General features: G+C 34.4%; 2 protein-coding genes across 3 annotated transcripts; both read left to right on the forward strand.

Annotated features, from left to right (window-relative positions):
• The first annotated feature begins 27,219 nt into the window (after positions 1-27,219).
• On the forward strand, positions 27,220-242,933 carry LOC105219837 (acetylcholine receptor subunit alpha-like 1). The gene is made up of 9 exons (XM_054231505.1): positions 27,220-28,219; positions 169,844-170,053; positions 184,443-184,487; positions 199,846-199,955; positions 221,182-221,362; positions 233,035-233,495; positions 233,583-233,797; positions 238,637-238,905; positions 242,720-242,933. Exons 2-9 carry the CDS (start codon positions 169,862-169,864, stop codon positions 242,924-242,926), a joined length of 1,680 nt encoding a protein of 559 aa, XP_054087480.1. The 5' UTR covers positions 27,220-28,219; positions 169,844-169,861; the 3' UTR covers positions 242,927-242,933.
• Positions 222,072-225,104, forward strand: LOC128922068 (zinc finger protein 862-like). 2 transcript variants are annotated; one of them, XM_054231511.1, is made up of 3 exons: positions 222,072-222,507; positions 222,568-222,672; positions 222,732-225,104. In XM_054231511.1, the coding sequence occupies exons 1-3, from the start codon at positions 222,407-222,409 to the stop codon at positions 224,587-224,589; spliced, it is 2,064 nt and encodes a 687-aa protein (XP_054087486.1). In that variant the 5' UTR covers positions 222,072-222,406; the 3' UTR covers positions 224,590-225,104. The 2 variants fall into 2 exon arrangements, with proteins under 2 accessions (XP_054087486.1, XP_054087492.1); XM_054231517.1 differs by having other exon boundaries at positions 222,568-223,253.
• Positions 242,934-246,177: the final 3,244 nt, after the last annotated feature.

A 246,177-nucleotide genomic window follows, 5' to 3' on the forward strand; every position in this document is an offset into this window, starting at 1 on the left:
TCTAAGCCTCATTTCGTGAGTCTTTGCAAGTTTGGTTATTTCGTTTACAACTGAATTCACACCAAGATCAAGCTCACGCTTTTTTTCTTGACATGCTCTTTCCAGCGAAGCTTAGCATATAGGGTGATTGCTAGGTACTTAGCATTATTGTGATGTGGTATAGGAGTAATATTTATATAAATGGGATGATATGATGCTTTTTAAAGTAAAATCTATGTGCATTGATTTGGAATCGTTCAATAATGCGCCACGTGGAAGCCCATTTAGTAATTGCATTGACTGCTGTTTGCACTTGAAGGTAGATACTGATTAACTCTCCTGCTGCTAACAGGGCTGTGTCATCGGCAAATGTCGCAGTCACATAACTTGAGTCAGTGGGGATATCACATGTAAAAAGCAAGTAAAGCATTGGCCCCAACACTCTTCCCTGGGGAACACCCGCTTCTATCGGTTGCAAATTTGAGTATGCATCCTCTTGTTTTATGCGAAAGTATCTATCTCTTAGATAGGGAACAATTATTTTTTTTCGTCACAGAAGGCCACCGAACAAACGTTCTTTTTATCCATAGCATTTTCAACGAAATTAACGATTTGGTGCACCTGGTCAATTGTTGAATGGTGATCACGAAAGCCGAACTGATGTACTCGTATAAGGTGTTTTCGATCTATTATTGATTTGAGCGTCTTTATGAGAACATTCTCGAAGACCAGAATTTAGAAAATTGTCTTCTTAGTTCGAAATTTAATGGCATCTATTATCTGAAAAGAATTATCGGTTGAAATTCGCACCCTTTTTTACGGAAGAGACGGCCTTAATGTGAGCTAACTCGTCGTCATGGCTATATTATTTAGATAATGACGCTACAAAAATTAATCTAACAAACTTAAATCTCATAACCCAGTTGGTTTTACCTACCTTTTATAAATAATGGAAGCAATGTTTTGAAATCAAAATGTGGAAATGCCAGGCAATGTACATGTGACTAGCAGACCGCTCCGGCTTCGCACGAAAATTATATTTTATTTGCAATGAGCTAAAACTTGATTACCACCTCTAGTCTTTGGGGTCCGTTGTGTTTCTCTCTGATTATGAAAGCGTTGGGAACGCTCAGAGTTCGACGCCCTAGTGCGAGCTTGTACATTTCTAATATTTTGTTCTTCAAGCCGCTGCACCCGGTCCGTACTCGACTCTCGGTGCATATTTGGAAGGTTTTGAAATTTTGTTCAGCAAGCAGCTGCGAGCGCTCGTTACTCGACTCTCTGGCACGCGATTGCGATGAGAAGAGAATGACTTGCAGGACAATTTTCAGTTTCAGATTAAGGTTCTACATCACGGAGCCTTTTTGATACCCTCACCTGGGAACTATTTCCAGAAAGTTATTAGTAAATTTAATTGAGCGTTTAGTCGTGGATATAGTGTACCTTGGTGGTGAGTCAAATCGGTTCAGGAATTACCTCAGTCCTCGTATACCATATATAATGATTTTCGATATTCTAGTAGGTCAAATGATATGTTATCTTAATAAAAATATAGCAATAAATTGCGAGAGTATAAAATGTTCGGTTGCACCCGAACTTAGCATTTCCTTACTTGTTATCACTGATTTTTATTGAGAGCAGCCAAGTTTCAGCTAGTACTATCAATGAAATCATCCTTAAATAAAATAGAAATAATCTAAACTGATATGTTGTTATCACTTTTAGCGCACAAATTAAGCTAACATTAAACATTACGGAGACCTTGAACCTCACAGCAGATATGTGTGTATATATGAGAGTGTACAGGTGTTTTATATATTTGGCGATTCGATACCATTGCATATTCAAAAAATGTATGTGTTTGTGTGTGCGTTTGCTGTAATTCACAAACGTAACGAATTAAAATGCAATACTTGCCTACTTTTGGGCTTAAATTAAACATACGTTCATACAGACATGCACATCTTATGAGCAGGATTTTACAAAAAATATGCAGACACCAAATGTGTGTGCGTTTGTGTGTGTCGAAATGCGCATGGATATTTTAAAATCGCATTCTCTTGCGTCTCATTGAAATTAATTGTAAATATTTGCAAGCAACGGTTACGGAGCAAAGGAGCAAAGCGAAACCGAGCATGCCAGTAGAGAGAATGCGAAAGAGAAGTAAGAGTAAAGGTGTGAAACTGGCATGCGAGAAATCCAAAGTCAAAATTGACACTTGAGCATGTGTTGACACTCTGACTCGAATATGCATGAAACGTAAACGCACACACACACCCACAAACAAGCACGCATGCATGTAACGTTTGCCATGACTTAAACAATACAACAAATAATATCTGACCCACGAATTTTTCGTGCGAAAGTGTACGCACACACACACATAGCAAAAATTTATATATATGTATATGTGTGTCTGTTGTTCATGTTTTAGACGTTGTAGTGTATGGCATGCAAAGTCCCAACTGTGAGTTGCATGCAAAATAATGAAATGCATGAGAGCAGCTTGACACCTTGTGGTTAGTTTTTGCGGTTGTACGCAAGTAATTTTTAGTACCAGCTATTGCATAGACACTCATACATGTGTAAATACATGTTGTTTGGTGCATACGTATGAGGTCACTCTAGAAAAATATCTGACTTTGCCTCAACAGAATTGCTTTTGGAGTGTGTCTACCTAATGGCTGGCTGAAAAATCACTTTGGAAACACTTTAATATATATATGTCTATGTATACTTGTGTATGTATGTGTGTATATATGCTTATCGCATCGTTCTAACTGTTTGTCCAACTTGCCCACAATATAAATAAACTTTTACCTGCGAGCACTCTAAAATTGTGTGAATGTGTATACATTTGTATAAGTGTACCTTTGGTTATGACTCTTACTCTCCCATACATACTTACTTATATCGTCAGCAAGCTGGCATGCAAGCTTGAGGGTAAGCGCCTGAAAGCAGACTATACTCGCATTGGCTTGTATAAGTAGCAGTTGCTGTTGTTTTTCGTGTCGCTGTAGCTGTTGTTGTTGTTGTTGTTGTTGTTTTCCTCACTTCTTTTTACACCCTCTGCCACAGGCACCTGCCCTCGCTGCTCATGCACTAGTTGAACTAGTTGAGTGTAAATTAGTTACGCGCGCAGCAAAACACACTCACCTTTATTTATATGTAGATATGTATATGTATATATATATGTAAAGCATCACCGTTTCACACTACAAAGCGCTTTTGAGCTATACAACATATACTTACGCACACATCCATATATATATAATACTCTGTATGTGAGCTGGTGTGTGCGAAGTGCACCGCTTTCATTAGTCGCTGTTGGGCATGCGCTCGAGTAGAATTTGTGAGTCGTTAACGTCCTGCAAATGCCACTCGAAAGAACTAAAAAAAACTCAATGTTAAAATCCCTTAATTACATGGCGGCTAATGTGGATTTCAGCAGCCAGCCACGAGGCGGTCGGTCGGTCGGTCGTTGTGTAAATTACTCGTGTGCACACTCGACTAGTTACAAACGTCAGTCGTTGCGACTATTTTTGTTCTTTTTTTGAAGAATGCATACGTCGACATCGTCACACTTTCAGGGCCAACGTGGAGCTGGCGTTGGCTTTGGCTTATCCACTACTTTTTACCGCTGCTGGCAGGCAGTAAGTACTTTTCTGCTTTACCTCATTCTCGCCTTGTGGTATAATTTGGTTCACTGCTTGCACTGAAAGATTCATTCTCACAATCGCATATCCTTGACTTCAGTTGCCTTTTACAGCATAAATTTACACTTACACTCTTCATGTTGGCTGTCAACTCAGCGCGTCCGTACGTATGTGTATGTAGGTGTTCACACTCACTCATATTTGCTTTGTTGTTGTTGTAAATTTCTGGTAATTAAACACAATTGTTCAAAATTTCCTGCTAAATAATTTCTTTTTACACTAGAGTAAATTTGTGCTTGTAAGTGTTTGCGTGGGTTTGTGTGTGCATGATGTTTAGCGCTGTTTTCGAAGAAGTTCATGTTATATATGCAACATGCTCACCTCCGAGTATTTCATGTTTCTCCGTATTAGTACAGATTTCTTGGTAAGGAATACCATGCTGCTCATTATAACTACTTGATACTCATTTGCAGCCATATTCTGTAGTATACATTCAGGCGTATTCATCAGAATATGTGTTATAACGAATTCGAAGAATTTGCCACCTGGAGTGAACTCTTGAGTTTAAGTTACTTCTGCAAAACGTATGTATTCGACATAATGAAGAGGCCTTCTGGAGGAGTGCATTTCGTATACAATGCGAAAGGATTATACGTTTATAAGGAATTTAGGCACTAATTAGCTAAGTTTGTTGCACCGTGCATGCGCTAAATTGAGTAAAAGTTGAGATATGTTGGTGGTACTTGGTACACATGGCACTCTCTTGGTAGAAACGACTACAAATTAAGCTATGAAGGTACAGAGAATACAACAGAATAATAGTTCTGTGCAGTAAGTACGGGAAGGTTTTTTGGGAAAGTGCGCGTGGTTAGGTTGCGTCGGCCACCTTCTGGCGGAAAACCATATCTCAGGAACTACTCCACTAATTTCAACAAAATTTAAAGCCACGGTGCATATGGATTTTTTTTTACCGAAAATATGGGTAAATCTCTTAGATATTTTATAGAAATTCGAAGAAAATATGTTTCTTCTAATAATGTGTTCTTCTCTATGCTAAAATTAGGTAAAATCGGGTCATAACTTTCCCGAGCTCCCACATAATAAATATTAGATAAATATATACATCCTATTCTTCTTCTTGACTGGCGTAGACACCGCTTACGCGGTTATAGCCGAGTCCAAAACAGCGCGCCACGTATCCCTCCTTCTGGCAGGAGAGGACTTTCCTTTTCAATTGACTACTCAGTCCATAGTAGCACCTGTTGGCAAGAGTGATTCTGCCTTGGATTTCCAGGCTGACATTGTTATTGCTCTTAATGCTGGTTCCCAGGTAGACAAAATTATCTACAACTTCAAAGTTATGACTGTCAAATAATCCATCGGCCCCCGCCGCCATATAGTTCTTCAAGCGGGTAATTGCTATTCGAATTTCTTCACGGTCGGGCAATGGAACATCTGCTTCATCGCCGTCGATTGGGGAATCGGGTTCGCCATCTCCTGGTGTTGTACTTTCACTGTCATTCAGCAGGCAGGAGATGTGTTCCCTCTACAAACTCAGTATACTCTGGTCATCAATAACTAGATCACCTCTGGGGGTCCTACAGGTCCGGTATACCGTATATCGTATATATCGGTTAATATGTGAATAACTTAGTAACATTAAGTGAACGTATAGTCTTGGATATAATGTAGCTTGGTGGTGACAATTTCTGAAATGGGTACAGAAGTTACCTCAGCCCTCATATATAATTTATAATTATTTTCTTTATTTTAGTGGATGTATGTTATCTTAATAAAATTTAATCAATAAATTGTGAGGGTATAAAGATTCTGGGTGAGATCTATCTATATTTTGTGGAGTTCATTTTGTAATTTTGTAAAGTAGTGGAATATCTCGTGTTAAAGAAACTGTATGCTTTTAAAGCATTTACTCATAAGCGTTCCCGCCTCCCATTATGTTTGTTGAGAGCTAACACATATTTGCAAATTAAATTGTCATTAAAGGCTAGTTAGGCTTTGAATAAATCAAAATAACTCAATATTTTACTGATAAAAATGACAAACTCAAGTCGTTTCTCTCAGTATTTCTAATCGGGGTCATTTATTTCCTCTTTCTGATTGTAATAGCACAACAAACAATTAGCAACGCCGAAGTCTAGTTTTAACCTTCCTGAATCCCTTATATTTTAGATAGAGGTCAGATATTTATTAGCTTTTGTTGTAAAGAAAGCTCTACTTATAGACATACATTATTTTATGAAAAATCTAAAAAATAATGCTTCTAATTTGCTTTTGTGAAAATACCTGCATACTAGCATATGTTGCCACAGCTACTTGATTTCATTAAAAAAATTGTAGACCTCGATTAAAATGGTGGTTGATTCCATGCATATTCGTGCTTCAACATTATGGGGGTTGCTTGTGGTAGCCCCCGGCTACATAGAGGCTTTCGCATGTTTTTATTTAGATACCGTTGCACAGTGGTTGCGCCCATAGGACAAAATTCAAAAAATTCATAACAACAAAAATTTCCGAAAAGTTAACAAATCGTCTCTAAAATGTCCAAGCTTCTTCATGGCAAACCGGTTTTTACTGCATATCTAACGGGACATTCTAAAAATAGAATGCAAAGCGTGATCAACTGTTCAATTTTGTAGCGAAACTGCGCTAAGTTAGCTTTTCGTGAAAACAAAATTGAATTTCAAAGTGGTCAAACGTTTGATAGAGAGGTCCGATTTTGATTATTTAAAAAGAATTTTATTGTTGCAGGTATTTACTTTAATAAATTCATCTTGTGAAAATTAATTTTATTGATTTATTATTTGTTGTGTATTTTTGATTGATTATACTTTTTTTGTGTATTTTTTTAACGTAATATTCATGTTTAAATAGACATTTAGTTATGTTACCCCATGATCCCCCCTTTATGAATGTTATCAGTGTATTTGTCAATGTTCTAAGGTAATACAAGTGTAATGTGTAGCTGCCGATATTTGCCCATATGTTTATATTCGTGAATAAACTTAAGCTGTCGTCTTACTGTTGCTCAAATTTGGTTTGGTAGAACAAAGCATTAAAAACAAAGGCTACGCAGTAGAGATGAGAAAACTTAACATTTGTATTGGTTACATTTACAAAAAAATTATTGCTTATTGGACTAAATACAATCGTTGTAAGGTTTCAATTGTTTAGTGGTTCCACCGTAGGCCAAATATCAAAAAATCCATCTCTCGATTTTTTGACAAAATGTAAACCGATGGCCTCTATATTGTCCAAACTTCTTATTTTCAAACTGGTTTAAACGCATGAACAACTGTATTTTTTAAAGCACATCAGACATTTTTTTTAAATTCGCAGCAACAACGCACTTCAAATTGTTCTGGTAATTATTCAGGTTAACGAATCAAGATTATTTTTAATGGCTTTTCAAGCTAAAGGTATTTATTTTAACTTGTGAAATTAATTAAGACTAACGTGATTTTTATTTTTTGTGAAATTAGTCTGCGTCTTCAATGTCTTCAATGTGTACATAAAGTTTTAGTTGTGTTCCCCCGCGATCCCCCGTTATATTTATTTTACATTGTCTTTACCAAAGTCTTAAGGTAATAAAAGTGTTAAAGTTAGGTGCGGAAATTTGCAGATGTAGAAGTAATCGTCAAAATAATAATGGCCTTTGAATTAACTATTTTTAAGTTCAAACTTATTATAATTGGACTAAAAAAGATTGGAAAGAAGGATAAACCATCTTTATTTCAATCTATGTACGGTTTACTAGAGGATGCATTATAAGTTTTTGTTCTAATTATAATGGCTGTTGAAAATGAACTGTATTAAATTGGTTGATAATTTGCTTTTTTCCTACATTACTTTTTTATATGATATGTGGGGGTTGGATGGGGGAAACTATAACGACAAATCATGTTCAGCTTGTTTATCGCTTTCTTAAATGTTTTTACAAAGCCTTACTGAAAGTTTTGACGCTCCGACCATGACCATGAGAAGTATTTTTGCACATGATTGCCATATAATGGCAATTACAGTTCTATGGGAGCTATAGGACCTAGTAGTCCGATGGGGCCAATTTTTTACTATATATTTAAAATAATTTTCTAGATTTTTGGTGAAAATTTCAAAGCGATATCTCAACGGCAAGTATTTATGACCGCACCTTCATACAAGCCCAACCACTGTGCGTTGTTTAGTTCTCTCCGCATGTTTTCTTGTAAGATACATAAGAGGCTCTCTATAATCGAGATATTGTTGTTATTGTTGTTGCTACTTGTTGTTACATTGTTTTCGGCTTGCTACTGTCATTCAAATTTCATTAGCAATGTTAATATGTTTTCGTTTCAGCCTCCATGCCTCTCCCACCACGGCCAATGCATGATATGATGTACAAAAACATTTACATATGTATGTTGTTGTAAATCGTACATCTTACTTCTGAGAAACTCGTTTAATATTTTTGTTTTACCACACTGCAGTTCTTTCCATGCAAGATTTTCAAGTTTTGTGCTGTGTAAGAGTCCATTCACTTCATTCTTCATCAAATATTCAGCGATTGTACTCAACAGCTTTCAATGCCTTTAAAAGAAAGCTCACATATTGCAAGAATTCTAAGAATGTTTTTTGAGTTTGTATGTCTATGAAGCTTATCGTATTGTCTGCACAGTATACACGCTTTATATTGGCATATTTTTGTGAAGACAGCACAGAACACACCAGACATCACACCAGTAATATTGATGCCTGATTTTGCGCATTGCGGTTACATTCTTGGCTGTTAGAAAAAAATTCGACAGCTGTTTTTGGTAATTTTTTACGTGCGTTGCTTATGAATAATTTATCAGGAATATTAAAAGTTACATGCATACATTAAGGCGTATTAAAATTATATTTTGGTTTCATATTGTAGCAAAACAAAACGAAAAAGAATTTTTCACTTCAAAATAACACTACTTAACAAAAATACGTGACTGCAAGGTGTCCAAAATATGTTTACTGCTCATTTTGAAAAACAAAAAAAATATAGAATTAAAAGGTATGCAGTATTCTCTGTAACTTATAGTAAAAAATTTTAATATAAGTAATAATGTACAAAAAAATTATGTAAGTAAATAAAGGGAGTCTTCGTTACAATAGGTATGCAATTAGCCAAGCGGCAAGGACAATAGTGAGAATAAATAATTAATAATTCAAAAAAATTTTAATTCTAAAGGTAATAAATATGAGTAATTGATTATATCACAAGTGCCTCAAATTAGTAATCAAATGAATTATTATAATTAAGTAGGTAACTTTGTACTGCAAATAAGTAGTTAAATAGGCTATAATATTATATTTCTAATAATATCTTAAGTAATTACATAAATATTTTCAGAAAATTCTTAAGTAAGTAATTATATATTTAGTGCAGTAATTAAGCTAGAAGGTAAGTAAGTAATTAAGTACTATTTAATATTAAAATATTTACCTTATTACTTGTCCTACTAAATAGTTAGTTCGTTAAATATTTATTTATCAATTAATTTGAATTTTCTTGACTCAATTACCTAATTATTTTTCGAGTTATTTAAATTAATTAATTTTATAATTTTTTACTTACTGGTAAATTTATATATATATATATATATATATAATTCTTCACTTGCTGCCTATTGACTCAAGCAAATGGATTTCCGAAATCCACTAGAATTAAATCTACATACAACCCTCAATATTATCTTCCCCGCTAGAGAGAGGTGGGACAAAAGCGAGGTTGATAAGGAAAAAGAAATAAGCATATACATATACCTACGGATCTAAATTAGATAAACGAGTTGGAGGTGGTGTTTTTCGGAAAACTTAGATACCAGAATCGCCTTCCGACTACCAGATCACTGCAGCGTCTTTCAGGCAGAGATTATTGCAATAAAACAAAGCCTGTTCGTGTTGGCAAAGAGGGTGCTTACGACGAGAAATATTTATATTTTTACAGACAGCCAGGCGGCTTTAAAATCACTTAAGACCCTAAGGATTTCCTCTAAGATACTTAAAGAATATCATGAGCTATTAATGGAACTAACTTTTTACTACATGATAAACTTGCAATGGGTTCCTGGTCACAGTGTTATTCCGGGTTACTGTGAAGCAGATGAACTAGCCAGATTGGGCACAACTTGACAATTGGATCCCAGTAAAGGGGATATATGCATGCCACTGGCCACTTGTAGACACTTAATCGATAAGCAGCTCATAGACTGGGCCGAATCCCGGTGGAAAGAATCTGTGACTTGCTCAACTAGCAGGAGAACGTGGCCTGATTGGAATAAAGGCCGTAAGTGCCGGCTCCTGCAATTTAAAAGGAAGTACAATAGAACTCTAGTTGGAGTGTTAACTGGTCATTGTCTGATAGGAAGACATTCCGACAGACTGGGGTTACCAAACAATGACTACTGTGGAAGGTACCAAGAAATAGAAGAAGAGACTGTGGTACATCTTCTATGTGAATGCAAAGCATTGTACAGGAAAATAATCAACAATCGGACACGGTTTTCTCGACGATATCTCGGAGGTTGCGAACATCAAACTGGTTGAGTTGCCCAACTTCATAAAAGCCACAGAGTGGTTCAAAGAGAACATTCTAGCGTAAGTGGATTTTAGTCCCGGTGGATTCACAATGGGCTTTCTAAAGGCCTACTTTACCTACATACATACCTAAGTATATATATAAAGTAATTATGTACTCGATTACTGAAGTAGGTAATTTTGCAGTAAGTAAATAAACAACAAATTAATTAATTAGACTAAGACCGCTTTGCAAACTTCATAATTATACTCTCGCAACAAAGTTGTTAGAGAGTATTATAGTTTTGTTCACATAACGGTTGTTTGTAACACCCAAAACTATACGAGTTAGATATAGGGTTATATATACCAAAGTGATCAGGGTGAAGAGTAAAGTTCAAATGCGGATGTCTGTCTGTCCGTCCGTCCGTCTGAGAGAAAATTGGGATATCTTAATGAAACTTGGAACACGTATTCCTTGACACCATAAGAAGGTTAAGTTCGAATGGGCGGAATCGGACCACTGTCACGCCCACAAAATGGCGAAAACCGAAAACACATAAAGTGCCATAACTAAGCCATAAATAAAGCTATGGAAATAAAATTTGGTATGAAGGATCGCACTAGGAAGGGGCATATTTGGATATAATTTTTTTGGGGAGGTGGGCGTGGCCCCGCCTCAAATTGGTTCTCGCAAACCAATAAAGCTATATAAACCAAACGTTCTGCAGTCGTTTCTTTTAGCCATTTCTTAATACAATCCAAAAATGGAAGAAATCGGATAATAACCACGCCCACCTCCCATACAAAGGTTAGGTTGAAAATTACTAAAAGTGGGTTAAATTTCACATAACAAATGGCAGATGGAAGCTGCACTCAGATTTTTTTACAAAATGGAAAATGGGCGTGGCGTCGCCCACTTATGGGTCAAAAACCATGTCTGAGGAACTACTCGACCGATTTCAATGAAACTTGGTTTGTAATAGTTTCCTTACATCCCAATGATATGTTGTGAAAATAGGCCAAATCGCTTCACAACCACGCTTACTTCCTATATACCAGAACTTTGAAGACGATCTGAATCGTTTACTTTACAATTTATAAAGTAAGCACTAGTGAAGATATCGGTGCAGAACTTTACCCAAATACTATGTTTATAGTGTGGCAACCCCATTCTAAAAATCGCCGAAATCGGACCATAGGTTTTTAAGGCCCCATATATCGAACACGAGGACCTCGGTGCTTCTAACCTAATATTATGGTTTCCAACTTTCAATGGACTTTATACAATATATTTGACGAATATGTGGGTCAAATTGTGTACTATATAATATAAATAAAGTTAAATAAATAAATTGCAAGAGTATAAAATGTTCGGTTACACCCGAACTTAGCCCTTCCTTACTTGTTTTTTCTACCTTTGCTACAGGCACGTCTCATAAATAATTTCATCATATATCACACAGTATTCGATATGCTAGTATAACTAATGTATCTAATAAGTAGCAAATGTGCATTTGAAATTATAGTATTTATTATTGCAACTATAAAAGCGTTTTCGAAATATTAAATATATCTTCGAAAAAATGTAATTCGATTCAGTCGTTCCACAGACGTCATTCGAAGTAAACAAGATGTTTGCTCAGCAGCTGTTTCATAAAATTTTAATACTCATTGATTTGTTTTTCTCTGTAAATCAACTAGGAAATGACGAATTTGCTGTGGTGTACAAAGATTTATTCGAATTTTAATAAATGTTTACAAATTATTCTCTCTATTCTATTTTATTTTTGTGTGCAAAGATGTGCTTTATATTGCTGTTTGGAAAGTTAGTTAGCCATATCAGGACACACACGTTTAAATAAATCGTGTATACAAAGATGCCTCAATATTAGTGTAACATTAAGTTTCTTTACGTGCCTTAAGAGTGTCTTGAGTTTTTGATTAGATATGATCTACTAATAGAACTTTACCTTTCGCTTGCTGCCAAATCAAGCAAAATTTAACTTGTCATTCAGTAGCTATTACGATGAACCCAAGTGTCTGCATGACGAGCGCGCCACATCACATGTAGCAGCGCTTGAGCGGCGGCTAACCCATGACGGTTTTCATTGCTTACAATGCAATATCCTGCAATACAAATTCATTTCCGCACCTCTTCCAGGTGGAGATATCACTTTCGATAGAGCTGGATCTAGCAATCCATAGCACGACCGAAAGCCAGCTCGTTGGTGATTTCCTTTCGGCTGTGAAATGCAGTTGCATTGACTTCGCTTAAATGAGCGTATCCTGCTCCGCAGCTTCCAACATCCGGTCTGCTTTCCTTCCGTCGTCGCCGAACTCGTCGCTCCAATTCAGTGTGCAGTGGTACTACTACGAATGTACGAATATGTATTATGGAGTGACTTTTATATACATGAGCTGCTTTATATATTTGCGTTATATATATATATAGACTTGTATATATGTAAATATGTATATACATATTTTTTCTTATATGAAAAAGTACTACTTTTAGATGTCTGCTGCAATCACTTGCATTCGTCTTCGATTCATCCATTTGCTTTTTATTTTTATGTATGTATATATTATATGTATGTAGGCATGTGTATCTATTTCTGCTGGCAATCGCACTTATTTCGCTTGCAGCATATTCGTGCGATACACGAACACGAAATGTCATTGACAGACGTTGCCAGTTGCCGTTACTTGTCGTTTGCTGAATGCTGTCTGCTGCCTGCTTTTTTGCCTTCGTATACGCTTTGGTCATTATGCTCAGCTTCTTTAGAATTTTTTATTACACATTTCGATGCAGACATCAGGCGCCAGAAATGTTTCACGATTTTTTTTACTTTTTTGCTGCTCCTTCAAATGGCAAAATTCGCGACAGTCGCGCTGCACGAAAAAGGATACATGCAAAGTTGGTGCGCCAACAGCCGCAGCTGATGGAGACCGCATGGATTTGGCTACAAAATGCTGCTGTTTTAAAGATTCTACCTCTATGTAAATATAAATATATAAATGTGTATGTATTCGTGTGTGTCCGCCATTACAGTTGCCGTAATGATTGTTGTAGTTGTTGTTTAATGCCGTTTCTACAACTAATGCAATGCAATAATGTTGGCAATACTGTAATGGTAATATTGTTGTTGCAGCATTCATTCTTGGCTATCGTTGCCTTGCTACACTTGCCTCGACTTGTCTAGGAATTTTGTTGCTTGAATGTGTGTGTGTGTGTCCGTTGACTTCGGTGTGCTTTTAGGCGCCCAAGCGCTACTGCCACTATCGAATCCTCTTATAAGCAGGGAATGGTACTGCTTATGATTATTTGTATATGTGTGTGTGCTTGTGTATTGCTCATCTGCTTGCCTTTGACTGCCCTCAGTGAAAAACGAACGGCCATATAATTATGTATGCGCATATATTTACTCGATTGGCACAACTTGCATTTCAATTTATTGCGAGTGGATTTTATTTATAATTAATGTGCTTAATTGGTGGTGACATTAATTTTTATTTGCTTTTCGGTATAAGTAAGTAGTAGAGATTGTTGAGCTTTGCATGCATGATATGTATAAATAGGAGATTTTATTATGGTTATTTTTTCCGAATATTCGGAGAACGAATTGTAAAATATATACTACGAAATTTTCGTTTCTTTTTTAAAAGATAATACTTTATTCCTCTAGACCAATGTTGCCGCCTTCAAAATATTCCCCATTCGATATTATAAACTTATTCCATCACGTTTTCTAATCGGCGAAATACTTCTTAAACTTGATTTTTCGGATAGCCTTTCAATCTTTCAGCGATTTCATGTATGCTTGTAAAACGACGGTGCTTTACGGTTCGCTTTATTTATGAGAATAGGAAAAGATTACACGGAGTCGTGTCTGCCGAATATTGTAGTTGGGACATCGTTATTGTGTTGTTTTGGCCAAGAATTCATGAACAAGCAACAAAGCTTTTAGCAAAGGAAAATTGCCAAGCTCATAAAAACAGTTCTAACCTTAACGGGTGCTACAGACAAAGTAAACAATGAATATAGAATACTTAAATTATTACAATTCCCGTAATTTTTTGAACACTCCTCGTAAATACTATATATGATATATAATATTAGGTTGGCAAATATCTCCCTTTCGCTTTTATGTTTTATAAAAAGTGTTACAGTGGTCGGATTTAGTTCAAATATGCGCCGTTTCGTTCGATAATCTGTTTCCATCTACACGGCAACTTCAGAGTACCCCCTCGTAGAAGCCCCCCTCCTTATTTGCGAAGAACTCGGACAGCCAGTTTTCACAAGCCTCTTTTGAGTTCAACTTTATACCACCAAGGGCGTTCGCCAAGGACAAGAACTGGTGGCAATCACTTGGCGCTATGTCCGGGCTATATGGTGGATGCGATAAAACCTCCCATCCAAGCTCCCGTAGCTTCTGACGAGTCATCTAAGTGTGTGGTCTGGCGTTGTCCTGGTGGAACATTACAACCTTCTTGTTGGCCAATTATGGACGCTTCTGGTCAATTGCCTGCTTCAAGCGGTACATTTGTTCACAGTAGATGGTAGATTTAACCGTCTTACCACATGGGAGCAGCTCATAGTGCCCGGCTGGGCCACTGTTTGGAACATTTCATCGGCCTTCGATCATGACTGTTTTCGCTTGATATTTTCGTATGTGATCAATTTTTGTCGCCAGTCACCATCCGCTTCAAAAATGGGTCGAGTTCGTTCCGTTTCAGCAGCATATTGCAGGCGTTGATTCGGTCCAGAAGGTTTTTTTGCGTCAAATCATGTGGCACTCAAATATCAAGCTTTTTTGTGTATCCAGCCTTCTTCGGATGGTTTATAATGGTCTGGTGACTAACTCCCATCTCCTGGGCGATGTTATGAGATACCACATGCCGGTCTAACTCGATGTTTTCCATGATCGGGATTCGTCACAGGTCTTAAAGATGTATAGTATCGTCAGATATGAACTCTGTAGCGTTTTATACATAGCCGCGAAATTCAAAAGATTAAATTACGAAAGACTCGACGCAACTGTCTATCAAATAATTTTCATTTTATTAACAAAAATTTGCATTTGGATAAGAAAAAATGCTAATAATTACTACCGAGCTGGTATAAACTAACTAACCGAACTGGTATAAGTAGGCATATGCAGGAAAATCTTACTTGAACAGTTTTGAGCGATGTTCTTTGTGATACCAATAAACTTCAAATGGATCAAAAAGACCCTTATGATTCGGCAAACTATCCCCATTCTTCTATTCTTCCATTCTTCTAAACTTGGAATCTATTACAAACTCCTTGAGCCGATGAAGTGCTTAGATGATTCCAACTTGCCTTCCTCAATACAGCTTTGGCAACTTGCATCTGCAAGGATCCCCAGGATCTCAACGGAATCGTGCCTATTGGGCAATATTAATAATACTTATTATTCCCTTAATTTTTTATATGTTTTATAGCAAACCTATAGTCGGTTATACTCTCTCATAAACGGATATAAAGGCAAATTGAAATAAAGCCTTATTCAGAAACGCTTTCATTAGATTTGTTGCTGTTGTCTTACATTTTTAAGCTTTTTTGGGGATATTCTGTAATAGTTTATTAATTCCTGAAATAGTCAGAAAATATTTATTACAAGTTTGCTCATTAAAATCGAGAGATGAGATATTTCGTAATATTCGAAGAATCAAAATAAGAAACTTATAACAAAATTTCGCAATGTAAAACGGTACTATATATATTCGTATACGTCCAGTAAATGGAAATTCATTATTTTTCCAATAAATACCTGTAATTATCTATAACACGCGTGGTATAACCAAACCTATATCGTGTAAGGGAGATAAGATTTCGTGAAAAATAACCTTCTCAAACAATCTTCAAGAAGACTTTAGTTTTGGGCAATAACAGAGGAGATGTGTTCCATAAGGACAATGCCACATCGATAGTGATTCGGCAGAAGCTTTGCATCGACTATACGGTTCAAATTACTACCTGGGCCTGTCTATGGGTTATAATTTTACTGATCATAAATTGCGCTCAAGAGAAAATCGGCTGTCACAATAGGGTTAAGGATTTTAATGAAAGTGACATTATGTACTTAATATATATGTAATGGAAAAGTAATGGATTTATTTTTACTTGGTGACTGACTAGATCCAGATATAATAGGATCTGAAACATATGAATGACCAAAGCTAGAGATTAAAAGGGAGTGTTCTTGCAGATTACAAAAAAAACTTTAGAATTGTGCTCAAGAATGACAACTGTTAAACCTTTAATTTGTAAATTATGTATAAAAGTCCTACTGGGTACTTGTAGAGTGTAATTTAATTATGTGTACAAATAATTATATATATTAATCATTATTTCATATTAACCGTTTAAAGTACTAATGAACTTTTTTTGTAACTTTTCTAATGTCTCCACTAATAAATAGTTACGTAAATATTTTTTAGTATTCGTCATGCTAGTTAACTAATTTTAGCATAAAGTCTCAAATTATACCAATTATTATGGCAGCAAAATATAAAAGAGATTGCAAAATATATTATAATTTTAGTTCATTTCTATTCGGTACAGTCGATATACAGTCGTTGTTCGAAGTAAAGAAGATGTTTTCTCAAAACTGGCTTACTAAAATTTACGTTCTCGTTCTGTTGTTTTTATTAGCAGATCAATTGAGATACCAAAAATATAAGAAAAGCTACAGAGATTTAAACAAATAGGATGAGGTTTCAATAAATATTTACAAATTATTTTCTCAATTGTTTTATTTTCTAGTGGAAAGGAGTGCCTTATATTGCTGTTTTTGTCATTTATGGGTATTCTAAAGGATTCGTTGCTTAAATATGGAACTAGCAAAAGAACTATGAATCTCTTCATAGCTGAAAAAGTAATTATTGGTCAGTTTTGAAAAAAATATACCTCAGAAAGTTATTAAAAAATGTCAAAGGGAGAATAATCGCGTTTGCAATCTTAAATCAAATTAACTGGTACCTCATCATTAAATCTTGTTACACTAAAAGTCTAAACGCGATATTTATGTTATCTGCTGAATGCTTTATTGTTACTGACCACATTGCCACGTTATATTCTCATAATACGAATCAGTGCAGTGAACATTTTTCTTAATTTACTCGCCACCATTTGCCATACGCCAGCTGTCATTTGTTCGCATGTCAAGTTGGAACGCACACACACACATATATTGACTGAAGCCGAGATATACGAATGAGTAAATATTCAGCTTACTGTGTAGATCATAATGCATTGTACTAAATGTGGTTAGATGCCTATACGAGTACATATGTATATGAGTGTTTGTGTGTTTATGTATGAGTCTCCAATTCCGAATGTGTGCCGTTATTCGAAAAGAAAAATTTCTGCTGATTCTCGGTGGAAATTTGTGTTGTGTTTATAGTCATTATGGCTATTGTGGTTACATCTTCTATCATTGTTATTGTGCGCATTGTTGTTGTTGGGGAATTTTTCATTTTGTCGACTTACTTATTTTTTATTTATCACTTGCGTTGTGTGTAAATGTTGTTGATTTATTTTTTGGCATTGTATGCTGTTTTTATTGTTGTTATTGTAAATATTTTTGTTATTGTTTGTTGGTGCAGGCGAAATTTCTGCTGTTGTTATTTTTTTTACTGTCGGAATTGTTGTTGTTGTTGTTTTTATATTTCTGATTGTTGTTGTATTTAACATTATTTGTTGTTGTTGCTTATGTCGCTTCTATCTGCAATGATTTTCTTTACCTTTCACCGTGCGAGTATGACAAACTGCTTATTATTGTTGCCGTTGTTGTGTCACGTTTTTTTGTTGCTTTCGCTGTTTTTTGTTCGTATATTATTTTTATTTAGTCCATTGTTTCGTTGCCCATTTCTACAGCATGGCGCCGACTGACAGCGCATACACAACAAAAACAATAACTACAACAAGTAGCGCAACGTTTTGCTGCAATCGCGCCTTCGTCCAACTGTTGGTCGTGTCCAACAAACACACACGTATGCATGTGCTTGTGGCCTGTAAAGTTAGAAAAAGTCTCGCGGGTTGCCCGATGGTGCTGGTATACTTTTGTCGCTACGTCTATTTGCTGTCTAACTGTCTTTTGTGCTTCTACATATGTTTAGAGACCCCAGCCTACATCCAGCACTCTACCGCTTGTTTCCTTGTGCAGCAGCTTTAGCTAGCAACAGCCTGCTCGGCTGTCAACTAAGTGTGTCGTCGGTCGGTCGTTTGCTTGTTTGTTGTTGCTGTCGCATTATTTCGTGCTTGGGTCCTGGTCATGCTTCATCATTTGTTCGTTGACAAAACGTCGTTGACTTATTCGCCGGTTCGTCCTCTTCATGTCGTTGCTTCGTTGCTTTTGTGTGCCTTATGGCCGTATGTCGCATGTGTGTGTGTATGTGAGTCCATGCGCCAGTTTATTTGGTCTCTTTCTCTCACGCGAATGTATCTGCACGTGTGTGTGTGTGTCGCTAAGTTCGTAAAAATCTTTTGTTCAAATTTATTTTATTTTTTTATGTTTTTTAATAATGACGTGTTCCCATTTGATGATGTTTTTTTTTCATTTCGCTTTGCTTTTTATATGCTTTTCTCTTTTATTTTATATTTTTTCGCAATATTAAAATGTTGTAAGTGTGTTTGCCTCTACATATACTCATGTGTTTGTTATTTTATGCGCTTAAAAGTAGAGTAACATAAAATTGCAGTAAATCAAACCAACTAGGACGTACTAGTCTGTTTATAGCTCTGCTACGCTATATTTTTTTAAATTTAAATGAATGCGTTTTCTTTATTTTTCGGGATGTTGGGTGTATGGTGGGTATTTCATATACTTGAGACCGGGTAGTTACTCAATCAATATAAGCAAATATAAAAGTATGGTCGACCTTTGAATTGTGTTTCATCTTGGTTTATGATTTAGAAGGACAGAAGAAGAAGCAGGATAGACTTTAGACTTTACATATCCACACAGAAAAAGTCCAACATTGTGACATCACACGATCTTGATGGTCTATCGGCCGGCCCAAAACGTGAAATTATCTGCTCACCGAAGTGTTTTCTCAGTAAATACTTACATTGATTAATACGATGTGTAGAAAGTGTCGCCGTCTTGTTGAAACAAATGTCGCCGAAATAACGAGTTTAAATTTCAGGTATGAAATTGTGGGTTATAATGGCGCGATAACAGCCCGAGCTGAGAACGGCGCCGAATCGGCTCTCCACGGTCTTCATGTACACTCTCAGCTACGGCTGCTATATTTTCTTCCCTAAGTGATGGATGTGAGTCGTCTATTGGGTCGAATATTATACAATAATGGATGCTGGGTCTCAAGACGGAACCATATGTTGAGCGAAGCGCGTGAAACACATTCTTTACAGAGATAGAGATATTAAAAAATTGTAAGCTAAAAAAGCTTTGGCAAATTAAAACACGAAGACTAACCGATCAGTTCTTATATTATTAGTCCAAAGTCTCCGAAGGGCTGATGGAACCTTATGAGAAACTATCTCTCCACAAATAAAACTTTCATACCTAAAATACATATATATTCATAGATCAAGTGAAGCCTGTTGATGGACCGACAGCTATTGTTCATATAATATATTGAGTTATTCTCTTGTAACATATCCAATTACAGTTAAAGTTACTTATATTGAAAAATACTAGACCAAAAGAAATATTTTACTACCTTCGGCGATACATTTTAATTTATTTTGAGGTAGGAAATTAATTCAATTCAGGCGTTAAGCTTAGCATTACAACTGTCATAATTCAGGTTAGAATTGTTTTTTGCTAAAATAATGTGAGTATTTGAAAAACTTGAAAATCTCGCTTTTTATTGAATATCTTTAGGACAAGTTAATGATATTAAATTAAAGATATATGATTTTAAATATATTACAAACTATGTATATTATAATTTACTATAATTTTTAATAAACAAACATGAACGTTTTGGTTAAATTTTTTTTTATATTTCTGAATCATTTAACGCTTAAAAACTTAAAACATTTTGCTGTTAATAATATGTCAATTGTCATAAAGCAGTGACTTCAACCTACAAAATGATACCACACCACACAAACAGAGAAAACTTACAAAAATGGTAAAATACTTCTATCAGATTTCATTTAAGCAGGGTAGAATCATGAGCATGTAGAATGATATAATTATTTGCAGAACATAGTATAATGTATAATCACCACTGCATTAAAAGCCGAATGGCACGTATCTGCTGCTTGTTACAGTCGATTCATTTTCAATATCCTTTCGCAAATAGTTTTTAATTGCATTTTTTGCCTATCTATTTACTATAGTCCACCACATATACCATCTACATATATACAGTATATAACAGATCGTATAAATTTTCCAAAGATGCATTTAAATTTCAATGGATGAAAAACCTACGCTCTTTATGAAGGCAAAAAGTTGAAACTAAAACCGAAAATGAAATAAAAGCACTGGCAGGTCGCTCAACTGCGCCATTTACACTTGAATTGTCAGGCTTCGGAAAAAATCACAGCGAAATCCTGGCAAAAAGCGGCCAAACACAAGTAAAGTGCAGTGAAAATTTGCTAACCAAAAAAAAAACGAAGTGAAGAACGGAATACAGCACAGTGAGCGTGTAAATAAAACGAATTTGGGTGAACTATGTGCGCTTGTGAGCAATGCACGAGTACATGGCAAGTATTTTGGCAAAGTACCAAATGGGTGTGGCGCGCCTATATGTAGGCAATAATAAAGTGTGTTTGAGAAAGTGTGTGTGTGCAGCGCCATGGCGTTAAGAGATAGCGCGCATGTGTGCAGAGTTTAACTTGAATTGACTGGAACCTGGGGATATGAGCGCCACTGCAACGCCAGAGTGTTAAGTTTTGGTAGTTTGAACTTGTTTCAGCCACCTTTTTTAGTTTCATACTATTACTATTTTTTGCGTTTTCGTGTAATTTATATTTGAAAACGTAGTTGCAAAGAAAGTTTCTGGAGTTAGGATTATTCGCTTTAATTTTTAGTTTAGTTGTAGTATAGTTATAAAGTGGGGCGTTCATTATTTTGAGCAATTAAATGTGGACTACTCCGAGATTCCGCTGATCTTTTTTTTAAGTTTAGTTTTATGTGGAGTTTTGTAACATTATTTATTTTAATAAAAAACAGGAAAAGACGACGATGAGCTAACTAATCCGACCGAACTTCATCTTTCCTATATTATATTTCTTTGAAGAGATAATGTTGCCCATGTTTCAAGCCCATTTGGCATCCTAAAAGATGACTACTAGTCAGGGAATACGTGACGACACTCTATTTGGTATAGAGTTAGGACCATAACTGAGCTATGTGTGACCTGAAGGCATACCAGACTAAACTAACCTATAAACCCATCTATAATCATACAAAATACTCGATTTTATTTGATTCAAATCGCTTTCCTTTATAAAAGAATATTTAGACTTTTTTGTGGACAAGAATTTTGCTGCTTTATTTAAGAAATTTCATCATTCGTGCTTTGTTCTTGGCAGAATTACCAATTAACTTCCCGAACTCGACCGGAATGTCGTGTAGTAGAAACTACATTTTTTGGGTGTTATGGTTGAGTCAGCCAAAGGACTGACTCGCTTTGAGTCATCCAAAGGACTGACTCGCTTTGAGTCGTTTGTTTAGCATTTCAAATTGCAATATCTTATCGGTGGTGTTAACTTCTTCGTCTTCTTGACTGGCGTAGACACCGCTTACGCGGTTATAGCCGAGTCCAAAACAGCGCGCCACGTATCCCTCCTTCTGGCAGTTTGGCGCCAATTGGCTATACCAAGCGAAGCCAGGTCCCTCTCCACCTGGTCCCTCCATCGGAGTGGAGGTCTCCCTCTTCCTCGGCTTCCACCAGCGGGTACCGCATCGAATACTTTCAGAGCTGGAGCACTTTCATCCATTCGAACAACATGACCTAGCCAGCGTAGCCGCTGTTTTTTTATTCGCTGGACTATGTCTATGTCGTCGAATAACACATACAGCTCATCGTTCCATCGTCTGCGGTATTCGCCGTTGCCAATGTTTAAGGGACCATATATGACTGTCAACAGTGACGTGGGAGCCAAGACGCGAATGCGCTGCCTGTTTGTTTGACGACAGGAGATATTTCGTCTTGTTCTCGTTCACCACCAGACTCATACGCTTCGCTTCCTTATCCAGTCTGGAAAAAGCAGAACTAACGGCGCGGGTGTTGTTTCCAATGATATCGATATCATCGGCGTACGCCAGTAGCTGTACACTCTTATAGAAGATTGTACCTTCTCTATTTAGCTCTGCAGCTCGTATTATTTTCTCCAGCATCAGGTTAAAGAAATCACACGAGAGTGAGTCACCTTGTCTGAAACCTCGTCTGGTATCGAACGGCTCGGAGAGGTCCTTCCCGATCCTGACGGAGCTTTTGTTGTTGCTCAACGTCAGCTTACACAGCCGTATTAGTTTTGTAGGGATACCAAATTCAGACATCGCGGCATAAAGGCAGCTCCTTTTCGTGCTGTCGAAAGAAGTTTTAAAGTCGACAAAGAGATGGTGTGTGTCGATCCTCTTTTCAAGGGTCTTCTCCAAAATTTGGCGCATGGTGAATATCTGGTCTGTTGTTGATTTTCCAGGTCTAAAGCCACACTGATAAGGTCCTATCAGTTTGTTGACGGTTGGCTTTAGTCTTTCACACAATACGCTCGACAGAACCTTATACGCGATGTTGCGGAGGCTTATCCCACGGTAATTGGCGCAAATTGTGGGGTCTCCCTTTTTGTGTATTAGGCATATTCTGCAAAGAAGCTGATGCATGCACTTTATCAGCTCTTCGCCGCCGTATTTGAAAAGCTCGGCCGGTAATCCATCGGCCCCCGCCGCCTTATTGTTCTTCAAGCGGGTAATTGCTATTCGCATTTCTTCACAGTCGGGCAATGGAACATCTGCTCCATCGTCGTCGATTGGGGAATCGGGTTCGCCATCACCTGGTGTTGTACTTTCACTGTCATTCAGCAGGCTGGAGAAGTGTTCCCTCCACAAACTCAGTATACTCTGGTCATCAATAACTAGATCACCTCTGGGGGTCCTACAGGAGTGTGCTCCGGTCTTGAAACCTTCAGTTAGTCGCCGGATCTTTTCGTAAAATTTTCGAGCATTACCCCTGTCGGCCAGCTTGTCAAGCTCTTCATACTCACGCATTTCGGCCTCTTTCTTTTTTTGTCTGCAAATGCGTCTCGCTTCCCTCTTCAGCTCTCGGTATCTTTCCCATCCCGCTCGTGTTGAGGTCGATCGCAACATTGCGAGGTAGGCAGTCTGTTTTCTCTCCACTGCGAGACGACAATCCTCATCATACCAGCTGTTTTTTTGACTTTTTCGAAAACCAATGGTTTCGGTTGCAGCTGTACGTAAGGAGTTTGATATGCCGTCCCACAGCTCCCTTATACCGAGTTGCTGATGAGTGCTCTCATAGAGCAGGAGTGCAAGTCGAGTAGAAAATCGTTCGCCTGTCGGTTGTAATTGCAGCTTCTCGATGTCGAACCTTCCTTGTGTTTGTTGACGTGTGCGGGTGCGTATCTTAGCTGCTACAAGATAGTGGTCCGAGTCGATGTTGGGACCACGGTCTCTCATCCGAGGCTGTTTTTTTTTTCTTTTCATTGGGGGGTGTTTTTATGTGGTGGGTTCCAAACCCTACGCACAACCGCATAAGCGGGTTTCGCCTTCTCACTTTAGCTCACGGATGTCTGTTGGCTACCCAGAGGATACTTGGTCTAAGACCGGAAGTCGTGAGCTGCTTGAGCCACATGTAAAAGAATCGTTCCTGGCCACTCCCAAGTGAATAACATTCAGAAACTTTCCTCACTTACGTGAACTTCTACATATGACTCCATAACTTGTAATTTTTCATTTAAAGCCCACAATACATGTATTTCATCAAATTAATTACTTTAAATCACTCTAAAATAAATGGAGTATGTTTCAGGGAGTGGTTTGGAAATGCTTTTAATAAAATTAATACATTTCAAGCTTTAAAATAATAAAAAATATAAATATTTTCAACTTCTTTTCACCATTTACAGTTCGTGAGCGTAGTACATATAGTATATATATCGTTGCTATATATACTTATTTACTAATATACTATATAAACATTAACGGTTGTTGTGTCTACAAAATTTCAACTGCGCAGAGAAAAATAGTATATAAACACGCTGTAATTTTTATATTAATAAAATGTGTTTTTTGTTGAATACTTTTACGAGCAAGCGCACATACTTATATGCATATGAAAAATATACGAATTGGCTCACTCGCAGGCTTTAGGTTAGATCTATGGAGTGGTTTTAATGCATTTTTACCATTTTTTGTTTGTTTCGCCGCGTGTTTCCCCATCCTGTTTGGTTTTTTGATAAGCCCGATATAAAGACCGCAGTGCCCGCTGGCAGGCTATGAAAGAAAATTTTTGGCAATTTTTCAAAATAGCAACGCAGAAAAACAAAATGCGCGAGCGAGCAAAACACAAAAAAGAAATATATGTGGTTTTGTATGTAGATAAGCTTCTACATAAAACATATAAATAAAAACTGCCCAATTTGTGGGAAAGCGAAAAATGATATTGGAGAGAAAGAGATATAGAAAAGAAACAAGCTTATATCACATATGTATATATTTTAGTCGTATTAGTAAAGAAAAAATCGAAATAAAGCCACACGATTCCAAGCATATTTTTTGGCGCTCGGCGTATATTGTTGGGTCGTTGTCTACTTTTTGGCGCGCGCGCCCCGAAAATCATAGATAAACATTAATTTAATTTCGCGCTGGACCTATTTGTGTATATCTTTTTGTACATATTTTATTACATAACATAGGTACTATTAAAGAAAAAAGTCACACTTAGACATAATCACATAATTACAAAAATATTCCTGCCTTTAGGTTGAGATCAACTAAATTTGGTCACTGACAAAATTGTTTATCCTCTGCCACATTTATGCATGCCGAAACCCAACTTGATTTATGAATAAAAAATTAAAATATTGAAGAATACTTTTGTGTGCTGCTAATAACGTCGAGAGCACTTGCCTACTTTTAAGCGCTGTCAATATTTCAAAGTACTAATTACACTTTCGCATTTTACTTATAAACATTTTCGCATATTTTTCATTACAGATGATGCAAAACAATAACAACAAAGCATAGTAGTAAAAGCAACAAAGCAACACCACACAGCGCACTCTAAAGCTACTCATCGGTTGTGGCCCATAAACAGCCGAAAATTGCGGTAATAACACTCAGCGTAATTAAAAAAACCAACTAAAGTCGTTATTAAGCTCGAAGCAGAGAATCACAGAGGCAGAGAGAGAGATTGAAAAAGAGGTAGGTCAGAGAGCGAGCGTGTGACGGGTGAAGCACACAGGCGATAGAGCTTAAATTACATGCTGAAATAGCGCTAACAAACAACCGAAGGCACTAGCTTTGTTGCTGTGGCAGACCTTTAGGCGCGGCGTATGAAAGGGAGAGAGAGTAAAATGTAAGCTATTTACAGCAAATGGACACAGAAAACGAGCACAGATAAACACGTTAATTGCGAATTGAAAACATTCTTAAGAAAACAAAACAAAAAAGAAAATAACAAATCATAAAAAATTGTTTTCAACATTTTTCCGTTCAACAACATACTCAGCTCAAAGGAAGTTGTTGCTATGGTGTTTGTGTAGAAAAACAAGCTGTGCTTCAAGTGTTGCTCCGCTAATGTCAAGCGCATTTAGTGCTCCGTGCTCCAGGCCTATGATAGGGATACAAGCCCTTGTTGTTGTTGTGTCGAATACCACAAACGTTGGTAGTTAGCAAGCGAAGAGCCTAAAAGTAGGCAATACAAAGGAGCAATTAAGCGAAATAAGCAACTAATCAAAGTGGAAGCCTAAGGAAGAAAGGCAAATAAAGCAGGGATTTCAGAGAGAAGTAAAGGGATTGTCATTAGTGGTTGCCGTTGTTAAAAAATAACGGTAATAGCAGCGTTTGAACAAAAATATATAGAAAAAATAAGAAGCGTATTAAAACGTGAAAACCCGTAAAAATTCATAATAAAAAGCAATCTACTAAAATTGCCATAATAAGTGTAACGAAAATAATTATCACAAGAAAAGAATTTAAATTACAACAACAAAAAATCAATACTAGTTGTGTCCAACATAGCTTCATTTGTGCGCCACAGGATAGACTGCAGAGGCAATGACGTCGTAGCCGGCACTAGTGACGACGAGTTCATTGCACCGGCAGACCGAAATGGAACGAGAAATTGCAAAATAAATAGAAGATAAACAACAAGAACAACAATAAAATAATGACTGTATTGTACGGCTGTCAGTTGGCATTGTGTGGTTCATCTGTCTCTCGTATGTAAACGAACACAACAACAAAACTAATAAGACAACAATAAAATATGACAGTGTGGTGCAACAAATGAGAACAAAAACATCTACAAAAATTCATGCAAAAATAATAATTAATAATTTCAACACATAACTAATGGAATTCTTAAAATTGTTTCTAAGCACATTTTCTAGTTGACAAACTCAAGAAATATTTAATAGTTGTAAATTTTGTTTAACAAATCGGTGAAAAGCGCCAAAAAGTGCACAGCATAATTACATAAGCGCACCACGTTCATAGATGTAAACGAAACGTAAAAAAAGAAGCATACATTTCGGCGCATTAGCTAAACGTCGTAGTGCATCGTTTTTCAATGTGCGTTTGACTAAAACAAAACTAATTTGATGTTAAAAAAATAAAAAAATAATTTAAAATATTAAAATTTAATATTAAACAAAATAAAATAAATTTGCGAAGAAATCAAAATAAAAATCACACTGAACGTATTTAAAATTACACTCACTAAAAAGAGACAAATAGTTCCAAAACAACAAAAAAAAATATTAAAAAGTAAATTTCTCGATTGCATTTAAAACCACTACTACTACAAGTACACATAGTACAACAATAAACCGTTGAACATTCGCTGGAAAAATTGTTCTCAAAAGATGTGCGCCTAAAAATCGACTACGCAGCACGCCACGCAACAAACGAACACATCTAACAAACCAAACGCTGCCATTCAAGATTAACGCAACACTGCAACGTCAACGCAACGGTGGAGGAGGAGGAGGCGGGCATGTATTAGCTACCGCCCACACCACCACCACGACACCGGCGGCAACAACACTATTACTGCAAGCAACAACAACAACAACAGTAGCAGCAGCCGCTACTATTGCGTCAAGTACAGCTGACAGACCAATAACAACAGCAGACACATGTGTTGTAAAACAACAAGAACAACAACAACAACAAATACAAACACAACAACAGCAGCAATATCACACACAACGCCATTTAGCGTTATTGGTGCGCAGTAGCAGCAGATTTGCTGCTGCCGCTGCCACAGTCGCCGCCGCCATTTTTGCTGCTGCCAGCGTAGCGTGCGCTGGCATTTTGGCGGGCGCCACAACCACACCCACCCCCGCCAACGCCGCTGCCGCCACAGCCGCTTCATCATCCTCAACGGCGGCCAATTCGTCCTCATCACATGACAACAGTACAAATGATCATAGCGTCGGTGTGAGTGCGCCAACTGCGGCCAAGACAATCAGTCGCAGCAGCAGCAACAACAGCGGCGGCGTCGTCGTCGTCGTAAACGCAATTCCTCAGCAATCGCAACAGAGTTTAGTTGCTGCTGAATTCTATACAATACAGCGGACAGGCATATCGGCGTCATGTGACAAGCATAACGGTAATCGAACTCGTTGTAGAAAAAAGTATCGTGTACGCGATCGCGGTCGTGTTCGTTGGCGTTCGGCATATGCGAGTAGTGTTAGTGACAGTGTGAGTGCGCGTGTTAATGAGTTGTGCATCGAAGGTGACAACGACGTGAACGACGTTGAGCGGCGATCAAAGCGTTACGAGCGCAAAATTGGCACAAGGCTGCGATTTGTAGGCGATGCAACGTTTTGCGGAAGAAGTGTGAGTATATTGAAATTTATTGATTAAAGAAAAAGCTGTAAGGAAAATTGAAAATTTCCAAGGATTTTTAATTGTTTCTTTTAATTACAGAATTAGCTGAATTATAGTTTAGAAATCTAATTGATAGTTGTACGAGTATTAGTTTCACTATACATCAAATTCAGAGCGTTCTTAAAAAAATCGCGCAAAAAGAATACCAGTTTGGCCCTTTTATATTCTCCGTTATACATATCTTCAGTAAAGTATACCATTTAAAACTATCTATTTTCCATTTTTAACAAGTGTTATATAGTGTATAGTGTTAGAATAAAATATAATATTAAATAGAGGCATGCACTGCGACCTGTGGTCTATTGTGCCCTCTCCTAGTCTACAACGACTCCATTAGTCCCAACACCCTGATAAATTCCAGGATGATGTTGGGGTGGTGTCCGGAACATTTTCCGGATAGTATGGGGACCCACTGTAGTCGTTTATTTGCACATCACACCGGTTTATAGCTTTATAGCATAAACTTCTGCCTGGAATATGCTTGGTAAAGCACCCATTGGTACAGAAAGTTTAATACATGGGCCTGCTATGCCCTCAGACGTTTTAGACCCGTCAGTGTACCAGTGCAGCGAGCAGCTTTTGAGTAAAGTCTCGAATGTTCGGCTGGAGGAAGCCTCTCGCCGCCGATCTCCATCATATTAAAAAATACCTTGTTATCTAACCTTAAAATAAAAGATTAAGTAAGAAGGAAAATAAAGAATATTATATTGAACAAAATATTATTATTGTTTTCTGCAAATATTTCAGATTTTTTTTAAGTATTAATCACTTGGCTTTAAAGCCGGCATACATATATCTCTGCAAATGGCATGGTAACATATATTTATATATTCCTGGAAGAATACAGCTAATTGATTTAGGCACTTGTGCATTATTCTGCGCATCTCATAGAACTACATATTTTTGTTAGTATGCATTTGAAGCCGTGAGCACCTTTTCACATAAACAATAATAGACAGTTGTACTTATGTACATATACGCGCTTTGTGTACATACCTTTTGGTTTACTCGATAGTTCATTACAGTTATAGTTGTAGCTTATGTCCACATATAAAAGGTTGAGGTTTAGTGAACTTTGCACATTTGAGATTTCCAACAATGAACTTACTCAGGTTGGAAATGAACAGTTGCCAGCCAAACAATACATGCGAATGCACGCTATATAAGTACATATATGAGTATGCAGCATTTAATTGTGGATATTTGAACTTATAAGTAGAGGTTATACGTCTGTCTGTGTGCATGTGTACATACGCTATTATGGTCTATTGTCATTCAATGGATACTTCCGGCTGCAGTCAAAAGTGAATGCGCTCGAATACACACATACACCCAAACTTAAAAACGCACAAAAACAATAATAATGCCATTAAGTAAAAGCAATAACAAAAAACGTGTATTCTAACGGGACTTTAAAAGCCATGCAAGCTACATGAGTAAATCTTTTATTGAAAGCTATAAATATATGTACGTAAATAATATAGTTCAAAATATTAATGCGCTGCAATCAAAATGGAGATAACCGCTAAGTAACTGTAAAAATGACATATAACAATAAATACGATATAATATTTTCATTTCTTTAGGAAATTAGTTATCTAAGAAGAATCAAAAAGCTTTCATCGATTCAATAAAAGCTCTTATTCTTCGGTTAAACATTAATTGTTTGAAATAAAATTTACGATATTCAATAAAACTGTTTATTCTTTTTTAAATATAAAATGTCTAAAGCTAAGAAAAAAGCTCTGCACAATTCAGTGAAAGCTCTATCTTTTTTTATGAATTGTCTGAAGTTATTCAAGAAATCTGTACCCGATTTAATGGAAGCTCTTACTTCCTTCCAATACGAACCTGTTATTGAATAAAAATTATTTACGGTATTCAATGTAAGCTCTTATTTTGCTTTGGAGTTGAAAGTATCTAAAGCTAATCAAAAAAGCTGTGCAAAACTAGGTAAAAGCTCTCATACTGCTTTTGAATATATAATGTGTAAAAACTAAGATTCATTGAAAGTTCTTATTCTTCCATTAAAAACTTATTATCTGATGTTAATCAAGAAAGCTGTACGCAATATAGTGAAACTCTTGTGATTACTTTAAACACGAAATTAAGCAGAAAATTTCTAAGATATTTCATGAAATATTTTATAATCCGTTTAAATACTAAATACCTAAAGCCTAAATAAAAAAGCTGTACAACATAGGGTGAAAGCTCTTATTTAAAAGTGCTCGATTGATTAGGTAGATTCCTAAATATGCGCTTAAACAATTGTACTAATATACAGAGGTAGTCAAAATTATTTACACATCGTACGTTTTTTTACAAGTTTCACATAAAACGCTTTCGCTTGTTGCTGTTTTTGCCGCATGGTAACAAAATGCTATGTTGTTGTAAACCTTGATCTATTCCTGAGAGAATGAAGTCAGTTTGGCACGAATAGCTAGAAATATGGCGGAGATATAAGCAAATGAACTACAGACTCGCAGTAGTCAAAATTATTTACACACAACTTGAACTCGATTATTCTGTTTTTATTTAATGATAACTTTAAAATTTTAATGTTCAGTATAAGTTCCTATTCTAAGGCGATAAATTCATACTTGGTTACATTACCATTGGCATCAATAACAGCCTGCTTTATGGTCCGAATTGATTCAACACAATTGTGCGCTAAGTTAACTGTTAAGTTAGACCAAATGTCGGTAATTTCGCCGTTTTCGGTTATTACATCAATTGTCCTCTGATATTTAACTAAAGACCAAACATTTTGACAAAAGTTTTGGTCAGGGCTGTGCGGAGGTCAACTTGATTTGCTTCATTTAAAACTTTTGTAGGTAAAGATCCTTTATGAAATGGAGCATTCTGTTGTAAAATGTAGTCAATAGTTGGAAAAGGCCGACGGACCACTACAATGGCATGTTCATGTGCATTCTGATATATCCGGATGATTTAGGGTCCCTAAATTAGTACCAAATCTCCAGAACTTAAGTAAGGAAAATTTCCCCAAGAAATCACAACTATCACTATTTTTAAATGTCCTTAACAGTGTAACATCATTGACTGTTCATGCATATGCTGATTCGATGCTGCTGCAATATTAACAGGACTAATTTTGGGATTTTGTATCATCAAATTCTTTAAATTTTAAGTAACTCCGAAGTCGAAACCTGAGTCTTAAACTTAGTAACAATTACTACTTCGGCTTAAACCAATTCCAAGGATAAAGGCTACATCGCCGTGGGTAAATACTTTTGACTACTGCGAGTCTTCAGTTCATTTGCTTATTTCTCCGCCATATTTCTAGCAATTCTAGCCAAACTGACTTCATTCTCTCGGGAATAGATCAAAGTTTATAACAACATAGCGTTTTGTTACTCTGCGACAACAACAACAAGCGAATACTTTATGCGTGAAACTTGTAAAAAAACGTCCGATGTGTAAATAATTTTGACTACCTCTGTATAGTACGTCTTATATACAGGGTGTGCCTTCTCCTACGTCGATCTGTAAACTTTAAATAACTGAAAACTACGATCGACTTTTATATTCGAAATAGTTGTTTGTTTTTCTTAATTGGACTCGTTATGAATTATAAATGCTCGTTTTGAATACAATTTCAATTAAATTGTAAAATTGGCTGTCTATTGCTTTGGGGATTTTATATATATATACAAATATATGTTTGTCTTTAGCGTGTTAATGGACCGAGGATTGGTGGCAGACACTGTCCTCCTCCAAGAACCTCACAAAAATGAGTCAGGGAACGTCATACTAGAGGTCTAGGTGGTTTGTAAATATAAAATATGGTTCAATGATTATTCTGTCGCAAGCTTAGTCCCAAAGATTTATTTATTGGTCACACTGTATATTTTTATGTATCTGGAATAGATCTTCTTTTCACCATATGACACTTTTTGCTACGTGACACTGCCAAAGACTGTAAAATGGACCAAACCATTTTTAATATAGTGAGTTGAGGTTCAATCTATTTTCTATCCTGCTCAATCAACTAGTAAATCTCAAAATTATTATTTTAATTTCATAACGATACAAAACTTGACATACCCAGTATGAAGTCTCTTTGTATGTATACAAATTTATTCACAGCATTGAGCATACCGTATTTCATTAAGTACATATTTGCACAGTAAACAAAATACTCATAACAGTTTCTAAGTATTGCTTGTGTATGCCACAATTACAATTACAAATAATGCCATGAGTGGCAGGGTGTAGACGAAGATGTGAGTCCACCTACATAATATGCGATATGTTACTAAGGAATACTATGTTACGGCATGTAAGTTGTGCGTAAGGAAAGCAAAATTATATATATATTTATATTTATATTCATATTGCTCAGTGTAAGTGTGTGTGTGTGTAACACAATATTTTTTCTTGCTATTCCCTTTCTACATTATTATTCTGCCACCATTTCCGTTGTGGTATTTGATTTCTATGATTTTGTTTACTTTACTATACATTACAGTATATACATATGTATATGAACATATTATACATACATACATGTATTGCGTCTTGTTTATGTGTTAGTGTGTGTATATATAAGTATGCACGTGTCCATATTAGCTTTGCTCACCCACTTGGCGCTCTAAATGGCTTTATGGCTGTTGAAGTTGGTCGGTTGGCGACTTTTACAATTACAACAACAACAAAGAAGAAACAAATACAATAAATACATATGTTGTCTTGACTAGCACTATTTGCATCGTTAGCGTTCTGCTTAATGCGTGTACGCTTTTGCGGGTTATTTGCTTTAGAGATTTGCAGCTTCTTTGCTATCCCTTTCTCAAAGCTTTATTTCTTTTTATCGAATTTAAGTAATTTCTTTTTTCACTTTATCCTCTACGAATATTTATATGCTGGCAACTTCAACAACCAGCCAGACTGGAGACTTGATTGTTTTGTAAACTCAAACTGTCGCTCCGCCCACGCTCCACTTATCCTCTACCGCTTAACTCCTTTGCCTGCTCTCACCTATCACATTTTATTTATTTGCCATTTGCTCTATTTTTGGAGACAATTTACTACATTTCCATGTTAGTTGCTTTTGTTGTTTAGCGATTATTTGTAATTTGTGTGCGTTTTGATAAGGAAGTGGCTTGTCAGTCTCATATTATTTATACCTTTTTATAGGGATAAAGTCTTCTTCGTGAGCATAAATTCTTCTTAAATATGAAGCGAGTGCTTTCGGTAGCAAAGTCTTTTAAAGTTTAGATTATTAGTTACATTTCTTTAATTCTTGGGTTGTTTGACTTTAAACTAGAGATCTATATAATCGGAACGTAAATGTTTGCCACATTTATTGTAAAAGGATCCTTTGTGCAACTTTCATCGCAAACTTAAGGTTTGCAACAAGTTTTATAGCAAATATTTTAATTAATAGAGTTGTCACATGTTTATAATGAATACTTGTTTGTAAATTGTTTAGCTTGAATACAAAAATAGAGTTGCCACATGGATATATTATACAGTCTGCAATGAGCGTCTTTTAACTTTGACGTTGCCAACCAGTTAAAAAAAATTATATAAAAAATATTTTATTTAGAAATTTCTTCCAAACACTTCATCAATCAATAATAATTTTTATTGAGAAATCCTTTTTTGCCCTTTACACTGCCGTATACTGGATAAACGATCAGCTATTATACATTTTGGTTTTTGCTTTTCATAAGAAGCAGGAAAGTTTCATCAGCTGATTGCTATTTCATTATTTACTAGCAGACAGCTCCGGCTTCGCATGGGTTTAAACAAACATTTCAAAAGTTATACGTTTTCACACACTCTCCCATACACATGTATATACTTTACTGTTTCTTGCCAGAGTTCATTAGAAAAAAGGAAAATGAGGAAAATTCGAACATGAAATTATATTTTATTTGTAATGTGCTAAAACTTGATTACGACCTCTAGTCTTTGGTGTCCTTTGTCTTTCTCTCTGATTGTGAAGGCGTTGGGAACACTCAGAGTTCGACTATTTCGAGTTTGTATATTTCTAATATTTTGCTGGTGGAAGCCCAGAAAGAGGGAGACCTCCACTCCAATGGAAGGACCAGGTGGAGAGGGACCTGGCTTCGCTTGGTATATCCAATTGGCGCCAAACTGCCAAAAGGGGAGATGCGTGGCGCGCTGTTGAGGACTCGGCTATAACCGCGTAAGCGGTGTCTACGCCAGTCAAGAAGAAGAAGATGTTACTCAGGGTGAATGTAGCTTTCCAATGGTGAAACAATTTTTTAAATCGGCACAGAAGTTTTTGAGTTTATGCTTTACAATCATACATACAAATATTTCCTCTTTATAATAGTAGTATAGATTTCAAGTAGCGACATTTACCGTCAAGTAGTATTAATGCTGTTTTATAAGAAAATACTGCCAATCACAGACTAAGAAATTTAAAATTAATGTAGATTTTTATTTTGTATGGTAAATCGATCTTAATCAGCGTTTTAATCGAGCAGTTAATTAATTTAATTGATTAGCTCAAAAAGCTATAAAACAAGAATAGATCTGAAATCGATGTAATAGTAAAATAATTCATATTTACAATTGTAGTCCTTTTTAGGTTTGGTAAGAAAGCCTCTTTAAAGGTCAAGTTTTGAAGCATTGAGAAACGTTTGTAAAATTAACAGTATCAACAATCAAAATATGTGTTCTGTATTTACGACGACCATAATGAGCTATGGTAATGAATCTCGCTCTTAGTAGAACTAGAATCATATGACAAAGGTGTTCGATATTAAAACGAAGAACTAAACCAAATACTAATGAAATTGTAGAAATGTTCGGTATATACGACGACCATAATGAGCTATGGTCCTAAATCTGACATGTAAGCTTTGTAAACGTAGGACTATAAACTTCATATGGTATTTTTACAATAAATGAATGTAGTTCATTTTGAGATGTATACTAATTGCTCGAGAATTATTTTCAGAACTATCTCAATCAAATATATGAAATTTTCCACAGTTACTGCAAGTGTCGCCATCTGTTTGAACAACTGGTATAACGTGTTCGATTCGCTACTCTGTAAGGCTTGTCGAACTTAAGTTCTCAGAAATTTCTTATAGGGTACTCACCCTATATTCTGGTTGGTTTCTAGCTGTATCTGATTTATATATATTTATATGAGTACATAGCAATAGATAAAATTATTCCTGAAATAACAACTTCTTACGCTTTGATGTTTTGAAGAGCGGAATTTTTGGCGAAGGTTGCGTAAATTGTGTGTTTCCTTTTTTGATATTTCAAATAATTCCATAGTAATTCAGTAAAGTATATAGGCATAAGTATAAATGTTAAGTTATATAATGTAAATGTACATGTGTATATATGAGAGATATATTAAAATATTATATTTCCATTGAAATATCGAACAAGCTGACGGAAATGTAACAAGCTGTGGAAGTGTATAAACCGCGTTAAATGTAAGCAAAAAATAGTATAAATTTCTAAAATATTTTGTACAAATTCGAGTTGAGTGTTATTGGCGGTGCACTCCAATGTTAGCGAAGCACTAAATGCCCTTAAATGTTGTTGTATGCGCGTTTGAATGTATGAGTGAATATCAAAGCACGTAAACAAAAATATTCGCAACAGAAAACACTCAATACAGACCTGTGAACTCACAAATGTTTGCTAAAACACTTTCACTTTATATAAGCGAATTTGTATGTGTGTATGTATTCAACAGTGGTTGTAGTGCAATTTACGCAACGCTGAAGCAGTAAAAATAAAACTTGCCCCACCAAATATTGTAAAAACAAAATATTTTTACGATAATTTTGGTTCGTGCTACAAAATGGATCTACGCCGAAATAAAGTTGAATGCCGTCATTAAGTTCGCATATATATTTATATATCTATACCAAAAATGTATATAATATTTTGAGCTAAGTCTGGGTTCAAAGCGACAGCAGCGCAGGAATTTATCGAAAAAAACAACAACAAAATAATAATAATTTTGTAAGTTGTTGCAAGGCATTCCTTGTCATGTGATGTTGTTTGCTATGCTGAGCTGTGCAAGTTTTTATATTTTTTTTAGGTTTCCACAATTCTTCTCCACATTGACCATTTGCTTTACTCAAATGGCACTTTTTATGTTATTAAGAACATCGAAAAGCTGCAAAATATTACAAACATATTGCGGCAAATATCCGTGTTTGCTGCTTGTAGCACAACTAAGTTGCGTTAATATGTATGTACATATATATTTTTATGTTTTTACAATTTGTGCTGCTAGATTTTAACGCTCGCTCGTCTGAGTAGGCACAAATTTTTGCTGATTGCGCACGAATGCGTGGATAATAACCGACAGCGGTAGGGAGGGAGAGCAGCACATAAGGAAGCTTTGTATTTATGAAAACACTGTAAGCTTGTTTGTATTTGCGACATTGACTTGGAAGAAATCATAAAATTTTACAACTGAGATTTTCTTTAACTCTGGAAATCATAAAAAAGTTTAATAACTATTGAAACAATAAAAAATGGATGCTTTTCAAATTCCGTACTTCTTTCTTGTGTTTTTTTTTTGTATGTACTTTGTTATTTAACTCGCTTTAATTCGATTTAATTTTGTAATGATGATTGAAATTAGTTTGAGTTAACTTTTTTATTTGAAATAATTATTTTTTTAAGGAGAAATTTATCGCTAATACAAGAGCGACCAATATTTATTTTGTAGTATAAGTGAGTCTTCAAATTGATCCTGACTTTATTAAAACAGAACGTTGCTATAAGTAAATTTTGATTGATCCATCATAAGTTCCAGAATGCTATTATGTCCCTCAGCAATGTTTTTCACATAGTTCAGTTGAATAATATTGAACTATATTTATATTGGCTCCGAATCACCATGAGGATTATTATATTACCTTGTGGACGTTGACACTAATTTTAAAGAATTTATTAATAAAAGTAATATATTGGAAAATAATAAAATATATTAAAAAATCTTAGGCTAACACTCTTTCTTTTCTTCAAACTTAAATACTTTCAGGAATACTCTCATATTTTATTGCTACATCAATGTTTCAGTAGCTGAATTCCATTCCAAATAAACTGAACTCAAAACCCGGATTGATATGATGTTCATTTTTAAGTTTAACTCAATTAACTCAATTTTGAATTCCATCTGATTCCTTCACTTTATAGTATATACATTAGGAAATGAAGATACCGGAATAAAACTTTACACAAATACTGTATTTGAGCTGTGACATTACTAGTGGACAAATTGTCGAGATCGGACTATAACTTTTCAAGGCTCCGGATATCGAATATGAAGAACTCTGTGCCTAAGGGTAATTTTTCACCGAAAATATCGTTAAGTCTCTCAGATATCTTAATGTAATTCAGAAATTCCAAAATTTATTCAAATCGCGTAATAACTTCCTCTAGCTTCCATATACCTAATTATAGGGTTTTCAAAAATGCGTATATATGTTAATGTGTGAGATATCTTGGAAAAATGAAATGAACGTAGAGTCTTGGATATTCAGGAATTACCTCAACCCTCATATACTATATATGATGATTTTCATTAGTTTATCGTACTTTATGCATTCTTTATGCTCAAATGCTTATATATAAATACAATCAGGCTGGTGATGTTTACGATATTATGTTTTAAAATTTCATTGTCTTTCAGACCTTTAAATTTAACGATTCCATAACGGTCTTTTCACATTTTTAAATATTGAATTTGAATGAAAGTTCTGTCTTTGGGTTTCTTCGAGTTATAGTAAGATTTAATTAGTGATTGTTTCTTATTAGTATATCAGCGGCCTTATGCTAAAAGAGCTATGAGTTTCACATTGAGTTGATTAGTTAAATAGCTAACGCGAAAGACTTAAGAACAGACATATGAAAAACAGATGGATAGCAGCCTAGAATGTATTTTAATTGTTTAAGGCGAAGTATTTCAATAGCCATGGTCGGGATCCTAACAGAAATGTTCTCAATAAATATCGGAAGAAATTCGTGACACATTTTACTAGTTAAGTTTTCATGATATAATTTAGAAATAGCGAAATTCCTTATGCTCACTCTTCTAGTTGCCCGCCAGTGCTCTCAAAATAAAGCTAAGATTTGGGTTCTTGACACGAGGCTGTATAACCCAGTAATGAAGTGAAGTGTTATAATAACTCAATACAGCCACTAGTTGGGGCTTTCCCAAAAGCATATTTAGTGAAACGGTATACGAAAATTATTTAATTTGTTTTTTATTCAGAGTCCTAAAGTGGTTGAAGCAACATGGGGGATATATTTAAAAATATTTTATAATTGTCACTTTAGAAGTATAAAAATGAGCGCAATATATACTATATTTAAAATGAAAAATGCATTTTCCTTAATTGAACAAAATTTTGTTGAACTTCTTCTACTTCTTTTTGTTTTAATTTAGTCATGTTCTTATATACATACATATCTATATGACTGGAAGTGCTGAACAAAATTCTTTATTCTTTCCATCATCATGTCATCCAAATAATCCGAAGGCTTGATAAATAAACATTAAACCACTCGAGCTTTCGTCTCACATAACGCTTAACTGAACTAACTATGGAAGAAACCTATGAAACAAAGAACAATGTATTTTTATACATACATACTTATCTATACATAAAGATATATTTATATTCTGAGATATATAAAGAGAAAGGAAAATAAAAAAATTGTGAAAAATGAAGCTTTCAGCAGATTTCGACAAATTGCAGTAAAATTGACTAATGAAACGAAGTAGAGGCAGCCGAAAATAGTAGAAGAAGTGCAAAAAAACCATCTAACTAGAGAACGCAAGACAGTAAGTCCAAACTGAAACCGATTTGCCAATGCGAGATGTCAGCGTAAAATAACTGCCATTTTTGTGCTTAACACAAGTAAGCAGCCGCTAGTGGCAGCCCATCTAAGCGTGGGTGTGTGTTGGTGTTTGTCTGCGCGAGTATCGAGTAAACGCGCATAAGCGAAGGCGTGTATCCTTTAAAATGCTCAAATATCAACTAAACGACAGCGACTTAGTGCAGCAACCCGAAAGACACTCGACACTTTGACACTTGGCGATGGGGGTTACTTAATTTGGTGGCGAAGCTGCTGTGGCCTCTGATGCTGCAGGCGGCAGTGTTTTTCGGCATTGGCGCTTAAGTATTTGTGTACACAGACAGCGCACTGTCGGGTAACAGGATACGCAAGCTGACAGTGATGACGACAGGCGAGTCAAGCGAAATCAAGCAAGAGAGCAGCAGCAAGTGGAGGAGTGGGCGGGGTTGGCGCAAAGCCTTTTGATTGAAGTAGCAAATAATTTCGATGAAAATCGAAAATATTTTCCAGAAGCGATTTAACAGCTAAACACAAGGTTCATACTTTACTATTTATATATATGAAAATGTCTAATAAAATGTAGGCATGCTTGGAGTGTTTGTGTGTGTATGTATGCTCCTGTCGTCGAAGTTGATGTTCAGTTTATGCTTAAAGTGGGGAGACATGCAGATAAGTGCTGCTTGTGCTTCAAACTGGCATCGAATATGCCAAGTTTGATTTGAACGCACACCACTACACACACACACAACACACCCACTTGAATTTCTTATAAAGCAAAGTAAATACAATCGCATAAGCCGATCAGCACACACACACGCACAAATTTGTGACAACAACTATTGAAGGCGTCGAGTAAACGAATGAGTAAAAATTAGAAAGCACAAAATGTTACTCATACGCAGGGTACACCCATGATAAACATATTCATGTTGCTATAAATGTATCTCTGCCTGTACTGATAAGCGAAATTTTTTTAAACGCACTTCAAATCAGCGCACACACGCATTATCGCCTTACGCTTAGCCCCACACGTCAACACTGTCAGCCGGTAGCCGGAAATGAAAGCCATGCGAGCGAAAAAGGCTGTGTGTATATTATCTGTGGACTTCGACGTAGAAGCAGAAAAGTGTTGACTTTGTGCTTACACGCTGCCATTATTTTTGACTTTCTTTCCGAAATTTCCATTTGTTTGCATTATTCGCTTCATCCTCGCTCTGTTGCTTTATACTCGCACACTTGATGCTTATCAGACGTTCGTCAGTTGGATACTTCCGCTATATTGACAAACCCACAAGTGGGTTAGGCAGTTAACAGTATATAATTTCACACATATACGCACATACATATGTGGCACTGTGACAGTGAGCAGGGCAACGTAGGTATAATATATGAAGCACAGAAGATTTTTTACACACGCGCTTACTGCTGCTATCATATAACCTCGTGTGTGCTGTAGAGTTCAAAGTTTGCCTCCGTATCCATATTTGTTGTTAATTTATGTACGGCTATGTTTGCTTTGATTGACATTTGTTAGATATATAATTTATTGGTTTTTCGATACTATTAAGCGTTGTTGTAGTTGTTTGTGTATATACATTGTAATAAAATAGTGGTTTCCTTCGAATTAAATTTCAATTTGTTTTAGTGGCTTAGTAATCGCTAATATGTTGTAAACTTGGATTTTTGTAGTACGATTTGTAAGACAATATTGGTAAACTGAGTGTTTTGTTTTTGTAAATTTTATATTAGCAAATTTTTTACTGTTTAGTAATTAATTTCTGCTGTTTTATAGCCCTGAACGGTTAAGTTCGACGATATTTTTGTATCTTCTCTTATTTCGAACTACACGTTTACTTCACATTTCATTATATGATACTTCTAGCAAGAAACCAGTTCCAGATCATAGATCATTCAAATTAACGTATGCTTCAAATCTCTTACTGTTACAGAGGTTGACTTCAGAGATGATAAATACTTGAAAAAATATGATCTGATTTGTTACGTGTGCAGAACAATGTTTCATACATCTTATCTATGGTTTCTAAAATCTTTTATGAACTTTTCATACTCAACGTAGAAGACGTATATTAAGGAAAATATGTGAATACTTTGCGGAATCAGCTGCGATCTCATAGAAGTATATTGCGTATGCTGGTGGCACGTTAGGATTCCGTGTTGCTTTAAGACGTAGTATAGCCTATTTTCATTAAATATATTGAAGTATAGATAAAAAGTGAACAATAACAATTTTTTATCATCTCACAAATAATCTCTGGAATCCTTTTGTAATTTGATTTTGGATAATCACTTGCAAGTTATCAACACTTTTATGGGGACTCTTACCTTATGAAACTGGAAAAAATTGGTGAATTTGTCGACCTATTAAATAAATCTTCCTTTGATAAATGCATATGTACACATGCTACCAGCAAACCAACCTTGAATTATTATATAGAAGCCGGTGATATTTGAATTTAAAATTTCGAATGATTTGTTCAAGGATGAGCACAATAAGAAAATAATTATTCCATATTAAATATATATATTTCTTAAAATAAAAATATTTTAATGAAAGAGGCAAAATACCATTCCACAAATGTGAGAAAAAGTTTTCAACCCATAAAACAGCCTATCCAAGTAACTACGTAACTGAGACTGCCTACCATTATTGAGTTTGTGGGTGTGTTCGTGCTGTATATTTGCTCAAGTATGAGTTACTTTGATATAATTTCTGATTTTTTTCTCCTCTCGCTCACATATACTTTGTGAATTCCATTTAAAATGCTTCACTATTGTTTAATGTAGCAAAGGGTAATGTACGCGAATAATAACGGACTGATAGCGCGCACACGCACTCTTACTCATTACACACACATATATATGTACATTGAAATGAACTCAAAGCGACAGCGGGAAGCTGCTACATACTTACTCTGATATACGGCATGCGGAGCCCATTATATTTAGGGCTTTGTGCAACTAAATTACATTTCCACTGTTCACGCGACTGTTGCAGTTTCGAGTGTCGTTAATGGCATACAGAAATATATATGAGTGTGTGTATACACTCATACTTACTTACTTAGAAAACATATACTCGCGCTTTAATACATCCACAGAAATGCACTGTTGTGTATCGGTTGGCAAAGACGACTGGCTTTTATGTACTTTATGTTACTTTATTCGTAATTACAGTTAGCTGGATGAAGGCATAATAGAATTTTAATTAATTCTCAACAAAAGTCAAATAAGAAGGGAACTTAGCTACGAGGTTATTTGTTTGGTTTGCAGTAATTTTGATTTATCATATGAAATACGAAATTTAATTCCAAATACAATAAGTGTTAATCGTTTAAGTATTAACTTGTGAGTTCTGCAAACTTTCTGATAGCAGAAGTAAAGAAAACACAAGAGCAGAAAGAAACAATAAGAGTAAAGTTAAAATACCAAGAAAATTGTATGAATCCAATTAATATACTATACATACAATTGTGGAGAGCTTTAAGAAGTTAAAACGACAATTTGTTAAGAAAAAAATTAATAAAAAATAATTTAAAAATTTCAAATCAAAAATATATACGGGGAGTCACTAAACCTTTCATATATTTTTGAACAGAGTTGCCGCCTACCAGAAAATCTTTGATCCACAATTTTATAAAACAGATACAAGAGGTCATATAGTTAAATATATGTGCATACAGCATATATAAAATTATGAATTTATGAATTTAATAAATTTAATGAATTTAATGAATTTATGAATTGGTGAATTTGATGAATTTATGAATTTATGAATTTATGAATTTATGAATTTATGAATTTATGAATTTATGAATTTATGAATTTATGAATTTATGAATTTATGAATTTATGAATTTATGAATTTAATGAATTTAATGAATTTATGAATTGGTGAATTTGATGAATTTATGAATTGGTGAATTTGATGAATTTATGAATTGGTGAATTAATGAATTTATGAATTTATGAATTTATGAATTTATGAATTTATGAATTTATGAATTTATGAATTTATGAATTTATGAATTTATGAATTTATGAATTTATGAATTTATGAATTTATGAATTTATGAATTTATGAATTTATGAATTTATGAATTTATGAATTTATGAATTTATGAATTTAATGAATTTAATGAATTTATGAATTGGTGAATTTGATGAATTTATGAATTGGTGAATTTGATGAATTTATGAATTGGTGAATTAATGAATTTATGAATTTATGAATTTATGAATTTATGAATTTATGAATTTATGAATTTATGAATTTATGAATTTATGAATTTATGAATTTATGAATTTATGAATTTATGAATTTATGAATTTATGAATTTATGAATTTATGAATTTATGAATTTATGAATTTATGAATTTATGAATTTATGAATTTATGAATTTAATGAATTTAATGAATTTATGAATTGGTGAATTTGATGAATTTATGAATTGGTGAATTTGATGAATTTATGAATTGGTGAATTAATGAATTTATGAATTTATGAATTTATGAATTTATGAATTTATGAATTTATGAATTTATGAATTTATGAATTTATGAATTTATGAATTTATGAATTTATGAATTTATGAATTTATGAATTTATGAATTTATGAATTTATGAATTTATGAATTTATGAATTTATGAATTTATGAATTTATGAATTTATGAATTTAATGAATTTAATGAATTTATGAATTGGTGAATTTGATGAATTTATGAATTGGTGAATTTGATGAATTTATGAATTGGTGAATTAATGAATTTATGAATTTATGAATTTATGAATTTATGAATTTATGAATTTATGAATTTATGAATTTATGAATTTATGAATTTATGAATTTATGAATTTAATGAATTTAATGAATTTATGAATTGGTGAATTTGATGAATTTATGAATTGGTGAATTTGATGAATTTATGAATTGGTGAATTAATGAATTTATGAATTTATGAATTTATGAATTTATGAATTTATGAATTTAATAAATTTAATGAATTTATGAATTGGTGAATTTGATGAATTTATGAATTTATGAATTTATGAATTTATGAATTTATGAATTTATGAATTTATGAATTTATGAATTTATGAATTTATGAATTTATGAATTTATGAATTTAATGAATTTAATGAATTTATGAATTGGTGAATTTGATGAATTTATGAATTGGTGAATTTGATGAATTTATGAATTGGTGAATTAATGAATTTATGAATTTATGAATTTATGAATTTATGAATTTATGAATTTATGAATTTATGAATTTATGAATTTATGAATTTATGAATTTATGAATTTATGAATTTATGAATTTATGAATTTATGAATTTATGAATTTATGAATTTATGAATTTATGAATTTATGAATTTATGAATTTATGAATTTAATGAATTTAATGAATTTATGAATTGGTGAATTTGATGAATTTATGAATTGGTGAATTTGATGAATTTATGAATTGGTGAATTAATGAATTTATGAATTTATGAATTTATGAATTTATGAATTTATGAATTTATGAATTTATGAATTTATGAATTTATGAATTTATGAATTTATGAATTTATGAATTTATGAATTTATGAATTTAATGAATTTAATGAATTTAATGAATTTATGAATTTACGGACTTGTTAAATTAAGAAGTTTAGAATATCAGAAAATTCAATGATTTCAATTAGTTTATGAAAGATAGTTTATTGATTTTTAGAATCACATTATTCTGTAAAAATAAATATTTAATTTTATTATACTTTTGGTAATACGCATCCATTGTATTTGCAATAGCTGGATTTCCAAAATAAAAATTAAATATAAATTCAATAGGCGAACGGGATATCATACACTTGTTTGGATACGAACGACACAGTAGAGAAATGGTCGCCATTGTGCCATTGTATTTGCATTTGAATGGTTTTTCCTTGATTCGAATTCGATTTGTATTCAAATGGAAAGTGTGCATGCGTGTAAATGTTCATGTATGAGGGAGTACGAATCTTAGCTTATTTACATATGTGAGCTATATCTGTTGATGTGAGCGAAATCTCAAGTCTCTAGCCTGTTATAATTTTTTGCGGTTTGTATGTGTGTGGATAAACGAGTATTGTGCTCGCAGGAGAGGCATATTTTTAAACCACACATGCCATTCTAAGCGACACCATCTTTTGTGATGGCTTTCATGACTGTTTGTGGCGTGATAATTTCCGTTATCAATTACAACAACAAAAACTGTCATTGTGACAAGAATGTGGCATTGTCAAAATGGCAAGTCACATATGAGGCAATATAATTTTGTTGGCTTAGACACGCTTGAGTATAGAAATGTCTGCTTTGAGCTGCAGCATGTGCTCTGAGGCACAGTTGGGCCATTAAGGATATTCGGTTTAGTATCTATGCCAGCAGAATGCTTAGTGATTTCATTTTTCAAATTAGGTGCAGTCAACATTTTTAGGAAGTCACATTGCAGTTTTTAGATTTTTTTTACTCTCAGCTATATATGCATTTGTTAATTTAATTGTGTGCTCCTCTAGGATGCTGTTACTGAAAGCTAAGTGCTTTTGCTAAACGTGTCTATCTTGCTATTTCATGGATCTAGCGAAATTTTAGTAATTGGAATTTTAATCAAAATTGAATGTACCTTCATGTCGTACTTGCATGAGCATTTTGACGCATTTTGGCCATTCAAATTTCATACCATCTGTATTGTCGAAATTAAAGTGCGTAATAAAAGCGAAGATACACAAAAGTAGGCAAAACATATTAATCTATACACATATATTAGATATTCCAATTTTATGAGAGAGACAATAATATTATTTGAAGTAACCAAAAATTTCAATCTTTAACAATTTGTAAACTTTTTTTTTCTCAGAACATTTCACTCAAATTAATTTTTTAAATATCATTAATTTTTTTGCCGATTTCTTAACTACTTATCTAGCTTTTTCGAATCTCCTTTTTTCTAAAATTACTTACTTTGCAATTAATTTCTTTGTTTCTCGCAAAATTATCTCTTTGAAGATTTATAGAAATTAAACTAGGCAAAAAAATTATTTAATAAAAAAAAACTAAAATTTTTAATACTTCTCATCTTTTTAGCCTACAACACGTCATTTGACATCAATTCCAAGATACTATTTAAATATACTACATATTTTTAAAAACATGACCGGCTGTCACATGTCCCTTTTCTCCAAATCAATTTTTTTTAAAGCTTTATTCTTTTTTTATCGCTAATTGTTTGAAATATAGTTTTTAGTCGGCGCATTCGCGTCTTGGCTCCCACGTCACTGTTGACAGTCATAACTTCGAGGTCGTAGATAATTTCGTATACCTGGGAACCAGCATCAACAACACGAACAATGTCAGCCTCGAAATCCAGCGCAGAATAACTCTTGCCTACAGGTGCTACTTTGGACTTAGTAGGCAATTGAACAGTAAAGTCCTCTCTCGGCGAACCAAAATCAAGCTCTACAAGTCGCTTATCATTCCCGTCCTGCTTTATGGTGCAGAAGCCTGGACGATGTCAACATTAGATGAGACGACACTAGGAGTTTTCGAGAGGAAAATTTTGCGCAAGATTTATGGTCCTCAGAACATTGGCAACGGCGAATACCGCAGATGATGGAACGATGAGCTGTACGAGTTATACGACGACATTGACATAGTTCGGCGAATAAAAAGACAGCGGCTACGCTGGCTAGGTCATGTTGTCCGAATGGACGAAAACACTCCAGCCCTGAAAGTGTTCGATGCAGTACCCGCCGGAGGAAGCCGAGGAAGGGGAAGGCCTCCACTCCGTTGGAAGGACCAGGTGGAGAGCGACCTGGTTACACTTGGGATCTCCAACTGGCGCCGAACTGCGAAGGAGAGAGAGAGGTGGCGCACTATCGTCAATTCGGCTATAACCGGCTAAACGGTTGCAACGCCAATCACATACACAATTGTTTGAAATATAGTTACAAAAAAATATATCTATAAAAATTTGTATGTAAATGAAACTTATATTGCTTATAAATTTTTATATTTTTGTTAGCTTACAACACGTCTTTTAAAGATAACTTTCGAACACCGTTTAAATTTTCCACTCCTTTTCAAAAGTATGTCCAGCTGCCGAATGTCCTTTTTCTCAAAACTAATTTGCTTTGAAAATTTTAGCTGTTTGCCACCTGAGCGCACTTCTGCTATTTATTTACATAGTGTTGCCGATATATTGCTGTACACATGCGCAGCTCACTTGATGCCAAAAACTGTGCATAATCACTGTTACTATGAAAAACATTTATTTAAATTCTCCCAGCAACTGCGCAACCAACGAAATGGTATTTTATCTGCCTCGCTTGTTGCATGCCATGATACGCTTGGACAAATCGGACGTGCTGGCAACACCAGTGCGTTGGAAAATAATTAAAATTGCCTTCAGCTAAAAGCTCATCGCTTCAAAATTGCACTCGCTAGTTGTTTTTTCTGTTTTTGTGGTATGCAGAAGTTTCGATGGCTATCACCAAAACCGAACGTTGTTCGTGGTGTTTTCTGTAGTTTCTGCAATTAAGTGGCAAAGTGTGGCTCTAATTGTTGATGTATGTGTGTGTATGTGTGCGCGTGTTTCAAATGTTGTTTTTGCTGTTTTTGGCTGACTTGCTTGATTCGTAGTTGCTGTCGTTGGCTGTTATGTCTGCTTCCGTACACCCACAACCATTTTACCAAACACACGCATTCACACAAGCGTTAGTGTACACTACTCACGCTTCAGCGCAACGGCAAATGAGAAAAGTTTATGCGCGCTCCTTTGGTTTGGCTTGGGTTTTGCCTTTGGTTTGGGTGTTGCTCTAATTTCAAAGTTATTGGCTCATTGCAGTTGATGGCTGCCGAACGCGTTGCTTGACTGGCGTACCGACACACCCGCACACATAAATGTTGAAATTTGTGTGTTAAAAAAATAAAGTAGTATTCAAAATGAAGAAAATCGAAAATAACTGGCGTACATACGCTGACTCATGTACAGAGCGGCATGCATATAAAGGTTCGGTGCACAGTGGTGCATTCTCAAAATGTATAAATTGATAAAAATTTAAAGATGTTGCTGCGTAGCTTTAAGTTTTCATATAGCAGCTTTATGAGTGTAAATTTACAAGAAATATAAATTTGTCATTAATTATGATTTTTAAGATATCTAATAAATAAAGATAACCTCAAAAGTATATTATAAATGGTAAAAAATACTATTTTTTTTAATAATTTGACAAGGCAAAGCTTTTATAAGCAAACTCTTGAAAAAGACCTGTATCGGCATGATGTGAAATGCATAACTTCAAACTAAAGTTGAATATAAACTAAAGTTGAATAAAACCTAAACTCACCTTTTTGAAAACACCGATAAATCAAATAAATAAAATATTATTAATAATTTCTAACAAAATCAGTTTCTGACCATCTAGAATATATGTAAATAGAATATAAAAAAAAATTTAACAAAGAAATTAAAAAAAAAATTTATCTGAAGAAAATTCCACTGTGCGTCACAGTGACGCCGCCGTCAACATCGTAGACGTCCAACAAACCGGAAGTGTGTATTGGAAAATGTGTGTGGTTTTTCTGCGTACAAACATTGTTTCCACATTCTTGCCGATTTTTTTTTTACGAAAATCATTACACTGGTGCTTTTTTCTCCACGCAAGGCGTCGCCAAAAAACACTCGCAACATTGGCCGTAGTCGCGTCTGCAGTTTATGACTGTATATTATTATTATTTTGCGCTGTTTTATGTGTTTATTGCGCCTCATGCGCGAAAGTCCATGCGCATTTGCATGACACACAGCGACATCGCACTTTTCGCGCACACTGTGGACGCATAGAGGAATTCGGTACGCAACGCAGCTGAACGATGAAACAAGAAAAAAAAAAACGACTGAAGTTGGTCGGAAGTTTCGGTCGCACAAAAATAGTCGCCCTCAATTTCATTTTGAGTGGGTAGTTGGGAAAACTGCGAAGCTCTGTGCTGAATTAAATTTAAAGTTTCCTTCTATTTCACTTAATGCTTTTGGAAATACAAAGTTTCACACTCACACACACCCACATACATACAGAGTAATTTTTAAGTGAATTACTGCGCGCAGATTTTATGGCCACTTACTTGTTGTTTTTGTTGCTGTTGGTGGGGGGTTAAATTTTAATAAATTTGCGCTGTCGATAAGTTTATTTTGAAGCACGATTTGTATGGTAAATTGCATAAGTTCGGAGAAAAACGTTAATGAAAGTCCGTAATGGAAGTAATAATCGCTTTTACTCGTATTTGAGTCGAGTGGTTACTTGAAGTAGTTCAGCTTGAAGTAGCCACACGTGCAGTTAATAGTTAAAATGGCGCTCATTCCAAAAGGAACTGTAATCCTTTGAAGCCATAAATATATATTTTTTTAGGGAATTTTTATACTGTTTTCATTTTGGATTTTATACAGTTTTTTGAGGACTCTAGTCTTACAATATAATTTAGTTATGGGGATTCCTCGAAATAAATGAGATAGAACGTGATTACCAAATACAATATGTGGCACCTTTGATATGCTCTCTTGAATGACTGCTGAACTCAGAGAGCTTTTTTCGTATTCTGAGATGACCTTGAACTCGAGAAGAAACTGAAGATGAGATCAACCGACGCAGACGGTTCCAAAAAGGTTGGTTATGTAGTTTCGAAAGAACTGTTATATAATTTGGGTTAAGTTCCAGAAACCGAAAGAGCTCGCGAAGCAAGATGATATCCATAAATATACAATCAAAGAATTTGGTTATTTAGAGAACTTGACGTGAAAAAGGACCTACCATATGGCATCTGTTGCCGGAATTATGTTCACGTAGTAAAAAAGGAAACATTCTTAAGCTTTCTACGTGGTTACTCAACTTGAATATTCTAAAATACTCAAGATACAGGCTCTCAGAGAGTCAAAACACGAATCCAGTGACGGATACTTTTTAGTATGTGATCTTAATTTCAGCAGAGAACGTGTCGTCCGCATCAGGATCAATAAACCATTCTAGTCAGTGAAGCCGTTTAAGACAGCTGGCTTTCTGGGCTTGATAAAACATAGATCACCCATTAAAATAAACCTTGGGGGCATGAATCTTCATCTAAGAGAGGCAAAATGGGAGTAAGTGGGGAATAATACTTTATATGGATAAGTGTCGTATTGACGCGAAAGAGACACAAATACCGACAAGCATTGTTTAATTTCGATCTAAACCAATACACAGTAGGCTATCTGAGTTCTAAGAACTATACTCATCTCAACTTAACCACTTCATAAACTCAAACATACAGCAACACTAAATAAATCCTTTCACTAGAATTACACTAGTTAAAGTATAAGCCTTTCACGAAGTATACAATTTAAAAAGCTTTCAAATCACTGCAAAATCCTGCAGAAATAATAAAAAACTTATTTTAAATGCAAAGCCAACACCCAGCTCTCATTACGAATTCATAAAACCTCAGCCTTTTGCAATTCAATATGGCGACAGAGTAGCTACTGAATGCGCTGTATGCATTGTATGCGACACTGTCCTTGTATGTGTAGGTGTAGCATGTCGTTAAATCAAATGCTAAAAAAATGTCCAAACGAAGCGTAAAATATAGTCGACTAACAAAGCAATGCGAAACGGTGAGGTGAAATATGAAAGCCGGAAGGCAGTGAAATTTTTCGGCATTTGCAAAAACTCAGACACAGGTAAACGCCTTCGAGCAGTCAAATCTGGCGTGAACGCAAGAACAACAACACAACAAGCGCGCTTTTATATGCAATTTGCCAAACGAAGCAAATCAAACTAAACGAACACACCAACTAACGAGCAACTATTTACTGCGCAGACCCTGCAGCAGTCAGGGGATGTGGCTGCGATTGAGAATTTGAGTATTTGGAATATTTTTTTGTAACTCTAATACGTAAGCGATTGCAATTTTTCGAAACGAAACTAATCTATCTCTGCGAACATATTGTTTTATTTTGTTCCTATACTATTAATTTTTTATTTGAAATCGATCGATTAGTTAGTCTTTAAATTTCAAGTTTTTGTTATACTCTCGCAACAAAAGTTCCTAATAGAGTTTATAGTTTTGTTCACATAACGGATGTCTGTCCGTCCGTCCGTTTGTCCGTCCGTCTGTGCAAGCGAAAACTTGAGTAAAAATGGAGATATCTTGACGAAACTTGATACAAATATTTCTTGGGACCGTGAGAGGGTTGCTTTTCGAAGGCGAAATCGGTGCACTGCCACGCCCACAAAATGGCGAAAACCGAAAACACTTAACGTGTCATAACAAAGCTATAAATAAAGTTATAAAATTCAAAGGATCGCACTAGGATGGGACATATTTGGATGTGATTTTTTTTTGGGAAGGGGGCGGGGCCACGCCCTCAAATAGGTTTTTGAATGTATCTCGCAAACCAATAAAGCTATATAAACAAAATTCTCTACAGTCGTTTCCCTTACGTAGCCCATCATACACCATGAAAATAGTGGAAATCGGATAATAACCACGCCCACCACAAAGGTTATGTTGAAAAGTCAGAAACCCTAAATTTTGCAGAAGAAATGGCAGACGGAAGCTGTACTCAGATTTACAAAATGGAAAATGGCGTCGCCCACTTATGAGTCAAAAACCAAACCTCAGGAACTGCTTGACCGATTTCAATAAAATTCGGTATATATCAGTTTCTTGATGACAACTGTGAATGTGGAAAATATATATATAACGAACCAATGAAGATAGCGTAACAAAACTTTTTTCAACTACTGTATGTGATTTTTTTTTGTTGCCCGGATATCAAACATGAAGAACTCAGTGCCTAAGGGTAATTTTTCACCGAAAATATAGGTAATTCTCTAAATAAATTGCGAGAGTATAAAATGTTCGGTTGCACCCGAACTTAGCCTTTCCTTACTTGTTTATTTTAATTGTGTTATAAAAATATTTTTCTTCTATTTATACAAGTGATGTCAAGACAAGAGCTCTGCGCTTCTCAGCTACAGGCAAACATTAAAGATATCTTCAAATACCTTCCAGTGTATTTCCGAAAAGCTTGATATGAAATTCTCTGGTAAAACCTCTTCTTAAGTCAAATGCTGAGTAGCAACTACTGTTGGAATAAATAATAACGCTTTCATTATGAAGTTCCGCGCTCGGAACTAACTAAGTGATGGTTACACCTCAACTCGTTAATATCTGACTTTTTACTCTGACTCACGTGCACAATGTACTTATATTATCCATAGACATCTCTTGTTCTCTGCTGGCACTTAAAGTCGTGACATTAATGTATACAACCTTTTTTTTATTTTCTGTTCCACAACTTTTGTCTGGAAACTACGTGTTTGCCTCTTGAGGGAATTTTTGTGGCGTCACTGTCATTGCAACGCCAGCAATGCATCACCATCCAACAATTGAGTGCAACTATTTTTTTTTTTGTTAAATGACCAATTTCGCCTTTGTATTTTTTGCGATCTTTCTCCAACTGCTTACTTTTCATTGCTCCCTGCTGCTTGTGCTCTCTCCCATCCGCTAGTGTCGTACACCTTTTCATCGGTGACTGCAGCGTATTATCACTGGCGAAGTAGCGCGACTGCATGCCGCAGGTGAATGTGCGAAAAAAAGAGAATAATAATAAACTTGCGAAAAAAGTACGTGAGAAATGAGCACAAAAATTCACAAGGAAATATGCAAATTGGAAGTGGTTCAAGCTGCCAGCAGAAATGAAGAAATGGACAGTGGAAACCAGTGTTGTATTATTTTCTTTCTTTTTTTTATGAAAACATCTGCAACGCTGGTTGCCAACTCTGCAAACGGATTTTAAATAGAGGGGGAAAATGCATTCTTCTATCTTATATGAATGTGAGAATTATGTCAAGCAGTGGGCGGTAAGGGTGAGGGCTGGTGAGCTGTTGATTGAATATTTTAATTTCGGGTTTTATTATTTATGAATATGGCTGGGCATATACTAATGACACGTGAAGGTATTGGAATTTTATATGAGGTGGTCGATGTGGTTGTCGACGGCTAATAGTATAACACAGGTGAGAATTACAAATGGCAGAATGTAATCACATATGAATTTAATACTTTTGTGATAAAGGTTAAGGAAGCATTCTGGGAGACCTAACTTTGTGAAGAAATTGTATTCCATTTAGCGTTCGAATAGTGCGGGTTCAAGCCTTTCTCGCCCTGCATGCCTCACCTATACATACAATATTTTCGAAACTGTTATTCGTTAATATATTTCCTAATTTATACCGTATTTATTTTACGGTATCTTCAGCTCAAAAGTAAAATTGGTATACATAATTTGACTTCTGCGGTACCATACTTTTTTCAAAATCAATTTTAAGAACTACAGCCAATGCATCATTGAAAGCAAAGAAATGGAGAATCCAGATCTTCAAATTACAAAATATTTAATGTATTTTTCATCTCTTCCATCGATTGCGAAGAGTTTAAATAGGAGCAAGTTTAGAATGAAGGCCTAAATTAAATTCCTTTCTAATACAGTAGCTATGCCAATGTATTTGCGCTTTGGCGACCTTGTTCATATTGATAGTAATATTAGTTTTCGATAGATTTGTAAATAATATTCTCAGACAATTCTGAAAATAGTACTGTCTCTGTAAACCAACGTAGAATCTTTTTATGAATGTAGAAGAATATATGTATGAATGAACGAATTATTGGATTATGGAGTAAAGTTATTCTTCGTTCTATTTATATTGTAAAAGGTAGTGTCATGATAATGTGCCTTTAAAGACCTCCAGTCGGAAGATATATGTTGCGAAAAGTTGATATTTTGACTTTGTTTATTAGATACGGCAATAGAGGAATGGTCGATAGTCTCATTCAATGCCAAGATTAAAAACAGTTGGTGGTATATACCACTTAAAAAGTAGAAGAAAAACTTGAATAATTAGCTTGCGCTTTACAAGAGAACTCAGTAAATAGAGAAGTAAAAAAGAAGAAGAAATTATTAAAGGAAGTACTTGCTTTGATTGTGTGCAATTATATATTTAAGTAACTATAACAATATCTGCATACTCAATCATCATACTAAATATCACTTATTTTATAGACAAATAAATTTGGCTTTAATTTAAAAATCATGTCACAAATTGGCCATGAATTGCATCCAAATGAACGTATTGTTAGCACAATTATTTTCAAATGAATAAATAAAGCGAGGTAGAGAATAAATCAAGGCAAGCGAAATTGAATTTGCTAGTAATGCTATTTATTCGATTAGCTGCAGCAAATTCGAGACACAAATAATAAATATTTGTGTATGTTTGTAGCGACGTATGCAAAGTCACTAATCAACCAATACAGACGGCACATAAATTTATATATTTTTCATATCATTTTCATTTTTCTTTTTCTCTTCTTTTAGATTTTTTTTTTTTGATAGCTCAAAGAGCAAACGACTGAAAATTTGCCAAATAAATATGGCGTGTAATTTGCTTCCTTCACCTTCGAATTATTTAATATTTACACACATACATACACATAAACCAAACTACCGTTGTTGACAGTAACTGTAGTCTACGGCATTGCGCAATCAATTGCAAATTTGCCGCACATCCTATTGAATGGACTGTGGCATACAGTTAGCCAGGCGTCGAGAAAGGGTTCAATTGAAAGGAGCACATGAAAATTATCAAAATCAATTTTTGTTGTAATTTTTCATTGACTTTCAATATTTCAATGCTCCGACAGTTGTTAACACTTTCTAGATAAATTCAGCGCCGTCTGTTTCTTGAGAAGCAAGCATTTATATTATTTGTAGGGCTAAGAGTGTGTGGGTGTGTGCACTTCTTATATATTTAGTATGCCTGAATTATGTTTCACTTTTATCCAGCGACAGACCAATTTGACGCGACTAAATTGATTTTCATCCCTCTTTTCATTTTGTGTTTTTTGTTGTCTACATCGTACTCGTGTCGCTTGTGTCAGCAACATTTCTTCTTGAACGGTTCTTGTCAAATAACGGCAAAAGTTATGGTCTGTAAGATATTTGCTGCTGTAAATAAATAATAGCTATTGTTTATTGTCTCATGCTACTAAGCGTGCACAATTTCTCTTTTCTTCTCTTAACATCTGTAGAAGACGTCTACTAAAACGTATTATTACATTATGAGAGGAGCATGATGAGTAATCTTGTTTGGACACGAAAGAGAAGAAATTTAATATAATGTTGTTAATATGTAGGATTTTAAATATTTGTAATAAATCAGTTTCAATATATTAGACTTTAGATATAAACTGTCTGTGGTATATTATATCGTCTCTGAACTATATATCCGGGACTAATAAAGTCTCCAGATCAGATCGGATATAAATTTATATGACAGGACCATTTTCGACTAATATTTTTTGGAATACTTGAAAAGGTCTTTATGAATCCTCGTATATGACCAATTCGATATCACTTCTTTCGAGGGATTCGCAAGTTGTATTTTTACCTTAAGATATAAAGTGTAGTAATGGCAACATTTTAGTCTCTCTAGATAATACTCGTATATATTATTATTGAAATATACAATTAAGTGAAATTTAGTCTTTTGAAACCTCTATTGATTTCGTTTATCCTGTTATGTTACCAACCTTATAGTTTCATTATGCTGTTATGTTCGGTAGTTCACCAAAATCAAAAGACTCGCTGGATGTTTCATATCGAGGATCGTTAAATCAAAGTTTGCCTTCGTAAAGTTCAAAAGCTTCAAAATCTCAAATATGTTCTAATGAATCTTCTATTAAATTTGAGAATCTAGTTAGTTAAAAATCTCGTATAATTTATTATCATTCTGGCTTGATTGCTGAAGAGCTCAAAATAGTTTAAGAAAATTGCCTAAAATTGATTCAAAAGCTTTTAAAGCTTGGAAGATGCGGTTTGGAGTTTGCAGATTATTTATTTTTTATTACCTTTTAGTAAGAAAACAAAGTTTAAAAGACACATGTAACATACAATTAATTTGCTAATTATTGAGCTGACGTCAGCCGCCAGCTAAGAGTACATCTCACGGTTAAGTCTGATTAGGACCGACAAACTGCGTATTTGTGTACAACAAAGCAGAGAGATTAAAATAAATGAATTACAACAAATTGGTGAATGTAATTTTAATAAAACACACAGAGTAGAACAACATTCTATTGCTTACATAAGTTTGCAATAACAAAAGGTATATGCAACCATTATCCGATTTAGATAGTAGACGATGATGGATGGTAGATGGTTTTGGTCATTTGACTTAAGGTAAACACGAGCGCCTTTGGCAGATTCCTTGTGTGCATTTGGTAAATTCCATTCCAAACTAAATTCCTTTGCTACATATGTATATTATGTTATGCAATCTAGCAGAATGTACGAGGCCACCAAAAGGAATGTTTAGGTTTTTGTGGTTTTTAATGAAACGAATCGTTATTGGGTAGGTCACATACGCACGAAGTGTGGGGGTGTGTTGTTCAGTGGTTCGTATGTGACTTACTACTTTCCATTTCTCATGCAGTGAGTACGTGTGCAACATTATAATACCGTGGGGATATGCTTTGTGAGAAACAGTGCATAAATATGTACAAGCACGTAGTCAAGTTCAAATGAGAGGAGGCGGAGTACAGTGCCACATATTATGTATAACATATATGCAATATAAATGGAAATTATTATCACATAAACATATATATATAAATTTAGTAAACTCTTATGGGTAGATAATCTGCAGAGAAATGAGAACTAAACCAACATGTATGTAGTTCAGTAGAAATGTGATTAAATTATTTTGTGAGAGATGATAGCAGCAAAAAGTATGCATAACCTTTAAATAAGGATATCTTTAAAAATGTAAAGATTTGGAGCAGTTAATTTTTATTATCATTAGATATAGCAATTTATAAGGAAATTACAAAGGAGTGTGTATTTTTTTAATTCTTAAGGAGCAGACGCAAAAATTTATAAGCTTCATGATATATTCTAGGTTAGGATTACGGAGAAAATCTATCATGGAAATTTGCTACGTTGTCTATCTTTAACCCTTAAGTTTAAAGTTTTATAATGGTTGTAATTGACTATTGTCTATGTCATAGAATCTTATACCATTCTAAACCCTGCTAACGGTCATATATGTATGTTATTACATACATCCAATGAACATTGGGATTTAATATTCGCATATTATTAGTCAGATAAGACTGGATATGCTGGAAAAAGTGGTGCGTCAGAGTTCCGTAACACTAAATGCCATAAAAATACAAAATAATAAATCTAAATATTATTATTAAAAATATCAACAATAATAATAAATATCACGAAATACCCTTTATTTATATATGATATAATGAAAATTGCTGATATTTTTTAAGTTAGTCAAAAAGCTATAATACGTAGCTTTTGGAAAAGTGCGAAAAAAATTAATTTTTTTGTAGAGTATTTTCAACAAATTTAAGTTCGTTGTCTCTTTATTTACATATACTTATATATGAGTATATGCCATGCCACACACATCCGCAAGCACCTTAATTACAACGCACTAGATATAAGTATAAATAAACTTTCACTAAAAGCCCAAATACATGTAGTTTCCAGTAACCTTACATATACATACGTACAATTAAGATGTATTAGCTATATATGTATGTATTTACTTTCGTACTACTTTAATTCCTCATATGCATACGCTTAAGTGTGTAAGCCGGCTGTCGACTTAGTCATACACAGTCACACGCATACACATGCATGTATGCGTGTGTATTTACATTTACCTTATACGAAACTAAATTGCCAAAGTGCTTAAGTCTTATTTGACGCATCTTACACACTTCAACACCCCGCACATGCCTTTTTTCGCAACTTTCAACGCTAACACTGCTCGCACTAGCAACAACCTTACTGGTTACCTGAACATGTGTGCCCGCCTCATGACACTTGCACTGGAAATTATCATCAATTTTAAGCCTCCTAGGATATTTAGGATTAAATAGCTTAGTGTGAAACATAGAAAAGGTGAATAAAAGTGAAGATAACGGAAACGTGAAAGTTTTCCAACATCCGATGCTTTGCATTAACGGTAAAACTTTACTTATTGCCTATTTTTCGGTAGAGTACCACGTACAAACTCTCTGTTTCACATACGAGTACACTCACGCACTCATTGATGAAGCTTTTAAATACTTAAGTACATAAGCAGTAGAAAGTTGATGGAATTACATATTTGTTTTACTTAAATATCAATAGAGTGAAATTTAGGAGTAGTTTTAGTTTAGTTTCGGGGGGTGGCTATAGATTTAGGTGCTCTAATGCTTCTGGGGCTTTTTTCCTTAATTGGTAGTTGTAGTTTCGCTAAGAATTATGTAATGTGCAAATTTTTAAAGCTCATCTAAGAAAAGGTCTTTTTTGATAATTCTCAAATCAAACAAATCGGTCGGATCCCACGATCAATACGGTTATCTAAGAGTAATGTATATTTACAGAGAGAGGGAGAGAGATGACAACTTTATCATAAAGTCCATCAATCGTTCAAAGCCAACTTGGAACCTTTATATCCCGTTTTTGTTGGATATAAACAATACCTCCATAAGAACCAGACCAATTTGTAAAAAACACCCTATTCAAAATAGCCTTCAAAATACAAGCTTCTTCAACTAGCTCCTACTGCTTCTACGCCTATCTCTCATTTCTCTTATTATACTTTTAGTTGACTTCGTTTTAATATTTTAGCTCCTGACCCTTTCACATCGCTCGCTACGTTCGCTCGTTCACTGAGCACTTTGCATGCGCTGAATTGTAAGCAGTTTGCGTTTATTTACATTTTTTCGGTTTTAACCTAAATTTTCGTTCTACTTCTTGCGGGCTTCCTGCCCATAGTTATATATACATTTTTGCTCCAAATTTAAAAGCAAACTTTATTTTATACACAATCCGTGTTTATTTAACTTGTGGTCATAGTCAATTACAGGTACTAAATAAATAATACAATAAAAAGCCATAACAAAGGATGGAGGTAGTCAGAAGGACTCGCAAAGTTTTTTAATTGCACGAAGTACTTGACCAATTAATGTACCAACTTTTGTTGGGAGTATAATGAAATGGCAAAAGCAACGGAAAGCATAGATTTTTTTGCACACAATTTTGAATAAGTGATTAATGGTTGGAGTGAGTGAATTGCAGTTCAACTAAATTATATGGAGAGTTTCAAAAAATGTGATGAAGGACGTAACCTTGCCATTGGCTAATTCTTGCGAGAAGTAGTTGAGTAAGTGAGAGTAGCACAATTACCCACATATAAGTACTACCGCTTACTCTTATTGAAATCATAAGGAGAATTTCTGTTTGACTTTAACAGACTATTTCTGTTTTCCCTTTTCTGCTGGAAATCTTCTTATCTCTTTCAACTTCGCTCAAAAGTGTGATTAACTCAGTTCTTTAATCCCTTCCTTTATCTTGGCTCCTACGTCACTGTTGACAGTCATAACTTCGAGGTCGTAGATAATTTCGTATACCTGGGAAGCAGCATCAACAACACGAATAATGTCAGCCTCGAAATCCAGCGCATAATCACTCTTGCCAACAGGTGCTACTTTGGACTGAGTCGGCAATTGAACAGTAAAGTCCTATCTCGACGAACCAAAATCAAACTCTACAAGTCGCTTATCCCGTCCTGCTTTATGGTGCAGAAGCTTGGACGATGTCATCATCTGATGAGACGACACTAGGAGTTTTCGAGAGGAAAATTTTGCGCAAGATTCATGGTCAGAACATTGGCAACGGCGAATACCGCAGACGCTGAGAGCAGTACGAGTTATACGACGACATTGACATAGTTCAGCGAATAAAAAGACAGCGGCTACGCTGGTCATGTTGTCCGAATGGGCGAAAACACTCCAGCCCTGAAAGTGTTCGATGCAGTACCCGCCGCACAGTGGGGCCAATGGAGATCATTTCTCGGATTAATTAAAAAAAAAATATATGAAGATCCTTCAAAACTAAGTATACTTGCTTAAAGTACACAAAATTCTACATCAGTAAACAAAAAAATAAATGTCAAATACGTAATAGTGCTTACGTAGTGAAGCTACAAACTTGACACAAAATCTATTTTTTTGTTTTTTAAAGCCGCAGATCTTTTGTACGTAAATTGTGTTTTTGTAAAGTAATTCTAAAAATTTGTAAAACTTAACCATGGAACCATCAAACTCAGGTAATAATTGAACTAGTTTGCTAAATTGTGTGTAAAGTTATAATTGCAAAAGTATGTTTTTTTGAGATTATATATATGGAGTCCAAAAAAAAATTAATTTTCTTAGTTTAAGTAGACAAAAAGTTGGTAGTTCAATTGAGTTCAGATAAGATTTAAACACCATTGGAAAGCCTGAACAATTAAATGTTATTTTAGAGAAATTTAGGTTGCGCATCAGTGCGCCTCAGAAAATATCCTCGCATTTGTAATAATATTCCGTATGCAATTTATAAATTAAATTTGCTTCTGGACTGTAGCTTGTGCGCCTAACGGTTTTGTTGTTGTTTTTGTTGTTACATTTACTGTTGTTGTTTATATTGTTGGAGTTTCGTTGCTTTTGTTGTTGTTATTTTATATTTTTATTTTTTGTTTTGTTTTAATATACCATATTTTAAGAGTCATGTGATTAAATTTTGCAGGAACATGCTCAAACGTCGTTTTTTTTACTCGCCTCAGCTTGTACAATATTTTCAATTGTGTCAGCTGTAGGACAATGGATGATAAAATCATGCATTTAAAAGAAGAGCTAAAAAAACGTACTGGTTATTCTGAAGACAACTCTCAAGTTTTCAATTAACGAATAAAAAAATTTGTATTTGAGTTTAAGAAAAAATGGAATAAGGCCCATAGAAGGGAAGATAGATTTCTATCTGATATTAATAAGAATTGGCTACAATCGTCAATTGGGTTTCCACTAGGTCAAGCATGTAAAAGAGGTCGAAAAGAAATTTCATTTAGTGACTCTAGTGATTCGTCTAAATTAAAAAAAAACTAAATTTTTAAGAGATACCACAGAGTTACCAGTTTTACTTCATGCAGCAGAAACTAAATTAAGAACAACCGGCTCCGTAGAAAAATCAAAAGCGATACGTAGTATCGTACATTTTTCACCATCAACAGCCAAAAGGTTTAACGAAAGTTTAAAGAAACCTGTAGTCAGTACAAAAATGTCTAATCTTAAAGCTCTAGCTGTCTTCGTAGAAGCTAAGCTATCTCGCTACCAATACAATGTAGTTAGACAATCTGCTCCAGATAAGTTTCCGTCATAAAACGAGAAAAAAAGTGCTATCCAGAATATCGGTGCATTACAATAAGCGAAACTTCCGCTGAAGTAAGTTTACAAGCACTATTAAACCACACAGCAGAACGATTAATACAAATTCATGAAAACCGTATTGACTCGTTAATTAACCAAAAACTCCAACTATCGGGAATTCCATTCAAGAAAGTGCAGCCGCGAAAAGTCTAATCAAGATATTCTCAATTCTTTTTTTTTAACCTCAGATCCAATAATTTCAAGCATGCGAAGATTGCCAAAAAAGAACTTTCAAAATTTACCAGAATGATGATGATGATAATGATGATGATGATGATGACGTCGACGATGACGATGATGATGTTAGTGAAGGTGACAATTATTACAATGAGAGTTTAGATACAGATGACATCGATATTAAATAAGAACTTTTTGGAATTGCTTCAATTCTATAGTAATATATAGTAAACCATTATTTTAATATTACAGCTGCATCCAAATCTTCTTAAAAACTATTTGTTGTGACTAACTGGATTTGAATAAAATATAAAATAATCAAAAATTATAAAAATAAAGCTCCAGTTAATTAATCCGAGAAATGATCTCCATTGGCCCCACTGTGCGCCGGAGGAAGCCGAGGTAGGGGAAGGCCTCCACTCCGTGGGAGGGACCAGGTGGAGAGCGACCTGGTTACACTTGGGATCTCCAACTGGCGCCGAACTGCGAAGGAGAGAGAGAAGTGGCGCACTATTCTCGATTCGGCTATATCCGGCTAAACGGTTGCAACGCGAATCATATACATACTTTCCCTAGCTGCCATATATGTAGCTAATATTAGGATTCTCACACATACGGCGGATATTATACCATATATTTCGATTAATACGTGAGATTAGAAAATTAACTGATCGTATAATCTTAGGAAATACCCATGCGCTCATATCTATATCTATATATCTTAATATATAAAAATCACGTGTCACGTTGTTTGTTTTCGATGGACTCCTAAACTACTGAACCGATTTTAATGAAATTTTTAACACTGTGTGCAGTTTGGTCCAACTTGAAAGATAGGATAGTTTATAACTCTCCTTATAGTCGCATTATTTATTTATTGCAAATTATTTGTTTATTATTAGCAAAGAGCTATCCACCAGTTGATAGCGCTAAGTGCGCTATGTTACAGTAGATGGCGCTACATTTCTTTCTAAATTTTCATGGATTTAGGCTGTCATAACAAAAGCTGCCACTTGCTAAAAACATTAAATGAAAATGCGTTGTTTGAAGTTTATATTATTTGTGGTAAAGTTATACGAATCTATGACTTCCAATATTCTAAATTTAAGAAAAAATCACATACAATCCGTGAAATAAATAAAGTTATGTACATATGTATGGTCAGACAAATAAGCAATGCTGCCACTCTTTTCCAGGAAATCTTCCTCGAATTTGGGAGATTTCAGAGAAATTTAGGAAATCGCAGAGTTGATTTCTGCATGTATTTCCTAAATGCAAAAAAAAATTCATTTATTTGCATTTAGGTATAGAATTTTGTATGGCTAATGCCCGGTTTCACAGTCCATACTTAAGTTGTGCCTAAATAAAATCTTAGCTAAGTATTGTTGCAAACTGAGTAGTCGTTTGCGTTTCACAGTCAATGCTTAATTTCTATAAAATTTTATTATGATATATGGCAACGTTATGGGCAACATATGTTTTACAAATGTCATTCATAAAAATATGTTTGAAATATTTAAATTATAACAGACAATACATAAATTTGCGAGGAAAATTATATCAAAAATTGATGAAAACAACAAAAGAACCCCAAATTTCATCACTAGCGAGTCGGAGCACTTATGGGAACTGAAGGAAAAGTATAAGCTGTTATTGTTAGCGTGTTGGAGAGCCATCTTCTTTATTTGTTTACACGCTACACAACAAAACAAAGAACGAACTTCACCAAAAATATTTATATTGATCAGAGACGTTATTCCCTGAATATATTATCATTCCATACAAATAAATGGCCTTGAACAGAGTTCAAAAAGCGTTTTAACTATTTCAAATAAAAATTGGGCGGGGCGAAGTTCGCCGGGTCAGCTAGTATGTATATAAAAATTTCATGTCACGTTATTTGTCCGGGATTGACCACTAACCGACTGATCAGATTTTAATGAAATTTCGCACACGTCTACATATTGGTCCAATCTAAAAGATAGGATAGTTTATATTCAAATTTCAGTAGCAATAGTCAAGCGTACAATTGGTCAAGCGAAAATTTGATCTGGATGTCCTAATATAACTTCACACTCTTCACCCCTGGCACTATGAGAATTAGTATTATAGATGATCAAGATCGGATTACTGCAACGACTAAAAAATGGAGTTAACCCTATCATGCCGGAATTAAAATGGGCGGAATTTACATTTTTTTAGGACAGATATATATTAGTCTTAACTCAAATATGAAGTGATAAAAATTTCAAAGTTCTATGTATCCTGGTTCATTAGTTACAGGATGTTGCTTAAATGCACAAATTAAATTATTATAAATAAACTAAACACTTCTTTTATAAAATGTTTTTTTAAATAACTCTCTTATATTTACTTATTTATATAGTTCAGTTTGTTCCACTCTGCGGAGAACGCCTACTGAATGAATACGTGCACAGCTCATAACAAAAAATGTAACTGGAAGCTAGCATAACACATAAGTGTACATAATTGAAAAAAACCGCTGGTCAAAAAAATTTAAATACCGAGAATTAGAAAATAATAAAAATAGGGATGTATCAACGTTTCAAATTAAGCTATAAAATATGGAATACTTGATCACGGTACAGAAGGGCATCTGTGGTTAAATTGGCGAGGTCACAGCCCAAAAAAGATTTTTACAATGGACAAAGTTGACTACACCTTCCAATATAACATAACTCTTATTTCTGACAAGGTCAATGTAGATATCAGAATAAAACGTGGCAAAATATTTGCAACGATAAGCTTTTCGAAGTAGGAGGTGGGAGGGTTTTCTTCTACCTGGTAATTTCCGACAATCTTTTCCTAAAATATGTTTGATAATGATTATATTTTCAAATAGTTAGTGACTGCCTAAATAATTTCATTTTATCAATCAGTTAACTAGAATATAATTTAACGTATACCTTACCCAGAGCAATGCGTGGCCCGGTCACTAGTACCATATATAATACATAACCATTTTCAATATCCTAGTGGACGTTATGCAAATAACATATGGGCCAAATGGTGTATTGTCTTAATAAACTAAAAATAAATAAATTTCTATAGTATAAAAAGTTTGGTTAGAACCGAACTGGACCATTCCTTACTTGTTTTAAAATAATCAAAATTTCAAATTTTTTGTCACGGCTTATTAAAGTGCAATTTTAATGAAAGTTTAATTTATGAAGTATGAAAATTTAATATTTGATATTACTTGAATAATAAAATGCGCATAAATAAAATGCCTATCAATATTAAATAAGTTTTAGTAATGGATTGACTATGAATGTATGTTATCTTATTAAAACATATTTGTATACTTATGTGAGCTTACTTTAATATTTAATATATTTATTATAAGCACTTTATATGTTTTTTAGCCTTGAAATTATATTAAATATTTTTAGTGTACTTAATAAATAGCTATTTTATATCACGATTATTTTTTTGTATACTGTATTTTGTGAATTTTTATGAAATTTATTTCGATTAACTTTTCTTCATAATTATATTGAAACCATTTCTAAAACCATTTATCGGATTTTACAAATACATATAAAAATATATTTTCACAATTAAACGAGAATTCGCTGCATTTCACCATTAACCACTGCATATTTACGCCTAAGTGCGATTACACGTAAATACTCGTACATGAACTTTTTCATTATATTGCTTTCGTGTTGACCATCGCAAAGTATGTGTCATATGTGAGTAAGTATGTACTAAAATTGCCTCTTTTATTATCTAAAGAACATTAGTGGAGGTACTTGCGCACATACTTACCCCTTATAAAGTTAATTCTTAATGAGAAGAAAGTGGTGATAATGTCCGGTGACATCTTGGTATGCTGACTATTTACAACGAACAAGGAGGACTTTCTGCGCATCATTCGTTTGTGCAAGGTTTTTCAAGTTAGAGTTGGAGTTATACTCGGAGGTTTATCAGCCAGTTAGTGGAAAACGAGTATTTACAAGAATATGTGTTCTGGTGACCGTAGAACGTTGTAATAATTATAATGTTGGCTTTAGTTCTCTCCGAACCGCTATTCTGACGTCAAGGAGTATAGCATTCAATATTAGTAATCAGTGTTTTCTGTTGATCGGTTTTCACTTCTCGCATGCCGCAATTTTCGTTGTAGCCTGTTTTTGAAGGCATCTGGTCGACGGAATTCTGTTTTCTTCTTCGTAGTTCGTTAAAAACTTTTGTACTCCCGGAGAAAGAAAGAACGGACGAAGTTTGGGTTGTGCGGCAGCACTCTAACCATCGTACTGCTGTATGGATATTTCTCCAAATCCGCTTCTTCTTAGGTCCATAAATTACGTCAATCTCATTATATTCCAAATATACCGACGACTTGTTAGTAAAGGAGTACTGTTGTGTTTCTAGTCTTTATATTCTGGGGCAATTGAAACTCATAACAGTGTAATAAAGACTTTGTAGGAAAAATATTCGAAATGGAATATAATTCGGTGAACTTTAAAGTTTTTAGCCAAAGTTTATATTTGCTCGGTAATATAACCGTAGCAACTTTTGTTGCTGTAAAGCAAAAGCACGTACCCATCTGCTAACATTTGGTGTCAACGACTATTCGTACGGCACATAGAAAAGCGTAGCAATAAAAATAAGAAATGGCTCTCTCTCTCTGCTGCGGCTGAAATAAAAACGCTATAATGTCAGCGAAAAAATTGTAATTTATGTATACGAGTAAGTGCACAAAGCGATTACAGCGCCCAACTTAAACACACATTCCCACACCTATTTATTTATACTCGTATATGTATATATGTACATGTGTGACTATATTATATAGGGTGTATTTGGGAGTCGTCAGCAACCACACATACAAAAACAAAATATTAAAAGCATTTATTTGTAAGGCAGCCTTTGATACTGTATTTGTTTTGTGTCGATTTTTTTTTTTGTTTTTGTACTCAGTCAAATCTGATTTTTTGCCACTGTGGCATGTTAAATTATAGCTATGTACATATGTATGTACCTAAGCGAGAGTAATGCCTTAAATGACTGCTTACCAGAAATTCCGTCTGTGTGCGCACACACCTACGGATGAATGCTTGAATATGTATTAGTCCTTACATTACTTTGTGCTTGTATACATATGTTGCCTTCAGTGATTTCTTGTGTATGTATATAAATATGAGTATAGATAGGTATGAGATTGCTTACTTGTGTGCGTTTGTGTTTTGTCTGCTTGTGTAAGCATTCATCAAATAGCTGACGCCACTGTATACCCTCAGTAAACCACATATGTGTCCGTACAAATAGCACTTGAAAGGTACGAGAACGGTCTGATAAGTACTTAGGGTAGAGAAAAAAATTTAAATTTGGAAAAAAACTGTTTTTAAACCGACTGAAGAATACGTTTTCTAAACGTCTGCAAAGTTGGTCTTTGTGGAGGCTATTATCACATTAATCGCCTCAAATGTGAGTGTGTGTTTTTTATGTTTGGAAACAAAAAGAAGTCGCACTAGGTTCATTATGGAGAAGACTGCAAATGGTGCAACAGTTTGTAGTCAAAGTCTAACAAATTGCCCAAAAAGATTGCGGAGATCTGAATTATCGCTGGAGAAAAGTCACCTTATACCGCATCCAAGCGCTCTTTGATTTCACTGCGCGTTTTCATTTCCAAAAACATCCACTATGAAGCCATTTTTACCGCCTGCTAGTGCTGGTTGCGTCTTTGTTCGGTGAAGTTAATTAATTATCGGAATGCTCTCGCATTTTGTTTCATTTATTCACTGCAAACAGCATTACAGTTTGAGAATTAGTGAGTAATAATTAGAAGAGATTTGCAATTGCAACTATTTATATGAACTAATTATTTAGTTTAGTTAGTGCACAGAAGCGATAAATTCGAAAGAGTTCGAGCATTACATAACCATACGAGCAAATTGGTTGTTAAGATCTATCGAACATATATATCTGCTCGTAGGAATTCCATTTAAAGAAATTCCTCTGGATTATCAAAATTTTTACAACCATAAATGGCAAACCAAGGAACAAATATATGTATGTATGTGATTGGCGTTGCAACCGTTTAGCCGGTTATAGCCGAATCGACGATAGTGCGCCACCTCTCTCTCTCCTTCGCAGTTCGGCGCCAGTTGGAGATCCCAAGTGTAACCAGGTCGCTCTCCACCTGGTCCCTCCAACGGAGTGGAGGCCTTCCCCTTCCTCGGCTTCCTCCGGCGGGTACTGCATCGAACACTTTCAGGGCTGGAGTGTTTTCGTCCATTCGGACAACATGACCTAGCCAGCGTAGCCGCTGTCTTTTTATTCGCTGAACTATGTCAATGTCGTCGTATAACTCGTACAGCTCATCGTTCCATCGTCTGCGGTATTCGCCGTTGCCAATGTTCTGAGGACCATAAATCTTACGCAAAATTTTCCTCTCGAAAACTCCTAGTGTCGTCTCATCTGATGTTGACATCGTCTAAGCTTCTGCACCGTAAAGCAAGACGGGAATGATAAGCGACTTGTAGAGCTTGATTTTGGTTCGTCGAGAGAGGACTTTACTGTTCAATTGCCTACTCAGTCCAAAGTAGCACCTGTTGGCAAGAGTTATTCTGCGCTGGATTTCGAGGCTGACATTGTTCGTGTTGTTGATGCTGGTTCCCAGGTATACGAAATTATCTACGACCTCGAAGTTATGACTGTCAACAGTGACGTGGGAGCCAAGACGCGAATGCGCCGACTGTTTGTTTGATGACAGGAGATATTTCGTCTTGTCCTCATTCACCTCCAGACCCATTCGCTTCGCCTCCTTATCCATGCGGGAAAAAGCAGAACAAACGGCGCGGTTGTTGCTTCCGATGATATCAATATCATCGGCGTACGCCAGGAGCTGTACACTCTTGTAGAAGATTGTACCTTCTCGGTTTAGCTCTGCAGCTCTTATAATTTTTTCCAGCATCAGGTTAAAGAAGTCGCACGATAGTGAGTCACCTTGTCTGAAACCTCGTTTGGTATCGAACGGCTCGGAGAGGTCCTTCCCAATCATGACGGAGCTTTTGGTGTTGCTCAACGTCAATTTACACAGCCGTATTAGTTTTGCGGGGATACCAAATTCAGACATCGCGGCGTAAAGGTAGCTCCTTTTCGTGCTGTCGAAAGCATCTTTAAAATCGACAAAAAGGTGGTGTGCGTCGATCCTCTTTTCACGGGTCTTCTCCAAAATTTGGCGCATGGTGAATATCTGGTCAGTTGCCGATTTTCCAGGTCTAAAGCCACACTGATAAGGTCCAATCAGTTTGTTGACGGTGGGCTTTAGTCTTTCACACAGTACGCTCGATAGAACCTGGTATGCGATATTTAGGAGGCTGATCCCACGGTAATTGGCGCAGATTGTGGGATCTCCCTTTTTATGGATTGGGCAGAGCACACTGAGATTCCAATCGTCAGGCATGCTTTCTTCCGACCATATTCTGCAAAGAAGCTGATGCATGCACCTTATCAGTTCTTCGCCGCCGTATTTGAATAGTTCTGCCGGTAATCTATCGGCCCCCGCTGCTTTGTTGTTCTTCAAGCGGGTAATTGCTATTCGAATTTCTTCATGGTCGGGTAATGGAACATCTGTTCCATCGTCATCGATTGGGGGATCGGGTTCGCCATTTCCTGGTGTTGTACTCTCACTGCCATTCAGCAGGTCGGAGAAGTGTTCCCTCCATAATCCCAGTATGCCCTGGACATTGGTTACCAGATTACCACCTTGGTCTCTACATGAGGATGCTCCGGTCTTGAAACCTTTGTTAAGTCGCTTCATTTTTTCATAAAATTTTTGAGCATCCCCTCTGTCTGCCAGCTTCTCAAGCTCTTCGTACTCACGCATTTCGGCCTCTTTCTGTTTTTGTCTGCAGATGCGTCTCGCTTCCCTCTTCAGCTCTCGGTATCTATCCAATCCCGCACGTGTTGTGGTCGTTTGCAACGTTGCGAGGTAGGCAGTCTGTTTTCTCTCCGCTGCGAGACGGCACTCCTCATCGTACCAGCTTGTTTTTTGTCGTTGCCGATAACCAATTGTTTCGGCTGCAGCGGTACTCAGTGAGTTTGAGATGCCGTTTAACAGTTCCCTTATACCGAGATGCTGATGAGTGCTCTCAGAGAGCAGGGGTGCAAGTCGAGTAGAGTATTTCGTGGCTGTCTGTTGCGATTGCAGCTTTTCGACGTCGAACCTTCCTGTGTTTGTTGACGGGCATTCTTTGCTGCACAGAGGCGGGTGCGTATCTTCGCTGCGACCAGATAATGGTCCGAGTCTATATTTGGTCCTCGGAGCGTACGCACGTCTAAAACACAGGAGACATGTCTTCCGTCTACCACAACGTGATCGATTTGGTTCCGCGTGTTTCGATCAGGAGACAGCCAAGTAGCTTGATGTATTTTCTTATGCTGGAATCTGGTACTACAGACGACCATATTTCGGGCCCCAGCGAAGTCGATCAGCCTCAGACTGTTTGGCGATGTTTCGTCATGGAGGCTGAATTTTCCGACTGTTGTGCCAAAGACACCTTCTTTTCCCACCCTGGCGTTAAAATCGCCAAGCACGACTTTTACATCGTGGCGGGGGCAGCGCTCATAGGTGCGTTCTAGGCGCTCATAGAAAGCATCTTTGGTCACATCGTCCTTCTCTTCCGTTGGGGCGTGGGCGCAAATGAGCGATATGTTGAAGAACCTCGCTTTGATGCGGATTGTGGCAAGACGTTCATCCACCGGGGTGAATGCCAGGACTCTGCGACGGAGTCTCTCTCCCACCACAAATCCAACACCAAATTTGCGCTCCTTTATATGGCCGTTGTAGTAGATGTCACAAGGACCCACCTTCTTCCGTCCTTGTCCCGTCCATCGCACTTCTTGGATGGCGGTGATGTCAGCCTTGAGTCGTATGAGGACATCAACCAGCTGGGCAGAGGCACCTTCCCAATTAAGGGTCCGGACATTCCAGGTGCATGCCCTTATATCATTATCCTTAAAACGTTTGCAGGGGTCGTCATCAAAAGGGGGGTGTCTCATCCGAGGCTTTCGTAGATTTTTCATATGCAACTCCGAAAGAAATGTATTTTAAAACTGCGTAGCTTAATCTCTGTTATAGTAGTATTTAATTAAAAAACGTTTAAACCGATGGCAACCCTTTTTAATATCTTGAATTGAATACCCATATTATACTAATTTAGTTATTGAATTATTATAAATATATAATATAACATTGATCCAAAATTGCAAAAATGGTAACCCTATCGAAATTGTTTCAATATTAAGCTTTTAAAATTTATATACGATCGTATTTTATAGTGTTTCTGTATCTAATATGGTAGCAACATTTTTCCATTTTGGTTTTGAGTTTTACGTTTTTTACACCGAAAAATTTGGAAACAATTATATAAATCGAGATTGGCCTTTATTAGTGTGCTGATCTGCTTACTGCATTCTAGTTGGTCAACCATTTGATTTTGAATAAAATTTATGACCCAAACTTTTTGCTGATATCAGTTTTCTACATACATATGTATGCATAATATACAATATTTTAATATTCGCTATTGCTTTTAAAGTTGCTATTTGCTACGTTTGCAGTTTGTTTTATGAAATATATCAACAATAAATATTTCATTTTATATCATTGCGGCAAGATCACACTTTTGTATGCAACACATGCTGTTAGGCAAATCGCTACTGATTGGTCTAGCATACATTATATTTAAACCAGCAACAACAACGTTTAACTCTGCACTGCTTGTGAAAAATAATAAAACATATTAGAGTACTATACTTTAAATAAATAACGAAATAAAAAGGTTTAAATATTTTACTCAGTTTAAATATCAACTCGCTTCAAAAATACTAAAAAATAACAAACAATATTTAATATTTTAATAACTAAATTCCATTTTTAGTGGTATTTATTATTATTTATATTTACGAGCTGTTTTATTTCATAAGAAGATAGTGAAAAAGGCAACCATGCTTGTTCAGGTCTTAAATTAAGAAAATTTGTTCTGGAATCAAGACCTATTATTCTTGTACATATTTTATAAAAATTTTATTTTTATTTTCTTTAAAAATAATTATATTTAGCCTAATTTAATTATAAAAAAATTAACCCAACCTAACGTATTTTAATTTAATTAGATTTAGTTAAATTAATTAAGTTTACTTTGTTTTAACCGAACTTAATTTAAAGGAGATTAATTAAATTATTTATTTTTATTTTTTTATTTTTTTTTTTATTTTACTAAACGGCAAAGTAACATAACTGAACTACATTTAAATAAAGTTCTTTCAATTAAATTTAACTCAACTTAATTTAATTTAAACTAACATTATTTACCTTGACTTATCGTATAATAATTTTATCAATATTTATTTTATTTTATTTAGTTTAATTTTATTTATTTAATTTATTTTATTTTATTTAGTTTAATTGCCTTAACTTATAGCGTTTTTAGACAGCCAAATTAATTGATCAATTAAATTTTTTATTGAGAAACCCTTTTTTGCCTTTTATACTGCTGGTGACACATACATTTTTGTTTTTGCTTTTCATAAGAAGTTGGTAAGTTTCATCAGCTGATTAATATTTTTCAGCAGCGACATCTATCGTAGACTTTTTTATCATAAATTTAAACCAATCGCAGACAAAGAACGTATTTGATTTTCATGTCGATTAAAATTCAATTAAAAACAAGTAAAAACTTCGCCCTTCCAAGTTCAGGTGTAACTGAACATTTTATACTCTCGAAATTTATTTATTAACTTTATTTATATTATATAATACATAATTTGACCCACATAATCGTCATATATATTGTATAAAGTCCATTGAAAGTTGGAAACCATAATATTAGGTTAGAAGCACCGAGGACCTTAAAAAGCTATGGTCCGATTTCGGCGATTTTTAAAATGGGGCTACAACACTATTAACATAGTATTTGTGCAAAGTTCTGCATCGATATCTGCACTAGTACTTACTTTATATATTGTAAAGTAAACGATTCAGATCGTCTTCAAAGTTCTTGTATATAGGAAGTAGGCGTGGTTGTGAAGCGATTTGGCCTATTTTCACAACATATCATTGGGATGCAAGGAAACTATTACAAACCAAGTTTCATTGGAATCGGTCGAGTAGTTCCTGAGATATGGTTTTTGACCCATAAGTGGGCGACGCCACGCCCATTTTCCATTTTGTAAAAAAATCTGAGTGCAGCTTCCATCTGTCAATTCTTATGTGAAATTTAGTGTTTCTGACGTTTTTCATTATTGAGTTAACCCACTTTTAGTAATTTTCAACCTAATTTTTGTGTGGGAGGTGGGCGTGGTTATGATCCGATTTCTTTCAAATTTGGACTGTATTAAGAAGTGGCTACAAAAAACGATTACAGAAAGTTTGGTTTATATAGCTCTATTGGTTTGCGAGATATGTACAAAAAACTTAGTAGGGGGCGGGGCCACGCCCACTTCCCCAAAAAAATTACATCCAAATATGCCCCTTCATAGTACGATCCTTCATACCAAATTTTATTTCTATAGCTCTATTTATGGCACTTTATGTGTTTTCGGTTTTCGCTATTTTGTGGGCGTGGCAGTGGTCCGATTTTGCTCATTTTCGAAAGCAACCTTCCTATGGTGCCATGAAATAAGTGTGCCAAGTTTCATCAAGATATCTTAAATTTTACTCAAGTTACAGACGGACGGACGGACGGACAGACATTCGGATTTGAACTCCACTCTTCACCCTGATCACTTTGGTATATATAACCCTATATCTAACTCGTTTAGTATTGGGTGTTACAAACAACCGTTATGTGAACAAAACTATAATACTCTCTTTAGCAACATTTGTTGCGAGAGTATAATAAATGTAAATTTTATTTTGTATGGTAAATCGCTCTTAATAAGCGTTTTAATTGAGCAGAGGCCGGTTAATTGATCAATTAGCTCAATTATATGCAATAGGTGCTAGTTGGGTAGTTAGTAGCCTCAGCATATCTTGTTCTTCAGTTGTTGTTCTTCAAAAGAATTTCCCAAATATTATATTTCATTTTATCTCGTATATCTGACAGTCGTATGCGAGTACGCACCACAACAACTACACTTTTGCTTACGAAAAATATTCGAAAAAGAAACAAAATAAAACAAATTTTATCTGCATAGTTTGGGCTGTTGACCGCTGGTTTCTGCTGTGTATGTGAGAGTGTGTACAACAAACTTTTGCAACTTTTATATTCATTTAACTTTTTACTTTATTTTTTTACATTTCACTCCAGCTGTCCCTTTTATATCTCATTTGCTTTTAGCGCTGTGTTTTTGCTAGCCATTTCCGCTGATTGAAACGTGTAATATTTATGTGTGTTCGTCCATTGGTTTCATCGGTTACATTGGCCATTCGTTTTCATTTATTTATGTTGATTTCATTTTGGCAAACAAAGCAAAACGTGACACAAATGGTGATGAGTGATTTTGATTAAATGCGCTGCTGTGTTGTCACACACACACACACACTCACATATGAATTTCACTGATTTTCCATAAACTCTACACTCCTCTCATTTACTATTTGCGCGTATCTGTTACATGCGAAAGATTGTTTTGCAATGTCCACTGGCGATTTGGTTTGTTCATGCTTTTGTATGTTGTAAGTTGCGAAGATTTATCGACTAGTTTTTCTGCAGCCACATACCGTTGTTAGTGCTCTGCGTTTTCTACTTTTATGCCATTATTTGTTTTTCCTCTGCTCTCCGCGCTTTTCCCCTCCCTCTCTCTCTATCTCTCCCTATCTCTCCCTGTTGTATTCCACGTGTTCATTGGCATCGCACTTTCGTCTGCTGTTTGCATAGTTTTAGGCGTTGTAACCTTTAGCATACACGTGTCCATGCTACAACACAAATTCGAACACAAATCGTAAGCCTTTATTTGCTGGTCATGTTTTCGGTTTTCAATGAGCGAGTACATGTTTGTTGAAAAAATCGCCTGTTTTTGCCATTGCCATTTAGGCGTGTATTTTATAAGAATACTGAGTTCTGGTAAACGCTTCAGGCGTTCATTAAAGTAATTTTTGGAGTCAGACGGTTAACTGATGTTGTTATTAGGTAAGGATAATGAAATGCTAATATTGCAGAATGGTAAAAAAAACTTTATTTTCTTTACAATTGCACTCACTTCTCAATTAATCTAGGATGAGATGGATTTTCTTCGGATCAGCTTCAAAAGATCAACCGTATGAAAATAATTTCATTTTGGCTCATTTTGTTAAGTTAACTTTTTTTTTTAAGATGGACCAAAATTTGTCAAATCAATCTTCCACATTAATGAACCAGGAGCCCATATCTTCATATTTCATTCGTTTCAAATTGAAAAAAAAAAAATGTAAGTATAACTAAACAAGTAAGGAAGGGCTAAGTTCGGGTGTAACCGAACATTTTATACTCTCGCAATTTATTTATTTAACTTTATTAATATTAATTATATAATACACAATTTGACACACATATTCGTCATATATATTGCATAAAGTCCATTGAAAGTTGGAAACCATAATATTAGGTTAGAAGCTCCGAGGTCCTCATATTCGATATATGGGGCCTTGACAACCTATGGTCCGCTCTCGGCGATTTTTAGAATGAGGCTGCCACACTATAAACATAGTATTTGTGCAAAGTTCTGCACCGATATCTTCACTAGTGCTTACTGTATATATTCTAAAGTAAACGATTCAGATCGTCTTCAAAGTTTTGGTATATAGGAAGTAGGCGAGGTTGTGAAGCGATTTCACAACATATCATTGGGATGTAAGGAAACTATTACAAACCAAGTTTCATTGAAATCGGTCGAGTAGTTCCTGAGATATGGTTTTTGACCCATAAGTAGGCGATGCCACGCCCATCTTCCATTTTGTAAAAGAATCTGAGTGCAGCTTCCATCTGCCATTTCTTATGTGAAATTTAGTGTTTCTGACGTATTTCCTTAGTGAGTTAACCCACTTTTAGTAGTTTTCAACATAACCTTTGTATGGGAGGTGGGCGTGGTTACAATCCGATTTCCTCCATTTTTGGACTGTATAAGGTAGTATTTAAAAGAAAATACTGTAGAAAGTTTCCTTCATAAAACTTTAGTAGTTTGCGAGATATGTACAAAAAACTTAGTAGGGGGCGGGGCCACGCCCACTTCCCCAAAAAAATTACATCCACATATGCCCCTTCATAGTGCGATCCTTCATACCAAATTTTAGCTTCCATAGCTTTATTTATAGCTTAGTTATGGCACTTAAAGTGTTTTCGGTTTTCGCCATTTTGTGGGCGTGGCAATGGTCCGATTACGTCCTCGAACTTAACCTTCTTATGGTGCCAAGAAATACGTATTCCAAGTTTCATCAAGATATCTAAATTTTTACTCAAGTTACAGCTTGCACGGACGGACGGACAGACGGACGGACAGACAGACATCCGGATTTGAACTTTTCTCGTCACCCTGATCATTTTGATATATGTATATATAGCACAAGTGCAGGAGTGCACGTGCTATCTGCTTGAAGGTTAAACCAAAAAGGGTGATATATTGACATATAACAAATTAGTACAATAGCATAAAAGATAATACAAAACAAAAAGTCAAAATGCATGGTTGCATTAGTAATCAAAAACTTTTAAGCTTTATGGTGTTGCCACATATATAACCCTATATCTAACTCGTTTAGTTTTAGGACTAACAACTAACCGTTATTTGGACAAAACTATAATACTCTCGTAGCAACTTTGTTGCGAGAGTATAATAAAAAAGTTAGACAGGTGGCAACCCTCTTAAATCATTTTTTTTTAACATATTTAAACTATTTTAATATGATAACGATATTTTAATAATTTGCCTATTTCCCCAAATTTCTTAAATTTAAAATTTTAAAGAAATGGCAACCTTTCTAAAAATATTTGCAACCCTAATAGCGTTTTTAGACAGCCAAATAAATTGGTCAATTTAAATTTTTATTGAGAAACCCTTTTTTGCCTTTTTATACTTCCGGCTACCCGATAACCGATCAGCTGTTATACATTTTTATACTCTCGCAACCTGTTGCACAGAGTATCATAGTTTTGTTCACATAACGGTTGTTTGTGTCACCAAGAAATAAAAGAGTTAGATAAATGATCAGGATGACGAGTGGAGTTGAAATCCGGATGTCTGTCCGTCCGTCTGTGCGTCTGTCCGTCCGTCCGTCCGTGCAAGCTGTAACTTGAGTAAAAATTGAGATATCTTAATAAAACTTGGAACACATGTTCCTTGGGACCGTGAGAGGGTTGCTTACGAAAATGGGCAAAATCGGTCCACTGCCACTGCCCACCAAATTGCGAAAACCAAAAACACATAAAGTGTCATAACTAAGCCATAAATAAAGTTATAATAGTAAAATTTGGAATAAGGGATAGCACCAGGAAGGGGCATATTTGGATGTAATTTTTTTGGGGAAGTGGGCGTGGTCCCGCCGCCAAATCGGTTATTTATATATATCTCGCAAACCAATGAAGCTATATAAACCAAACTTTCTGTAGTCGTTTTTTTTAGCCACTTCTCAATACAGTCCAAAAATGAAAGAAATCGGATAATAACCACGCCCACCTCCCATACAAAGGTTAGGTTGAAAATTAATAAAAGTGGGTTAACTCACTAACGAAAAACGTCAGAAAGACTAAATTTTGCAGAAGAAATAGCAGAAGGGAGCTGCACTCAGATTTTTTTACAAAATGGCGTGGCGTCGCCCACTTATGGCTCGAAAACCATACATCAGGAACTACTCGACCGATTTCAATGAAACTTGGTTTGTAATAGTTTCCTTACCTCCCAATAATATGTTGCGAAAATTGGACAAATCGCTTCACAACCACGCCTACTTCCAATATACCAGAACTTAGAAGATGATCTGAATAACTGTAAAGATTGACCACGCTTTTTAGAACATATTGGAGGTTAGAAACCTACTCTCACATCACTAAACTTGTCCTCAATTAGCTGTAGCCATTCTGACTCCGCGTATGGCACAATATTTTGCATTAGTTTAACCGTTACTTACATACTATGTCTAAAATAATATATGTGTAAAGAGTGTGAGCGCCAAAAATTCGATTATCATTTCATTGTTATAAATATTTGATTAGCTTATATGTAACAAATACACACTCTTTCTTATAAAACATATTTATTTTGTAGCTAATCGTGTAAACAAACAGGAAGTGGATATCCATACTATACTCGCATGTGCATTAAATATTTATAATATTATCTAATTAGCTCACAAACAAACATCTAAATGAAGTCACGCTTTGTTTGACCTAGTGAATGGCTTAAATATTAATGACATGACCATACATGCATACACATGTGTACGTACTTGTGCAACCGCTTGATCGGCTCAAAAAAACATATATATTATTTATAGGTAATTAAATATCAAAAGTTTTCTAGTATTATTTATGCTCGCATATTTTTGCACAAACACAGCAACACACATGTGCTTTAAGGCTTATGTTTATGCCGTTTAATAAACTTTACAGGCAAACCTTTTGACATAGCGGTAATAATTTAATCCCCATACACATTCACTCTTTAACCACTTTAATCACTATTCAACTATTTAGTTATATAAATTGTTATTTTGACAGCTTCAAGAAGTTTTAGTTTCATGTGAGATTATATGTATGTATGAAATTACACAACCTTATGCTTTTGATATTGTATGAGTTTCGTTCAACTTAAGTTTGATTGTGAATATGAAATGAATTTAGTTTTTGGTTAAATTTTGTTTGTAGAAATAAGTTGTGTGATACTTGTAATAGAAACCCATAATTTTGAATGATTTATGAGTAACGACTGTTTAGTTTATGTGTTTCTATTGCTGAATATATTCATGCATTTATCTATATAAAGGATGTATATTTTCGTGTATCACTGATTTAATTGAAATGCAATCTTCCCGCTCCCTCAAAATGATAATCCTTTGACATGATATATGCTATAAATCTTACGATTTTCTACTATTTTGAATTTCGCGTTGCCTCCCGCTGAGTTGGAGAATTCGGAGAATATATTTTTATTCCCAGCACCGGTACCAACTTGAGCACCTAACGTTTTAGTTGTCTGAGCGGATGATTTCTATATTTGGTTGAGAACCGTCTCTTCTGCGATCTATGCTACTATGTTCTTTACTCTCCAAATGTGTAGAAGTGATAGAGGGAGAGAGAGGCAGAGCCACTAAAGGTACCAAATTATATAAAGAAAATATACTAAATTTTAGGACTAATATTTAAAAGATCAGAAAAATTTAAATAATGCGAAATAAACAGTCCCGAAACCTAGAAAAATATAGAACTTATCCACAACGAATAGTCTCGTGTGAATACAATGTATAATAATATCAAATGAAAAGTCGTCAAAAATATACAGTAGTAGTTCCTTCAGTAAACATTTTAAAGAAACGTATATATTACTGTGTTCAAATCATCTCTAAGTAATTTGCACTTGATTTATTCTGCTATGGTTATAGTATCTGTTCAAAACATACATTGTAAAATATAGTTTTCTTTTCAATGTAAACACACTTCAAACAATATATTCGGCATAAAGCTCACTAAAATAACGAAAATCATTATATTTAGTATAAGAAAGATGGGGGTAATTCCACAACCGATTTCAACTAGCGACATGATATCCAAGATTTTACGTTTACTTAATTTTATTAATATATCTCACATATTAACCAATATCTGTTATATTGTGCCAGGGAACATGTGTAGCAAGTTTTATCAAGATATCTCAATTTTTATCGAAATTCTCTTTTGCACAGACGGATGGACAGAGATATATCCGAAATTCAAATCTAATCGTCATCCTGATCACTTTGGTATATATGACACCATATCTAACTCGTTAAGTTTCAGATATTACAACCAACCCTTGTATGATCAAAACAGTTATATTCTGTGCAACATGTTGCAAGAGTATAAAAACATGTATTGAAAGTGATATGAATACTATCTGTAATGCCATAAGAGTCTTCTAAGGATCGAAAACCCAAAAACCGTCTTTTTTAAATTAATTCCAGCATAACCACTTTGCAAACCATCGTCTTTCATGAACTTAATGTACATAAGCACGGCAATTTACAATAACTCCCTAACAATTATACTACCAACAATAGTATACCGCCATATTACTCCTACTCCAGTACAAAAGACAACCAGACCAAGGAATATTAACACTTACTACACAGCAGAGTGTTGGTGCGCAGTTAGTTAGTGCTTTAGTTATTCGAGTGTGAAATGTGCATTAACAAAAGCCAATTTCATACTCAAATACACTGTAATAATGTAAACACTTCGCACGCATACCCATACACAGCTGCGACTATTATCCTGCTGTCATATCTCGCATAAAACAGTTGCATTAACCGTTAGTTGTCTGCATGGATTTTGCAATTCATTCACATGTGTGTGTACAAATGTGTGCGTATGATGGTGAATGTGGCTCGTGTGCACATCTCTTAAGTATTCCTTCGTCTAATTAATGGATGCTGTTAGTTTGTAATTAGCTGGATTTAATGGGTCTTCCATTGTTACAACTCCAATGAGTTGGATGATTAGGTTGATGCGATCTACACATACACGACTAAAATCAATAGATGTGTCTTACGCGTGTGCGTTGCGAATAGTTAATGTGCAAATGAATTATCTACATGCATACGAAAATTTTGGTGATAGTAATTTTTTTTTTCAATTACCAAGAGATTTGAAATGCAGAAGAGTATGCCTTACATGACCAGCATTTGATAGCTCTCCTGATGAAACCTATCAACTGCCTAAAATCCATAACATGACGGTAATTGATTTTCCTTTTGGACAAAAATAGCATTTCTTTCCAAAGGACATTCTGATATGAATGCAAATATGGATACTACAAAGTAATTTATATAATACTTCACTGTTATTATTTTGAGCACTTCTTTCTTGTCATCTAAAACGAATTTAAGCTGATTAACGGTAACTCTGAATAAGGCTCAGACTTTATAACAAGTAAGGAAAGGATAAGTTCGGGTGCAACCGAACATTTTATACTCTCGCAATTTATTGCCATATTTTTATTAAGATAACACACAATTTGACTCATATATAGGGCATCAAATCCAATAGAATAACGAAAATCCTCATATATAGTGTATGAAGGCTGAGGTAATTCCTGAACCATTTTCACCACCAACATACATTATATCTAACATTACGTGCTCACTTAATTTCACATATTATCCGATATACCGATTTATAAAGTGTTAAGCCCATCGTATTTTTGAAAAACCTATAATTAGGTATATGGAAGATAGGAGAAGACCATTTTTAACCATTTTTAGTACAGAGACACACTATTAGAAGAAAAAGATTTAACCTGAATTAAATTAAGATATCTGAGAGATTTACCGATATTTTCGGTGAAAAATTACCCTAAGGCACTGAGTTTTTCATATTCGATAACCGGGGCATTGAAAAGTTATAGTCTAGAAAATACTATTTGCCGAATTTCATTGAAATGGGTCGAGTAGTTCTTGAGATTTGGTTTTTTCAACATAACTTTTGTATGGGAGGTGGGCGTGGTTATTATCGGACTTCAATTATGGTGTGTGGTGCTGAACGTAAGAGAACCGACTGCAGAAAGTTTGGTTTATATAGCTTCATTGGTTTGCGAGATATATACAAAAAACAAATTTGGGGAGCGGGACCACGCCCACTTCTCCAAAGAAATTATTATTTTGATATATATGTAACCCTATATCTAACTCGTTTGGTTTTATGACTTACAAACAACCGTTATGTGAGCAAAACTATAATACTCTCTTAGCAACTTTTGTTGCGAGAGTATAAAAACAGGTTATTTAGATCTTAGTATATGACGACAAGAACAAACAACTCGCATAAATTGGGTATAAATAATTAGATATACAATGTTTTCACCCCTCTTTTATACTATTAAACCTAGCGAGCAGGGAAGTGGCAAATCAAAGATGGTTTTTTGTATATACCTCTTTCTCTCTCTATCTCTCTATCTCTGTTTATTGTTCAGAATTGTTATCGACTGCAGTTGACAAATGTGCTTTATAAAATCAAATTGTTGAAAATTTAGTAATACTGTAACTGAATTTGTTAAATCTATGAATAACCTTACTAACTTCGTACTCTCCAATCTCTCTTTCACATAATATGTAGTAAGTGTTTCGAATTATCATAACTCGTTTGTAAGCAGACAACATGAAGACACACAAATACACAAAATATAAATTGATAATAGATCACTTAAAGCGATTACTGATAATTGTTTAATGGAAACTTACAATTTTACAAAAACATACATGCAAGCATTTGTTGAAATTAACATATTTCGAAATACTTGAAATCTTGCAACAGTTCTAAGGGTATCCGACAGAATAATATGCATATCACTAAGTCTTGAACAAAACCTTTCATTTCAAAGAGGAAAATGTCGAAATTGCTCAACATTTCTGTTTGTAGCAACAAATCCGCATAATCATGCAAACACGAACTGCTAAGTATTAGTGCATTTCAGCATATAATATTCTCTGGCAATTACATACACACACACGAATATGAATATGCAAAATTTTGATATTATAATTTGACTGTAATTAATTTCCTGACATTTGTTTGTCAAATGTGGTGTTGATGGAATTACAATAACTTATACAACAAACACATGTCGCCATGTGTGCTATAGATAAATGGATTTGATAGCAAGCATATCCGTAATTGTCTTTGTTAAGTGATTATTTGAAATTATTTAATTGCTATGCCACGCTTGACTGACCGCAATAACAATAGAGTACTCTAACACACACACACATACATATATGCAGGCGCTTAAACATCACATTTAGCCTACAACCACAACACATATATACATATGTGTGTTTGTGTTTGGTTTATGAACTTTCTTGATTTCATGCGGGCTTGCTTGCATCTGTATGTGTGTATTTGTGTTTGTATGAACATTTATGTTTGTGTATCTGACTGACAGAAAGTTTTCGCTACTTAGTCATTGCTGCGCCAAGTCACTCGCATAGTTTATTCGCAAATGGCGGAATCGCGAAAAGCTTTTCACTATTGTACACTAAATATATATATCTTTGTATATATAAATATGTATAGTATATGAGAGTGTGTGTGTCTGTACTTTGTAACGTTATGCGTATTAACTGAATTGCGCGGATTACTTCTTAAGCATATGTTTATTTGTATACACATATACATATGTCTCTCCTCCTCATATAATATAATGCATTTGCATATGCTTTTGCTCGCATGCAGCTTAGTGTTTTTGTTATTGCGTGAGTGTGTGTATGTTTGTTAAGTATAGGGGTGCTAAAGCATGGGCGTAATTGATGAGAATTGTAACTGGATTTGCCATCAAACATTTAATTTAATCATAGATAGTGGATTTTGAGTTGAAAAGCAAAATGAAGGGCAAATGAGACAAGTAAATGCTTAATAAAGCGGTTGAGATGGCTCCTTAGATATGTATGCGTTTGTGTGGTGTTTATGTAATAGTTTCCTACTACTTTAGATTAATTTTGCGTTGAGTGTTTGTTTAATGTAATAAAAAGCAAACCTTGATACTGAAAATAGTGATTGCTGTAAGCCATTTATAAACGAAAAGTCAGTAGAAGTCAAATATCCGCTTCTAAATATATTAATGAAGTTTTTAGTCATAAAATGTCTTCATTATCACCAAAACCACATCAGAAGGCGGTGTTGTAAGCTTTCGTTTTCGTAATATTTTCTCTAAGAGACACATCATAATGATTAGAACTAAATGCCTTTTTCTCTTAATTTTCTCAATAACAGTTGTTATTTTTCATTTGTGTGAATATTTTTATACTCTCGCAACAAAGTTGCTAAAGAGAGTATGATAGTTTGGTTCACATAACGGTTGTTTGTAAGTCTTAAACCTAAACGAGTGTGATATAGGGTTATATATACCAAAGTCATCAGGGTGACGAGTAGAGTTGATGTCTGTCTGTCCGTCCGTATGTCTAAACTACTAAAGCTATATTAATGAAAATCTCTAGGGTCGTTTTACAATATATAAAGTAAGCACTAGTGAAGATATCGGAATAGAACTTTGCACAAACACTACATTTATAGTGTGACATCACCATTCTAAAAATCATCGAAATCGGGTCATAACTTCCACTAGATCCCATATACGTAATATTAGGGTTTTCAAACTTTCAAAGGGCTTTATACCATACATATGTCAAATATGTGGGTCAAATTGTGTGTTATATTAATAAAATTAAATAAATAAATTGCGAGAGTACAAAATGTTCGGTTACACCCGAACTTGGAAGGGCTAATTTGAATTTTAAAAATATTTCCAATAAAACTGTGGTCAATCTGAAGTATTTGCCATAACCCTAAGGCCAAAGGGTGGGTTTATCTTTTTGTACTTTCATCTTTGAATTTTAAGAACTTCTTTTTAAGCTGAGTTCGTCTGAAAGTTAAAATTGGTAGTTGCGTATTTTTAGTGCAGAAAAATCTAAACTGAGGACTTAGAATTATTATTAAAATATATGTAAAAGTAAGAATATTTAAGAAGTACTAAACTCCCCGCAAATTTTTTGGCATATTTCGATTTTATTATTCTAAAACACCATCGATTATAGCGATGTTTGAATTTTTCGGAAATAAATTTAATAGCTTGCTTCAAATAGGTCGCAGTTTTGGCGAATCCTCTCTACCTCTCTATCATCTCTAAATTTCCATCCAGCGGTCATTATTCAGAGGTCAAAGCACAGCAAAGAGAGTTGTTGATTGGAAACCTAACCTAAAAATTAACAAAAAATTTTTGTTCAAATGTTCACAGATAATGATTAAGCCGGAAACTGTCTGACAATTTCTTAAAATAAATTTAGTATTATTTTCTAACATGCGCAATATACATAATTGTATGTATGTATGTGATTGGCGTTGCAACCGTTTAGCCGGTTATAGCCGAATCGACGATAGTGCGCCACCTGTCTCTCTCCTTCGCAGTTCGGCGCCAGTTGGAGATCCCAAGTGTAACCAGGTCGCTCTCCACCTGGTCCCTCCAACGGAGTGGAGGCCTTCCCCTTCCTCGGCTTCCTCCGGCGGGTACTGCATCGAACACTTTCAGGGCTGGAGTGTTTTCGTCCATTCGGACAACATGACCTAGCCAGCGTAGCCGCTGTCTTTTTATTCGCTACATAATTACAATAACAAATATATACAAAATTTCCGTTATTCTAAATAGGAAAGCTGTAAACTAGATAAGCGTAAAAATTAGCAAAATGTCAACAGAAAAACATAAATTTTTATGTCTGCCTTAATTAATACGCCACACAAGAAGGAAACTCGTAAAATGAATTTTTCGTTGTCATAAAATATTAAATCGCCATAAAAAGAAATGAAAATTTTTTTGACACCGAATATTCGCAAACAAAAAACAAAAAAAGAAAAAATCATTTATGACAAATATCTTGAAGCATTACGATGCCGGTCAATCGCGATTACAGAAATATAAATGTGTATGTATACATTCTCAAGTGCTAATGAAAATATTACAAACACAAATTACATATTTATGTACAAGTATTTAAGTCGCGACTCCGCATATTTTTTCTTCGTATTTACTTTCTTCCTTAGCGCATTCACTTGAGAGCGTTGAATATCAATGTCAGCACCCTATTCGCCAATCATTACCCTCCATTCGCCATCTTTATACATTGCTCTCACACATCCTTAATTTAATCAGCACATCCGCATTGCCACAAGACTCCAACATCACATTTTAAGCGGGAAATATACGTATACATATGTACGTATTTACAAGTGTATATTTTAAGATATGCGAGGCCATATAAATCCCAGTTGAAGAACGTAATGCATATGAGTGTAAGTGACAGCGGTTGAGGGCTATTAAAATGCTGAATACTTCTTGTTTTCTTTTTACAGTACAGTTCTTTGAAAACTTGTTTGTTTTATTTCTTATATTTCGTTCAGTACTCTCTGTCTCCCTCCTTCTCTTTCATTCATTCTTATAGAATAATTTATTTCCTAATAGATATTTTAGAGCACTCATAATCTTAAATTTTCTTGCGGATCTTACTAGATGATCTCCGAGCTCCTCAGATAGGCTCGATTTTCGAACACAATTCTGTTATTTCGTGGACAAATCATCCCGAGTTGAAATAATAAGTAGAAATTAGTCACATTTCCGTTATAGGAGTGGAGATGTTTCTACACATCTTTCTTCCTATACATTTGTTAAGAAATCATGCAAAGACTAAATGGGATTTCCTTAAAACTGTGTATGAACCATGACTATGTCAAAATAATATTTTTATGAAACATTTTCTAACATTGAAGAAATAAAGAAGTATATTAATTTTTCTTCATTTCTGACAGACTTGTGCACTTGTTTTCGGTTACTAATTAAGCATACAACTGACATATTTACTAATACATGTATTTATACATACATATATGTATATTACATTTATTTCCCATATTTTCTGTTATATCTGTCATCTTTCTTCGAATTGTTATGTTTTCATTATTATTTTATTACACTTTTTGATACAGTGACGCATAAACTTTAAGGAACGCTTTTCAACAACTTGTAACGCCATACGATTTGTTGAGCATAACTTTTCTTCGATTTCTCGAAGATTGTGCTTCACAATTGATGAACTGTCCGCATGTGATATGTTCTGTGGACAAATTTTGTTAATTACTTTTATTTGCGCTTTTCGACAGAAAAGCAGAGGCAAAAGTTTCACTTGCGAGTTTAGATCTCTGTATGTCCACTGTTGTGTATATTTTCTTGGAGTACTGTTTCTAGAAATTATTTATTTTTCTGTGTTCTATCTATTCATATATGCTGCATGCTGGCTTTGCTTACTTGTTTCTTGTTAATTAGAGTTTCTTCTGAATAAACTTCAGGTTTAATTGGGGCTTACATGGAATTAATTCGCTTTGCAGCACTAGCAACATATTTATTATGATGTATTATACAAGATTTATGGTCCTCAGAACATTGGCAACGGCGAATACCGCAGACGATGGAACGATGAGCTGTACGAGTTATACGACGACATTGACATAGTTCAGCGAATAAAAAGACAGCGGCTACGCTGGCTAGGTCATGTTGTCCGAATGGACGAAAACACTCCAGCCCTGAAAGTGTTCGATGCAGTACCCGCCGGAGGAAGCCGAGGAAGGGGAAGGCCTCCACTCCGTTGGAGGGACCAGGTGATGAGCGACCTGGTTACACTTGGGATCTCCAACTGGCGCCGAACTGCGAAGGAGAGAGAGAGGTGGCGCACTATCGTCGATTCGGCTATAACCGGCTAAACGGTTACAACGCCAATCACATACATACATTATACATATATGTATTTCTTTAATTCGGTTGACATCACATTTCATTCAGAGAAAAAATATATTTTTATTCGAAGAAATTTCTATGTGGTACTTGATGGTAGCTCTTCTTTGCCTAATATAACCATATATTTATGCGTTAAAGGGTCAATTACTCTTATTAAGATCAATAATTGTGTTATGTGTAATTATATAGATACATATATTTTTGAATTAAAACAATATTATTAAGAAGCGTTGTGAGTACAAGATAACTGTAAATAGATTTAAAAAATATTAAAAGCAATTTATATATTTGATATATATTTAACATACATATAGCAGGTTTACTAATATTCCAAGTCGTTAATAAGGAGAAGAAATACCGTTAATGGAGATACTAAAAGAGTTGATTTAGAACTTGAAACTCATTCCTTGAACTTTGATTTGAGACATATTATTATAAAAAATATTATTTTGAAAAATGCTCCTACCCCTGTAGACATTCGGAAATATTTCTCTGATATTTCCCCGATTTTTTTATACTATTTGTATTAAAGTATGAAGAGTAGGAAACATTAAAATGAAGAGTAAATATTTTATACATTTTTTGCTTCCTTTTCTGTTACGTTTTAGTCGCAATGTAGCCCTAAGAAACTGTGCAAATGACATGAACAAGTATTGTCATATATATTTTGTTTGTGCCACTTGTAAACTTTCAAAATTTATTTATGCACAAATTGACCTTATTGTTTATTTTAAATACTAGGCCTAGTGAGAAGCACAAAGCAACAACCCTTATTTCTAGAACAACACCTACATTCGGTTAAAAGACTTGTATGGAGGGGAATAAGAATGTGTAAAATGCTTCTGAGTGGACACTTATGCCCAATGGGCATCTTCGCTTTGTTTCAGATTTCAAAAAATTTCACTATACAGATATGTATGGTATATATAACATACACTTTTATAGCATAGCTAGGCTCAACTGAATTCTGCTTTTCAAATTTACATACAAAGGTTATTTTTTTCTGAGGCTTTTCAAACAATTGATTTTCTTCATTTTGATTTGTCAGCCATTCCATGCACACATTAAGTGAATACACTTCGGGCTTGGCTGTCTTTTGTTTACCCGGAGTGTCAAAGCATTGTTTTTGAAGTATTTGATTTCTGTATAAGTGCCGAATGGGAGAGAGATTAGCTGGGCGTGGAGATATTGGTTCGTTTTGTTTGCAATGTTTGCTTAAGTTTGTGCTTTGTTGTTATTGTATTTTTTCTGTTTTTGATAAAGTGTTTGAGAGGATATTGTATGCAAATATTTGTTGCCATTATTTAGTTCATCTTGTTATTTGAAGACGAAGCTGATATACGTGTATAGTGTATAGGAGCTCAAGCAAGGTGCAAGCAGCGGAGAATAATAATATTTGTTTTAAGATAAATAATGAATTTAAAAATTTGTGAATTTGCGATTTCAGCCATACACGAATTTATGAGTTTAGGAATTTATGAATTTATGAGTTTATGAATTTATGAATTTATGAATTTATGAATTTATGAATTTAAATATTTATTTAATTTGTGAATTTAGAGATTTGTTGATTTAATGAAATAAATTCAACACATTATTTTTTATTTATCTTTCACTTTAAAAGCAGACAAAGCATTGGAAGTTTAATTATGGAGAGTTTTTGCTTTTAAATATACAAAAGCGTTACGTGGCTGTATTCAGCCTTTTTAAAGCAGTTATCACTGCTAGGCTATAGGTATGTAAAGACTTGCCGCACCTACACATACACAGGCATACATACTTAGTGCTAAAGTGACCGACGGTTCGTTGCACCTTTGAGTTTATTGCCAGCACTTCGCTGAATTCATCCACTTTCATATTCTCCCGGCTTTCATCGCATACACAATGACTTCGCTGTGCACATAGCGTGGCATGTATGTATAAATATTAATTCAGTTGGCGCTTTAGTAACAATAATTAGAATTTACAAAAGGTGTCAACGCGCCTCAAAGCACATATCCACGTACATACATAATTAAATTTCGCACATTTTCAAAGCGTTTGTATTAGCTGTTTATGTGAGGGTATCTCTTTTATTTACTGTTACACTTTTATATGGTTATATTGCTACGTTGGCTTATATATGATTCTCTCTAATCCGTTACGCCGTAGGTGGCACCGGCGGGTATATAACTGAGAGCAGTATTTTGCTGGCGAGCTTCTGAACCTATTATTATTTATTTTTCTCTTATTTTGATATTTTTCTTTATTATATTTGGAAATTATTTTTATTAATAACGATTTTCCTTCTCTTCTATTTTCAGGTAAGTCCAATATGGGTTGCAAATGTAGTGAGTATTAAGTTATATTATGTCGGGTAATATGTATTTATATGATTGGACTGGAAGTAATTATATGATTTAACGAAGGACCCTTGATTCCAATTGCCGTATTACATGTTATATAATATTTTAAAATATTTTTACTATTCCTTTTATTCATATCATAAATTCAAAAGAAGTCTATGCTCTCGAGAAATAGTTTAGAAAAGTCTCTGTAGGTTTATAAGTCAAGTGGAAGTTTTAAAATTTTTAATTGACTCAGTAGTTGCCTGAAAACAGCTCATTACGATAATTAAGCACATTTCAGACAAAATATCTTAAAATCACAAAAAAGAAGAACCACAACAAATACTAAAAATAAGTATCTTATTTTGGTATTTCACTGTACACTATTCATTTTTATACTCTCGCAACAAAAGTTGCTAAAGAGAGTATTATAGTTTTGTCCACATAACGGTTGTTTGTAAGTCCTAAAACTAAACAAGTTAGATATAAGGTTATATATACCAAAGTGATCAGGGTGACGAGTAAAGTTCAAATCCGTATGTCTGTCTGTCCGTCCGTCCGTCTGTCCGTCTGTCCGTCCGTGCAAGCTGTAACTTGAGTAAAAATTGAGATATCTTAATGAAACTTGGAACACATGTTCCTTGGCACCATAAGAAGGTTAAGTTCGAAGATGGGCGGAATCGGACCACTGGCACGCCCACAAAATTGCGATAACCAAAAACACCTAAAGAGCTATAACTAAGCATAGGAACATAGGATCGCATTAGGGAGGGGCACATTTGAATGTAATATTTTTGGAAAAGTGGGCGTGACCCTGCCCTCAAATAGGTTTTTTGTATATATCTTGCAAACCAATAAAGCTAAATAAACCAAACTTTCTGCAGTCGTTTCTTTTAGCCGTTTCCTTATACAGTCCAAAAATGAAAGAAATCGGATAATAACCACGCCCACTTCCCATACAAAGGTTAGGTTGAAAATGACTAAAAGTGCGTTAACTCACTAACGAGAAACGTCAAAAACATCAAATTGTACATAAGAAATGGCAGAAGGAAGCTGCACTGAGATTTTTTTACAAAATGGGCGTGGCGTCGCCCACTTATGGGTGAAAACCCATATCTCAAGAACTACTCGACAGATTTCAATGAAATTCGGTATATAATATTTTCTTGACACCCTGATGAAACTGGTGGAATATGGGCGAAATCGGTTCACAACTACGTCCCATATAACTCAATTTTGAATCCTTCTAACCCGTTCACTTTATAATGTATACATAAGGTACCGATAAAGAAAGCGAAATAAAACTTTACAAAAATACTGTATTTGAGCTGTGACATCACTTGTTGAAAAATTGTCAAAATCGAACCATGACTTTTCAAGGCCCCTGATATCAAACATGAAGAACTCAGTGCCTAAGGGTAATTTTTCAACGAAAATATAGGTAAATCTCTAAATAAATTGCGAGAGTATAAAATGTTCGGTTGCACCCGATCTTAGCTTTTCCTTACTTGTTAGATATACCAGACTTGAATGTAAGCATTTAAGCTGGAACTAAGATCCATCAAGCCCATCAACAAAGCGTTATGCAGTCGCTTGCAGTTATCATGCAGTGGTTGGCGAAATTTTAATTAAAATCACTGTATGTGGCAGCGCAAAACCACAAAACAGCAGCGGCACATCATCAGCGCTATGTAAATTATTTCAGTTGCACATATGAAGTATATATATATACATATACGTGTTTTTATAATTACATATTTGGGGTCTTTTCACATTGTGTGTGGGTTTTATATGAAGAGTAAAGAGTGCAAATAAAAACGCGAGAAAAACATGAATATTTGAAAGTCATAATAAAGAAAGAAGAAGAACACTGAAAAGAAACTGACCCATAAAATTTGATGTGAAAGCGCAAATAATGATGTACAAGTATGTGCAAGTATGCAGAAATGTAGTAAATAGCGGCGAAAGTGCCAGTGTCAGCATTCAGTAATATTAAAAAAAATATATATGCCACTATATGTCCATTTGTACACCGCATACGAGTCTGAAAGATAGAAAATTATGTTATGAGTGTGCCTGCCATGAAAGTGTTTATGAAAGCGCACATATGCATATTCATATATATATATAATAAATAAATACACTCAAGAGCAGCAGTAATGCTGATGTTTTGCTCAAATGGACGCATTATAAACATTTTGTTATCGGATCGGTCACCTAGCTTTCAAGCGAGTGAATGAGATTAGATAAAGAAAAAAATTAAATAATTAGTCCACTCACGTTGGGTAAGTGTATTTTTGTAGACCACTGTAAGTATCATTAATTGCCCCTTACAGTCATTCGCAAGCATTATGAATAAGTTGCGTGGCGATTTGCGGAGCATAAATGCCCATACACAAAATACCTGAGAATGCAGCAGAATAAAATGAGAAAAATAATGAAAATACATATGTAAAGTTATCGCACTTGCGAAATGGCGCTTTAACATTTCACTTTCATACTTCATACCAACATTCCATTCATCAACGCCGCCGCAATGCGTAACAAGCATCGTACACTCATGTGCACAGACAAATGCTTATAAGTATATTATATGCTATATATTTATATAATATATACCATAAACATACTTACAAATGACGACAGCAAATGCTTTCACTCTGAATAGACCACAAAATCTGGTTGCCGCTCACTGGTTGCGTATACGCCGTGTGCGGTTGCCCATAAGCAATTGCGGTTTCATGTGTATTTTCAATTTTCCACTACTTTTTCACGGTGAATTATTTTTATGTGTCTGACGTTTATTTTCACTTTTTCATTCGTTTTGTGTACTCCTTTTAAACTGCTTTCGCCAGCATTGTAGTGTATTGCACACTTGATTATATTTCGACTTGCATTCATTTCTTGTGCGCCACTTTGCCATATGCGCCCTTTATACATGTAGGTAGCTATGTGTTACTCAGTATTTTATCTATGCATTTGGGTCAGCGCATTTTGGCATGTTTCTGTAGCCACTATGAAATGAGTGTTGCAAAAAAAGGTAATGATCTGCATTTTACAAAATTTTATTAACAGGCTTCATCGGTTTTTCAATTATGAAAAAAACGCTTGCGGGTGAGAAAATTAAATGTAAGATAGTATGGATATATATATATTTTAAATTTCTGTAAAATATTTTATTGTATATTTATATCTGACATTTGCATTTTTTAACGAGTGATAGGTAATGAAGTTCTGGTTACACACAATTTTATCCATTCAGCATAAAATCTACTAGAATAACGGGAATCATTTTATGTAGTGTATGAGGACTGTGGTAATTCCTGGACCGCTACGCATCTCTCCTTATGGTAGTTTGGCGTCAATTGGTAATACCAAATGAAGACAGGACCTTCTCCACCTAGTCCTTCCATCGAGGTGGAGGCCTCCCTCTTCTTCGGCTTCCACCAGCGGATACTACATCGAACACTTTCAAAGCTGGACCAATATCGTCCATTCGAACAACATGACCTAGCCAGCGTAGCCGCTGACTTTTTATCCGCCGTTGCCAATGTTTAGAGGATCATAAATCTTGCGCAAAACCTTTCTCTCGAAAACCCCAAGAGTCGTCTCATCGGATGTTGTCATCGTCCACGCTTCAGCGCCATACATCAGGACGGGAATAATGAGCGACTTATAGAGTTTGATTTTGGTTCGTCGAGAGAGGACTTTACTTTTCAATTGCCTACTCAGTCCATAATAGCACCTGTCGGCAAGAGTGATTCGGCGCTGGAATTCGAGGCTGACATTGTTGGTGTTGTTGATGCTGGTGCCTAGGTATACGAAATTATCTACAACTTCAAAGTTATGACTGTGAACAGTAGCGTGAGAGCCAAGACGCGAATGCGCTTACTATTTGTTTGATGACAGGAGATATTTCGTCTTGTCCATTAAATGCAAGACTACATATTACCTATAATATATTAAATGGAAGTTTTTCGTAATATTAAGTAAATGGGAACTAAGGAAAGTTATGATCCGATTTTACCCATTTATGGGGCAGAGGCATATGATCAGAAGAAAATGAGACCTTTTGAATTGCTTTAAAATATCTGCGAGAATTTCCGCAGATAAAAAAAATTCTTGGACACTCAACCCTCTATATTCGTTATCTAGGATCTCGAAAAGTTATTTTCCTTTGTTATTTTTAGATCCTCCAATAGAGCTAATCTTTCTTTCTTCATTGTTTCTTGCGATTCTCCTATTTTGTAGATATAAAATCAGAATGTCAAGAAAATAGTAGTCACCAAATATGGTTAAATTTGCTTGCGTAGTTCCTGAGCTACGGCTTTTGACCAAAAAGTAGACGGAGCTACAACCATTTCAAATTTTTTATACCAATCTGCGGGCAGCCCTTCGGTGATATATTTTCCATACAATTTTGTGCTTCTGGCATTTTTTGCAGCTGAGTAAACACACTTTTTGTATTCTTCAACCTAACCTTTTTGAGAGCGGTTCGCGTGGTTATTTTACGATTTCTGCTATTTTCATCGTACTAAAGAGAAATATGTATAGTAAGTATGGTTTATATAGCTTTTGCTGTTTGCGAAATATATGCAAAAGGCTTTTTATGGTCGAGACCACCCCCACTTTTCCAAAAGAATACCATCTAAATATGGCCCTCCCTAGTGTGATTCTCTGTACCAAATTTGTATAGCGTCATTTAATTGCTAATTACCCATAAATTGGTGGTCTCTAAATATACTGCAAAATCTATATTTTCACCATTCAAATTATTTGTCTGAACTGATAATCATTTATCATTTAACTGATCGCATAATTTATAGCTACAGGATTTTGTAGCTACGTATGAAGGGTTTTTAAGGAAATTCAATTAGAAAATTTTACAACCATTCATGTTTTAACCTCTCCATTCACTTATGTGGACACTGAATGGTATTATATTTTGTGTACTCATGTACAGAGGTCCCCCAACTGCAATTCCGACTTCTAGTTTGTGAAATTTTTGTATATAATATGGCCTATGATACTTCGTAGAAGCACAATGAAATATGCACAAAACACAACAAATTTACCATCTTATATGCTCATCTCTTTAGTCTTCTTCAGAGCTAACTTACGGCTGGTCCCTTGTTGCAATACAATACTCGTCACACTCAAGTAGCTTTTGGCAGCGCACTCACACACTCCATTTGGCGTGCCATTTCTAAGCAATAGTTGCATTTAGTTGCACTTTTGTGCATTCATTTGTGAATTTTATGCACTCATTTGTCGCGGAATCTGCGTTTAGCTATAATGATTTTATCGCTTGCGCGCATAGTTCGTGTGGCGAAGATATAAACACAACTGCAAGTAAGCTATAAAAGATGCTCGGTGATGGCGCGAATTTGACGTGCAATGAGCGTTACGTGACGGACATGTGTATGTGTGTGTGAAATTTTATTACTGTACGAATCATGCGTGACACGTAGTTACTTTGCTTTTGTTGTTTTTTTCATACCTGTCTGCCAACTGTATTCATTTAGCATAGTTTCGTATAACGTTTGATATTTCACTGGTTTCAGCTTGTATGTTGTATTTGTATTTTGATTTTTAGGTATAAACATTTTATGATCCTAGTTTTTTTGACGCGGAAATATTCAAATTTCGTGAATAGTTGTAAGGATTTCACGCATCACTTAATGCATGCAAATCTTCATGGTTTGCAATATTGTCGCAAGAAGCTAGAGTGCAATAAGGTCCGTTCGGTGTGAGCAATTTCGCGCTAAAGTTTGTCTGTGTAAAACATATACTCACATTTTATGGCATATGCTTTGTGATGGAAAGTTTCATTTATATTTAGTAAAATTTTTCACTCGAAAGCATTTTTAAACCTTGTACTTAGACTCATGTTTAGCCCCTCTATATTTATATTTATTTTCAAACATGAGTACTATTCTCCGATATGTCTAATTATGCTTTATCATTCTCAGTACAAGCTCTACTAGTTTGTAACCGTTCTGGTTTATGAAGTGAAGATCTAAACGTTCTGTGGTGACCTTTACGATGGTTTCTCTGCCCCAAAAATATGCCCATTATCCACACTATCCCAAAGTGATTATTTGGTGCATCATATTTTCGCGGTACTCAATTATGAATGCTTTGAATTGGTTCAATTATTGAAAAAGACTATTTTAGTGTAGTCTATAAGTAAGATTTTAGTCATTCATTCAAGTACTGTTTCATGTTTTTAAAAGACTAAGACTTTGTGCAGAAAGTAGGTTAAAGGCATTGTATGGATGTTTGAGACATTCGACCGCTTAGAAGTTGAGAATTCGGGCTGTTCACTAGCCGACACGTTCCCATGTTCCATGTTTGGGTGAAAGTCAAAACCACTTGTTCTCTGCAAACATGCTTGATTCTGCAATCGTTGTTTCAACCTGTGCACACATTTTTATTGAAGACTAGCAGACCCGGCCACACGTTTTTGGCTAAGGTATACTATACATTAAATTAGTAATTTTTTCAATACAGAGAAAAAATTCTTACGCATAAAGACGAAAACGTTGTAGCCGGTAAAATTGAAAATGATTGACATACATTATTGTAGATCTTTATTAAGCATAAATTATCATAATTTGTAAAACTTTGATGTTTTTAACGTATATTGAAGTATGTAACAAATGAGCATATATAAAGTTGGCTCAAGCATGGCTTCGATGACGATATTGATTACCTTCTTCACTTGTTATATTGAAAAGTCGAGGTTTATTTATGTTACTCAGCATGATGGCAACTCACATTACTTTTAATTGCAATGAAGTGGGGATAGTCCAGGCAATTTTAAATAGTCTGTAGGATAATTGACTACGTTATCCTGGTTTGTAGCTGTGTCAACTCTCCTGGAACGAAATTCTTAACTATCGCATTAAGATCAAAAAGATCTTTATTTTTTACCACCAATATAGGTCATTCAAGCCGTCACGATAAATAAGCTTCTCTTTCGAGTCAATGAAGTGACAGAAATCTATTGGAAACATTATTAATCCATCAAGGTGTCAACTGCTACTCTATCATTTCCAACTGCTTCTACAATCGCAATTTGATATTGTTGCAAAATCACTCGTATATTGATTGTTAATTGGCGATTCTTTAAGTGTCGCCACAAATTAGATGATTTTAGGCATGCGATTAGTTCGTCAGCAATGATTGATCCATGAAATAATTGGAAGAGTCTGGCGTAAATCAACAACAGACCAACAGAATCATGGCTCCACCAAAAACGTTTTGGTTGTTGCGGGAGTATAAAATGTTCGGTTGCACACCAACTTTGCCTTTCCTTATTTGTTACAAATTGTTTAGGACTATCGACACAATCTTATACATTTGAACAATGACAAAAATATTTTAACAAATTAACAATAACTACCTTCAAAATATTATTATTTTTTATCTTCTTTTTTATATTTTTGTTGTCAACTTGAATAAAAGTCTGTTATTATTACCTTCTTCGCAATTTTTCCATATTTACTTACTTTTTAATCTTTTCCTGGCCTTCAACGAATTTTTCAAGACTAAAATTAGCCAGATCGGCTTGGCCGTTCTCGACTTTTTGCGAGACCAAAGAACAGCAAATTGTTTTTCAGGATTTTTTTTAATTTCTCTCCGTCAGAACCATCCTTATACTTCAAGGAATATTGTAAAAAAATAATTATCGAAATCGGTTAAGCTGTTCTCGAGTTATGCGCTTAGCAACACATTTTGCGATTCATTTTTATATTGTAGATAAAACGAAGGTTGTAGTAGTAGCCGCCGGAGAAAGATATAGAAGGTATTAGAGCTTAGAAAGAGTAGGCTTCTTGGGAAACTAAAATAAGCTATGATTCAGAGAATGTGTTTCACACTTTGGCTAGCATTATTGAGATACATATAACACTACACTGCCAGAAAATTAAGCATAAGTATTAAAGTATATGATAACACGTAGGTATATATTTTACGCAAATGAAAATTAATGCGCGCAACAGCAAACTAAGAATAAATGTACCTTTGAGCACATGACACACTCTGCCTTCGTTTGTGTTTGTGTGCGTGTGTTTCGAAATTTTTTTCATGTGTACTTATGTGCATTACAGCGCCATTTTGAATGTTTGTTTGGGCGCTTATGGCGGCTTTATGGCTTTGGCGTCGGGCCAGCAGTAGCAACGGCAGTGGAGCGACAATAACAACAACATAGCGCAAAGAAGCAATAAATGTGAGCTTTGCTGCAAAAACAAACAAAAAGCGCAAATATTAATAATATACAAGAGCTTAAGAATGCCAAAAAAGTAAAGTGACATGATAAAAGCAGCAGCAACATTAACAACAACAACAAAAACAAACACAACAAGTAAGGAAGGGCTAAGTTCGGATGTAACCGAACATTTTATACTCTCGCAATTTATTTATTTAACTTAATTAATGTTATATAATACACAATTTGACTTACATATTCGTCATATATATTGTATAAAGTCCATTGAAAGTTGGAAACCCTAATATTAGGTTAGAAGCACCGAGGTCCTCATGTTCGATATATGGGGCCTTGAAAACCTGTGGTCCGATTTCGGCGATTTTTAGAAATGGGCTGCCACACTATAAATACAGTATTTTTGCAAAGTTTTGCACCGATATCTTCACTCGTGCTTACTTTAAATATTGTAAAGTAAACGATTCAGATCATCTTCTAAGTTCTGGTATATAGGAAGTAGGCGTGGTTGTGAAGCGATTTGGCCAATTTTCACAACATATTATTAGGAGGTAAGGAAACTATTACAAACCAAGTTTCATTGAAATCGGTTGAGTAGTTCCTGAGATATGGTTTTTGACCCATAAGTGGGCGACGCCACGCCCATTTTCCATTTTGTAAAAAAATCTGAGTGCAACTTCCATCTGCCATTTCTTATGTGAAATTTAGTGTTTCTGACGTTTTTCGTTAGTGAGTTAACCCACTTTTAGTAAACTAACCTTTGTATGGGAGGTGGGCGTGGTTATCATCCGATTTCTTTCATTTTTGGACTGTATTAAGAAGTGGCTAAAAAAACGACTGCAGAAAGTTTGGTTTATATAGCTTCATTGGTTTGCGAGATATATATAAATAACCGATTTGGGGGCGGGACCACACCCTCTTCCCAAAAGAAATTACATCCAAATATACCCCTTCCTGGTGCGATCCTTTATTCCAAATTTTATTTCTATAACTTAATTTATGGCTTAGTTATGACACTTTATGTGTTTTTGGTTTTCGCCATTTTGTGGGCGTGGCAGTGGACCGATTTTCCCATTTTCGAAAGCAACCCTCTCACGGTCCCAAGGAACATGTGTTCCAAGTTTCATTAAGATATCTCAATTTTTACTCAAGTTACAGCTTGCACGGGCGGACGGACGGACAGACGGACGGACAGACATGCGGATTTCAACTCCACTCGTCATTCTGATCATTTATATATATATAACCCCATATCTAACTCTTTTATTTCTTGGTGACACAAACAACCGTTATGTGAACAAAATTATTATACTCTGTGCAACAGGTTGCGAGAGTATAAAAAGGTATAAGCAGTATAGCACTGTCACAGACAAATAGCATAAAGGCGCAGTAAATTAAATGTCAAGTGTCAAGCAGCAAAAAACAACAACAATAACAGCAGCAGCCACAACTTTTTCGTAGCTGTGCGTAGCGTAGAAGCTTGCGCATGTGTGCGTGTGTATTACACACTTTATATGGCGTTTGTGTGCACGCATGAGTGCTTCACCTCAAACAGCAGGCCAGTGGTCCAAGTACACTTTTTTTTATTATTGTACAATATAAGTCAGCGCGGTTGCACTCAGCATGAAAAACAGCTGTAGCGTGTACAACAACAACGGCAAATAATACGTAGCTGCAAAGCCTTTTAATAACTTTTGTTGATTTGTGAGGCAGAAAATTAATTTCACTTTGCTGTGAAGTGAGGAAATAATAATAGCAAGTAAAACGAAAAAAAAAACATTAAAAACCAAATACTATTCATTCGCAAACAATTGTGACAAATGACAAACTTGTTGGGCTCCTCTATGCTTATTATTTCATGAAGTAAAGTGTAGAGCGACATAAAATAGCAGTAAGAAAACTAATACTAAAATATATATATATATATGTATGTTGAATACAAAGCATAAGTCTATAACAAAAGTACACTATGGCCACTGAAAATTATCTCCAAAGCCACTTGTGCTCTTTCTGCTTTCTCTAAAGTAAGCAAACAATCTAATAAACAAAAGCAAGTTTCTACAAAAAAAATTTTGAAATGGAAAAAAAGTTCAAGCTTTCAGCGGCTGTTGTGCCTAATTAAAAATCACTCATACGACATGGCACACGCGCCGCCATGGCACAAGCAGCCGCCAAAACAATATGCCAACAGCTTAAACTTCACGCAACGGCAGTGGCATTTCAAAACGCATTAAAACAAATGCTTTGAATTAGCAAATGAAAAAAGCAGTGAACTCAACTGAAAGCATTTCGTTGTAATTTTAATTAATGACACACACCGCTAAGCTGAATTAATGACATTTTGATTATCAAGTAAAAAATTAATGTGACTGTGGAATGCGCATTAAAATCGTCGCAAAACACCAAATGTGATTAACTCGAATTCAATTTGACATTCTAAATCTTCACACATACATATGTACTGTTCGACATTCATATATGTTTTAGGTGTTGTTTGTTATCTGTTCGAAATGTTTGAAGGCGATTGGATAGATTGAGTTTAACGAATATGGATATAATTAATTATGGATTTTAATGTAGTCTTGGATTTATAAAGGTTCATACTAATTGACTGAGGTCACTCAGAACTGTCTTCGCTAAAGAATATTACTTCAATTGTAGCTTCTATAAAATAGAATAGTGCATTCCATTTAACTTTAAGTTTATAATAACATAAATACTGTTGGAAGTGTGCCCACTATTACCAAAAAAATCCGCTGGAATATAAATTTCTCATAAATCGAAATCCAAAACCTCTTAATAGTCTGAGGCGTACTTCTTCCAGCTACGCAGGCCATCATAATCGCAGTGCTACATAGGTACTTGCTAATTCGAACGACTGCTGTACAAGCGTACATATGCGCAGTATCCAAAAATAGCTGGAAACCTGACAAATTGCCAAATGAATTTAATTTACCGTTACTTTTATGGAGCACGTGCAGACATAAACTTTTGAATAACAAACAAATTATTGAAACGTTGCATATCACGTTTCTGTGGCAGCAGATCTCAGCCAAAGCTAAAATACTAAAATTCTTCATATGAGGAGAATATATATAGATTTTTTTGTATATACAGTGGAACTTATCTAACTCGAATCACCATAATCCATAAAATAACTTCGAATTAGAGAGACTTCGAGTTATAGAAATATTCATTAAAACATACATTTTTTAAAAAGCTGTAAAATATAGATTTACCCACAGTTTTAGTTATTCACTTCGCAACAAGTTGTATTTAAATACATTAAAACATGTATTTTGTAATTTTCTTTTTTGCAGTTTGCTATTGTTTGGCTCTTGACGTCTATATCTCATGCCTTTGTTACACGATTTAGGAAATCTATAAGTATAAAAACACATTTTTTGTTTGCCCCCATACTATATAGAAAGACTCTTTTAAAATTGTTCCCTCATAGTAAATATTTAAATTTTTTATAATATCCTGGTCGAAAAGTTCGATTTATGGAAGGAAATTTGTATTAAATTTGACTTCTATTGAAACTTCAAGAGTTCGAGTTATGGAGAACTTCGAGTTATAGAAATTCGAGTTAGGGAAGTTCCACTGTATATTTATAAATATTATTATGAATACGAAACGCGGCTTTTATGTTTTGTGAATGAGATATTTTTTTTTAGAAAATAATTTTCTTTTCCTACAGGAAGTTCAAAAATAATATATATTTATCGAAATTTTTGGTAAAAAGTATGGACAGGTATGGATGGAAACGCTGTCGCGACAGTCTGGTTAACAGAACCGAAACCCACATGAATTTTGGTGTCCTCCGTTTTTGGCTCAAAAACCATATCTCAGGACCGAGTTGAAATTCGATAGAAAATATTTTGTCGACTCCCTGATGATACGGATGAAATATGAACGAAATTGATTGACAACCACGCCTACTTCCCATACAACACCTTTTTGAATTCCATCTGATTCGTTCACTCTACAATATATAAATAAGTAACCAATAAAGATATCGGAACAAAGCTGACACAAATACTGTATTTGAGATGCGGTATCACTCGTTAAAAAATTGTAGAAATTGGACTATACATTTTCAAGGCCCCAGATATCGAACATCAAGATTTCAAGATTTCAAAGTATATTTTTTTACCAAAACTATCGGTAAATATCTCAGATTTAAATAAATTCGTGGGAATCTTTTAATTTTAATAATCTGTCTGTGTGTCAAAAATGGGTGAAATCGGATCATGACATCCCTTAGATCACATTTACTTCATATTAGAGTTTTCTTTGCATCGTTTATACCGTGTATAGCTTAGCTCTTCCATTATTATTCTAAATCAAGTTTTTTGAAAAAAACAGCTCAAAAATTTATTGTTGTGCTCTACAAGCAACTAATTTACATATGTATCTCTATAGGTGTAGGTATATAAGAATGCATGTAGACTTCACAAGTTGTCTGTTATTGGTAATGGTGTTGAAGTGCTGCCATTAAATTACTTAATGGCTTGTGTCAAAGGTAATAAATATTTGAATTCTCACATCAATTTTTTCAGCAGCCGTCTGACGCGACAATGTCGAAAAACAACAGCAACAACATGCACACGGAAATATGACTTCATAGATTTACACACAAACACCCATAAATCTCTCTGTCTCTGCGTGTAATTTTAGCATACACTCCTTCTCCTTCTTTTGTGCCACCGTCACCGCCTAGCCTCGTCTTCGTTATCAATTTTCGACACTGCCACTCGCCTGCATGATGCTGTCGCTCATTGCGCCCAATATTTTTGTTCGCCGTTGAAAGCACTCACATTTAATTTTGCTGTTAAGTTCGATATTGTTGATTGCTTTTTGTGGCGACGCACAGCCGCGCGCACGTCACAACATGCAAACGTTTTACCGGAATATGCATTGCTTTTTTTTTGTCATTCATTTTCTTGTGATGGTGTGTAGAGTGTGTGTGTGTGTGCGGAGACGCGAACATATGTTTCGCATGCCTGCCATTTTAACAAACTCAATTTGTCATCAGTAGTTGAAAGTGATTAATGAAAATGTGAAATTCATTTAATCCAACGTACGAAAAGTTTGCAAAAAAATTAAAGACGACGTGACGGCAAAAAGGACAAAAAATGTTGATGAATATTTTGCTAACAAAGCAAGAAAGTCGCATAATTCACTGTGAAATTATGTGAAAATATTTAAGTAGTTATGCTTAAGGATAATTTTTTTAACGGTAATACATTTGCAATTATTTATATTTATATATGAGCAAATAATAACTAAAATATCCGAAATACATCCACTGTACGACACAATTATGTATACCTTATGAATGTAAACATCAAAATGATTATATCTTTTAAGCATTGACATTCATCGCTGTGATTGTTTTTCTATTTTGCATACGGGTAAATGGCATTATAAAATTTAATTTAAATATTGTATATTTGAACTATTTGTTGAAAAACACCTAATCATTTGAAAAAGACACATATTTAACAACGAATAAGGTTAGCTTCTAAACAGAGCTTCAAGATTGAGTGTTGGCACCATTAGCGTTAAATACAACCAAAAGACTTTCAGACATGCTGTCCACCAATTCCTGAAAAAGTGATTGTGGTATGTTTTCCCAGGAGTACTTCAATTTATTCAAAATGCTTCATTTATTGGGACGACACAGGAATATCGGTCGAGCTTATCATTCAAATATTTTTATAAATATTTTAATAAATATTTAGGATTTATGTAAGTCAGAGCTTTGGCCTGGCCATAGTAGGAGCTCTATCGATTTTTGATCGAAACATTATTTTATAACACGACTTGTACGTTTGTGCTCATTGTCTTGCTGGTATATAAAGTTATCTTATAAGTCCAATCACTCCGCAGGACTCTCCCGTCAGTTGCCTTCGATTAATACCAGATATGACTCCTATAGCTACAGCAACCCCGAACTAAAACATTTCCACTTCCTAATTTAATGGTGCCTTGGCTTTACTTACTTTTGAGCCTCTCATGACTCTTTCGTTTAACTTTTTGGCTGTCTGTCGAATTTTTATACTCTCGCAACAAATGTTGCTAAAGAGAGTATTATAGTTTTGTTCACATAACGGTTGTTTGTAACACCCAAAACTAAACGAGTTAGATATAGGGTTATATATACCAAAGTGATCAGGGTGAAGAGTGGAGTTCAAATCCGAATGTCTGTCTGTCCGTCCGTCCTTGAAACTTGGCACACTTATTTCTTGGCACCATAGGAAGGTTGCTTAGCAAAATCGGACCACTGCCACGCCCACAAAATAGCGAAAACCGAAAACACATAAAGTGCCATAACTAAGCCATAAATAAAGCTATGGAAATAAAATTTGGTACGAAGGATCGCACTATGAAGGGGCATATTTGGAAGTAAATTTTTTTTGGGAAGTGGGCGTGGCCCCGCCCCTACTAAGTTTTTTGTACATATCTCGCAAACCAATAGAGCTATATAAACCAAATTTTCTGCAGTCGTTTTTTTTAGCCAATTCTTAATATAGTTAAAAAATAAAAGAAATCGGATAATAACCACGCCCACCTCCCATACAAAAGTTAGATTGAAAATTAGTAAAAGTGGGTTAATTTACTAACGAAAAATATCAGAAACACTAAATTTCACATAAGAAATGGCAGATAAAAGTTGCACTCAGATTTTTTTACAAAATGGAAAATGGGCGTGGCGTCGCCTACTTATGGGTCAAAAACCATATCTCAGGAACTACTCTACCGATTTCAATGAAACTTGTGAAAATAGGCTAAATCGCTTCACAACCACGCCTACTTCCTATATACCAGAACTTTGAAGACAATCTGAATTGTTTACTTAACAATATATAAAGTAAGCACTAGTGAAGATATCGGTGCAGAACTTTGCACAAATACTACGTTTATAGTGTGGCAGCCCCATTCTAAAAATCGCCGAAATCGGACCATAGGTTTTTAAGGCCCCATATATCGAACACGAGGACCTCGGTTCTTCTAACCTAATATTATGGTTTCCAACTTTCAATGGACTTTATACAATATATATGACAAATATGTGGGTCAAATTGTGTATTATATAATATAAATAAAGTTAAATAAATAAATTGCGAGAGTATAAAATGTTCGGTTACACCCGAACTTAGCCCTTCCTTACTTGTTTAGTTCAAATTTGCTCCCATTACTCCAATAGTATGTGCAATTTTTATTGTGGAACGCTTGGAATAAATATTCAAGTAATAGTAAAAAATGTGGTGGGGTATCCATAATATTGTCGGATAGTGTATATTATGATATATAGGGTGCTTTTTTTACAATAATAGCAATCTGGAGTTTCTCTTTGAAAATCAAGAAAATCAAAAAATGTTCTATGTTGGCAATTCACAGGCACGATAAAGGATGTAGTTGATTGCATTTCTTTTTTAGTTATTTCTCTAAAATGAGAGCCAATATGGAGGACAACGTCAAGATACCTAACATGATTACCGCGCCTCTAATGACATGAAATCATTCCAATTCATTATTGCATTCTTTACACCTTCCCCTATGTGATGTTGGTCACCTTCAATACTATCAGTACTTAGTCATGCAGCAACATATAATAAATGTTCTATTGTTTTTTTAACATTATTTTCACGCACCACCAGCTCATTTAGCGTCAACTAACGCCACTTTGACCACCATTTAAAATTACATATATCTTCATATGAAAAATTAGCTCTATAAATTATTATGCCAATATTTAGCGAAGTGTAGAAAACACTAATATATGCACATTTCTAGTAAATTTAACACAGACAATGTGAAATAGACAAACAGGCAGACAGCACAGCTAACAGTCAACTTTTTTTTGCATAATTTCAATGCAATAAATCACAAATTTCATTTCAAAGCACACAAAAACACACCCACACATTGATATATATATATAATGAAACACACATTTCCATTTCAACTTAGCATTTAGGTGTCATTTGGTGGCTAGACTTTGCGGCACATACACACGTCTACATGCATATTAGATGCGCGCTCAGATCACAACGTAGTACAACGCATGTTACTCATACGCCACGTCGCACCGGCTGACGGCGTGAGTGTGAGTGATGGATGTGCGTGCCGACAAATATTATCTGCACCACAATTTTCAATGTTTGTGGTTCAATAGGCACACACATGCACAAGTGTAAGGCATTGATGTGTATTGATGTAGTGTACGCATGTGTGCTTTATGGAAATCACTTACTGCCAAGTTCAGTGCATCTAATCACACATGGCTCATTGATGTGGCGGTCGAATTGTGTGCGCCAATACACGATTCGAACGAGTGATTAAGTGAGTGGTGGTTGGAGTGAATGTTAGAACTCGTTACATTGAATTGATATATAAATGTATGTGTGAGTGTGCATGAGCGCTAGTGCGCTGCTTCCAAATCACATCCCCTGGTAATCACTGGCCCAAGTCCCAAGTGGTAATCGCATGTGGGACTTTGCGATTACAAATGCGCCAAATGCCAGCCGAAACCGCATAGCCAAACCAATATTAATGTGCCTCTGTGAGCTCGTGCCTCGTGTGTCTGCAAGTTTCTCAACCGAGACAAATTTGCCTATCAAACAGGTTGGGCGATGGCTTAGTTCTTGTCTTTTGCAAGTTACTTTGCTTGTGTGGCTGTTTGGTAATAAATGCGTGTTGCGCAGCGGTCTCTCTCCTTTCTAAGCCATTGGCTGCTGTTTATTGTATGCTTGACTGCTTGTTTTGCCACTTTGATTGCGTAGTGGCGACAACGAAATCGATTTGCATATATATTGTAACACATACATAGATAACTACGGTTATTTGTATATATATATTTTCATATCTGTTAGAAGATTTATTAATTTCTCACATTTTTTACAAAAAATTGCACAGAAGTAAAATATTATAAATACCCGCGCATTGTGTGCAATAACGTCTCAATAATAGAAGAAAATCAACAACATTGACAGCAAAAAAAAATCAATTGTCTATCTAAGACAACCGCTTTATGATAAATATGCCGTCAGCAAATAAGCACTTTCCTAATTGCATTCAATAAGGCCACTTACCCAAAGCGCGCACACATCCACACAAACGCTCACAGAGTCCCGCATATTTACTCATTTCTTTTCACCCATTCATTCACTCTATCCATCATTCGACTCTCTGCCGCCGCTTATCCACTTCTTTGCTAAATAGCTAATGCGGTAAATTGTTGACGTTGGTCATACTCACACTCAGCCCGGCGCTGCAATTTGATATTTATTACTCATCCGCCTGCGCCGTCACTGTTTATTGCGTGCAGCATTCGATATCGTCTTGTCTTGGGCGATGATCATTTATTAATTAGACTGCTATTAGTAGCGTGAACGGCAGTTCAAAATGTGAGGAGCAAGGAAGACGGAAATATTAATGAAAGGAAGGTGGTAGAGAAATACAAACAATTAATGTATGTTAGGTTTGGAGATATTGAATGAGTTATTTCGTTTCTTGCATTGTCCAGGTTGAATTGAGGCAATGTTCTGCTTGAATACATACCTTTAATGATTTTCGTTTTGAAATACGTAAGAAATGTGCCCTGTTATTTTCTTTGATAAAGAGAAGAGTCGAGCCTGCAGAGGAGCTTGACGTCTTATGAAATGAAGAAATTATCGAAACTCTTGAATAGTTCCGAAGTAGTCGGTTCCAAGTCCATATTTAAAAAGGTGAAGTTATGGATAAGATCCGAAATTACTACTAAAAAAGTTTTTGAGAAGTATGAGGCTGAATGGTCTGAACTTTCCATAAGGGAGGAATACACCTCACCTCAATATGAGCGACAGAGTTAATGTTCCAGATGGCACCGGCATAAGTGGAAATCCATTCCCAGCTGCGGATGTACGAGGACTCCAAACCCGGTTACTCGAAGGACTATATGGACAACTTTCAAACATCGGATACGGATGACATCATAACTTCAAATTCCTACCTGCACTAAATGCCCGAAAGTAGCCAATTTTCAAACCTCTTGGGATTGACTGACCGGCAAAGCGTAGAATCATCAGCTTCAGGGACCGACTACCGGTGATGACAAAGAGGAAAATGTATAGTCCTAGGAGTTATGCTCCATTATGATGCCAACAACGGGATCGGTAGAGCCGGAGGGAACAGCTCCGCTGGAAAAGATCTAGTAATGACTTGAATAATGAAGAAAGTGTATGAAAAGTTTTTAGTTTAATTTTTCTCCGAATTTGGACATGAACTTTTACAAAGATAAAATCTAGGAAAGAAGAAGCAAATAATAACAACGAGGAACATTATTTCAAAAAGGGACCACTCGAAATCCTACCCACCTTTTAAGAGTTTGCTTTTAATTGATTTGAGTTTAAGCTTGATTATCCACTCTAAAACTAATATTGTCACTTTGTCTCTACCGCATTCTTTCGCCACTATTCATTGCGTGTTACAATAGGTGTGAAGAACAAAAAGGGAAGAAAATAAAAATGGAATTAATCAGCGAGATGCAGGTGCTAACGAAGTACTACCTGTGATGAGGCGATAGGAAAAAATGCGCGCGAAAGAATTAAAAGGAAACACACCTAGTTAAGGCAAAAAGCACAAAACCCGCCAAACGCCAGTTGACTTAAGTGTTTATGAAGTGCTCAATAGCACACGAAGAAGGAAGGTATGCGAAAAAAACGAAGCAAAATTGATAACATAATATCAGCACAGCCGTTGATGCGCCAGCGCCAGTGCCTGCTCTCTTAACTGTAAACTATTCAATGTCACACTGTGCTGCACACGCCGTGGCAATTAGCGATGACATGCGCGTGGCACTTAACACATCTACAACCATAACGGTGGCGCAGTTTAAAGGCTTGTTCCCAGCATTGTTGTTGCTGTTTGCATAAACACACTTGCACTTACATACACACATATTTGCAGCGCTGATGATGTGTTTTCACTTAAATTACCAACCAGCATTTTGCCACACCACCAAGGCTGATGTGATGCAGTCACATTATTGATTTGTAATTAAGCGCGCCATTGGCCTTACGGGCATCCGTTTGTTATTTACCAGCACACCAACCCAGCGACACCCACTACCAACAACAGCAGCAACAATATGAATGCCGTGTAGCTAAATTGGTGTTGGTTTCACTTTCAGCATTAATGGCAAATGCCAGTTATAGTACGATAGTTGTTGTTGGTTTTGTCGTTTTATCCTTTCACCAGTTTGTTGGTTTAGTCATCAGCTTTAGCATTATTTGGCTCGATAAATTTGTTTTCCTTTTCCGCAGTATCTTCACTATGCATTTGTGCTATTTAAAGCCTTTGAGTGTTTAAGAAGCTTCTAGTCAGCGCAGGATTTGAAATTTATTTTTGAGATTACAGTTAGGCATTGTGGGGAATATACTTCGTTGTTGAAGGTAGTAGCTTTTAGCTTAACAGCTTAGTAGCTTTTTAGCACTTGCTTGCTACTTGCTAAGAAGTTCTTCTTGTTTAAAGTGAAATTGAAATTCAATTAAAACTGATTTTTAAATAAATTTTTTTCTGAAAAAATAATAACATAAAAGGTTGATTTTCGTGTATCCTTTTTGCTCTAGTCATTCACAATACAACTTTTTATTAGAAAAAAACTCAAACTAGTTGGTGTGGTTATTTCCAAAATGAGCACCCATTAAACCAACAATTGTTTTTAATGGAGTGAGTGAAGGAAGAATTTATTTAGGAAATCAATTGGATACAATGAACTTTATTTTCAATGATAGCTGATAGCTGATAGCTGTGAAGGTTGAGCTTTGATCAGCTCTCAACACTTCTCTTTTAACAACTGGTAATAGCGAGAAAACAGATGCAAACATTTTTCATCTATAGGCAACATAATTTTAGTCTATAAACCACAAAATTTAAAGCCTCCGTTACTTGCTACTTATACCGTATGAAAGTCTAACTGGGCAGTTAGCAATTAACATATAAACGTTTTCATTCTACCATAAAATTGAGCATTAATTATTTGCAAAATTAGTTCCTAATTGATAATAAATGTTTGTATTAAATTTGGGAAAGGCGTTAAAATATTTAAACCTTACCCTAGCAATTAGCTCGAAATGATTTAATTAAGTCACAAATTAAATAATTGTTAGTTAAATTGGGTATCAAGAGAGCTTCAGCTATTAAAATTGAATTGGTTGTTCTTAAAGATAAACTTTGAATTGAGCAGTTAACTAATTACTTAATTAGCACTTAATTGAAAATATATTTATATATTATTTAACCCTATTAAATGCGTTTAGAAAAGCAGGAATGCTTTTCTTAAATTCCTTAATAATTGAGTCAATTAAATCGAGTACATTGGAAAGAGCTAAATTGTCTGAGATTTATTTAATCAATGGTATTAGAGAAAATAAGAAAATTAATATAACAATAATTGACAAATATTTGAGGAACTTGTCCAATATAGTTTTAAAGGAAATCAAAAGTTTTTAAATGGTAGTATTAGATCTACAACTTTACTTCCGCCGTTTTCCAATAGATGTCTCTAGGGTCAAGTGCTGGTCGATTAAATCGATTAAATCGTTTTATATCGATCTTGGACATTTGTGTCAACATTAATCCAACAAAATATTTGTAGAGATCTGTTTGCATCCCAAACTTATTCTCAAAACTCAAAATGTCACTTTTTGAGCCGAATTCTCGACATTTGCGGGAAATTTTGCTTTTCTTTTTTAATTCCAAGAAATGTGCGGCTGAGGCTCATCGAATGCTTTCGGATACATACGGTGAGGTTGTCTTAAGTGAAAGAACATTTCGCGAATGGTTTCAACGTTTTAATAATGGTGCACTAAAAGAAAAACGGCCACAGTACGAGGAAAGACACAAGATAAAGTCATTCTCCAGCATGACAATGCTCGGCCTCAAGTCGCAAAGGTGGTCAAAAAATATTTGGAGACGCTGAAATGGGAGATCTTACCCCACCAGCCGTATTCTCCAGACGTTGATCCATCTGGCTACCACTTGTTCCGATCGATGGCACACGGTCTAGCTAACGAGCACTTCAGTTCTTATGAAGAAGTCAAAAATTGGATTGATACTTGGATCGACTCGAAAGATGAGGAGTTCTTTTGTCACGGAATACGCATGCTGCCAGAAAGATGGTCAAAAATAGTAGCTAGCGACGGCCAATATTTTGAATAATATTTTTGTAACCGTTTTTATACAATAAAGCCTTAAATGTACAAAAAAACGGCGGAAGCAAAGTTGTAGACCTAATATTACGCAATTTTAAAAACTTTTAGACAAATTTCATAGATTTGTTAAATATTTTGGTTGAATAGAAAACTTTACTTTTTACTTCCATCGCTCGCTTTGTCATAACGCCTCAGAACAGATTTAAATTGTTGCATAATTTCTCAGCTCCACTATTCTGGTCCAACGTAACTCAAAATTAAAACAAAAACAAAATCAAAATTACAAATTTTGTGCGACAATTATTCATAACTTGGCAAAGAATGCTGAAAGCCGGAACTTATCACTCACTGGAGATGGACAGCTCCCTACTACGGGAATACCCAGCAGGTGAGAGCCTGACAACTGCCTACTACAAGGAAAGTAGCACACAGTAGTGCCCTAAATTTCCTACTGGGAACTCAAGCGCACCAGCTAAGACCATCGTCAGTGGCTGGTTGATGACTAGAAATAAGAAGAAGCGCAAACTCTTAATAATGTCTACAAGAGTATTCATTATGTGTTGTGTGAAGTGGAAAAGTTGCCATTGCGTGGCAACACTCAAAACTTGTAAATAAATGCCACAACAATGACGGCATAAGTTGACAACACAAAAGAAGTTGACATAGAAAGTATGCAACTAACTCAAGTAGCTAAGCAAAAGTGCCCCCGAAGATGCCACGGAGGCGCTGAAACACAGCAGCGCAAAGCGACTAGACTGTGTGGCATGCACACGCACATACACAATCGCATTTACGTGTGAGCCTAATATGAAAATGTTGCGATGCAAAAGTTTGGCTTTCACGAAAACTTACTGCAGCGAGTGCAGGGAGGCATGAAGCAAAGCGTTAACAAATTGCCAGGAGGCAGAGCGCCTCGCTGGTGAAATACAAAATGTTGGCAACCATCAACTGGCATCCAAATGAATTTATAATCAGTAAGTTTTGTGCTTAACTAAGTTTTATTCATACAAATTTTTGCCAAAAAATCCAAAAACAAAATGCAAAAATTACTGCAGAAATCTATTTTTAATGACATTTGCTAGCAGTTAAGCTGTATTTGCTGTTGTCTTGTTTGTATATTTGCATATCTGTGGGTATATGTTAGTGTAGCATAGGTCGACTTACGACAAGACATATTTCTTAGACCTCTTATGGAAACCTGAGCATATACAATATCAATTTTTTACTGACAATGTGTATTGTAGAATTCGCGAAGCTGTATAGAAGTAATTGAAAATTGAGTCTGAAACAAAATGAGATCACCTAACTAAGTTGATTTAAGCTATTTTAACAGCTTCAACGAAGTTCCATCTTTCTTAAAAAAAAGAAAACAATTTCCAAGTGATATTATGTTTTTTTTTAGAAATTTTCAATTACATCACAACACAATCTACTTATTTAAAATGTTTTAAAATGAAGATACGAATAAACTATAACCTCTTTTATTGAAACAATTGAGCCCCATAATATTTTACAATAATTGAATTCAATTTAAAATGCATGACTTGAAATACTGAAGAATAAATAATAAAAATTAGCATACATGAAGTGAGTTTTCGATACAAACCTGTTGAGTTATGTAGTATTTGCTCTTCTGATAGAAAAATGAAAAAAAAGGAGTATTAGATGTTTCAGTTAGACACTTAATTGAGTAAATTAGCGATTTGCGCACTATTTCCCAAAGAGGGAAATAAGCTGTTATATTCAGTATTTGCAATAAGTAACATTAATTATTAATGTAATAAGCCTTTAGTCTGTGTGAACAGAGAATCGTTGACTCAATTAAAAACTAAATTGTCTCAATTAAATTGGTCGTCTAAGTTTATTATTGAATAGATGTGTATAGAAAGTGGATAGTTGCAAAGACTTAAGATTAAGAAAGATTACTTTAAGGTTGAAGTAATTGTTATTTAAATACGCTTTCAGATTATTTGTGCACAGCTATATCGATGATTCAATTAAAAGCGAAATTGTCTCAGGTAATATTATTCTCTAAAGTTGTAGTAATAGAAATTGCAAAAGATAGTTGAGGATAAATACACTATTTTTTTTTTTTTTGGCATATTAAGGGTTAAGAATTTACCATGAAGACTGGCTGAAATATTATATCCATATCATGTTGACATTATTTCCCTAGCTACACCATAAAAGAACATTTAAGAGTATTTCTATATTGAAATAGTCTTGAACTATTCACTGAAGGCTTTTAAAAGCTGACAACTACCACAGATATCAGCGTCGAGGGAATACAAATGTGCTGAATGTAAATGCACTAAAAATATTTCTTCTTCTTCTTCTACTATGCATGTTAAGCACTTACAAACAAGGATGTGTGCACACATTTCAAAATCACTTATAATAAGTGCAAATACATGCACATCGACATTTTACAATAACAAAACCTTTATGAATAAAAGAAAAACAATGACACTAATACGTCTGTGCCATTGTGGCATGCAATGTAACCACTGGCTGCTGTTCGCACTGCATTGTTGCCGCCGCAGTGTGAAGCTGAGCAACTCAGCACCTTCGTAAGTGAAAGTGTAGGGCTGCCATCGACTGGAGCACTGCGCCAAAGCTAAGAAGAGCAGCAGCAGCAGTAGCAGCAACGAGCCAAAAAGCCAACCAGCCCGAGTTGCTACGGGCGTTCTGTGGGAATAAACTGAAATGTATTGATAACAAAATGTATTGTTGCATGAATGCGTAGCGAATGGTGATGCTCTTGCTGCACCAACAGTTTTGCTTTAAAATGCAATCCATTTACAGCAGACGAGTGTTTGCTCCCTGTTTGCATAGACATGATTGCATACAAACAATTCCCAATGAATTTTATTAGTATTGAAATGGAATAAAAGCTGATATTGTATGCTGCGGGTGCTGTTGCATTTGTGTATGTTGGTATGTGTGTATGTGTGTGAATAAAATGACAGCAATAATAACAATGAAGTACGCGTATGCAATTGCAAATAGCTATGATTTCTACTGTCTACCCATAAATACTTCTGGTTACTGTATTGTAAGAGGGTTACTGTACAGAGCTCCAACCCTTGGTGTAACATGATTCTCATACTGAATTGTAGATTTTGTTTTTGCAATTTTATATATTTAAGTATTAAGTATTAAGTATTAAGTATTAAGTATTAAGTATTAAGTATTAAGTATTAAGTATTAAGTATTAAGTATTAAGTATTAAGTATTAAGTATTAAGTATTAAGTATTAAGTATTAAGTATTAAGTATTAAGTATTAAGTATTAAGTATTAAGTATTAAGTATTAAGTATTAAGTATTAAGTATTAAGTATTAAGTATTAAGTATTACGTATTAAGTATTAAGTATTAAGTATTAAGTATTAAGTATTAAGTATTAAGTATTAAGTATTAAGTATTAAGTATTAAGTATTAAGTATTAAGTATTAAGTATTAAGTATTAAGTATTAAGTATTAAGTATTAAGTATTAAGTATTAAGTATTAAGTATTAAGTATTAAGTATTAAGTATTAAGTATTAAGTATTAAGTATTAAGTATTAAGTATTAAGTATTAAGTATTAAGTATTAAGTATTAAGTATTAAGTATTAAGTATTAAGTATTAAGTATTAAGTATTAAGTATTAAGTATTAAGTATTAAGTATTAAGTATTAAGTATTAAGTATTAAGTATTAAGTATTAAGTATTAAGTATTAAGTATTAAGTATTAAGTATTAAGTATTAAGTATTAAGTATTAAGTATTAAGTATTAAGTATTAAGTATTAAGTATTAAGTATTAAGTATTAAGTATTAAGTATTAAGTATTAAGTATTAAGTATTAAGTATTAAGTATTAAGTATTAAGTATTAAGTATTAAGTATTAAGTATTAAGTATTAAGTATTAAGTATTAAGTATTAAGTATTAAGTATTAAGTATTAAGTATTAAGTATTAAGTATTAAGTATTAAGTATTAAGTATTAAGTATTAAGTATTAAGTATTAAGTATTAAGTATTAAGTATTAAGTATTAAGTATTAAGTATAAAAAATATTAAAGCTCAAAATGTAAGTAATATACTAAAGTTATTGACGGTGTGAATGCCAACACACTCTTACAACTACAATTTCACTCCCAAAGTAGGCTGCAGCCGCAGTTTGCTGCACCATCAGCATGCATGCAACAGTGAACAATGAACAAAGTGAATGAATAAATGCAACATTTCAACATGAAATGCCAGCTGCAATGATAACACCTACACTTATAAGTAGTGAGTATGTGTATGTGGGAGAAGCACTTATGTTGGCAAGCGTTCTAAGCAATATAAAATACCAACATATCGTAATATATTTGTATGTTCATGTGTATCCATATATGGTGGGTGCTCATGTGCATTGATGAACGCTGAATGCCGTGGCAGAGAAGTCTGAGTAGTTTTTCGCTGATTCATCAAGAAATTGCAAATATAAATAAAAAAATAGAAATGGAAATTGTAGCATACAAATGTAGCACAGTGTGCAGTGAAAGATAATGAAAATTCCTCTGCGCAGACTTGTTGGAGGAAATTTAAGACGCCACTCAACTGCGAACATAAAGTTGAAATAAAAATTGTGGCAGAAAATATTGCTGCTTTTTGTTTGAAAATTTGCTGGCATGAAATATTCATAGTGGAATAAGGAATATTTCCTTCGAACAACTTTAAAACGGCAATAATATGATTTATATACTGTAGATAGATAGATAGATATATAGTCAGCGAAGGATTGTGTCGTAAGTGACTCGGTAAAATTGTACTTTCCCTTCGGGTCGCGCTAAGTTGGTCCTTAAAGAAATAAATCATAGATGCTTAGGGCAGCGAGCATTAGATACTATTAAACATAAATTATATACACACATATATGTATATAACAGTTGGTTATCCCCTTTTGAGCGGCGCTCTCATTGATTTCGAATGAAATGCTTGATGTACATATGTACTTTCCAAATGTATTCAATCAAATATGTCCCAAGCATTTATGCATAAAACAATATTGTGGCAAATAAGAAAACACATCACTCTCTTAGTATAGTTATTAGTATGCGTGATCAATAACGAAATGATTTTTATATTTGCTTTATCTTCTGAAAATATCCTCTGCTCATACGCGAGGACCTTTCTGGTGATGTATATTATAATTAATTTCAAAATTGAAAAAAAATAAATCATAAATGCTTTCTGTTAATTACTCAATGGTCACTTGTTCTAATAATGGAACTCGGAACCCAAAATTCAAGTATTGAGCACTGGTGAAAGTGGTTGAGCGTAAGAAGCGTATATTCAGTATTTCCATGCAAGGGAATAGTTCAGTGTCCTGTAGCCCAAATGAACATTCACATAGCAAGGGAACAGCACTTTTAGTGTCTCTCTTTCTTTCTCCTCACTTTCGAACTCAATGCCTTTTACTCTCTCTTTCTCTCTAATTTATTTTTCTCTGTCTTTCTCTAGTGCCTCCTATACAGCTCCTGCCGGTATAACTCTGTATATCTCTCCGTGTCCCTGTCTCTCACTCTTTAGCTTTCACACAGTCTTTCTTTTCGGTTTGAACCAACATACAGCAAAAAATGTTACGATCGCAAACCTCAGATAGCCTTGATGTTCAATGCTCAATCAACACATCTCTAGCAAGCCTTGTACCCAAATCTACCTTAGAATACACAGTATTGGGACAGAACATTTTTATTTTTTGATGTATATTTAACGCCATTGTTGCGGTCATGTCGTCGTGGTCGTGGTTTGGTAGTTGGCAGCCAGCATGCAGCGGACAATGTACGTAGAAGCTTGGGTCAAGTGGAAGTGAAATATTTTATGCGCTGTAACTGGTCGCAATTTTCAATGATTCAGAGGACATGCTGCACAATGTTGCACAAATATTTGTAAATATATTAAGTACGCCCGAACCCTGTAGGAAAATGGGGACTGTTCAAAAAATTGCTCGCACCGAATTTGTTAATAATAAAATCGAACAAATAATAATAGGATGCAAGTGAGATAAGGCTTAGGTTATATCATTTATATAGATGAAAGCAATCGCCCAATATACTTTAGAATATACTCGTTTCTTATTGTGAATTGATGCTTTCAATAATAAATCAAACTAAATTTGAGCTCTAAAAGATTATACAGAGAGAATCATGGTCGCAGAAACTTTTTAAGCAACGAATTTTCCCAACAAGGTTGCATAAACAACGCGAACGGCTACTAGCTCGTCTGCTTTGGTTGTCACCAGCAAACTCGTCCATAATTTTTATGTATGTAAATGCGTTTGTATGTTTATTTTCCCTCGCTACAAGTATTTGGGTCTCATTGCAGCGCATCAGAATGCATGTATTCATTACAACAATGTTGAAAATTATTTGCTACTCTTTTGTCATTGTGCCATTGTGGTATGCGGTGCTGGGAAAAGCGCAAAAAATTGCATGCATAATGTATTTCGTATCTTTGCATTTTACATTATTTATATGTATGTATATATGAGACTCTGTGCAATTTTCTATTTGGCTTAGCTGACCGTTGTGCCAACGCCCACGATACACGCTACAAAGAGCGAATGTTAGATTGTTTGGGAATAGCGAAATCTATTGAAATTTTATTTGAAATTGTTTGAGTTCTTTGAAAATGGTGGATTTTTTGTTGGATTCTGTATTGCGTAATTTTTGGATACTTTCTTCAACTATTGTAGAATACAGCATACAGTTTTTGGGAGACTTTAATGTGGGATGTATGTTGAACTTTTATAGATTAATGAAAAAAAAAACAGGGTGTGATATTTGGTATGCAAGTATTAGAAAATTTAAATTGACAACTAACATATGGCCTTGAGTATGGATTGTATAAGTCTATTAAATATCTTTTTGAAAGAAATTGTTAAGGCATTGCGAATAATTTCTTATACAGGGTGTGTCATCTTTTTTTAATTTTGTCTATATTTTCTATTATATATTCTATTCTACTTTCTATTTGTCTATATGTTAAATTATGTTTACTTATATTATCTGTTGCCTAATATTGGTAAAATCGTATTAAAAAAAATTGGACTATCTCAGCCATATTATTACGGCAGTAAAATACAAATTTTACTTAAACCAGTATGCAAATTAGATACAAAGACTTCCACATCATTAATATTAATTTTTCTGTTCAAATACTAGATTTTAATACCACAAAACTTATCCACTTTCATGATTAACTTAGCTGTAAACATACTTGTGGGAGTTACTGTACTTCTATACATATAATAAGATATATGCCTACACAGAACGGCATTTCTTTTTTTTTTTTATAAAATTACGCTTTATTTATTATTTACTAACAACTACACGCAAGTGGGCAGCCGCGTGTAAACATATTACAAAGCGCGTGTGCTTGTACAGGCGAGCATTGTGATAACGCAAGGTCGCGTATACGCCGCGTTGTACAACAGTTAGAGTACAGCAGTCAGCATAAGCGTCATGGCCCGTGCACTTGTTTACATGCTATGTATAATTCAACTTCAGAAAGTAAATTAATTATGTATGTAGGTGTGTATGAAAATGCGAAATGTTGTGTGCGTGTGTGTGCTTATATAATTAGCCCGCATTGCTTTCGAAATGCACTTAACGCCTGAAATGACAAATTGGTCGGACAGTGCGTTAGTAACACACATACACAGTGTATACATCCTTACACATATACATTTCATGATAACTCTGTGCCTCACACCCTTTCCGTTGCGCTCTATTTCGCTGCCTTCTTTGCTTTGGCCCGCATTAAAATTAGCATAATAAACTGAATTTGACTTAAAGCCAGCAACTGCTGCGAGCGTCTAAAAGCAAAATAAAACTCGCATGAAACATATTAAATGCGTTCAGGCGTGAAGGTAAACGCAAAGTGCTTACGAAAAAACTTGAAGCAAAGGAAATAAAAATAACATTATTTTAAGTAAATGAGAATTGAAGATGAAAAGTTGTCACCAAGCAATGAATGGCTGAGGGAAGAGCACAAATGATGGATTACAGCTGACATCAGGGGTACCCGCAAGGTGCGAACTTAATAAATGTATTACATAAAAAGAGAATATGTATATGATAAATTGAGAAAAATTAAGACAAAAACTTTGACTAAATTTTTCAATTTAAAATGATGACTTAAATTTCATTTAAAACTGAATATACAAATGTTTACAATAATTTTTCCAAATAAATAAAAACATAAAATCTCAAACACCCACTCACTCCCCTGCAACCAAATCGCAAATGAAAATGTTAACCATTGCTGAGGATATAACTTTTAACGCAGTGGCAACACTTAAACGTTTCGGCGAGTTCGCGTTTCGCGTTTCGCGCTTCGTTGCACAGCACGTAGACGACGTGACGGTCATTAACGTGGTGAGGGTGCATTAAAATAACTTTTCAAGTGACTGTTGTGGTATTCACAGTTACCTGCGCAGTTAGCGATTGGCTTTAATGCATGCAACCTTCAAATACCCGAACTCACTGACGAAAAGCAAGGCTAAAAGTAGTTAGCGGAATATGTAGATAAGTATATTGATATTCAGTGAAATGATAGTGCGAAGCGTGTTAGAAATTTAAAAAAGTCACTAAATTAAGAAATCAGTGTTGTTGGAGCGTGGCATATACTAAAGGTCACACAAAAGCACAACTTTTGTGTACTTGTGTACTCAACTTCTTTAAAAAAGTGTGTTTCTTTGTAGAAAATTCTTACATGAAATTTTTAAGTAAATTTCTTAGTGACATTTCCTCAGTTTAGATTAAAAATATTAAATCAAATATACGCTTACTCATATAGGAATTGTTGGTATGTCTAGGAGCCTGTGGACCAAATCTAGGCCTAATAAGGATCACCTTATCAATATAAACCTGAAATAGCAAGTAATCGGACATAGTTAGTGTAAAAGATATTATGTTATTCCGTATTCGAGTTGACCGCAACCAAGCAATCGAAATATTACTCATACGCCCTGGCTACCCTAGACCGAATTGCTTTGTAGACTCATTTTTATACCCTCGCAACAAAGTTGCTAGCGACAACTTAATGTAACTTGGCACACTTGTTTCTTGGCACCATAGTAAAGTAGCTTTCGGAAATGGGCAAAATCGGACCACTGCCACGCCCACAAAATGGCGAAAACCGAAAACACATAAAGTGCCATAACTAAGCCATAAATAAATCTATGGAAATAAAATTTGGTACAAAGGATCGCACTATGAAGGGGCATATGCGGATGTAATTTTTTTGGGGAAGTGGGCGTGGCCCCACCAAAATCGGTTATTTGTATATATCTCGCAAACCAATAAAGCTATATAAACCAAACTTCCTGCAGTCGTTTTTTTAGCCACTTCTTAATACAGTCCAAAAATGAAAGAAATTGTATAATAACCAAGCCCACCTCCCATACAAAGGCTAGGTTGAAAATTACTAAAAGTGCGTTAACCCACTAACGAAAAACGTCAGAAACACTAAATTTTACAAAATAAATACCAGAAAGAAGCTGCATTCAGATTTTTTTACAAAATGGAAAATGGGCGTGGTATCTCCCACTTATGGGTCAAAAACCATATCTCAGGAACTACTCGACAGATTTCAATGAAATTCGGTATATAACATTTTTTTGACACCCTGATGACACATGTGGAAAATAAATGAAATCTGTTCACAGCCACGACAACTTCCCATACAACAACTCAATTTTGAATTCCATCTGATTCCTTCACTTTATAAGATATACATAAGGAACCAATGGCGATAGCGAAATCAAACTTTACAAAAATACTGTATATGATCCGTGGCATCACTTGTGAAAAAATTGTCGAAATCGGACTATAACTTTTCAAGGCCCCGGATATCGAATTTGAAGAACTCAGTGCCTTAAGGTAATATTTCACCGAAAATATCGGTAAATCTCTCAGATATCTTAATTTATTTCAGAGGAAATCTTTTTCTTTGATAGTGTGTCTCTGTATCAGAAATGGTTAAAATCAGGTCATAACTTCCCCTAGCTCTAATATAGCTAATTATAGGATTTTCAAAAATACGATGGGCGTAATAGCTTAGAAATCGTGTAATAGTTGAAATTTCTTAGCCGAACTAAGTGAGCGTATAATCTTAGATATAAAGTATGTTGGCAATGAAAATGAGTTAATCGATTCAGGAATTACCTCAGCCTATATACCATAAATGATTATTTTCGTTTTTCTATTGGACTTTATACCAAATATATGGGTCAACTTGTGTTTTATCTTAATAAAAATATAGCAATAAGTTGCGAGTGTATAAAATGTTCGGTTGCACCCGAGATTAGCCTTTCCTTACTTGTTATGTATGATATTGTTATGTATAATATAAAAATATTCTTCGTATACACACATATGAATAATTTATGAAATTTTTTTAGAACACACACTAATACCCTCAGTACTAGCCAATGAATGACTAAATCCTCCACTACCTAGAAATATAATACAAATAAAATTCTCCACAATTTTTATTCTTTGGTCGCAAATAGATTAGGATCGTTTATTTTTGAAAAATAAAAAAAAAATGTCTTTAATTTTTTTATTTATTTTTTTTAGATTTCTTAACTACTGAAGTTAGTACAATTAATATCTCTCTATTGGCTTCTGCATTTATTTCCTTTCATCTTGGACCACTCATAAAGCAGTTAACTCCTTCGAAACAAGTAAATTGAAATTTTCTACTTCGACAGTAACATTAAATTCATATATTAAAGTTAATTAAAACTTATTGCATTTCGTTGCAAAATTACCATTTGACTGCCAAAGCATTCTTTTAGGCGCAGCCAAAGGCGTCCGCAGCTGCGCGATTCCCTTGAAAGACAGCTTCACGCCATTTTCTGCTTTCGCACGCCTTTCAGCATTCGGCTATGTAAGCAGCCCTAGGCATTGGTAATTGAATTTAACTGCAAGTGCAAAAGTAACTTTTAATAGCTTTCGCTACACGCTCGTTTCACTTACGGGATACCGGTTGCAAGATGGCGCGCTTTTCAGCACTTACTTAGCATTGCAGTTTTCTTAAGTGGTTGAGTGTGTGCCCAGCAGGAAATTTGAAATAAAAGTTTTCATTGTAAATGTGAGAATTTTAAAATGCAACTCAATTGTAAAAATGTTACTCATGGAAAAAAATAACTTTTTAAATTATAACAAAAAATTCCTTGAGATAATTTTATTTGCATTAAATATATTATTTAAAATCAGTAAATATTTACACAATTTTTTTTAGTGTCACATTATCGCCAGTCTTTCATAGAAACAGTGTTCCACAAGTTCAGTATTTCATTGTTTGCAATTTCAGTTTTATCTCACGCGCACTGTTGCATGCAACGACACGAATTTAATGCAATTTTGTTATTTGCCATTTTGTTGAACGCCTCCGGCAATGCATGCCTCTAGCCTGACTTCTGGCTGCAACGAGTGATAAAGACTTCATTAACGGCCAATACATTTCACCGTTGATGCGGAAATATGTCCATAAAGTGTGTGTAAATTGGTGTAAAATTTTGTGGCAGCAACGCCTTTAACGATTTAAAAGCATTGACTTGACGTTCTCGGCAGTAAGCGATATGGCAGAGATTTTTATGCGTAAGTTTTAGCTACTCGTATAAAGTTCGTGGAGTTCTATTGCAAAAGTTAGTCACATATTGTACTTCCGATATAACAAAAGCTTGAATTAAGTTGTAACCTTTTTTCAATTCGAAACTAAAAGTTTTGAGATAAAAATCGTAATATTTCTACATAACAACAAAGTATTTCTCAAATTCTTTTTATTTCTATAAAAGTCATAGATTTTTTAACTACAGAGGTATAACTCATTCGAAAGTCATTGTCCTACTATAATATTTATAAATATTTTTCTGCCGAATTATAGAAAATTAAGCTGGGAAATCTGTAGATAGCTAGCTTAAAATCTGATCAGGTAGATAAAGTACCAGAACTATATTCAGGTAGAAATGTGTTTCAAACATAATGAACATGACGACTCTCAGAAACGAAATAGTGGATTTAAGGGTAGGGTCTACTGTCCTAAACCTTAATATAAAGATAATTGATTTATGTATATACCAATCTCGATTAAACAATTCATTCGACTGCAATCGTATACTGAAACTTAGTCTTTTAATGGGTTAAATTCTATAGCCTCAGTCGAGCAACATGAGTTTTTTATGCTCCGTTCTCCGTTTTGGGATTACGTAAATAATCTAGAATATATATATATAATAAGCTTGGTCTTATTTTTGTCCCAAAAGGACGGTCAACTAGTCAGTGGTCTTTAGAATTATTTGTTGAATATTTTCTGCAATAACATTAACAACAACAATAATAATAATATTTTGAGTCACTAAGACTTCTTTTTAGTTTTATTCAAATCTCACTGCATTATACAGTTATTTCATAACCTAATGAATCCCTACATCCATGAACTTTTTTAATATATTATAGTTCGTGACTTCCAAATTCAACTCGAAATTAAGAAGCACTAATGCATCGTCCACTTTATTTTTTAACTGTAAAGTTTACGAGCAATATGAAATGCCGCTGAAAGCCATCTCTTCACGGTCACGCTGCTCATTTAAAAGCCAATAAATTAATAGAAATTTTATTGTGACCACAGCAATGAAAAAAATGCTTATAATTTCTATTTTTATTAATTTCATACAATATTGCTGGTTTTTAAGAATATGAGCTGAGCAGCGGGTGGGTGTCTCTTTGGGTTTTATTTTTTCACTTAGCTGAATGATTTGTGGTGGATGCGTCATTTCATGTTCTTTAAGCCGCACATAACCGCATAGGTACACAAATACAGGCACATTTATACAGAGTTATGTATTTTTGAATTGCTACACACACACACATTTAAAGCGCACAATTGTCAATAGCACTTAACGTGAATTGACTGACTGACTGGCTGTACGAGTGTCTGGGGAGTGTGATTTTTAAGCGCTGCAGATTGATTGCGCGCTGTGTCATAAAGGTGAGCGCAATAACGAGACGTGTGATCGTTGAGTGGGGCAATAAAATTTTTATTTTTATTAACCAGTTCGTTGCGCTTGTGGCCAGTACACACGCACACACACACATCCAAGCATAAGTCTGTATTTAATGCAAGCCAAATTGAAATGGCTGTCAAAACTCATTATGTATGCAGAGCAGCGGGTCAATGACATATGCCACGGTTGTGCTAAGCTACTTTTACTTTATTTTCACATTTATTTGCAACTTTTCTAAACCTAAAATATGCGCAAGAGTCGCTTGCTGTTCAAATTTTACAAATTTGTTGCCTGACTACTGCAAAGAAATGAGATAAAAAGGTGCTCATAAAAGCACTTGTACGAGCACTTAAAGACAGCGAGCGCACAGTGTGTTTACATACTTTTAGATATACATATAATACATATATATAGTATATACTTATGTGCTTTCAACAAATTTGCATGCAAATTTTAGCTTGTCAGCCCCGTTTAATGGTGCGAGAGATGTACATATGTACATATATTGTTTAAGTTATGTAAATGGCATGTTATGCTCTAGTAAATCCTCTGCCCACTTGTAATAATAAATAAGCAGCAAGACATACAGCTGTACTGTTATGTAAACTTAAAGTTATAATGAGTACATGGCAGTTGTTGTAGTTACCAAAGTAAATAATGATGAGGAAATTAGTAGCGGGCGAGAAAAAATATATGTGCGAATGAGTCACTAAATGACCTGCTCTAATCTTCTACGAACAGTAAAGATAAACTCTACCAATCAGAAAAGGGACCTTCCAGTAGTTGGACTGAGAAGATAAATAAAATATCTTTTATTAAAAATCTGAGCAAAGGATCTCCCACAGGTTATCTCTACAATCATTATCAGACGTTAGAATTTCATTAGCAATAGTTTTATTAAAAAAAAAGCTCTAAAACTAACTGCTTTGATGAAAAATATTTTATTTAATCGACATTTTAAAGCATAAGCTTAAAATATTTTAAGATACTAGCGGACACGATATTAAAAAGAGTAATATTTTCAAATTGTGTATTATCTTAATATATAAAAATCACGTGTTACGTTGTTTGTTTTCGATGGACTCTTAAACTACTGAACCGATTTCAATGAAATTTTTAACACTGTGTGCAGTTTGGTCCAACTTGAAAGATAGGATAGTTTATAACTCTCCTTATAGTCGCATTATTTATTTAATGCAAATTATTTGTTTATTATTAGCAAAGAGCTATCCACCAGTTGGTGGCGCTAAGTGCGCTATGTTACAGTAGATGGCGCCATTTCTCTCTAAATTTTCATGGATTTAGGCTGTCATAACAAAAGCTGCCACTTGCTAAAAACATTCAATGAAAATGCGTTGTTATAAAAAATAAAATTATACGAATCTATGACTTCCAATATTCTAAATTTAAGAAAAAATCACATACAATTTGTGAAATAAATAAAGTTATGTACATATGTATGGTCAGACAAATAAGCAATGCTGACACTCTTTTCCAGTAAATCTTCCTCGAATTTGGGAGATTTCAGAGGAATTTAGGAAGTCGCAGAGTTGATTTCTGCATGTATTTCCTAAATGCAAAAAAAAAAAATCATTTATTTGCATTTAGGTATAGAATTTTGTATGGCTAATGCCCGGTTTCACAGTCCATACTTAAGTTGTGCCTAAATAAAATCTTAGCTAAGTATTGTTGCAAACTGAGTAGTCGTTTTCGTTTCACAGTCAATGCTTAATTTCTATAAAATTTTATTATGATATATGGCAACGTTATGGGCAACATATGTTTTACAAATGTCATTCATAAAAATATGTTTGAAATATTTAAATTATAACAGACAATACATAAATTTGCGAGGAAAATTATATCAAAAATTGATGAAAACAACAAAAGAACCCCAAATTTCAACACTAGCGAGTCGGAGCACCTATGGGAACTGAAGGAAAAGTATAAGCTGTTATTGACTGCAAACGAACGGACACTTGGCCTTCGCTATGAAAGATGTCGCTGAAAATTCAAAGCAAATTCAAAACAAAAATCAGCTGTTATTTAAGCATCAAATCTATTTGTGTTAGCTCGAGACAGGTTAACCAAAAATATTGTGCACCAATTCAATTTTCATCAATAATTTTAAAAATTTTGACCTCAAGTTCAAATCTCAATCCCGTGGATTTTTATACCAGATATATACTAAGGTTTCCGTCTTTATTCATAAATAATAATTTCACTGTAGTGAATAGTTTACTACAACACAGCAAATCTAAAAGTGAGGAAATGTTCATTCTGAGAATTCGAATGATTCAAACCGATTTATCGTTTAAGTTCAAAATTTTACAGTTTCATATGTACATACATAGGTATGTATGTGTCATGTTAGCGTGTTGGAGAGCCATCTTCTTTATTTGTTTACACGCTACACAACAAAACAAAGAACGAACTTCGCTAAAAATATTTAAATTGATCAGAGACGTTATTCCCTGAATATATTAACATTCCATACAAATAAATGGCCTTGAACAGAGTTCAAAAAGCGTTTTAACTATTTCAAATAAAAATTGGGCGGGGCGAAGTTCGCCGGGTCAGCTAGTATAATATAAATAAAGTTAAATAAATAAATTGCGAGACACCCGAACTTAGCCCTTCCTTACTTGTTTTGTTATATTTTTATTATTATTTTTTTTTGTTTTTTTATTGGGAAAAACTGGAAATAGTATGCACTTGGATTGAAGATTTGATACACCGATAGTAGGGTTCCAACTCTAAGACATATTTTCCAATAGATTTTTCCAAAACAATTTTATATACCTTGGGGTGGTTACTGTATAGCACTAATGGCGCCTTTTATTTTTGATAAATATAAAATATCAAAATTTATACATTTAAAATGACTCAAATGTACTATTTTAATTGAACCGAATGGTTAATGCAAATCATTCTCGAATCCAGCTGAAGACACACAAAAAACTTCGGTCAAATCAAGAGGAGTTGAGTGACACACGGGTACATAATTTAATATATAAAGATAAGATAAATTACCTGGCGATAACTCTGTATTTGACTTCGTTTTTTCACCAGAGTTACAACTATACTTGGGAAGTTAGAATAATCTGAATACCGTATAATTCAAATTACACTATTATAAATTTATTCTATAAATTAATGATAAACCTGTATATATATCAGCTTCCAATAAAATTCTGTTCTGCGAAAAGCTGCCAGAGTGTTAAGTTTTCTGTAAATAAATAAAAATATTTTCGAAGAAATCTCAATTAACGTTATCCAAAACACCACAACATAAACCAAACACTATTAAAGCTATATTAAAAAAAAAAAACATAAAAATACTGTTATGTGGCTTGTGTAACCCACAAAAAAACAAAGCACCGGACAACTCAATTTTTTTTTGTGGAGTCCAGTTGTCAATTATATTGAGTTTAATGTAATTTCCTACATATTTTTTGCCGATCTATCCAACGAACGTTGAAAAACTGAAATTTTTTTAAGCAAAAAATAACAGTGAATTACGGTGTATGCCAAGTAGTGGCACAAATACCATTTGCATATGCGAAAAAATGATGTTTTCCACACTACGAAACTATGGAAAATATGTACAAACATTTGTATGAAGTGGTGTGAACAATTTTAATTTGCATTGGAAACCTTTAAACAGTAGCGTTAAATCTAATAGCTTTTTCGGTAATTTTTTCTACGTATTATACGCCGCACAACACAATTTGGAAGCTTGCATGCCCTTCGTGTTGTGCGCAAATCTGTGAATTTCGCGGTTTTTCAACACGAGAAAAGGTTACGCCCAAATATGAATTGTAATTTACAGTTGTACGCGTGTATTAACAGTCATAGGTGTGTGGATATTTATGCGCATATTTGTTGTGGTGGTTTATGGTACACATAAATAATTGCAAAAAATATGCGCATACACCCATAATAACCGGACAACAAATTGGCAAGCATTGCATTGCTTATGTTCGCTGGCAGACAAACACAGATAGCTGACCGTACATGTGGAAGTGGCACGTGTACTGCGCTGCGCTATATTTTATCGATTGATAACGTTGTTTGCTTAAGGGGTGTGCTCAAATTATTGTACATTAATTATAAATTAATGATTGGAAAACATAATCTGCATATCAGCGGAGAATGCTTGCAACAATTTTTAAACATTTACTGAATTAAATATTCAACAATTTTTATACTCTCGCAACACAGTTGCTAGCAACAAAGTTGCTAGAGAGTATTATAGTTTTGTTCACATAACGGTTGTTTGTAACACCCAAAACTAAACGAGTTAGATATAGGGTTATATATACCAAAGTGATCAGGGTGAAGAGTGGAGTTCAAATCCGAATGTCTGTCTGTCCATCCGTCTGCGCAAGTATGTAACTTGAGTAAAAATTAAGATATCCTGATGAAACTTGGTACGCTTATTTCTTGACACCATAGGAAGATTGCTTTCGAAAATTAGCAAAATCGGACCACTGCCACGCCCACAAAATGGCGAAAACCGAAAACACATAAAGTGCCATAACTAAGCCATTAATAAAGCTATGGAAATAAATTTGGTATGAATGATCGCACTAGGAAGGGGCATATGTGGCCCCGCCCCCAAATAGGTTTTTTGTACATATCTCGCAAACCAATAGAGCTATATACACCAAACTTTCTGCAGTCGAGTTTTTTAGCCACTTCTTAATACAGTCCAAAAATTAAAGAAATCGGATAATAACCACGCCTTCCTCACATACAAAGGTTAGGTTGAAAATTACTACACTACTAAAACATCAGAAACACTAACTTTCACATAAGAAATGGCAGATGGAAGCTGCACTCATATTTTTTTACAAAATGGAAAATGGGCGTGGCGTCGCCCACTTATGGGTCAAAAACTATATCTCAGGAACTACTCAACCGATTTCAATGAAACTTGGTTTGTAATAGTTTCCTTACAACCCAATGATATGTTGTGCCAAATCGCTTCATAACCACGCCTACTTCCTATATACCAGAACTTTGAAGACGATCTGAATCGTTTACATTACAATATATAAGGGGCCATCCATAAATTACGTCACACCTTGCAGGGGGGCAGGGTATCATTCAGAAGTGACATTGTTTGACAAGGGGCAGAGGGGGGTCAAAAGCTTTGTGACATCACATTTCAAAATTTAGGGCAATATCGTTTCTCGCTCTGCTGCGCTCCTGGGTGCTAGACGACTGGCTGCTCTGTACCACGCCGATCACGCAGCAGCATAATTAAGTATCTATTATTTCTTGACTAGTCATTCGTTGTCTCCGACCTTTAATATTTAACTAAATGTTGATTTTATTAAAGTTTATTCAATAAATATAAGAATAAATAGAATAACCTGTTTTTTATATTTTATGATAAATCCATAAAATTGGAAAATGGGAGACGTCACGTCAGAGGGGGTGAGTTCAAAATGAGACAACTTGTGACAAGGATGGGGGAGGGGTTAAAAGCCCTTAAATTCGTGTGACGTAATTTATGGATGGCCCCTAAAGTAAGCACAAGTGAAGATATCTGTGAAGAACTTTGCACAAATACTATGTTAATAGTGTGGCAGCCCCATTCTAAAAATCGTCGAAATCGGACCCTAGGTTTTTAAGGCCCCATATATCGATCACGAGGACCTCGGTGCTTCTAACCTAATATTATGGTTTCTAACTTTCAATGGACTTTATACGATATATATGACGAATATGTGGGTCAAATTGTGTACTATATAATATAAATAAAGTTAAATAAATAACTTGCGAGAGTATAAAATGTTCGGTTACACCCGAACTTAGCCCTTCCTTACTTGTTTTCGATAGGATTGTATGGAAACATAATAATAATTACTTAACTAATTTCATATTTAGCCATGAATCCATATATGCCATATATCAAAATTTTAATTTTACCTTAAGGAATTTAAGAGAGACAGATTAAAACTATGCAAGCACCCTTGTTAGATCTCTTAAGCTTAAGTTAGTGGGAATAGTGAGATGCAATATCTTCAAAAAGGAGATTCCATCAATCAAATTCTTCTCGTTCAGTGAAAGAAAGCACTAAACTTTATGATTTCTTCGAAGATAGTGAAAGAATATATTGAGCTATTAGCCCCATAGTCTTGGTGGAAACAATCCCTGTCTTGCTCAACAGCAAACAAAACCTTCATCGAATAAGAACCGCATACGCTGACTACTGAAATTTAATAAGAATGACATAAGAACCGTATTCGGGATGATAACAGGCCACGGTCTGATTGGAAGACATGCCAGCATACTTCGAATGCCATATAATGATTATTGTAGAAGCTGTTAAGAAGTAAAAGAAGAGACTATAGCATATATTCGATGCGGATGAAAAATTTTGTATGGAAAAAGAATCGCACCTATTGGTCGCGGTTTCTCGACGATGTCTCGAAATTTGGACAAATAAAATTTTATGAGTTATAGAACTTTATCATGATCACAGTGTGGTTCAGAGAGAACATAATAGTGTGGGGGGTTACCAGTCCCAATGGTTGCACAATTGGCCTACTAAAGGTCTAGATACGTAGACAGACAACCACTAAACCTAACCTAAAATATTGAAAATAATTTCTATAAAATCACAATCAATACATAGCTGGAGTTGTAAAATAGATTGTACATTTATAAAGACCTATACTAAACACACATTCACAATACAACGCTATTTAACAACAACAAAATCGGTTTGATTCTATTTTAATGAACGTCTGGTGCAGCAAATACGCATTTAAAGTGTGTGAAGCTATTTTTTATATAATATTAAACAGGCATCACATGTGTTTTTACAGTTTTGTTCCTTTTACAACATGCTGACAAGCAAAGTTATGTTACTCATGTGTGCGCCAAAATTTGTAACACGAAAACAGATTTTTTGTTAGATTTGCACAGCTACACGTGTCGTTGTGTTTGCGCTGGTAAAAGTTGTATGAAAAGGCCATGATGAAGTGGCACATCCAATCATAATTCAACTTTGACAGTTTTCCAAACGACTTTGTAGCGTGAAATTTCCATTTTTTATTACACGCGTTTTTGTTTTTGTTTCGCTTTTGCTTGTGTTTTGTGATTTTTTTTTCAATAACTTTTGCTCTTTTTTATGCAGTCATAGCAAGAGCACGTGTGTTCTCGTAAATTCCGACGTATGCACATTCGGATGTGTTTGTAGCGCAATAAATGTAGCACAAGCTGCGCCATAGCAGCAAAAAGTTACACATACGCCCGGTTGACTCGTCGACGCCGTTAGCAAACAATGGCAACGACTACGCAGCTGCAAATAAATAAATATCAGCATTCGCCTATGAAATGAAATGAAATTATATATAAATCATATTTGTCGACAAAAAGTAGGCGCAGCCCACAAGCGCACAACCCCAGTTTGGTGTGCGGCGAATTTCTTGATTTTTTCACTTTCCGAATTTGTTCTAGCTCCCTAGTGATTTCTATGCAACTTTTTGACTTCTACCAAAAGACTAGTGAAAACAATAAATAAGCGGTAATAAAAAAGGGATCAGCATTTGTGAGCGTAAGAGTTAAAAGCAACAACAACAGCTGAAGCAGCTGGCAGCCAATGACAGTGAGGCAATTCAGTTCGCAGAAGAAAAACGAAATATGACAGCCGTATTGCGTTTTCGACCCAAGTGTGGTCATATTTTACACGCTGTGCGATTCTCACGCAGACTTGCGATTGTTCAGCAAGCTTTGTGCTGCTGATCATATTCGGATTCCAACGGATTTCTTTGCGAGTAGGCATATAAAAATGCCTCTAAAATATCAAAAGCATTGCGTTGTTTCTTTTTCACTAAGGAGTACGCACTGTCCTTTCGTGTGAAAAAAAGAATTTTAGCTAACAAAAAGGTTAAGTCCGGCAAAGTGCGAAAAGCAAATCTGTGAAAAAGAAATGATTAATAACATTGGCTTATACTTGTGGTGTCTCCTGCAGTTTTCCTGTATAGTTTACTTTCCTTTCTTCAGTCGTTTTTACCTTTTATTTTAATGGTCATTTGACTTTTTAAATATAATAAATATGGACAAAGAGGCCCAAGATTAGTGCCTATTTCATTGTCCAACGCTGTATTAGCGTATAAATTATGAGGCTCTCGCTTTTCGCAGCCATATTTGTAGATTTTCTGAGAGCTTTATCTAATATATAAAATTCTCGTGTCGCGGTGTACGTTATTGAACTCCTCTGAAACCGCTCGACCGATTTTCGTGAATCTTAGCATGCATATCGTTTAGGGTGGAGAATCGGACAACATCTATTTTTCATCCTCCTAAATGTTAAGGGTGGTCCACCCCAACATTTTTTTAATTTTCCGCGAAGAGAATTAAAAATTTTCTAAAATCGGGAAGTTATTGGTTGTTGAAGTTCAAACCGGTCTGGCTAATTTTAGTCTTGAAATATTCGTGGAAGGCCAGAAAAAGATTAGAAAGTGAGTAAATATGGAAAAATTGCGAGGAAGATAATAATAAGAGAATTTTATTCGAGTTGACAAGATAAATATAAAAAGAGAAAACAAAATAATAATATTTTGAAGGTTGTCATTGTTGCTTTGTCAACATATTTTTGTTATTGTTCAATTGTATAAGGTTGTGTCGATAGCCCAAAACAATTTGTAAAAAATAAGGAAAGGCTAAGTTCACGTCCAACCGAACATTTTACACTCTTGCAATTTATTGATGTAATTTTATTAAGATAACACACAATATGACCTATATATTCGGCATAAAGTCCAATAGAAAATCATATATAGTATATGAGGGCTGATGTAAATCCAGAACCAATTTCACTCATTTTACCAAGGTTACAAGGTTTCCAAGGTGAACGGGAATAGGCTCCTGTTAGTAGGCAAACAAACGGCACATTCGGCCTTGAAATTACTCCTAAATTGCAAATGAACGAAACACCAGTCGGCAAAATCGCCAAAAATAGCGCTATAACGAAGATTTTCCAAATATTCAAGAAGTCGCTGGAGGTACTGCACAGGACTTTAAAAGATCTTGATTGTCGATGAACGTTTTTGGTGGAGTCAGGATTCTGTTCAGGTGATTTTCGCCAGACTCTTCCAATTATTCCTGGATCAACTGTTACTGACGGGCTAATCGCATGCCTAAAGTCATTTAATTTGTGGCGATACATAAAGAATCGTCAATTAACAACTAACATATGAATGTTTTTGCAACAATATCAAATTGCGATTGTAGAAGCAGTTGGAAATGGTAGGGTCGCAGTTGACACCTCGATAGATTAATAGTATTTCCAATAGATTTCTGTCACTTCATTGACTTGAAAGAGAATATTTCCTGACATGAAACCTCAATATGATAACCATAAATGACTGATTGAATGACCTATATTGGTGGTAAAAAAAAAACAAAGATATCGATGATCTTAATGCGACAATTAAGAATTTCAGTCCAGGAGAGTTGAAACAGCTACAAACCAGGACGACGTAGTCAATTATCCCAAACTATTTAAAATTGCCTGTACTATCACCACTCACTTTGCAATTAAAAGTAGTGTGAGTTGACATCATGCTGCGTAATATAAATCGACCTCGAGTAATCAATATCGTCGCCGAAGCCAAGATTGGACCAACTTAATTTAATGTATACCTTAGCCACAACAACGTGTGTCTGCTAGTATATTTATATTTTAAAATTTATTCCAAGGTAGTTCAAAGCAAGAAAAATATAATAATAGCGAAAAATAACTGTACCTATTGTTATTTATATACCAATATTTCTCACAGATTTCACGTTAAATTTATGCCTAGCTTTAAACAAAAAAAATATGATTTTCGATTTGCATTTATTTTAATATTAATTTGTATATAATACATATAAAGTACTAGTAAACTTTTCGGACATCAATATCAACCTTTGACAAATGTCAAACAAATGTTAACACATCCGTGTTAACTAAAAGCTTTTAATAGTTAAAATTAAAAATATCATAATTAAATGTTGCGACTTTATTAAACAAATGTTACATACGTTGATTATTCAAAAATTATTTAAAAGAAAATTGTATGATTTACACTTATTTTATAATGCTGCTACTTGCCTTTATTAAATGAAAAAATATTGATTTTAAATACTGATATATATTAAGTTAAACTTTTGTGAATTTTTTTAAATCGTTTTAGCTATATTAGTAGTCCTGAACTTCTTTATCACAAAATATTATTTTCCTGACATTAATTTATTTAAAAACTGAACGTTTTTTACATTAAAAACACACTTATTAACAAAACCAAGTTATATAAAAAGCACTTTATTAAAAAATATGATGGCAATTCCATACAACTTGACTTGAAACGAAAATGTTGTATAAATTGGTAAAAAGTATAAAATATATATTAAAGCTGATAAAAAAATAAATTAAATATGAATATAAAATGAAAGCTGTTCTTAAGTAAATACAACTTACCGACGTTGACCCATATTTAGAAATATGCACAATTGTTGTTTTTATTTACATAAAAAATAAGGATTTTAAATTTCCAAACAAGAAAGTACACTTCTATAAATAAAATGTTACTAGGAAACTAAAGTATCCAATATATAATTATTACTGTGGGAAAGCTTTAAGAAATTATTCATATTATCTGCAAATTAAAATATATTTATTATATTATACAATTTTAAATACATATTTTTTTCTCTTCTTTTATCTTTTCAGGTAAGTTTAAATTCAATTATATAGTTAAACGAGTATCTCCGAAAGTACTTCACAAAAAGACGATTGACATGCCAACGAGCAAGTCGTATGAAAACTGTATGGACTATTCAGATTCTGTCATCTCATGTTATGTTATGCCTCTTATACGTATTATATACTTATATGTTCTTTTATATTTCCATATTTTATGTTATCTTACGTTATTTTATATTATGTCGTGGTAAGTTATGTTATAGTAAGTTATGTTATGTTAATAAATTTTATTTTTAGTTATACTCAGTTATGTAGCTGGTGGTGATTTGAAGCATTCAGAGAATTTTTTTTCAAAAATCCGATCATCATCTAAGGACATTTATTTATTCCAATCCAATACCCCCACTAGAACAAAAACCCAATTGAGAATTGTATACTTATACTTTAGAGCTACTAGAAGTTGTATTTCGAGCAGTAGTCGTAAATATACTTACATGTCATCTTATGTGCAAGAAATGTATAAATGTGTATATATTCTTATACTAAAATGTAGCCGAATACGTGCTCATATTGTCAATCAGTCCAGTTACCGGAAGTGCAAAAGAGACCGAAAGCAGCGCAGTGTAATCGAAAAAATATAAAAATAGCAACATTTTTAGCAAAAATAATCGATAAAATGGCGAAACCAAGCAAAAGCAATAGTGAAGGATAAAGAACTTGAAAGTACATGCATTTTAGCTTAACGTGAGTTGTGAGTGTTTTGTACAGTTATTTTCTTTTATTGTTACTTTTCTAGTTTTTAGATTTTATTGGCAGTTCTCAATGCAGTAACTGTCTCGCCAACTTACTAACTGCACTGCTTACTTTGCGAGCCAGCAAAGCAATAGTTGTATTGCTTCATTTTAGAATATACATAGTTAGTAGATACGTATACATGTAATACATATTAAGTTGTCAAATGTCTCTCTTTCGCTTTGTTTCTCTTTATTCGATGCTTTTTAAAAAGTGTTTCAGTGATCGGGATTAGATAGATTAGGATTTCAAATATGCGCCGTTTCGTTCGACAATCTGTTTCCATCTAGACGGCAAATTCATAATACTCGGACAGGCACTTTTCACAAGCCTCTTTTGAGTTCAACTTCACACCACCAAGGGCGTTCGCCATGGACAGCAACAGGTGGTAATCACTTGGTGCTATGTCTGCGCTATATGGTGGATGCAGTAAAACCTCCCATCCGAGCTCCCGTAGCTTATGACGAGTCATCAACGAAGTTTGTGCTCTGGCGTTGTCCTGGTGGAACACTACACCATTCCTGTTGGCCAGTTCTGGACGCTGCTGGTCGATCGCCTACTTCAAGCGGTTCAGTTATTCGCAGTAGATGGTTGAATTAAGCATCTGGCCATATGGCAGCAGCTCATAGTGGATGACTCCCTTCCAACTCCACCTAACACACAGCAAAACCTTTCTGGCCTTCGACCACGACCACGACCACGACCGTTTTCGCTTGATATTGTCGCATGTGATCAATTTTTCGCCGCCGGTCACCATCCGCTTCAAAAATGTGTTGAGTTCGTTGCGTTTCAGCAGCATGTCGCAGGCGTTGATTCGGTCCCGGAGTTTTTTTTGCATCAAATCATGGGGAACTCAAGAAAATATACCAGTGAGGATACTAACCAACCTAATATATGCATAAATATAACAAACCTAAAGCAACTGCTTATAGTCAATAGCAGAGAAATTGTATTTAGACTCTGTCTAAGTTCTCAACTGCGATTGCCTTGAATGCATACATTCGGCTGAACGAACCACAAAAATCTTCATTTGCATTTATTGCATTTGCAATGCTTCGCCGTTCATGCCACACAGCTCCTATTTGCCAGCCAAATGCTTGAGTTAAACGGCCGATGCATTGTGTAATTTGCGGCTGCTGAGATTAAAATGAGGATGAGAAAAACTAGTAAAAACTCAATATTATTGTATTTGCTCCAGCATATCCTTATTACACATACAGTTTTATTGTTGTTGGCTAGCCTTCTTTCCGTTTTTGTTGTCTGATTTCTTTTCTTTCTTTTTTATTGAAGTTTATCGATTACCGCTTTACTGCTCGCTGAGAGGCTTTTGTTATTGGCTGCAAACATTTTTTCCCACTGCACCGGTATTTTTATTATTTTCTTTTTATGCAGCAGTGCAGTGCAACTGCGGCGCGGACGTGCCAGACTCCGGTGCACAGTGCCATTGTACGGTAGTCGTCATCGAGGGCTTTGATTGCATTGATTTGACCTAATTGAAGGTAGCAATGAGATGAGCGCACACAAGAAAAAGTTTTTAACTTAAACAGTAGTGAGAAGGGGAAAATGCAAAAACAAATAAATATACGAAAAGCAAATTTTTTTAGTAGAGGCATGAGTTAACCGCAAATTGAAAATGAAGGTTGAAATTAAGTACGAAAAGTTGCCACATAGAAATTGCTGAGAGGAAAATTATGAGTTTAATTGTTTAATTGCATAGCAAGTTTCTGTAAATCTTAGTAAGACTGAACTACTTCTATTCAATAGGAGGATGGGGAAAACTTGTCTCCGTCCCGCGGACAGAGATAAGTAGCTAGGGCTCATCGTGGTCTCATGAAAACTTAACACCGAGGACAGAGCCAAGCAGGCCACAGTTTCCTTATGTTGCTGCAGAGGAGCCATCGGAAAAAAAATCTGCCTCTCAAATAACGAATTATCTGGCTATATGAAACCATATAATATATATCATATGCTAGGGATACTTGTTTGGTGGAGGTCGATTGAAAAGGACTCACTAGCGAAAAGTTTCAAAGAATGTCTCTCATAAGTATGAGTGGCGCACGTCGGACAACACCGACCTTAACCTTCAGACAACACTTAACGCCTTACTGCATGTTGTTTGGGAACAAAATGGTCCTCGCACACTTCGACTCCATCATGGAGTCCTCCTATTCATTCGAGGGAGGTCTTGAGGAGTTGCTGGTGGAGAGGCGCGATGAACTTATTCGCGAATGGTTCGAAGTTGGCGGCAAAGATAGGTGGGGACTTTATTGTGCATTTACGATGATTGTAGAGTGGCGGTAATAGTCTTGAGTTCGCTGAATATGTCTTCACTACCAGGGGCATCATTCTACTTTACGATTAGATTGGTATGAGTGCCTGCCCACATCGGAATCACAGGAAATTGTAAGCTGGTGATCTTGCAAGGTTAGGTATGGCCATCTCACTCACAGTGGTATGGGAACAATAATTACATGGTTTACTACTGGACAGATAAAAATACTTTGAAGTCCAGACCCGGATATATCAGTTTGAAATTGAATTCAAGCAATTTTGCAGTCGTCTTTTTTGATTTGAGGCACTCTTAATCGAAACAAATATAAGATGGAGCTTATGCATACCCAATTAACGTTAACGACATATACGAACACGTTCAATATATTCTTTTGATATTTTAGAGTGCCATCTATAACACGAGGGCATTAAAGGTTAGGTCTGACGACTAAACATTTTTACTAATCTCTAGTGATGCTAATGATTTCACCTCATAATACAGATATTAAAGGAACAGTCCCTCTTGATTTTGCGAGTAAAACGTTTATAATGGATACCGACCGGGATCTTCTATTGAGAGCACTCATATAGCTCTACATAAATATTCATGGTATATATATGTACATATGTAATACTTGAGAGCAAAGTACTTGCACTATAAAAATCAGCAAATTAACATAAATTAGCAGCTAAGGGTAAAATATACAAACACAAGTCGTCTGAGTGGAAGATGTCTGTTCGTGCGACAAAACAGAAGGGCGTTGGCATTTTCTCTAGCTACAAGCATTTGCTGACAATGACAATTTCAACAAGCAAAACATTTTGTTGTTCTTATTCACGCCAACAGTGTCAACAACTACAACAAATTCTTTTATATATTTATATATGCAGACACTTGTGTTTGAGGCCGCCGATGATGTAGCGACAGCGAATGCGACTACTTTTCTCGTTTGCATGGTGATACGCGTAAACGTATTATTATTGTAGGTGTCGGACGGTAATCTTATCCTTATCCGAAATCTTATGTAAAACAATACTTAATCACAAGTCAAAGTAAACAGTGTTTGTTGTCATGGTGAGGGCGGAGAAAGCAAAATTATACTAATGATGTTGGCGTTGAACAGACACACATATACACTTGCATATGCATTTACATACAAATAAATCTGGTTGCTAGCTTTCGATGTACACATTTTATGCCAATGACCGCCGCTGTTGGCAATAGTTACACAAACAAGGGGCTCAGCAGTGCAGAACGTGCGACAATCGATCGCCTTATGTTGCCGCCACATATATGTAGTTACTATGTGGCTAGTTGGGTGTTACATCGCTTAGCAGCAATTTAAAGTGAATAACACTGTTATAATAATTTATTATTGTGTATATGTAACTATATCGTTGGCCTTTGCCTTTTTTGTTGTAATTTTTACTGTCACCTGCAGGTTCACTGTTGCTCCGCTGTTGAATGAAAAAACAAACAGTCATTAATCATAATCAGCCTTAAGGGTATATTAAAGCCAAGCGATTTCATAATGTCGCCAAGACTGCGAAGGAAAATCTTAAACTCATTTAAAGCAAGTCAAATAGCTAGGACTGGTTGTCATGCGAGGTCTGATTGTAGCCCTGGGAATTGATGCATTGTTCACATCATAATCTGCTATTAAATATATATAAAAAAGAGCTAATGAACTTTTATATTGTTAGGGTAGTCCTGAAATTGTTTTATTTTAAATGCGAAGATCATATGGAAAGTTTTGTAGGAGAATAAACTTTCAATCAGAAATTTTCAATCATTTACTGAAGAAAAACTGCAATTTTTGGGAGGTGTTAATGCTGTCTATTATTTTTTTTTAACAACCGGGACGTAACTATATTTTTATTCGGGTTAGGTCTGATTAGCTAAACATTAAAATATATACAGTGGAACTTCTCTAACTCGAATCACCATAATCCACAAAAAAACTTCAATTTAGAGAGACTTCGTGTTATAGAATTTTCATTAAAACATAATATTTTTGAAAAAGCTGTAAAATATCGCAAACAATTTTATGGACATACGTTAAAAGATGTAATTTCTGTATTTGATGATGCTATTGTTTGGCTCTTGAAGACTGTATCCCAGGTGTAATATTATATTTTTTGATCGCCTCTTTTAAAATTCTGCCTCGGTAGTAAAATCCTATATTTTGAATTATGCCCTGACCAAAAAGTTCGATTTATGGAAAGAAATTTGTATGAAAATTGCCTCCCATTGCCACTTCAAGAGTTCGAGTAATGGAGAACTTCGAGTTATAGAAATTCGAGTTAGGGAAGTTCCACTGTAACTATATCTTTTACTACAACAACGACAATAACATTCAGTGTGAAACTGTCATGAGTACTGGCTTACTACTTCATACTGAAATTTCTAGAACTTCTATTTTTTGGTGTCTTCAAGCAAATAAGCACTAATTAATAAGTATAAGGGTTTTCAGAACTATAACTTAATGTTAAATGTCAAAATCTAACTTGACCTTTTGGCTTATCACTCTATCCGCCAATAGGTGCCGTTGGTGGAACATAATTAACTACAAAAGCAATAATACAAAGCTACAACTCTCCATAAGTGACAAATACATATTTATTATATATAATATTTAGACCCATGTCCATAAAGTATTTTCTTAATTAACTCATGAAATGCTGAAAGTATTAAATGGCAAAAAAGCTCAAATGAAAGCTACGAAAAAAGCCTACCAACAATCAAATGCAGTTTTTTTTTGTTAGAAAAATACTGTGATATTAAATATGCTGCGCCATACTTATCAGATAGCACATTTTAATTATAATTGGACGCAATGTTTTTCCACTGAACAACAATGTAATACTCAGTATGCCGAAATGCGCGTGCGGCTGCCTCATATTTCAGCTAGTTTGAGCCAAACACACCCACACACACAAAAATGAAATTTAATATTTAGCTGAAATTCGATAATGATCTGTCTGCAGCATAAATCAAAGGAAAAGTGAAGCTTAAATGTGTTAGCAAGCCAGTAGTTAGCATTGTTAGGATAAGGATATGGACGTTTGCGAGTGTGTGTTTTTCCTGATAAAATTAGGCAACATTACAAACCCTGAGTGTTATTTCTTTTATTCCTTTAGTCATTGGTAGCTGGCATGTAGTTTGTACGCACATTTTCTTTCGCCACACATTTTTCTGGGTAGTAAACTTAGTTAAGTGCATGGTAGCTGCGTAGCCACACGCCTACTTGCGTACATTCATCATGAACGTACACACACACATACACTCGCACACAAAGACATTTCCTGACGCATATTAATTTCAGTTCCCAAAGCTGTCTCGCTCTGCGTTGTTGTTGTTATTGCTGTTGGCATTAACTTACGTGTGGCGCAATATATCGCAGATGTTCGCAGTTGTCTTCAATGTCTCATTTGGCTCATTTATTTCGACAAGAGCGCTGTTTAGTATGTAGCACGACTCATTCATACGCACGACTGTCTTGCATATGTTGCATTTATATTTGTATGTGTGTGTGTGTGTGTGTGTAGTGCGGCGCGTGTACTTCGCCGAATCGCATGTTAAATGAACTCAAAAGTAGGCTTAATGAAGATATTTCGGTTTTTGTTAGGCGTCTCAATTTAATTAATAGTCAGTCGACAAGTTGCTGGTAGTGAGTTAATTAAACGTTAGGAGAAGAACAAGAAATGTTCCTTCGCTCAGTTTTTCTTACTTTGACTTATGCTTATACATATATATATTTGGCGTAGGAACCGCTTACGCGATTATAGCCGAGAAGACTTATGCTTACGAAATATAGGAATAAGTAGGACGATCTGCTGTTATATCATTTAAGCAGTTGGACTTGGACTTGGACTTGGACTTGGACTTGTACTTGAAGCTTCGCTACGAGAAACGTAATTCATGAAGTCTGAATTGAACTGAATTAAAATTAGCTTAGACTTAAACTTAGTACCATATATGATCCTTTTAATTTCAAAGAATCCACTCAGGTGTAACTTGATCCCAACTTCCATATATGACATTCCTCTTATACTTTCGTTAATGGTATTCAGGAGGTATGCATAGGAGGTAAACTTTCATACGAAAATCGTAATTGTTGAAGTCTGAACTGAATTGAAATTATAGTAAAACTCATTATATTATAGACCCAAGATTGAAGCTTGTGCTTCTCAATTTCTCCAAGAAAGAGGCAAAAGACTAAAAAGAAAACACATCCGAATTTTATTCCGATATTTAAGTTTTCCCCAAAACATTTTGATCTAAAAATGATAAAAATTCAGCTTTGATTTAACATTTTTGCTTATCATTACTAAATATTCATATTCAACATACTAATTTACTCGCTGTCGTTAGAGTTAAATTTATGATAAATTAAAAGCTCAATTTTCACAACACCTGTGCCATCATTAAATATATTTAATGATTGATTTTAGTCGTAGATATTTGGTGGCGATAAATTTTTAAATAAGCTTATAATGTTATGACGTATATTGATTGATTTCCATGATAATTAATGTTTTGGCTGGAATAAAGCGTGCAACACCCTCCCGCACTATTTGCGTGCAAAATGTTATATTAATGACGCTTTTATCGCAAATTTATCTGTTATACAACTTAATTTTTAGTATATACTCGTACAATGCGTGAAATGGTAAAATAATTAATCATCTTCACACTATTTAGATAACTAATCAAAAAGCGACAGTTGGTGGGGGTCGTTGTGAATTTTGAACAACGTAAAGTGGAAACTTTGGCATTGCTCTAATACGTAGAATAAATACATAATATAATATATATATATAACCATTTGGAATATTGTACATATGTATATAGTAACAAATTGTATAAAATTAGAGAGAAATATATACTTCAAGATAAAATAGTTTACCTCAAAGTAATTATTTAAGCATTGAGGTTAGCTTTTTTTATTTTGGAACTATAAAATTCGGAAAATATGTAAGTATCTGGTGCTTGCTACCTTCTCTAAGGGCTTTTATTATATCCTGAACTTCATAATAATAAAAATTTGTTATCAGTGTTAATTAGATATTACTGCATCCAACTTTGCATTCCTGTTGCCCACTTATGAGTCAAAAACCATATTTCAAAAACTACTCGACGTATTTCAATGAAATTCGATATACAATATTTTCTTAACACCCTAATGGCACGGACGGAATGTGGGCGAAATTGATTCACAACCACGCCTTCTTTTCATATAACTCAAGTGTGAATTCCATCCGAAAAAAATGTTAAAATCGGGTTCTAACTTCCCGTAGCTCCAATATACCTAATTATAAAATATGATGGACTTTATTTCGTATACATCGGCTAATATGTGAGATATCGTAGCAAAATTTAAGTGAGCGTATAGCCTTCGGTATGGTGTGCCTTGGTGATGCAAATGAATGAAATCGGTTCAGGAATTACCTCAGCCCTCATATACTATATATGATGATTTTCGTTATTCTAGTGGACTTTATGCCGAATTTATGGGTCAAAGTGTGTGTTATCTTAATAAAAATATAGCAATAAAATGCGAGAGTATAAAATGTTCGACTGCACCCGAACTTAGCCTTTCCTTACTTGTTTTTAATTGTAATCTTTGCAAAAATTTTATTTCAATATAATACCATAAAATGTGTATATACCTAATTCAATAAAACTTAATTTTAAATTTATGTAAAACTGATGTAGTAAAATTTTATATTGTTTCTATGACTTTTTTTCTTAATAATATCGATGATCAATTTTAATAATATCGTCCCAAGTGCCAACATTTTCCAAGATATGACCGTTAAAAAAAAAATTATAATTTTATATTAACTTGTGCAGAAGCGTAGCTTTATCATTATGTCATAGATATAAACACACACTCTATATAAACTTCACAAAAACCCGCAAGGCATTAACGAACACAACGACTCTCTGCACGCGTTTATACGCAGAGCAGAACAACAAGCGGAGCCATGATAAATATTGTTGCTACCACACATACATATATAGAAGTTAAAAGAGAGCAACATGAGTTTGGGATGTGATATTGCATATACTCAGGTAGTTGTTGTTGGCAGTGCTAGTAGTGCTTACATATCAACGCACATACAATACATGTTTGTTGTTGTTATCTTAGTTAGCTCCCCTTAAGTCATCTATTTGAAGACTATTGCCATGCAAATAAATTGTGGCTGCTTCGAATTTCCATAGATTGAGTATAACAACGTGAGGTTGTTCATACGACATGGCGCACACAAGGATATTAAGGAGTAACATATACGTTCACATAGAGGTGGGTGCACAATGATTGTTAAAATGTGTATGTGAAATGTGACACATACATCTTCGTGTATAGTTTCTGTACACTAGCTTCTAGCTGCTTACTTAGAGAGGCGTTGGAGCGTGCATGCAGACGGCGTGTGTTTGTGGATTTGGTGGCGCGTGTTGGTTTCTAAGACGTCTGCTAGTTAGTCTTAAATATCTTAAGCTTTTGATATATGCGTTTAGGTGTTGCGCGTGGTGTGAGATAAGCGATATTATCTTCAGAAATAAATTTCCGTAAACAATAAATAAAAGTCATGTAATCAGCAGTTCAATTAGTGGCATTAAACGGCGTAATAGAGTGTGGAAAAGTTAAGCGTTACTTAAAAGCAATAAGAGTGTGCTTAAAAACTGATTTGTTGTTAGCGTTGAGTTCATGAAAAAATTGACACTAAAGGTATTTTTTCGATTATGATATTTTTAATAATTTTCCCCCGAATATCTCACTGTTAATTCCAACATAATTTTTATAATCAATTTCGAAAGATATATATTCTAAAATACTTTTCCCAATAATTTTCCTTATCTTTATATTCTATTCTGCTCTCTGTACTCTCTCTACTTTACATTCTAAGGTTAAGCCGTTGAACCGTTTCAAACTTATATCTTTAGTTCATTAAACTTTAATATTTAAAAAAATACTAAAAACAAGTAAGGAAAGGCTAAGTTCGGGTGTAACCGAACATTTTATACTCTCGCAATTTATTTATTTAACTTAATTAATATTATATAATACACAATTTGACCCATATATTCGTCATATATATTGTATAAAGTCTGTATTCGCTAAAAAAACGACTGCAGAAAGTTTGGTTTATATAGCTTTATTGGTTTGCCAGATATATACAAATAACCGATTTGGGGGCGGGACCACGCCCACTTCCTCAAAAAAATTACATCCAAATATACCCCTTGCCAGTGCGATCCTTTATTCCAAATTTTACTGTTACAACTTTAATTATGGCGTAGTTATGACTTTTTATGTGTTTTTGGTTTTCGCCATTTTGTGGGCGTGGCAGTGGACCGATTTTGCCCATTTTCGAAAGTAACCCTCTCACGGTCCCAAGGAACATGTGATAAATCATAAGATATCTTAATTTTTACTCAAGTTATCGCTTGCACGGACGAACGGACGGACAGATGGACGGACAGACATCCGGATTTCAACTCCATTCGTCATCCTGATCATTTATATGTATATAACCCCATATCTAACTCTTTTATTTCTTGGTGACACAAACAGCCGTTATGTGAACAAAACTATAATACTCTGTGCAACAGGTTGCGAGAGTATAAAAATCTCAGAAGTTAACTTTAAATGTCGGATTTTTTCAGAAGTATTTCCAACTATTATTGTAATTGTATATTTAATAGCCATAAGCAGAGTATAGAGTCTTAACTACCAACAACATGCTCAGTCTCATTGGGGATTGTATTCACTCTTTCTGTTGCGCCAACTTTATTTATTGCGGTAACAACAATGACTCTTGAAATTTATTGGTGATACTTTTTGAAGCACATACATACACGCTCTCACAGCCAAGCTACCAACACCAAAGCTTGTTACATAGTATTAGCGCCAAAAACATGTGCACATGTACCTCTCCCGCCATATTACACGACGCTCTTGCCTTTACTGCTGTCATGTGTATGGAATTTTATTGATTAAGATCGTGTGGGTAATTGCTCACTACACATATACACAACCTTACACTCTCTCTCTTACACACAGACCATGTGAGCTGATGGTCTTAATGCTGTATATGCATTCGCTTACTTAAATATTACTGATTGCTCATTTTCACGCTATAATCGTTTGGTTACGTGCGCTGCTGCGGCTGCTGCTACTGCTGCTGTTTGTTGTTAATCATACGACACGATGCACCCAATAAAGAAATGCACTTAATTCATTAAAATATTAATGAAATCAATCACAAAAAAATGTAATAATACAAAAACCCACCAATCATGTGCCAAGCACAGCGAGTTATTTATGTAATTAGTGTAAATCGGCGGAAAATTATTTTATTCAATTTATTTAAAGCCATTTTAATGAGTAAAGTGCATTGTTGTTATTAATAAAACTCCAATGATTGTATTGCGTGTTTGCTGCATTAATCGTTGATGCTTATAATTTAATTATAAATACATTTTTTTTGTGTTTTATCAAAAATTAAACGGAGATTATACAGCGTTGTATACATGTAAATATCGTTATTTAAAAATCGTTTATAGTGAGAATAAAGCTGCCATTAAGCTTAATGCGATAAATAAATTTTATGAAGAATATTTAGGAATTATCGTAGAACAAAAGGAAATTATTTCATTAGTCGCTAATAAATGATTCTTGATGTCAAAGATATTCTATCTGTACTTCAGAAAATGTATCACGAATTTTCAGAAAACGATTTCGCCGAGGCTATTAATATATTATAAGTTACTTATTCCTTTATGAAGTTGGCAACTGTTCGAAGTATAATAGAAGTGCTAGCTGACCTAACCAAAACCTTTCACTTCCTCTAAGGACAAGTCAATGAATTCTGCAAAGCTTTCTCCCTTCCGCTTTTTCGCTTTGCTCTTTATTCAAAGCTTTATGAAAAGTGTTACAATGATCGGACTTAGTTCAAATATGCGCCGTTTCGTTCGAAAATCTGTTCTCATCTAGACGGCAACTTCATAATACACCCCTCCTTGGATGCGATAAAACCTCCCATCCGAGCTCCCGTAGCTTCTGAAGAGTCATCAACGAAGTGTGTGGTCTGGCGTTGTCCTGGTGGAACACTACAGCTTTTCTGTTGGCCAATTCTGGACGCTTCTGGTCAATCGCCTGTTTCAAGCGGTCCAGTTGTTCGCAGTAGATGGTAGAATTAAGCATCTGGCCATACGGGAGCAGCTCATAGTGGATGATACCCTTCCAATCCCACCAAAAACACAGTAAAACCTTCCTGACTTGGCTTGGCTTGATCCCGGCTTGGCCGCTGTTTGGGACGATTCACCGGCCTTCGATCATGATCGTTTTCGCTTGATTTTGTCATATGTGATACATTTTTCGTCGCCAGTCACCATCCGCTTCAAAAATGGGTCGAATTCGTTTCGTTTCAGCAACATATCGCAGGCGTTGATTCGGTCCAGAAGGTTTGTTTGCGTCAAATTTATAATGGTTTGGTGACTAACTCCCATCTCCTGGGCGATGTCACGAGATGCCACATGCCGGTTTAACTCGATGATTTCCATGATTTGATCGGTATTCGCCGTCACTGCTCTTCCGTCAGCTGGCTTATCCATGGTGTCGTTTTCACCCGCTCAGAATCGTCGAAACCATTCCTCCGTAATTCGAAGTGATAGAGAACCATCCCTCAAAACACCATTGATCACACGGAACGTTCCTCTAACGCATTTGGCCTTAACGAAAGAAAACTTTAAAATAACGCGAATTTCGGCGTTAGTGAACTCCATGTTTATATGTCTGTAACTGTTGAACGCAATATCCAAACTAATAATGCATAGCGTCGTTTTGTAGGTTATATCAAGACCTTTCAAAGATGTATAGTATTGCCAGATACGAGCTCTGTAGCGCTTTATACTTAGCCGCGAAATTCAAAAGTAAAAAAGGTTGAAAGATTTAAAGACACTTATAATTTTCGGTAGCTCAGCTCTATTGCAGTATCCAATCTAGTTAAGCGGTAGTACTCACTTACAGAAGATTCTACACATTATGCTGGCTAGTTTTAGTTCTACTGTTAGAGTGCTCTTTGCAAATGGGTTTTTAAATTCATCTGTAGAAGTTTCCATTTAGATCCATAAACTGTCTGCAGTTGCCTAAGTGTTACCTTCCCTCTTAGGGATGAGATTTAACAGCTGATACATACAACATACAACAGACTTACACAAACTCATACATGGAAATAATTCATTTATCTTATGCTTTTACCTTTATTTGGTAAATAACTAACATACATTTTAATATTTCCACATTAGAAAGCTGAGCCTCCAAGTAAATTGGAACGAAAAATGTCATATAGAGGCTCATAGTTTACGAGATCTAAGAAACAATTTTTAGAAAACATATACAACGTCCCAAAAGAAATAACCCGACTTGTTCATTTTAAATGCATATTCTTCAACTTACTCTACCTTATGCGCTCAAGGACTCACTGTAAGTCCCAATTAAAGATAAATAGTTAATATATTAACAGCAGTTTGTTTGTCTTTCTTCGTTTCTGCTAATTAAAATGAAAATGAAAATGCTCAGAGCAGCACATGACAAGCACAACAGTTACATTTAAAGAAAGCACACTAAAAAATCACAGCCATGGAAACAATTCGCTTATGAAAATAACCGCAGGCAATGAAATGTGTAAGTAAGAAATATATAAAAAGAATGTGAAACAATGAGGAAATCTGAAAATAGAATATGATGAGAACGGCAAAATGTAAAAAATATAAAAAAGTTAGTAGTTGTTGTAGTGCAGTAGCAGAGTTGGTAATATTTTTTACACAAATGTAGCATTTTTCGTCTTAATTCTGCAAAGTACAAGGTTTGAGTGGCGGTCAAACAAATGGTATAATGGCGAAGTAAAAATGCAAAGCAATGTACATAAATGTCGTTCAGTAGAGCTCCGCGAATGTACGTATACATACAAGTATAGTCGTGAACTGTAGACATGGTGCAACGTTGTTATGCACCATTAAGCGTAAAGCAAATCTCGGCGGTATTGACAACAAAAATAAACTGCAATGCCATGCAAACAACTCGCTGAGGCATAACACACCCACACACATTCAGACACATATTCATAATCATAAGCATGCCAAAGTGTAAACACAGCATAAGCATTTCGCGAACTGCGAAACTGCGAACTTGCGTAGCTTTCATGGTTGCCTAGTGCTATATGCTCGTGATATGTGAATGGCTTTGTGCAAACAACCGTTAAGTATGTGTGCTAAGGTTATTCTTAGTTAAGTGAAAATATGGCATCATGCAGAGAATGAGATAAGTCTCTGAAATAACTGGGATGCATATCTATATGTATGTATGTGGCACACATTATTCTAATGCTTGATAAATTTTGTGGTTCAGAGCGCTTTTGGTTGCGTTCCTATCTAATATATCAATGAAACAGTTAGAGACTTTTAAAGAGTATTCTTCTCATTTTTAAAACATCGGTAGAGAGAAGCCACATATATGTAAATAGGAGAAAATGTAGACGAAATAATTCACATTCTATTTCTGCGCCATCTGTCGGAAATATTTATAGCATCTGCGAATTTTCATACACTATCCAACCTCGATATCTATTGTAGAATATCTGTTAGTTTTTCCATGTTTACTCAAAAGGAATTCATTCTCAAATCATCGGTAGTAATATCATATGGACTTACAAATGATATGCCCTTAAAAATTTGAACATTTAAGACTTAAATTTAAAAGGTTTTTCAATAGGGACGCTACAAAAGTTGACCGATAGGGACAGCAAACAACACCATATTTTTATTCGTTCTTTTGACATTCCTCTTCAGTAAGGTTTGTCATTTCATCATGGAAAGATATACGATGAAACAACGAGTCGAAATAATAAAATTTACTACCGAAATTCGGAGTCAGTGGCCTCAACTTTAAGAGCGCTACGCCCTAGCGATGAGACTCATTTCTGGCTGAATGGCTTCGTCAATAAGCAAAATATTAGTTATTATCCAGGCAACAATCCACATGTACTCCATGAGTCATGGTTTGGTGTAGTTTATGGGCTGGTGATGATCAAGACCTTCATGTTACTGTGAATGGGAATCGCCACCGCTCAATGATAACCGAATATTTTTGGCCCGAATTGGATGATATAGACTTGGACAATATGTGGTTCCAACGGATAGCGCCACAAGCCACACAGCGAATGTCACATTCGTTTTATTGAAAACCAAGTTTGGTGGCCGTGCTATCTCACGAAATGGTCCAGTCAATTGGCCGCCTCGGTCGTGCGATTTGACGCCGTTAGACTATTTAACAGTTTTATTAGCAAGAAGTCCACTCCTCAATCCATTTCGGACCCGCCTATGGCTGGGGTATCAGTGCCGGTTAATGTAGATATTTTGCCGAAGATGTCTCTTTTGCTACTAATACATACAAATATTTACATTTCCACGCATTTACTTGCAGCAAAGGGAATATGATACGCATTCATGCAGAGTGCATACAATTTTCGTCATGAAAAAGTATCAACAAAAGTGAAAAAGGAAAGTGCAAAATAAAACAGAAAAAGTGTAAAAGAGAAATGTCTTAATGGAAAACATTGATGCAGCAGACGAATGCCACCTTTGCTTTTACCGGCAAGTTGTTTTGATTAAATATGTGCATATGTGAAGCAAAAACAAAGTATGTGACAAACAGCAAGGTGGCATATACATAAGTAGAAATTAGTATGTGTATGTGCATGCGAAAAAATATAAAAGAAACCGCTACACATTGGCAACTAATGCGCTGCTATTTGTTGTTGCTGTTGTTATTGCTTTTTTCTACAGCTTTTCATTGCAGTATTTTCTACTTGTTTCATCAGTATTTTTTTGTTGTTGTTGTGGCTGGATGTTTTTGTTGTGCATTGCTTTTGTCATTAGCGCCACGGTTGGCAAACAAAGTTGAAATGCTTTTCTGTTCTGCGCCACAGGAAATAACATTCTTTTGGCAAAAAACGTATGTCGTGCAATGGAGCTTGTCAACGTAAGAAACGGCTGACAGTAAAAAAACGCATGTTAAAGGGTTCTTTTTCTGCGGGCATATGGGAATGGTCTTGAAATGAAATAAGCCTTTTTTGAACGTTTCGATACCAATTTGATAGTATGAAGCGTCGAGAACTTCGAAATGAACGTCAGTTTTCATCTTGACCTCCCCATTTTAGTCAAATTTTTTTCTAGACTGTCCCTTTTTGAGAATGGGAATTAATTCCTTAAAATCAGAAATGATGTTTCTAAGAATGTATACTCTTTAATCATATAAGTCAATCTACAATCATGGATTTAATGGAGGGCATTAACACACCAACAGATACATATATATAATAAAATATATAAACCAAACTTTCTGCAGTCGTTTTTTTTTAGCCACTTCCTATACAGTCCAAAAATGAAAGAAATCGGATAATAACCACGCCCACCTCCCATACAAAAGTTAGGTTGAAAATTACTAAAAGTGGGTTAATTCACTAACGAAAAACGTCGGAAACACTAAACTTCACATAAAATATGGCAGAGAAAGCTGCACTCAGATTTTTTTACAAAATGGAAAATGGGCGTGGCGTCGCCCACTTATGGGTCAAAAACCATATCTCAGGAACTACTCAACGGATTTCAATAAAACTTGGTTTGTAATAGTTTCCTTACATCCCAATGATATGTTGTGAAAATTGGCCAAATCGCTTCACAACCACGCGTACTTCCTACATATATACCAGAACTTTGAAGACAATCTGAATCGTTTACTTTACAATATATAAAGTAAGCACGAGTGAAGATATCGGTGCAGAACTTTGCATAAATACTATGTTAATAGTGTGGCAGCCCCATTCTAAAAATCGCCGAAATCGGACCATAGGTTTTTAAGCCCCATATATCGAACACGAGGACCTCGGTGCTTCTAACCTAATATTATGGTTTCCAACTTTCAATGGACTTTATACAATATATATGACGAATATATGGGCCAAATTGTGTATTATATAATATAAATAAAGTTTGTTAAAACTAGCTTTGTCAAATATTTCTTACCGCTGGTGGGGGAAAATAAGTGATAGTCTAGCCTTATTGAGAAATTATTTCATTCTAGTTTTATTTTGGTTTTTTACTTACTTATATACAAATTTTAGAATTATCTTAAGAACTAATTATATGTGTATGTGTGTATGTCTATATCAGAGAGCTGCAACGGATATATCATTTTCGTGCACACTCGAATGTCCACTCTGATTTTGTTTGATCAAACTTTTCGGTATGAATACACGTATTGATCGCTTGGAGACATGTTCAAAACGAACGAGCCTTTCGCGACACTCGAAACACAAGCATATATGCTTATTTTAACAGAGTGCCGAGTTGACACTCGTTTGTGAACGAGCTGGAACACTAACCCGATCGTATTGAATGTGATAGTCACACACGAGTGTGCACAAAATTTCAGAATATGTATGTATGTAATTGGCAGTCCTGCTATTATTGCGTAGTGATTGTCAACGATTATTGGTTTTGTTTGTTTTGTTTACTTTTTATAGTTCATAATGACAACGATAGAAAATTCGGGTTGTGAGAACATTTCCAATGGCACAAACACCTTAGCTGGTGATTTAAAAACCTGAAATTTGTGATTTAAAAAAAATTAAAATATTTAAGTGCAATGAAATGTTTTTTATTTATGATTTATGAATTAATAAATAAAATAAGTTTTGAGTGAATTCTATTCTTAAATTGAATTATTATTTTATAATATGTACTATGTACGTCTAATATTCAAATTATTCAACCAAAAAAGCTAAGACAGAACGCGTCATCCCGACGCCAACATACATACATATGTGTGTACGTATGTTTATCTATTATTTTTTGGTCTTCGAGTGCCACTCGAGTGTGTCGATCACAATCAACACGTGCACGACACACCCGAAAATATAATATACATAATATCCGAGTTTGCTGCTTGCACTCGAAGATAGGACCGTCTTGATTGTTCGTTTGCGTTATTTTCGCTTCGGGTTCTAAACTCGATCGAACACGTGTTTGAAGAGTGTTACGACACACTCGTACCGAATTTAAGCTAGTGTGATTGAACACACTCGAACATACCCGAAGCTGCTCTGTGGTCTATATGTATATTTTATATGTTGCACTATAAGGGGTTATTTCAAATGCACACAAGCAATTGCCCCAATGTATTTTTATAACCAATAGGTTATCTTGTGCATACATATAAATATGTTTATTTATTAGTAGTTGAGTGCATGCGTGTTGCATATAGATGCATGCGTTGCTCATATAAATGTATGTGTGTTGCATGTATGCGTGCAACATATAATGTATGTTTGTTGCATTTTAATGCATATATGTTTATTTGTTTATTTATTTATGTATAGAAATTTGTGTTTTATATGTAGCTCCTCGGATTTGCTAAGGCATAAAAGAATGCATGTTCAATGATATTTGAACAAAGTTAAATAAATAAATTGCGAGAGTATAAAATGTTCGGTTACACCCGAACTTAGCCTTCCTTACTTGTTGCAATTTATTTCATGATGTATGGTTAGATGTGAAAAACAACTATAAACTGATTTCAATACATACTTCCACAGCTATATCTGTACTTAGTAATTTTACAGTTGTCCAGAAAGAAAAAAATAGTTGCAAGTTTCCGATGTCACTCTGCATTGAACAACATTTGAAAGTCCATTTCATGAACAACCAAACAACTCCATCGAAACTCTTCATTTGTAAGTGAAATAAAGTGCGAGGAAAGATACTGATCACTAAACCAATCAACACAATTTCTATATTCTGAAAAGTACCTTGGATGAGTTCATATGTTTACTTATTAATTTCCTGAAATTTCATAGTTTGCAACAAAACCTTGAGACTAATTTGAATTTAAGTTAAGGACTCGCACTGTGAAATTTAAAAATTCAGGCACAACTATTAAGAATCAAAAAACAACCGCAATCCTTCAACACTATTTGTTGTAACCATCAACAACAACCAGTGCCAAAAAAGCTGCGCTCATCGTGTTGTAGAATGAACTCATCACATTTAGTGGCATTTCTTTCGACAAGTAGCCATGCGTACCGCGCACTGCTAGAAATAATCTGCATCATTTGCTTGCATCATTTAGCAAAACGTTACAGTCATTACGTGCAACAACAATAAAAGCAAGTACACAAGCCGCTATAAAATGCAACGGTACTGCTTGTGATTGCAAGTGTAGGGGCGGAGCAACCACAAAATGTAGCGAAACAATTTGTCCGATTCGAAAACGACAACGAAAGAGTAAATTGAAAAAAGGAAATTTAAAAAATTTGATGCACATTCAGAGATGCCATTTCGTTTTATTTTCTCTTTTTCTTGGAGCACATTTTTAAAGTAACATTTTCATGGCGCATTTGAGTGCAATTTGCGCGAATGGTGCATGCAATGCTGTGGCATGTTAGTGACATATTTGCAGCAATTGTTTTTTCGCTGTATTCAATTGAGGTTAGGGCAGGAACGTAATGGATAATTTTGTTATGTAGCAGGTGCTGCAATTGAGGTGTGAAGTCAGTAGTTACCGTTTAAAGTCATTTAAGACGTTTTCAGCTCATAAAATGTAAGAGGTAAATACGAAGTGTGTGGTCATAATGTAGCTTGAGGTTCATTACGCTAGTGTATTTGACTTTATTTCAGGCGGCAACACATGCAAGGTACAAAATTATATTCGATTATGAGGGAGCATATATTAACTAAGCTTCTAATATTTATTCGTAGCATATATAATATGTATGTTGTAAAAAATGTAATTCTAAACTCGCTTCTTCTAGGACTTATGCTGTCCTGCTTCTCTATTCTCGGGAGCTTCAGCTTTCATTGGCTTTATCTTCAGGCAGATAGCTATATTTTTGATATTGCTCTGCAAATATTATATATATATTTTTTGCGATTCTCGTCAGTTTCCATTTCCCTCTAACTTATGTGTTTTCAATCTAAAGCATTTTAAGTAGTGCTTAAGAACAGATATCGATTCTATTTATTTCTCTTAAAAACACTTTCTCTCAAAATACAAATATTTCATAATACAGAGTGGTTACAAGGTTGGATTGTCTTTTTGTAGAATGAATAAGTTCTATATACCGACAAAGATGCCATTAGCTAACCTTCAGGATATAATTAAAATTTTTATTTCAACTTTCAATAAAATATATGTATGGAAAAGAAATTGTTTTAGAACGGATAGCATTTACAACTTTTGTAATGAACTTAAGGTTTCAAACTGTCTTTACATAAATTATACAATTACAATACAAAATAAGGTTTCCACGAAATTACCAAAACTTTTTGAAACTGAAAATTTTCCTCTCAATTCAATTTTAGGCACGAAAGCACCTACCAACATGCATAACTGTTAAATGTGCGGGAATAAAGTATGCGAAATTTCATTTGAGCGTCGCTCATGCGGGCGAACGCAAGAAATTCGCAATTTGCACCAACTGTCACCATAATGTGGCATTTAACGCCATTATACAAATGCGCTGATTAAATTTCTGAGCGCACAAAAGGCAAAAATCGCCGAAAAAAGGCAAAAAAACAAACGGGCAAGTGTATTCGAAAGCTGCATAGCAAAAGTTCAACAGCAGTGCAAAAAAGAGAAGACGCACATGCTACTAAGATATTCGTTGCATCGAAAACGAAAGAGCTAAAAAAGGAAAGCCATAGTACTCAGCATAAACAGACGGAACGCTTAGCGGTGTGGCAGCTATTATGCATGTGTGGAACATTAAAACACACATTCGAAAGCACATTGCAAATGCAAAAGTTTGCACGCGCAAATTGTTATGAGATTGCAGCTTGTGTTGTTGGCGTTGTCGCCTTGTATTTGCAACTGTAACATCATGCAAATTGCATTGAGAATAGAATAGCAAGCACTGCATAAGCTTTTAAGCCCAAACAGTCGCTGCTCCACTCTCCCGCAGACTGGCAGGTTGGCTGGCTGGCTTAACGGCTGACTGTGTCTGGATCACTTTGGCTTTCCGTTTCCGTACTTGCCATAAAACAAAGCAACACTTGCAGCACAACACCGTGATGCCTCTAATGAAATTTACGTTAACAGTAATAGTTGGCAGGAGTGTCAAGTGGCGTGTGGCAGGAGTGAACGCTTAGTTCTGATGCAGCAGTAGGGACATAATATTCAAGTGTTTTGCCTGCTTTGGTGTATTTAGATGTGTGTGTAGATATTTTCGGCTGTAATTGCAATTGTGGACTTCAAAGTAGACATAATAACTAACTGTGTATCAACTTTTGAATCCCTCTTTGTATGTGTTACCTGTGAGCCACCAAACTTCCTGTATACAAATTACGACTCCATGATGTTACTCGCAATAAGTGATTGTAAAACTCAATCGATTCTAGGAATGTAGATAGAAATCTTATTCCTGAGACACACAAACGTGGTTATGTAAAACAAAGCACAGAAGAAAATAAAGTAATACCAAGCGAAAAAAATGTTATACACTATAATTCTGTACTTAGCTAAACATACATATTGTGGAAAAAAGTTGCCACCTTTTAAAAAATTAAATAGTAAATAATATTTTCAATCAGCTTTAGGCATTAAAGAAAGCTTTTGGGAATGAAAAGTACTGAAATTCTCAAAAAAGTAATAGAAAATTAAAAAAAAAGTATTTTTAAAGAACTTAAAATTATTATATGTGTCAATATTCCGCTATATCTCCTCATTCATAATTAAGATGATATGCAATAAAAAACTCTCAAAAGAAAAACTGTATTACAATATTAATTAAAGATTCTAGATTTGGATACAATTTGCGACCAGCAGTCACATGACATTCATTTTATAGCTGTCAACTGTCATCTATTTGTCATATATTCGTTAGCAGCCATATGATATCCATTTGACAGGTGGGCTTTAAAATTTATCTGATATCCATTTCATATATAGCTGCCATGTGATATCCATTTAAAAGCTGTCATTTGACATTTCTCTGACTTCCATTTGTCAGCAAACATCTGATAGCCATCTAACAGTTAATCTAATAATTATTCGAAGTATAAATACAGCTTCTGCAAGAACTGAAGTCACGAGACTCGCCTCAGCGACATCGCTTCGCTCTATGGGCTCTAGATCCGACGTTTTCGAACCAAATTCTGTTAATGGGCCTCATTACTGGCTCAATGGGTATGTAAACAAACAATATTGCCGCATTTAGGACGAAAAGCATCCTGAAGAGATTCAATAGCTGCCACTTGATCCAGAAAAAAACAACGGTTTGGTGTGGTTTGCTTGAGGCGTGAAATTGAAGCTCGTGATCTCGGCGACATTTGGTTCCAACAAGACGCCGCCACTTCCCACACATCGCATCAATCAATGGATTTATTGAGAGAACACTTCGGATAATTTCACGATCGTGTGATATCACACCGTTAGACGTTTTCCTATGGAGATATGTAAAGCCTAAAGTCTATGCGGACAATCCTGCTTCGATTCAGGCCTCGAAGCTAAACATTACGCGTGTCATTCGCCAGTTATCACTCGAAATGCTCGAACGAGTCATCGAAAATTGGACTCAACGGATGGACTATCTGAGACGGAGACGGAGCTGCGGCCAACATTTGAAAGAAATAATTTTCCCCGTTAAATTTGAATTTTTTGTGTTTTTTCTTTAAAAAAGTAGGGAACTTCGAAAGGGATCACTATTTAAAACAAAATAGATAATAGTAATATTTTAAACTTTCATACTAATCTTAATCAATTATTTTCTTCTTTTTCAAGAAATATTTCTAATATTTTGCGTATTTTAATCCGAAATTTATTTTTAAAGCAGTATTTTGATGTAAGCATCTCATATCTTGAAAAAATAATGGTAAATTGACTTCTGAATTGATGAATTCCAATCATTGTTTGGAACAATTTTCGCCAAAAGCCAAACATTTTAATATATTTTCAAGGAAAACTTTAAATCAAAGAAAATTTTAAATAATTTCCAAATTGCAATTTAAGCATGACTACAAATGAAGCTTACCATGAAATACATTAATTTTAACATTCACAATCAGCTTGCCATTCACGTATAAGTCACAAAACAAATGCGTCCGCATTAGAAGCATGCATAAGTATTTGCCTTTAGTCTAACCAATTCGAATGCCATGGAAAGCTCATCGGCTCAACGTGGCGTATGAGTGACATTTAATGAAACGCACATAAATTAACGAGAATGTGACAACTACAACTACAACAACAACAATGAGCCGGCATTGCCAGCAATAACAAAAAAATATGAAGTGAGCGCTTTGAGTAATCACAGGCGAATGTAAGCAATAAGCAATAGCTGAAAATAAACGCCAACGTCGCACCGAAAGCAAGAGCGAGAGCATGCAAAAAACGAAAAGATAAAATACAAATATTCACAAAAGTAATTTCAGTATTTTGCTATTGCACAGTTTGTTTGTTTGCCTAAGCGTTTGCAAGAAATTCCACTTGAGCAAACAAATTGCATTTCGAAATTGCAAGCCAAATGACACAAGTCGCAAGCGCCGCGCTGCTGCCGTCGGATTACGAGAGTGTGCACTGCGCGTGGCGAGCGGATGAGCGGCGTGCAATTGAGTAGGGCAAACAAACAGTTGAGCGGAAATGGCAATACCAACACCAATTGCAACTGCTTTCAAACGCCTGCAGCACCGCCACTGAACGTCGCTGCCGCCTTGCGCTTGGCAACATCACCGGGCCATCCACTCGACGTCATTTGACTTTGGTACATTAACTTTGATTTATTTCATGTTTGCAGCGCACTCTCGTCTATCCGAGAGAATTTGCAAATCTCTTTTGCTCTTCGCATTGCCAGCGGCGTGTTTGACTTATACAACAACCATACATAACGGAGTATGCAACTGCCGATAATTCACAATTTTTGGCCGCGCTATGCATCAGAATGTGGCATGTTTGCAATGAATATGAATTTGCCTCACTCGTTTTAAGAAATCTATTCATCCGTATAATATTTAAAAATATTCGCAAGTTAAATAAACAGAAATGTCATTTATTTAGGTCCAACCCATATCGGATTAGTCAAAATCGTCTTTGACTAATAAGACACAAAAACGTTTTTTGCTCTAACCTATGCCAAGCGACGTAGCAAAACATTTTGTCTTGTTGTCTCGCTATGTGTGCATTGAAATAAAAAAAGTTATAATAGATGTCATAAAATTCAAAATTTAAAACATTCAATTTTAAGCAAAATACAAACTACTAAGAAAGCATAATTCCTGCAGAAAGATGATTTATAACACTCTCAATTTTTCAGCCTCAAATAAAATGCACGATTTTGCCTTCGAAAATCATCGGTGCAACAATAGACAACAAAACGCGTTCTTTCTGTGTTGTCTTGTTTCATTTGGTGTAGGTTGCACTGTCGCTAACTATCTAAATTTGTTGCATTTGGTGTCCATTGGCTGTGCGAAAATGTATGAATAGTTCGACAAGACCTCTTCAGACAAGACAAGACAAAGGCATGCGTTTTTGTTCCGTCTAGTTCGGTGTGGGTTGTCACTTGCGAAGCTATGAATTGCTGAAGCCAGCCTATTTGTTAGCTTGTGACTTTAGATTAATAATGTTAATATCCATAATATCCACGAGATTTCTTTTTAAAAAAATTGATATATCTTAACGAAACTTGGAACACGTATTCCTTGGAACCCTGAGGAGGCTGCTTTCGAAAATGGGCAAAATCGGACCATTGCCACGCCCACATAATGGCGAAAACCAAAAACTTATAAAGTGTCATAACTAAGCCATAAATGAAGTTATGAAAATAAAAATTTGAAACATAAGATCGTATTAGGGAGGGACAAATTTGGATGTTATTTTTTTGGAAAAGTTGGCGTGACCCCGCCCTCAAACAGGTTTTTTGTATATAACTCGCAAACCAATAAAGATATATAAACCAAACTTTCTGCAGTCGTTTCTTTTAGTCGTTTCCTTATACAGTCCTAAAATGAAAAAAATCTGATAATAACCACGCCCACCTCCCATACAAACGAGAAACGTCAGAAGCACTAAATTTTGCAGAAGAAATAGCAGAAGGAAGCTGCACTCAGATTTTTTTACAAAATGAAATATGGGCGTGGCATCTCCCACGTATGGGTCAAAAACCATATCTCAGGAACTACTCGACCGATTTAAATGAAATTCGGTATATAATACTTTCTTGACACCCTGATGACACATGTGAAAAATGGATAAAATTGGTTCATCACCACGACAACTTCCTATATAACTCAATTTTGAATTCCATCTGATTCCTTCACTTTATAATGTATACATAAGGAACTAATGAAGATAGCGGAATAAAACTTTACACAAATAGTACATATCATCTCTGGCTTCACTTGAGAAAAAATTGTCCAAAACGGACTATAACTTTTCAGGCCCCTGTTATCGAACATGTTGAACTCCGCGCCTAAGGGTAAATTTTAACCGAAAATATGGATAAATCTCTGATTAATGTAATTCAGAGGAAATTGTTTATTCTAATAGTGTGTCTAGGTTCCAAAAATTATTAAAATCGGATAATAACATCTCCTAACTCCCATATACCTAATTATAGGCTTTTCAAAAATATGGTGGGCTTTAATCTGCATATATGTTTTGATTAATATGTGAGATATCTTAGCGAAATTAAGTGAGTGTATAGTCTTGGATATAGTGTACCTTGCTGGTGAAAATTAATGAAATCAGTTCAGGAATTTCCTCAGCCCTCATACACTATATAGGACGATTTTCGTTTCGAATTTATAGGTAAATTTGCGTGTTATCTTAATAAAATTTCTTCAATAAATTGCGAGAGTATAAAATGTCCGCTTGCACCCGAACTTAGCCTTTCCTTACTTGTTTTTGTTTTGTTTTAAATCTTTTCCAAAACAATCCAAGAATATGTCTTTAAAATTATAAAATAGTGGCCGAGTGTTGAGCAGGTGCGAATGCTCTGGCAGACTTTAAAGCGCGTTTTTTCGAGTTTTCATTTTCACAAAGGTTAGAATACGGTGCCGGCGATAGCAAAAAGAATATATGTCCCTTCGAAAAAAAACCAAAGTGATCTAGTATTAAATTATCTTCTATTTGAACTAAAAATGTTGGACAAAAGTATTATTTAAACAACTTATTTTGCAACTTAAAGTCAATTTTTTTTTTCTTAAAAAAGTGAATTTTTTTTTTCAAACTTCGAAAAAATTCGGAATTTTATAACTTCTTCGGTATTTTTTTAGTTCATAAAGAAAAGAAACTTATAAAAATTAAAAAAAAATTTGGCTCGACTGTTTCAGATGCATCGCACTTAAAATTCCGTTTACCGCAATCATTTCCTTCCCTTTCAAAAAAAAAAATTGCTAAAAAACGCTTTTTTCGGCTTCTAAAGCAGACTATTGGCTTAAGTTATGTAGATTACTAAAATATGGTAAAAATCGTTGGGTTGTAAAAGATCTCCATAAAACTAGATAACAATTTGTATCTTACATATTTGAGCATACATATGATTAATATACATTTTTTTTTATCCAAAAAGACTACTGAAACTAAACCATTTTTACACATTTTTATAAAGATATGATTGCATCAGCCTTAGCACTGCCTTACTTGTTATTATTATCCATTTTTCATATTTACCAAGCTGAATAAATAGTTGCTGTTGCATATTGCAAGTAACAAAAATTGGCGCAAATTGCAACTCAAATAAACTTTTAACTACGCACTCTCGCTTTATTTGGTAACAATGTATCAATTTATTAGGAACTATTTGCATTTGCGATACTGATTCAACATGACTTGGAATGTTTGCTTAAAAATGTGAAAATTTCTAGTAAAATAACAACTTTTTTCTTTAAAAATACTTTGTTTTTGTAATGTGTGTGTGACAAATGCAGATAGGAAGTTGCTGTTGTTGTGTCACTTGCCTATGACATTTGTGCAAATAAAATATTTATATTTTCATAAAAGCTGTCACTCTGTTACAAAATGGTTATTAGCAGTGACTGAAGCGAAGCACGACATATATATATTTACATTAGATATGTGTGTGTGTATATTGAAGAATTTCCAAACAAAGCGAGTGTCTTGATTTAAGTGTGAAATTGTGTATGTGGCAAATTTTTCTGGCAACTTGTTAACTTTTAGTGATGGCTACTTTTACTGCAGGCACACACAGGTGTCCAATGCAAAGAGCTCCATTACACGCATATGGTTGTGAGTGTATGTGTGTGTAAATGTTATGCAATATTTGCCTTCAACCGAATTTTTGTATTGCCAGCGATTTGCCATGGCCTTTTCAATAGCATTTTTGAGTTTTACAAGACAAGTTTCATTTCATATTCTACAACAGCAACAGCAACCGCAACCAAGAAGCCACGAATCACACACACACATGTACACTAAACCACTCAGCTGTTGGCTCCTTTGGCGGATGGAAGAGTGCAGTGTGGGCCATCAAAGTGTTGGCAAGGTCCAATGGAACTTTTAACACTAAATGCTTTCATAGCAAAGTCTCTAAAGTAAATATGCACCATACACATACAAGCACACACTCACTCAGATGTAAAGTTACCGTTACATTTCCATGCATATTAGTTGCGCAACTTGCATGTTGCTCCATTTATATTGCTTTGCATAGTGGCAACATTGGTATGTTGCTGACGCTGTTTTGTTGCTTTGCTGCTGTCACTTTTTCGCCAAAGTTTCGCACAAAGATTTTACGTGTCAGCGTAAACTTTTTATGTTTATTTGCTTTCGGCTGTCTGTGGGTGAATGTGTCTAACGGCTATTCTTGCCGCAGCTTAAGTGCTTCATATCGTACTTTTATGCGTTAAAACCGGCACAAATATATAGTTTTTAGCGTATGAAGGTGTATTAGGGTAGTCCTCATTTTTTTTAAATATTTAAAAATTTTCTTTTTATTGTTTTTTAAGTATTGAACTTGAACTTACACTATAACATACTCAACTCGTTGTTTGAAGAACTCACTCAACTAGTTTAAACGAAGAAAATCGTTAAAATTATTTTTCTACGAACACCCTAATGTGTACAAATGTTCACTTTTCTTAGTACCACCCTAATTACGCCGTTAGAACATGCTTAATGTAGAATATTAAACGTAATTTTATATTAATGTTAATATACTAAAACAGTTGTTTCATGGGTTTTTTAAAAATCATCCTAGAAATATATTTAAAAATTTTTTATATATTTATATATTTATCCTAGCTGAGGGCCACCCCATATGCTATAACATAATTTACTAAAAGTCTGAATATAAAAACAATTTATTTTTTGGGACACCCTTAATAACATGAATATCTACATTTTTACGAAACCCCCTAATATACATTTTAGAACCATCCTAAAGTTGTGCACACTTTTAGTTTTGTGCCCCTTTCTGCCCACTTCAGTGCTCTTTCGCTCCGCTCGCCCGCTTGTATTCTAATGCCTGTTGGGACACCAGTGCGTATGCGCAATTTAAAGTATTTGAGTTAAATTTTTTATTTAACATACACTCTTTGCTGCGCTTGACACTGTGCGCACATGTGTGCGTTTAAAAGGTTTTGTGGCGCCGCTGTTAGAATTTATGCACTTTTGCAAAAATTGGCTTTTTGCTTGCGAAAAAAGCTAAATAATTTTCAAATAGTTTCGAAACTGTTGCGGTTAATGTCAAAATTTGCTTGAAATTTATTTTTTAAATTTCATTTTAGAAATATATATGACAGTCTGTGTGCGCGCTGCATGAGCGTACATAATTGAGTGCTGTTAGAGCATAACATTTTCATCTCTCAGCGGAATGATGCGAGTGGAAAGAATTTCAAAATTTAGTTTCAAACTGTAATTTCTGATGTCCGGCTATATTGTGGTTGCTGACAAAGTGTTATGTGGCGTGATAAACAAAGCTTGTTTGACTGTCTTTCGTAAATTGAAAAGGTTGGAGAAAAACTTAAAACATATTTTTGAAGAATTTTATAAGTTTCCTTATTGCAAAATGATTTCTTTGCTTCTTCTGCTTCTTCTTCATATCTCGCTGGAAGGATCTACCGGGGTGTAAAACTGCAAAGGTCATGTGCAAAGCGGTAGATCAAAAATATACAAGGTTCCTACTGGAGATCGATAGAAAGAGCTGTAGGATGGTTGGCATTCTTACCGGTCATAGCCTTGTAGCGGCACATGCCTATAAAATGGGGCTGTCAGATCGGGAGGAATGCAGAAAATGTCAAGAGCGGGGCACCAAGGAAACAGTGGAGCATCTCTTGTGCGTTTGTCCTGCATTAGCGAGACAGCGTTTTATGTACTTAGGGGCCCTACAGTACGATAAATTAGAGGAGATATCGTCAGTGAAGCCTCATAAACTATTAAAATTCACGACAGGCGCAGGCATCCTGAATGATGACTACTACTCAGGGAACACGTAAAGGCACTCCATTCTGGTATCGCAAAGGACCATCACTGGTCTATGCGTGGCCTGCAGGCCTACCAACCAACCTAACCTAACCTTCTTCTGCTGTTTTCAGAAATTTTGCTTTAGAATTTGAAGGTGATATTTCTACCACAATGTAGGCAAATAGCAGCAGTACCACACCATGACACAATATGACAAGTGTTTCTCTGAAGAATATCGTCAATATACAATATAAAATTGCTGCTTATATGACGTCACATTATTATTTCAATTGTAATTTATTAATTTAATAAATTTATAGAAATTTTTTAAGTAAATTTTTTTGCTTTTAATTCTGAAAAATCATTCAATATAGAATAGGTGATCCAAGTTTTTGAAGAAAATATTAACGCGGTCATAAATCTAAGCTGTCACAGTGAGGTCGGGTGCGTGTACGTAACCAAATGTTACACTGATTTATACTCTATCGAATATTGTCTTTAAAGTAACTGAAAACTGAAATATTTTTAATTAACACAAAAATGTTATACCACATTTATAAGAACAATAGAACTGCTTATGCTCGTCGCTGACTTTTTTCATTTCATTTGTGTAACTCGAAATATTATTTTTAGCATACCACGACAATTTTAATAAAGTTTCAGGTATTTAATATCACACTTTTTGTTTTTAATGTCATAGATGTACCTAAATTATCTTATTGACATTCTAACTAAGTTTTATATAAGTTTTATTGAGGAAATCGCTACTTGATTAAACTCATCACTTGTCTTTTCTATATTGGAATGACTCAAGGCTTCGACTTTGAAATTACCTTATAGTTCGCTTAAATTTGGCGGTTCACATCTTCTTAAACAAAAGCAGTGCTTGTTGACTAATAATCAGTCTATTTGTACTAACACTAGTAGCATCTAAAGTGATCAACGTATGTGGATAAGAAGCGTTTTTCGTTTGAAACTGATATTTATTTAAATAAACTTAAATTGTTTTGAGATTTTCTCTTCTCAATAGCTACCAAAATTTTGTTTATATGCCTTCGAAATTCACTGAATTTCTTACTTGTAGTTGTTCCGCTTTAAAATAATGGTTATATCCTCAATATGCATGCATCTGTATGTATGTGTGTAATAATTTTTGATAACGGGATGTTTGCCTGAGTGCGTGCTCAACTTATAAAATGTGTACGTTATATGAGCACCATTGCAATTTTCCGTTAACTTATACATGCAGCTGCTGCAATGTGCTTTATAAACTTTTTCTAGAACAAGGGGATGTATGTACATATATATTATAGGTTCCCTTGCATATATAATATGATGAATGTATATTTTTAAACTAGTCAAAAACTGCTGCAAATCCTTAGCTAAGGCAGTCAACAGAATATATTTCTCAACGTAAGTAAATATCTACAACATCTTTGTAGACTTCATACATTTTACTATAAATTAACTGATCCCAAACTAGTTGAAGTGCTAACATGATTAGAGGACCGGCTTTATATTAACGAGGTCTAGGTTTAAGTTTTCTCAGTGGTAGGTAACTATTTTAAAATTTCATTTGATTTTTTCGTCTCTTATTTACAACGTTAATGCCTTAGAAAAATATTCTTCCATTTTAAAAAATGTTTTTAATTATTTTGCTGTCTGCAAACCTCTCTGTTAACTGAACGTTTCTCTAATATCTTGACTGCTTATCAAGCTCTTTCGGAAATCTAAATTTAAATAAGTAGGGACTATACTTATATAACGTAATTTTTTTTAATAATAAAAAAATTTACTGAAAGTATAAAAAATATATTTAAACCTTTTTAGGCTTATTGTACAAGGTTAAATTTTAAATTAAAAACCACAAATTTTTTTTTAATTTTATTTCAAATTTATTACTTCAATTTGTAACACCCTGTAGTGCCAAATATATATTTTTTATTTTTTTCCAAAATTTCTGTGCACTCTTCGAACAGCAGTTACACACTCTACTCGAAACACGCAGCACTTAGGAACATACTAACAAGCGCCTTTGCCATGCCATTAGCCCTAAAGCAGTCAAGCGGCAAAGATTAAGAGGCGAAATTTGGCAATGTCGGAAATAGTTTTGAGCGTCTTTTGTACGCTGCCAATGAACGTTCGACTGCAGCGTTCCATGTAACGAGTATATACATATGTATGTATGTGTCTTGGAGTACCTGTGTGTGTGTGTATGGACTCCACATAAGCCACTGCATTTATCTGGCTCTGTAGTTTGGGTGTGGCTGAATTTACGATTTGATAAATTTTATACTTAAACCTCCCTATAAGCGACAGTGTCGGCAAGTAAAATCGCACAGCCGCAAATCAGCGCCTGCTAGCGACACACAACCAAACGCCAACTTACAGCAGTGCATATTAAACACATAGTCACTCAGAGCTGTGCTTACAGGCTTTAAGGGTTTTCCTACATACATATATACTTTTTATACAGGCTACACTGTATTCTCTATACACATATGCACTTGTGTAGCAGTCGAAGCTTTGCTTGTAGTTGTTGCCATCATCGTTCGTTGGTAAATCCAACAAATAGCTCGATAAATGGTGTCAGCACTTGGTACAGGCAAATAAAATTGAAAATTTCAATGGCGTTCAATTTCCATGGCGCTATGAAGTGGTGCTGCTTTAAGGGCTTTGGCACTTTTATAAGCCTAAAATTATGCTAATATGTTTCGAAAGTGATCAAATTTCAGCCACATTTGAGGGGTTATGTGCATTGGCTATGCACATATTGTCATTTCGAAGACATAAAAGTGTGCAACAAAAGCAAGAAGAGGCTCGTTGAGCAATCGAAATCGCAACAAAAAAGTTTTTTTGATCATTTCTTGCAGGCTAGAAATCGACTAAGCGGTTAAGCGAACAGTTTAAATATCTCAAACTGTGGTTAAATCCAAATACAAAGGGTTTTTATATTATTACACTGGTATACAGTGGTTTTGTTGCCCAGGATATGAGACTAATTTTAGATATATTTATACAATTCACGAAACTATCAATGATTTTGTAAGAATTGCTCACAATTTTTTTTAAATCTTTATTTTCATTTTATTTCAAAAAAATCGGAAAACAAGAAATAAAATGACATAAATGTTGAAAATATTAGTTTTATTTTGAAAGATTAACAAACATTGAAGTAAATAGAGAAAAAATGTTAAAAACTTATACTATATTCCCTTAAAATGCCTTTTATTAGCTTTACTTTTATAATTCTTCTTCGGACAATCTCATTTTAAACACCAGCAGTAATCTGCCATCATGTGACAATCCCAGCGACCCTGATACCGTTCTTCCATCACTTTTAGATCCTGGTGGAACCGTTCTCCCTGTTCTTCACTGTAATTCCCTTATCCGGGAATTTATCTAGATGATTGCGAAGATAGTGTATAAAGTTACACTCATATTTGCTCCTAGAGTATGAAAATTTGTCAGCATATTTTGCAAAATTGTTTCATAATTTGGAAATTTTCGACTACCAATACAAAACTTTCCCAAGCTTTACTTTCCGGAACAGTCATGACTTTGATAAAATCTGAGTCTTTCATCATTAGCTGTATTTGAGGACCATCAAATATTCCACCTTTTAACTTTTCTATACTAAGCTTAGGAAATTTTCTACAAATGTAATTAAAACAGTCTCCGTCTTTGTCTAATGCTTTTATAAATTGCTTGATCATTCCTAACTTAATATGTAATGGTGGGAGTATGATTTTGTCTCTGCTTACCAATGGCTCTCTGATTACATTGGCTTTACCGACATTTAAAGAATCTCTCACAGGCCAAACATCTTGATTCCAATGTGCTTTGCTCTACTGTCCCACATACAAATAAAGCACGGGTATTTCGTGTATCCACTCTGTTGACCCAGTAAAAAATTAACCAGTTTCAAATCTACACAGATCGTCCACTGATGTTCCGAGTATTTAATTTTTTCTGAAACTAATTTTACATTTTCATACTCCTCTTTGAGTTTTGTTGAATGGACGATTGAAATAGATGCAAAAAGGAGGAACGAGTGGCGCGCTCTGGTGGATTCGGCTATAATCGCTTAAGCGGTTTCTACGCCAAATATATATATATATATATATATGTATGTCGTAATTGTCACTGTTGGGGCCAATAATTTTTTTTTTTTTTCACTCTTGAGGCTACCAATTCTGATCCTTGTTTTGATAAATAGAGATCACGTATTAAGTCACTGAGTTCATTTTGAGAAAATAACTTGGGCGTAGATGTTTCACCTTCCCATTCACTTCCACTTGTAGACTGTCCCGATTTCTATGAATTTGGTAACATCATTGTTTCTGAGGGCATTCGAATTACTTTTGGAACGTAAATAGGCCGAGGAAGATTTTCACTGTGTAGTATAGGACATTTTGTAGATTGTAAATCTGGATATCTCCAGGTTTGATTGCGATTAAAACCTTTAGCATCAACAACGCAATAGTAACAATCATCGAAATGATTTGTAGGCTCCATCCAGATCATCGGAATACCAAAGTCTAATCCAGAACGTTCTCCTTTTTCCATAACCGTAAAGACTCAACTTATAACTTACAAACTTTATGAGGAACCCATGGTTTTTCTAGTTTGTCCATTTTAAAACCGAAGTATTCAGTGTAAGCCTCCTTAACAAAGTCTGTGATGTTTCTTTGGATTTGTTTGTTAAATAAACACCGCAAATATAACAAAACAAATCTGTACTATATTTACACTTTCTGCTTGACGAACTAATATTTTAAAAGACAAAACAAATATATATTTAAATATGTGCAGTGATTGAAACTAAATATTAACTTATCAGAACTTATTTAAATTCACGTAGAGGTACTTCGTATTGTCGAATAACTGCAATCTCAGCTGTTCTGCGGAGCAAAGAGTAGGGATCACGTGATGTTTGCGAAAAAGTTGTGCAGAACCCTAATCATTACTGATAAAATCGATTTTTATAAATAAAAAGCTGATTATTGTTCAAATTATAAGATTTGTGAAAATCATAAAAATAAGAGCACATTCAGTACTTTCATATATATATTCGTGATCTGGACACTTGAAAACATAAAAATTTTCACAGATATCCAGGGCAACAAAAAAATGTTTTTTTGTGGAGCAGTGTTATACTCAAGTAATAATTTACAGACATAGCTAATGACAAATGCGTTGGTTCGACTTTTTCTCTTTAGGTTCATAGGATAGAGTTGCTTGTAGGCTTGTAGGTGAATAACAATGTTTATATTTTATATGTTTTATTATTTTTTGCCAAAACCAGAAAAACTCTTATATAGAATTCTCAGCAGTACAATATAGTTCTAGCTTCCAGAGTGTTAATGAAATTAGTATCTATGTTGTGTTCCTGTTTATGGAGATTAGATCATAAAAGTGTTTCTTTAACAGTGCTCGAAGTATTGACTGATGTTGACCATTTTATAAATATTTTAAAATTTTCATAGAAAAACAACAAAATTAAAATAAAAATAACTTATAAACCATAAACTATATAATAAATGAATTCATGAGCAAGTTGCACAACTATAAAATTTTTTATTAATATTAGCACCTATAACAATATTTATTTTAATTGCTAATATTTTATTATCAATATTTTACTTCTTTCAGGGGTGGACCTGGCCTAAGATGGGGAGCGTGCTATTCACAGCTGTGTTCATAGCGTTACATTTTGCCACCGGCGGCCTGGCCAACCCAGATGCGAAACGTTTATACGACGATCTTTTAAGCAATTACAATCGTTTAATCAGGCCAGTTGGCAATAATTCCGATCGTTTAACGGTCAAAATGGGTCTACGACTATCGCAGTTAATTGATGTTGTAAGTATAATGATTTGATATTTTTATAGAAATGTGTAAAGTTTACTTATATGTATGAGACGTGAAGAAATTAGCTGAGATATTTTTTTTTTCTTTTTTTTTTTTGAAATTGGCTGTATACTTTCAATACATATGACAATCAGGATTCTCAAAGCGATTAAGCTTTGTCACTAATACCACACAAATGTAAATCAACTTGCTTTGTAATCAGTGAATATCTGTATGTCATATGCCAATGGAAAAATCAATGAAATATCTGTACGTCAAGCTCTTGGTGTCACAGTTGATTGAATACTCACACATTAGCACTCGAAAGCATGCAGTATCACTTGGATGCAGTTGGATTGCTTTCGTGGGTGACAAATTCTTAAACTGGCGAATGCATGTGAGCACAAGTGTGTGTGTAATCAATATGGTGTGAAGAATACGATTTAGATCATCTCTTACCTCGTCTTTACCGTCGAAAGAGTATATAAGGTTTCTTGCAAACCAATAATTTCTGTACAACCTTTATTGCATCTTTCAACAGCAATCGTAACATTGCCAACATTTTCCTCACGGCTCCATCGTCAATTGACTTTTGCCGCCTTCGCAATTGATTGCTCAGCTCAGGCTTCAACTGACCAGCTGCCGCTCCCAGTGAAGTCTTCTTGTTGCTTCTTCGCATTTGCAATGATTTGCCATTTTCGTTCGGAATATTTCTGTAGTATTTTTTGTTGCTTCGATTCGTTCTATTCTATCCATCGTTCGGATCAACTGCTACCAAACTATTGCTAACTGCATGCATGCATACATGTGTGTATGCTTGTTTCTTCAGTTGTCAGCTGAAGTTCTCGTTAGGTTTCCTCGAACGTTGCTGGAAATTGAGTTTGTGTGCTCTCAAAATGGCGCTTAGCGATTAGTATGACTTCTGTTTGTCTGCTTCTACTCGATTGATTTGAAATTTCCAATTCTCCAATTCGTTTTTGCTTTTCTTGTGATTGATTTTTCAGCAATTCGAATGCGAATTATTTCAACTAAACTCGATTTTCTTTGCATGCACATATAAGAATGTGTTTGGCTATCTATGCAAATATAATCGAATATTAGCTTTGATTGCAAATACTAGTGCAGCTATGCTATTAGGACGATAGGATATATGTTAAATATAAGAAAAATTTCACACAATTTTTGTGTAATAAACAATTTAAGAAAACTGCTGATTTCATAAAACACATTAATCTTTAATTATATAGAATATATGAATGATAGATAATTTATAAAAAAATAAATACTAAATAAAAACAAGTAAGGAAGGGCTAAGTTCGGGTGTAACCGAACATTTTATACTCTCGCAATTTATTTATTTAACTTTATTTATATTATATAATACTCAATTTTACCCACATATTCGTCATATATATTGTATAAAATCCATTGAAAGTTGGAAACCATAATATTAGATTAGAAGCACCGAGGTCCTCGTGTTCGATATATGGGGCCTTAAAAACCTATGGTCCGATTTCGGCGATTTTTAGAATGGGGCTGCCACACTATTAACATAGTATTTGTGCAAAGTTTTGCACCGATATCTTCACTAGTACTTACTTTATATATTGTAATGTAAACGATTCAGATTGTCTTCAAAGTTCTGGTATATAGGAAGTAGGCGTGGTTGTGAACCGATTTGGCCAATTTTCACAACATATCATTGGGATGTAAGGAACCTATTACAAACCAAGTTTCATTGAAATCGGTCGAGTAGTTCCTGAGATATGGTTTTTGACCCATAAGTGGGCGACGCCACGCCCATTTTCCATTTTGTAAAAAAATCTGAGTGCAGCTTCCATCTGCGATTTTTTATGTGAAATTTAGTGATTCTGACGTTTTTCGTTAGTGAGTTAACTCACTTTTAGTAATTTTCAACCTAACCTTTGTATGGGAGATGGGCGTGGTTATTATCCGATTTTAACTATTTTCATGGTGTGGTGGGGTATGTAAGAAAATCGACTGCAGGAAGTTTGGTTTATATATCATCATTGGTTTGCGAGATATATACAAATAACCGATTTGGGGGCGGGGCCACGCCCACTTCCCTAAAAAAATTACATCCAAATTCCTAGTGCGATCCTTTATTCCAAATTTTACTATTATATCTTTATTTATGGCTTAGTTATGACACTTTATGTGTTTTTGGTTTTCGCCATTTTGTGGGCGTGGCAGTGGACCGATTTTGCTCATTTTCGAAAGCAACCCTCTCACGGTCCCAAGGAACATGTGTTCCAAGTTTCATTAAAATATCTCAATTTTTACTCAAGTTACAGCTTGCACGGACGGACGGACAGACATCCGGATTTCAACTCCACTCGTCATCCTGATCATTTATATATATATAACCCCATATCTAACTCTTTTATTTCTTGGTGACACAAACAACCGTTATGTGAACAAAACTATAATACTCAGTGCAACAGGTTGCGAGAGTATAAATATTTCACACAATTTTTGTGCAATAAACAATTTAAGAAAACTGCTGATTTCATAAAACACATTAATCTTTAATTATAAGTATGTACATATGAAACTGTAAAATTTTGAACTTAAACTATAAATCGGTTTGAATTATTCGAATTCTCAGAATGAACATTTCCTCACTTTTAGATTTGCTGTGTTGTAGTAAACTATTCACTACAGTGAAATTATTATTTATGAATAAATACGGAAACCTTAGTATATATCTGGTATAAAAATCCACGGGATTGAGATTTGAACTTGAGGTCAAAATTTTTAAAATTATTGATGAAAATTTTCGTAGAGTTGATAATAAGCACAAATTTTCATAAAATAGTTCATTTTTGATTTCATATTCAAGTTTTTAACAAATAAGTTAATTACAAAATTGTTAGTTGATAGCATGTAACATTTAATTTTATAATCTTAGGAAAGATAATTCTTAATTTTTAATAGTAGTATTTATTTTTTTGAATTTAACTTAGCACTAATTGGTGCACAATATTTTTGGTTAACCTGTCTCGAGCTAACACAAATAGATTTGATGGTTTTCCCACACGTGAGCATGAAACATATAATTGCCCATGGGAAAAACATGGATTATCCAAATCTAACCCACAAATGGACATTGTTTGGCCTTGAGACTTATTAATGGACATGGCAAAAGCTTAACGAATAGGAAACTGTAGTCTGTGCATTATTGAGGTTCGATTTTTTTTGGTGGCATTTTATTGAAAATATTACTTTAAAGTTCAAAATAAGATTTAATAAATAAAATGAAAGCTAATAATACTTACTTTTATTTAATTCGTTTAAAGAGTTTTAAATAATAAAAAGAAAGCAAAGCGTGGCCGAGTCTGACGTTGACGTTCAATAAATTTTAGCTAAAATAAACGTTTGGACTTTAATATAACATCATCTGCTTCTATAGCGCTATCTAGCCTAATACAGCGCTCTTATTCAATTACCTTACAACGTCAGCCGTTAGTATCACAAATAAGTGTTAATAAATGTATTCTCATGTAGCGCCATCTACTGCAATAGCACATATAGCTCTAAATTTAACTCCAAATGTACTCCATACTTATGTTGTGCTTAAGATAAAACAGGAAAATAATGTTTTACAGTTCATACTTAGGTTATGCTTAACTGAAAATGGGAGGCTTAAGCAATGCTTAAATAACAGCTGATTTTTGTTTTGAAGTTGCTTTGAATTTGCAGCGACATCTTTCGTAGCGTAGGGCAAGTGTCCGTTCGTTTGCACTCAATACAGCTTATACTTTTCCTTCAGTTCCCATAGGTGCTCCGACTCGCTAGTGATGAAATTTGGGGTTCTTTTGTTGTTTTCATCAATTTTTGATATAATTTTCCTCGCAAATTTATGTATTGTCTGTTATAATTTAAATATTTCAAGCATATTTTTATGAATGGCATTTGTAAAACATATGTTGCCCATAACGTTGCCATATATCATAATAAAATTTGATAGAAATTAAGCATTGACTGTGAAACGCAAACGACTACTTTGTTTGCAACAATACTTAGCTAAGATTTTATTTAGGCACAACTTAAGTATGGAATGTGAAACCGGGCATTAGCCATACAAAATTCTATACCTAAAAGAAAATAAATGATTTTTTTTTTTTTGCTTTTAGGAAATACATGCAGAAATCAACTCTGCGATTTCCTAAATTCCTCTGAAATCTCCCAAATTCGAGGAAGATTTACTGTAAAAGAGTGGCAGCATTGCTTATTTGTCTGACCATACATATGTACATAACTTTATTTATTTCACGGATTGTATGTGATTTTTTCTTAAATTTAGAATATTGGAAGTCATAGATTCGTATAACTTTACCACAAATAATATTAACTTCAAACAACGCATTTTCATTTAATGTTTTTAGCAAGTGGCAGCTTTTGTTATGACAGCCTAAATCCATGAAAATTTAGAAAGAAATGTAGCGCCATCTACTGTAACATAGCGCACTTAGCGCCACCAACTGGTGGATAGCTCTTTGCTAATAATAAACAAATAATTTGAAATAAATAAATAATGCGACTATAAGGAGAGTTATAAACTATCCTATCTTTCAAGTCGGACCAAACTGCACACACTGTTAAAAATTTCATTAAAATCAGTTCAATAGTTTAGGAGTCCATCGAAAACAAACAACGTCACATCTCGATAATTAAAGTTATAATTAGTTGCGTATGTAAAAAAGGTCACAAAGTCGTTTCAGATGATCTGTCTCCAACCCTTAACACCCAGTTAATATCATTACCAACATAGCCATGAGATACTACTACATTAATATCCAGTCTTTCAGGTTGATATCACTGTAATTTGTCCAAAAAGAATTCAAACTTGAGAGATAACATTGTTTCCATAACCTATTTCTCAGCGAGATCTTAGCTCATTGGGCTCTCTTAATAGTTACAAGCAAGTTCATAATAATCTGTAGTCTTAGATAAGATTTCTCTTACTTAAAATTTGAAAGCTCAGATCATAACTTGTGTACCTGGCTCTTGAAAACATCTAACAGAATATATCAGAAATATTATATTTGACCAGCTGTATACTGATTAATCAACGATTTCCCAAATAATCCATGAGAGTGCTGATAGGCTTCAACAGAAAGCCAAATGGCAACGAGGGTTAAGCACCTTTGCGAGGTCCTTTAATTATATAATAGTAATAAATAAAAATAAAATCTTTTAGACAAACAACCGCTCTCTTTCTCTCTTATCTCGCCTTCCACATCTCTCGGCGGTTTAATGGCTCCCACAGCGCTACGGCTAAAGATTTCGATCAGTAAAACCTTTAAGCGCCATTAGTCTAATAAATTAAATGTACTTTAGACAATCGGCAAATCCTTTCTTTGCCACTTTCACTGCAACCAAGATGGCATTTCCACGCATCCAGGGCCATTAATGCACAAGAAGGCGCAAGCTGGTAGAAAAAAAGAAAAATTACAATAGATTACCACCAACAAACGACGCCTTGGCGTGCACGAAAATTACATAATAAAGCAGTTTAGTGGCTGGGCGCTGCGAAAGAAATCTTGATTAAGAAGACAGACAACGCAAGCAAAGCAAGCATGTGACACAAATACCGATTTATAACTTTTAAACTTTGAAACACACAAGGAAATTGCAATTAAATGGCGTCACCTGGCTCTGACCACATGCACAAACCATACATAGTACAAGTGTTTGGCTAGAAGCACTAAAGTACATATGTGTGTGTGTAATGTGTATTTCTATATATTTCTCTGTGTGTGTGCGTTTGCTATTTTTTATTTTGGCTTGTTCGCTTGCCAAAATAACCATATATCCTTCTTCATTCGTATCTTTGCGGTTTACGACTTTCACACTTTGGTTATTTCCGCTTTGCCATGCAACCGCAATCAAACTGATACAGACGACATGAGACACACACACACTCATATACAACATAAATGCAAGAGTATATCACTTTTATGGCAATCACTATACATCTACATTTATATTGCACTTAAATAAGACAAAAAGTGGCAAGACACTGATGGCGACAAGCAAAAGGAGCAAATAGACAACTACAACAAAACGCATACAGTACAAATAATACAAACAACAACAACAAATAGTGTTGAAGCAATAATTGCCGAGCAATAACAGGCATAATAGTAAAATCAAGGCAGTACACTGTATAGCTTGGCTTGGCTGGTGAAAATTTATGGCCACAAATGGCATTTACCGCCTTAACGTGTAGTTGAAGCTTCCTTTTAATTTAAAATTTTAATTGGCCATTTCCTTTTTAGTCTGCCAAGCCAGGACAGACATGTTGGTGGCATGACACCTTCGGCTGTGCACAGCCAAAGCACTCACAATTATACTCACCAAACACACAGATAAGCCGCTCAAAAGCATTGCGCTGTCACTTATAGGCACACACACATACATATGAACATGTACTGTTATATCTATTTCTATTTGTGTCTTCAAGTGCTAGGCTGTTTGGTGTGTGCCTGTGTATAGTACTATACCCATACCCACAGGCTCGCTTGTAGATATGCAGGCGTGCCTGTGACTTTGCTTTGATTTAGCACTGCCACCAGCAAACAGCAATAAACACCTCCAAAGCGCTCATGCCACGCCATGCTATGCTGTGCCTATCAGCTGTGTACACAAGCAGCAACTGACAGCGAGCTTGCGTATACAACTGAATACGTAACTACTTTGCGTTTGGTGTGTGGAAAAAAAATTGGTATGGAAATGCACAAAGGCGCACATTCTGGAAACAACGCTGGCAGCATAAATGCCACTCACCGAGTTCCTTAACATCAAAGCGATTTTTTTTTGAAATGCTTTTGCATTTTGTGCCATTCTGTGGATATTTTTTTTTGGTTTTATGTTGCACGTGTTTTTATTCTTTTTTTTTTTGAAAAATTTAGTTCTTTAACAGCCGGTTTCACGAAAGTTTTTAATTGAAAATTAAGTTCCATTTAATTTTAATTTTAATTTTTATTTAACTTTGCACTTAAATTTCCTGTGTTTCACCAATATTGACATTTGGCATCAAAAAAATTAAAAGGCAGGGATGTTAGTAAGAATAACAGCTGATTTATGTAAACAAATAAGTTGTATTTCTTTGTCAAAATGGTAAACAAATGGGAATTCAGCTGATAGAAAAGCGTAACCATGGTTACATATGACAGTATTTAAATAATATTTAAATGGCAAAGCGTGACCATTTAAATAAAAATTAAGTCAAATGGTGGAACTGAAATTAATTATTTTTCACTTAAATTTGTTTCGTGAAACCGGCTGTAAGAATTTCGTTTATAAAATTTAAAAAAAATATCGCATGCGATATGATAAAAATATAGCATGTGATTTATCATGGCGTGCATTTTTATATTTAAAATTAAGTTTTTTAATCATTTGAGGCTTATTACGAATAATTTGAGTTTTCTATTTTATCTCGCATGCTATAAACTTTACTGTTCAATTATATTTTAAAATAAATCGAAAACTTAATACTGTGTTTGCCTCTTCAGGAAGTTTATTTTAATTAAATTGAATTTAAAATTTATTATTATAGAAGTACCAAAGAATATATTTTAATTAATTGAGAAAGAAAAGAACTAGAAATAAAAAGTAGAAAAAGAAAATAAGAAAAGATAAAAACTATTTATCTGGAATTTGAAAACCAGATCAAAACTGTGGTACTAAAATCAATTTAAATTTTCCATGAAAAGAGCATAGAAAATAGTTTATAGCATGAAATATCCGCAGCACATATGAGAGTAACCGCGTTTTTATGGTCACCGAGAAGTTTAAAAGTGGCTCTTGACTACAATGCCTGAAAAAACCACATATTATTTTGGGGTGTATATATGGCAGCGACTATGTAAGTGAGAGCATGTAGAACGTTCGATTGTATTTATGAAAGTTTTCGAGCTTTTATGCAGATTTATACATTTTTATACCAAATAGAAGCAGTTGGCTTGGACAAACGACGCTTTATTTGCATATAGATTTAGTATTAGAATGAGTTTTTGTATTTCACTATGAACGTGTGTACGAATATGGTGGTAAAAAGTGTGTTAGAAGTGAGAAAAGGACTAGTTAAAAACTAGAAACTAATTGAAATAAATTTTTTTACCAACAAAAGAATTTTCAAATACAAGCTCTATACAAATCTCGTCAGTTATATTATAAGAACATATTTCTTAATTTTTATTGCTATCTTTATTTAAAATTTATTATGATTAAAAATGCTCCCAAAGTAACTATTCTCGGACTACACCAACTAAAAGCGCAATATCGCGCATGCTACCTATTTTTAGTGAAATTTTCGACTTCATTTGCATATGAAGAGCACTCTTCCACTCTGGCTGCTGCTTTTGATGTCAGGTAGCTTATCCAACGGACATTTTCGTAGCCAGCAATTTTTGTAAATATTGAATTTAATGGATTATGTATTCTTTGAAATCACATTTGCTACTTTTTATGATGCAAATGTGGCGCTGTGCTGACTTAGAAATATGCGATTTAATGGCAAGTCAAATATGTTAAAACGACACTCATTCCTCCTGAGTTATTATACGTGTGTGCTTAAGGGCAGGTATGTATTTATAGTAGTTATGCCACTCGGCGTGGCGTATACGTAACCTCTTAACAATTTTGTCTCCCACTAAATTTCTCGCATATTTTATTAAATCTTATACTTGGACTTCGTATGTGGCTTATTTATTTCAACGGAAAATTTAAATGAGAAATGCAAATTAAAAATTATAAAACGTTCATATGTATAAGTTTGCGTGGGTGTGCACATAAATCGACTTTAACGGTGTGATATGGAGATGTGATATTGGCAAAAGGTAATAATGTCTCCCCAATATCGCATATAAGGTTTTGTCGAGCGTATTGTGTGAAAGACTAAAGCCCACCGTCAACGAACTGATTGGACCTTATCAGTGTGGCTTTAGACCTGGAAAATCCACAATGGACCAGATATTCACCATGCGCCAAATCTTGGAAAAGACCCGAGAGAGAAGAATCGATACTCACCATCTTTTTATCGATTTTAAAGCTGCCTTCGATAGCACGAAAAGGAGCTGCCTTTATGCCGCGATGTCTGAATTTGGTATCCCTACAAAACTAATACGGCTATGTAAGCTGACGTTGAGCAACACCAAAACAAGGCTTCAGACAGGGTGACTCACTATCGTGCGACTTCTTCAATCTATTGCTGGAAAAAATAATACGAGCTGCAGAACTAAATAGAGAGGGTACAATCTTCTACAAGAGTGTACAGCTCCTGGCGTATGCCGATGATATTGATATCATCGGAACCAACAACCGCGCCGTTTGTTCTGCGTTTTCCAGACTGGATAAAGAAGCGAAGCGTATGGGTCTGGTGGTGAATGAGGACAAGACGAAATATCTCCTGTCATCAAACAAACAGTCAGCGCACTCGCGTCTTGGCTCCCACGTCACTGTTGACAGTCATAACTTTGAAGTTGTAGATAATTTCGTTTATCTGGGAACCAGCATTAACAACACCAACAATGTCAGCCTTGAAATCCAACGCAGAATCACTCTTGCCAACAGGTGCTACTTTGGACTGAGTAGGCAATTGAAAAGTAAAGTCCTCTCTCGACGAACCAAAATCAAACTCTATAAGTCGCTCATTATTCCCGTCCTGATGTATGGCGCTGAAGCGTGGACGATGACAACATCCGATGAGACGACTCTTGGGGTTTTCGAGAGAAAGGTTTTGCGCAAGATTTATGGTCCTCTAAACATTGGCAACGGCGAATACCGCAGACGATGGAACGATGAGCTGTACGATTTATACGACGACATTGACATAGTTCAGCGAATAAAAAGACAGCGGCTACGCTGGCTAGGTCATGTTGTACGGATGGAAGAAAACACTCCAGCTCTGAAAGTATTCGATGCAGTACCCGCTGGAGGAAGCCGCGGAAGAGGACGACCTCCACTTCCGCGGCGGAGCTGCCTTTATGCCGCGATGTCTGAATTTGGTATCCCTACAAAACTAATACGGCTATGTAAGCTGACGTTGAGCAACACCAAAACAAGGCTTCAGACAGGGTGACTCACTATCGTGCGACTTCTTCAATCTATTGCTGGAAAAAATAATACGAGCTGCAGAACTAAATAGAGAGGGTACAATCTTCTACAAGAGTGTACAGCTCCTGGCGTATGCCGATGATATTGATATCATCGGAACCAACAACCGCGCCGTTTGTTCTGCGTTTTCCAGACTGGATAAAGAAGCGAAGCGTATGGGTCTGGTGGTGAATGAGGACAAGACGAAATATCTCCTGTCATCAAACAAACAGTCAGCGCACTCGCGTCTTGGCTCCCACGTCACTGTTGACAGTCATAACTTTGAAGTTGTAGATAATTTCGTTTATCTGGGAACCAGCATTAACAACACCAACAATGTCAGCCTTGAAATCCAACGCAGAATCACTCTTGCCAACAGGTGCTACTTTGGACTGAGTAGGCAATTGAAAAGTAAAGTCCTCTCTCGACGAACCAAAATCAAACTCTATAAGTCGCTCATTATTCCCGTCCTGATGTATGGCGCTGAAGCGTGGACGATGACAACATCCGATGAGACGACTCTTGGGGTTTTCGAGAGAAAGGTTTTGCGCAAGATTTATGGTCCTCTAAACATTGGCAACGGCGAATACCGCAGACGATGGAACGATGAGCTGTACGATTTATACGACGACATTGACATAGTTCAGCGAATAAAAAGACAGCGGCTACGCTGGCTAGGTCATGTTGTACGGATGGAAGAAAACACTCCAGCTCTGAAAGTATTCGATGCAGTACCCGCTGGAGGAAGCCGCGGAAGAGGACGACCTCCACTCCGGTGGAAAGACCAAGTGCAAAATGACCTGGCTTCACTTGGTGTTTCCAGTTGGCGCCAAAAAGCAAAAAGGAGGAATGAGTGGCGCGCTCTGGTGGATTCGGCTATAATCGCTTAAAGCGATTCCTACGCCAAATATATATATATATAATAAATTTATAGATGTACATATATACCTTTCAATTCGATATGCATACATATACATTACATTTTACAAATTTTACATTTCGATTCATACAAATTTCCTTCAATAAATCGAACTTTTTGGTCAGGGCATAACACAAAATTTAAAATTTTGCTATCGAAGTAGGATTTTAAAAGAGTCCGTCTACGATATAGAGGCGAACAAAAAATATAGTATTACGCTTATAAATTTCATAAATCATCTAACAAAGGCATAGACGCCAAGAGTCAAACAGTAGCAAACTGCAACAAACAAAATTACAGAAAACATATTTTAATGCATGTAAATAAAACTTTATGCGAAGTAAATAAATGAAACAGTGTATAAATCTATATTTTACAGCTTTTTGAAAAATTTTATGTTTTAATGAAAATTCTATAACTCGAAGTCTCTCTAACTCGAAGTTTTTTTGTGGATTATGGTGATTCGATTAAGAGAAGTTCCACTGTAAATACTTTTGTTCACTTTTAAATTTGCATCAAAGAAATTCCATGAATATATGTTTGTACGCGCCTTCTTGCCTACGGTCAGTCCATCGGTACCTATATATACATTTGTATCTATGTGTATTTGTGATAGGCAACAAACTTATAGTGTGACAACAACAACAATAAGTGTGTGCGAAACTGCGAATAATAGCATCAACAAATACCATACACCTTTATATTTGTAAAAACTTTTATTTTGTATTTTATTTTATTTCATTTTATTTTATTTTATTTTATTTTATTTTATTTTATTTTATTTTATTTTATTTTGTTTTATTTTATTTTATTTTATTTTATTTTATTTTATTTTATTTTATTTTATTTTATTTTATTTTATTTTATTTTATTTTATTTTATTTTATTTTACTTTATTTTATTTTATTTTATTTTATTTTCTTTTCTTTTATTTTATTTTATTTTATTTTATTTTATTTTATTTTATTTTATTTTATTTCATTTACTTTTATTTTATTTTAATTTATTTTATTTTATTTCATTTTATTTTATTTTATTTTATTTAGGTATACATATGCTAATGAAATAAAGCGATTGTAGATAAAAGAAATTAATTATACATTATATTATACATTAAATTGACACGCTGGAGACAGTTGGTCTGTCTCTTTGTCAACACTCATTGGCTATACAAATCAAAAAAGAAAACAACTTTAAACACAGCGTGGTAAACTGACTCGTTAATGATTATACTTACACTCTTTTCGTTTTGTGATTTTTCTCTTTGTCAAACCCCTTTGAAATGCGCGTTTTAATTATAAGTTGCTCATACGACACGGACTTCACGCTGTCCGCCCTGTGAAATGCATTTGCTTTTAAACTGATAAAAAATTAATCTTATTTCACTTATTTATTTATATTTTTTTGTACTTCGGTCTCATTACGCTTTTACGCTGTCATTTGGCGCATGCTTTCCGCTATCCATTAATGACTACCACACTTTATCGCTCCCTGGAGTGCGTACAGTGGCATAATTTACGGCGCAGACAACACACTGCACACACCATCACGAAGTTGACTATTTGAACTTTTTCAACGCTTATTCCTAGCTTTTTTTCATTAACCACAAATGCAAATGATATTGCTGCCGTCATAGGCATCATTAACAGCAAACGAAGCAAAACTAAATCGATCAAACGATAAATTTAATTTACTTCGCATCACTCGCACCGCCCTCTGCCTTCAACTCATTTCCAATATACTAAACGTATCCGTGCCACTTTAACCACCGCTTTATCCGTTACTGCGGAATATAATTATCAGTTTTGCTGATAATTAATTTTTTTCGCTGCTCCGTCGCCTCACCAACGGAGTGCCCGCTGCATACTTAACTCCAAACCGGTTAATTCGATTGGGGAAAACTCTGGCAGCCATCGACGGCTTATTGCTTCTGCGAAATACTCTCGTCGATATTTTTATGCGATTTCAACGCATCGTTTTCTAATAATCGCATGATTTGTCTTGTCTGTTATGCGCTTATCAATAATGCTGTGCGCTAATACCTCAGCGTCATTATATTAATTGATTGATTGCACGGAAAGGGATAATGACATATTTACTTATGATATCACCGTAACTCCTTTATTGCAGCGAATGTTCAATTGGAGAATTTAATGAATATCTCTTCTTCTTCTTCTATTTTGATTCTTAATATTTTGATTAATCTAACTCAAACACTCATATCCAAGTGTGAGTGAAATTATAGAATTTTTCATTTAATACTATTGACAGATAGTTTTGATTAAATGTGTTAAAATTAAATTTAATTTAATTAAATAAAAAATTCTCTTCAAGGAGATATAAAAATCTAGAACTTTCCAAGCCAATTTGTCTTGACGCAATTGCAGTTGAAATGAAGCAAATGCGAACGAATTAAATAAATAAATGTAAAATAGTGAGTTCAAAATGCTAACGGAAATATTTAAGTCCATATGGCAATACATGCGTAAGGCCAAGGCATATACACACAAAAGCACGCACAGACAGCTTTCACTCAAACACACTGCACAGCTTTAGTTCCCGTAGAAAGTTGCAAAAGTTCGCTAAAGTATGCTTTAACGCCAACCTATCTACATCTACAAAACGTGTAAGTGTATGTGTGTAAGTGCATAACTATACAATTACATGTAGTTGCCGTATTTCAGGAATATTGAAATTTTAACTACATACTTTCAATATTCTGAATTTCACATTTTTCTCTTACTGTGTTTGCTTGTTCTTTTAGTTATCTTTCTTATGTTTTCACTTTTTTTTTAGAATCTTTGTATATATTTTAGCTACTACTCTTGGCTGATTCTTTCACTTAACTTTGACTATCGAATATCTTAAGGAACAAACTTTTATCATATTTCGCAAATTCAACAAGCTTCTACAATTTCTTGCGCATATATTTACTTGACTGAAGCTTGTCAGCGAAAGAGAATGTGCAACGAGCAAGGCAACTGTAAATAAAAATTAGTTCTTTTTTTTAACAACAAAGGTTTGTGCTCTATATAGAAAAATTTAAAGTGTGAATTTATATGTATATGGTCATGTGGCAAAATTTCTAAAAGATGCAGTAAAGCTTTTAGTCTAAAGCTTTAACCGCAATTTTATACTTTTAAAAGAGAACTTCTTAGAGAATGTATTAAGACTTTGCCAACTCGTATGGTTGGCATGAGAGCATATCCAATGAAACTTTCCATATAAGTTTTCAATTGAATGAATGTAATTTCTTCAATTAATGTAATGCATATGCTTAATTACTAAATAATCTTTATTTCACCATAACATCTCACTAACTAACTTAATATCTTTATTTTCCTGTTGTACTTGCAGAATTTGAAAAATCAAATCATGACGACGAACGTGTGGGTGGAACAGGTAAGGAAAGGCGCTTTAGTTTAAGTACTTTATTGCTTAAGTATTTAGTATTTAAGGTGAAATCTAAATCCAATGCTATTTAGTTAATTTGAAATGCGTTATGTTTTAAATTTCACACAATTCTATACATTCAAAACGAATGAATATACCTAGTATAAGGTTGCGAAATAAGGAAAGAATAGAGAATTACTTAAAGATTATATCTCTGAACTCTGTTTATATAGAGATTAAGCTCTATTTTAAGCACTGACCTCAATTTGACTCTTAGTGGTCATTTTGCTCTCCTAAAGATCGGCGGGAATGCCATGAAATAATACGTAATAATATTCAGTATACTTTTCGGTTAAATAAATTCAAATTATATTATATAATTGAAAGATCTGAATATATATAAGCACCTTTGCCTAAGAAACAAGTAAAGAACGGCAAAATGTATGAACTAGAACAAAAGTATACTTTTATTACACTCACTAAGTGGTACAATTTGACCCCATAAAAGGCTAACGCGATTAAAAATCAAAAATTGAAATCTTAATATTTCTCCTGTTGCATTTAAAAAGCACACTATTTGTATGTACTTCACGCAACACACCCTTCATCCCAGAAACATTAATGATTTTTGCCCACAAAGTGCTGCAATTCGTAGCGTTTTAGCTCAATAGTTTTGTTCAACTCTCCGATATCCCACTCACTTGAACATATTAACCTGGCGTGTGTTGGAAATCGTTGAACACAAAGCACACCATTCGCTTGCAATGCACGTACTTTTGGCAAAGTCTGTGGTCATTAAATGCATTCCGCAGCAGCAGCGTTGCAGCAATATGGCTTGATACGGAGAAGTCGACGGTCTGCGATTCAGCTTACTCTTGTTTTGGCAATTGCAATTTATGTTGCAACGCTGGCAAAGCTGCGCTCACCTCGCAATTTATTGATAATATGTTGTACGTAGGTTTGTTAAATTGAATACAGTCTCCTAAATCCACATATACGAGGTGTGCTTAAAAAATAACGGAAATTTGCAATATCGCTATTATATAGTCTCTAAAATTACTTGCCTCAGAAGTATTTGACCTGGCGCAGGATCGCTTTTTGTCTTTTCTTTCGACAAAACGCATAAAGATGTTCTCTTACCACCTAATAAATTCTTGGTTTGATCTTTCTTTTAGATATTTCTTAGATAGATGTTCATCCAATAAAAACTACATAATATAGTTGCTAATAGTTTCGAATACTTGACTCACCCAGGGTTTCACACCATATCTAAGCTTTGTTTATCTACCCTGTTACAAATAATTCGTAAGAATTAACTGCTCGAGTTTTTTTTTTGACACCTTTTATTATAAAGTCCACATTATATAGAGATACATACCTGGCTAGTTTTAGATATATTTATTTTTGTCTCACTGGTTTTAATTCATTGATTGAAAGTGTGAAATACAGACATTTACTATAATAGTTCTACTGCACTTTGTGTTTCCAACTAAAGTTTTATAGAATTCCAAAACAAAAGCATGGCTCTTAATATAAACCCAATACCGCTTTCTATATCTAATGTACGCTCCAAATATACATAAGTATTCTATTATATGAATCTATTACTGAGAACAGATTCATCATGTCTCGACTGTTTTTTAAACCATTTAGTTGACGAAGTGTAGCCACGTGACTTTAAATCATCGAGAAAGAATTAAAAAAAGTTTCTTCTAAAATAAAACATTTGCTAACAACAGCGCAGCACTACTCACAAATGTATACTTCGGCGCAAAAAATTATTGCCATAACACTTACGTCAGTGTTGCTTTTGGCTACTCCTACATGACATTTTATTACAAGCCCTTTTCTTTTACCCGCTTGTCCATCATAACTTCAGTCTAACTGCTAAAAGTTTGTTTGTCAATCAAAGTGAACTTACTATTGCAATTACAAATAAATATTTTATAAAACTTTCTATCAGAAGTGGTTAATTAATGGGAGTAACTGTTATCTATATAGCAATTTGTTATATATTTGTGTACGGACATTGAGACGTATATACACTACTTGTTTTTTGATAATAAAGCTACAGAATTAAATTTATTTCCCCGTAGCCTGATAGTAATCTATGTTTTGCGTATTAAATTGAAAATTCCTCCGAGCGCCTAAGTGTAGGCAACGAAATCAAAGTTTTTCCAAGTAAAGCGAACTTTGCAATATACTGCACTAGTTGTCAAGTGAAATTTAAACAATCTTTTAGAATGAACGATGACGATGAGTTGCTAAGTGGTAAATAGAAGCATAACCGCGCTCATAAATATGCATGGCTGTCAGAAATGGGCTCAATTGGTATTTCCAGGCTTTCTAGTGTTGAATTAAGCGCCAAAACCAAAAAAGAGAGCAGTGGATGGCCGTCTAATAGAGCAGCCACGACGATGATGAGCATAAAAGTTTAATGCTTAGCTTTAGCTATCGGCACAAATGCAAACACACTAGTTGCTGGTTATATAAAAAATGAAGCATACTTTTAAGCAAAATAGCATAATTTATGCAGCTACCACAGAATATGGCTGCTATTTGCCAATACAGTGTAGCCGCATGGCAAAATCGACAAAATCAGTGGGAAAAAGGCGCACAAAAATCGGCGATGGTGGTGAGAAGCATGCAAAAACTATTCGCCGGGGTGTGGCCATCGATGTGAAGGAAGCGTGGAAATGCGGATCTTGCTAAGGGGATAACACAGTTTGAAAGTCAATGAATTTGTGCCCAACTCAACTATGCGCGTCCAACATCGCCAACAGATGCCACAACCAGCCTGTGCCACAGGCGTTGGGCGTCACTTATACGTAACGGAAATGGACATCCGCATTCTCCTGCATCCGTTTTATATACGCACACACACACATAGGTATTGACAGTATGTGAACGAACGTTGCAACAGCCGTCGGTGTTTGCTGTTTGTCTATTGGGGCGTTGTTGGGTGTGTTGTGGTTGCAGTACAGCCAAGCCAAGCGGTAATTCAAATACTTTGCTGTTGCATGCAAATAAATTTTTTCCCGTTAGAAAAGTGTACAGCGGTGATTTAATAGTTTTTATCTCCAACAAAATTTCGTTCAATATTCTTTCGCTGCTTTGATTTATCGCTGTGGCAAAAGCAAAACAGAATACCTTGGCACTCGCATATTTTTGCATAATTGTAATATGAATTTACTCCTTTAACAAAATTTCCATTTTAATCTAATCTTATTAACTAAAGCCATTTGAGATAAAGTTGAAAATTCTTTAGCGGTGTACAGTGGGCCAGAAGGTAGGCAAAAGCGGCCAAAACTAAAAAATTGATCAAATTCGTTCGAAAATCCTTACTCGGGGGTTTTCGGGGTCCCTGATTACAAATCTGAAGTTAGGTTTTAAAAATTCAAAATGGCGGATCCAATATGGCGGACGACTTTTTTAAAAAATCATCGAGTTCACTTACAAATGGTTATTCGGGGGTTTTTGGGGTCGCTGATTACGAATCTGAAGTTAGTTTTTAAAAATTCAAAATGGAGGATCCAATATGGCGGACGAAAAATTAAAAATTCATTGGATTCGTTAATCGGGGGTTTTTGGGGTCGCTGAACACGAATCCGGTATTATTTTTCCAAAATTCAAAATGGCAGATCCAATATGGCGGACAAATTTTTTAAAAATTGAATCAATTTCCCTGAAAATCGTTACTCGGGGGTTTTTGATGTCGCTGGACACGAATCCGGTATTATTTTACCAAAATTCAAAATGGCGGATCCAATATGGCGGACTACTTTTGAAAAAACTTAACGTATTCTTCTGAAAATAGTTACAAGGGGGTTTTCGAGGTCGCTGATTACTAATCTGAAGTTAGTTTCTAAAAATTCAAAATGGCGGATCCAATATGGCGTATCAAACAATAATAATTTGTAAAAGAATGTAATTGGAACACATATATACATGGGGTGCTTTTTGGTGTGAGTCCCCTTGCCTCTCACAAACAATGATAATTTGTAAAATAATATAATTGAAACATTTATTTACATGGGATGCTTTTTGGTGAGTCCCCTTGCAATAAATAAATACAATTTTTTAAGAAACGAAATTTTAAAATTCGGGGTGCTTTTTGGTTTGATTCCCCTCGCATCTCACTTTGGAAAAATAGAAGAAACACATTTAGTCATATTCTTCATCCGTCAATTCAGTTTCGTTTAATATTGAATAATCTGCGAACACACTTCTATTAATATGGTCTTCGCCATCATTATCATCATCATCATCGCTGTCTTGAGTGGTGGACACTGATTGTAATTCTTCGTCCTTGTTTGATTTTGGCGTTGCAAACAACGCTCTAACTTCTGCTGGAATAGTTAATACCTTCTTTTGATTATGTCGCATTTGAAGACTCATGCTAGATATAATTACATCTGGAGCAGTGTCGGCCAAAATGTATTTTTCCTATGCCCGGGGCATAGGCTAGCTGCTGCGACGTCAAACACGTACGTCACACACACGTATACTCTTCTGCCAGCTTCAGAAAAAATGAAAGAGCCAGTAAACTGCTCGTATAATATACGAATAGCTTGGTTCGGCAGCAGCGTATGGCGAAGCTAATTATTTCAGTTGCGTTTCAGAATTCTGTGAGCTGGCGCGTATGCGCAAGTTTAATTTTTTACACTGCCAGAAAATACCCCCTTGCGTAATTTATAAAAATGTTTAAGATTGAATGGGAGACAAATTTTTTTTTTGTTGAAAATATGGAGGGAGAAGCCCATTGCCTCATTTGTAATAAAGTGATTGCACATCTTACACGTTATGCATTATGTAGACATTATGAATCCTCCCACAATCAGTATGATTTTATTTTAGGTACCGAACGATCCAGTCTGCTTTTACAAAAAAAAGCAGAATACTATTTGAATTATTTCGATTATATTGATAATAATAACAAAAATAACAGTAAAAAGAAAAAACAACATGAGTGTCCCAAAGAAAAAAAATACGCTCCAAAAAGAAAAAGCCTCTTATATTGTATCGCTATCACTAGCAAAACAATGCCGTCCATTTACTGATGGGGTGTTCTTTAAAGAACTATTTCAAAATGTTTTAGAATGTTTTGGGGAAGAAGGCAAAACATTATGTAGAGTTATTGCGATTATTCCACTTTCAAAACAAACTATTGCCCGTAGAACTGAAGATATTAGCTCATATATTCAAAATTGTATGCAAAAACGGCTGTCTTTTTTTTTCTTTGTGTTTGGATGAAAGCACGGATAGTAACAATTTGTGTCCACTGGTAATGTGTGTTAGAACCATAAATGCAAATTTTGAAATTTTCGAGGAAATTGTTTGTATTCTATCGTTGCACGGTAATGTCAAAGGCGAAACTTTATATGAAGCCGTAAATGAACATGTTTTTTCTATAGTTGATAAGAATAAATTGAGTTCAATTTGTACCGATGGGGCCAAAGTCATGGTTGGCAAAAAGAAAGGGCTTGTTGGTTATTTACTTAAAAATAATATAAAAATTCCCACCTTTCATTGTATAATACACCAACAAGCCCTTTTTGCGAAGGAACTTATTATGGTAGAAGCTATGAATATAGCCATAAAAATAATAAATAAAATAAAAGGAGGTCACCATGCCCTCAGCCACCGAAAATTCAAACAATTTGTAGACGAATTGCACGCCGAACATGGAGATCTACTTCTATATACCGAAGTTCGTTGGCTAAGCCGAGGCAAAAGTCTAAAAAGGGTCTTTGACCTGCGAAAAGAAATTGTATTGTTTTTGGAGCAAGATTCTTCTTCTTCTTCACAAACTCTTCTCACCTCTTTGAAAAGTCCAGATTTTTTATTGGACTTAGCTTTTTTGTGCGACTTCACAGAACTTTTAAATAAATTAAACCACTCGCTCCAAGGAAAAAATAAAAACATATTCGATTTGTTAACTTCAATAGACCAATTTGGATACAAACTCAAAATTTTAATAGAACAGGTTAAGAAAAATGATTCAACAAATATGCCATGTACAACAGCTATTATTCAGGAATTTTCCAATCAAAACAAATTAGAAACATATGCAGATGTAGTTGACCGCGTTTTAAAAAATTATGAAAATAGATTCAGTGATTTTAATATCATTCGAAATGTAATAGAGCTTCATAATAACCCCTTATATTGCACCCTTCATAACCAAGACCCTGAGGTTCAAGAAGAATTACTAAAGATGCGGAGTAATTTATCATTGGCTATTGAATCAGGGATTAATTTTTGGAAGAAAATAGATGAAACAAAATATTATAACATTAAAACACAAATTTTTAAATTATATTCCATGTTTGGATCTACATATAGCTGTGAAGTTTCATTTTCAACACTTAAATTGGTCCAAAATAAGTATAGAAACAATCTTTCGGATCAACATATAGCTGACCTCATTCGAATTAAGGACTATAATTCTGAGATAAATGTGAACAAAGTAATGGAAAACGCACTGATCAACATTTGTACAAATTGAACTTAAATCATTTCCATCAACATTATAAAAAAAAATGCTCATTATTTATTCAGTGTACTTTTCTGCCAACACAGTTTGCAGCAACGCTTTACGCACACAAGTGAAAGCTACATACTATTGCATTGGACAACACTGATCTGGAGTATCCATTACTCTATTAAATACATCAGTTAGATTCGATATTCTATCGCGTTTTCTACTGTGGCATTTTCTAAAATTTTTGTAATCCTTATTTCTAGCTTCAGATGCTTCTTCACCAAGAATTCCAATAGGTAATATACTTGTATCAAATTTTGATGCATCGATAGGAAGTTGAACGGAAAGAGCAACTAAAATTGTCTTGAATTGACATAATAATAGAGAATCAAGTTCAAGACACTCAGCCAATAATTCTGGGTTTTCGAAAGCTCTACGAGCTGTATTTTCATCGTTAGTCGTCCCAGAACCTCCAGGCTTAGGTTTATCTACTATTAATCCTAGTTTTTCCCAGAGAATTGCTTGTACTTTCTGTTTTCTTGTAGCAAATAATTCTTTGTCTCTAGGAGACCTCATTTGCCATTTTTTAACATCGAGTCTATATGCGATGTGCAAACAACATTCAAAAATCCTGATCCAGGCATGCAAAGGACTTAATCCATGTACTAGAGTCTTTGAATCTGGTAGAAAAGGGCCTTTTTCTTTATTACTCAAGTCATTGAACAATTTCGGTGTCGCATGACAAACTGGACAGGTTTGCATGGAAGCTGTACCTGTAATAATATTTAAAATTCTCCGTCGATTAAAGTTAAAAATATAGAGCAATGAATCCGTATACGTCGATCGTTATCTACAGAAATTTCAATAATTTCTAATTCATCTATTTGCTTTTCTACACTTTCCTTTTGACTAAGAATTACTTCCTTTGATTCGGAAACATATTCTATTGCAAGAGGTCGACAGAATCGTTCTGACTGAGGTGTTCTGTTATTCCAAAGAACTATATTTTCGGACGTTAGTAATCGCAATGGAATGAGCGTCGTGGCAAATAAATTATCATATTTATGATTAGGATTTGTGTCTACTGATTTGTAAGTTTGTTTATAACATGAATGACCACTGCTGCCATCAAACCCATATGAACACAGTAAAACAGCATCTACTACATTTACTTGTGCTTCAGTCATGTAATGAATTACTACTTTTTTCTGTAAATCTACAATTCTATTCACGGTATGTTTCAAGAGAGCTTGAAGAGACACTTCTGCTCTTGTCTCGCTGATAGAAGTATCTTCCAATGGAGGTCTACATTGTAATTTTATTTCCCTGATCTTATTATGGCAGGCCAAATATCAACACCACATTTTTTAACTTCTAATCTCATGTTAGTATAAACTGCTTTAGATAGAGATCTATTCAGCAAGAAGGCTTTTTTTTTTAACTGTTGTTTCTAATATTTTACGAATTTTTTTCGGGTGTTCTGATGATTTTAAAATGTGATTAACGACATAGTATAAATCTTTATTACCAGATCTACTTGCAGCTTGACGACAGGAAGTTAACAATGCTAATGGATCATGCTTTTTAGCCCGATCAATAGTTGCAACTTCTCGACATTTAGATCGTTCAGATTTATCTTTAAATTCAAAACTTGGTCGACCACTGTGATACTTTTATCGCCTTCATTAGTTGTAATCGAAGTTGTAGTAATTACTTTAGGAATACAAAATAAAGAGTTAAGCCAGTCTTTATTGTTTAATTCAAATCGGGTTTTCATTCTTTTAGCTGCCTGTAATTTCAAATTGCCCTTACATTTTAGAGTCGAAATAGCTCTTTTTAATTGCTCGATCCAATCAGAATCTACATCAGAAAGATTAAGATTCATTTTGTTAACAACATACTCACCTACTAATTTTATATTGCCTAATTCATCAAGCTTTTGAAGAATCTCTTTCTTTGTAAACTCCGCCATTTTAAGTATTACAGTTCTACCTTTTTTTAATGATTAAATTTGAATATGATTAAATTTGAATATAAGTATTTTAGATTTTATTTTTTTAAACAACATAAGCAGAATATATGATTAGTATATTCGAAAAGACATGTTTTTCAAGTTAATTCAACTGGAAACCGACGGTGGCGCCATCTAACTGTTCGTAGCATATAAATATTATTAACACAATGCATCGAAATACCAAATATTAATTTTGTCAGTCGAAAATTTACTATACGTAAATATATGTTACCACAAGCCAGTATCGAGCCTATATATGAGTGTCGAAAAATGTTAAGTGCGCGCACGCGACTGTTTTGCAATATTTCTAATTGAAAAGTGAAAACGGGCAAAAGTGGGCAGGATAAACTTAAAGTATATGAAAAAATGAATCGATTAAAGCCTCGGACTTTTTTATATACAGGGGAATCTCGGGGAATCTGCATTCGACAGCGAGCATAGTCGAAAAATAATATGCACCGGTGAATAACAATCTTGTGTATTATGCTTTATATATAAATTTTTTAAATATTTTTTTCTTGCAACTTACTTCTTTTTCCATACAGACTAAGAAACTAATTCGAATTTTTATGAAATATTTATCAATTTTAAACTATATTCATTATTTTGCGCAAAAAACGTAATAAAATTTTACTGTCGAATTGAAATTCAAAGCACTGCAGAGTTAAAAATATTTTATCAAATGTAACAGAAATTGGCTAATATCTACTTTGATATGTGTAGATTACTATAAACAAAATAAAAATAAAAAAAAAAATAGTCGAGTTTTGGCCGCTTTTGCCTACCTTCTGGTCCACTGTGCGGTGTTCAAACCAAGTATCCGAATTGTAAAAAGAAAGAAAGACAAGAAGCAGAAAGACGTCCGGCGAAGAAATCATGTCATAATTGAAAGGCTGGATCAACTTCATACTAGATAATATTGTCACGAAAAGTATATCTACCGGAGTCAGTGGATTTCTTAGTTTCTGTAAATCGAGTTTCCGCAAATCATTGAAGCAGTTTATCGATCTTAAAGACCGCTATGTGGCACCTAGTTATTAATAGATCCAGAAGTCTATGTAAAGTTAAAATTAAGCAGGTTCTTACGAATAACTTGACCATATGCTATGAACGAATTCTTTTCCGAGTATTTTCCAGCAAGTAATAGTTTCAGCTTGCTCTTCTTTTTCAAGTCTTCGCACCCCTAAATGTATACTTTGTTGGTTTCTATGAGTATGTTTAACCAGATCGCAACCGAATAATCAATCCGGGATAAGCCAAATTTGTCGGTAAATTCTAAGGGTCAAGTCAAATCGTCGAAAGCATTTCTAGCTTAAAAAAATACTCAACCAAAAATTCTGGAAATAGTTTTAAACTGTTAAAATCTGGTCACATATCCACTAAAATACCATCATATATATGAATATGTTCAAGTATTGAAATAACCAACTAAGCAAATTACAATCCGAAGTCATTTCTGAGTTTGCCTATCCCAAGCGTACCACTTACACCCTTCAATTAAATCAATGAAATTAGAAGAAGTAAGGAGACAAATTGAAATGCCAAACTAGTTGTTTATGACTTTCAATGAGGGTATATGTATGTATAAACAAAAGCTTCACAAAAGGACATTGTAAAATAAATTCAATCACAGTGACGGAAAACCAACGGGAAAGCTAGAGATATATGCATACGTACACACCAAATTCAAACAAATTGAAGTGAATGAAAATGAAGTGAAAGGAAATCAAGTTAAATAAAATTAAGTGAATTTAAATGAGATGCAATCAGCTTAGCACAAATTGAAGTAGACTGCAATGGCAGTGAAGTGTATTGTGAGTGCGGCCAAATGACAGCGTGCAACAATTATTGCAACAAACTGTAAATTGTCTTTCAATTATTCCACAATTTGCGCACAACAAGTTCAAATGGAGTGACAGAGAAGGTGAGAGGTTGATTTAATGCAAAAACAAATGCGTCACAATTTGCAAAATTTTAAATGAAGGGTGAGTTGTTGCAGCATAAAAAGGGTTCACTGAATTGTTGCACGCCTAATTAAGTGGAAAATATTTAAATAGAGTGCAGGATAATACATGTAAATATATACTTCCGGTTTCATTGTTTTATAAAGTGGTTGATCATTATATGTAAATTATATTTCCGCAATCTTAATCCCATTCTCGTTCTCTTTAGGAGAGTAAATATTTGTAAATATAGAGCAATTAAAGAGTGTTGATCAAATTAATGTCAAATGTTTTGTCAGCTAATGAAATACACAGTTTATAATATAGTTTTATTATTGGCGAAGAGTTACCACCTCTTTAAAATGATCAATTCTATATATGAGCATTTAATTTTATAAAGCAAAATATATTTTCAAATACAATAATGAGACTAAAAAGGTTTTAGAAATATTTACATATATAAAGATATTCTTGAAATGGTTACCACTTCTCATAATAAGAAGGAACATGAACATTTGTCTAGCAAGTTGAAAAAGACAAGGTTATAAATAAAAATCTTTATTAGAGAGGGTTGCCACCTGCTTAAACACTTAAAAAAATTTCATAGAGCATAACATTATTTATATTATATGTAATAGTTTTAAGAAGACTCCTTGAAAAATGTATATTAAGAAAATTAATAGAATTCATTATAGCTAGCAATATTAATATTAGGATAGTTGATATCTGTTTGAAAATGACAAATTATGAAAAAAGTTAATTCTTAAGAAACAGGTGAATATTTATATAAATAACAAATAAACTAAAAATAAAATTATTTATTAGAGAGAGTTGACACCTGTTTGAAATATTATAGTAAACAAGAAAAGGAAAGGCTAAGTTCAGGTGCAACCGAACATCTTATACTCTCGAAATTTATTGATGAAATTTTATTAATATAACACACAATTTGACCTATATATTATGTCTCAAGTCCAATATAATAACGTCATATATAGTATATGAGGGCTGAGGTAATTCCTGAACCGATTTCAAAATTTTAACCATTCCCTCGGAATTAAATTAAGATATCCGATATTTTCCAGAAAAAGTTATCATCTGATTTCGACAATTTTTTCACAAGTTATGCCCCTGCTATTCCGCTATCTTCATTAGTTCCTGATATATATATTATGAAGTGACCGGTGGTGGATTGAATTCAAAATTGAGTTGTATGGGAAGTAGGCGTGGTTGTGAACCGCTTTCATCCATTTTCCTCTCGTGTCATCGGGGTTTCAAGAAAATATTATATACCAAATTTCATAGAAATTGGTGGAGTAGTTCCAGAGATGTGGTTTTTGACCCATAAGTGTCCGATGTCACGCTCATTTTCCACTTTGTAAGAAAAATCTGAGTGCAGCTTCTTTCTCCTTTTTTTTCTGCAAAATTTAGTGTTTCTGACGTTTTTCGTTAGTGAGTTAATTTTCAACCTAACCTTTGTATGGGAGGTGGACGTGGTTAACATCTGATTTCAACTATTTTCATTGTGTATGGTGGGGTACGTAAGGGAACCGATTACAGAAAGTTTGGTTTATATAGCTTTATTTATTTGCGAGATATATACAAAAAACCTATTTGAGGGGCCACGCCCACTTCCACCAAAAAATTACATCCAAATATGGCCCTACCTAGTGCGATCCTTCGTACCGAATTTTACTCTTATAACTTTATTTATGGTTATGACAATTTTTGTGTTTTCGGTTTTCGCCCATTTGTGGGCGTGGCAGTGGACCGATAACTCCCATTTCCAATAGCAATTCTCTGACGGTCCAAGGAACATGTGTACCAAGATATCTTAATTTTTACTCAAGTTATTCATTGCACGGACAGACAGACAGACATCCGGATATCAACTCGTCTCGTCGTCCTGATCATTTTGATATCCATAACCCTATATCTAACACGTTTAGTTTTATGACTTACAAACAACGCTTATGTGAAAAAAATTATAATACTCTCTTAGCAACTTTTTTTGCGAGAGTATAAAAATTACTGGAAGGCGCACTACAATATTATTTTAAGTTGGATCATTTTAAGACTCTATTTTGTTTAGTTTATTGTGTGTTAAGAAAATTTATGGAAATTCATGAAAGCTTGCAATTACAATTTAAGGGCCAGATGTTTGAAAATTTTAAGTTAAAAAAATATAGAAATAATACAATTACAAACTATGTAATAAATTTAATAGGGTCCACTGTTAAATATGCACATATTTTCATTCAATGAAAAAGAAAGTTTGAGAATTATACCTCTGAGAAATTTAATTGAGATAAGTTACCACCTGTTTAAAACTACATTCCATATAACGGGTGGTTTCAATCTTTGCTGGTGAATTACTGTTTTTTTCGTACCAAATCCAATTTAGGATCGCTCTCTTTTGCACTATTTGTTTATTTTTGATACTAACGGACTTTTTAAGCGTATTCGCTATAAAGAGTGATCTTTTGAATCTTTATATATTATCTATACTAATATTATAAAGCTGAAGAGTTTGTTTGTTTGTTTGTTTGAACGCGATAATCTCCGAAACTACTGGTTCGAATTGAATAATTATTTTTGTGTTGGATAGTCCATTTATCGAGGAAGGCTATAGGCTATATACGCTATGATGACCAATAGGAGCGAATAAACAGTGGTAAATGTGTAAAAAACGGGGCAAATTATTTATCTTTGAGGGCTTCCGTTCCTTGCGCTGCGAAAGCTGTTCAAGATACACAAAAGTTATGTATGAAAGAATTATTTCTCTTTTAATGATCTAAAAAAAGTCCGTGAGTACCGTTTTTGTGATAACGAATTTGGTCGAAATTATTTGTTAGAGTTGTATTAACATAATAATATTAATCTTTATCCAAATAAATGTGTTGTTGGTTAAGAGTATTTAATTCTGAATAAAAATGTCTTTGATGACACTTAATTCCAACGAACAACTTAAAAGATAATATTACAAATAAATAACTCCGAAACAAAATCAACTCGCACACTGCGCTGCGCGGGCGCGCCGGAGGGGGTGTAGCTCTACCAGATACCATGCCGCGCTGCTCACTCGCGCGGTCGGCTCCGTACTGAACGGTCGAACGCAGCGCTAATTTGTTTTTGCGATATATTATCATCGTAATAATACTTTTTAAACACATTTTCATTTTGTAGTTGTTTTAGTATATATTTTTTTGTTTTAGTATATTACTTTGTTCCTAATAGTTTCACAGTAATAAATCCCTTTTTTTGTTTTCATGTAGATTATTAATTAAATAAAATCATGGGTGGGATTACTGTTATGTTTGCTGGGGACTTTCGACAAACTTTACCCGTAATAGTAAGGAGAACTAGAGCAGACATTGTAAAGTCTTGCCTTAAAAGTTCTTCCATTATGGAAGTTTGTAAATATTTTAAAATTATCGACAAATATGAGAGCCCATTTGGGGGGAGGTAGTATAACTTTCCCTTCAAAATTACTTTTAGTAGGAGACGGGAAAATACCTCATTTTCAAAATAAAATTGGAATTGACCGCGATCTAGGAGTAAGAGTAGGTAACAATGAGGATTTAATATTAAAAGTTTACCCTGACATCAGCGAAATAGAAAATAAAGATCACCAATGGATGTGTCAAAGGGCAATATTGGCGGCGAGAAACAGTAGCGTGGACGAAATGAATGACATAATTTTAAATAAACTTGAAGGAGATATAGTCACATACACATCTATTGATAATGTAATGGATCAAGAAGATGTGGTCCATTGCCCACAGGAGTTTCTAAATTATTTGAACCCTTCCTCCACATTCCTTTAAGCTAAAAATAGGCGCCCCAATAATTTTACTTAGAAGTCTGAAACCAACTAATTTATGCAACGTGACCCGACTTCAAGTCAAATTTCTTCGCAATAACGTGATCGTTGCAATCGTTTTGACTGGTCCAGCAGTTGGTCAAACAGTACTTATACCTCGCATCCCAAATGATATACCTTTTAATTTTAAAAGAATTCAATTTCCCCTTAAGCTATCTTTCGCCGTTACAATTAATAAATCACAGGGGCAAACATTTAAACACGTGGGGATCGATTTACGCCAAGACTGCTTTTCACATGGCCAATTATATGTCGCGTTGTCAAGATCAGATTGCGGAGAAAATCACTCTGTTCTTCTGCCACCAGAAAATAAAACAAAAAATATAATTTACGCAGAAGTTCTTTGATAATAGAAATTGACGCGGACGAAGATAAAGACGAAGCCCAAAATCACTATTCCACGCAGACGAAGTCGTGGACACAGCTAGTTTTTTTATAATTGTTCAATAATATTCACTTAATTAGCTTTAATTCAAATGGAGCGAAACTAAATATTCATAACAATTTGAAAACAATGATGCATAATTAATTAAACAATAAGCAGCGCTAATATCCATTTGTTGTGAAATTACAAAATTAAATGTCTGTAAAAAAATCAGCACATTTTAAGCGCATTATCTAAATATGTGTGTATCACATGAACGTACATCTGTGTGTCTGCGTGCGTGGCATATTAATGCATGCAGCGAAATAACTGTCATTTGTGCATATTAAAAAGCGAAATTTTAACTAAAATATTTTTTCGCATTCCACCGCATCGAGTGTAATTTGGGTCGTCAAGGTTTACATGTGTACACATTAAAATCGACATGAAATTTTACACACTCATACATACACACATTTCTCCATGTGTACGGATGTGTACACTCGTGTGCGTATTGTTTGCGCGTGTTGTCTGGCAATTTTTCTCATTAAGTATCTGTCATCGATAATCATATTTGCGGTTTTGTTTTACACACTGTGTTGTTATTATTGATTTCGTTCGACTGCATGTCTAATGTCTGTGTTCTCTTCTTGCTTTCGTTTTCATATTCGTGTTGTAGGAATGGAATGACTACAAATTAAAATGGAATCCAGATGATTATGGTGGTGTGGACACTTTACACGTGCCATCCGAACACATTTGGCTGCCGGATATTGTGCTATATAATAAGTGAGTACCAAGCTATAAATCTGTTATATTTTTTTTTGTAAAATTAAGAACATTTTATATTACATAAATATGTTATTTATATTACTTTAATAGCTCAAATATTGAGATTCGATTTAACAACATGAGAGTTTTATATTAAATAAATTTGCACTGCTCCAATTTGACTATAATAATTAATTTAATTCTTCTTTGATTCCAATATTTCATTGCTTTTCAAACTATCACATCATATTACAGCATATCACATGTTGAATTGAAATTTATTATATTAACTCATAATATCGTGCCGCCTCACATCACAATATGTTACATCACCTCATTCGATATTTGATAAAAAATATCTCATTACTGGTGTGATATACGCAGATTTCCTGATTTTCCATCAAACAATATATCATCATGTGATGTATTATCAACTAATACAATATTACCATATTTCACATCATATGATTTATAATAAAACTAATATCATATCACAACATCATACCATTCTTCATTTATTATGGAATTATTATTGATAAATGATTAATATTATTTATCAAAATCACAATATAAAGCAATAAATAACATCCTATTTTTTAATTTAACTTTTCATTATAAGTTTTACAAAACATCATATCGTTATAGCACGATTCTGTCATATCATATCGTATGAAATCAAATCACATCACGTAATCTTAAATCAATTCAAATTGTAATACAAGAAATAATATCACATAGCATTACAAATGATATTATATCACATCTACCACACTATATACATATACATATATGATACATTAATATGATTCTCTCGTATATTAAAACATTTACATTTACAGTTCTCTTCTCGCTATTTTTAGCCTATCTCTTGTAAAAAAGTTTCTTATGAAAACAATAACTACTGAAATTCAATACTACAGAGTCCTTAAAGTAGATTAATAGTCTAACCCATTTCTTCACTACGCTCTAAAGTCTGGTGATCCTCAGGCAGCAATAGTCAGGTACATATGGATGTTAATTATTCAATATGATTGGTAGTTAGATGCAACAGATAGGTCTAGATAACTAAAATGGACCTAAATATTTTTCGATCCAAGAATCGTCAACTTGGTTACATTCCTAATTTAATAATTATCATGCCACTACCACCACAACAACCGAGAATTAAACATATAACTATCGCAATTAGATTTCCTTAGAATTGGTCATGCCTTATAGACAGATCATTGTCACTAGAGATGACCTCATAGACCTTTGGAAAGATTATTAAACCAATCGTAATAAGTGAAAGTTTCAAAGTTAAAAAAAAAACACCGAAAGCCATCAATTCCATAAAATTATGGTATTGTTTTTACGTTTTAAATTTACATTTTTTCTGATTTTCTTCACACGTATGAAATAGCCATGGAGTTGAAGAAATAAAATCACTTTATTTAAAATTACTTTATTATACATTAAAAGCATTCTGAATTCATTTTATATGTCTAATTTAACAAAGTAATGCCAATTTACGCCCATTAGTTGCTGAACGGCATGCTTATACTGTTAATATAAAATAAGAAAGTCGGTCATAAAAACTGTGTTAAATTTGCTTAACTCAAACGCATTATTAGCGTAATTTCATGATAGTTGAATAAAATGTGTGAAATTGAAAAAGTAAAATACCAAAAGTAATTGAAGGGACAGTTTGTGCAATTGTATTCAGTGACCCGGTAGGAAAAAGTTAAGGAAACGAACTTTTTTTTGAAGATTTGAGTTTTGTGCTTAACTGGACAATTAATTTTTTAAAAATAATACATAGCATATGCTTTCCACTAAAGGATTGTTGTCCGCACCAAATAATAAAAAAATAATATTAAGTTATAAATAATAAATTATAAAAAAATAGTTGAATAACATTTATAATATTTATAAATAAAAAAATAATAAATTTATAATAAAAAATCGAGGTGCAATCACTTAATCGAAACTGTTATAATATTTCCATTTGTTTTTTCCAACTAAATTTTATTTTTGTCTTAATACGTCATTCATTCCTACTGGGTTCATGTAAATATTTAACCACCTCCACATTCAATTTCGCGCAATATTAAACAAAGTGAGAGTAAGCAGAAATTACAGTATAGCGAGTGAGAATATTTGCTTGAAGCACTCATTAGGTCAGGCGGCAGCAACACAATCATTAATTTAATACGCCTGATGGCGGCCACCACAGGCCCATTGGTGGCCACTAGTTGGTGTTATGCCATTGTTGGTCGGCCATTTCAAATTCTGATGAACAAAATATTGCGCAAATAAAAAAAGAGCACAAATATCGAGGCGTAAAATAAGAATTAAAAGCAAAATGCAAATTGTTTCGACACGAAGTGATGAAAGCAAATTGGATTCAAAAGAATTTCGTATATATGTAAATACTTGTATATTTGTTTGTATGTTTGTAGCTTCGAATTGCAATAAAATGTGTGATTTATATTTTCATGGGTTGACAGTGAATACAAATGTAAGTCTATAAATTTTTTTACGCACCCAAACTAATTTCCGGGTTTCCATCTCTTCTTGTGGGAATAGCAAAAAATGTCTCTATAAAGATTACATCTTATGATTATCGTTTTCATTTTCTGAAGAACAGCATAATTTGTGGTTTTGGTTACGCAATCGATGCATTACATAATTTTAACAGATTTGACTAGACAAAACCTTTTCTACAAACCAAATTGCCCAAAATGAATTGTTACATGAATAAGAACTAAGTGAAGCTGGTGAACTCTGGGAAAGAAGTTCCTAAAAAAGAAAAAAATTCCTGCTGAATTTATGTATCTTTCTTCTTTGTGTTAATAGGTAAAGTCGGGTACAAATCGCACCTATTTTCAATATAACGGTAATTTTTGAAAGGATTAAAAATTCTTCTGCGAGATTCGGCTAGCAAAAATTCGTTCCAAAATGAATCATTGGGCCTGACTCCGCCAAATTCCATATCTAGAAAACTACTAGACTTAGGCGAGCCGTATTTTACATTGATTTATATCTTTAACTAAATAATCTCCATTCAATTTCATGGCAAAGTGTTGGATTTCACAAAAGCACTACGCAAATTCAGCACTGTCAACGCCCGGAAAGTGGCATAATTTTAACCCTCAATCATCACAATACACTAGCTCACTCTGCTTAACACTCAAAGCGCGCACACCAGCTAACAACCAACGGCTATTTGCCAGCTCTCGAGCTTTCCTGTCCATTTTCACAATTTCTTTTTTGAAATTTTTTAGAGTGACAGTAGTCGGCCAACAATAAAGAAAGTAAAATTTAATGTGGACTACAATCAGAATGACCAGTGGCAACAAAGCGACCACACCCACATTATGCCTGCTGTAAGCCACGAGCAAGTTATTCTATACATATAGCTGTATGCCTGTGAATATATGTGTGTGTGTGTGTGGACAGCTGCACGTGCACATTGTGCAAGGCGTGGTCGCTGCTGCCACACTTTAGGATTTAATATGATAATTGAGGGATTTTTGTCGCAACGTTTTCGAATTGTGGCACTGTGGAGCGGACATTTAGCATGGCATACCCTTCTCTAACGCAGCAGAATTTACTTAATTTTTTCCGCTTCTTTCTTGTTTGCTTTTGTTTTTGGTCGCACTTGATTTGCATATTACTTAGTACTACGCATTGAAAAGCTTTACTGATGCAGAGAGAAAAGCCCAACTGCAGACTGTTTGTCGTTGTTTTAGCTTCTTTGTTTTTGTTTTTGTGAAAAACGCGTGCTGATCCTTCTGCTCAATGCCACAGCATACAGCTGTTGGCTCTGCATACAGCCTTTTGTGCGAATAATTGAATTTGGCGAAGCATTAAATATGCTTTATGCTTTTAAAATTTGTAAATAAAATGTGAACAACCGAAATTGGTTGGTTGTTGTAGGGTGTTTTAGTGCAGAGAAGGCAAACGCTTATACGTTGAAGTAGATGATGTTAGTAGTAGGTATTTTCTATATATTGGCATATTTGAAGTGAGAAAAATCTAGTAAAAATATATTATACTAGCTGCCTCCGCAGACGTTGCCCTGCGCGAAATTATTTGTTTTGAAAAGAAAACAAAGTGGAATTTATATTGTCTTGAAAATATGTATTTGCGATTTCTAAATTTTTTTCAATGTAATGCAGCTTGATAAACATCATATTTTGTTGTATGTTCCGGTGCGTAAATGTAAAGAGATGGTTTTCCAACTTACATATCACATTATTCGATGGCTGCGCCACAATCAGTCGGGTTCAATTACACTGTTTCGGCGCATGAAGTTTGCGAACCATAGTAATGGCAGATCTAACTTTGAGACGAAAATGATGCGGCGGCATGTCAGGCAAATCCAAAGAATTTAAAAATTCAACTGGATAATTCACGGTTTTGTGTTCATTTCCAACACAAATCTCTCGAAATTTTGCTTGCATCGTATAGTTTAAGTCATCAACATCGGTATTTTGTAACAGCTAAAATTGAGCGTGCACTCAACCTATTGTAGTTACGATAATTTTGGCCAATGTTCGGATAAACATTCTCGATGAGTTAATCTTTCGTTGAAGTTAATTGACAAATGGTAGGTGAAATTAATATCAAAGCATTAGAAGTATCAACCGGAATTTGCCCTTTTCCAATTCTTTACAGTTCTTCTGCGGTGTTATCCTGTTGCAGGAACAAACGCATATTTATAGCCAATCGTATGGTTTTCACGAACCGCCACAAATACGATGACATGAGACGTGTGTGCAATTCATCCGGCGCTGTTGATTTCGAAATAACAGGAAGTGTTTGTAAAAATCGCCTGATAACAGGAGCATTTCGCCATCAAAGCGACGATTATTATTCCACAAAACTTTCATTGTTCTGTTGCTTGAATTCATCTCATAATATCAGTTTACAATTCTTCAACACTTTTGCCATAGCTGATTGCGTTGCAAACAGGTGTTTCACTAATTTGCATGTTTAACGGAAGCTTCAGTGCCGAACTTGCCGATCTTCCTACTTCTAGTAGCGTTGCAGCAATTCCAGCAGATGCGAGAGCCAACACAATGCCATTTTGAGATCGTATTGTTGCCAAAATCAATGGTGCCACTTTCCGACTATGAGCAATGAGCTAAAACTTGATTACTCTGATGATGAAGCAGCTGCAAGCGCTCGTTACTCGACTCTATGACACGCGATTTCAATGCGAAGAGAATGACATGCAAGACGATTTTCAGTTTCAGATTAAGATTCGGGAGTTCCTAATGTGTGTTTAGTGAGTGCAGTCGCAGCTACCTAGGTGTGGGTGAATTTATTTAAACCTGGTGTAATATTTGTGAACTAATAGTGTGAACTTGAATAAAAAAAAAAATAAATAAATAACTAGATATTCAATTCATGCTTAATGATATTGAAGTCAATGGGACGTGTGTGGACAGCGAAGGCTGGCAAACCACATACCAGCCTAAAGCAACAAAGCGTGCGAACATTGATTCTCCCAAATTACCAAAACAACAACAAAGGATGAATGAAGCTCTAAACAACTCAAACCGGTTTTCAGTACTGGATTTGGATGTGCAAATTGATGACCACAACTCTAACGAAAAGGAAGACTCTCCCACAACGCTGTAATTTCGCATAAACCACCACCGATTTTTGTACCACAAGTGAGTGACATTAACAGGATGTTGAGTAGCTTTTCAGCTATTATCGGTAGAGAAAATTTCACGTACAAGTCAGGTAGAGACGCGCAAGCACGAGTAATGACTGCAAATAGTGAATGCTACAGAAAACTTGTAAACTATTTAGATACAAATGGTTTTGTTTTTCATACATATCAGTTAAAAGAAGATAAGCCATATCGAATAGTTTTAAAAAAATATTCAATTCTCAACGCCCATAGATGATATTAAATATGACTTAGCAAAAAAAGGGCATACTGTTCAAAATATTGTAAATGCTAAAAACAAAATTTCCACGTTGCCGATGTCAATATTTTTTGTTGACCTTGAACCTTCAGTAAACAACAAAAGGGTATACGATGTAAATCGCTTGTGTAATGCTGTCATAAAGATTGAGCCAATAAGAAAATTTAATTATCTGGTACAATGTCATCGCTGTCAAGAATTCGGCCATACCAAACAATACTGCAAGAAACCTTTTAGATGCATAAAATATGGACAAGATCACCCAACGTCACTTTGTCAAAAGAATAAAGAAACTCCACCAAAATGCTTCCATTGTCTACAAAATCACAGCGCTAATTATACAGGTTGTAGAGTTTATCAAGAGTTAATATCTAAAAGAGAGTCGGTTTATAATAAGGCCCATTTCAACAGATCATTTGAATTTTGAACAACGGCCTTTCAATAAAAACGTCAGCTATGCAGATATAACAAGAGGACAACTTAGTTCTACTACAAATAACGAAAATAATGGAAAATTAGATAAACTTCAAGAAATGATTGCCAAACAAATCGAATTAACCTCAACATTAATAAATATGGTGTCTTCTCTCTTAACGAAGCTATGCAATTAAGTCTGAAAACAGCGCTTTGGAACACCAACGGACTGAGTAATCATAGACTAGAAGTTGAGTATTTTATAAAAACTAATAATGTAGATATTTTACTGGTCTCAGAAACCCACTTTACCGATAAGTCATACTTTAGAATAAATGGATTCGATCTCATCACTTCAAATCATCCTGACGGTAAAGCACATGGTGGTTCGGCAATTCTTATAAAGTCATCACTAAAACACGTTGTTTTAGAGCCAGTTTCAGTACCATCAATTCAAGCTGCTTCTTTGAAAATCCCGACAATCAACGGTGAGATTATTATAACTTCACTATATCTCCCACCCCGATTCAACATAAACAAACAAACTTTCGAAGCATTCTTCGACAAAATGGGTTCCAGATTTATAATTGGAGGTGGCTTCAATGCCAAGCATCCATGGGAGGGATCACGTCTCACGAATTCAAAGGTCGTGAGTTGTACAAATGTGTTTCTCAATGCAACTTTAACGTTTTGTCTACTGGCAGCCCCACATACTGGTCGTCCACATACTGGCCGTGGCAATTTACAACGGCATTGATCCAAATCGTTTAGAAATTTTTAACAATGAAGATTTGAATTCTGATCATTCTGCTCTTATTATCAATATGAATATGCCAGTTTTAGTCACTTCTCGTAAGCTGCGTATTTTAAATAAAAGGTCGAACATAAAATTTTTTTAATCTTGGCTTGAATCTAACGTAAATTTAAACATGGAAAAAAATAATAACAGACGACGCTGTGGAAAACTTCAACCAAAAAATACATGAAGCCGCTTCGCTAGCTTCTCCTACTAATTTATCCAATCCTCCCGGTAGGAACAAAGTGCCATATTCAGATGAAGTGGCTGAAATGGTACACAATAAAAGACGACTTCGAAGAATCTGGCAGAATGGTAGAAATACGATTGACAAGAGTAGACTGAACAAAGCAATCAAAGAATTAAAATCTAAATTAGGAGAGCTGAAAGAAGAATCGATAGCAGAATTTCTTAAAAATGCCGATCCAAATAAAAATGATGACTGTAATCTATGGAGAGCAACAAAGTATTTAAAACGTCCTCCGAAGCGACAAGTACCAGTGAAAGATGTTAACAACTCATGCTGTAGATCCGACAAAAACAAAGCCGACGCTTTTGGCAACCATCTTAAGAATATTTTCAAGCCGTTTGCCCTTAATAGTGACCATCAGCGTCAGTATGTTGAAGCTTATCTTGACTGTCCATGTCAAATGGATAAACCAATGCCCTACGTAAAACTGTCGGAAGTGCAAGAAGAAGTGTCGCGCCTAAAAAATTCCAAATCACCAGGCCTAGATAATATTGATGCTTGGACAATCAAACAACTGCCAAAAAAATGTCTGATATTCTTAGTGTTAATCTTTAACTGTAGCTTTAGGCTAAGTCACTTTCCTACGCAATGGAAACGCGCCGAAGTTATAATGATTTTAAAGCCAAATAAACCAGAAAATGAATTATCATCTTATAGGCCAACACTGTATACAATTTTTACAGCTGATATGCCAGTAATAAATGATGAAAATTTAACTGTTGCTACATATGCCGATGACACCGCCATTCTTGCTTCAGCCTTTTCCGCTATCGACGCTTCTGAAACTGTTCAAAAACAACTAAACGAAGTAGAATCATGGCTTCGTAATTGGAACATCATGGTGAATACAACAAAATCAGCGCATGTCACCTTCACAATGAAATTAGTAGATTGTCCAAGTGTCAATCTCAATCAAACAATCATACCAAAATGCAATAGCGCTAAATACCTCGGGATGCACTTAGATAGAAGACTGATTTGGCAGCACCATATAGAAGCAAAACTTGAACAACTTAAAATAAGGACCAGAAAAATGTACTGGTTACTTGGTCCTAAATCTAATCTTAGTCTTAAAAATAACATGATTCTATATAAATCCATTTTAAAACCGGTTTGGGCTTACGGAATCCAAATCTGGGGAACTGCAAGCAAATCGAATATAAAAATAATTCAACGATACCAGTCGAAAACACTGCGGCTGATTGCAAACGCTCCATGGTATATCAAAAATATTAATTTACACAAAGATCTCGAAATAGATATGATAAAGTGCGAGATTCAAAAACTCAGTTCTAGATATGTTAACCGATTGAACTGTCACCCTAACATACTCGCTATTAACCTACTGGACAACAGTGAAGATACTCGACGGCTGCAAAGGCTGCATCCCCTAGACTTACCATTTAGATCTTAAGTTTAACTTTACTCAATAAGTTGTAAAATATAATAGAAAACTAAGTTATTGATAATAGTAAAATATAATACAAATCACATGCCTTTAATGTATTTAATGGACAAATTGCAATTTAGCATCAGTGTCAATCTTTAGATATAATTGTATTTACTTATTGTCATTCGACAGATTGTAAATAAATGGATGTAATATAAAACAAAAAGATTAAGATTCTCCATCCCAGAGTCTTTTTGATACCCTCACCTGGGAAATATTTCCAGAAAGTTGAGATTCAATAAATATGGCCTATGTTACTCGGAGTGAATGTAGCTTTCCAATGGTGAAAGAATTTTTGAAATCGGCACAGTAGTTTTTGAGTTTATTCATTACAAACATACATACAAATCTTTCCTCTTTATAATAGTAGTATAGATAAGGCATAACTAACATACCTATACAATGGTGAAATTGATTTGAAATTATAATATGGTACAAATAAGCGTAGGGCTTTCAATAATATATAATAAATTTCCATTTTTTTTTTACTTTACAATCGGTAATAAATAGTAATGAATTTTACACAGTAGCATCAAGAGTGCTCTACAGACTTATTCCTAAATAGCAGATTTAATGTATCGCATATTTAAAGTATGCTATACTATTTAAAGTATCATCTCAAATGTCGAACCCGAAATTTGCAATGCTTACAAATAAGTTTTATTGCTACACTTACGTTATGAAATCATTGTTTTTAATAATCAACTCAAATAATATGTGTAAATGCGAATTCATAAACAAACTTGTGCTCTACAATGTGCATTTACTCAGCTATACGAAACTAATCGAATGTTACTCATACGCCCAGTAGGTCAGCGCTAAGTAATACTTATTTTGAAACGTTTAAGCATTGCAAACGTGTTTTAAACCAGTAAATATTAGCTACTAGATTATAATATTGATATAAATATTTAATGTTGATATGAATGAATTAGACTAAAATAATAGCTGTATTCAGTGAGGATATAAAATCATTAATACTACATACTGAATTTCATAAAAATGTCCCAAAAATAAGAACCAAACATTTTTTTCTTATTTTACAATTTCTCTCGTTCTAAATAAACCAAAAATTAAAGCTTTATCAAACAATTTGTCATAGCAAGCAGTATCAATGTCACTCATACGCCCTGTACGACAGAAACATTTATTACAAAGAGCGTGATAGAAATTTGTATTAAACTGGCACTGACTGCAAATTAATAAAATCAATATTTATTAATAATTTAGTTCCAAGCACAATAAGTGCCACATGAAAGAAACAAATCTGATGCCCTTGGCATGTTATTAAAAGTACGTGCAAGCGAATTTAATATAAATTTCTATAAGTAAAAAAACAAATTTACAATGATTTTTGAATTATGCTTTGCATATTGCATTGAATTCTTTGATTTCTCAGTATGTTAGATGTATGACAGCTTATAAGGATATCACTCTATCACGTCGAAGGATTTCAATGTCACTCATACGCCCTGTAGGGTCAAGTTGGTTATAGTAATATTTTACTTGGAAATATTTAAATATTTTAAAATTTATTTGATATACAATACACTGATTTAAAAGCAATAAAAATAACACATATTTTATATTTAGTGAGGTTAGAATGTAATATTCGGCTTAAAATGCTGTCGATATTTGTACTTGAAGATTCATATAAAGAAACTAAATAATTAACAAAATATTTACAGATATATTTTAAATTAAACACAGTTATTAATGCTGGAAGTATAAATTTCAGAAAAAATAGGAACAAATTTTCACTCCTGATTTTGAAATTTGGCTAAAATCAACATGTCCATCAACTGAAATGACCATGAAACTCGAATATTTTTCACACCTAAGCAATCAAGTTCCTGTAAATCGATTATATTGTAGTTACGGTTAAACAATTTGAAAAATATTTGCATATTTTTACTTACCAGCATAAAAAGTTTATGAATTTTAAACTTATTAGTATGAATTTATGCATTATTCAGAGTAAACTGTAAAGAAATTAAATTTCTGCAAAAATATTGGTATAAAAGTGAAATGTAAGCATTATTTATTATACTCCGGGAAATATTTCGCATGAAAGTCACAAATATTTAAACATATTTGAGGACACATATACACATATATACATAATCTGCAAGCGCACACATGTGTGAAGAGCGCAAGCGAGCGTTCAATGCTAAAAATTTCTGTGGTACATGAAAAACAATTTTCATAAACAATACGCATATAAGGTTAAACCAATAAATGACAAAATACAAAAGCGACAAAATATTTTGTGCATAAATTTCACACTTGAATATGTAACAAAACGACGCGGCAGCAAGCAAAATATGCATTTATGCAATAAACACAAATATTTGTGGGTGGAGTATACACGCCATATGTGTATATATGCATGTTTACAAGCGTTTGTTTATTTGTTTGTTTGTGTCACGTATTTAAGCCATGCAAAGCATTCGCCAGCTTTGTGCTGAAGCGCGCACAGTTAGCATGCATTGAAAATCCACAAAAGTACTTAGTATTTGCATTTATTCAGTTATTCTATGAATTTATTGTATTTCACATCATGAGCCGCGTAAATTTTGTCGAGGCAATCATTGTAAGCGCCAAACAAATTGACAAAGCAGTTAATGCGCTACACGAACGGATGAAATAAAAACAAAAAGAAGTAGGCAAAACGATAGCAACAGCCTCAGATAAATGAACATTCGCGTGCAAAATAATAGCAGTGTGTGAAAGAGCATTGAAAATAATTTTATTTTTTTTTTATACAAATTTGAAGAAAATATTTTAAATAAATAAATATTATTAGACAGTTAAAAATTACAAAATTTATTTTATTTTTAGCTTGACTTTTTTTCTTTTTCGTATACGTCATGAAGTGTTAGAAGATATCCAAAATAAAAATTATTTAAGTTGAAGTCTACTTGAATACTTCGGATAAAGTAGATATGCATATTCAAAAAATTATATATTCAAAATTTTCAACCTTCAATTTTTATACTCTCGCAACAAAAGTTGCTAAAGAGAGAATTATAGTATAGTTCACATAACGTTTGTTTGAAATACCAAAAACTAAAAGAGTTAGATATAGAGTCATATCTACCAAAATGATCAGGGTGACGAGTAGATTTGAAATCCGGATGTCTGCCCGTCCGTCTGTCTGTCCATCTGTCCGTCTGTCCGTCTGTGCAAGCTGTAACTTGAATAAAAATTAAGATATCTTGACGAAACTTGGCACAAATATTCCTTGGCACCATAAGAAGATCAAGTTCGAAAATGGGCAGAATCGGACCATTGCAACGCCCACAAAATGGCTAGAACCAAAAACACATAAAGTGTCATAACTAAGCCATAAATGAAGATATAAAAGTAAAATTTGGAACGGATCGCACTAGGTGGGGGCATATTTGGATGTAATTTTTTTGGGCAATGGGCGTGGCTCCGCCCACAAATCGGTTATTTGTATTTAACTCGCAAACTAATAAAGCTATATAAACCAAACTTTCTGCAGTCGGTTCTCTTACTTGCCCCACCACACACCACACAAAATAGTTGAAATCGGATAATAACCACGCCCACCTCCCATACAAAGGTTAGGTTGAAAATTACTAAAAGTGTTAACTAACTAACGAAAAACGTCAGAAACACTAAATTTTGCAGAAGAAATAGCAGAAGGGAGCTGTACTCAGATTTTTTTACAAAATGGAAAATGGGCGTGGCATCGCCCACTTATGGGTCAAAACCCATATCTCAAGAACTACTCGACCGATTCGAATGAAATTCGGTATATAATATTTTCTTGACACCCTGATAACACGGACAAAAAATGGACAAATGGACATTTGGAACCGAAATCGGTTCACAACCACTGCTACTTTCCTTATAACTCAATTTTGAAATCCATCTTATTCCTTCACTTTATAATGTAAACATAAGGAACCAATGAAGATAACGGAATAAAACTTTACACAATTAGTGCATATCATCTCTGGCTTCACTTGTGAAAAAATTGTCGAAAACGGACCGTAACTTTTCAAGGCCCCAGATATTGTCAACATGCTCAGCGCCTAAGGATAAATTTTAACCGAAAATATGGGTAAATCTCTCAGATATCTCAATTTAATTCAGAGCAAATTGTTTTCTTCTAATAGAGTGTCTCTGTTCCAAAAATGATTAGAATCGGGTCATAACATTTCCATATACCTCATTGTAGGTTTTTCAAAAGTATCTTCTCCTAGCTCCCATATACCTAATTATTCCGCATATATGTATTGGTTAAATTTCTTCAATAAATTGCGAGAGTATAAATGTTCGGTTGCACCCGAACTTAGCCTTTCCTTACTTGTTTTAATTTCTGTTAATACTGGAGTACGAAAAAAAATTATTTACTGAAGATTAATTTTTATAATTTTTCTACAAAACAGTTGCATCAATATTATTTATTTATTTGGTTTCATATTTTTGTGCGTTGTTTCAAAAGTTCATAAAATATGTTTAAGGTCGCTAAATATATATATTTATATTGCATTCCAGAATATTTCTGCCACTAAAATCCTAAAAATTTATTTATTATGAAGTCATTGCCTCAGTAATTAGCTCCTTGATCACATTTCTAAGAAATCAAAAAATATGCGATTATTTCACTTTCAGACAATATTCACTGCTATATTATTATCAGCTCCTGTATATGCATACTGTGACTTATAAACTTTTTAATGCATATGTAAGTACTTACATTCGTATACATTCAGCAAAAATTCACGCTCCTGTAGGGCTTTTAATGCCGCTAACGCGCCGCTAACGCGCCGTTTCCGCAAATGTGACATATTTTTGTTGACAAATATTTATTGTTGCCAACATGACGCATTTTCAGGCATTCACAACACAACATCAAAATGCATTTATGCGCTTGTAGAACACACACACAAATGTCGGTATATTGTCAGCTGGCGCATCAGTAAATGCCTACAAATAATTTTATTGGCAAACAAAAAATATTTACGAACAATGAAAATCAGTTGATTGAGTGAAATTAATTTTTAGTAGTCCGATTACTGCTGTTACAGGCATAAAAAATGCTAAAGCTATATTAAAAGAAAAAACAGGATTAGATACGTACAAGCAAATGAAAAAAAAATAAAATATATTTTTTAATACATGTAATATTAATCCACAAAATGAAAGCTGAACTTGAATTGCATTATATTAAGGAGAAAGTGTAAATTGTATTAAGTTAACAACGACATTAATTGAGTCAAGCATTTAGCGTTTTAATGTTTAAATAAATTCAATAGTTTGGTATTAAATTGAATTTGAATTTATTATATTTGCAATTTTAAAATTTAATTAAGCTTTAAAATTAAATTTCAATAGAAAAGGGGAATTTAATTTCTTTTAATCAGAAAACATTGTCATCAATTCAAAATAAGGTTAAGAGTCACTAAATGTCACATCATTTCGTTTTTAATTGTAATAATTATTTTAAGACATTTTTCGTCCATAAAGTTGTGAAATTTAAATTATATTCTGAACTCTATCAGCAAATTTACACACCACAAAAGCAAATGTAAATTTAAATTAAAATGTAAATTCAACTAACTACAAAATAGGTAAATGAAAGTCCAACATAATAGGTAACTCAGGCAAAACAGTAACATAGAGGACAAGTGGAAAAAGCTTGAAATCAGCGTATAAAATAAAACAAATGAATACACGCGGCTAAATACCTATAACATTTGTAATTTCGCGATTATATTTGAAAATTAAAGTATTATGAAAAACACTATACAAATTTAAGGAAAATTTTTATTTATTTTAATATTTAAAATTTCTCTAAAATTGTGTAAGCTATTGAGTGTTTATCAAATGTTCAGAATTTCCTAGAGGGATAGCTGTCACATCAGCTGTCAAAGTGCACACATGCATTTGACATTTATGCTCAATATAGTTTAACTAATTACTCTGTCAAGCCTAACAATTGGGAAATTATTACAAAATCATAGAAATTTATTTGAAAAAGAGGTTTTATTTATCGATAATAATTAGTTACTGTGCACCATATAGTTTTATAGCACAATGTTTAGATAAAAAATAACAAAATCTAGAGAAACTAGTAACTAGTGACCTTTTCAAGTAAATATTCATCAATTTGACTTTAGAGTTTTTGCAAAGTTTAGAATGGAAGCATGATTTAGTTAAACCGAGATTTCGAAAATTTGTTTTTTAATTCTTGCTAGATCTAGATATGTATATGTCACTTATATATATTCATGTTACCATCTGCAAAGCATCCAACTAGCTGTCTTAACTAACGATGTCTTAACCTCATTCAATAACCCAGTTCTAGATAAAAAATCCATTATTTTTCCTATATATGGCATAAGTAATTTGTATCTTGCCAACGGTACTCAAGCCAGGATTGACAGTCAGAAAGGGGTTTCAATGAGTTGGATGGGATTAGTATACTGTAAGCTGCTAACCTACAGCCAAAATCTGTTAACAATTGGCAAAGTATAATATAGTAAATAAGACGCTGTAACTTTACCATCAAATACTTGACTTACTTTGGTTTCAATGAGACCGTGATTGTAGCAAGAGTCCCTTCCATCGAACGAACAATATGTTTTCTGCTTCCCTGAAATATAAATTCAATCATTAAACTATGGTCGATATCGGCTGTTTCGTCTTCCTTGCCGAAATTCCGACTCAGATGACAGAAGAAATCGACAAATTGAGACACCATCTGTTGTACAATGAATTAGGAGGAACCTGAGGTATATCTTTTTAAAAAGATTTATTTTCTGGCGAAAAGTAAGAAGTAAGTAAAGTAAAGATTGTCAAATTCAATTCGTTGCAGAAAAAAATGTATTTCTTTTCAATGGACTTAGTATATAAATATCTACATATTTGTTAGTAATGAATCCTTAGATTGGAACTGCTGTAGAAAGCAACGGCACATAAGTGGAATCGGCATTACTGGCTTGTTATTAGATAGGACTACGCTGGAAAAATATATTAAAATTTGAATTCATTTTACAGCACACTAATGTCATTGAATTAAAAAAAAATATTTAATTTATTACCTTACCCTGACGCAAAATACATACTCGCATTGATAAAATAAGAAAAAACAAGCACCACTATATATCTCTGCTCGGTATTTTTACACGCCTAAAGCTGGGGGCTTTGCTATTTCAAGCCACTTTCGCTTGGGCTGCGAGTAAACCAGATCGCGTCGAATGCAATGCGCACAACCAGCATTTTAGTGCAGCGCAACAATTAAATGACATTTGCGCGTGCATTGGTGCGTGTGAAAATTTGACAGTTTTAGTTTTTATCAGAACGAAAATGGGGCTCAAGAGGAGCAGTAGCGCAGTGTGTGCGGTGGCGGCGGTGACGTCAATGCAATAAGCAGCGCACTAAAATTTATAAAGCATTTGCATAAAAGCATACAATGCCGTATATATGTATTTATGTGTGTATTTGCGTGTTTGTTCGACCATCATTTTGGCAGCGCAACGCTCATTGAAAGTTTTGTAATTTACAAGCGCTCTGGCGCCGCACCCATTCATAGCCAATGTGCGGTTATGCTAGCATACTTTTAGGCGTGAATGCGCCTTGTTTGCACTAATTGTTCGGCACAAGTGTTGCGGTGTTGGGCGCCCGCCTGAGCATTGCTTATGCAAATGCTCGTGGGAATGTTTGAGCGCCCACATAAAAGCGCATACGGGGCACACACACGAACACGCAACCGAATGCTGTACAAATAGTAAATTCAATGCGTGTTTAAGAATGTATGCAAACATGCATGTGTGCGGGAAGAACGTTCGTAAATGCCGTTTTTGGCTGCATTTGTTTTCCATTTCAACATCTCGTTGGCGCATATTTATCCAGCTACGAACATTTGTTTACCCGCGTTGCGATTTCCATTCCATTCATGGTGGGGTGTGGGTATGTTTCGTAGTGATTCAAATATACATACATTCTTATATCACAGATTAATGAGAAAAACTTCTGATAATTGAAATAACTTATTTTTAGACACGATTTTTTAAAGATCGTCATCAATTTATTAATTCATGATTATTATAAATTTAGTGTGAAAATTACTAAATTTTGTTCACCCTCATGAAATATTTACTTGATATAGAGTTTGCTGGCCTGCTATATAATTCACTTCCAGCTTAATTTAGTCAACTCAAATATCGAAAAATCCGTATAATCATATTTTATGTACTTTCCCGTTTCTTGCGTCGGTTCATTTCAAAAAAAGTAGAGCTAAAAATAGTAGAGCTAAAACTTGATTACGACCTCTAGTCTTTGGTGTCCATTGTCTTTCTCTCTGATTATAAAGCGAGCTTATTTATTTCTAATATTTTGTTCTTCAAGCCTTTGCACACGCTCCTTCCACTTTTCTCAGGTTTTGAAATTGGGATGTTTTGAAATTTTGTTCAGCAAGCAGTTCGAAGCGCTAGTTACTCGACTCTCTGGCACGCAATTGCGATTCGAAGAGAATGACTTGCACGACGATTTTCAGTTTCAGATTAAGATTCTCCATCACAGAGTCCTTTTAATACCCTCATCTGGGAATTATTTTCAGAAAGTTGAGATTCTTGCAATATATATAGCCTATGTTACACGGGGTAGATGTAGCTTTCTAATGGTGAAAGAATTTTTGAAATCGACACAGTAGTTTTTGAGTTTATTCATTAAAAACACACATAAAAAAATCTTTCCTCTTTATAATAGTATTGGCGTAGGAACCGCTCTAAGCGATTATAACCGAATCCACCTAAGAGCACTCATTCCTCCTTTTTGCTTTTTGGAGCCAACTAGAAACACCTAGTGACGGCTTCCTCCAGCGGCTTCCTCCAGCGGGTACTACATCGAACACTTTCAGAGCTGGAATGTCGTCGTACGTATAAATCGTACAGCTCATCGTTCCATCATCTGCGGTATTCGCCGTTGACAATGCTCAGGACCATAAATCTTGCGCAAAACCTTTCTCTCGGAATCCTCAATAGTCGTCTCATCGGATGTTGTCATCGTCCACGCTTCAGCGCCATACATCAGGACGGGAATAATAAGCGACTTGTAGAGTTTGATTTTGGTTCGTCGAGAGAGGACTTTACTTTTCAATTGCCTACTCAGTCCAAAGTAGCACCTGTTGGCAAGAGTGATTCTGCATTGGATTTCGAGGCTTACATTGCTGATGTTTTTAACGATGGTCCCCAAGTAGACGAAACTATCTATGACTTTAAAGTTATGATTGTCAACAGTAACGTAGGAGACAAGACGCGAGTGCGCTGACTGTATCAGTAACATCGGCGTACGCCAACAGCTGTACACTCTTATAAAAAATTGTAACTTCTCTGTTTAGCTCTGGCCCATGACGATTACTCTGTCTAAATAATACTATTCTAACAAAACGGAGGACCACATTGAATGTTAAAAATATTGCCAGATAAAGGCTTGGATCTACTTGACTGTTTCGATATTCTCTAGATATCGGCTGTTATTATGTTGACCGTTTAGCTGACTAACAGCTGACGCACAAGGAACTACTTGAAATTATACTATTTTCCGTAGGTTCATGATCAGTAATTGTTAATTTTATGACTAGCAATTTATATAACCATTATACAAAGATTGTTTTTTATTTCATATATTAGTTTTACTGTTACTCTTTTAATGTTTTGATTATCTCTCACAACATTTGTTATCCTTCGGGAACAGAGCTCTGAAGGCAGCCCAGTTTGCACGACTGTGATATAAAAGCCCATTTGTCAGTCCAGCATGTGAACTACTTACTTCAACTGAATAAACTCGGCAGTATATTACAGGTTGACAAAGTTACAATAAACAACTAAGGAGCCGATGTCCTTGAATTTTTTTCCAAACTAAAAAATAATATATATTTTTTTTTAATTTTAAAAGAAAAGCTCATAAACCGCTAGACGTGAATCGGGGTCTCGTCTCCTTTTATTTACTTAAAGCAATCAAATAGAATTCTCTTCAAATATTTGTCGTAGATCAAAAATCCGAACTGCTTTTTGACAAAACCTCTGCACTCCCTGTACAATTTCAATAAAATGATTCACCACTAAATAAAGAATCTGCAAACGCTTAATTGATTTCGTCTGACAGTTACAGTTAGACGCTATTCACCAGCGATAAGAGTAAAAAGCCAAACAGCCGCCAAACGACGTCACGTACACAGAAATGTACAGGAAAAAGCACTTTGTCGCATAAAAGGCTGAGCGAGTTGTGAGGTCGTCTGGGGGGGCTTTAAGCAATTATGCTCGAAAGAACGTGCAGCTAAAATCGCATAGCAACCCTTAAATACAGCGCGTATATGTGTATTTTACAGCCATTCTCGTCTATACATACATATACGCATGCATCTAGTAAGTAAGCATGTAAATCTGCTCAGCCGACATAATACTACCGAGTTTGGTGCGTCACAAAGTACACTATTCTGCTGTGATTTTGCATCCGCACACACTCATTAATGGTGGACGCGCTTTCATTCATTTGCACCCTTCAATTTCCTCTTGCAGGCAGACAGCCTTTACTTTACTTCGGTTTACTTCAGCATTGCCAAGCTTAGATTGCTCATTACTTACTACTTAACTGGTTGGTTAGTGACAGCACGTTTTATGTGTACGTATTAGTACAGTATATAAGGCCACATACCCAGTAGGTAAAAAGTTAATGCTATGAAAGGTGTCAGCGATAATCTCAGCGAAGCCCAAATAGTCTCTCATTTTCTGTCGTAACCAAACTCACGATTGATAGAATTATAAAATTCATAGCATTCGTGGGCATAAAATTACTGAGGAATGAATATCATGGAAAACCCAAGAAAAACATAAAAGGGTGAATAAAAGAGAAGGCACCACTCGCACCTCGAAATATGGCTCTCTTATATCGTTATAAAAAAGCGATTTGTTTTCTGATATCTCATTTTCGAGCAAGGATCGTCATTCCAACTCTGAGAACAAAAGAAGTCGACAAATAGTAGACGAAAACCTTCTTCCATACTACTAAGCGGTATTATTTGCACTCATTTTAAGAATATCATAAAGAATAATAGAAAGCCTAAGGATATGAAAGGTTTTGGTGTACTGATCGGCTACCTCTAAAAGTGGCGCTTAATCGTTCTCCGAGCTTGATAAATTGATTTTAATAGACGTTCTTAGATGTTATTAGTAAGTGCTTGGTCACGGATTCATATATTCTTACAGACTATAGATGAAAATCTAATTAAATTAAATGATCCCCTACTGGGAATTAATAGTAAGAGGAGGGAGGTTAGATTTAATAATTTTGACCAAGTTAAAAAGGACCGTTTGATGGTTGACAGAAGACCCACGAGGCAAGAGACACAAACTAATATTAAAGCATATATTATTTTGTATCTGTTGTCCCGATAAAAATTCGCACTAATAATTCCATGAAATGTTCTGTCTATCTCCACTTCATCTTCGAAATGTTAATAATTTCCAACAGGGTACTCGTGTGTGAATATGTACTCATAACCTCTCTATGTTTATGAATGCTGTATGCTACTTAGTGTCTGCGATAACATAAAGTAACCTATTCTCTTGCTCCACATATATCTCCCACTTGACAATTCTCCAACCCCTCACTGTTTGCCATTTCTATATTCGCGCTTAATTCCACCAATTAATTTTCATGATGATCCGAGAAATTAAAATCACTCAAATTGTGGTGAATCGTAAAACTAACTGAGTATGTTTGTTTGTTTGTTTGGCTATCTCCAACTCAGTATGCTGACAAGGTTAGGCAATATAATTATTGCTGACACCAAACTCATTGCAGCAGCTTAGATTTCCCACACGCCATTGATAGCGCGCAACCAGCCGCGCAACCAGCCTCACAACATCATCGCCAAAGCAGGGTACTCGCAATCAGGCAAAGCATTTGGAGTTCGACGCTGTCTGCTAAGTAGGTCGTAGTCGCTCTTTTATCTGCTCGAATGTTCCACTTGATGATTGGTGTCAAATCCAAACATTCTACTTATTTCCTTATTCGTTTATGTCGTTCGTGTAATTTAAGAATTCTCGTCTTCGTAGTTGATCCTTTGCTATTTATGGTATCATAAATCTGATTTAAAAGATCCGCCTATCTACTCAACTATCTAATTTTTCAGATTTCTTTAACGATATTATTATTTATTACTTACTATCTCTGGACTCGAATTATAAATATATTCTCTCTTGAGTTCTATCAAAATGTCGCATATTGTGTTATTTGAGCCATAATTATCGAATTAAAAAGTACATATATACACACTTATATTGCAATAATCATTTGAACATACAACAATATTTCTGTTTACAAGCATACAATACTAATTGCCATAAAATTCACTTTTCTCTTTGCAGTGCTGACGGCAATTACGAAGTGACAATAATGACAAAAGCAATTTTACATCACACCGGCAAAGTGGTGTGGAAGCCGCCCGCCATTTACAAATCATTTTGCGAAATCGATGTCGAATATTTTCCATTCGATGAGCAGACGTGTTTCATGAAATTCGGCTCATGGACATATGATGGTTATATGGTGAGTGTGTATAGGGAGTTAGCGGTGTTTATGATAATAGTAAATGAGTGATGTGAAATTTTGATTTTTTTGGTTTATTGTTTGCTAATTTATTGAGCTAATATGAATTGCTATGAATGATGATGCGAATGCCCATTAATTGTTTGAAGTATTTATGAAGGAAATTTATCAGGATAGATGTAGTCTCACACATCAATATCAGTCCATAATAATACTGTACGATCGTTGATTTCCATCTATGATCACTTTTGTAGAACTACAAACCTATCGATGGCACTATCGATAGTATCGAATGTTGCCTATCGAATGGTATAGTTGACAAAGCGATCTACTGTAACTACTCTGATAGCAAGCAATTATGGTTCTACAGTACTTCTAGTAGTGTAGTATTATCCGATACTATCATACGATATCATCGACACTATCGATTTTTCAGCGCAAACTATCGAACACATCGAATTTGCCAATTATTAATAGTTTTGCAGCTCTAGCATTCAAACCACTTTTTCCGATTCTACCACTTGATTTGAATTACCACTTTTGACAACCATATGACATCAGTAAATTTGGAAGGCATCATGTCGCCTTAGAATTACATACTATTTAACACGCTCTTTTTTTATCCCCCTCTTATTTCTCAGCAGCATAGAAGTCAAATTTGACAATTCTATATACACTTCTAAGTATCGGTGTTGACACGTGTTTGTACGTGTAACGAACAGTGTTGCCATAGTGGCTACATTTGTAGCCATTTGGCTACATTTAAAATATAAGGCTACAAAGCTACACTGCTTATTAAATGGCTACTATTTCTTAAAATTTTCAAATTGACTTAATTTTTTTTTCTTCTTTGTTAAATTATCGCATCATACTACTCAATGCCACAAGAAAATATGACAATTACATTGTGATCATACCTTAATTGCATTGTATATATATGCATGGTAGGTGTAAATGTCACAAATGTAAAAGTAGGGTTGGCAAACCATCGATGGTGATAGTTTTAGTGACGAGCAACCATCGATAGTATCGATAGTGCCGTCGATGGTTTGCCAACCCTGTGACAAAGTATTTACATGCAAATGGTGGCTTGATGAAGTTTGCTTTGAGTGTTTGTTGGCTGCTGATACATTGATGATGGATAGGTAAGCTAATTTTAATGTTAATAATTATAAGAAGGAATAATTAAAAATGTTATATTTCAGATTTATAGTAAAAAAGTCACGGATTGATAAACAAAAGGAAAATGAAGAAAACTTTACTGAAGAAGACATTACTGAAGAAGAAGACCAAGGAAATAACAATGAGCCGTATGTGTTTAGAATTTTGCCATTTCCAGAATTTTATTAAAAATGTTTTGTTTATTTAGTAAAAAGAGCAAAAGAACGAGAAAGTTCAGAACTGAGTGGCTGAAAAAGTTCCCGTGGCTGGAAAACAAAAATGGTCTCGCTTTTTGCAAAGCGTGCAACAAGAACTCTTTAAATATATTGTCACATCTTAACAGACACGCCAGTTGTTCTTCTCATGTACAAAATATGGAAACCAAAAAGAGTCAATTATCGATGGAGACATTTTTGGATACCGAAAAAGAGCAGATGAGCAAAAAGGTTCAATATGCAGAATTTACACTCGTCATGTTTCTTATAACGCACAACTTGCCGTTTTTATTAATGGATGTTTTACCTGCTCTGTTAGCTGAATGTTGCCCGGACTCTGAAGTGGCCAAACGTTTGCAAATTGCCAGAACTAAAGCAACAAACATAACCAAGGAAATTGCTAGCAAAACAACATCCGAGCTTGTTTCAACGTTAAAGAACTGTAAGTTTTCAATAATCATTGACGAAACCACGGATATCTCAATTAAAAAATGTCTGGTAATGGTCGTGAGATACGTTGTGAACTTTATTGCAAAGGATCGATTTTTAGCACTTATTGAGCTACCAAAGTGTGATTCAGCTTCAGTATTTGGAGCAGTAAAAAAGTTTTTGTTAGACAACAATATTCCGCTAAAAAATATTATAGGTATGGCAACAGATGGTGCAAGTGTCATGGCCGGCCATTTATCTGGCGTAAAAGCGTTACTGGAGTCAGAAACAAATATTTTTTATTTGAAATGTACTTGCCATTCTTTGCATTTGTGTGTGAGTTATGCCACTAAAAAAATACCCGAAGATGTCAATTGGTTATGTCGAAATATATATAGCTTCTTTTCGCATAGCCCTAAACGAGTTCATGACTTTAAGGAATTTCAGGAGTATTGCTCCGTGAAACCACATAAAATATTAGGTGTTTGTCAAACACGATGGCTGTCTTTAGAGGGAGTTGTTTCCCGAATAAATGAGCAATGGGACGCCTTAAAATTCTTTTTTATTTATGCAAAATTAGAAGTCAATGCAATTCGATCAAACCAATTGGCTGAAAAAATGGAAGATAATAAAACAAAATCCTATTTCCTATTTCTTTCGTATGCGTTGCCTTTGATTAACAATTTGAACAAAGAGTTTCAGTCAGAAAAAAGTCGTCTTCCATATCTCTATTCGAGTATGAAATCATATTTCTTGTTAATTTTAAATAATTTTATTGCAAAGAACAAAGAACTTCACGTCAATATTAACTATAAAAGCACTTGTAATCATATTGAACTACCAAAAATATTTATTGGTACAAAAGCAGAAGTTCTATTAAAAAAAAAGGCAACAGCTGATGAAATAAATGAAGTGAAAGGTAACATTCTGGCATTTTACATAGAGCTTTTAGATCAAATCAAATTAAGATTTGATTTCTCCAGGAAGGATTTAGAACTTTTAAAATTAATAACACCTGAGGAGGTGATGTCAGCAAATGACAATAATATTTTAGATTTAGTTTTGGAATATGCAGACTTATTTGAATGTGAATGTGATAAAATCATTACCCAATGGACTTTATTTAAATTAAGTAATCACAATTTAAATAGTAATTTGGATATTGACTTATTTTGGGAGAAAGTCGCTTCCATGAAAGATGGACTGGGCGACTTAAAATTTCCAGATCTAAGTGGCTTTGTATTTAATTTATTGTCATTGCCTCACAGTTCTGCAGTGGCAGAGAGAAAATTCTCTTCTCTTAAATTAATTAAAACCAGCACTAGAAATAAGTTGGAAGTAAGTACTTTACATGCGATAATGACCTGTAAAGAACTAACGAATAGAAATATTGTTTGGTCAGCAAAAAAAGATTTTCCATGAAAGATGGAGTGGGCGACGTAAAATTTGCAGATCTCAGTGGCTTTGTATTTAATTTATTGTCATTCTCTTCTCTTAAATTAATTAAAACCAGCATTAGAAAGAAGTTGGAAATAAGTACTTTACATGCGATAATGACCTGTAAATAACTAACGAATAGAAATATTGTTTGGTCAGCAAAAAAAGATTTTCATTATTTTTACAACTTTGTCAATTAAACACAAGAATTGTTTTTTTTTTATTATTTTTATAATAACAACGATATATATATATATTTATAATATTTATCACCAAATGTGTTCCTTTAAGTTTAATATAATAATTTTTAAATACATAAAAAACAATGTTAACACAAAGTGGTTATTTTTTTGAGTTAAATAAAATTATATGAATAAAGAAATTCTATGAACTAACTGTCTTTTACAATTTTTAGGTGTAAAAAATGTATGGCTACATTAAGTTTCGGTTTGCTACACTTTTGGATACATAAAATATTTTGTCAGTGGCAACACTGGTAACGAACACAGCTGCATTATATGAACAGTTACAATGACATTTTGAAAAATATTCAACTGTCAAAAAGTGAGCAAGCAACACATTCATATGAAACTGTCGCCCACACTCAAACGACCAAAGTCAATAAGACAAATGTCAATGATGTCGGACAGGGTGAATTTAAAGAGGGGCGTAAAATGACAAAGTGAAATGAAATGAGATGAAATGAAGTGAAAAAGTCATATGCCATGCAGGCGGTGACGACGGTGTGTGCTGACAAATGACAACAAAGAAAGAAAGCGAGAGAAAAGAAACAAACGCAAAATATTAAAGCAGAAGCAGAAAAGCTGAGTAATGAAGTAAGTGATTTGAAATGATGAAAGTTTTTGTGAAAGGTCCTTGGTTTGGGTGTGAGGTGTTGTGAAACATGAGTGGCAGACCGCAACTGTTGCGTAGCTGAAAATGATATTTACAATTGCCTGGCCAGTAAAAAAATGGAGAGTGGTCAGAGCACAAAAGAAATTATGCTACAATAAAAAATGGATGGCAAAAGTAAAGTGTGGCAGCGCAAGTCTACAAAAAATATCCTGTAAGAAAAAAATATATTTTTTTAGTTTTATTAACTGTTGTAACAGTGCTTTATTAACTTACTTCATTTGTCTTGTAATTGTTTCTTTTTGATAGATATAGTATGTGTTTATTATACTAGCAGTTGATTGAGAAATTTCATTGTTGTTTTTCAAGCCAGCATCGTGAGTTGCTTTATAAAAGGAAAGCGTCATCAGATAAAACGGTATCTGGTACTGCTGCCAATATAACTGGTATAATAGTTTGTAAACTTCCGAGTGACTTTTTATATCGAAACAAAATGAAGTGAACATATGATTTTGAAAATGCTGTAGTCCGTTAACGGAAATCGTATATACTGTTGTTCCAATAAATCCCAAATCGATGATGGTTTGTTTTAAAAAAACACCTGAACTGAGCATGACATTTCCCTTCAAGTACTCTTCACTGAAAACCCCTACCTTTTGAGTATTCTATTAGAAGTTCGTTAGAATTCATTAGCTCAGTAAGCGAAGTGTCATATAGGGCTAAGTTAAAGTGAGTGAGTGACAGTAATAATGATGCTTAAACCTATAATTAGAAATGTTCTCGTTTCAAGACAAATATTACCTGAGCTGACAAATGTTTGGCCTTTGGGGAGATCATGAAATTCGTCCACAGCAGAGCATATAGAGCTGTTATCGAAGATTACCACGACCATACTAAACTTGTGAATCTGTCGGATAATATTCAGTTGTAGAAAACCACCAACAACTGAATACATTCATATTTATAAACACAAAATACATATCATATATATAAGCGTATGTATTTCAACATGTAATATGTCAACAAATAAATGGACTATTACGCTTTCACCCGAAATGTTCAATCAAATAAATGTTACTATGAGCTCAGCGTAATCAATTTACTATTAAACTTGATTGGTAAGGCAATACAATCGACTCTAACAAATAACTGAACCAATTACCAATAACACACCAACACACACACTGTTGTTATATGTATATATATCCTTAAATGTGTGTATATATATTTGTTATACGCCCGGAATAAAGTGAAATAAAAAGACGCTTTAAAATTGTCATCAAAATAAGTTGAGAAAAATACATGTTACAACAACACCAACGACAAATAGTCATCAATAAAAACAAAGAACAACAAAACTATTGACTGATGAGCGAAATTCACTTTCGTCGATTTTAAGCGAGAAGCAATAAATTCGCTGTGAACTCGAAAAGCAAAAAAAAATAAAAACAAGATGAACTAGTGCTTTGACAAATTTTTATTTGTACAATTAAGATAGTGGTATGTATATATGTATGTATGTTTGTAATAATTTTGTGCGTACCGAATGCTGTGTCGCGTGACACATCTCTTCATTTGAGTTATAGTATTTTACGTGCGTTTGACAGCATTGAACATAAATTTCATTGCGTTAACGTTATTATATATATTTTAAAAATAAATTGCAGAGCAATATAGCTTAAAGGCCTCCTCAAAGAAATATGCTCTCTTAGCAAATTATTCACAAGTGTCAATTGCCTGTATTAGAACGGAGGTACACAAGTGTCAAACTAGTTAAATGTACACTTAACAAGTAAGGAAATGCTAAGTTTGTTTGGAACCGAATATTTTATACTCTCACCTGAAAAGTTATAGTCCAATCTCGACTAGTTTTCCACATGTGATGTCACAGTTCAAATACAATATTTGTGTAAAGTTTTATTCCACAATACATTATAAAGTGAAGTGAAACAGTTGGAATTCAAAAGTGAGTTATATAGAAAGTAGTCGTGGTTTTGAACCGATTTCGCCCATTTTCCATCCGTGTCATCAAGTTTTCAAGAAAGTATTATAGCCGAATTTCAATGAAATCGGACGAGTAGTTTCTGAGATATAGTTTTTGACCCATAAGTGGGCGATGCCACGACCATTTTCAATTTTGTAAAAAAAATCTGAGTGCAACTTCTTTCTGGTATTTCTTCTGTAAAATTTAGTGTTTCTGCCGTTTTCAACGCAACCTTTGTATGGGAGGTGCCATAGTTTTTATCAAATTTTACCTATTTTCATGGTGTGTGGGGGAGCGTAAGGGAAAATACTTGTATAGTCTCTTAGCAACTTTGTTGCGAGAGTATAAAAATTATATTATCAATCAAATATTCGTATATCATGTTCAAAGTCAAGAAATAAAAGTTCATAAAATCGGTAAAGATATATTTCCTTAAAAAAAAAAACTATTAGTTCGTTAATAGTTTTGTTATTAGTCCAAATCTGAAAAGTTCGGACTAGTATTTCAAGATTGTCACAGATTTCAAAGATTTTCTGTAGCAAATTGCGGTTTCATTTTCTTTGATAAAAATGGTCGAGGAAAAAGATTCATCAAGAGATTAAGCGTAAAGTCCAAAATTAATCTGTAAATAAGAATAATAGATAACAAAAATGGTGTTCCTTTCCTCTTATTCAGACAGCAATTGTATAAAAGTAAGCAACTGGTTTTTTTATACTCTCGTAACAAAGTTGCTACGAGAGTATTATAGTTTTGTAACACCTAAAACTAGACGAGTTAGATATAGAGTCATACATATATACCAAAGTGATCAGGGTGACGAGTAGATTTGAAATCCGGATGTCTGTCCGTCTGTGCTAGCTGTAACTTGAGTAAAAATTGAGATATCCTAATGAAACTTGGAACACATGTTCCTTAGGGCAGTGAGAAAATGGGCGAAATGGGACCATTGCCACGCCCACAAAATGGCGAAAGCCAAAAACACATAAAGTGTCATAACTAAGTCATAAATAAAGTTATAAAAGTAAAATTTGGAATAAGGGATCGCACTAGGAAGGGGCATATTTGGGTGTAGTTGTTTTGGAGAAGTGGACGTGGTCCCGCCCACAAATCGGTTATTTATATATAACTCGCAAACCAATAAAGCTATATAAACCAAACTTTCTGCAGTTGGTTCTCTTACGTACCCCACCACACATCATTAAAATAGTTGAAATCGGATAATAACCACGCCTACGTCCCATACAAATGTTAGGTTGAAAATTACTAAAAGTTGGTTAACTCGCTAACGAAAAACGACAGAAACACAAAATTTCACAAAAAGAATAGTTGAAGGAAGCTGCACACAGACTTTTTTACAGAATGATAAATGGGCGTGGCATCGCTCACTTATGGGTCCAAAACCAAACTCAGGAACTACTCGACATATTTCAATGAAATTCTGTATATAATATTTTCTTTACACCCTGATAACACGGATGGAAAATGGGTGAAATCGGTTCACAACTACGACTACTTTCCTTATAACTCAAATTTGTATTCCATCTGATTCCAATGAAAGGAACCAATGAAGATGGTGGAATAAAACTTTACACAAATAGTACATATCTCTGACTTCACTTGTGAAAAAATTGTCGAAAACGGACTATAACTTTTCAAGGCCCCAGATATTGGACATGTTGAACTCAGCGCCTAAGAGTAAATTTTAACCGAAAATTTGGGTAAATCTCTCAGATAATTTATGTAATGTAATTCAGAGGAAATTGTTTTCTTCTAATAGTGTTCTGTATACTGCAATATATAGCCCACCTAGGCATAATATTAAATATGATTTATATACAGAGCTTATTTTAAAGCACCATGGAAAATTCATTATGGGTGGTGGCGCAAAACACTCGCAATGGGGTTCAAGAATTACGACATCAAAGGGTAGAGAGCTATTTAAAGCCGCTATGGCCACTGGATGTGACTTCGTGTCTACTGGTAAACCGACCTACTGGCCTAGCTATACAAGAAAATTACCTGACTTGATCGACTTTTTTGTCATTCGTCAAATATCGAACGACTTCATTACCGTAGACACTGACTTAGACTTAAATTCGGACCACTCACCAGTGTATTCATTCATTCTAAATGACCATCTAAAAGAAATTGAGCTACCACCATATCTCTCTAACAAACATACAGATTGGGAGTATTTTAAAGATATACTTGACAAACATATTGATTCTACAGAAAATATAACAACACCTGATATCCTGGAATACGAAGTCTATGAATTTACGAAAGTTATTCAAGAATCGGCATGGAAGATTACTCCTGTTCTAAAGCAAAAAACTTTTATACTAAATACGTAAAAAAAATGCGTTAAAAAATGCGTAAAAAATGGCAAACCAAGCTTCTCAGTATCAAAATTAAACAAATTAAAAATCAAAACATATCGAACTATATTAAGAAATTAACGCCAAACTAAAATACAGACTATTCTCTTTGGAAAGCTGTAAAAAATGCCAGGAAACCGATATTGGCTAATACTCCTCTCAGAAAGCCCAACGGTTCCTGGGCTAAAAGCGACGAAGAAAAAGCGGAAGTTTTTTCAGAGAGACTAACTAAAACGTTTAGTCCATTTTCGTTCCATGATAGCTTACCGCAGCTAGAAGCAACACAATATGTAAGCAAAATTCAACCAACTACAAAAAAAGAAGTGGAAAATATCATCAAAATTAGATTAAAGCCTAAAAAGGTACCCGGCTTCGACTTAATTACAAGTGATGTATTGAAAATTTAACACCCAGAGCATTAACAAGGCTTACATCGATAATAAACGCCACGATCGTGTTTCTCTTGTTTCTAGATAGAGCCATTCAGGGACTCCGTATTCAACCTAAGAAATTGTTATCTTAAACCAAATGAAAATTACTGCTGCGAGGAAAAAAATATATTTGATTTTTCAACACAGCGCCTATCTCAAAAGTAAATAGGACCATTTTTTTAGAATAATTATATTTTTTTTTTAATAAAATCCCTTAACAAAAAAGTCTTTAACGCCAGTCATGTATAAACAATTTTCGATTGATAATTCTTTGGAAATTCCCCTCACATTCATTCAACAGCTTTCATAACGTTGTGTGCAGCACTTTCATTCACACCTTTTTCTTTAATATGCGCGCACTCAGCTTTGGCCAGCAGAGGCATGACAAATGCTAACAGTCAAAAGATTATCGCCATATCATATTTTTACAACACAGCAGGCGCGCGAACTTGCCAACGACATACACATATACATATATACATATAGCACTATATACAAGTGTGTGGCTGCGTGTGTGTTGCATGCAACGTTGCATGACAATGCAATATTCGCCGCTACGAAGGATATCAACAAAATTGACGCGCATGAGTTGTGAGCATAAAAAATTCCTGCTGTCAGTCAGCAGTCAAGCCACACTTGCGGATATTTCTGAGAAATTACCAACACTCAAGTTGTTGCGGCAAAATAAAAGGAATAAACCTGGCGGTGTTGAAAGTGTGGTAAGTAGGTGGGAAGTGTGAAATTTACGAGTGAAGCATCTTAAAACAGTATGCAACAGATGGATGTAAAAATAGCACGAAAAAGCAAACAAAAAAACATGTCTATGAAACTAATATATGATGGCCAACATAATATGAAAATCTGAATGCATCAAAATGATGGAATACTGTCAAAAATTATATGCGCTGAAATGAACCTGAGCTTCTACATAGTGTTAAAGATTATATATGACTCTAGTGGGAATCTGGTTGCAGAACTTTTATATTTTTTGTAATAAAATACTCTGTTGCTCAGTGTTATTACTGGAGTGATATAGTCTTGCCATATTTCGTATATCTTCTACTCCAAACTGTGATTAAGATTGGTGTTTCAATGAAAACCTTCAAGGTAGAAGCTTCTATACAAAATCTACACTCATATTGGATTTTTAAATCAGGCTATTTCTTATCAAATGGGTAAAAAAGTATGGGTTTTAATGATCGTCAGCTTATGTTTGCTTCCGATTCAGTTGGCTCTTCCTTGCCTTGATTAAAACACGTGTTTCGACTTTTGTCTATACTAATACTTTTATTCGGAAAGTGGCGTGTTCTGGATGAATATGTGTAAAGGAATAAAAGTGGTGTGATCTCTGCAAGAATGCGCGGAAGAATGAGAATGAAAGAATAATGATAGTTCTGCTAACTGCGGTGCAGATAAATTAATGAGTGCTGCCAAACCATCGGATTGATAGTGCTGGTCTTGGGTGTTAGGTGTGTTCGCGTACTATATTGCCACACATATATACCAGAAGTTTGGCCTGGATTCGCTCATAATTTATTTTTTTCAAAAAAATTAAATTCCCCAGCATTTATAATCTATAATTTGGAATAAAAAATGATTAAATCATTTTAAGGTTAAGGTGCATATCATATATCTTCATTACACTTACTTGGTTCAAATATTGGACCATAAAGAAACATATATCTTATGATCTGGTCCTAAATTAAATAACTAGTAGGCAATGTCATTATTCGTCGATTTGCGAACGGTCTTATCTACAGATTATATCTATCTCCTATACTGCCTTGAGTACCATTAAACTTCGGCATCAATAACACTACGAGAGTGCAGCTCATTAAATTAGATTATCCTCCATAGTGATCCATAGTCTGAACGCTCATGATGAAGACAAAAATTTAATTTTAATTTGTTAATCGTATTGAAATTCTATAGATCACTAATTTTCTTCTCGATGTCTCCTCCACATACAAGGTTTGTGAGTTAAACAAACCTCTATCGAACTGACCGTTCTATAAAAGTCTTTCATTAGTCTTTCATAGTAAGAACATTTGATCTTCCATATAACAATATTGATTTGGAGTACGACGATTGATTGGAAACTCCGCAATCATTAAACAAATCTGCAATTTAATTATTTAAAAAAGAATTACAATTTTCTTATTATAACACTGGTAGCCATTCTCACAAATTTAGACCTTTAATGAAACATATTAATAGATCGGATGTCTATAAAGTGAAACTTCCATAACTCGAATTTCTCCATAACTAGAACTCTTGAGTTGGCGATAGAAGTCAAATTTCAAAAAAATTCTTTGAAATAAATCGAACCAGGGCATAATATATAATTTAAAATTTTAGTACCGAGGCAAAATTTTAAAAGAGTCCCTATATTCGTATTCATAGACGTCAAGAGCCAAACAATAGCAAAGTGCAACGAACACAATTACAGAATACATGCTTTAAATTATTTAAATAAAACTTTATGTGAAGTAAATAACTAAAACTATGTATAATTCGATATTTTACAGTTTTTTGAAAAATTGTATTTATGAAAATTCTATAACTCGAAGTTATAGGTGATTCGAGTTACAGAAGTTCCACTGTATCTTGAAAACTATGTATATTGTCGAACTATAACTCTGAGAACAGCTAGCAACTGGAAGCAAATAACATTCATTGGTTTATTTTAGAGGGATCTCATATTCACACTAAAAAAAATTAAATTCTCTACAATAGTTATTATAATATTTCTATGATTAAAAACATATTACCATTTATTTTACAGGTGGATCTGCGACATTTGAAACAAACAGCCGATTCAGATAACATCGAAGTGGGTATCGATCTGCAGGACTACTACATCTCCGTGGAGTGGGATATAATGCGTGTGCCGGCGGTGCGTAATGAGAAATTCTATAGTTGTTGTGAAGAGCCATATTTGGATATCGTTTTCAATTTGACGTTGCGTCGCAAAACACTCTTCTACACTGTCAATCTAATCATACCATGTGTGGGTATCTCATTCCTATCGGTGTTGGTCTTCTATTTACCGAGCGATTCCGGCGAGAAGATCTCACTTTGTATTAGCATTTTGCTATCATTGACTGTGTTTTTTCTCCTGCTTGCCGAAATTATACCGCCAACATCACTGACGGTGCCGTTATTGGGCAAATATTTGCTCTTCACTATGATGTTGGTGACGTTGTCGGTTGTGGTCACCATTGCGGTGCTTAATGTTAACTTTAGGTGAGTATTATCCACAAATAGTGAACTCTTCGAAAATAAACCGCTGATTGATAATAAAATGTGTTCTTATTTGCTTGCTCTTTATAGATCGCCTGTGACGCATAAAATGGCGCCATGGGTACAGCGTTTATTTATACAAATTTTACCCAAACTCCTTTGCATAGAACGACCGAAAAAAGACGAAGCTAATGAAGACGATCAACCGCCCGAAGTGCTAACCGATGTGTTCCATTTGCCACCGGATGTGGATAAATTCGTGAATTACGATTCGAAGCGATTTAGTGGTGATTATGGTATACCAGGTAAGTCATTAAGAATAATAGAAGTAATGATAAAGATTGAATTGCATGCATGTAATTGGCGTAGCCACCGCTTATGCGCTTATAGCTGAATCAATATCAGGTTAAAGGTTTCAAAATTCATCCGATCATACGAGTCACACTCTCTAGAACCTCTTTTGGTACCGATCGTCTCGGATAGGGCCTTTTTAATTCCAACTGCGCTTCTGGTATAATCCAACGTCAGTTTACCGCCGCCGTATTTGTAACGCTTGACTAGCTCGGGCCTCACCACGTTGTTGTTTTTCCAGCAGGTGATTGCTATTCGAATTTCTTCATAGTCGGGACATCGTTCCATCATCATCGATTAGGGGAAATCCAATTGTTTCGGCTGCAGCGGTACGCAGTGAGTTTGAGATGCGGTTCCACAGCTCTCTTATAGCGAGATGCTGATGAGTGCTCTCAAAGAGCACGAGTGCAAGTCAATTAGAAAACTAATTGGCTGTCTGTTGCGATTGCAGCTTTTCGACGTCGAATCTCCTTTGTGTTTTTGACGGACATTCTTTACTGCACAGAGGCGGGTGCGTATCTTCGCTGCCATCTCTGGCATGGCAATCATTTTGCTGATTATACTAGTTTATTAAAGTTATACTCGTTGTTTGTTCGATTCGGTACTTCTAGAAGTTTAACAAATCTTAAATAACTCGAAATATATCAATACACTTATGCTACATAAATATATATCGTTGTAGCTTCCGAAAGCAAATGCGACTCCGATGTAATTGAAACTTCATATTGCTATCTTTTTAAACACTTTTTCGACTTCACTGGTCAATGCCGTCACACACACTGCCACAAACTATGTACCGAGCGCACTTGGATCACTGCACTGCAAAAAGCAACTCACTTTTCGATAACTTTATACGACTCCTTTGGCTTCTTTGCGGCCCCAACTATTTCCTCACTCTCAATCTCAATCCTCACTGTCTGATGTCTTTGTAAGGCTTTTGTTACGACTCCAATTCCTCACTTATTACGATATACTACTTTATGTTTAATATCCCCTTTGCTGTAAGTTTGCTTCATAAATTTGCTCGACAATCATTTTTCATATTGCAATGCACTTAGGCCACTTTTCTTACGACGCGCACACACGACAATCATGCCGAGTAACTGCGGCAGCGCTACTCAACCGCATGCTCAGCACTGCCACAAGGCGCTGTTAATGGCGCTAGGCGCTAGTCTTCAGACGGCTTTATATCGTGTAAATCTTGAGAAAGCATTTAACAAACGGCATTTCTGTGCTGTTGCTCATTCGGCTGTTACTCGACACTGGGGTCTCTAGCAAATATATATATATTTCAGTGTGTGTGTGCTTTGTCATAGTTTCAGTTGCATTTTTCGTTGCGATTGTCGGCTCGCAGCAAAACTTCAACAACTATTGTCGCTGCCCCTCCTTCAGCATCCACCACCACCACTTCGTACTTTGCCACCATTGTGACTGCCACAAACTTTTGTCACATTTCATTGCTGACAGCCGCGTGTTGGGCCCAACCTCCTCAATGTAGTAAGCAGTAACAACGGCGCATCGGCTATATAAGATTTCCAGCTCTAATTCTTCTTTTCACATTTTAGTACTTCACTTCAGCTGTCGCTCTCTCCCCTCCATCTCTGACTCTCTTATTTCAACTCATTTCATTTGAGTTATTTTTGTTGCCGCATATTTTATTACTTTATTTCTTTACAGATTTTAATCTGGCGTAAATTTATGAAAGTTTCCCACGTTCAGCGCCTGCTCAACTCACTGCAGTTAAGTTGCATTCACCATTTACTGCCACCCACTCTCTCTCTCTCCTTGTAACTCTTTCAACTGCATAGGAATTTAAATTAAGTGCGAATTTACATGCAGCTTTCGCTTAGCGCAATGGCTTTGTTGTCTTTGTTATTGTTATTTTCATGAAACTATTTAACTTTTTATAATTTATTTGCATTTTGTAGCACAAGTTTCTGTTGCCAAATGTTTTCGGTTACATAGTTTACAGCGATTTTTATCTATTAATGCGCGTTGTCAAATTAATTGTGTGTCATTAAAAGTTTTCCTCTGGCGAAAATATGCGGATTTTTTATGCCGGAAATTTCACGAAACTATGCGTTATTTTTGTGATTTTCCACTACAGTTGGAATGCAAATTAAGAATGATTACTTTGTGTGTAATGAATAAAGTTAAAGGAGATCTCATTAATGAAAGAAATGAGAGTTTCGGGATTTGTTTCGCTATTTTTCATAACATAACATACAATGAAATGTAATAAATCGTACAAAATAAAAAATAAATATGCTTTAATTCTTCAATTTAAAATGTTTACACACAGTAAAAAAAAATAAATTTCAGCGGCTTAACGCTTAATTGAAAACTAATTAACCATAGTGAAACGCAAGTAACAAAATTTCAACTAGTTTAAAACCCTTTATTGCACGGAATTTACTATTCAAAGCATAAATATATAATCTAATAATTAATACATAATCTAATAGACTTTTCACACAGGAGATAATTGATCAATTAACCTGCCTCTGCTTAATTAAAATGCTGATTAAGATCGATTTACTATACAAAATAAAAATCGAAAAAGTAGCAGGCAGTGTGAATGGCAAAAACTCTCAATCAAAATTTTAATTGAACAATTAATTTAGCTTTGTGAAAAGGTATTATATAATTCACAATTGAATTTGTGCCAAATCGTTTAAACAACCATTCAGATAATGCTTTAATTTAATTAATTAAGAAAAAATGTTTGCGAAATTGATTGCGTAGTTAATTGATTTCTAATTAAGCGAACGCGTAACTGTCTGCTCAACCTTACTAAAGTAGTATTCAATACTTTTTAAACTAAGCTCAAGTTGTCAATAATGTTTTTGTATACATTTTTGTATGCAAAATTTATGTTGTTTATGCAATAATGTAAGTAACAAAAGTAATAAATAGTTCTTAATTAAGTCTATTAGCAATGTATGGTTCACAACTTATTCACAATTAATTAATTCAGTAGCTGTTTGAAACTCCTCAACGGCAAACAAATCTCAAGCACTGAATCAAAGATAATGGGAGAATCCACGGCGTATCAAAGTAATATTTGTTGTCCTGAAGTTAAACGATTGTTTTTCCATTTCATCTTTTTTTTTACATTTCCAATATTTATTTAAGAATACCTCAATTCAATAGTCGTTTATGTACTGATTATTTTTGGCTTCTATAAAAGCTTTGTCAACATCGGTATTTTCGACCCTCCTTTTTCATTTATAAATCAGCGAAACCCATTTCAGTTAGGATTAAAATAGTGTATATTAGTGAGATATAAATAATTTAAGTTTCTTGGTCTGAGAGACACCTTCTTATATTGAACATTTTCGAAAGAAAGCTCCAAGGATTCTTACACAAGTTTTTTAAGCATCTATGTAGTAGTAACAGCAGAAAAACCCAGAAGATAAATATGTCGGTTTTATTTTAATTTTAAATCGGTTCCCGATCGATCCCCCATTGAGAGTTTACTAATTCCGTGAAATCCAATGTAAAACTTCGTACCAACTATCATGTGATTGATTCCATGAAGCAAATAACATCATTTATATAATTTATGTAATTTCCAACTACTCAAATTGCTGCAAAGCAAATATGTGCATAACTTTGCATGCAACATAGCAATGAAATTTCAGTTTTAAATTTGATTTGACAGAACATTTCCAACTCTGCGTCTGGAATTTGCACGCACTCACACCCCTGCCAACTGCACGTGAAGCATTCTTTCACTTGCAGTGAAAATAAATCATAGCAAATCGCATGCAGCGTTTCAATTTTACATTTCCAGCCACATAACAACGCACTATGTGTATTTTTCCAATTTCAGCTGCTTTATTTCGCTCTGCGCAATTTTAGTTGCCATTACGCGCTGTGCTTTGCTTTAGCCTTTAATAGCACTAAGATTGCTATATTCCTTTTTGCACGCTGTTGTTGCCTCAAATCGTCGTTTTTTTCGCCGTTAGAAAATTGTGGAATTTTCAATTCACTTGGTTTGCACGCCAACTCGTTTGCTCAAACCCACCGTAAAGCAGCTCAGCATGCAGCACATGCTACCAAGTAATTCGAAGGGCTAGTGCAATGCCTTTCTTCAATTTCGTTTTTGTTTTTCAAAGGCTCCCACATCACGAACGCGTTTTCTAGCATTGCATATGCTCATTCTGGCACTTCTTCGTGCTTCGTGTTCACGTTACTTCGCCTTCGGTGCGCACCAGCGTGTTTACTTGGAAAGTGTTTTGATTCTACTTTAATACCTCGACATAGCACTAGCGCAATCATGTTGCACAGCAATCTTAATACCGCAATATGCCAACATACCAACATATCAACTTCGGAATACTCGTGGGTCTTCCTAATTGGTTGCGTACAGCGAAGACGCATTTTGCGAAAGAGTGCGCGAAAGAGTTGTTCGCTTTAAACTTTGAAAAAAACACATGAAGTTAACATAGAAACATAGAGTCTATCACTGAGGAAATTTGAAAGAAATTTTTCTGGTAACGTACATTACTACAATCAATAATGTCTTCCTTCCAATGTAAACTCGAAAACTTCACAAGTGTACATGTGAAAGCTCGGTAGCTCCGTAAAAGAAATCATTCTTGTATTGTGACTCTGAGACTTACCAAATTTTTAAGTGCGCCAAACAACGGGGTCTTCAGTATTTACTCATAATTTTTTGAATTTCTCTTTTTTTACGAGGAACACAGTCATCCATCCGTCTTTTTTATTTGAAATACAAATTTTAGAAATTTCTTTTAATTTAACACTCTCTTTTCATATCTTTGCAGCACTTCCTGCCTCACATCGTTTCGATTTGGCTGCCGCGGGCGGCATAGCGCCCTGTTTCGGAGATCCGCCCCTACCCTCAGCACTGCCACTACCCGGCGCCGATGATGACCTCTTCAGTCCATCGGGCAATGGGGATATCAGTCCCGGCTGTTGTCATGCCGATCTGAGTCCGACTTTCGACAAGCCGTACATGCGTGAAATGGAGAAGACAATCGAGGGCTCACGATTCATAGCGCAACATGTAAAAAACAAGGATAAATTTGAGAGCGTAAGTGTCAACATGTTTTTATTTGCATTCATACACCATTGTCATTTGTCATCTATATCGGAATTTAAATAACTTCGTCACATATTGTCCCATATGATCGTACACTGGCTCGCAAAATGCACTCCTTTCGTGTCACATTCACATTAGGAAACTTAGAGATCAATTCTCATGCATTCATCGTATATGCATATAAATCGAAAATAATAATGTTTAAATAATATATTATTTTACAGACACAAATTTACAGCCAACATGTGAATCGATCGAATAATAGTGAGAATTGTAAGAATAAATGTTTAAAAAGACCCTTTGCTAAACAATATATTCGTATTCAAAATAACTCGATAGAGCTTTCACTCTAACCTTATTACTTGTACAACTTTTGAGGTATTCTGTTGGTGTCTGAGAATACACTCTATTCACACAGTTTATTTTTTATTTTATTTTATTTTATTTTATTTTATTTTATTTTATTTTATTTTATTTTATTTTATTTTATTTTATTTTATTTTATTTTATTTTATTTTATTTTATTTTATTTTATTTTATTTTATTTTATTTTATTTTATTTTATTTTATTTTATTTTATTTTATTTTATTTTATTTTATTTTATTTTATTTTATTTTATTATATTTTATTTTATTTTATTTTATTTTATTTTATTTTATTTTATTTTATATTATTTTATTTTATTTTATATGATACTATATATGATGATTTTCGTTATTCTATTGGACTTTCTGCCGAAGATGTGGTTCAAATTGAGTGTTGATTAATAAAATGACATGAATAAATTACGAGAGTATAAAATATTCGGTTGTCCCCGAACTTAGTCTTTCCTTGTTTATTTAATCGTTTAAAGCTGTCACGCCCAACAATTTTAATCGGTAGAAATTGATTACAATCATATTACCTTTGAAATACATATCCACCAACATCTTTACTGACATCTGTATGCATATCATACAAATTTATGTGTGTGTCTCCCTCTAATCAACGCTAAACTCACAAATTGCATTCGAGTGCAAATTAAAGTGGCTTTTTATGAGATAGTCGCACATGGATACCATAGTAACTGTACTTACATATACATATGTACAGTGCATAGTCATATATTTATGTATGTACTTGCCTCTGAGTCCAACTGTGCAAATATGTTACTCATACGCCTCGCCGCGCAGCAGCGTATTCGCTCGTCTGCCTTATGTGTTTGCACGTCAACAGCATTCCAAGCATTGACAGCTGACTCACTGGCAATGCCAGCAGCTGCCGTTAAATTTTCAAAGGACTCAAAAAAGGAAAACTTAAACTATCACCATTACGGCTGTCTAGTCGCTGTTGCGGCTGCTGCATAACTGCCAACTGCTGCATGCATCACCATCATCGTCATCATCATTGGCATTATTGATGATTGCGGCAAAGCTTTCTCAAATCGAATTTCTGCCGCCACCGCTTTTGAATTGATAAACGCCTTCACCCACCGCGACGCCCCCCCACTTTGATTGTCACACCGCTCACCACGCCTTTCGTTCTCGCCGTGCTGTCTATCTGCGTGTTTTGCTTTGCCTCTTTTGGCATGTCATCGCTGCAGATTTACGAATATGAAAACTCCAAGTGACTGCATTTACATTGCATAGCATGTGGCAAATGGCAAGCGAACGCTTCAAAGGCACTTAACTCGCTTGAATTGCATGCGTCCCACATATTTGTAAACCGGGACCATTAGCAACATTAAATGAAAATATACCCAATTGGTGAGCCAATTAGTTTCGAAATTGTGTAGTGCTGGTGGATTTTCAGCTAAGTTTAGTCGACGAACATATTTCGATTGTGGAAGAAGGAAGGATATTTATGTTCTATGAAAAGTCTAGAAAGAAGTTCAAATTTATCAGATAATATTAACAGCAACATCATAAATATAGACTCCCTGTTATATCTACATCTCTAATATCTGTAAAAAGTTTAACAGAGTTCGAAATTATATCGCAATTTAATTAAAGAATAATAGATATGTTTCTATGAGAACGAAACGTGTATTGTCAGACCATCTGCGAGAGATAGATAAAACTCACGAACAGCATACAACATTATTTAGGAGCAATTCAGGGACCAAGTAATAGTCGAAACAATGAACTTCATCCCACTCGTTTGCGGATCAAATCAGAAAGAACTTTGAAAAATCATACATTTCCAGAAGAGAATCACACCACTTAGCAATATATACAGTATATATGTGAATGTATGTATGCACTCATTTGCGTACGTAATTAAAAATTATTGAAAAATTAGAGCAAGGACGCTTCAAACTGCTGGCTGAAGTGCAAACTTTCAGCATATACTGTTATATATGAAGTTAAACATACGTATATGAGGCAGCTTCATAACAGTTATAATTGCATTGTTGTTGTACCGTTACAGTTATCGAGTGCAGAAAGTTAACCTTTAATGCGCGGTTTCATTTCAGCAGAAATCCAATTGTCAATTGATTGTTGTCGTTGTCATGATCACCGAGTGGCACACTTCAAGGCAGCAATATTTTCGAAAAGTTTGGATTTTCACAAGTTACTACTATTTTAAAAAGGCATTATTAAATTAATTTTAAAGTGCTTCAATGAGTATGTGTCAGTTTTAATTAAAAATGTTGAGCTTGATTCGTTAATTTGATTTATAGATTATTTCAATACAAATAAAATGCGTGAAATTGAGAATTTTTGGAATGTTTGTAGCGAAAACCGACCTTTAGTAAAACTGTAAGTACGCTCTTCAAATATTTATGTATTATAGGATACAGAGTGATTACCATATTAGCTATGGATTAAGAACACTTTTCGAAATTATTAAAAAATTAATAATTCGAACAAAATTCTGAAAACCTAATAAGAGTTTACTATATGAGAGAAAGAACTGATATTATAATAATATTTTCGTATAAAGTCAATTGGCAATTTGAAAATATTTATATAAAGTATGAGGCGCCAGTGAAAGTACTTAATCAATTTTAACCATATCATTAACAGGAAAACAAACAAATTTAATTTAATTCATTGATACTTTCTGCATAAAGTCAGCGATAGATACGGAGCTCTTCGTCTAGAGCCTGCAAAAGGTCTGATATAGGTCGGTATAGTCTGATTTCCATCCTTTGTTTCCACATATTGGAGACACCTCTTGCACCGATTTTTAAAAAGGTTGTCACATATTAGAAGTTCTAGGTTTTGTATGTTAAGTTAACAACTTAAATCGACCAGTGGAACATGAATTAAACTAATCAGTTTGTAAACCTTCATCAAAGTAAATGTTTCGATAATCTTAACCTTTTCAAGGATATCAATAAAGTCGTACCGAAAAAATATAATCGTTAAGCTCTATGTATCTTAAGTTAATTAAGTGATAACCAAATTTATATTTGGGATATGGTTCAAATATTTACATTATGGATTTCAATTTAATTTGCGGTCTTATTTAATTAGATGACGAGATTGTATACGTGGTAAGTTTTGTGAGAGTTTTTGGGTCCCAGGTACTTATAAATTTTTAAATGTAAAGTTTCTCAGATCTCAGTAAAGGACTAGAAACAGCAATCTCTTGAAATTAGGCCTGCAAAAAACTAGAATAAACTGTATTCCAAGTTGTAACACCGATAATTGCAAAGAGCAACGCGACTTTTAAAGATACTATTCTGGGAATATATACATGTTTTTTCCAGATCAAATACTACGTGAGAACAATTGACAAATGGCTTAAGAAATAGAATTTAATAACATCTATAATGGGAAAGTGATTAACATATATATTCTTGAATTGTCTTTACAGGTGGAAGAAGATTGGAAATATGTTGCCATGGTATTGGATCGTCTATTCCTGTGGATCTTCGCGATTGCATGTGTGGTCGGCACAGCGCTGATTATCCTGCAAGCGCCCAGTTTGTACGATCAATCACAACCGATCGATATTTTATATTCGAAAATCGCTAAGAAGAAGTTCGAACTGCTAAAAATGGGCAGTGAGAATAGCTTATAGCGACCGCTTGGGTTCGCAGCGGGCTGGTGGAATTTAATCACCAGCTCGATGCGAACCCTCTTCGCCGCACGCGATGACGATCGCGGATAATACAACGATGCCATTGCAATGGTCGAACGTATTTTACAAAATTTTATTGGTGCTGGCGAAGGACGACAACAAGACGACGAAGTAGTAAAAAATGTTAACATAACTAATAATAGAAACCCAATACACGATCAAGATGAACAAATAACCAATGAAGAAGTTAATGAAACTAAAGTAGTAAATAACGATGACGCATCTAACGTCCTAAAACAAAACAACCGAACTAATAATGCTAAAACGCAATTGAAAATACTTGTTAAAGAAGAAGCAGCAGAAGAAGAGCAAAACGTAAGGGAAGACAGAGTTGCATTAGATGGGCGTGGCGTAGGTTATGAGCGACTTAAGGTAATTTTGCGCGATGAAATTGTTATGGTAAATACCACAGCACGTGTTGTTGGAGAGCAATTGATCAAAATAAAATTGTTGCCGTAAAGTAGTTGAGAATTAGTAAATTTAAATGGTGAAGAAAATCAGTACATATAAGTGATTGGAATACGCAAAATCGGTTAATATGTTTGTGATTACATAAGCAAACAACCAAACAGATGAGTGAGAGGTGCTGAGAGAGAGAGGGTGATAGTGCACTCAAGAGCGCAAGCTTAACTGTAATGAGTAACACTTGAGCCTAATGTGTTGTATATGGTAGAGTATATTTGGGAAATAAAGCTCACTCAGCCATCCAGGTATGTTTAAAGTTTAATAAAACAAAAAATTAATGTTAAAAAAAATTAATGTTAATTAACTAATTTAACATATGACAAATGTTTACTAAACAGCTGAAATGAAGAAACTACAACAGTAAACGAGTTTATAGGTATATATTTAGTAAGTGTATGTATGATTAGGTATATGAAATAAAAAAATGAAAATTTAAAAAGGAAAATTGTTGTAGTTGAACAATCATCAACAAATGCCACATTTTTTTCTACCGACGATGCAAGTGTTAAATTGACGAATAAATTAGTTATTAAGTAAAAAAAAATAGTTAAGAGCAAGAGTAATTAGCTACAATGCCGAGAAAATTCACACTTAGACGCAATATTATGCAGACTAATTGAGCGCTAGTGGAAGTGAATCGAATAGAAGAAGATGTAGTAGGGTAGAGAGAGAAAGAAAGCAAGTGACGGTGTAAGGTCAGCAATGAGACCACATCAGACACAGTTTGCTCTTTCCCTCTAATACATACAACAAATATGAAGATCCCGTTATGCTAATTATACTACAGTTTTTGCATAAAATATGCATGCGTAATAAACACTGAGCTGCAAAAGGATTTTTATAATTAAAAAAAAAAGTATTTAAAATGTTTTTGATTATTTTCTTCTTTGAGTTTGTGTTCACATAAAATGTAGCATTAATTGAAATAAGTGCAAAACAATTTTTAATTCAACGACTGAACGTGCTTATGTCTATATAATTGTATGTATAAATAAGAAATTAATGTGTCTGCACACACTTAAAGAAAAAAACAATAGTTAATTAACATAATAATGCCAGCAGAAAGCAGTAAAGAAATGATTACATAATGAAAATATAAAAAAAAAATGTTTTTTTCCCCTAAATATAAGTGGAAAAACAATTTTTAGCATAAGCACTAACAATATTTGTATTTGCCCTACAAACAAATATCACACGCAAAACAAAAATTACTACACAAAGCACGATGCGTTTGAAGAAATGTTTTATTTAATATGGAATAAATGTATGTAAATGTAAAATGTGAAAAAAAAAAACAAAAAAAAAAAGAAATGATAACAAAGAGGTATTTGTTGATGACAGGCAACAGATCGAAAGCGTAAATTCTGAAATTAATTTAGATAATGGACATAAAGAAAATCAATTGTAGCATGCAGCAACAAACTATTAGAAAGTTCACATAATGCAAAGCAAAAACAAAAAAAAATATGTTAATACAATGTTTTGAAACTCCAGCTCGTTGGACTAAGTGTACGTACATTAAAAATTAAAAAAAAAAAATTATTTTTATTAGTATACATTTTTTAATAAATAACAATTAAATAGTTTGTGAAAAAAAATTAAAACAAATTTTATAATTAATTTCAAATTTGCACTCAATTTGTTTTAATTAAAATAAGTTAATTTTTATTTAATTAGGTATATTAATATTAATTAATTAAGCTTCATTTGTTATTACTCTAATTAATTATTTTTTTCAATTAATTATTTACTTTTTACTTAATTTATCTTCATTATTAATTACAGTAATTAATTATTAATTAAAATATTTTTTTATTAATTTGTTAGAACAATCTTAAAAAAATTATAAAAATAATATAATAATTTTTTATTAATTAATTACACTATGTTATATTTTTATTTTTTTTTTTAAATTACAATAATTAAAAATGTATTTAACTATTTTTATATCTTAATATTTTTTCGTCTAAAAAATAATCAATAGTTTTTTTCGAAAAATAATATAAAAAATAATTGCAATATTTTTTACCGCATGCTTTAGTTATAAAATGTATATGTAAATTTTTTGAATTTTATTTACATAAAATTACTAGTTCAACACACTTAAACCCACTCTAATTTACACCCATATATTACTTTACAAACACTCACTAACGCGTTTGTACAAATACTTTAAATATACATAAATTTAAGTGCTTGCTCGTACTTTTTTATTGCCACAAAGTAAATAAATATGAAATCACAATGTAAAAAATGTAAATTTTGTTGTTAAATATTTTTACGCTAATAAATAACATCACAGTATTGTTGTAAAAAATGTTAAGTGCAATAGCGCATTTTAGATAGTCATAAAATTGAATTGCATTTTTGCTAATTTTCTCTTTTTGCCCGTGTGTATTAAATGCATAATCTATGTGTTCAATAAGTGTAAAAAACAAAATTTAAATGTATAATTAAATGATTCAACAAATTAATTTAGATGTAAAACATTAACACAACGGTTTTAAATGAAGAATTTAATTATGAGTGGTTTGATTAGAGTATAAAGCAAAAAAACTAAGTGTAAACCACTTTAATAATGGTAATTACTTACATTATGTGGTTAGATGAAGTAATTATCAAAAATTAGTTAGTTAGTTTTTAACTTACGTTTTAACCACAGCTGTTAGAGGCTTGTTGTTGTTGTGCTTATATTGAAAAATTTCACTTTCAATGAATTACTTTTA

Source organism: Zeugodacus cucurbitae, chromosome 2 (genome assembly GCF_028554725.1).
Source record: "Zeugodacus cucurbitae isolate PBARC_wt_2022May chromosome 2, idZeuCucr1.2, whole genome shotgun sequence".
NCBI classification, from domain to species: domain Eukaryota; kingdom Metazoa; phylum Arthropoda; class Insecta; order Diptera; family Tephritidae; genus Zeugodacus; species Zeugodacus cucurbitae.

Coding starts and splice junctions, on each gene's coding strand:
- LOC128922068 (XM_054231511.1), top strand. CDS start 222,407: ATGGTTTGCCAACCCTGTGACAAAGTATTTACATGCAAATGGTGGCTT. Junction 222,508..222,567: donor GATACATTGATGATGGATAG/GTAAGCTAATTT, acceptor GTTATATTTCAG/ATTTATAGTAAAAAAGTCAC. Junction 222,673..222,731: donor CAAGGAAATAACAATGAGCC/GTATGTGTTTAG, acceptor TTGTTTATTTAG/TAAAAAGAGCAAAAGAACGA.
- LOC105219837 (XM_054231505.1), top strand. CDS start 169,862: ATGGGGAGCGTGCTATTCACAGCTGTGTTCATAGCGTTACATTTTGCC. Junction 170,054..184,442: donor TATCGCAGTTAATTGATGTT/GTAAGTATAATG, acceptor TTGTACTTGCAG/AATTTGAAAAATCAAATCAT. Junction 199,956..221,181: donor GATATTGTGCTATATAATAA/GTGAGTACCAAG, acceptor TTCTCTTTGCAG/TGCTGACGGCAATTACGAAG.